Source organism: Diceros bicornis, chromosome 7 (genome assembly GCF_020826845.1).
Source record: "Diceros bicornis minor isolate mBicDic1 chromosome 7, mDicBic1.mat.cur, whole genome shotgun sequence".
Classification (NCBI taxonomy): Eukaryota; Metazoa; Chordata; class Mammalia; order Perissodactyla; family Rhinocerotidae; genus Diceros; species Diceros bicornis.
In genome coordinates, this window is record NC_080746.1 from 70,429,336 (window position 1) to 70,670,951 (window position 241,616).

General features: G+C 48.0%; 1 protein-coding gene across 6 annotated transcripts; it reads left to right on the top strand.

The window, feature by feature from the left end:
- The first annotated feature begins 12,445 nt into the window (after window positions 1–12,445).
- MICAL2 (microtubule associated monooxygenase, calponin and LIM domain containing 2) lies at window positions 12,446–233,021 on the top strand. 6 transcript variants are annotated; one of them, XM_058545997.1, is made up of 38 exons: window positions 12,446–12,519; window positions 17,983–18,090; window positions 37,048–37,118; window positions 58,958–59,297; window positions 96,610–96,817; window positions 100,188–100,304; window positions 101,680–101,781; window positions 105,292–105,447; window positions 108,320–108,420; window positions 113,111–113,368; window positions 114,524–114,639; window positions 115,468–115,594; window positions 116,243–116,333; window positions 117,506–117,653; window positions 119,060–119,259; window positions 119,643–119,749; window positions 126,335–126,403; window positions 129,497–129,643; window positions 131,125–131,247; window positions 132,468–132,686; window positions 132,910–133,011; window positions 134,259–134,384; window positions 138,982–139,044; window positions 143,984–144,091; window positions 145,176–145,362; window positions 146,714–146,802; window positions 148,217–148,319; window positions 164,566–164,746; window positions 168,722–168,903; window positions 173,670–173,744; window positions 178,360–178,517; window positions 179,786–181,133; window positions 197,716–197,831; window positions 202,177–202,269; window positions 205,074–205,167; window positions 223,677–223,776; window positions 227,851–227,924; window positions 231,125–233,021. In XM_058545997.1, the coding sequence occupies exons 4-38, from the start codon at window positions 59,034–59,036 to the stop codon at window positions 231,307–231,309; spliced, it is 5,937 nt and encodes a 1,978-aa protein (XP_058401980.1). In that variant the 5' UTR covers window positions 12,446–12,519; window positions 17,983–18,090; window positions 37,048–37,118; window positions 58,958–59,033; the 3' UTR covers window positions 231,310–233,021. The 6 variants fall into 6 exon arrangements, with proteins under 6 accessions (XP_058401980.1, XP_058401975.1, XP_058401976.1 ...); XM_058545992.1 differs by lacking the exons at window positions 131,125–131,247; window positions 132,468–132,686; window positions 132,910–133,011; window positions 134,259–134,384; window positions 138,982–139,044 and having other exon boundaries at window positions 12,447–12,519; window positions 164,563–164,746; XM_058545993.1 differs by lacking the exons at window positions 131,125–131,247; window positions 132,468–132,686; window positions 132,910–133,011; window positions 134,259–134,384; window positions 138,982–139,044 and having other exon boundaries at window positions 12,447–12,519.
- The last annotated feature ends 8,595 nt before the right edge of the window (window positions 233,022–241,616 follow it).

Sequence of the window (241,616 nt, forward strand, 5' to 3'; positions counted from 1 at the left end):
TTTCACAGATGAGGACAGGAGGCTCTGAGCAGTTGAGTATTTGCCCTGGTCACATGGAGCCAGGATTGGGGCAAAGGGACTCCGGCTCCAGAGCCTGAACATTTTTATGCTTTGTACCCAATGGAAGGTGACTTGAAGGAAAAAACACAGGAGAAGATGGTGTGGACCTGTCCCATTCATTCATTTGTTGATTATTTAGCACTTACCGAGGGCCTACCATGTGCAAAGCAGAGGGATCAAGACACAAATCTGCCATTAAGATGCTCAGAGTCCAAAGAGGGAGACAGCCAGTAACATGGCGTGAAAGAGCTCTGGTTAGCGGTGGGTGGGGAGCTAGGGAAGCAGCCTGCATTTCTCAAAACCGAGGTTCTCAGTCTTCCCTATGCGTTACAATCACCTGAGGCCTTTGAAAACTACTGATGCCTGGCTCCTACCCACAGACGTTAGGATTTAATTGGCACTGGGATTTTGCAATTCTAATGTTTGGCAAAATTTGGGAAACACCGTCTTAAAGGATAGTGGGTAGGAAGTTGGTTTGCAAGTAACATCTAACTCAAAACTATCTTAAGCAAAAAGGGGGGGGCAGGAATGTATTGGCTTACATTAAAAAAAGAGACACAGGGTATATGGCTTTCAGTGGGGGTTGATCCAGGTCTCAAAAGACGGCACCAGGGTGAGGTCTTCCTCTTTCCCCGGGATGGCTCCACTCTCAAGCTTCCCTTGGTTTCAAGGTGCAGCAGTTTCAGACTCTGCACCTTCCGTCTTCATGTCCAGTGCAAAGAAGAGGTCTGATTTCCTCGTAGCTCAAGTAAAAGCCCAAAAAACTGTGTTTCATTGGCTCTGACTTAGGCCTGAACCAATTACTGGGGCCACTGAGGTGGAGACTACTGATTGGCTCAGCCTGGGTGTTGTGTCCCACCTTGGGGGGCCAGGAATTGGAGGCAGCTTCCCCAAGAAGCCCATGGTGGAGAGTAGAGGATTTGTGACAGGTCTGGCATGTTCTGGGAGCTGAGGGTGAGGAGGTGGTCAGGGCTAGAGAGGACGAGGGTGAGGGGATAGAGATATTTAAATAGAACGAGATGCTCACGTTTGTATTTTAAGAATATAACTGACAGTTATGGAGAGGATGTACGTGCCTTAAAAGAAAGGGTTATTGTAGTTGTTGAGAGATGTTGGGGACCTAAACTAAGTGGCAGTAAGGGTAGATAGGAGGAAGGGTACTCAAGAGATGTTTCTGAAGTATATTGACAGGATTTGTTATCCAGTTGGAAAAGAAGATTTAGAAAGAGGAACCACAGATGACTCTGAAAATTCTAGTTTGGGAAATTGGGTTGTTGGTATACCATTAGTGAGATTAGGACTGTAGATCATTAAATGGGTTTTGGACAATTCAGTTTGGACATGTTGAATTGGAGATGTCTTGAGGCCATCCAGAAAGTCCAATGGGCAGAGGAACAAATGAATCTGGAGTTCAGGAGAGAACGGGAAGTTGCTGATGTCTGAGTGATAGCTGAAGCAGTGGGCAATGGATGTGATCACTCAAGAGAGATGTGGAGGGATAGGAGGAGGAGGAGCACTTACTAGCACGGGAGACTGAGGTGGAGTGGCCAGAGGGATAAGACAAGTGGTGTTTCGGAATCAAAGAGAGTTTCAAGAAGGGGGAGTGGTCCACAGCATCACGTCATGCAAAAAAGTTCAGGAGGATGAAGGCTGGAAATAGAACATAGATTTGACAACCAGGAGGCCCCTGTTACCTTCACAAGAGCCAGGTTATAGGGTCTAGTGGGAGTGAGTCTGGAGGAGGCAGAGAGAGCATGCGTGGACCATCACTATTTGACAAGTCTGAGGATGAGATTGTTAGGGCAGCGCCTCAAGGAGGTGTGCCAAATCATTTTTGTATGTTTGTTTTGTGATTTTTTTGTTTTCATTTGGTTTTGTTTGCTTCTTTTTTTTTAAGTTTGATTTGGTTTGTTTTATGAGAGAGTTTTGACTAAGCTGTCAGGAAAAAACCAAAAGAGAAAGACTGAAGAGAAAGTCATTTTCCATAGAGATTGAAAGCAGATTAGTGGTTGACAGGGGGAGGGGAGAAGGGAGAGTGCTAGCCTAATGGGCATGGGGTTTCCTTTTGGGGTGATAAAAACATTCTAGAACTAGATAGTGGTGATAGTTGCACAACATTGTGAATTTACTAAATGCCACTGAGTTTTACACTCTGAAATGGTTGAAATGGTGACCTTTTTGTGTGTTTTATAACCCCCTCAAACACACACATAAATAGTGATTTTATATACCATGCTTGGTGGGTTTTATGTGGACAATTTCATGTAATCCTCACAACAACTTTACTACCCCACTTTATACAAGAGAAAAACTGAGGTTCTGGGAGATTAATTAATTAACCCAAGGTCACACAGCTAGATTTGAGATTCCAACCCAAGCTAATTTATCTACAAAGCCAAACTCTTAACCCCTCTCTCATACTGACACTTTCATAGGTGTATATATTGACAATGTGAACAGATCCATGTCCACCAAGGTATTGATGGTCCAAATCTCTGGGTGATGAGATTATCTGTAGTTTTTATATTCTTCTTTTTGAATGGGCACAGGTTTGATTAAAAAAGGATAAAGCCTATTTTTTTAAATTTTATTTATTTATTTGTTTTCCCCCAAAGCCCCAGTAGATAGTTGTATGTCATAGCTGCACATCCTTCTAGTTGCTGTATGTGGGATGCGGCCTCAGCATGGCCGGAGAAGTGGTGCGTCGGTGCGCGCCTGGGATCCGAACCCGGACCGCCAGCAGCGGAGCACGCGCACTTAACTGCTAAGCCACGGGGCCGGCCCGGATAAAGCCTATTTTTAATACAAGGAAGAAAAATATTTTAGAGGTTCAGCACTTCTCTGAAGGAGATGTTATAGGTGTGCAAGAAACAACTGGAGAGGATATGAAACCTGACAGGGACACAGGTGAGTCTGTCTGCAGAATGTGGAGGGAGCATGAACCAGGCAATAAGGAAGACTTCTCAGGATGGTGACAGTCTGAAGGTAATGACAGTCCTCACTGGGTGGAAGAGAAGAGGGAAGGCCCTTTAGAGGGGACCAGCAGGCATGAAGCCCTGAGGCTGGGAGGGATGCTGGAGGAATGGGGAGGGCCAGGCTGGATCCAATGGGGCGATGTTTTGCCGCATCTCTTTCCTGGTCCTCCTCTGCCCCTCTCCCAGCTCTCTCTCCTATTCTGCCCTGAGTGAACCACGCAACAGGAATTTGCTTTGCTCCATGCTGTCCTCGGATCAGCCACAGCTTCATTCTCAGATGCCTCCCTCAGTCCTCGGGGAAATGGAAACCCTCGAGGGCTGGCCTCTCAGGCATTCTTAGAAGGCCGCTGCGGCCGTGCCTTCCTGCTTTGTCCTGGGATCCTGTGACTCTCGGGCACAAACCCAGAGCAGCCCTCACTCAATTGCTTCTTTCATTTTCTCCCAGTTGGACTGTCAGGGACTGTTGGCCAGTGGGAGGGTGCTGAGTGGTGAACTGTGCAGAGAAACAACTATTACATTGCTTTCTGCCAGAAGTCAAGTTTCTTTTCAGACATGTGTGTACATAGAGGATCAGACCCCTTCCGTGGAGACATGGCCTAAACCAGTTTGCCTAACACGCAACTTGCCTGATGACCAGCAGGTCTACAATTTATTCCCTCTTGACAGTGTTTTTATATCTTTTGGGATATGTCTATCTCTTTTTTGCCAGGTCTTTGGCATCTGAAACATTTTAAACTGATATGTCTGAAGAGTCTTTCCTAGTTCTAGTAAGTATATGTCACATTTACAGTACTTTTATAATTAATGAGATACGTGCTTCTGATAAGTCACAGAGTGACTCAGTGACAGGAGGCTCAGGAGCTAGATAGGGGTTTGAATCGTAGTTCTGCCAGTTACTAGGACACGGTATTTCACCTCCTTGATCTTTGGTTTCTCCAAGTGTGATGGTTAGTTTTATGTGCCAACTTGACTGGGCCACAGGGTGTCCAGACATTTGGCTAAACATTATTTCTGGGTGTGTCTGTGAGGGTGTTTCTGGATGAGGTTAGCTTTTGAATCAGTAGATGGAGTAAAGCAGATGGCCCTCCCCAGAGTGGGTGGGCATCATCCGGTCTGTTGTGGGCCTGATAGAACAAAAGGCAGAAGAATTTGATTGCCTCTCTGAATCTGAGGGCTTCAGCTGGAACATTCATTGGTCTTCCCCTGTCCTTGGACGGGGACTCACCCCATTGGCTCCCCTGGTTCTCGGGCCTTCTGACTTGGACTGGAACTACACCGCCAGCTTTCCTGGGTCTCCACCTTCCAGGTGGCAGACTGTGGGACTTCTCAGCCTCCATAATCACGTAAGTGAATTCTTCACAATAAGTCTATCTCTCTCTCTATCTCTCTCTCTCCTGTTGGTTCTGCTTCTCTGGAGGACCCTGGCTAATGTACCAAGTGTACAATGGAGTTAATAATCTCAGTCAGTAACCCTCAGAAGTAATCCCACCCGAATGTTGTGAAGATTAAGAAGATAATGTATGGGCCCACTGTAGGCCCACGAGAAGGGGCAGTTTTATTTACCTACTGTATCAGTCAGGGTTTGGTCAGGGAAGCAGGACCGTTACTGTGACATGGACTAAGTAAGGGATCATTATAGGAATTAGAGTTCACACGGTTGTGGGAGCTGGTGAAGAGGTCTGTGGAAAGCTGTGGCCTCCGTGACTACTGGTGGCCTGAAGTTGTGTCTGTCAGCAGGGTTGGCAGGTGAGAAGAAAACTTGATGTGAAGTGGAGAAATCAAGAGCACACTGGACCTCGGACAACCTGAAACCCTGGAGGAGAAGCTCGAATTGGTGTCTATTTCTCACCACCTCCAACCTTGACAACACGGTGACCCTTAGAAGCAGCTTGTACCTTTCACCAAACTGGTACACATGCACTGGCCCTGGACCCAGGGAAGCTGAAGGAGGGGGAGGTGTGTGAGCTGGAGGAAGCTATGTCCAGAAGCCTGACGACTGCCCCACACCAGCATGCATGAGCGACAGTGGCGCCAGGGGGCCCACGTGGACCTTCCAAGAGCACAGCCTGCTGTCACTTCCACCTCCCTAATCTCGTGCAAATGTCCCTTGTGGCCAGTCCTAACTTGGAACCGTCCCGGAAAGGGGGTTCTGGGAAGCCCAGTTCTAGCTTTGCAAGTTCCTATAAGTTCCTATACTATAACACCCCCATACTCAGCAATAGGGGAAAGGAACTGAGATTTAATCAGGGCCAACCATACGCCTGCATGTATGTCATCTCATTTGATCTATAATCTAAGAATAGATTATAGATCAACTCAAGTAAGAGTTGTTATCTCCGTCACCTGCTGGCCCAAAGTCACCCCATTGGGGAGAGCAGAAGTTGGAACCCGGGTTGTTGGAGCTGAGTGCTTCCCACCAGAACTTGACCTGTGAAGCTGGTCTGGGCTCTTCTATCTAGGGGCTCCAGCTTCGTCACATAAAACTCTGAGTGCCCCTGTAGACCCCACTTCTCTGATAAAGGGGAGAACGACTCCTTCTGAACCAATCAGAGGCTGGGTTGCCCTGTGTAATCTCTTGCCATCCAAGTTGTGTCTAGGAGAAAGATTTGAAGAGAAAAGCAGTTGGGTGGGAATTCAATTTTAATTAAAATGTATCTATCTGCTACAAAATGCACAAAACTTAGAGAAAAGCTTAATGGGGGGTGGTATGTGGGTGGGGTAGGAGTGGCGAGTGGACAATCGGAGAGGAGGTCAGGCTGACATAACTTTCAGAGAGGTAAAAAGCATAAATTCCTTCTGCGAGTTCATAAGGACCCAGGTCCATAGCCATGGTCCAGGCCCATTGGAGAAACAGTGGGTGGGTGGTATAAACATGTTGCTTAGTAGATTGTTTGTTTTTTTGCAGGGAAAGAGTCGCCCTGAGCTTACATCTGTTGCCGATCTTCTTCTCTTTTGTTTTTCCTCCCCAAAGCCCCAGTGCATGGTTGTATATCCTTGTTGCAAGTCCTTCTAGTTCTTCTATGTGAGCTGCCGCCACAGCGTGGCAACTGACAGGTGGGTGGTGTGGTTCTGTGCCCGGCAAAGGAACCCAGGCGGCCAAAGTGGTGAGAGCACTGAACTTTAACCACTAGGCCCTCAGGGCTGGCTCAGATTGTTTGTTTTTAAATAGTTTCCTCTTTTATTGCCCCAACAAACATTTACTGACACCTGCCATGTGCTGGGTGCTGTTAAAGCGACACACACTGAGGTTATGGCATTGAATGCCGGACTGTGCCCATCTCAAGGAGTTTAAGGTGGGGCTCAGATGAGCTGACTCTACTGTCTTAGGATGGGTTCTCCCAGAAGCAGACCTTGAGATAAGAATTTGAGTGCAAGTAGTTTATTTGGGAAGTAATCCTGGGAAGCGCTGTAAGGGACTGGGGAAGTGTGACAGGGAAGTGACGAGAGGGAAGCCAATACGGGGTGTGTTGAAGAGCAGGTCACTGCTGTGGGCACCTGGGGCTCAGTCCTGCTAGGGAGCTCTGGACAGAGGTAGAGATACAGTGCACACCTCCAAGATACCGCGCCTGAGGGGCGAGACCTGTGGGATGTGAATCCACCAACTCGCCCACCCTGAAGGGAGTCTGAAGGTTGCTCCAGCGATGGTAAATCTCCAGTCTCTGTCCTGCCCTGTGCACTGACTGAGCATGCTACTGAGGCTGGAGAAAACGCACAGTCAGAGTCTCAGGTGCTAGCAATAGAAAGCCACTGCGTACATGGAAACCAGCAGCATCTGCTACCCACCCAACACATAGCCACCTATCCTGCTTTCTCCCTTCCTAGCTGTGCTCAGCTTTCGTTCAGGTGTCCACCTCTCTCCCACACAGCCTGTGTGTCTTGGAAAGCTGAGCCCACCCCACCTCTAGGTGGGGCCCTGACTGGCATGGCCCATCAGCACGTTCCCGTCCTCTGGCTGTGGCACGGGTTCAAGTGGGCGAGCGACCTAATCCAGTCAGAGTGGGTCTCAGGATCCGGGCTTGGAATGCTGGGTCAGAAATGTTCTCTTTCAGATAAGGTAGCTTGTGGCAACAGGAGCTGTAGGCCCTGGCTACGATGGGGAAAACCAGCCTGAAGACACAGCCAACACGGAGGAGGGCAGAGCCCAGACAACTGCAAACAAAGGTAGCTGGAGTTTTTATTTCTGGACTCTGCAGTCACAGGAGTCTCTGTCTCTCCTGTTGTCGTCAGACCTCCTCCACTCCATGGGGAATGCGTTTACTGGTGGCTCTGACGCCCTTGGAGAGAGAGGGCTTCTCTCACTCTATCCATACGCTGGTGCTGAAGAAGAAACCAGCTTGGGCCACATGCAGGTCTGTTGGACTGCTCACCTCTGGACCTCTATGGTTGGGAGCTTGTAGCCAGGAGAGTGTAAAGAGCACAGGCTCGGGAGTTAGCCAGTCAGATTCACCTGCCATGTGCTGGCTCCCAGGAGACCTTGGGTAGGTGACTTCACTTCTCCAAGATTCCACTTTCTCATCTCTAAGGTGTGGATGATAACAGTCTCCACCTCAAAATGTGGCTGAAAGATACACACACAAGTTTAGAGCTGGGAGGGGCCATGTCCTGACCTGGAGTTGCTCATCACGATGCCTCCTAAAGACTCGAGTTCTCTATACGCTTATTAATATCAGCCCCCAAGTTATCTTATTCAAAACCCTTTATATATCATTTACTATGTACCAGGCACTGTTTGATGCACGTATCTCCCTATTACTATTTGCCTATTACAAGTGAGGAATCTGCTGCACAGAGAGATTAAGTCACTTGCCCAAGGTTACACAGTTAATAAGTAGCAGAGCTGGGATTCAAACTCAGGCATCGTAGCTTCAGAGTCTGTGCTACTAACTACTCGGCTACGACATTGCTTAGACTAACTGCACTGTACATATTTGTGGGGTGGATAGATGATGGATGGATAGACAGATGAACTCGAGTGAGTCCCCTCCACAGACTAGGACAGAGAAGAGTATCCTTGTCCTTGCCCCGAGCCAGCTGCTCTGTGGAGGGTTTGGGAGCTGCCTCCCTAGCTCCCTTCAATTACAGCAGGGTGTTCTAGAATGGGCTTCAGGTTTGCAAGAACAGGAGCCTGCCTGGGCTGCAGGTGTGGCGCAGCCCGCCATGAGGGTGCAATGGGTTTCATGGCATCATTTAGGCTCTTGTGTCTCTATGGACCAGAATTATGCCCTTGGATTTCACAGTTGGCTTTGAATATACATATATATATATGTATCTACATACATATATATATGTATCCCCAAGCTATTTGGGGCTAGACTACTTTCGAGAGTCTTCCTCTCCCTTCTGCACACCCACTCTCTGTCTCTCTATTTGCTCTGGTTGGTCCGTCACCTCCTGCCTGTCACCTCAGCCCCCCAGCACCGACTTTCCCATCATTGCTGACAACATGCACACATTAAGTGCTCCAGTGCTCCGAGGGCACTACTGATTTTGGCAGGTGCCGTTTCTTCCCCAAACTGTCTCTGGAGCATCCCCAGAAAGTGTGGTAGGCCTGATGAGTTTCTAGTGACCTTGAGAACTTTTGTATGTCTTATCCATGAAAAATAGTGCCTTCTGAGGCCTATCAGGATGATAATGGGCTGGAACAAGACCCCAGTGATCTTGCTTCTCACACACTCCTGAGTCTGAGGGAGGTACAAATGTTTCCGCTTCCTGGCTTAGAAAGTCCTTCTCCCAAGATAGCTGCCAAGGTGGCCTGGGGCCAATCAGCCTTTTCTCATCATTTAACAAGGTCGTTGGACTCTGTGTAGACACCAGCCTTCCTCTTCCTCCTGAAAGACCAGAGCCTTTGATAGCAGCTTGGGGAGGATGCTGGTGAGAACCACACTCACTGTTTCACCCCTTCCTAGAACATGTGCACGTGAGGCAGAGGTCTGAGGGCACAGACCCATTTTCATTTGGAGGGGGAGGCCCAGGTGGTCACTCTTCCCCTGCCATTCAAATGCTCTGGGAGGCACCCTGGCTTCTCCACAGGAAATCTCCACATCGGGAATCCACTTAGTTCAACTCTGACCTTTCTTCTAGCAAACTGCTCGGCTGGAGAAGAAAGTAAGCCAGGCCTCACACCTCCGCAGCCCTCTTGGAACACCATCAGGTGGATAACCAATGATGACGGGGATCACCAGCTGGAGCTCTTTCTGGGGGAGGCATGCACGGTGCTGTTGAGACCCATTGCTTCCAGTCCGAGATGGAGATATTTTTAGGGAGGAATCTGGGCCTTCCTTCCCTCCCTCCCTCTGATGCTAATGCAGCCATCTGCATCTCCCAGACAACCTTCACAAGCACACATTCGCCATCCTAGAAGACTGGGCCAGGAAGAGATTGTTATAAATATGGAATACTGAGCCCGCATAAGGAGGTGGAGTTTGCCTGGCATGCTACGGGTAAGGCGGGGTGTTGGAGACCTGGAACCCACCTCATGCTCTGTGACACTCACAAGTGCCTTCCCTTCTCTGGGGCTCCACTTATTGCTTTATTTCTTTAATCTGTTAAGTGAAGAGCTTAGATAATATTTCCTCTAAGATCTGCTCTAACATTGCATGATCTTTTCTTTTTTTGGATGAGGAAGATTGGCCCTGAGCTAACATCTGTTGCCAATCTTCCTCTTTTTGCTGAGGAAGATTAGCTCTGAGCTAATATCTGTGCCCATCTTCCTCTATTTCGTATGTGGGATGCCGCCACAGCATGGCTTGATGAGCAGTGCATAGGTCCACGCCCAGGATCCAAACCTGTGAACCATAGGCCACCAAAGCGGAGTGCATGAACTTAACCACTACACAACTGGGCTGGCCTGCCTGATCTTTTCTTTGAAGAGCTTAGTGGTATAAATTCCCACAGAGTCCAGTGGGATATCCCATGGTTATTGCTCTGTCCAGAGGAGGGGGAGTTATGATCTCTGTCTCCATTTCTCTCCACCCCCCAGGGAGACAGCCAGCAAGGTTGGCTTGTGTGTGGCGGTGAGGGGCTCTGACCATTGGCTCAAGAGGACCCAAGGCTTATTCTCTCCCTGCAGTTAGCCCCCACCAGCTCCCAGTTCACCATACATCCAAAAGCTTACCGCTCAGCCCTCAGACCCATCGAGCAAGGGTCTTTCTTACCTGGGTCTCCTGAGTTAAAAAGGTTGGGAGTAGGATGGGGGAGCGGAGGCAGATGTCCTAGGACATTCATAAGTTTTAGTTGGAGCTGCTAGAACTTCTATTCTGAGCAGTGCTATCTCTGTAAAACTTGGTTGGCCCACAGTGTTCCTGAAGTAGTGTTAAATTTACTTAATTTGGAGAACACTGGGCTATAGATAAGGTGATGGAAATTATAAAAAATAAAAGTAATAAAGAATAGAGCTCCCATTGCACTGTGTACTTCTGATTATTTATCAGTTTCATTATAAGTTACACAAATGCAGGAACCACATCCGATCACAGTAGCATTTGTGAAATGAATGAGTGACTGTCTCCATCTCTATCCCCAACCTGGGTGTGTCAGGCCCAGGCCAGAAGCAAGAGGCCTTGTGTCCAGTGAGGCCTTGTGCTGGAGGCAGAGGTGACACTGTTTCCTGAAGCTCCTCTCTGTCTCGGGTTTCCTATATCCCTCTGTAAATAGGTTAGGGCTGTGCTGGTCTCATCTCTGTCCCTGACAGTGCCCAGGCCTGAGCTCAACAGAATGTTTGGAAGGACTGGGGGTGGGTCAGGCCCCAGAGCAGTTCCTTCAGGGATAGACCTGACTTGTCCAGTGCTCTAGAGGTGTGGGCAGGGTTACAGAGGCCCCAGTGCACAGTGGTTAGTTATGCAGATTCTGGAATCAGATAGCTCTGGGCTCAAATCCAGACTCTGATCCTTATTAACCACGTGACCTTGACAAGTTACTTTAGTTCACTGAGTCTCAGTTTCCACATCTGTAAAAGGGAATGATAATAAAAAATGCGTACCTTACAGAGCCATTGTCAGGATTAAATGAGATACTGTGCATAGAGAACACTCCATCAACTGGTGTCACAGGCAGAGATCCATCAGAGTGCAGAGCCGCCCCTCAGAGAGTCACTGCTGACTGAGGTTTGCAGACTGAGCAGGGACAGCTTTTGCTGAAAATTCACCTGCAGGAAGTTGATTGAACTCTGAAGATGCTAAGAGAGCTGCCAGGTAGGACAATCCCTGGGAAAACCCAAAAGGCCTGGAGTAGGATCATATGGCAAGGAGTAGAGAAAAACAAAGGCGCAGGGTGATGGTGGCAATGGCTCTGTTTGTTCTTGCCTGGCAGCAAGGGAACATAGTCTCTCCAGAGGGTGGTCTGGTGCTGTGGAAATTCCAGCAGCTGGGAGCCACATTCCTGTGTTCTCACTGCCCAAGCCTGCCTGTTCTCCTCCCCCTGGGTCAGCTCAGTTCCAAGAACGTTTATTGATGCCTACATTGGGCCAAGCCCGTGATGGGCTCTGGGCCCCAGAGGCAAGTAAGACATGGCTCCTGCCCTTGGGATCCCTGTTTCATGATCACTGCCGCCAGGGCAGTCTGCACAAGGTGTCTGCAGTATCTCCAGTTACCAAGCTGCTTTCCACCCCTCACTAGACCCCACATGGTTCACACTGCATGTTCTGTGAATGGTGCTTTCTGGAGCTGTGGGGGTGTGGGCAACCCAGGAGGGTGGGCAGAGCATTTGACAGCCAAGAGAAGAGGTGCTCAGGGGATCTGACTAAGGTAACGTAGCTGGTCAGCACCACTGCCCCTCTTGCCACCAGCTTTATTCTAAGCAAGGCCAGTCCAGGCGAGGGGAAGAGCCTATCAGCTAGCAGGGCGTTTGCTGAAGCCCAGGGTGGTCAAGGAGCCAAGCAAGGAGGGAGAACCACAGCCGCTACTGGAAGCGCAATGCTGCGTCCCCATGTCCAAAGGGGGTACTGAGTTTGCTTTCCAGCTGCCTAGGCCAAGCAGTGTGAGGCCCAGCCCTTGCCCCTCCCTTGCCACCAGGACACCACCACCGGGTTTTCATCTCGCAGCACCAGCACGCCCCGCCCCCATCGGCCCTCCGCTGGTCTCACACCTGTGCGGGTCAGGGTGGGAGCGCCCAGCCGCTCCCTGTGCTCGGGGAGGGCTACAGCCCACGTGCGCCCGCGGCAGCCGCGGTGACAGCTGGCCCCGCTGGGGCGGGCCGGGCCAGGAGCGGGGGTGGGCTCCGCGCCGCGCTGCCATTGGCCACGGGCCTCGGGCAGGGGGCGGGGCCGCGCCCCCGGCTGCCCTGTTATTGGCCGCGCCGCCGATGGGGCGGCTCCCAGCCGGGTTGGCAGTGCGGCCCAGAGCTGCCGGCGCTCGCCGGGTTAAGCCTGCGCGGGGGCGCCTAGCTAGCTCCCAGCTCCGCAGCCGGCCTGCGGGTCCCGACCGCTGCGCCCGCGGCCGGAGGAGAAGGCAGGAGCCGACCCGAGGCTCGGTGGCCGGCGCGGCTCTCGGTAAGGCGAGGGCGGCACGGGGTTCCGGGGAGGGAGGGAGGGCGGGCGCCAATGGGGACCGTGCCAGCTGAGCCAGGACTCTGCGCCCTGGCCCGCGCCCGGGAGGGTCAGGTGCGGCCGCAGCATCTCCCGTCTCAAACCCACCCTGCTGGGCGCCTGGCGAGCAGGCGGCGCTGCCCAGGGAGCCGGGGCTGCCCGGATCGGTCTCTGAGCCGATTAGAACGCAATGAAAACCTCCCACCCGTACCCCGAACCACCTCTCACTCTGTCCCCCAACACCCAAGCCCTGAAATTCTAAGCCGAGAAAATCCCCAACCGTCAACACGGAGGGGGCGCGATGCGCCAGCGGTGCCGCCTGCCACTCGGGCAGAAGATCATCCCCTGACTTTGATTCCCACGATTTGGGCTCCGCGGCGTTCGCGTTCTTTCCCGGCTCTTCACTGTCCCCCCCCCGCCCCCGCCCAACACACTTGCCCCTCCCTCTGTAGCAACAGGAAGTTAAGTTGGGCCAAATGTCAGTGGCCTGGCCGCCTGCGGGTTGGGCCCGGGTCTGGGTCCGGGGCCGTAGCGGTGGCCCCAGGGGCCGCGGCGGCTCTCCTCTCCGCCACGCGCCTCCAGCAGCCCGCGCTCACCCCAGGCCCGGGAGCACCCCCGCCGGGGCGCCCGCGGCGCCACCTTGGCATTGCCCTGCTTGCCCTGGGGAGAAGTGGGGTCTTGCCGCAGCCTCTGCCGCCCCTGACTCGGCTTCCAGGCCGGAGCAGGTGGGGTTAACTTTATCCTAGGCCAGCCTCGCGGCAGAGCTGGGAACGGCCTTTGCTGGATGGGGAAGAGGCGTGTTGAAACCAGAGTAAACGTGTGTCTCCTTCCACGTTGTTTATTCTGAAGCCTGGGTTCTTCTAGCCGAAAGAGCTTTTATTCGGAGGCGCCGTCGGGCCCTGCGGGGGCCCGCGGGGCGTGCGGACCCTCTTGCTGTCAGCCTCGCCTGCTCACTACAGTCTTAAGTGGTTTCCGTGAAGGGTGAAGTCACCAACCGGCCCCCTTCTGGGCAGGTCCCGCGGGAAGAAAGCCAGCCCCGCGTTGGCCCTCCGACGTTGGCCCGTTTGCGGGCCTGGGAGCTCGGGCACCTGCGCCAGCTCTATTCCTGTCCCCTTCGGGACCCAACAAGTGGGCCTCAGGTCTCCAGGGCAGCCCCACCCGATGTTCTGGAGACTTATTGCGGTAAGAACTCACCTTCTGGCAGAGAGAAGACAGATTTATTAAGTGCCTACTGGGGGACGGGTCCTGCCCTGTTGCAGCGGATTTCATGGTTACTCTCCAAAAACTCTGCAAGTTTTGCCCTCTGCATTTCAGGGATGGGGAAACAGACTCAGGTAGAGTAAGGGCCCAAGGTCACACGGAAAGTGGCTGAGCCAGGATTTGAACCAGGCTCTGCCAGAACTAAGTCCAGTGCTCCTCCTGCTGCCCTGTGGCTATGGAAGGTGGTGTGCTGTTGCTGCACGATTATAGCCCCGCAGTGTGCTAACTGGAGGGTCCTGGCCTCTGAAAAGATGCTGTCCAAAGATTCAGGGGATGCTTCTTTGGCAAAGCACTTGAACTGACCTGGGGTTAGCAGGTTGTTCAACCTGCAGCCCCCTTGCCCACCCTGTCCTTCAGTCAGGGTAATGGCTGGTGTTGGTCATGCTGTGATGAGGAGGGACTGACTGCTGGTGTTTTGGTGCTATTTGGAGGGAAGCCTGCCTCTGCTGTTGACGTCTCATCTCTGAGTGTTGGCTTCTGGGATGGTTTAGGAGGACTGTTGGGTGAAATAACCCCTACCCTAGGACTGATTCTAGTTTTATTTTGTTTTTTGGGAGAAGGGCAGGTGTTAGGTATACTGGTTATGGTTGTAAGGTGCTTGAGATCCACAGTTAGAGCACATCTTTATAATAAGTGGCATCACTTTTATCCCTGCCTCGTTCCTGCTTTAGGCCCAGGGCTCTGGCTTTCTGCTCATCCCTCTCTTCTAAGAGAAAATCATGAGTAGCCTAATACCAACCAGTTACACTTTAGTATAAATCGGCTGAAGGCAGGTTGTCACTGTGGTCGTTGGAGGCCCATTCCCAGGAGCTGCAGGAGCAGAGGAGCGCTGAGTAATCCCTGTCTGCCTGTGATTGGGGTGTGTCTGTATTCTCTCTGCCCATGTCCACGCCCCCATCTGGGTGTGCCTCCCAGTCATGAGCCTGCCCCTTTCACTTCCCACTAGTGAAGGGTAGAGGTCCTGCCTTCTTGGTGAAGAGCCTTGACTCTGGCCAGAAGTGTAGGGTATGGGTGCAAGAAGATTTGGGCTGAGCATTGCTAATCTTCGAAGCCCTCCCAGGGCTAAGGGTCTCTGTCATTTAAAGAGCCAGGAAAGGGAATACTGTTCATCATGCTGGGACTTTTCATTCTTTTTATCATTAGATTCCCTACATTAGTGCTCAGGAGAAGCAGGTGGGGTTATTCCCATTTTACAGATGAGGAAGCTGAGACTCAGAAAGGTTAAAACGTGCCCCCATCCCACAGCTAGTGAGTGACCAAGCTTGGAGTCTGGCCCCGGTGTGCGTGAGTGAGGTCTGTGTGGTGGGCTAGATGCCAGGGGAAGCAGGAAAGCCCTGTGGCCATCCTCTGAACTCCGGAGGCTTGGTGTGTGCCGCATCTTTGCTGTGCTTCCTCTTCTCCAGCTTAAATTGTAGTTATGTGTGAACACGTCTTCCCACCCCACTATGAAATGGCTTTTAGACACTCAGAAACTTGGCAGATTTATTTTCTGGTTCTTACAAATCCTCCTTGCTCTGTATTCCCTTAGCCTTTTATACCAGTCTTCATTAGGATATCTACCATGATGTACTGCAGTCCTCTATTTAGAAATATCGTGTACATTTTCAAACACCGAAATAGAGAAAATAGTATAATGAGCCCCAAATACTCATTATCCAGCTTCGACAATCATCAAGGTTATGCCAGCCTGGCTTCAGCTCTCTCTTTTTTCTTCCCTTCTGTTCTTTCTTCCTGAAATTCTTTTTTTTTTTTTTTTTTTTTTTTTGTGGCTGAGGAAGATCAGCCCTGAGCTAACATCCATGCCAATCCTCCTCTTTTTGCTGAGGAACACCGGCCCTGAGCTCACATCTATTGCCAATCCTTCTCCTTTTTTTTTTCCCCCTTTTTCTCCCCAAAGCCCCAGTAGATAGTTATATGTCACAGTTGCACATCCTTCTAGTTGCTATATGTAGGATGCCGCCTCAGCATGGCTGGACAAGTGGTGCGTTGTTGCGCGCCCAGGATCCGAACCCCCGGCCGCCAGTAGTGGAGCGCGCGCACTTAACTGCTAAGCCACGGGGCCGGCCCCTCCTGAAGTATTTTGAAGCAAATCTCTGATATGTCATTTTGCCTCTATGTAATCCAGTATATATTTATTTTAAAAAGAATGTTCTCTTTCATAACCATATTGCCATTATTGCATGTAACAGGATTAACAGTAATTCTTTGGTCTCATCTGTCCATATTCAGATTTCCTTGATTGTCTCAGAATGACCTTCATAATTGGTTTATTCAAATCAGGATCCAAACAAAGTCTGTAGGCTGCATTTGGTTGTCTGTCCTTTTATGCCTGTTTTAATCTAGAGCAGCCCTCCCTGCTTTTAACCAGCCGTTACCCTGTTTTATGTGCCCATCTGGCCACTGGACAGCGAACGCTTGGAGCCTGGAACCCACTTCTCTGTCACGCTGGATCCCGGTGCTGTGTCTGGGACGGGGCGGAGGCTCGGCCGGCATCTGTCCGATTGTGTCATAGCCACTCAGGAAATGCGTTTTGAATGAATGAACCCTGTAGTGGGTTTGTGTGAGTGCCCGTGCCTGTGTTTAGATAAGAGGTTTAAAAAAAAAGATGACTCGCTCGCGTGTGGACGTTTCCTCGGCGAGCGTCAGTCTGTAAACATCCTGAAATAATAGGACAACTATTTGCTGCGCTCACCGCGCTGCTCCGTTTTGTGGTGGAAGCCCAGACAGCTGCCTTTGTGCCCAGATCAGCCACTGGCCTCCCCAGATCACACGTGGGGCTGACAGGGACTGAGGTCATTGCTGCCGAGCTTTGAATCCTGACTTATTCAGCCACACGGATTGCCACGTTATGACCCAGGCACTTGGCGCTGCGGCTGCTTGGAGAACACAGCCCATCTCTCTCTTGGTCCTTCTCTTTCTGGGCAGTGCGTCTTCCCTTGTGCCTTCAGGAGCCTTCTCTAACCTGCCTCATACCTGGGTGAGTTGTGGAGCCCTTCTCAGTTGTTATTCATCTGCAGCTGGTGGGTCAGGACAGAAAACGTGACCTTTCAGTGTCTTGTCTGAATTTGTGGGGAAGAGAGAGTATTACCACTGGCGCCTTTGTGGGTGTCCTAACGAAGGAGACCAGAGGCTCAGGAGGGGAGGAAAAGGTGTGCTCCTCCTCTTGGTAATGCACTTCTCACCTGGTTTCCTTGTCAAGTCTCCTCAAGGTGCTGGGCACTCTGAAGACGTCTTCTGACCCACCCAGCAAGGACCCCTCTCTGCAAACAGCCCTCACATGGAGACTTTTAAAAAAAATTCTCTTTCTCCTCCTCCTCCTCATTCTCCTTCTTAAACATAGACAGTTTTTTCCACTAGGCAGAAATATAACAAAATGTTAAGTCTTTCTGAATGCCAGGGCTAGAGTTGATTTTTTTCCTTTATCTTTTACTTCTCAGTATTTTTCCAAAATTTTTATAATAAAAATACTTTTCTAATGGAAAATCCAAATATTTGGGGTTTTTCCCTTAAAAAAAGAACTTCCATCAACTGATTTGGATGGGTAGACAAAATTATACACGCATTTGGTACAGCTATATGTGTGGATAAGGTCCCAAGGCCATTGGGATTTTTTTTGCTTATATTATTGATTTTATGACATTAGTTTACAGAACATACCTGTACTTCCTAAAAGTTAGAAAGTAAAGAAAGCTGGGCTTAGGAGATGGGAAGCTCTGAAACCCTGTAGCCTCCCCCTCTCCCATTCTACCTCCTCCCTTTCCTTCTGGAGAATTTCATTTAGGTTTCCCCAAAGTGAAATCGTTCTCATATTAGGCTCTTGATTTTGATTTCTTTATTCAGGGAGGCTGAGATATCAGAGGAAGACAGAATGACACTGTGTGTTAGGGCAGGCAGGGCAAAGCTACAGGTTCCAAAGGCCTGTCTTGTCCTCGTGGGAAAGTGCCTGATAGCCAAACACCACCCCCCTCACTTTGGGGGGCCCTGACCCCTCCCTCCACCACGTTCTGTTTTCCTCCCTGCGTCGTCCCCAGAGCCAGACAACATGGCTGGTCTGCGCTGATAAGGCTCCTCCTTTCTGAGCACTGATCATCTGGTCTCAGAAACTCAGAGCTGGCTGCGGTGATCGGAGACATGGGCCCTCTGGTCACAGACAAACCTTCATTGCAGGATTGGGTCCCCGTGGAGTCTGATGTTTGAGATGCTTCCCTTCTCTGTCAGCTGTTGAGGGATTATCCATCCCTGTGTTCGACATGAAGAGCCTTCTGTGAGTACCAGGTATGGTGTCATTTCTCAAATGGGATTGCTCTGTACCTGTCCATGCATCTAAATGTTACTACTCATCACGAGGAAACCGGTCCTGTCTCCATGGTGGCTGGCAGGGAGTTGTGTGTGTACATGGTACTGGTGTACTTAGGGCTGGGGTTTTTAGTGTGTTCTATATGTGCACTAGTGTTTCTCTCCCCTGAGGGTCAGCATAATTTCCCACCCTAATCCCCTCCTCCCAGGGGCTCTCCAGATACCTTGCAGCACCTGCATTCCTCCCAAGGCTCGGGCAGATTTCTCTCTGGGGAAAACAGAGGTAAGGGCAGGCCCAAGAACAGGGACTGCTTCCTGGCTCCTTTTCCTCCTTCCTGGGCAGTGAGGGATGTCCAGTATAGATGTCTTTTCCGCTGACAGCAACAGGAGGGCAACAAGGAGTTGGACGGTGGCCCCTGGTCCCTGAGCTGCCACAACAGCAGGTTTCTGGGACGTTTGCAGGCCCGAGCTCCTGACACATGCCGTCCAGAAGCCCAGCCGTGCCAGAGACAGGAACGGGAGTCTCGGAACATCCTGTTCTGGCCTTGCCACCGGGTATCCGTGTGTTAAGATGCGGAAACTACTTCTTTGCTTTTGTGACTCTGAATGGCTGGCCTTGGCTACTCATCTGAGTACTGACTGTGTCTGGTAAAGATTTGCAGGATCTCAGGGTTCGACTTGTGCTGGGGGCCAGGAGAATGAGGTAGGGGAGGATGAAGAAGTGCCTGGAAAAGAGTCACTTGGACCTTTTGGTCACTAAGGAGAGCTTCTCCTGGAGGAGAGTGGGCCCAGGGTCTGCTGGGGGCCTGGCAGAGCTGCTGGCCCCTCTGTTGGACAGCTGTTCGTGGCTGCTGTGTAAAGTCAGGGTGCTGACGGCTCTGCGCATCAGGACAGCTGGGCTTTTGCACAACTTGGCGCAAAGGTGATAAGAGTCAGAGCTCCTTGCTTGGAGGAGGGAGGAGTCTGATGGCCGATGAAAGGGAAAACAGAAGAGAGGACTAAGCAGGGGGATCGGGGCCTCTTTCTAGACCCTCAGGAGAAGATCAGTCAACTTTTTCCTCAGGAAATGTCCTGTGGGGCTGATGCAAGTGGTTGGGGCCTTGGGGACTATGGGACCCATCCTAGGAGAGCTTCTCGGCCGTCTGCCTGAGTTGCAGCACATTGCTGTCGTGAAGGAACAGGAGGCTCTGGATGAAGTCTCGGGCTTCTTCTGGATTCCAGGCTTGCTGCAACCAGGACTTCCTGCTTGGTCCAGGTTTCCTTCTCTAGCTCGGGTGTGTCTGTTATCCTGGACCTGACATCTTGGACTCTCTTAAAAATGACTCACCCACCCACACAGACATACATAGATGCATAATACTCACCCCCCCCACACAGATGGTGGTACTCACCTCCACACATTCATAGGTGATGGTACTCACCCCCACACACATGCATAGATGATGGTGCTCACCTCCCCACGTGCATAGATGATGGTACTCATCCCCACACACATGCATAAATGTTGGTAATCACCCACACACACATGCATAGATGATGGTACTCACCTCCGCACACACACATAGATGGTGGTACTCACCTCCCCACATGCATAGGTGATGGTGCTCCCCTCCCTACACATGCATAGATGATGGTACTCACCCACACACATGCATAGATGATGGTACTCACCCACACACACATGCATAGATGATGGTACTCACCCACACACACATACATAGATGATGGTATTCAGTTCCCCACACACATGCATAGATGATGCTACTCACCCACACACACATACGTAGATGATGGTACTCAACTCCCCACACACATGCATAGATGATGGTACTCACCCACACACACACGCATAGATGATGGTATTCACCCACACACACATACATAGATGATGGTACTCAACTCCCCACATACATAGATGATGGTCTCACCCTCCCTCCCCATGTACATGGATGATGGTACTCACTCCTCCCCCACACACACATAGATGATGGTACCCACCCCTCCACATGCATAGATGATGGTAGTCAGACACACACACACACACACACACACACACACACACGTGGATGATGGTACTCACCCACACATAGACATGGAGGCATGCTAACATCATCACTCAGTACAAAGGGAATTCGTTGCAAATTGTGTCTCTTCTTCCCATCCTCCAGCCCTCAGTTCTCTTCCTCAAGGGCATCTGCTGTCCCCAGTCTCCTGTGGATCCTTCCAGACAGAGTCTAGCCATGTATCTGTGCCTGTTTCCCTCTTTGTTCCTCTTTGGACCTGCTGGGAAGCCACCAGGATGTGAAGTGACAGGGCCCCAGGGCTACTGAGACTCAACAGTTTGTTGAACTAGCCAAAGCTTACCTACTGCCACTCCACACTGCTTTGCCACTTCTCCCCTTGAGGACTCTCCTTGTGTTAGATCTGTGGGTGTCAAGAGTCTGGGCACCGAGAATAAACCTCAAGGGCATGTTCTGGATGCAGATGATATAGGCACAAGACAGGCTTGGGCTCAAATCCTAGCCATGTGACCTCGGGCAAGTCAATGAGCCCTAGTATTTTAGTCTATAAAAAGGAGGTCATTACGCCTGTCTCAAGGGATTGATGTAGAGAAGAAATTAAAAATATTTGTGAAGTGCCTTGAGTAGGTAGGCGCTTAAAAATGTCAGTTTTTTTCCACTTTTAAGGAGTGACCCCTTTTCAGGATGAATGACACTGGCCTGGAATCCTCTGGATGGCTTTCTGGAAATCCTCTCAGTGGTTTCCTGAGCGTTTATTTCCCTGGAGAAGGCAGCCAGTTCTCCATTTTCTCCCAAGTTAACCTCCCCACCACCACCTCCTCCTGCGCCTGGGGAGCCCAGCCCCTGCCTCTCAGCACCACCTCCTCCTCTGTCCCGCCACCCCCAGCCTTCCCTCCTCCCTTGGTGAGCAGGATGCTGCCTGCGCCTGAGAGGGCTCTGGGCTGTTTATGGCTGTTCTCTGCCTGTGTTTATGTTGTAATCTCTTCAGAAGCTCCTAGCAGATGTCTGTTTATTGCTGAAACTTCGTCTTTATCTTCAGCATGAGAGAAGAGAGAGGCTATGTTTAAAGATCTTTAATTGGCATGGCTGCACAATACAGCCTAGATTGCCTCCAGGTTCATTCTTCATCGCTCCTGCTCTCTACCTATTTTGAAACTCTTTAAATCCAGGCTGAGAGACCTTATATGTCCTGATCTCAGAGCGGCACTGAAATTTGGCAGGCAGTTGTAATGGCTTAAAAAGGTAGGTCAGGGAAGCAGAGGCAACCAGGTGACTGTCTTTTTCTAGCTAGGCCAGATGGCGTGAATGAGAGTAGCATCTCTGTGTCCATAGAAATTGACACCTTTCCCCGCTTCTGCCCCTTCTGTCCACCTGCGTGCTGCCTGCTGATTGGCTGTGAGGTCTTAAGCGTTTCCTCTCCTCTGGACTCGGACTCGGACTGGGGCTCAAGGTGAGAATGGAGTGGAACTAGGGTAGTTCCAAAGGATCCTGCCCTCCCGGGAGGGGGAAGGCAGAGGGCATGGGTCACAGACCTTGGGATGTCAGATTGAAAGGGCCCTCTGGTTCTCCCTCCTGCCACCTTGCTTTTTACCTGTGGGCAAACTGAGGCTCAGAGGCTTCTTGATGCTGAGCCGAGGCCAGCGAGGTGCAGTTCCTTACTCAAGGTCACCCAGCCAGGTCGGAGTCAAGTCTGTTCTCCATGCTCCATTTCTGAGGCTATGATCCATCTCGGCAGCGTTACTTGAAGCTGGCCTTCTCTTTTGAAGGACAGAGACTCAGCCCCCCATCTCACAGCTCTCGCATTCTTTGAACTTAGGATGTCTGCTCTAGGAGCGCTGGTTTGCACAATCGCTTAGTGCAAGATCTTTCCTTATCAAAAATACCTCCCCCAGAGCCTCGGGGCCTAAAATTCCCACTGTTGTTTTCAGCCCTGTTTCCAGAGGGCCTTTGGTAAGAATACAGCATTTAATTGAGAAGGACAACACATTGACAGAGATTAGTTTATCTCTGATTAGCTTTCAGCTGAGAGCTGAACCTTGAGAGAAGTGGGGGATGAGTTAGCTGGGAGGAGGTGGAGGAGAATCAGAAGGAACTGTAAATAGGGTGCTGTCGAGGAGGGCGTGGAGCGCAGTGGCCAAGGCTCCATAGGTCACAGTATGCAGCTGCTGTGCTGGGGGTGCTGTGATGAATGACAGGAGTGGAGCCCTTGTCTAACATCTGGAGGGAGGCACATTAGACAAGCTTACTGATGCCCACCCATCAACATAGACTGTGGAATGTGCTTTGGAGAGTCACACAGTGTGAGGGAACCAGAGGAGACTTCCTGGAGGAGGTGGCGCTTGGTGGTTGAGATGGGCCTTGGGAGATAGGTAGGATTTCCATAGGCAGAGATGGGTGGAGGTATAGCACAAGGACATGTGGAAAAGGGAGGGCATGTTCAGGGTGCCACGTGGTGGAAACCTGGAGGCTGCCTAGGGAAGTGGTGGAAGCCAAGGCTGGAATCAAGCCAGCCCTGAGTGCTGGGGGTAGAGTAGGGAGTGGTAGCAGCCTTTGTTAGAATCGTTTCTGCAGGTGTCAGATGCTCGTGGAGCATTGTGGGCCATTGTCTGAAATGCTGATTCTCCCCCTTCTGTGGTCTCACAAGCGCCTGCATATCCCTTCAGGTGGGTGCTGCCTCGGGTTGCTGGCGCACACTCTGAGTTTACTTCCCCAGTAAGGAGGAAGCTATAGGCCATGCTGGCGGGCCTGGGGCTGACTTGATGCCTCCGGGCAGCTGGAGCGTGAGGGCGGGGGTGCTGACTCCCAGCCTTTCCCACAGCCCTCTGGACATCCTGGCCGTGGGGAGGGGACAGAAGCTGAGCTCAGCTTCTGCCTGCTCCAGTGTTAACCTGGCAGGTGGGAGGCAGTCAGATTTCCACATGACAGTGGAAATGAGGCCATGACAGCTACGCCACAGCTGCATCCTGGCCTAGAGAGGCTGTTAGATGTTAGAGGATTATAGGATACAGTCTGCTTTCAGACATTTTATAATTGAAAAAAATGTGCATCTTCTAATTAGTGAAATGTGATATTTAAAGACAGCCCTCTTGTTCTCTCCTGGGTCTTCTTCCAGATTAACAACCCATGACGTGGGTTCAGGTCTTTTTATCTTCCCTGTGGTTCTCCTCTGAACAAACTCCAGTTTGTCCATATTCTTCTAATACAGTGGGGGCAGTGCCCAGGCCACATATGGTATTCATGCTGTGATGTGACCACAGCAGAGGAAGGGAGCTATCACCTCCCTAATTCAGGCCATTCTACTCCTTTTAATGCAGCCCCAGATTGCTTCAGCTTTTCTGGCAGCTATATCACACCATCGTCTTACTGACATGACTGCTAGCCAGATCTTTTTAACATGTGGTGTTACTAAGCTCCATCTCCCCTGTCCTAAACGTGTGTGGCTTTAGAATTCCAATGCAGCGCTCCCTATTTTGTTCCCATCTGCTTCAGAACAGCCATTTCTGTTAAATTTCAACTTAACTTCAGTGCAACCCTGTTCCCTGGAGCCCTTTCAGGATCCTATTTAAGTATGCCCTCCATAGCATCACCCAAGCTGTGGATAAAATGCTTATCCAGAGAGAGCCCCCTGGCACGCTGCTAGAGACCTCCTCTCCAGTGACGTCAGATCTTTCATCAGCTTCCTTTGGGAATGGTGGTCCAAGCTGCCCCTTGCCTGAGTCTCTGTCCCTTTGCTTTTCTGATCTCGGACCAGACGCCTTCTTGATTCTAGATATACCAGGTCTATTGCAATTCTCCGTCTCCCATCAAGCATCCTATCACAGAGAGAAGTGAATGCTCCTTGACATCACGTGTTCTCAGTTCCCAGAGGGCTCCAGGACAGCTTTCAGGGGCCCCCGGGCTGCCCCGCAGAGACGCAATCGGCAGTTCAGTGGTCTCATCTGCAAGAGTTTCCAATGCTCTGGGCCAGGGCACTTGAAGTCATTGAAAATATCTGAATATCCTTTTTTAAAAGACCAAGCTCCTCTCCCATCTCTGCGCCCTTTCTCATCTCAGTATTGGATCTTTACTTGTCAGCCTAAAGATAGCTCTCTTTGAGTGGGAGCCGAGGTCCAATTTCTCAGGGCCCCTTTATGCCTCCGGACCTCTTGGCTCAAGACGACCCCCCACCCCCAAACCTTCCGGCCCTCTGGGACATGGTGTGCAGCCGCAGCTCCCCCGGGCTTGCCTCCGCTGGCCGACACCCTGGGATAGGCCCTGCATCGCAGTCTCAGGGTTTTCTTGGTTATGCATCCTTCTGCCAGTGATGGGACGTGGGCTTTTTAACAACGAGCTTGTCAAGGGTTCCCAAGCCGCCACATGGCTTCTGTTCTGTCGCACTTACATGGCAGTTACAGTGAGCCAAGCACTGATGTAACGTCTTTGTAAATATTAACTCCTTTAATTCTTGTGCCAACCCCATGAGTAGATATTGCTGTTATCCCCTCTTACGGATGAGGAAATTAAGGAACAAGAGGGATTAACTGACTTGCTCAAGACTTCACAGCTAGTAAGGAGGAATTAGAATCTAGTCATTATGGTGAGCTGCCCGCTTCCTAAAAGGCCACCCCCACTCCTTCTCCTTCTGCCTCTCCCTGCCTCCCCCGTCTCTCCCTGCCACCCCCTCCTCCTCCCTCCTCCCCACCTTCCCTGCTCACTGCATAGGTAGAGTTGCGTTTCAGAGTCTAAATCATTTACTTCCTCAATCTCAGGTCCCAGAGCCCTTCTGTTCTGCCACCATTTGAAGTCTGTTTTCTTCGAGTCTCAGGCACAACTTCCCCTTCTTGGTCTCTCACAAACTTCAGAGGAAATGATGGCTTTTCCTCCACAGTTCCTGTGTTCTCCTGGTAGCTAACCCGTTCCGCCACGGTTGTGGGAATTAGGTTAGTCCTGTTTCTGTGGACGCTTCCTCTCTCTCCTGGAAGATGAAACGCTCAGCGAGGCCAGTCAGATGCGGGGCTTCGGCACTTGAGGGTGGTTGGTCCACCACCTGCCGCCAACCATAGGAGCTGCCTCTGGCTGCCTGAGATCTGGATCAGCCACCAGCCCCGTGGCTTCCACAGGGACTTTACCCTTATGCCTCAGTTCTCCTCTGTCACACACATGTTCTCTAGAACACTTCCCTCCCTTCGTTTCGTGGGCATTTCACACAGATGCACATCTTTCTTCTAACATAGAGATACTCTATCTCCTTGCCTGTTCCAAGTCCACTCCTTTGCAAGACAGACCCTGGGCACTGAGACGTGTGTGTAGTCTGCTACCAGCTACGTCGAGAAAATACATATTTGTCTTTGCGTGTATGTACATAAACATCATCAGGGACGTGACACAAGCAGCTAACTGTAGTGGTTACCTGGTCAGAGTGGGGCAGCCTGGGTAGAAAGAGGAGGAGAGACACGTCTCCTGTACACTTTTGTGCTTTTTGATTTTTGAACCCAGTGACTGTATTTCCTGTTCAAAATGACAACAATCACAGATAATCTGGGGATCCTGATTGGCGAATTGTGGAGCGAGTATGACTCACCTGGATGAGTCAGCGCGCTGCCTCCTCCTACTGAAGGGGCCTCAATTCCTCGGGTCCTCAAGTGTGACCCAGCTATCCCAGCCTGCTTCCCTCACAGTGGGGACGCCGGGAGACCCTCCTTAAGAGGCTTCGCGGGCCCAGCACGTAGAGGGTGTGCAGTCAAGAGGGCCTCCTTCCTCCTCCTTGGCCCTCATCTCCCTGGTAGCTCAGAAGAAATGTGAGATTTTGCTGCCTTTTGTTGTAATCTCAGTTCACTTAGAGCTGGTGCTCGACGGTGCACCTGGGCCTCAAGTGTTGGTTTTCTGCTGTGAATCACCTAAAACTTACACCCTGGGTTTTCCTCTGACTCCACTATTTGAGGAAATTGAAGCATTCTGAAAGTCTGGGTTTGCCTGCAAGAACTCTGTACCCTCCTCTTTCAGACCTGTGGGACTTGACAGATCATTTCTTTACAGTCATACTCATCTGCCCAGCTCAAGGGAGTGCGATAGAATGCCTCTAACACCCTTCGAAAACACAGGCCCTTGGCTGGGTTTGCAGATAACCAAGGTCAGAGCAGGCCCTGGGGAAAAAATTCAGGACATTGGGAGAAGCCAGTCCAAGTACCTATAGTTGAGGAAGTGACCTGAGAGGGAAGGTGACATGTTTACCTTGGGCAGTTAATTGAGAAGCGTACATTGAGCACCTACTGTGTACCCTAGGCCCTGTGCTATGGGGGAAGACACTATGGTTAAGGCCCAGCTTCTCCTCTCAAAGGTTCACAGTGTACTTGGGAGAACAAGACATACATGTTTAAAAAATTAAGTAACAGGAGATTTTGGTAACAGTTCAGCGCAGTCACAGAAGGCCAGTCACAAGGTAGCTCATGACTAATTTCCATATGACTGATGGAGACAGCAGTGGGTGTGGGGAGTGTTTTCTAGGGGCTGGAGAGGGCCTGGAAAGCTTCCTGGAGGAGGAGGAGGAGGAGGCGGTGGCTGCATTTGGTTTGGATCTTGAAGGTAGGTGAAGTGCAGATGGGTAAGTGGGAGGAAGAAGAGAGTGTCGCTAGTGGGCGTCAAGGCCGGGAGAAATGGGAGATGGCCTGGTTTGAAGGTGGGTAGCGGGAGATGAGGCTAGGAGATGAGTTTAGGTTAGATGCAGATGCCCTTCAGTACGACAGAGAGAGGTTGTGTGTGTATGTGTCTCTGTCTGTGTGTGTGCGTGTGTGTGTGTAAGCTCAGAGTAGGGATGGGAGGATGATAGCCCAGGGTCTCATAGCGAACTCTTGTAAATCCGAGGGAGGATGGGCAGGAAAGGGTTTGGCCTCCAGACATTTTCATCTAGTCATCCCAGCCCGTCCTCCAGAAGTGTCTTCAGGAGCAGAGAGGGAGGCAGGAGGCATGCTAGCCGTTCCCCCAGCGTTGTTCTGTTTGGACTTTTTCTTCTTGGGCATTTTCAATGTCTCCTCCTCATTCATTCAGCAGGTGTTTATGAGTTCTTGCTCCGTGCCAGACACTGTTCTAGGTGCTGCTGTGATAGGAGGGGAAAAAACACAACAGGGTCAAATCCCTCGCCACATGGGACTTATATTCTAGGCGGGGACAAGGTAAATGTGTAGGAGGCCAGGTGATGGAGGTGGGTGGAGAACACACAGCAGGGAGGAAGATTGGGTGTGAGTGTGGGGATGGGGAGCAGTGGGGGGAGGGCTGTCCTTTTAAATAGGGTGATCAGGAAAGACCTCACTGACTCGCCCTGTCTGTCGTTGTGACTCGTAGGCCAGCAAGTGGGAGGTCTGGGGCCACAGGGAAGGAGGCCAGGCCAGATCCTACAGGGATCTTGAGTCCCCACTTGATCCTCTTCAACCCACTGGAATCTTTGGCTCTAGGCAGCAGGAAGCCTTTGAGTGTTCTTGAGCAGCAGAGGGCCATGTATGGAAGATATCCTTCATGGCTTTATAGAGGATGGGATTTAGGGGGCTGAGGCAGAGAGACTGGATGGGAGGCTAAGATCCCAGGAGGAGATGACCAGGACCTAGAAAGTCCACTAGTTTGACACTAGTGCCTCCATTAGCTTCCTGCCTGCGTACGGTGGGGCAGGGCTTGGGAGCAAGAGCATGGGCCAGGGCTGAGGGTGACAGCAGATACTGGCAGAAGGGGACAGATGGCAGAGCTTAGGTTGGAGGGGGGTTGGCAAGTAACACGCTGAAGTTCTTAGAATTTGGGGCTTGGGGGTCAGTAAACATTCTCGCTGTGACTTTTCTTTCATTATTTTAGTAGAGTAGAGTGCTTAATAATGTGGGCTCTGGTTTGAATCCTGGCTGAGTGACCTTGGGCAAGTTATTTAACCTCTCTGTGCATCAAGCTCCACATCTGCAAAATGGGGATCAAATAGTACTTACCTTATAGGCATGTTTTTGAGAGGATGAAATAGGTTACTGAGTGTAGAATGCTAAGAACAGTAGCTGACATACAGTAAGTGCCTAATAAGTATGAGGTCGTTTGGCTGCTGTCTGTCTCTCCACATCCATGTGTGTGTGAGTAACACTAATGTGTTGGACATGTCCCTTCTGTTATCCTACAGCTGAGTCAGATGAGGAAAATGATGCTTTTAAGGATTGGATGAGGTAGCGCACGTAACGGATTCAGCTTAGCAGCAGGTGAATATTAGATAAAAGTACGACTATTACCACCAAATATTATCGTGAAGAAAATGAGTTTCCAGGGGAAATCCTTTGCAAAGTCATTGGTTCAGCCACTACGTATGGAGGCTGTGGAGGGCCAGGTGCCACACTCGACACGTTGTCTCGTTTCCTCTTTCAACTGCCTGGGATGAGCACTGTGACCCTCATCTTAGGTGAGGAGGCTGAGGTGCAGAGAGCTCAGATTTGCCCCAGGTCACATAGCCAGTAAGTGGCAGAGCCGAGACTGAGGGTTTTATTCCCTCTGACATTGAACTACCTTTTATGATAAGAACAATTATTCTGAGTGATGTGTCATGTAAATGTCCATTGACATATGGGTTTTACATCAATCTCCCTGGGTATTAGGTGCCCGCATGGAGCTCGGAAGTGCAGAGGCGGGGCCGACTCCCAGGAGAGACTGGAGGCAGTGTTGGGGGGGCCCTGGGCCAGGAGTGGGAGCTGCCCAGGGCGGGGGAGGCTGTGGGTGAGTCAGCGCCTTCCCCAGTGACTCATCCCCGCAGGCCTTATCAGAGCCTTCCAGCCACATAGAGAGTCTGACTGAGACCTGTCTTGGTTGACTCAGCCCTGGTGTGCTGGAGGAGCAGAGCCGGATGGATTCAAATCCCAGCTCCGCCATGTACCAGGTGTGTAAGGCCAAGATAGGAGTGACTTTCTCTGCCTCAGTTTCATCATCTGTGAACCTACTCGTAGGGTTTTTAGGAGAATTAAATGAGATGGGCCATGTAAATACTTAGAACTGCTTGGCCCATTGCAGCATTCAGAAAGAGTTATTCTTATGCTAATAATTACTAAATTATAATATTATTATTATAAAAGCCTCCCCTGCCCTCTGAGGCCAGAATAACATGTCCCATCCTCTCTGCACAGTCCCCTCGTCACCCTGGCTTTGCCTTACTATGTAAATGCGGCGGCGCTCTGCCCTTCACCAGACTGTCAGTGCTGAGACCAGGGAACAGGTCTTAGTCAGTGGTTTTCTAAATCCCTGGAGACTGGTGCCTTGTACTGGAAGGTCTTGAAAGAAGTTTGCCAAATGGAATGGATTCCTAGTTCTCCTTTTCCCTTCCAGCCACTATTCTGACCTGAAGACCTCACCTCCCAGGATTGTGGACAATGTCTGATATTTCTAAGGTCACTTTACAGTTTGCTAAGCACGTTCACATTCACATTTCGCTCAGTCTTCACAACCGTCCTGTGTGGCCATTATCCCCATTTCATAGATAAGGAGACCGAGGCTCCACAGAGTTAAGTAACTTGTCCACAGACTCGCCGGTGGAAGGTGATGAAACAGGTACTCCCTGCCCATCCCAGGAAGCCTTGGTCTGGAGGCTCAGATTGACCGTCCCCCAGAGCCTCCTCATCATTACCCCTTTAGCTTTTCTGGGAGGAGACCAGGTGACCAACAGATCTTTAGACAGCTCTACTCCTATCCTCTTCCCTCCTCCAGGTCCTGTTACTTCCAAAAATGCACATGATGGTGGGCTTGAGCTGAGCCAATGATCAGAGTTGCTCAAGTCATCTGAGGCCTGGGCTGGGACTCCGCGCTCTGGGCTTGGCGGGGCGTGGAGACAGCGGGGAGGACATTGTAGCTTTAAGCATTTGGAGCAGTGCCTGGCACAGCCGCGCCCTGGGGGAACCTGCAGTTGGAGGTGGAGGAGACTGGCATCCACACTTCACCCAGGAGGAGGGACGGGCGCGAGGTGCGGGGCCCAGAACCATGTCCATGGGGCAGCGGGCTCCTGGGGGGCCATTGCAGAGACTACTGGAGTGGGGGGCACTTCCTCTCTAGGAGGCAAACAGGCCAGTGATCCTTCCAGCTACGGTGGGATAAACCACGGGCTCCAGGTCAGACTTGAATCCAGACTAATCAAACTCCAGGGGTGTTCCTTAAACAGAGGATCTTCCGTTTAGCTTAGCTCCAAGAGAGGTTATTGAGGAAGTGCCTACAGTGTCCCAGCAAGAGGAAGAACACGAAGTCCAGAGAGATAGGGACGCTGCCCTGAGGAGCTCATGTCCCACGGCCTCGGTTCTGCCTCCTCTCCCTCCTGGGAGCCTTGAATGCCAGGGTGGCGGTGGTGAGGCTGATGTGCACATGGCAGCATTCAGAGTCCTGGCGCCCAGAGCTTGGGCTGGAATCTGGGCCTGGCCGAGCAGCACCACAGCGCAGGCTGGGAGCTGGCAAAGACACCTGCTCGTCGTTTGGGTTCTAAGCCTGCTTCAAGGAGAGAGGGCTCCCTGGGCCTTAGAGTCGTGGTCCTTGATTCCCTCCATGTCTGTTGTGTGAGTGATGGACCAGAAACTGGAGCATCTCTGGGGCGTGGGTGAGAAAGATCCCAGGTAGAATGGCCCCCAAGACAATGACTCAGGCCAGTCCCCCTTTCTCTCTCCCTCCAGCCGGCCAGTCTCTGCTGTCCTTCTCTGCCTGCCTGCCTGGTCATCCCTGCCTCCAGCTCATCGCTTTGGTTTTCCCAGTCTGCACTACCTTCCATTTCCTCCTTTGCCTGTCTCCATCCTCACCCTCCAAGAGTGAGATTCTGCCTACTTCAGAAAGGCTTCCTCAACTCTCTCGGGCGAAACTCTCCCTCTTTTCTCCATATGCCTCGTGGGTGGAGAGCCAGCAGTCCCCCGTTCAGCCTTACGTGTTATGTAATGTGTTTTGAGCACCTTCCAGACAGCAGGCAGCAGAGCAGAGGCGAGGACTTGGGAGTCTGACTGGCCTGGGCGTGTGTTCTAGCTCTGATTCCTGTGAGCTATGTGACTTTGGGTAGGTGCTTTGATTTCTCTGAGTCTCAGTTTCCTCCTTTGAACTTGAGGATTTAGTGCTACCTCACAGGGAAGCTGTAAGGATCTGGTGAACTACTCCACGCACAGCACTTAGCACATGGTTCCTAGCTCATAGTAAATGCTGACATGAGGCAGCTTTTATTCTTCTTTGACATGTGTGATATTATTTAATCCATACCCTCGCTTTATAAGGTAGACATCATCCCCCAAAGGAGCAAATGAGCCTCAGGGCTGAAATGACTTGCCCAGGGTTTCAGGATGTGTAGGCGGTGAGGCTGGCAGTCAAGACCCCTGTTTCCCCTGCTCTTTGGTATTCCACACAGTCCCGGCCAGGATACTCAGCAAATGCTTACTGAGTGACCTTTCCTGGCTGCTTTAAGGGGAGCAGCGAGCGGGCCCCCTTGAGCATTCCATCCCCTTGCAGACTCTGGCCCGTCCAGCTTGCCCACGGGTCCCTGCCGGTGTCCTGCATACCACCCAGCACCAGGCAGTGATGGCACCGCGTGGTGCCCAGCCGGGAGGAGTGAAACCAAATCACGCCCCAGGGAACATCAGCCGGTTGCTTTGTATTTATTTATTTGTAAATAGCAGAGCGTAAAGCTGTGAAGAGAAAAAGAAAAGGAAGGCGAATACCTGCCCGGATAATCCCCCACGACTGGGGCAGTTGCTGCCTGAGTCCGGCTGCTGGGAAACAGAGAGAAGCAGTTAGCTGGGGGGCGGGCTCTGGGCGGGGTGTGGCTTGGTGAAGTGTGTGTCCTGGGAGGGTCAGGGGGTGAGACCCCTCTGGAATGGCTTCCTGAACTTCCCACACCCACAGGTCCAGCCCGGGCCCTCCAGGGGCCGCCCTTCTCGACACCATCGTGGTCAGGATGATTGTCTCATCATTTCAGATCATGGTTCCCAGTTTAATTCTCCAGCAGCTTTGGAAGCTACCACTTCTCCCGCTGAGTCTCCTTTTGTACCAGCTGATGTTGGTGTCTGGATAGCCCTACCCCACTGGTTATCGAGTTCATGCCTGTGTTGGGCTCCCGGGGACCTGAGGAAGAAGACTGCCGTGTGCGCTCCTTCGCGTGTTCACCCCACGGCTAATGCTGCAGGAGCGCGGGGAGGCCATCAGTGTGTTTTGGTTCTTTGTGTTTGCTACCAGTCCAAGGATTTTGTTGTTGTTGTTTCCGTTTTTCTAAAACCCTTTAAAACACATCTGAAGGAGGGGCTTTTCTTCCTTGAGGGAGTTGAGAGGGTGCTGTTAGAGGCCTGGAGGGGCAGGAATAGACAGTCTGTGGGTGCCGGCCCAGAAGGTGGCGAGAAGAGGAGATAAAGTAAAGGTGACATTGTTGAGCACAGTGCTGTGTGTCAGGCGCTGTAGTTGTACCTGTTAAGTCAGAATCTCTTGGGAAAGGTGTCCGAGAAAGAAACAAAAAACAAACAGAACAACAAAAAGGTCTCCGTGGGATTCTGACAGGCGTATCCCGGGTAAAACTCACGGAGAAATGCCACCCCGTTAACATCACACGGGAGCTCTTGCTGGTCACAAAAGCTGGTGTCTGGAGAAGGAAACGGACGCGCTGTGGGTATCCAAGATGCTGCCTGTCCGGTGGGTGCCGGGGGCTGTCTCTGGGGGGTGGTGGACAGCCGGTTGCAGGTGAGGGGCAGTGGCGCGTGGCCATCTCCCCTGGGCGGGTCTGAGGCTAGCGTGAGTGGTGGCCGACGGGTCCGTGTGGGGAGGAGGCCTCAGCTCAGGGATCAGAGTGTGCTGAGGAGGCCGTGTGACGGGCGGGCAGGCCAGGTGTTGGGCACTAGTTGTGTGACCTTGGCGATTAACGAGCTCTTTAAGCCTCAGCTTTCTCAACTGGAAAATAGGTTGATGAGCATCCAGCTCCTAAGGTTGTGCTGAAGGTTAGATGCGATTGTACCAGTGAAAGTCTGACACACATTTAAGGGCTCAGGTAACGTAATTTCTCTTCTCTTACCCACCCTCCTTCTTCTGCTAAAAAAGTTATTTCAGGTAGCTCTCTGGCTGTTTTCCTGCACCACTGTGAACTCAGTGAAAACCAGCTGCAGTCTCCTCCTTTCCCTTCTTCCCCTTCCCTAATGCTCATGGCGAGGGGGACCTGGCTCTGAGGCTGGGTTCCCGGCCAGGGACCGCAGGACTGGGCTGCTCACTTTTTGGTTCCAGCATTTTCCTCTCCCAGGAAGGGCACTGGTCCAGAGGCTTGCAGCCTCCTCTCACTGCAGTTTACAGGACGCCTTGCTGCACATGTTTGCTTTTCCCTGGCTGCCCGGGTCTCACTGAGAGTGTGCAGCTGGCTTTTCTTCCTGGGTGGGATTGAGTGATGATAAAGCAGCCAGTTGTCAGGCGCAGTTGCTAGTCAGGACTCGTGGTTTCAAGTGACAGGAACCCAGCTTAAACGAGCTCAAGCAAAAATGGGATACCTTGGACGGGTCTAGGGGAGGCTCAAAGATTCATAGGAGGTGCTCCAGAATCCAGCCCCAGGAAGAGAACAGGTGACCTCCAGCATCCCCAGACCAGCATTCTTGTTCAGTGGTCCATGCCTGCAGGCAGCTCCCAGCTGACCCCACACAGCCCTCCAGCCACCCCAAGAGGATGGCCTTCCTCAGGTTTTTCAGATTGGAACTTGGCCCAGCTTGGAGCACGTGCACACCCTTCATATCCAAGAATGTGGGCAAGGATGAATGATACTCTGATTAACCTATCTTGAGTCCCATGCCCACCTTTTTGGCTGGAGAGTGGGAGATGGGGTGGAATCTGTTATCAGAACAAAGGGAGAAGGATGCTAGTAATATTAATAATTAAGAATAATACTAACTCACTTTTATTGAGTGCTTACCTTGTGCCAGACATTATTCTAAGGTCTTCACCTCCACAACTCATTTAGTCTTCACAATCAATCCCTTTTTAGGTACTAGGAAGCTAAGGCACAGAGAGGTCAGGCAATTTGCCCAAGGTCACACAGCTAGCCAATGGGAGAGCTGCGATTGAACCCAAGCAGAGGACTCCAGATGTGCTGGAGTCTGGACCATGACCTCTGATGCAGACAACAACAGCAGATGTCATCTCAAGCACTTCCTCTGACTACACACTGGGCTGCGTCCTTTATAGCCTCATCTCATTTCATCTTCAGGCAGCCCTGCACAGTAGGCACTAACATTATTCCTGTTTTTAGATAAGAAACAGAGGCTCACAGGGATTATATGACTATCCCAGGGCCGCTTGGCTAGTTTAAAGTGACAGAGCTGGGGTAGGAATCCAGGTTTGGCTGATTCCAGAGCCTGACCTCGAGACCACTCCGCTGGGTAGCCTTCACATTTAGACACCTCTCTTGCTCTATCGGATGCCCCCCCACCATGTTTGGGATGAAGAGCAGACCTGGGTCAGCATCTAAGCCTTCATCCTCTGTCCGGGGGGCTGGAGTATGGAGACCTCTGCTGGACCACACACTGCTGAGGGACCAGCTTTGTGGTTCTGAGCTGGTCTTGGTGTGTCTTACACTAACTCACACCAAAGGGTCTTGAACAAGCCTTCAGTGCATCTGAGCTCTGGATTTCTTCATTCCCCCATCCAACAAATATTGGTGGAGTGCCTTGTGGTGCCAGGCCCTGTTCCAAGTGCTTGGGGTCTCTCAGTGAAGACCCTGACTCCATGGGGTTAGGCTTGGAGAACAGCAGAGAGGAAGGTCCCTCGAGTTCCTCTCATGTCCCTTGGGATCCATGAGGCCACTCAAGCTCACAGGAAACCTTTCCTGCGTCACCTGAGTCAGGCCCACTGGGGCCTGGAGACCTCATGCTTCCTTGCTTGGTCCTGGCGTGATGGCCAGTCCCAGAGGAGACATTGTTTCTGTTCTGATTGATTACAAAGGGAAACATTGTGTCAGGAGCGAGCATGGGCGTGGACTCAGGCCAGCTCCACCGTGAGTGCAGGCTGCTGTGGTCGGCGCTGATTGAGTCTCCGGTGAGGCGCTTGGCTGTGCCGTGCCGCAGTTTCACCCTCTGTGACTTGATTGTACTGCCTCACAGGGTTGCTGGGAAGGTCTGAGATAGCACATGCTAACCACCCATCGTGGTGCCTGCCCACAGTTAATCCCTCTCCCTCCTTTTAACAACTGACTAGCTTTGCAGGTGTCTCTAAAAGTCAGGGCCCGTGGAGATGGCAGCTAGAAGGGGTCCTTGGTGAGGAAGTCACCAATTAGGTCAAGCTCCTCATTTTACAGGGAAACTGAGGCCCCTTGAGGTGGGGGGTGCTGGGTCCTAGGACTTTCTGGCTTAGTGGAGTTATGGGGAACTCGAAGTGTGTTTGGCTGTTGGCCAGACAGAGGGTACGGATTGGTCCTTGGAGTGGCTGGATCACAATGCACCCAGGCCTGTGTGGGAATCTGATCCAAGCAGAACCTCTGAGAGCCCCCTGTTTCCCTGTTCTTGGTCTCAGCAATGTCCCGGGATGGGAAGGGGCTTCTGTTCCTGAGATCTAGGAGCCCAGGGAGGCCCCTGGTTCTCAACCTGGTTAGACCAACAGTGGAATTCTGCACCAAGATGTCCAGTTCTTCCACCTGGTATACCCAGAAGCCTCCCTTGAGAAGCAGAAGGCAGATAAGTGGAGGCCTCCAGCCTCTCTGACTTCACCTGGAGGCAGCAGCACAGAGCCCATAGCTCAGGCTGATAGAATGTGGCCGAGGCAGGCCAGCCTGTTTCTCAGCTGCCATGGGCCAGAGAGGTGTGGCTTGATAATGATGATGATGGTGGGGATGATTGCAGCTTCTGCCCAGGTGGTTGCCCTTGGAGCTTGCCACGCCACTTTCGGGGTGTGTGGGCCCATCACAGGACAGCTGTCACCTCACAGTGGTAGGAAAGACCACGAGTGCTGGGTCAGCCAGGCCTGGGCTTGAATCCAGCCCTGCCACGGGGCCTTGGCAAATGCTTTCTCCTCTCCAAACCTCTGTTCCTGTCTGTGAGAAGCCACTGAGACAAAGTGTGTCTAGTCCTTAACGTGGCTCGTTCCATGCGTGGCCCGTACTCAGGAAGTAGTAGCTTATCTCCCGTTAATAGTCTGAGAATTCTGAACAGAGTCCCAACTCCCGGGCTTTAAGCGCAGGTCTTTGTACAAGAGAGAATGTGTGTGTGTTTATGTGGGCAGGTGTGCTGAGCAAAGGTGCGTACATCCATGCCGTGTGGGTATTGCCTCTTGTAGATCTCAAATTTCACGTCTGTGTTTGTTTTGTCCTCTTGAGGCCTCCTCTTAGAAATTTGGAATTGTGAAACAAGTCCTTAGAAATGTTTTGTAACTCTGGGCTCCATTTTCCAAACAGGTGTAGAGGCACTTTCTGTAGAAGCAGTAGGATATAACCAAATCATTTGAGTGGTCACTGGAAGCCAAAATAATAATTTGTTTAGGAAATTCAGCCATGATCAGATGGTCTACTTTTGTAGCTTCCTAGTTTATTTAGCATTTGGGACCTTTCCAGCTTGGGAAGTATGACAAATTTCACATTGGTGACTTATTATCAAGTTTTACACCAGCTTGCTTTACTCAAGCTTTAGAAATTCTGGCATTTTCTATTTTTACTAAAGCAGCTAGTGAAGCGTTCTTTTCCAGATCCATCTTAACTTTCTCTGCAGGCCTTTGTGTAGAGGTGTGATAAGCTCTTAGTGTCCCAGACAGTGGCAGACAATAGGATTTGTTTCACCCTTTCACTATTCCTTTCTTCACATGCAAAACTGGCAGCATGGAGAGAAATTCTTCGTCCATTTCCTCTTGTTGGGTAAAATGTTACTATGGGGCAAAGTGCACCAGCATGTGGGTCTCTTGGGGAGAAGATAGGAGGCTGTATTGTGAGATAAGGTAACTGACATTCACTGTTGGGCTCTTGTTTTTAAAGGAACATGGCCACCTGTGCATGGCTCGTCCTGGGAGGAGATGACATTAGTCACTATGATGCCTGAGAATCAAGTGAGTAAGTCACAGCGGTGGATCTCCTTTATGGCACTGAGTCGCTCTTGGGGGGCTGGCCTCAAGCATTGGAAAGTGTAAGGGTGCATACGCTCTTTCTTCAAGCCCCAGGGAATGTGACCCCATTTGAAGAAACAATGGCTGGGGAAAGCCTTCCGTCTTTGCCTACAACTTCCAAGGTTGCACAGCCTTCCCGTGATGTCAGAGGCGCGAGGCAGGGAGGGACTGAGACTGGGATTTGCCGGGGACGTGAAAGGCCTGTGTAACTCGGTGGTCTTTGGGTGGGTGGAATCTCTGCCTGCTCTTCCCCTGAGTAAGACCAGCAGCTCAGCTGTCCTGCCTCCAGTCAGGCCGCTCCAGTCAGACCTCAGCGTCACTCTCCAGCCTCCTTTTCCGCCTCTCCCCTCTGCGCTGGCTCCAGTCCCACAGCCCCTGGAACAGATCTCCACTTCCGGGATGCGCTATGCCCTCTGAGAAGCTTCCCTCACTTCCCCAGGCAGAGGCCGTGCCTCTCCTTCTCTGCACTCCCACAGGGCCTTGTTCAGACCTCAGACACATCATCGCCTGAGTTAATGTTCGTTCACTTGTCCGTCTCACCCACCAGCTGTGGGAGCTTGAGGGCAAGGACCTGTCCTTCAACCCTTCTGTGTGGGCCATCCTGGAGGGGCGGAACCGGCGCATGGCAGGGGGTCCCCAGCTGTTGGATGACTCAAGGAATTCAAACTTCGAGGCTTCTTCAGGGCTTTGTAGCTCACGAAGCCCCCTCGCGGCGTCTCGTGGGAGCCTCGCTCCCTGGGAGGGTAGTCATAGCATCCTCACTTACTTATAGACATGGAGACCGCGGTCTGAGCCAGCAGCTAACACCCTGGGCTGTAGCTAATAGGGACCAGGATGAACGTCTCCTGTGGCCAGGCTAGTCTGGTTTCTGTAATACCAAATTTCGTAGTTAGAGAGAACCCGAGAGATTCTTTAGTGCAAACCCCTCATGACCATACAGGGAAACTGAGGCCCGGCCTGAAGATAGTTTCTCAAGGTTACATAACTAAGGGGTGCCACATGGAGAACGGGATCACAGGCCCGGGACTTCCAGTCTAGTATTCTTCCTCCTCCTCCGTCCTCCTCTGCCTCCCTTCTGTATACAGCAATCAGAGAACGTTTTGGGACCATCATTCTGCATTTACAGGAGGATGAAGAACTTACAGAATGCCTGAGTTAGAGGGAACATAGAGATTGAATAAAGCTGGCCCTGCCTCCAGGAGCTTCCCTGGAGGTGTGACATGGGGGAGGGTCTGGGAGAGGGGGAGGGGGAGGGGAGAGAGTATCAGAGTCCAACCCAAGGCTGGAGCAGAGTGGAGGCCCCAGCGGAGGGGCAGCAAGTGGGCGTGTCTGGGCATTTAGAGGCTGGCCTAGTGGGCACCGAGGATCCACGGCGGGTGAGGAGTCCATGTTGAGATCCTGAACAGCAGGAAGAGAAGCGGTTGACTGGACCACGGGGAAAGCTGCTCCAGTAGTTAAGATTCTTAGAATCTGGGCAAAGAGGTCCTGATTAGCCAGTCTGCTGTGTCCTGAGAATCCCTCCCCTTTCCTGGAGAAACGCGGAACAAAGAGTGTGTCCACAGAGGAGGGTTGGGCAATGGACAGTGAGTTTCATCATTGTCTGAAACGTTTGTGGAGAGGGAAGTGTGTGCATGTCTGGCTGGCACATTCCTATTGTGCTCAAAAGAATTTTTGTTTTGTTTCTGATAGACCACACTTCTAGTAGGTCTTTTTTCCCCCCTCAATCTTAGGGCTGTCCTGGGTCTTTCATTCAGTCCAGGCTGGATACAGGGCCAGGTAGGTGCTGGCTACTCTTGTCATTTTTACTCCGCCCCTTCTTGCAACTTCCCCTGCGTACAGAACGGGAGACTGGGACTGACCGCAGGCTCCGTCTCCACTGGCAGGTTGAAGCATACACTTTGCCCAAATTACAGAGAATGCGGTATTTGCCAAATAGGTACCTTGGATTCTTTTCCAAAATGTGACCAGGTTGTAAACTTCTCTAGGGCAGGGAAAGCATGAGTATTATATCATTATTGTTTACACCTTAGGTTGACATTGCACTTTACATTTTATGAAGATCATTTCATCTTCATAATAAGGCAGGTGGATTTACTCCCATTTTACAGATGAGAAATTTGACTTAGACAGGCTGTAACCTGCCTAGGGTAGTGTAGCTGCCTAAGGGCTGAGCTGGGACACAGCCCAGGCCTCCTGTTTATAAATTCCATGATCTTTCTAGTCTACTAAGCTCTGACCGTATGTAAATCCCTGGAGGGCTGGGACATAAGAGGAGCTCAATAAATATTTGTTGAGTGAGTGAACTTTGGCTATTTTTTTCCCTTTTTTGTGGGGTGGGGGGCATTCTTAACCATAAATAGATCCTCTTCGGCAGCAAAGGAAACACTGCGCTGTGAAGTATTTGAATTTCTTGCTACGATAAGGAACTGTGAGTTCTCTTCTCGCCCAGCCTCACCTCCAGGAACTGGGTCATGCACACTGAATAATTAATTCCTTGAATCTTTTACTCAGAGCTTCCTCCTCCTGATGCTGAGGCGATCTGTTCAACACTGATCTTTGAAAGGTCTCTGGCAGAGGCAGATCCTGTCGTTTGTTGTCATAAACCTTCAGATGACATACATAATCACCCACGATGGATACTCCTGGCCTCATCAGGTCAGACTTCCAGCAGGTTAATTCCATCTCCTTCTGCCGCTCTTCCCCTAGATCCCTCTAGACCAAGGAATAGGGATCCTTGTGGGTTATCTTAGATATTTAGGGTTCTGTAGGGAAAGGAAGGTCCACTTCTCCCTTCTCACTGACCTCTGAACTCCCCAAGATTTTGTGGCGAGGGATGCAGAGAGAACAAACAGACCATGTCACGTTGGGAAGGAGTGTATGGGGTGCTGGAGGCAGTTATCAAAATATCTGCTGGGTCTGCTCTTTCCCTAAGTGACACTTGGGTCATGTTTCTTAGAGCCTGCAGGGGATCCAGCTGGCGTCATTAGAGCAACCTCAGCAGATCATGAGGTCAACAGAGTAGAGTAGAAAAAAGAGAAGTGTGAGACCAAAAACCCACAGTTCTGGTGTTGGTTGCTCACAGCTTAGCTGCATGGCCTTGGGCCAGTCACAGAACTTCACCTGCCCTAAGATTTCTTATTAAGGAAATAAGGGAGGTATAGAGGGTTGGGTGGCACCTTAAAGGAGCCTCTGAGACTTTTGTGGTTCTCAGTGCCCACACTGTCTGTCCTCATGATTGGTACCATCTTCTCCTCCAGGTTGCCTCCTCCTCACATGGCTGGAGCTTGCTTCTGTAGGCACTTGTCTTGTGGCCTTTGTATCTTTGCCACCTCTCCCCTGCCCCACCCTGAGATATGCCAATGTGCAGATAAGAACTGCCTGTTGCTGCCCTGGTCTCCTGCCAAGCAGCACGGGGAAAAGTCTAACGTTTGAGAGTGTTGGGGACCTAGGGGGTGCAGGTTGGTATAGGAGGAGAGTGGGAGAAATCCTGGAGTGGCAAGAAGCCAACACAGATGATTAGGGGTTGTTGGGATATCCGAGCTCTTTATGCCCCAAGGTACCTGGACTCTGTTGGACTCTGTTTGACCAGAGGGTACTAGCTGTGTTCTTAAGAATATGACCCCAAGTTTGTCCTCTTCTTCCCTGGCCAGGCCCTGTGGTCAGGGATGACCAGACACTCCGGAGCAATAAAACATTGGTAGAAGTCTGCTCAGTGGGAGCTAAGAGATGCCTCAGACAGATAACTAACACAGAAAGGGGGAGGGTTGAGGAAGGTGGATCTGTCTCTAGGATTTATGGTCTTAGAGTGTGAAAGCTAGAAAGAACTTACAGATCGTCTAATCCAATCCTCCTGTTTTATGGGCAAAGAAACTGAGGCCCAGAGACATGACTTAACGAGACCCATAGAGCAAGCTAGTGGTAGGACTGAGATGGAAGCCTAGTCTCCTGATTCCAACCTTGGGAATCATACACATCAGATGAAGTGGCTGTTTCCCCAGCGCCATGTTGCATCTCACTTGGGTTCCGCCACCACCCTTTCCACTCCTCTCTGACACTGAGCTTGATTGTCGAAGGTGTTAGCAGGCCCCACTGCTCCTTCCTCATTGTTTGTGGAGGCCTAATAAAACTTGGGTGCAACATCGTGGAGAGGTTAAGCCTTCTTCTCATGTGCGGGCTGTTTGACTTGTACTTAGTGACTGACTGTTCAGTCAGCATTATTCCGTTTTATGGTATGTCTTGGGGTGAAAGATTAATTCAAGACAGGAAATGAAGGATACGATGGCCTAGCCTCAGCAGTAGTGGCCTCTTGTGGGTTTGTCATTCAGATAAAAATCACCTTTGTTGCTAAGCAGGCCTCGTTCTGAGACTCTCAAACCGAGGGCATGGATTGAGTACAGTCTGTATTGTCCCTTGCTCTGAGAGGGGCGCTTCGGGTTAGAGGCCAGCCGCTCCATCACTATGTTGATGGCACGTGAACCAGAACACAAGCCATTCACTTCTTCCTGTAGGACTTCATTTGGCTCAGCACTTCCTACTGAGCTCAAGGAAATGTGTCTTGAGCTCTGTCCGTGGGCAGGCACTGGGTTTACATATTTCACCTGTTTGTCCCTCACAGCAGCCCTTGGAGAGGTGGGCATTGCTATTTGTCATACTGAGAAGAAAACTGAGGCAGATATGGGGTAAATAACTTTCCCATGTCCCACAAGGGCCACGGCTCAGACACAGGGTGTGACCCCAAAGCCTTTATTGTTTCACATTTCACAAGGCCTCTTTTTGCACAGAGAAGGGAGGAGGGGACTAAGTGGGCCGGGCATTGATTGGGGCATCAAGCATTTATGATGGGACTTCTGAGTGCCAGGCCCTGGGCTTGGTTGTGGGGATACAAAGGTAAGACCCAGTCCCTTTATTCCCAGGAGCTCGTGGCCTGGCCTGGTGGCAGGACCGCTGTGTATGGAGTCACAGCCGCTGTTCTAAGCATTGTCATAGAGAGATACACCAAGTGCTGTGGAAGCACTGAGAAGAGAACACGGCACGGAGCAGGTGCTGTGGACTTGGGTAATGAAGGATGAGTAGGAGATTGCCAGGCAGAGAAGGAGGCAGAGAGTTTTCCAAGTAAAAGGTGTGGTGGAATGAAAGGGCTTGATCCATATTTGGAAGCAAGGAGGAGTTCCGTGCATATTTTCTTCTCAACTGAGAGTAGAAGGAGTGGAACATTCAGTTGAGAGATAAGCTGGGGGAGGAGGGGGGTTTGGAGCCTGACCGTCAAAGGCTTTGTAGAACACTTGCTAATTATGTGACAGTCATTGAACGAAACATCAGTAGGGACCAGCAAAGATTCTCCACATATGAATTCTCTGGGCATCTGAAGAAACCTTTCTCTGTAGAAATGTGATAGGGCTCAGTTTCAGACAGTTTATGTCCATTTTCTACATTTGGTGCCTCACGTGCCCGTGGAGGTGTTTACTGATGGGGCTAAGGCATCAGGCTGGGGCTGGGCCACGCTGACAGTTCATATTTAAAATGTCTCAGATTCCTCTTGCCAAATACGCTGATAGCAAATGCCCTTGTGAGTTCATGTGCAGACTGCCTCTCCAGGGACTGTTCTGCATTCCAGACAGAGCCACACAATAATTCTGTAGGAGCTGGGCTGTGGGGCGAGAAGCTACTTGAAATAAAGACCAACGGAAAGATATCGCTGTTTTTAAGGATGACATTTGCAAGACTCAGGTATCCAGGAAGTAGATTATTTGCCCTGAGGGTGAGCCAGAATCTTTAAAACATCAACTCTTTAGAGTGGGAAGAGTGATGGTGGAGAAAGCGAGCCCTCCAGGGACTCCTCTTGTCTCTCTGTCTTTAATGAACGTCTGGCTGAGGTCAGGTCAGCCCCAGGAAATCCGCTGTGGAAACTGAGCCTTGAGCCTGACTTGTCCTCCATGGAGAGGAAGCGAGCAAAACCCAGGGAGTGATTTGGAGTCGAGGGCTTCTTGGTCTCATCACACTGTCTACCTTTTGTAGCCCCTGGGTTTCGTTTCTTTATAGGGAAAGATAACATCCTTTCAGGGACAGTTGCTTATTTCAGTGAGTATGTTTTTAGAACATAAGCCCAAACACCAAGAGAGAAGTCTGGTGACTTCATTCAGCCAACCCAAATATATTACGTTGGGATGGTGGGAGACGGCCTGCCTAACCGCCACAGAAATTTCCCTGCCTTAGTCACACCTTCTCTGTCCTCCCCCCAGGGCTGCTGTCTTTTGGAGTTTGGGTCAGTGAGGGGCATTTGACCCACTGAGTGGGGGAAAGCTCAAGGCAGTCACTGGTCCTGGAGTGCTTGTCCCAGCGTCTCTGAGCTCCCAGGAACATGGCCTTTGAGTGTCACCCGGAGAGATGGGCTGCCCTCATCTCCTCAGACCTCTGCTGTCCTCCCACACAGGTCCACACCGCCCTCAGTGCCAGCCTCAGGGCCGTTCCCAATGGGCAAACGTGACAGGACTTCCAAACCCCAGTACTTGTCTGCCTAGTCCTGGAGGGGGAAGTATAAGCTGTCGTCAGGCCAGTCACCTCCACAGAAGTCGGTTCAGCAGTTGAGTATATTTCAGGGACGGTTCTCCCCTGTCTTATCAGAGAGGCCTTGCTGTATTTACTGTCTGGAACCTTAATTGGTTCTATAGAGCTTTTGGCAAAATAGTTCCCAGGAGACTTCAGTTCCTCTGCACAATAAGGAAGTGGCCCAAACTGTCCTTCTCTCTCACTTCTGCTCGGATGTCTGAACTGCCTGCTGATATGTGGATGCAGAGGTCCCCTCGGGCGGGGCCTGGTGAAGTGAAGACATACTTTCTCAGAGCCGACTCACCCTGTCAGCCTCTGGCCTGCTCACTCCCTGAGGATGTATCTGAGAACTGTTAAGCTGTGTTCATTTAGTACATTGCCTGGCACACGGTAATTGGTATCTGTGAATGAATATATGAGGAATAATCAGCAAGTAAATCTCCCGTTTTCCAGCAGAAGCAGAAAGGAAGTGAGCAGGTCTCAGGCTGAGTGGTCTGGGTGCTCACCAGGACCTATTGTGCGCTCCAGGAAAGAGCCCTTTGTCCTTGGCACGAAGGGAGTTACGGATCTCCCGTCTCCTAGGGAGAGGTGATCTTGGATCCACATCCAGAAATTCCCCTCTTCCAGACCATGAGTCTTGTTTTGAAGGCTTAAAGCACACATACGAACAAACAACAATAACAACAGCGAACCGCTGGGAATGCAGGCCCATCAAAAGCAGGGTAGAGTCCAATCTGCAGGCTACCCCTGCTTTGCCCGTCCACCCCACCTGGCTGAATGCCGTGTGCTGGCACATGTCTCCCAGGAACCTCCTGCTGGGTATCCTTGTTTTGTCACGCTGCTTCTCTGCTGCGCGGGGATTGTACATTTAAATCACAGATCCCGGCTTCCCAAGTGTGGTGCTGTGTCGGTAGGCAGGCTTTGAACAGCCCATCAGGCTTCTCTGACTCAGGCAGGGCTCACCTGCCCATGCAGGTGCACACACCTGCTCGTAAAAGCTAAATGCAGTTTACAGGCCCTTTTGCAGGGACTGGGGTGAGGGGTGTGGCCAGCTGGACTGCTGGCTGGGTGGACGGCTTCAGGGAAGGAATGGCAAGCATCTCCCCTTCCCCTGCCCCGACCACACCCACACAGAGGCCAGCTGACTGCTGAGATCCAGGGAGGGATTATTGACATTGCTAATAACATTAATGACAATATAAGCAACAAAGCCTGTATAATTGCATATCAGGAAATTAATCCTAAAATTAAAAGTCTATAATTCAAATGAAAAATTTTGGAGGTCTTTTAAATGAGCTCTCAAGGTGGTACAGTGTAAGCTGTTCTATTCCTCTCAAAACATATTTTTACTGGTGAACACTTATTCATTCAACAAACACATACTAACTACCTACTAGGAGCAGACACCACACTGGCACTGAAATGACAAAGATAATAATCAGTAGACAATTTGTTAATGGGTAAATTAGTCAAAAAGGGACATGATACAAAAAGTTGAATTATTTGAATCTTAAATATTGATAAATGTCAACTGTGTACTTAGAACCAGGCTGAGTACTCCAGGAAATAGAAAAGAAACAAAAGACACTGGGCTTTTCCTTAAGAAGTCCATGTATTAGTTGTCCTGACAAGACTGATGCATAAAAAATGTATCGGGTTCAAGGCTAAATGATGTGTCAAATAGTCTGGTCTATGCCCCATATGACCCTGTGTTATGACTGTGTCTCCCCACCAGATGGTAATTTCTCAGAAGCTGTGGAGAGAGAGCTTGCTCACCTGGTGTCCACAGTACCTCACAAGGCCCTGGTATGATGCAGGTTCTCAGAAAAAGGGAATGAATGGAATTGAATGTGGTTAGTGACTCCCAAACCTGGCTGGTCCACAGATTTCCCTGAAGAGTTAAGAACATTTTCCCTGTGGACCTCAGGCTGCAGAGATACTGTTTGGGAGTGGGCGCAGGAAACTATCATTTTGAGCGCTTCCTGGTAAATCTGCTGTAGAGACAGATTTGGTGACCTCCGGGATTAACTCCAGGAGTTAGAAAAATGCACAGGAAAGAAGGGTCAGTAAGGGATGGGGAAGCTTTGTGCCTGCAAACTCCAGTGCCTCCCTTAAGATCCAGCTGGTGCCACTCCTTCTGTGAGCTTCTCTCCAGGCTGTCACTCACTCCATCTCCCCTCTCTGCGCCTACACGTCTTGGTACCCACCTTTAACGCAGTTCTTACCAAAAGTTGTTAGTTTGAATTTGATTCCCTGAACAGACTTTGACATTCGTGTGGGAGTCAGTGCATAGTAGGTCTTTAGGTCGTACTGTGGGGCCTAACTTTGGATGGGTAAGATTTGAGCAGGAGTAGGAGGAGGAAGGCAGAGAGAGGAAGTGGAGCACTGAAGGGGCCAGCCTGTCTGAGGCAGCCCCAGGAGAGTCCTAATATCTTTGGGAATTGAGCCTAACAAGGAAATGGGGGCTGTCTGAGAGGGATCGACGAGCCCAGCAAGGGAGTTTGGACTTATATGTGGGGTGTAGGGAGCCCTGAGGGCTTTATAAACAGGGTGGTGGGGGGGGACCGACAAGATGGGAGGGGGAAGGTGGGAAATGGAGGTCAGTTCGGAGGCTCCTGCAGCAATTCTGGTGGTGGTTAAGGACAAAGGGCGGTCACAGTTCAAGCCACCACGTAGCCTGAATTCCGTGGCTGCTCTTGGTTGGATTTTACTGACAAGCATAGTTATTGAGAATCTGCCATCACCAGAGGCAAAGGTGCCAGGACCAGGGACGTGCAACCTCTGGCATCAGAGAGCTCCCAGTCTGGAGAGGTAGGAAGACCCACAAGTAGATCAATGCAAGAGACTATATGAAACCACCACTGGAACCTCCACAGATTTCGGTGTGGGAAAAGGGCGTGAGGGGATGCCACTGCAGGGCTTCAAAGAAGAAGAGTGCATCTAAGAATACTGCCCAGCCAGGCGTCATTGAGTTTCATCCTCGTGTAACCCAACAGAGTCAGGGCTATGATTATCCCCATTTGATGGATGAGGAAACTGAGGTTCAAAGAGGTTAGGTAACTCATCCAGACTCACACACCTGTAAGTGGTAGGTCAGGTTTGTAACACGTCTGCCTGACTCCAGAGTCTAAACTGGGACCCTGCCCCCCACCCCCAACACTCTGCTGCCTTTGATGTTTCAGCTCTAAAGTCAACTGGGATTTCACCAAGTGAACAGAGTCTGGATGGGCATTCTAGACGGAAGGACCAGCATAAGCAAAGGCACAGGGAGGGAGGCGTGAAGGAGTTCAGTGTATCAGGGAACAGCGGACGGCTCAGTAAGTCTAGAGTAGCGGAGGAGTCGGGGGGAACATGAGAGGGCAGGCTGGAGGGCGAGCAGCGGCGAATCAGGCAGGTGATTTTTGTTCTGCTCTCGAGATTGTCAGGGAACTGTTGAAGAATTTGAAACAGAAATGGAGGCTGACCGAGTGTGCATTTTTGACATAAATGTCTCTCTGGCAACAGTTTGAGGAATAGGCTGATGGGTTGGAGGGAGCTGATTTGGAAGCAGGAAAGGCATTTATGAGGAGATGTTGAGAGTTCCAGGTGAGACCGGGGAGGAAGGACAGGAGGCCGTGGATGGGCTGTTGAGCAGGAAGGACTTGGTGACTGGCCGGCTGTGCGAGAGAAGGGAGAGAGGGCGCAGAAGGTGACTCCAAAGGTTTGGCTGAGAGTCTGGGTGCAGATGGTGTCATTCACTGAGGTTGGTGATGCAGGGGAGGAACAAGCAAGGGTGCAAGGTGAATTGACCACGTGTGAGGTCTCTGTGAGAGAGTCAGGGGAAATATCTAATTGGCAGTTGACATAAGGACCTGGAGTGCAGCAGGGAGATCCGTGTGGGCAGGGTAGCTTGATGGGTTGTCAGGATGTAGATATTGGTTGAACTACAGGAGTGTTTAGGTCCTTGAGAGCAAGAGGAGGGTGAAGATCAGAACCTTGGGACACAGTAAAATTTCAGGGTCATTTAGAGAGAGATGAGTCTGCAATGACTGAAAATGGGGAGACTGTGAGCAAGATAAGGTCTGATAAGGAACAACTGGATTTAGCAAGAGAGAGTTGGTGGCAACTTTGGGCATGATGCCTGGGGTGGGCTACGTGTGTAAGTGGAAGCCAGATTCTGGTGGATTGAAGGGTAAATGGAGGTGAGAAAGTGGACGATGCCAGGGAGACTCCTCTGTTGGGAACCCAGGGTGTGGAGGGAAGGAGGCAGAGTGCCATTTTGTTTTCTCCAGTAAAAGCAAATATATATCTGACTGAGGTTGAATTTGTATACAGTTTTGAAACTGACTTCACATTGATAAATCCACTAATCAGAAAAAAAAAAACCTTTTGTCAGGCAATGAATTTTTGGTTTGAAAAACGTTGTTCCTTGGCACAATTCTTCAAAATGGGTGGCCTTTGGAAGACAGACCCCACGAGACACAGCTGGGCTGTGAGCCTCCGGGGCAGGAGCTGCTCTGCGGTCATCTGGGCTCCTGGGCGCGGTGCTGTGTGCAGAGAGCAGGCATTGTCGAGAAATCCTCTTCAAATTCATGCCATGACTTCTGTGCCTCCTCCTCAGCAACCCTCTCCATCCTCCAGACTAATTACTAGGATTCAAGTCCCTGAGGCCTAATTTCAGGAGATGTAACGCCATCCAGACACAAAGGTTCACCTGGGGAGTGACTCTAAGGGCGTGCTGGGCGAAGACTTGGTGGAACCTACACTTTTAGCTGTCTCATGTCAGCATAAGGTAGATTAAGGGGAGATGAGCCGCCCTTGCCGCCTATGTTAAATGCACCAATTGCTGCCTTGGTTTGGGTTGGGCTGCCTCCAGCTCGAGGTAGTGGGAGTTATCCCCATGGCAGTGTGCCGGAATGACACTTAATGAGCACAGCTGTGAACCGGCGCCGGGAGAGGCACCTTCATTTAATTCCCATGGGGACTCTCTGTTGTTTATGACTTGCTCAAGGGAGTGCGCAGTGACTCAGAAGTCCATGTTGTTTCCACCACACCACATAGGCTTCCTGGGAGTCACGAGCAGAGGGCTCAGGGGGTTATTGAAACCAAGGAAATGACCAGCCTCTCTGTCCCGTTCTCCTGTCTCATTCCATTTTCACATAGGGAAGGGATATGGATTTTCAACATAGGGTATGTATGTGTGTGTGAGGGGTGGTTAAATAGAGACGTGGGCAGGCTTATTTCAGGGGGTCAAGCAACTTTTCCAGGATGGTGAGGTCCTAATGGAAGGTAAGACATGAAATGACAGAATTGGTTGTTTTGGAAGTTGGCCTGCAATGGTGGTGGTAGTAAGAGGGATGTTAATGCCCGTGTGATCAGCCTTCTTACTGGGAGGCAATGCTTTCTGACACAGGCCAAATTTGACATACCCACCGTGCTCTGGTTTACCACTGTACTAGTTAAGGTGGTGTTTCCTCCCTAACAGATAAACCCTTGATTCTCAGTAACTTCACATTCTTCGTGTTTATATCCCACATATGTAAAGTCCACATGTTCCTGGTCTTGGAGGACTTTCTTCCAAGTGGACACCCAGGGGTCCAGCTCCTTCCTTCTCATGGCTTTGCCATCTTCCACATGTGGTTTCCAGGGCTGCTGTGCTCTGGCCAAAGTGGAGAGACCTTGGAGGATCACCGTGGGAGGTTCCTATGTGTCGGTCCTAGAAACTGTGAGCATCACTTCTGCTCCCATTCCATTACCTAGATCTGGTCACCTGGGCTCACATGGCTGTAAGGAAGGGTCCAGGAGGAAGGAGCACTGCATCTGGTGGTCAGCTAACCTGTCTCTGCCATACCCGCCAAGGCATGGACGTCACCTCTCAGCTGAGTGTTTCTTGGCATTTAGCCATTGTCCTCATCTGATGTTGCATCGAGATCTCATTACTCCGGATCCTAGCATTTTGGAGTTTGATGAAAGAAGAGGGGAGTATCATGAATTAAAGGGTCTAGACTAGAGACCATGTCCCTGATGTGGTATGCAAGGCGGCACTTGTATACCGCTGGCTCCATCCGCTGTGGGTAGGAGCAGTATGGGCATGGTGGTTAAGGATGTGGGCTCTGAACTCTGGCTATGGAGCTTCAAGTCACAGGTTCTCCACTTCTGGCCGTGTGACCTTGGACAACTTGCTAGCTTTTCTAATTCTTTGAAAAATAGGGATAATAGTAGTATCTAACAATGCATTGGTTTGTTATAATGATTAACTTCTTTAATACACATAAAGCTTTTAACACATTGCCCGAGACTTCATAGATGCTCATTAAATGTCAACAATTATTGTGTTCCCAAGGACTGAACATTCATCCATTTATTTAGCACATGCCATAAAGAGAGGGCCTTGTGCTAGGAACTGGGAGTAGGGCAGTAAAAAGTTAATTTCAACACAGAAGAACTTACTGTAATTAAGGTAAGTACAGGATGCTGTTGGAAGGATCCAACCCATTTTGGGAAGGGGTGAAGGTTAGAAAGATGGAGAGTGTCTAGAGGAGAGGAGCCTAGAAGGAAGACTAGGAGTTAGTGCGTGAGGATTTGCTCACATCACGTGCCCTACTTGAGAACAGTAAATATGGTATCTGATATGTCAGATGTATTGCTTTTTAAACGGGGAAGCTTCTTTGCCTTACAACAGGATTCTAACATCAAAAGGATTCAGGGCCAGCCCTGGTGGCCTAGTGGTTAAGTTCAGCATGCTCCGCTTTGGCAGCCCAGGTTCGATTCCCAGGCACGGACCTACACTTCTCTGTTAGTGGCCATGCTGTGCTGGTGGCCCACGTGCTGAAAAACAGAGGAAGAGTGCCACAGGTGTTAGCTCAGGGTGATCTTCCTCAGCAAAAAAAAAAAAAAAAGATTCATACCCAGTGTCCCTGAAATTGATGTTAGCCAATGAAAAATATGCCAAGCCCTGACTTTGAGGGATGGAAGTCTCATCCAGTTACACAGCCGTTGTTTCCCCTCATTCAAGCCTGCTAGCACCTCCAACAGATCTGAGCTGATCTGGACCTGTCCTCAGGGAGCTTGTAGGGAATCTGTACATGGCAGGGAAGAATGCTTCCTGCTTTCAAGGAACTGCAGTCTGCTTGCACCACTGTACAGGGTCCCTCAGAACACAGGCGTGTTCTCCCTGGGCAATGTACGGTAGGCCTTGGGAGCTAAGACCAGGGAGCTGGTACCCAACCTTCCCTGGGGTGTTGAAGAAGATTTCACAGGTGCTGAGTTGGTGGTTGCCTGGGGAAGGCAGAAAAAGAGATAAAAATTTGGAACTGGGCAGGGCTGAGCTCCCCATAGGCTTGCTGGGGTCAAATGAGATTTGGAAGGAAGACTGAGAGAAGCCTAAGATGACTTAAAAAAAAAAAAAGGTTAAAAATTATTTCATTGAGCCAAATAAAAAACAGCAAGATTCTTTCATTAGCCTAATGATTTATTTTGCTTATTACATTTTAACTCAAAAGTATTTCAGAAAATTAACTTCATTGTTAATTAGGCCACAAATTCTGTACTCTGGCCTGGGACAGCTCCCACTATTAGGTGGTGGTTTGTTTTTTGTATGCATTTTATTTTCATTTTTTGTATTGCGGGAAAAGATACAAAACATAAAATTTTCCATTTTAACCATTTTTAAACGTACACTTCAGTGGCATTAAGTACTTTCACATTGTTGTGCAACCATCACCCCCATCCATCTCCGGAACTTTTTCATCATCCCAAATTGAAAGTCTGTACTCTATAAACACTAACTCCCCATTCCTGTCTTCCTCCAGCCCCTGGGAACCACGATTCTACTTTCTGACTTGACGAATTTGCATATTCTGGGTAGCTCCCACTATTAGTTTTGAGATAGGCTGTCCCCCTGGAACATGGAATTTAGGGTTTACAGTTTTCCTGGGCACCCAGTGTGTGATCAAAATGATTTGGGGCACGTGCAGAAGAGGCTGCTAAGTTTTGTTGTTAAGATGGGCTCGGCGTGCGTGCTGCGATGTATGTTATTTTGTCACCGCCTGGCCCGTAACCAGGTCACAGGTTTCCTTCTTGTGGGGTCACTGGCAAGGGCTCTTGGGGGGATAGCTGAGATTGGCTCAAAGGCGTCATCTTTCCCCTTCCCCAGCGTGGCCCTTTGGAAAGGGGCCTGCCGCGCTTGGCTTGGGGGCCTGTGGTCTGGAGAACAGAGCTGTGGGAGGAATGCAGCCCCGGGGGCCTTGGCCCTGAGCTGCCAGAATGTAAGGTAATTCATTAAGTCAGCACAGTGTCAGGGTTTCTTGCAGGATGGCCCTTCCTTCTCTGGAGAAAACTAGCACTGCTAGGGGGGTGGAGCCCTCCTTTAGGCCTGAGGAAGAGAAGATACAGAAGCCCACTTCCTGTTGCCGAGACCGACAGTCTAGTCAGGGAGAGAAGATCCTGGATTTGGAATGTGCACAGGTGGGGGTTATAAAAGTTGAACACGCTCCTGGCAGAAAATGTGAGAAATACAGAAAAGTATAAAGCTAAAAATAAAAATCATCTGAGATGCCATCACACACACACACACACACACACACACACACACACACACAACCACTGTTCACGTTGGGCCTTTTTCCCGTCTACAGACACTACTTTACACCATTGGAATCAGAGTGAGCACCTGGACCCACATCCTGCTCTTTCACTCTGCGTTAGGGCACAGACATTTCCCCATGGAGTAAATGTCTTTACAAATATTATTGTTACGAAGGACTGCTGAATGCGCTATTGTCTGGTTTCACCATAACTGATGAAACCACGCCCTGCTGTTGACACTTGCAGACTCTCAGAGCCTGAAAGAACTTCAGAGGCTACAGAGCTGAACCCATTTAATTCACACAGCGGCTTCGGCAGAGGCAGGTGTGTTATTTCCACCTACGTGGCTCATGTCATGGGCGGCCAAGAGTGGGGATTTTGAAGAGAGACGCAACTGAGCTCATTTCACAGCATTTCCGCTCACTACCTGTGGGGTGTTGAGGAGGGTACTTCCCTCTATAACTGTGTCCTTTCTTCTGTCAAACAAAATGGTTCAATGAGATCATGGATGTAAAGGGTCTGGGACAGGGCCCTGGCACACTGAGTGGCTGGGCAGTGTGGCCGTCGGTGTCCTCTGAGGGTGGTGAGAGGGGCAGGTCCACCTCTCATGCCCAGGCCACAGTTCTGTCCACCTCAAAGGCTTTGCTTCTCCCAGAAGGTCCTTGACGAGAGGCTTACTGGTACAAGCAGAGATGTAGGGCACTGGCTAGAAACCTGTATGGAAAAATGAATGTGAGTGTATGTGTGGACACACATGCATATATACACGCATGCATAACGACACATAGATGTATATACATGCATCTGTGTACACATACACACACAATAGCAACCACGTGGCGAACTTATACTTGCATGACATAAAAGTGAAATGGAATTGCTTCTTTTTTTTAAAGGCCTTTGCTTCTCACAGAGTAGAAACAAAGAGAGGGCGAGAGAAAAATCCCCCCTCCCCACAGACCTTAGGATAAGGCAGGTGAAAGAGCCTGGCCTGTCCTGGGCCTCTGATGACACTGGCCTTCTTCCTGGCACTGTGGCTAGTCAGCAAACAGGTCTCTGACTCATGGGGAGTCGGGGGGGAGAGGGTAGTCCCAGGGTCATCCCAGGGTCTGTTACTGTGAGTGATCCCAAGGGGAAATGGATGGAGGTAAGGAAGCGGGAATGTGTGAGGTCACCTCAAGCCAGACCAAGGGAGTCAACTCACTATTGAAAGAGAGTGAGGAGAGGGCTGTGGCCGGAAGGGCAAGAGTCGAATGACCTGGGCCCTCAGTGGAGGAGCAGCATAGTTGGCCAGACCTGGACCCGGAGCCTCTTTCCTGAGCTCTCCTCCCTGTGGCAGTGTAGACAGAGGGCAGTGTAGACAGAGGGCAGTTTCTAGGCCCTGCCCAGGCTGGGAACTTGTTTGGGCTTTCACAGTGCGCCTCTTGGATGCATTTTCATTAGCCTCTCCTAGGAGGGGCTCCAGATGGCGTGTCTAGGAAGACTCTGCACGTGTGGGTTCGGCCTGCCTGGAAAGGGCTTTGACTTCCTGTGGGTCATCTCAAGGGCTAAGACCAGGAATGGAAAGAAACCGTTGGAGAGACAGGATTGGTCTCCCTGGGGAACCACTCAGAAGCGGTGATCTCACTGAGGCTCTCTTCCAGGCCGAGGGGGCGGGGTGGAGCAGGCTGCCCCAGGAGGCAGTGTGCTCTCCATTTGGGGAGGTGACCAAGGGAAGGCTGGGGACCCTTGGCCGGAAGGAGATTACAAAGGAGACAAGGGAGCCCTTTCAGTCCCTTCCCAACCCTGGGAGTCGCCCCTTTTGGTTCAAGTTGGTTGCCACGTGCCCTCGTAGATGGGAAGCAGGCCTCCCTGGGCCCGGTGAGATGATGTCCCAGGCATCACCTGGGAGCCCGGTGTTCCGCCTGTGCTGGGCTCTGCAGAGACACAGATGTGCAGGAGGCATTGCCCGCTGCTGAGGCCTGGCTGGCTCCTGCCTCATCTCAGGTGTTGGATCCAGGTAGCCGTGACTGAGGGCCTTCTGTGTTCGAGGCACACAGCTGGGCTTTTAGTCCTTCCAACCCCCTGTGAGTGCCTGGGGGTGAACACCCCCAATTCATTACTGAGGAAGCTGGCCCTGCCTGGTGGCCCCTTGATGATGTAAACCTTGGCGATAATAAGTTTGAATGGGAAGCTTGGCAGTGGAAATGGCAAGAGGGTTTGGTTTTCAGATGGCATTTGAAACACTTCTTGTCTGTGAGCCTGGAGGGTGGGGGTGAGGGTTGAGACTTTCCCCCTGGGCCAAACTGCTGCTCTGTGGGAAAGTTCTGCCCAGTGTCCCTCCAGCCCTCCTTAAGGTTTTATAGACCTCCATCCTTTATCCACCGCCTGATCACACTTTTGGATGCCATTTGGCAGGTGAGAAGGCCCAGGGAAGGCAGAAAGCGTGGGAGTCTTAAATGTGAGTGCGCTGGCGACTCTTGGGCCAAGAGTCTCCTTCTCTCGTTTTGAGAGGGACGCAGGGACTTTGTGTAAACCTTGAACTTGTCTCCCAGATGCCGTGGGTGGAGCCCATTACCAAAGCTGTCCTGGCAATCTGAGGCCCTGAGTTTTAATTTGTAGCAGCGAGAGTCAGGGAAAGGGAATTGCTTTGTGACTCATGAAGTCACAAAGACAAAACCACAAATAAGGGACTCCAGTTGGCAAAAACCAAATAGCTTCAAGGCTATTCTTGGAAACCAAAGCATCACGTCTTGTTTCTTCCCAGAAAATGCAGAAACATTTCATATTTCTGGGTAGTTGGTTTTATTTATATTTCATATCAAACTCCAAAAAGGCAACAGCTGGGTGGTGGTTGACAAGGAAGACTTTAACAAGAGCTGTTCCCCAGGATCCTCTGATTTAATTAATCCTTGACCCCTCTCGGGGCAAGAGAGGGGTACCCACCAAAAGTGTGATGCTCCAGTTTCTGGAAGAAAAGTCTTGAAGCTTACACTGAGACTCACGGAGTCCTTCTAAGTCAGCCTTTCTAGTTCATTAACAAAACCACCTTGTACCATGTATGCTTTTAGTGCATTACCCCAACTTCCTTGTATGAAGTTCCCCACTTTATATATGGGAAACTTAAAACTCAGAAATTAAGTGAGTTGTCCAAGGCTGCACAGCTAGGAAGTAGATTTGAACCCAGATCTTCTGAATTGAAAGCCCACGGCTTCTAGTTTTAAAGTATATAGAATTCCTTGACCTGGGAAGCTAGTCCCAGTGGTCATCAATTATGTTCTTTTTTCTCTTCTTTGGGTTTGATGATGTTTGGGCCATTTGAAGAATAGTCATGAGGGCTGGTTATCATGTAGCTGCCAGGTGCTAAGGACATTACTTACATGATGGTGTTTATTCCTTACAACCCTGTGAAGTGAGTAGTAGTATCCTCATTTTACAGATGAGAAAACAGGCTGAGGTGGATCAGATTGCCCGAGGTGCCCCGGGTCACTCAGCTAGCAAGTGCATGAGGTTAGATTCACACCCGGCTTTGCCAGAGTCTAATATTCTGATATTCTTCTGCGAGGAAACCGCCCCTGCATGAGTGTTAGAGTCATGTTTAAGGTCTTTGACTTAAATTGGAAAGCTGGTTCTAAGGGTTGAGAGTAGACTCTTTAGATCTAGGGAGGCAGGTCTGAGCCTGGTACCAGCCGCTGGGGTACAGTCCAAGGCAGCTTATCTCCTCCTGTCTAGCCATCTCCCTCCACCTCCCCTTATCTCGCTCCAGATAGGAGCTAGTTCCTGGAGCTCCCACGCCCACCCAGCGCCCTCAGCACCACCTTTGGCTCTTTCTACTGGAGCCCAAAGATTAAGTGGTTCATTTTTCTTTGCGGGGAGAAGGGGAGGCAGCCGGGGTTGGGAGGAGACAGCTTCTTCCAGTTTAGAAATTATTCTCTGGGAGTTAGGTCTGGCTTGATACCTCTGAACGCTTCACCATTTTGGACAAGGAAGAGTTACAACTCTCAGAATTGATTTACAAAACTATTTTTCAAACTGGTGCTTTCCCCAGATACGAGTCTGCCCCACGTGATGGATGCAGTCCTCCCAGGGCCAGGCTCGGCGATCACGCATGTATCTTGCCCTTCACAGCAACCCTGCAAGGTGCAGCTTATCATCTGTCTCTTACAAAAGAAGAAACTGAGGCTCAGAGCTTAAGTGGCGTGTGTGAGGCCGTGTGGTATAGCGAGGGGCAAGCTGAGCTCTGGACTCGGGCTCCAGTAGCCCCAAAGCCTTGTGGTTTTCTCTGCACCACCTGCCCATCTTCAGAAAGGACGGCAGGGTGCCAGTTGAGTGCAAGTAGCTTTGTACTTGTCCATCAGCTGCTGCATCCTTGTTTAACACGGGGCACAAAAGTGATTCCAAAGATAGATGAAGACTGAGGATGTTAATACACTCTGCAAAGCAAACGAGTCCTGCTCTCTGTTTATGCTCTCTGGGTGGCATGTCTTGCGCGTGGGCAAAGTCGAAACACAGTAGGAGGCGGTGTTTATGTGAGTGATGCCAAAGTGAGCGCCACGGACGTTAAAGGAGCCCAGAGAGCATCTGTGAGGGAATCCATGTCTTATCCATACCAGGCAAAGCACAGACAGCCTTCCAAGTTGCCTGAATATGTTGAGTTACAGGGGGCCAGAGCAGCCAGGTAGGTTCTAGTGGAGGATGGAGGCCTGGCTAAAGGGTGGAACTTGGCTGGGCCTGGGGCAGGGAATGTGCTTCTCTCCCTTCAGCTGAGCATGGTGCCGGGCCCATTGGAAGCTCTCAGGGAAAGAAGGAAGGGAGGGAGGGGTCCTATACTGTTGCCGGCGCCCCTGCACCCATCAATGTCTGGAGAGCTCATCTGCTCCCAGCAGGCTGCTCCTCACGGGTGGTGCCCAGCCAGGCTGCCCTACAACATTCATGTCCCCTAGCTCTCGCAGCTTCTTTGTTCATTGCTGCCCTTTCTCCAGTCCACCCTCTGCCACCTTCTCTTCCCAAAGACTTGTCTCACCCTGCTGCTCTGTCTCCTGCACCCCATGGCCCACTGGAGAAGCGAGGCCCCCTCCACGATCTGCCCTGGACGCTCCCACCACACCATGTCATGAGTCTTGAACTCCCGACACCTTGAGCTTGCTGTCATTCTGCAGCTGTCCTGGCCATTTCCAGACTCATGCCTTCGTGTGGTGTTTCCTTTGCCTGAAACGTCCATTCTTCAGTCTTCTGGTGAAATCCACCTCGTTCCTAAAATTGTAGCATTTGTCACTTCCCTCTTGTGGCTCCTCTGGGCTCTGTTGGACACCTCTGCTCTGGGTGTCCATGCACTGTGTTCGTAGTCCACAAGCACTCACCTATTGTCTTTTAATCAGCTCTTGATGGGCCCGTCTTCCTCGCTGGGCCCCATCCCTGTATCCCCAGCACCTAGGGTGATGCGTGGCTCTTACAAAGGCATCAGTAATTGTGCTGAATGAATGGGTAAAGGATTAAGGAAGAAGATAAACACCATTCTCTGCTTTTAGTATTATAAGGCTAGCCCACAATCCATATGCACCCACAATAGCGTTCCAGTCTGGAGAGTGGGAAGCCACACAGCCTGAGGGCCTTGTCTCTGTGTGTTTGCTGACCTCCTCCTGCTGGGCCTCTGTCTGGGGGAGCTCAGTATGCTGTATCCTCTCATTTACAGACCCCTCAAGCCCTCCTGACAGCTGGGCCAGCCCCAGCTCCTCCACACTTGTCTTCTTGCTCTAGCTTCAGATTCTGGTAAAATAGCTAGGGCTTTGGAAAACCAGCTCTAATTTATTTTTGTTCTTTTGAAACTTAACTGACTTTCCTAAGAAATGCCTGAGGTTAGAGTGGCACAGAGAGAAAGGGCGATGGCCAAAACCCAGGCAAGCTATTTTTGTGATGTGAATGAACACCCATCGCATTTTTCCTCCCATCAGCCTAAGCACTTGTTCTAAATAGCTCAGAGCTTGGGCTTACAAAGCACAGACCCCTCCTGCACGTTGTGAGGAGATCCATGTGTCTCTGTCTTTCTGTGTGTCTGCCGGAGGTAGATGCTGTGCCGCCAGCAGATACCAGGAATAGAAATTTGGAGAAGTGGCCGTTTGTTGTCTGCAGAGGGGAAAGACCTGCTCTCTGGTAACTAACGAAGGAAGACGTTCAAGTCTGATGTCTAAGGATAGGTGGGATGGTCCTGAAATCTAGGGAGGCATGTGCTTTGATTTTTATGGTCTGTGCACTCACGTCATGTCGCTAGGTGATGTTAATATGAGTCAACCAATTTGCAGCACCAAGAATTGTAGGTTTTCAATGGTGCTAAATCTAGAGTGCTTTTCTAGTTTTTTCCTTTTACTAGTTACTATTTCTAGAATCATCTGGCTCATAGCAAGATTGACCAGGTAATATTGACAGCAGTCAGGGTGTGGCTTTGAGCAATCTCTCGTTCTTTTTAGCCAGTGAGAGGAGTGGAGTGTTGGGGAGAAAGACGTCGCCGGCAAGACAGCATTGCCAGGTTAGAAGTTTTGATTGTATGTTTTCTATAGATTATTCATGTTTTGTATTGAGTTTTATATTTAGTATGTTTAGTATCTTAAAGGGATTTTACTTTGACTCTCAGCACCCATTCCCCACCCTACCCTCGTTGCCACGGAGCTCACCTCTGCCTCCGCCTCCCTCTGCAGGTGTGACGTTTTTCTGGTACTTCATGGTCTTCTCCTCCACCCTCTCCACTCCACTGCTCCACGCGGCTCCTGGAACATGGGGGAAAACGAGGATGAGAAGCAGACCCAGGCCGGGCAGATTTTTGAGAACTTTGTCCAGGCTTCCACGTGCAAAGGCACCCTCCAGGCCTTTAACATCCTCACCCGGCAGCTGGACCTAGACCCTCTGGACCACAGACACTTTTATTCCACGCTGAAGTCCAAGGTGAACACCTGGAAGGCTAAGGCCCTGTGGTACAAATTGGACAAGCGTGGATCCCACAAGGAATATAAGCGAGGGAAGTCGTGTATGAACACCAAGGTAGGGAGAGCCCTGGATGGACATTTCTTACTCTGTGGGGCACGTGGGTTGACTGGTTGGGAGATTAGGACCGGTTGCCATTTTCCTGTTCTGAGGTTTGTAGTAGGTGTGGGTGTGTTTTATTGTCTGGCTCAGTTGAAGGCTTCCTTTGTCTATACACGCACAGCTTATCCGTATAAGATGGGAGCTCGCATCTTATTGTGGTGGCCTCAGCTACTCTTCCTGTGCCTTCTCCATGGCAGAGAAAATGCAGGCACGCTTGACGCCGTCCTATTTCTACTGTTACTACCACCACTACTACTAGAACAGTAGCTGCTATTTATTGAGCAACTTCTACGTGCTAGGCAGTTTACGTACGTGGTCTCATTGAACCCCCCCACATAGTCCTTTGGGCCATTTTAGAGAGATGGAAACTGAGAAGTCAATTATCTTGCCCAAGGTCACACAGTTAAATGGCAGCTTCGGTCTGTCTGATTTTAGGGCTTATGTCCTAAATTCCGTGGTAAGGCATAACTAGAGAATTGTGTTCCCCTGGGAGCAAACATTCTAGGAAGATCCCCTGACTTGTAATTAATTGGCTAAGAAGTAGGTCTTTGGTCCTTACTGCCTTTCCTCCCTCTCTCTTTCTCTTCCTCCTCACATCTTCACATTCTCCCCTCCCCACCCCTTTCCCAGAATGCACTTCTCTGCTCAGGATCACACTTGCAGTTAACCCTCCACAAGCTGATTACTCCCCCACTGTTTGACCATAGGCAGCATCGGTGAACCTGGGGCTGACCTGCGCATCACCTCTCTGTTATCTCTGCCATGCCCATTGCCAAATGGGCAGCCAGAGGTCAAGACTTCCCTGTGGGCCCTTGGGGGCTGTCAGCCTGGGCGCTGGTCCAGGCTGTATGTTTAGGTTAAAAGTGAACGTGCTGTATTTAGACCTCACAGGAGGTAGCTCAGCCAGAGGCCTTGGAATTCTAGTCAGTGCCAATCCCAGACAAGAGGATTGAACTCTCCATGGCGATCGGGACTGTTGTGTTTTTGTTTTGGTGATGAGGAGCCGTTTTGTCCACCGTGGGATACGGCTGCTTTCCCTTGCCCCGGGGGAGACACCGGGGGAGACAGCTGCCAGGCTCCTCCGAGCCTGGGGCACACCGACTGACCGTCGCACAGGAGGAGCATTGCATCGGGCTAACAGACCAACTGCTTCAGCCCAGGTCATACCTGCCCATGACCTGCCAAGCTTCAGCCTTACACAGAGGAGATGGAAGTGTTACAGAAAAGAGGGGGAGAAAGGGGTGCGGCCAGTATCCTAGGCACCACCCCCACCCAGCACCTCCCTTCCTAGTTGTAACTTCATGGTTTGTACTTCATTGGGTAGCTCTTCAGACTTAGAGGAGGGGAAGCTTTTAGCTTTCAAAGCATCACATGGTGATGCATATGGTGGCTTTCTTTTAAGAAGATCTCGTAGAAGTCAGGGGGCTGGGCTGCAATATGTTTTCTCAGAGAAGGTTTTCAGAGGTCTTATTTTATGAGGAAATGCTATAGGAAACCCAACAGTTTCTAGTTGTTGAGGGACTCTTGGTGATCTGAAGACAGACCTTCAGAGGGAGTGAGCCAGCAGGAAGACGGAATGGAGAGTTGACCACCATGAAGATATCCTTCTTCAAAAATCGCTAGCCAGTTGCCTAGCCTGTCTGACCAGCCTCTATTTGATAAGCAAGCTTTGGTGGCTTGAAATAGAAGAGTCCTTACATCCTGTGGTTGGCAGGTCACCATCGGTGCCAGAAACGCTAACGTCCTTAGTGATACTGAGCAAGAGTGATTCTTGCCCAGGAATTTTTACACCTTTCTTAGGAGGAGGAACAAAGACATTTCAAATGTGTGGTAGCCTATCTGATAAAAACGACCTAGATCCCCAAGAGCAGAAGACACATTTGAAAATGCACTCTTAGTACTGTTGTGACTATGTTAGGCCACGTTAGCTGCACATTTCAGAAACCCAGCTCAAACTAACCTAAACAAACAGGGACATGATTAGCTCATCTAAACAGGAAGGTCCAGACACTCTGAGTCTTTCCCATCCTCCCTCCTTTCATCTCTCTCTTGGATGTTTTGTTCTGTGTTGGCTCCATTCTTCCCTCCTGCAAATGGATTTTCTCCATGTTGGTAGCCTCTAGTTCATATCTTTATAGCCCTGTGGCCCAAAAGGCTAGACTCTTTCTCTTCCTGCTCAATATAGGAAAAAATCTCAGGGAAGGATTCCAGTTGGCTCATCTCTGGGCCAATTATTGTGGCCCAAGCCAGGGGAGCTGGCTACTGTCTTCGGCAGCTCTTTTAAGCATCACGTGATTGACATGAGAGAGGAGCAGGTCCCCAAAAACATGGAGGTGCGAGACAGATAAACAAGAGGTGTCCTCCACAGTGGCTGTTTATTTGCATTCTGGTTATGGGGCATGCCCTCTCCGTCCTGGATCCATGGATGGTTAATGCTCTGCTCTAAGAGCCTGGCGCTTGTACTCCTTGTGAGTCAAGCAAAACACAGAACATGGTCCTCACTCTTTTCCGACATGGACAGACGCTTCTTGCTCACACACCTCGTTTAGGTATCCTTCAGTGCGGTAGTTTATGCTGAGCATTAGCTGAACAAGAAATGCTGGGCATCAGTGTGCACATGGCTGATCGTTAATACTAAGCCGTATAGCGCAGGTGTGTCAGATACCAGGCATATAGCCATGCTCCTGGTTAGCCACAGGTAGAGCGGGAATGAACAGAATTCATCACCTTTGTGCTGATGTAGACACACGTCAGCATAGTCTCGAGTGGATCTGGGCTTCCACGTGTCACAAGCGTTTATCAGCCCCTACTATATGCTACCTAAGCACTGTGCTGCTCCCTTCGTGCCAGCAGTGTGTGTGTGTGTGTGTGTGTGTGTGTGTGTGTGTGTGTGTTGGTGGTGATGGTAGGCGAGATTGGTGACCAGGATCTGTTTGCAGAAGACGGCATCTGGTTCAGGCAACAGGGAACAGGGAGAAGGACCTTCAAAGTCACTAGAGCAGTGGCTTAGGTGCCAGTTGCATAATCTAACTCGGGATCATCGTTTATTATTGACATTTATGAGGGTTTTGTCAGGCACTTGATACTTCTTTCCCTGGGTGTGATCTGTTTGGATAAGGATGGAGGGAAGCAAGGAGCAAGCCCAGTGAACTCTCTCAGGGCTGACATTGGCTCTGTATGCGGGTACTACCCAGATCAAATACCACATCCAGTTGTGTAATGTTCCCAGGGAAAACAACCTGGAAGAAAGGGCAGTACAGGGGCTGGCCCAGTGGCGAAAGCGGTTAGGTACGCGCACTCTGCTGCGGTGGCCCGGCGTTCGCCGGTTTGGATCCTGGGCGCGCACTGACACACTGCTTGGCAAGCCATGCTGTGGCGGTGTCCCATATAAAGTGGAGGAAGATGGGCACGGATGTTAGCCCAGGGCCAGTCTTCCTCAGAAAAAAAGAGGAAGATTGGCAGATGTTAGCACAGGGCTGATCTCCTCACCAAAAAAAAAAAAAAAAAAAAAAGAAAAGGCAGTACATAATTGGGTATGGGAATTGCCATCATCCCCAAATCATGGAGTCTGGGCATTTATTTTATATGTACCTTTAATGCTAGAAGGAACTTGAAAGACTGTTGTGTACAGTCTGTGCATCTGACAGGTGACAAACTGGGGGCCCGGGAAGCAGAAGCCATTGCCTGAAGCTAGTGGGTGGCGTTGCCCAGATTTGGACTCTATTTATTGTTTTGCTCATATATTCTTTTGTTCGTTCATTCATTCATTCGAAATTTCCAGTGCCCTACACCTTAGAAGGTGTTCGAAGGGGAGATGGTTTAAAAGATGAATAAGAAGTGGTTCTCACTTGAGCTTTCTATAGAGGAGACAGAAATGTTATTATTTCTGTATTTATTCACTCATTTAATCATTTATGAGGTGAATAATTATTGAGCAGCTACTGTGTGCCAGGTTCTCATCTAGGTACCTATCAGCCACTTCATAGCTCTGTGGCCTTGGGCAAGTTACTTAAATCTCTGATCTTCAGTGGCATTCTCTTAATATGAGGGTAATAACGGTACTTCCTTCATGGAGTTACAGTGAGGGTTAAATAGGGTAATCTTTGTAAAGTGTTTAGAATGCTGCCTAGCACGTAATAAGTGATCAGTAAACATTTAGCCGTTGTTATCATTAATATCCTAAGTGCTATGAGAGAGGTGTGTACACTGTTCTGCAGGAGTAGAGAAAAACTAGCATGACTGGGGTAGTCTGGGAATGCTTCCTGGAAGAGCAGGTATGATTTGGGGCTTGACGGATGAGTAGGAGTTTGCCTTGCATTGCTGAGGAAGGGCTAGAGACAACACAAGGCAGAGAGATGTAGTCTAGGAAGTGTGTTGCTCATGTCATGTGAATGAAGGTGCTTTTGGGGAAACGGGAGTGGGTGAGAACCAGAGAGAGCAGAATGGATAGATGACAAGAGGAAGCCAGAGAGAAAGGCCTCCTGGGGCCAAGCTGTGAAGAGAGGGTCCCGCAGTCAAACAGAGGACCTGGAGGACCTCTGAGGATGAGCCCCCCAATTCCCAGTCCAGGGTTCTTTCTACCACCCTCCGTGGGGTGGCTCAGCAATCACAGGTACCACTTCAGACCAGAAGGCGTTTGTACATCATTGCCATAAAAACACGCTTGCAGGAAATGAGTCATGGACTCGTTAGTCACCAGCAGAAATGGGGCCAGCCTATATAATGAAACCTCTGGGTTATCTGGTGAGAAGGAAATGTCCGTATTTTGTGAGCATCCAGCAGGGTCACCCCACACCTTTGGCTCCTGAACGTGACCCTTGCCCGTCTGTGGTGGCTCCCCAATGGCGGGTAGCCCAGGCCTGAGTAATGCTTACAACCCAACTCATGTAGTTCCTGAGCTTCATAAGCACAGCACAGCAGGGAGGGAGGGGGGACGGTAGGGGGTGGGAGGGGGGAAGCTGGGAGCGGAAGGCTGCTGTCTCCTGGCCTAGATAAGCTTATCTGACATTCCTGACCTCTGACATCACCCACCAGGGCCCTCAAAGCCAGGCTCTGCTGCACTGGCCAGGGCCTGTCAAGTACCCCTTTGCCTAATACGGAGAGTTGCAGGCATAGCCGACAGAGCAGAGGATGGTCTCTGGCGTGTGAAATTCTGTACCAGTTGAACAAAGAGCTTAGATGAACCCCGGATCCGTCCCCTTCCCTGACAGTGGACTCCTGGCCCTGCTACATGAGACAGGTTTTCAAGCCAGATTGCCAGTTGGGGTGTGGTCATTGCTATGCGTGTCACCACAACTCCACATGCGTTCTGCGGGCTTTGCACGAGTGTGTGCATTGGACATTATATGTGAGCTTGAGTAAATCCAATTCGCGACAATATTAAACCGAGATGAGGAAACTCTTTTTTGGCTGTCTTCATAGGAAGTGGTTAATCTGGGCTCACTGTGGTTCATTTTATAAACACATTTATAAATAAAGACTTTGTCTTTTTGAGAAAAAACTAATTAGTTTTCTTTAATTAAAAAAGAAATGCGTGCTCATGATAAAAAATAATTCGAGCAGGACAAGAAACTCTAGAAGTGTTTTTTCCCAGGTCCTCTCCCTAGAGACAACCATTGTGTTCTTCCTGAAAGCCTCTACATGTGTGTGCATGAGTGTGCACGTGTGTGCATGCATATGGATGTGTGTGTCCTCCCTTCATTTTTAATGGAAAAATTTTTTGCATGTTTGTTATCACCTTGCTTTTTTCACTCGAATATATCTTGGAGATTGTTTTATGTCAGTACATGGGGATCGAGCCTTTTTCTTATTTTCGTGGCTTTTTATGGCTTCCCATTTTATGGCTCTATCACACTCCACTTAACTGCCTAGATTGTTTCCAGTTTATGGCCGTGGTAAACACGGCTGCAGCACTTCCTGCTACGTACTCTGTACGCACATGAAAGCTCTCTATGGGATGGCTTGTGAGAACTTGTGAGTCAAAGGGCATGTGCATTGCACTGAAATATTATAGGCTTTGTCAGGTTCTCCTCCCTGGAGATTCTTCCAGAGGACACGCCCTCCCATAGTGCAGGAGGAGGCTCTTTTGAAGAGGGAGCTACCACAGCGGGATGTTGCTGACTTGGATTTCCTGGGCCTGGCTGAGTGGACATTGAGATGGACACCCTCTGAGTCTTGGAGTCTGGGCTCGGTGTCCTTGAACTGGGCCACTGAGTGAGGAGCAGTCCGATGGCAATAGGGTTGGGATCGCTGCCACCCCATAACAATCACTGCAGTTTAATTACTGTTCCACCCAACGTTTGCACAGTGCTTTCTGGTTTCATATACCTGATTTCAGCAAGAAGTTGGCTTTATCAGTAAAAGGTGAATGCCCTTTAAAAGAAGAACAAATACAAGTGGTATACTTCCCTCTTCAAGATTTCATCAAATAATGGGAGCTTTGAGAGCCCTGGCCATGGAGGATCTATACTTTTTGTGCTGAACAGGGCCCCTTCCTGGCCTAGCTGACTTGTTCTCTTTATGATTCAGTGTAAGCAAACATCACCTCCTCCAGGGAGTCCCCCCTGATCTTCTCCACTTCCCCCTTCTCTTATTCCATCCCCAGTTGGGTTTGGTGCCCCCTGTGGGCTCCCAGACTCTAGTCCTACCTCTGTCTTGCTGGTGGGTGTCCGTTATTGATGGCTTTTTTTGTCCCTTTCCCACTCACTGTGAGCGCCCTGAGGACAGGGAACATGACTGGCTCATCCCTGGGCCTCAAGCACCCAGCATGGGGCTTGGCACAGGGAGAGTACTCAGGGACTAAATGAATGAACCCTGTAGCTCAAGAGGCTTCTTTCTGGAGCTGTACAAACAGTGTACTCAATGACATACACAGTTCTTTCTGGAGCTGCACGGGGTGAGTCCTGGTGTATACGAGCCTCCAGAGTGGGCTTGCAGAAGACAGGAGCAGCCAGTGCCTTTATTTCCTTACTCAGGTGTCTGTCCAAATGTGCATCTGAGCACTGATCCCCGAGCAGCCTTTCCCTGTGGTGCCGGGATGATGACACACTCTGTCTGCGCCCTGATGAGCATCTGGCTGCTCGTGGAGCTTTCAAGGGGGTAAGGAAATTGGCCAACAGGCCTGTGAGGCTGAAGGGCTGGGCCTCCTTTTTCTTGGAGAAAAAAGAAAAACCTCTTGCAGTCGCTGGCCCACCGAGGTTGCACAAGGCTTTAGGGAATCTCCGGCCAGGATTATCCAAATTAATGTGTGCGCTGGGCAGGGCACAAGGCTTCCCAGACTGGAAGGTGTCCCCTGGCTTTCTTCTTTCCTGCTCGTCAGAGACTATTGCTCTGCTTTGCTTGTTTTCATAATAAAAAAATATTGTGGAGATCAGTATATTCTATGGCAGGGGATTTTTCCACTTAGCATGAATATATCTGTCTACCTCCTACTCAGCTGGGTGGGGTACCGGGCTGAGTTCAGCCTCCCACTGCAGGACGTGTCCTGGTGGTTCCCTGGGCCCAGCCCTCAGGTTGTTCTCTGCTCCGAATCACAGAGGATTGCACTCAGCTGCAAGTAACTAAAAACCCAGCTGCAGAGACTCAAACAAATAGGGGCTTATTTTTTAACCAGGTGTCAGGAGAGAGATGGTGACTGGAAATTCAGTGGCTATATTCTTTGCAATTCTCTAGGCCAGTGCTGTCCAATAGAAATGTAATGTGAGCCACATATGTAATTTAAAATTTTCTAGTAGCCACATTTAAAAAGGCACAAAATGGTGAAATTGATTTTAATAATATATTTTATTTAACGTGATATATCCACAATGTTATCATTTCAACGTGTAGTCGATATAAAAAATTATTACCAAAATATTTTACATTCCTTTTTTGTATTAAGTCTCTAAAATCCTGCATGTGTTTTACACCTCATCTCAACTCAGACTAGTCACATTTCAAATGCTCAACAGCCACATGTGACTAATGGATATTGAATTGAATAGTGCAGCTCTAGACTTTTCCTCATACTTGTCACCTTGTAGTCACAAGATGGCTGCTGCACTGCCAGCCATCACGTCTGCTTTTCAAGGCAGGATAAAGGTATAAGGGGCCGCTCTAGCTATATACATTGCCTTATCACATAGACAGAAGTGTTCCCAGAAACCTATTAAAATATAAGCTCCACGGGGGCAGGAGTTTCTGTCTATATATTCTTTGCTGATTTTCCAGCACCTAGAATAATACCTGATGAACAGTAGGTATTTGTCGCAGTTTGAGTTCTTCCAAAGCAAATGCTTAGAAGGTGTTTGGAGTGCAAGATATTCGTTAGCAATCAACACCTGTGAAAGGAAGGGGGAAAGAAGCAGGATTGGGCAGAAGTCAAACGGCACAAGAGAACCAAGTGTCTGCAGGTTCAAGCAATTGAGTCTTTTCCTTCGTGGCCTTTCAGCAAATGAATTTTGGGAGAGTCAAGGACGAGAGGCCACACAGATCTCAACTGACACAGGATGGACAGCTATGAGCTACCAGCTCTCCACATACCACGTTTAACCTATACATCAATACCAATAGTGTACTGTAGAACGCATGTGGTTGCAGAAGTGTGTGCTTACAGGGAGTAAGTTGTAAACATAATAGTATATGCATATATTCTTTTATGTGCTGTGTATTCAATTATATTATGTAAAAAAACTATTTACCCTAAACTGCTGTGCAGGTTTTTGGGAAGAAAACCCAAATATGTTCTAACTTCAGAGCCTGCAGCTATATATAACATATTTTGCTGCCACCCGGCATGCCCTATACCTCCTTTTATGCATCCTAGTCTTAAGAGATATAAATACAGGGTAGCATGCTATCACCCAGGGTTTGTCCACGAGAATTCAGCAGTGGAAAGATTTTTTTTTTTTAATTTTATTGAGGTCATAATGGTTTATAACATTGTGTAATTTCAGGTGTACATTGTTATATATCAGTTTCTACATAGACTGTGTGTTCACCACCAATAGGCTAGTTTTTTTTTTTTTGTCACCATACATATGTAGCCCTTTACCCCTTTCACCCACCCCTTTCCCCTCTGGTAACCACTAATCTGTTCTCCTTATCGATGTGTTTGTCTTCCACACATGAGTAAAATCATGCAGTGTCTGTCTTTGTCTGGCTTATTTTGCTTAACGTTATACCCTCAAGTTCCATCCATGTTGTTGTGACTGGGATGATTTTGTCTTTTTTTTATGGCTGAGTAGTATTCCATTGTATATATATATACCACATCTTCTTGATCCATTCATCCATTGATGGGCACTTGGGTTGCTTCCACGTCTTGGCTATTGTGAATAATCCAGCAATGAACATAGGGGTGCATAGGTCTCTTTGTATTGTTGATTTCATATTCTTTGGATAAATACCCAGTAGTGGAATAGCTGGGATCCTATGGTATTTCTATGTTTAATTTTTTGAGAAATCTCCATAGTGTTTTCCATAGTGGCTGCACCAGTTTGCATTCAGCAGTGGGAAGATTTTTATTTTCACATCTTTCCTCCGGGGAGAGCTGTCTAAATCTGAGGAACATACCTGGGAGAATTCCTTCATGTCCACATCTACAGAACAAGTCCAAGGAGGTGTCCCTCACCCCTTCTAGCTAGCATGCCTGTGTTTACTGTGCAGGGTTTATTGCTCTCTCTTGCTTAAAGTGATCTCTTCCATTTACTGTTTTTTTTTTTTTTTTTTTGCATTTCTGATGTTTTCTTTTTTTTACTGTGGTAAAATATATATATACAACATCAAATTTGCTATTTTAACCATTTTTAAGTGTATAATTCAGTGGCATCAAGTACGTTTGCAGTGTCCTACAACCATCACTAGTTTTCATTTCCAAAATTTTTCAACTCCGCAAACAGAATCTCTTGTATTCTTAAGCAATAACTCTCCGTTCCCCCGCCCCCCAAGCCCCTGGTAACCAACATTCTGCTTTCTATCTCTATGAATTTCCCTATTCTCGATATTTCATATAAGTGGAATCATACGGTATTTGTCTTTTTATGAGTGGCTTATTTCACTCAGCGTAATGTCCTCAAGGTTCATCCATGTTGTAGGTTCATCCATGTTGAATTTCCTTTCTTTTTAAGGCTGAATAGTATTCCGTTGTATGCATATAGCACATTTCGTTTATCCATTCATTCATTCAGCGATGGACACTAGGGTTGTTTCCCCCTGTTGACTGTCGTGAATGTGCTGCAGTGCACCTTGGCCTGCCAGAATCAGTTCGAGTTCCTGTTTCGGTTCTGTGGGGCACGTACCTCGGAGCAGAGGTGCTGAGTCATATGGTAATTCTGTGTTTAACTTCTAGAGGAACCGCCAAACTGTTTCCACTTGCTCTTATTTTTTAAATTACCATCCCTGAGTTAAATTTTTCACCATTACTAATTCATTCAAAAAATCATGTTGAATGTCGACTCCCTGCCGGGCACCGGGGATACAGCAGTAAGGAGAACGAAGTCCCTGCCTTCTTGGGGTTTGTGTTCTTTTCAGTGAGAGACAGACAGTAAATACATGTGTGTGGGCTGTGTGTGCATACGTGTGTGTGGTGGCAAATGCTAGGGAGAAGATAAGACCAGCTGAGGGAGATGTGGGCGCCGCGAGTAGAAGTGAGTTGCTGTTGTATATCGATGTGCTGAGAAGGCTTCTACGAGATGATGGCGTTTGAGCAGAGACCTGAAGGAAGTGAGGACATGAGCATGTGGCTCTTAGGGGGAAGAGAATTGCAGACAAAGGGAACAACAGCAGGTGTAGAGATGCTGACAAGCGAGTGTGCGCAGCATGTTCTTGAAACAGCAAGGAGACAGATGTGGCCAGAAGGAGCCAGGCTGGGGTGGGAAGAGATGCGTCCAGAAAGGGAGTGGGGGCCCAGATCTGTGGGCCTTGAAACTGTCGGAAGGACTTTGCCTTTTACTCTGAATGAGATGTAAAGCCCCACGTGGCTTTTGAGCAGAGAGTCACATGGCCTGACTTCCTCATGGAGGGATTGCGAAACCTTGGAGATGAAGAAGTGAAGGTAAACTAGAGTCTGTCCCATCAGTGAGTAACACTGTCTCAGGCCTGAGGAATTTACCGCATCCTGTGCTCGTCCTGCCTTAGAGGAGCTGCTCACTCTTTGCCCAGAGACCAGCAGATTAGCAACAGGACGAAACCAGCCTTGCTGCCACGCTTGGGGCACACCTGGGCATTCTGATTTAAAGTCTTCCTGGAAGGAAAAAGTCCCCCTAAATGTCCACAGCACTTAACACCACCCAAGAAGGAGTCTATTCATTAATTTACTCATTCACTCACCCACTCAGTGACAGCTCTCTAAGTGCCAATTTTCTATGCTGGGCACCGGAGAGGAGAAAGATCACAGAGAAGGCCCAAAACTTGGGGAGCTTTCCAACTAGTCAGGAGAGAACAGAAAGACACAAAGATAATTGTATCATGTCACCCCAAGAAGGACATAAATAGGATGTTGTGTAAGAAAGAACTGGGGGAAGGGAGGTGACATTAAGCTGAGATCTCCGGATGAGAAGCAGCCAGCCAGACAAAGAGCTGGTTGTTCAGAGGATAGCAGGTGCAAAGGCCCTGAGGTGAGAAAGCTCTCGGCCAGTGGAAGAAGCAGCAAGACAGCCAAGAGGGGGCTGGAGTGAAGTGGGCAAAGGGGAGAGTGACGCTAGATGAGGTAGGGGCTGGTCAGACAGGAGGCCGATGGCTGAAGGGCCTTTCATCTAGTTCATTGTAACAAGTTCAGGTTTTGTTTTAAGAAGTCTTTGAATGCCAGCTCCACTGCTTGCTAAGTAGTGTGACCTTGCCTCTTGGAGCCTCTGTTTCTTCATGTATGAAATGGGAATAATAATAATAGTTTTGAACTCATGGGGCTAGGGTGAAGGTTATATGCAGAATGCACATAAAGCATTTCAAGTGCCTGGTAGCTGTTAATTACCTCCTCCTTGAAACTGTCTCTTGGATTTGTGACACAACTTTTTGGACCCATTTTGTAACGTCGTTGTGGTCAGGCTCTCTCCTTTTCTGCAGTACACACGTGGTGCCTCCACGGGCTTGTCTCTGACTCCTGCTTCTCCTGGTTGCTTTCTCAGGGAAATCTCGGCTGCACTCAGCTGTCTCCCCAGGAAGATGGCTCTGCACATTCGTGCCTCCGGCCCTTATCCCTCTCGGGCCCCACGACCCCGTTTAGGTACCTGTGGACATCTTCAGGGTGCCGCTCGGCACCTTTAAGCCACATTCACCATCTTCTTTCTGAAACCGGCTTCTCTTCCTCTGTTTCTTCGCCCTGAGGGCTCAAAACCCCGCAGTCCTCTTGGACTCCCATCTCCTTTCTGCCCCCCACCTAGTCAGTTTTGGTCCTGCAGCCCCTTCCTTTGCAGTTTTGTTCATATCCATCCCCTTCTTCCCGTTCCCCCCGCCCCTGCTGTTGTGGAGGCAGTGATCTCCGGCCCCGGCGAGGCAGTCGCCACCTCTGAACTCGCTCTGTCTTTCCTGCCCTCCAGCCTGGCTCCCGACCCCTGCAGCGTCACCCTCCGAAGCACAGAGCACGGATCTGATTGTGGCTCTTTGCTCAAATTCATGGCTCCCCAGTGCCTGTGGACCACAGTTCCACCTCCAGGCTGGCCCGGTGCCCGTCTCCTGCCTCAGCAACCTCGTGGTCCACAACCGCCTTCTCACGTGCCCCACGTTAGCCGCACTCCCTGCTCTCGGCCTCTTCTCCACTCTGCCCCTGGCCAGCGTTCCAGCGCTTCCAATGTCCGTCCTGCTGGACAGCCTCTCCTCTGGGCCCCCGGCCTTTGCGGCTCCCGCGGCTTTCACCTCCCACTTTCCCTTCGGCAGCCCCGTCCCGGGGCCAGTCCTAGGAGTTTGTCACCACCCGGAACTCTCCTTTGAAATGCTCCTCTCTAACCGCAACTCAAAGCTGCAGCTTCTCTCCCTGTGTCACTCACACAACACCTGCTGCCAACCCAGGTTTCACCCTCGGCCGGCTCCTCCGTGTCCTACCCGTCTGTCAGCCTGCCTCCCCGTGGCTTCATTTTCTTGCCCCTCCTGGCGCCCGTGTTCTGTCTTTGCAGGCGTGTTCAGCAGCTTCTCACTGCCCTGACTTCAGGCTCACCCCACCTTCGGAGATCCGACTCTGTAACCCTGTTCTGTCCTTGAGGGCTGCCTGGCGCTGTTGGAGAAGGTAGCAGAGCCTGACGAGATGGTCTCGGTACCAAGTTACAAAAACTCAATGCTGAGCATCTTAGTGCTGCCGGAACTGCCTTTTAAGAAGGTCTAGCTGGTTTTCTGTCTAAGTTGTCCCCATCCTTTATCTTCCTCTCTACCCTTCAGCCCCTTCCCTTTAAGCAGCCATCCTACTTCTCATGGAAACGGATTATCATCAGCCGTTTCGTCTTCCCTTCTCCACCAAATTCCTGGGGAAGACCATCTCTCGACTTCTTGCTCCCATGGCTTCACCTCTGTGCCCAACCCCCTGTAACCTGGCTTCATTCCCAGTATGCCAATAGAAATGCTTTCTTCAGGGTCCCTGGGGGCCTCAGAGTTAGCCAAGACCATGACTACCTTTGCATGCTTATCTCCTTGGCCTCTTTCAGACATGGGACATGGTGGGTCACCATCTCCTTGAAACCTTTCTCCTTAGAGAGGCGCCAAGGTATAGCCCATGAACCGTGGTCCTGAGGGAGAGGAGAATGTATGTTATGCTCTTTTGCAAGGAATTGTAAAGCCGAATATTAGCAGGTCCAATCTCTTCCAGTGTTTTCATATTTTCTTGGCAGGAAGATTTTCCACAAAGAGCACGTCATTGGCCTTTCTTCTGCTACTGCTGGATCAGCGACAGGTGCGGGTGACACTGATTTGTGATCCCTTCTCGTGCTGGAGGAACATCTTGTATTTTTGCCCTCTCTCATTTACCGTGGGGCTCTAGATCATATTGAATGACATCATTGTTAGAATTTAGTGATGCCTCATAATGGTATAAGGCTTCTCTGCTGGTAAAGCAAGTTTGCATCCAGTATCTCATTTGAGTCCCGCAATGACTCTGTAAAGTAATAAGGGCTGGCATTATCTTCTCTTACTTTATAGATGAAGAAACTGAGCCTTCATCGGGATAAAGGACGTGCCTGGAATTTCACGGGGATAAATGGGAGAATGCAAGAATCTTCAAAATCAGGGGCCCCAGACTTTAGTGTCCAGTTGATCAACCTTTGTTTGAGGACTTCAGTGTACACAGTGCCTCTCAGAAAAATATGAAATCCATCGTCCCTCCAACCACACCGTTAAAGAGACAGGGAGCTCAAACATTACTCTTACCTTTCAAAAGAAACCCTGCCTGAAATATTTAAAGTAGAAAACAGCATTACTTTGTAGTTATAAATTTATGATTTTAGACCTTCAATTTGAGTGTTCGCTTATTAGAGGTTTTCAGTTAATGTCCGGTACCGTGAGGCTCTTTTGATGGATGTAGTAGTTTGAAATTTGGGGCTAAGGATGGCGTTTGCAGACTTATATCAGCGTCAGCATCTAATTTATTTTGTTTTGTTTACGCGGATTTAAAATAGGGAATTTCAAGTAAAATAGTTTTTAACAGCTTTCTTTGCAATCTCTCCAATTACAATAATGCAGAACCTCAAACACGCAATAGGTAGACGTGTCTAACTATTTCAACTTTGAAACCAAAATTTTCTCACCTGTAAAATGAAGGTAATATTAGCCACTTAAGAGAGTTGTTTTAAGTAGGAAATGACTTAGTTTAGTAAGGAGGCTGCACCATTGCAAGCATTCAGTTAATGAACTGTATTGTTTCACCCTGCAGGTTTAAGGAAAGTGTTAATACTGTCCCCCATGCTAAGGATTTGTGGCAGTGCTAGTCTGGTTTTTGTTTTTGTTTTTGTTTTTTCTGGTGGTTGCATCATCTTTATTTTTTTAGAGCAGTTTTAGGTTCCCAGCAAAACTAGGGGGAATGTATAGAGATTTCCCATATTCTCCCCACCCCCACACATGCACAACCTCCCCCATTATCAACATCCTGCACCAGAGGAGTATATTTATTACAACTGATGAAGGTACATTGACACATCATAATCAGCGAAAGTCATAGTTTACTTTAGGGTTCACTCATGTGGTTATACATTCTATGGGTTTGGACAAATGTATAATGTCATGTATCTGTCATTATGGCCTCATACAGAGCATTTTCACTGCCCTAAAAATCCTCGGCACTCTGCCTATTCATTCCTTCCTCCAACCCCAACCCCTGGCAACCACTGATCTTTTTACTGTCTCCATGGTTTTTTGACATATAGTTGGAATGTCATATAGTTGGAATCATACAGTATGTAACCTTTTCAGACTGGCTTCTTTCACTTAGTAGTATGCCTTTAAGGTTCCTCCCCGTTTTGTCATGGCTTGCTAGCTCATTTCTTTTTAGTGCCGAATAATATTCCACTGTCTTGGGGGCCAGCCCTGTGGCGTAGTGGTTAAGTGCGCATGCTCTGCTACTGGCAGCCCGGGTTCGGATCCTGGGCATGCACCGACGCACCGCTTCTCAGGCCATGCTGAGGTGGCGTCCCACATACAGCAACTAGAAGGATGTGCAACTATGACATACAACTATCTACTGGGGCTTAGGGGGAAAAAAAAAAGGAGGAGGATTGGCAATAGATGTTAGCTCAGGGCCGGTCTTCCCCAGCAAAAAAAAAAAAAAATATTCCACTGTCTGGATGGACCACAGTTTATTTACCCATTCACCTACGGAAGGACAATTTGGTTGCTTCCAAGTTTTAGGAATTATGAGTAAAGCTGCTATAAACATCCCTGTGCAGGTTTTTGTGTGGGCGTAAGTTTTCAACTTCTTTAGGCAAATACCAAGGAGCCCAATTGCTGGATGGTATGGTCAGAGTATGTTTAGTTTTGTAAGCAGCTGCCACACTGTCTTCCAAAGTGGCTGCACCATTTTGCATTCCCACCAGCAGTGAATGAGAGCTCCTGTTGCTCCGTATCCTTGTCAGCATTTGGTGTTGTCAGGGTTCTGGATTATGGCCATTCTAATAGGCATGTAGTGGTATCCCATTGTTGTTTTAATTTGCATTTCCTGGATGACATACGATGGGGAGCGTCTTTTCGTATGCTTATTGGCAAGGTTGTTGAATCTTCAGGAGTCTGTGAACTTGGATGGGAGAAAAAGTCTTTATTTTCACTAACTTCTAATTGAAATATGGCATTTTCCCCAATCGTGACTGTAGGCAACAAACCTACATTAGGAATGCCTGTGACTTTGTTACCACTAGAAATCACAAATATTTTCATTTATCCTAGCAGTTGCTGCAAATATCTCAATCTCTGGCGTATAGTTATTACTATTTGGAAATTATGTAAGGTATTAGATCTGCAGCTGGACCTTATTATTTACTATATTGTTAGATATGTTAAATGTGTTAACGTTTGTTTTATGCATTTAAAGATATTATTCTGTGAAGGTGTCCATAGGCTTCATTGGGTTGCCAAAGTGTGACCCGTGGCATAAAAATGGTCAAGGGCCCCTGGTCTGAGGAAACAGAGCGGCGTGGGGCCTGCCTGTGTGCGGCAGTGGGGCTGCTGGGAAGAGCCTGGGAGGATCTGGGTCAAGCCTCCACTTGACTACTCCTCCATTTACTAGTCTGTGACCCTGGGCCAATCACTTCAGTGGCTTGAGCCCAGATTTCCTCATCTGCAAAGCAGCAATGTTGAAACATCCCTTACTGGTTTTAACATACATGTGAAGAATCATTCCTAGCACACAGGAAGTCTTTAAAAACCTAAACTTCTCTCTGCCTTCCTCCCTCCATGTGTGATATGACAGGTTTTAGTAGATGGCCTCTCTAAGGTCTCTCTTAAGTGAGTTGTGATCCTGGATCTTTCTTTTAATTAAGACCAAACCAGGCAGTCTCTTGTTCGAGTGAGTTAGTGTCTTAAAGCCCTGTGGGACTGCCAGCCTCCTTTCCTGGAACAGCAGTGAGAACCAGAGGCTCGCAGACCTTTCCTGGCCCTTCCGCTGTCCACCTTGGCTTGCCCTGGCTCACCTCCAGGCTGAGCTCATGGATTGGGAATGCGTAGGCTGACCTCCTGCTCCCAGGAGTGCCTGGGAGAGGGCCTTTAGAGTAACATGTTCTAAGAGCAATCCCTACACTCGGTGTCTGGAACAGCTGATAGCAGACCTGGGAAACCCATTAATCATTAGCCTCGGTGGCTCTGCAGACCCACGTCCACTCTCGCTGCTTCCCCATCTGTTGTTTCAAGCGGACTGTTCTTAGATGGAAAAAATGTAGCCTATTGTTGTCTTGGTGAGAAGGTGCTAAAATGACAAAATGCCTCTTTGTACAGGAAGTCAGGAGTGTGGGGGGAAAGTGGCTCGATGCCATCATGAAACCATATCCTGCTTCTTTTTTGTTTTTCTTAATTAAGCTCTGAATCAAAAAAGGCTTTGTGGTTACTGGGTTCAGATGACGTGTATTGTGATTTTGTTTTTCTGTTGTTTAACTGTCCTGGGCCATGGAACCCGTGTTCTATTCCAACTCAATTTGAAAATATATGATGTGCCCGGCTGATCACTGCCCGATTCATGAAAATGATTGCTAGAGTCTCAGCCTGACGGGCATCCATCTGGAATACAGCAGGGGAGGGCCACCGCCCATTCTCTGCTTGTCCTCCTCCCTGTCCCAGCCCAGACGTAGAGCCTCCGCTCCAGCTCAGAGCCCAGAATCTAACCATCTCTGCTCTGCATAGGCCTGCGAGAGAATTGAGTGTGAGGGAGCAAGTGTTTCTGAGATTGAGCTGAGCTAAGAGGGGTTGATGGTGTGTCTTCAGTATCACAGATAGGGTGCTGGTTGGAGACTGTTGTGAGAGGGTGAGATTGTTCTTGCCCCAGGACACAGGAGAGTTAGGTGTGCCAAGGGCTCCACTGAGATAGACTGCCCTTGAGGCTCTAACTTCTTCACACCAAGAAGTGACATGGTGGTGTGGGTGTGAGACTGTGCCTGAGAGTATGGTCTCTGGGGTCAGACCAACCTGGGTTTGCATCTCACTTATAGCTATGTGACCTTCAGCGTGTTACTTAACCTCTCTGTGCTTCAGTTTCCTCAATTGTAAAATGAGGAAGATAATGGTATCCAACTAATTGAGTGATTGTGAGACCTGACTAAATTAATATATGGAAAGCACTTAGAACAGTGCCTGAGACAGAGTAAGGTGGTGATTAATACCCTTTGTCAGGGTAAAAGGAATCTGAACCGTGGGGCTCCTTATCCCTTGCCTGCCTCCCTGCCCTGTGAGCTGCTCTTTGATCGCCTTCCCCCTGGTGGTGTCTGTGTCCCAGGGGAGGGCTCCCCTGCAGGCCTTAACCACTGGGCATACCTGCCCACGGAGGCTGCAGAGTTGGTGCTGGGCCGCTTCTCTGAAATTCCAGCCCAGGAGAGGTAAAGGGGGGAGCCGGGCCAGTCTCCAGTCTCTCCGAGGGGTGCATAGCTCCTGAGCATCCTGCCCTGTGGTCTGTCTCAGGGTGTGACATTCGGGCTTGTGATGAAACGGTCTAGGATCTCTGAGAGGTTTCACAGATAGATTCCAAGCATTGCATTAAACCAAGACTTGCTGTGTTTTTGCGGACACAAGAATGAGCTTGGGGGGTGACTTTAGGGATCCCTCACTTCGGTCTGCTGGGGGAGGGGGATGGGTGGACTTTAATCTGGGAGTTAATAGCAGCAGTGGTAACTAACTCTTACTGGGCCCTGTAGTCAAGCCTCAGGGGTTGGTGAGGTCACCCCCACCGCTCAGCCTCTGGGTGCTCAGAACCTCTCCAGTTATCTGGGACTTCTGAATCTCTCCGCCTTGGAGTTTACGTAGCAGGAGGGAAAGACGCAAGGCTTCCTGTGGCCCCGAGAGTTATGAAGAGGCTGATGGCCAAGGAAGGGCTCCTCGCCTGCCTCCCCAAGATTCTTCCGGTTTACATGAGGTGTTTGTAAAGGGCTTAGAGCAATGAGTAGCTTTCATTCAACACACATATGGATTTCAGGCCATGATGGCAGCATTCTAGATGCTGGAGATGAAGCAGTGAGCCCTCAATAAATGGTCGCTGCTAGAATAAAAACCATGACTATTATTTAGTGCAGGAGGGAAGAGTGAAGAAATATTCCACACTTGACCAGTTCTAGACACCTTCCCAGGCAGAAGACCTTCCATAGGTGAGCAGGCTGAGGCTGGAGGAGACCAGGGGCCTGGAGGGCAGGAGCACGTCCGTTCTTCGTTCTCAGTGTTCTCTGAGCGTGTGCCGCTGCGCAGCTCCCCCAGGGAGGCAGCGAGGATGTCCAAGCCATATACAGTGTGGGAAAAAGGAGAGGCTCTAGGACCTCAGGAGGCCTGGAGGGAACCTGGGTGACACCCCGCTACCGGGCGTGCTTCCCCTAAACTGCCTCAAATCCCAACCACTGCCTGTAGTCCTGTTGTCGAAATACCACCAAAGACTCTGAAATTCCACCTCTTCTTCCCCATACGCAGTAGCCTCCCAGGCACGTAGTAGGTGATTAGCAAAGAAGTTCTTGAACCAGAAGGTGGTCCAGTTGCTCTGACTGGGCTTGGCTCCTCGTGCCTGTGGGGGTTTCCTATCCTCCTCGCTTAGGGGGAGATGGAAGCTCTCGCCGCAGGGGGAGGCTCTCCTTGGGATTCACTGGGGCCTGCACTTTTGCTGGGAACTGTGGGGAGCGGCCGAGAGCTCTCCAGTGCTTAAAAGTGGGTTTTGAAAAACAAACAAGGCTTTGCCCACGCAGGGATGAAGCAGAGGTTAAACATGTTTTTTCTTTTTTTTTTTTTTTTTTATGGCTTAGTTGAATATCACACTAGAAAGAACTCTGTAAGTGGGCCTTAGTCCCTTTGAAAGAGGTCCATGAGCTTGTCTAGAGGACAGTGTGCTCTTTGTATTAAGAGTAAAGTTAGTAATAACAACTATTATTTGTAAAAAAGCTTTATAATTGATAAAGCCCTTTTCATATGCACTGTGGGTGTGAATACTGTATGTAACCTTCCACTTTAAGCTTATCGTATTACACACTCTCTCTTCATTCTGCCTGTTATATAGTGGAAAGAACACAGGTTGGCTTTCGGTCTCTGGGCCTCAGTTTACCCATCTGCAAAATGAGGATGACAGCTCCTGGTCGAGGAGATGGTACAAAGGAATGTGCCTGTCACCAGCTCAGGTGCCTGGTGGGAGTGGAAAGAGCTGAAAGTGAGTTGACTCTGAGAGTGATGGGCAGTTCAGGGGTACCCAGCACAGGTGATGGGAACCCTGGACATCAGCTAAGGGGAGGATCCCTTCTGGAGCCTCCAGCTCAGAGGGTGGGATCTCCTCTTCCTGGAGCCAAGCAGGAGAGGCTCAGGCCTCAAGGACCCGTGGGCAGCTGGGCTGTGTACCCAGGCTGCCCTCTCACCCTGGTTCTCAAGGAGGTCTAACAGGGTCCCTGGTCCACCACTGTGCTGATTCTCATCAAGTGGAGCCTCTGAGGGGCAAGTAGTGTTTCTCCTGAGAGAATCTGAGAGAGCGATGATGACTTACGGAGAACCCGCACTCGGGAGACAGGTGGATAGCACTTTCCTGCTTTCCACCCGAGGCCCAAGGCCTGCTCCTCCTGCCTCCCTCAGCTCCTCCTGGCTCCCTCAGCTCCTCCTGGCTCCATCAGCTCCAGCTGTACCATCTGCTCTCTTCCCCTGTGGGGACCTTCCTCTCCTCTTTCCCTTTCTGTTTGTCTTCCTCTGTCCTCTTCCTGCCTCATTTGCCTTTCCTGTATCCTCTTCCTCTCTTCAATCCCATGGAGCTGTTTGTTTTTTCATTATAAAGGATTTTCTATTTCTTGTTCCTTATATAAGACACTGATTAGTTAACTGATTTCATATTCAAGGGAAGGACCATCTCTAAGTTTTATTTTTGAATTATGTGCTTTGGTTAAGTTTTTAAAAATAATCGGTGAAGCAGCCTGGCCCTGGCCCTTTCCAGCGGTGTGGTCCTGTGTCTCCATCTGTGCAATGGGGAGAGTAATGCTCCTCTCAGGGTAGCCGTGGCCAAATCTGTGAAGAAATGATGTCCAGACAGCGGCAAGCCCCAGCCCTTTGGTTTGAATTACCCCGAAGATGTGCTGGTTGTTGCTGAGTGGTCCCAGGCAAGGGCCTTGATCTTTCTGGATCTGCCTCGAGATTGACTCAGACGCTGTGGTTTTGAGAGTTATGTTCCAGTGGTTACTTGGGCTGGAATCAGCCCTGCGTCAGCAGCTGCCGGTGGAGGTGACTCTGGGCATTTCCCGACTGTGCATGAGTTGTCTGTGTCTGTCTTACTCCTCGCCTCTCTGCACCGCTCGCTGGAGCCTGCTGGCTGCCTCCCTGAACGCCTCAGTGACTCCCCATCGTCTGCGTGGGTGGGCTTCCCAGGGCCTCCTCCCCTGGGCTCTCTCTGGTTTCCCCACCTCTCCTTACCAGCTACCTTTCTTCACTCCCCACTTGTCCCGCCCCAGCCCATGGGGTATGTGGGTTGTAGCTCTCAGAGGGGAAGGAAAAGCTTGAATGGCCAGCATCCCCAGAAGTTGACTGTTACACCCTCTGACCATCATTGTGTTGACTCTTGCTCCTGTGTCTCCACCCATCCATGAATGTGGGTGAGCCCCTTCTTTTCTCCTCTGGATCTCTGCTGTCCGAAGTGGAAGCCACTAGCCACAGGGCTGGGGCACTTGAAATGTGGCAAGTCTAAATTGAGATGTGCTGTAAATGTAAAATACACACCTGATTTCAAAGACTTAGTGTGAAAAAAAGATTGTACAATATCTCATTAGTACTTTTTATATTGATTACATCTTGAAGTGATAATATTGTGGATATATTGAATTAAATAAAATATACTATTAAAATTCATTTTACCTGGTTTTAGTTGTTGGTTTATTTTACTTTTTCAAAAGAAATGTGGCTACCAGAAAGTTTAAAATTACATGTGTGGCTCACATTATATTTCTGTTGCAGTGGTTCTTAGCTGGTGGCGATTTTGCCCCTAGGGACATTTGGCAGCAGAGGCATTTTTGATTTTCATGGTGACGGAGAGGCAGGTGCTACTGGCATTTGGTTGGTAGAGGCCTGGGATGCTGTTGAACATCCTGCAATTCACAGGACAGCCCCCTCAACAAAAATGATCCGGCCCACAATGTCCATAGTGCCAAAGTCGAGAAACCTGGTTCTACTGGACACTCTCACTTTGGATGATGTAGTCTTTTCTTATGGGCAGTGACTCCAAAACCAGAGGTCCTAGGGCATAGTAGAAAGAGCATAATGGCCAGAGTCAGGTACCTGCGACCATGGGCAGGTTACTTAACAATTCAGAGCCTCCATTTCCTCATCTGTTAAATGGGCACAATAATACCTACCTTGTAGGTTTCTAGTTAGGATTAAAGGAGATTGACGTGTACCATACTTGATACACAGTAGACCTCCACTAAATAGAAGTTAGTATTGTTGTTAAAAATCTGTATCTCTTACTCTGTGGGCTCTCTAGACCAACCATTGAGATTTCTATATGCCTTCTGGATTTTCTATGAGTACCTGACACAAACTCAAGAAATTGGAAACCAAATTCATAATCTCACTCTTCTCTCCCCTCATCCCCAAATTTGTTCTTCTTCCTGATTTTCAATCTTAGTTGACAGTGGCACTGCCCTCCCTCTCTGAGAATCAGAGTCAGTTTCACTTCCTCCTTCTACCTCTTCACCCAAATTTGTAATCTCTTAACCCTTATGGGGTAAGGGTCTCGTCCAACCCTCCTTTCCATTCCATCCATTAGTGGGACCTCTTCACCAGCCTGAGGATGGCTTCCTTCCAGGTCTCTGCCTCTGCTCTCTCCTGATCTCTCTATGTGTATGGTTGGTGAATTCCATCTTTCTCAGGAACCCTCAGTGTCTTGTTTTTGCTAAAGTGGGAATACCCATCGGCAGGAAATGTGACATGTCCATCTCTATTTCCCTAGCACCCAACATGATGCCTAGGAAAAAGGTGTTCATTGAGTGTTTTTTGAATGAATGAATGATAGGTATCTTTTTCTCCTTGGCTCATGGGTAGGATCAGGTACTGTAGGGAACTAGGATAGGGGTTTCCAAATGCCTTATTTTCCTTTTAATAGTTCAGCGGAGCTTAAACTGTGGCCTCACCTACCTCGTCACTCCCCTACCCCCACTCCATGTTTGAGCTGGGGAAGTTGTTTGTTCTCCCTGGAGGAGAAGAATCACTGTAACCCTCCAGAGTTACAGCCATAATGCAATACACCTGGATCTGGGAAGTCGTCCCTTCCATATGTGGACTTCCTCAGCCAGCCTGAGGGGTGATGCCACAGCCATTCCGCTGGCCCAGGCTCTCTCACCTCCGGAGAGCAGGTGCCCTAGATGCCCAGACTTGCCTTTGTTTTGGTGGCAGGGATTCCCAAGCAGCTCCCAGCAGGCTGTGAGGAGAGGATTTCCAGAAGCATGCCCTTAAATATGCTCTGATAAAGAAAACATCACGTGTTCTTTGGCAGGTTGTAATCATGGGTGGGCAGGATGGTGTAGGCTTGAAGTCTCCTGGTGTCTAGACACTGTGATCTATTCACAGTTGTGAAAACATTTTAATTACAAGCCACTTTATAGTTTAAGGTGACCCACTTAGAAATTATCAAGAGCTTCTGAGCAAGTTTGCTCGCTTCCTTTGTGGCAGCTGCAAGTTGTGCTGGTGAGAATGGGTTCTGTGGCCTGGAAGGCATGTGTGGCATGCTAGAAGGGACTCACCTTTCTCCTGTTATCTGTGAGGACTTAAAGCTCTTTTGCTGGGGCAGATGTCTATATGTACCTACCCCGGGGTTTGTCTTATGGAGCTGGTAATTTACATCCAGATTCAGGAATTTCCTATACAGCCATCTTCTATGGTTTGGGTACCAGATGTGTAGCACAGCCCCAGGAGATGGATCAAGGTGCAATTGACCAAATGGATTTTCCCTTGGGAAACGTCAGGATTTGCTATTACCTCTAACTGACTTTGTGACATCTGAAGTTGTTTCCCCTATCTGAACCTAGCTATTTCATTGGTAAAAAATCCCCACTTTCATGCAACTTTATTATTTTCCTTCTCCCCAAAACCTATGCTTTGAAACAAATTGTTGAACAAACAAGCTTGCATATATTAGATAATAATATCTTCCCTTGGTTTTTGAAAAGTCCAAAGGCACATCACTTCGTTTGGCTTTTCTAATCTGCCACTGATAACCTGTGTTTACACTGAATTGATGTAACCTCAGGTAAAAGTAAGCAAGTATGGTGGTTAATAGCCTGGGGCCCAGGGTTGGACAGATCTGGGTTTGAAACTTATCTCTGCCTCTTAGCAGGTAAGTGTGGGACCTTAACTTCAGTATCCTCATCAGAAACAGGCAGATAAAATAATTCCTGTCTCCTAAGTTAGTTTCTGCCTCATTTAGTAAGATCATATGTGTAAGCCCCAAGACAGGGTTTCAGTAAATGTTGGCTGTGCTATTTCACTTAACTCTGCGTGCATCCTGAGTTGGGTGAAGGTATGATTTGATTTCATTGATTTATTCACTTGGCAATGCACCTCCTATGGGTCAGCTACCATTGTGGCCCTGGGGGATACAGCATGAAGAAGGGAGGCCTGGGTGGAGCTCACATTCTAGAGGGAGAGGCACACAGTGAACTAGTTAATAAAAAAGAGATTTAGGGTTGTGATAAACACTGTGCAGAAAATAAACAGGGGAATGTGATAGAGTGGATGGGGTGGAACTGGGAAGATATCTCCGAGGAATGTGAAGTTTGAGCTGAGACTTGAATGGGGAAAAGGAGCTGTCACGAAGAGATCTGGGGGAGGCATCTCAGGCAGCAGGAGGAAATCCATCAGACTTCAGGAGATGCCACAGAAAACGGCCTCTGGGCTCCGATGCATACCTTCTTGGACTCCTTACGATAAAGGGGTCATGGGGAAGGAAACCTCAGACAGGATGAGCTAAGCCAGCATTTGGCAAAAAGTTTAAAATGTTTACTATCTGGCCCTTTACAGAAAAAGTGTACCTACTCCTGATCTAAAGTCCCTTCCAGGTGGGACAGTGCCTGCACCTGTGAGCCAGGGGACACAGGGCAACTCGCTGGTGCAGGGGACAGTGCTCAGCAGCCTCTTGGGTGCCCAGGCTCCAGCTGGGGCTCATCCACCATGCTGAAGATGCCCTGATAAAGGCAGTACATCTGCCCCAAGGGGTGCACACCACTCCCAGCCTTTGAACTGGTGGGGTCACAGTGCCCATGTCCCCAGATGGCCTGGACCATGAGTTCTTCGAGTTCAAAATGCTGATTTCACTTAGAGGACTCCTGCTCAGGAGGAAAGGAGGGAGGAGAGGAGTGTCGATCATTGCTACCATTTATTGAATGCACACCACGTGCTGTGCTGGGCTCATTTATGCACCATTCTGCAGTTTATTGACTGCATCCCATAACAACCCTAGTTGGTAGGAACTACCCTTATTCCTCTTTTATGGTTCAGGAAACTGAGGTCAAGTAACTTGAATGTAGTAAGCCGCTGTGCTCAGTCACACAGCTGGTCAGTGGCCTGTCTGCTTCAGGACCAGGCCCGCTCTTCACTGCTGTGTGTACTGCTGCTCGGTGGGGTTCCTTCCGGGGCTGGTGAGTCTACCTGTTTGCGTGCCTGAATGAGGTCATGCTTAGACCCCTCAACCGTGTGCATTCAGCACCTGCCTACGGGGCTAGAGCCCCTATAAAAGGAGAAGAGCACAGCATTTCTTAGTGTATTCTTACCTGCTGCCTCCTTGGGGAGTACTCCAGGGCTCTTGGCGGGGTGGTTAGCTGATCCAGATATGGCTCTGGAGTGGCAGGGGTGGCCTTGTGCTCCTTGGGCCCTCAGCCCAGCTCCGGGCTGGCTGCAGAAACAGCTGCTGGGCTCAGGTAAATAGTCTCTCCTTTGCTGACTTCAGAGCAATTGGGGTCGGAGACCGTGGAAGGAACACCTGGCCTTTTCTCATGCAGATCCATTGCCAGGCCCATGGTAGCCTTTCTGTAGAGGGCAGCCCGGGACAAGGCTGCTGTCCACTGATAGGGTCGACCTTGCCTGTGGCCATGAGTGGACATGGGATGAGGTGGCGCCAGTGAAGGAGTCAGAGTATCCACAAAGGAGAGAAAAGGGACAGAAAGAGATCATGGGCCCCAGCACTTGGGAGAAGGCGGCAGGGGGTGCGCTATAAAGTCACGAGAGCTGGTGGTGACCCCTAACCCCACCCCTTATTAGCTGTGTGATCTTAGGCAAGTGTAACAAGGCGAATATGAGTGTGTCCAAATGCCAGCTGCCTATTCCTACTGTGATGTGACCTTGGGCACGCTACTTGCCCCTTCTGTTCCTTGGTTTCCTTCTCTTGGGTTATGAGGTTTGAGTGAGTGAATGCATGTGAAGCACTTAGATCAGAGCTTGACAGAGTTAAGGTTCAACACAGGCCAGCTCTAAAGTCATGTCACCTGTGAGTCTCAGTTTCTCAACCGTAACCTGGGGAAAGCCATACCGCTTTCCCAATGGGAATGAGTCAGTGTGCAGAAAGCATCGGCTGCAGGTCTGGTGTACGCAAGAGATGCAGGACAGGCATCTCCTGACCTCAGGTGGCCCCCAGTCATGGCACCTGTCGAGTGGAAATGTTTGTCATCGGGCGAGTGGATGGCTGCTGGTCGCAGCCCTGGCTGGTTCTCTGGGCTGAGAAGGGGCAGGTCAGTGGATGCTTAGGCTGTATTCTGCCTTTCTCATTGGATTAAGTAACCCAGGATGTTGTCCCCTTCCAGAAGTCTCTAAGTCCCTTCCAGGAAGGGATGTCTTGCCATTGATGTAGTTTTCCTACTGGATCCTGCCAGTGCCTGCTGCTCTCACAGCCTCCACACAGATGGGGCCCCAAGGGGGCTGGGCACCCAGGGCCTGCTGAGTACTCTCACCTCTCTTTTTTCTTTTTTTTTTGCTGAGGAGGATTCAGCCTGAGCTAACATCTGTTGCCAATCTTCCTCTTTTTTTTTTTTTTTTTGCTTGAGGAAGAATAGCCCTGAGCTAACATCTGTGCCAATCTTCCTCTATTTTGTATGTGGGACGCCGCCACAGCATGGCTGATGAGTGGTGTAGGTCCATGCTGGGATCCGAACTTACGAACCTGGGCCACTGAAGCGGAGTATGCCGAACTTATCTACTATGCCATAGTGGATAAGGCTGGCCCTTGCCTCTCTTTTTTCTAATCGTCCCTGAGCACTTACCTGTGCCAGGCCAGTTACTTGGGATGCAAGAGCAAGGCAGATGTGCCTCTACTTTTGAGGAGGTCACAGGAGGTCAGATAGACAGACTTGAAAAATAATTAAAATCCACCGAGGGCTGCATGGATTCCCAGTCTGCCGCCTCCCTCTCCCTGACTACCTGTAGTGGTCTCTGTGGCACTGTGGTTAAGGCGTGCTCTCTGGACCCATGTGCCTGGATTTGAATCCTGGCTCCACCTTGATAGCTACAGCTGTGAAATTGGCAGGATGGGTGTGCGTTGTGAATGAAGGACTATGAGTGCTGGCTATTGTCATTGTACTGTGGGGACCCCTACATGACTGAATTTACAGCTTATAAAAGTGAAAGCTTACTAAGCAACTTGGTGCCGGCCTGTGGCGCAGCAGTTAAGTTCGTGCGCTCTGCTTTGGCGGCCCGGGGTTTGCAGGTTCGGATCCCGGGAGCGGACTGACGCACCACTTGTCAAGCCATGCTGTGGTGGCATTCCATATAAAGTAGAGGAAGATGGGCACGGATATTAGCCCAAGGCCAATCTTCCTCAGCAAAAAGAGGAGGATTAGCAATGGATGTTAGCTCAGGGCTAATCTTCCTCATAAAAAATGAAAGCTTATTAAGCGACTAAAGAAAAAAAGAGAAAGTGATAAACATGAACTAGTATATCTATTTCTGGATGCTGGATTGTGTATCTTAGCCCTGCTTTTTTTCCCACATATGGACTATAACTGGCCCTAGAGTTTTTAGCGTTGAATATATCTGGCCTCAGCCCATCTCAGAAGGCTCCTTCCCTTATTCCTCCTAAAGGAATGTGAGATTCGTCCACACCCTTTTTTTTGGGTCTTGGAAGGGCCTGTGACTTTTGCTCTCCCAAAGGGAGGAAAGGGAGCCAAGGCAGCTGGCTGGTCGGCCCCAGGCCCCCCCCACTGGAAGCTCCTGATAACAGTGCACACAAGACGCCAGAGCCCAGTGACAAGCACTCACATGGTCCACTAGAAGAAAAATCATTGATGGGGGGAAAACCGATGCTGTAAGAAGCAAAATATATTGTAATTTGTCACATCAGATGATGTGTTTAAGATATGTACATTTCGTTGAATGTAAATTTTACCTTAAACAAAAGAACTTGAACAAATATTGAACTCTACTTAATGATATTCATGAAGTATTTTGGAGGAACTGTACTGATTCTGCAATTTAGTTGAAATGCACCAAAAAATAAGATAAGCTGACAAATCGGTAGAGGGATGAATGGATGCATGGATATGTGATAAAGCAAGAAGAGTAAAATCTAATTGTGGAATCTAGGTGGTGGGTTTTTGGGTGTTCACTAAAATTCTTTCCACATTTTTGTATACTTGAAAAATTTTATAATAAAATGTTGGAAAAAAATATTGTAAAGCTACTAGATTGAAAACAAAACAAAAAAACCCACAATGGAAAAATTTACAAGTAGATGCTGGAAATATTTACATTTATAGTGGTGTTGGGAAAGCTGAATGTTAATATTAAGAAAAATAAAACTAAGCCTGTATATTTTCTGCAATAGATTCCTTTTTTTTCATATTAGAAAATAGAAATACATATATATATATATATTATTTTCTTTTTAGGAAAAGAATGTTCCAGACAGAGGGCAAAGCAGGTGAAAAGGCCCTGTGTGTGCTTAGTGAGGCCACTGTGGTTGGAGCGCAGAGAGGGAGGGGCGAGTGGGAGGAGCTGAAGACAGAAGGGAAATTGAGGACAAGGTTGTGTCGGGTCTTAAGGCCGGCTGTGATGTGATCTGCTTTTGAATTCTGTGTGCCAGGGGAAAACATAAGAGGTTGTGGGCTGGGAGTGGCATGACCTGACTTTGGAAGGACCACTCTGGTTGCTCTGGGGGGGTTGGGTGGACTGTAAGGGGCCAAGGGTGGAAGCAGGAGACCAGGTAGGAGCCCTAAAATCAGAGCACAGGAGGGATGACGGTGTCTTGGATCAGGGTGGCAACATGGAGGAGGTGAATGCTGGTCAGATCTGGATGTAGTCTGAAGGTAGAGTCAACAGGATTTGGTGGTGGATTGGTGGCGAGGTGGGAGGAAAGGAATCAACGACGATTTCAGATTTTTAGTCCAAGGAGCTGGAAAAGTGGAAAGTGGACGTGCGTTTACTAAGATGGTAATGACTGGGAGAGGAACAGGTTCGGAGGAGGTGATCAAAAGTTCGGTTGTAGATCTGGTACCACTTGTGAGATGCTTATTAGAGCATCTGGGGGATGTCAGTAGGCAAATGGTTATAAGAGTCCGGGAGTTTTGGGGTTGGGGATGATTTTGAGCATCACCAGCATGTAGATGGTATTTAAAGCCATAGAAGGAGAGGATGTCAAGTAAAGGTGAAGAAGGGCAGAGGACCGAGTCCGAGCCCTGGGCGCTCCCAAGAGTAGAGGTCAGGAAGACCAGGGGAACCAGAAAAGGCGCCTGAGCATCTGTGGTCAACACAGAGGGAGGAGATTCAAGAGAGTGGATCGACTGTTTCAAATGCCAACGCCACTGGTTTCTTCGCCTCTAGTTTTTCTCTCTTCTTACCATCTTTGTTATTGCTCTGGAACCAATTGTCCTAAACTAACACTTTCATTCTACTCCAAACCCATAATAGCCACAGGGGGGAAAGCGTCCAAACCCTTTGGCCTGACATCCCAGACCCTCCAGGAGCTGGCTCCCTCTCCCTCTCCTGCCTGGTTTCGCCTTCCCCGCCATTCCTCAGCACCAGGCTCACTTCAGCTCAGCCCGGGCACCCCACTCCCTCCAAACCACCTCTCTCTTTCTCAGCCTGGACCTCTGCGTGCCATTTCTTCTGTATCTCCAAATCCTCAGCCTCAGTTCCCCACTCAGGGGCCGTCTCCTGGAGCGACCCTTTCTTGACCCAAATCACCAATATCCCTTCAACAAATTTCTATAGTAGTTGCAGGTAGTCCCAAACAATCTAGCATTTGTGGTCTCGGTGTTGTTGTTGTTGTTTTTTCTCTAGTCCCCAACCAGACAGCCTCCTGATGTTTGGGAACATGAGCCTTCTCTTGCATCCTCTGCAATCCCACAAAGTGATCTCAATGGTCCTTACATGTCTTAGCTGAGGGAATATATTAATACTCTAACGCATGATGCCCCAGGGAAACCTGGATCAGTTAATACAGGATCGTAACTTCAAGCATGGACTCTGGGATCAGAGGTTAGTTCTCACTCTGGTTCTATGACCACAGTGAAGTCATTTAACTTTCCCAAACTCCAGTTTTCTCATCTGCCGAATGGCGATGAATATGCCTAATTCAGGATGATTGTAGGAATGAAGTGAGAAGCATTTCTTACAAAGTACTTAGCACAGTTCTTGCACATTATAAGCAGGCAGTAAGTGGGAGCTCTGATTTTTATTATTGCTATTATGAATACTATTATTACTATTGCTCTTCTCAGTATGCGATGTGCGGGCACTACCAAAGACGAGACAGAGTTGGCACTCTTGATTATGCACTTTGACATCTGAAGTGAGAAGAGTCGTGGGCTCACTAGCTGCTGGTCTCTCCCACTGGTGGGGGGTTGGGCTGGGGGTGACACACACCCCCTGACTTCAGGGAACTCATGCCTTAGGTGGGGCGATGCCGTGAGTTACGAACAGCACTCGGAGGCAGGAAGCACAACCTTGAGGACTGTACTTATAACTTCTAAACCAGGGGTCAAATATGAGCATACGTACAAGGCCAAGGGGAAGAATGTTTGCAAATGAAACCGTCCCTGAAATTGGGGTTACAGCTCACAGTTGCTCATAAGAAGAGAGCACCAGCTCGGGCTGGAAGGGAAGGACAGAGAAGAATGGAATGTTTCTCAGAGGAATTCGTATTATTTTTTGAGAGCAGGCATGGAGAACAGGATATCTTTTTCCATTTCCTTTCTGTAAACTTCTGAGGTTAGTAAATGGTGTTAATTGTGACTCAGGAATAACTGGGTGTGACTGAGATTCAGGAGAGTCCGCCCAGGGCAGGGTCGTGTCAGGTCAGATGAGATTATGCTCCTCACCCAGCGTGGCCCTTGAAGTCCTTGTGAAGAGCCCCTGTCTGGCCACCCCCCATCACAAAGACTTCTAGAACTTTAGGTGGCTGCATCTCTTGTGAGCCCGCCTGAGCGCTGCCCTGCAGGATGGGGCTGTGAGGCCAGGCCCCCCGTCCTAGCCCCCCCCCCGTACTAGCATGTGGGTGGCACCTTGGATTTTTAAGCTCTCCGTCCTGCGATTCTGAAGCGAGCTGTTTTCACTTGTGGTAGCCCAGTAACAGTCAGGGCCTTCCTGCCTGGGTTTAGGTAAGGGGCTTGTCCTCAGAGCCAGTGAGGCTGGGGACCACACCAGGAAGTGCGGTGGCACGTCCCCGGAACCCGAGCGCTGCCGTGGGGAGCTGGCCTGCAAGTCAGCCTGCCGGAAGGGCGGCTGCTACCAGGGAGACAGCACCATGCGTGACCTCGCATTGCATGGCTCGCCACCAGGGCCACCGGCTCTCCAGAGGCAGGTGTGCACCGTCCATGCCCAAAACCCCCTTGCTGTGGCATCTGCCAGAGTGGCTTCCTGAGACTTGCACGGGCTCTAGCTCCATCCTGCCTGTAAATTTCCACCCCAGGGAGGCACTCAAAGCTCAGCCTAGACCAGGCTTAGCTCTCCGTGCGGAGGCCCTGTGCACTCAGCTGAAACCCAGCTCCATTCAGGAGGCGGAGGTGTGCTAGGTGCAGGGAAGGAGCGAAAAATCGCTGCGTTTCATCCTGACCACGCCCTTGGGCTCAGGCTTTGCTGTCAAACAAGCCACTCAGAGCACAGGCCTTGGACCCACACTGCCTCGGTTCGTATCCAAGCCTGACCACTCACTCATTATGTGACCAACCTTGGAGAAATTTCTTACTCTCTTTTGCCTCCATTTCTTAGCTCAAAAATGGATAATAGGGGTACCTGGAGCAAGTTGCTTAACTTTTCTATGAGTCAGTTTCTCATTTATATAAAGCGGAGATGATGAAGACATTACCTCATAGGGCAGTCGGAAGGATGAAATACATACAGTGATTAGGACAGTGCCTGGCAAGTAGAAAGTGCTGGGCACCGTACAGCTTAGATACTATAATCCTCCTTTCACTGAGGTGCAGAGCCGAGGTCAGCAAGCTGCTGCCTCCAGGGCTGGCTTTCTGCTCCCCTCCTCACTGGAATGTCCACACACACAGCTCCCAAGGAAACTGGAGGCAGAACTCAGAAGCGGAAATCAAGTCTTCAGACTGCTAACCCCTAGCTTAGCCCCTGGTCCCCTCAGCAGCTCCCTCTGGGGGCTGAATCCCTTAGCATTCTTGGCACAGTCCCAGCACACCCACCGCTTGTGGGTTGGAAGATGCACTGTGTCATCAAGAAGTGGGTAGTGCTCGTGGGACTCCCCTGGGATGGCACAGGGGTCCCGTGTGGCCTGGGGCTGCCCCAGCCCTGAGCCGTGACTGTGGGCGAGTCCCCTCCTCCCCTCTCCCCACCCCTCGATAAATAGAGAGCTGATTTTTCCATGTGGTGTTTGTCTCGCTCCCCGAATGTGGAGGCCTGAGCGTTGCCAAGCTTATCTATATCATGGGCTTCCTGCTGGTGTTGGATCTGCTTTGCTTCCCACTGCGTAATAAATTTATGTCGCCTGAGCACACAGATCTGCTGACGTCCGTGATGCTGGTGGCCTTGGCAGACCCCAGCTCCCCCAGCCTGGGTGGGAAATACAGACATAAACCCCGGCTGGCGTGAACTGAACATCCCGGTTATCGATGGAGAGCCAGAACTGGGTGGGCGGTGAGGGTGTGGGAAGTTCATTCATCCATCAACTGTTTATTGAGGCCTCCTGTGTGCCAGGCCTTGTCCTGGGCTCTGAGCGTACAGACATGCAGAGGACACGGGGACAGTTTCTGAGGAGCAGTCATGCTGGCCTGGGAATTGGATGCAGATAATTATAAGATGCGGAACCTAGTTCCGGGGTAGCACTGAGAACAGAGCCTGTGGGAGGAATGTCCAGTCTAATTTGGGGCTTGAGGAAGGCGTTGTGGCTGAGTGTTAATGAAAAGTTCTCTTTCCTTGACAATAAGTCCCCAGCGGTGATAGCCCAGATGGGTCTGGGAAATGTGGAGAGTTCCTTTGTGCTGAGTTGTCACAACCCTTGGCATCCATGGTCTGTTTGCAGCACGCCCGACATCCAGAGCGTCAACTGTGGGCATGCTGGGGAAGCCCTCTTGTCTCCTGTTCCTCTGCCCAGGCGCGCAGCAGCCGTGGTTTTCTCTCTCTTGTCAGAACTCTGAGTTCCCATGTTAATCATAACAAGCGTGTTCCGAGAGGAACCAGCCTGGCCCCTGCCAACAGCCTTCTCTCCTGTCTTGATAACATCTGCACCAAATTTTCTCCCTTTATATAATTAGGCCCGTTGGTATTTACTTTGACTTTAGATTATGGTATGACTGGCGTCTCTGAAATTTCAGACCCAAAGTATGTGCTGGGGCCCAGGGTAGTGGGAAAGCTTTCACGGATGGGATTGCAGGTTTAGCTGGGAGGGTCAGAAACAGTACCTGGACTACTGTTTGCCTGAAAATGCACAGCAGCCCCACCATGGGTGGGAAAGGGATCTCCCGCCTTGCCTGGGAGCAGTGCTGGGTCAGGCCCTGAGGATGGAAGGATGCAGGAGGGCTCCCTCCTTCCCTTCCTGCCCTTCTTCACCCCACATCCTCCCACCCCCGCTCCATCCCTGGCCCTGGAGTGACAGAGCTCGGCAAACAGGAAAAGATGCACTAACTGCAAAGAAATGCAATGAATCCAGACTTAACCCCAAAGCCAACCTCAGAGTGTCGGTTGGGAGTCTTGCTTTGAAATGCCCGTCATGGTCTGGCTATGTCCGAGCTGGAGGAGCTGTTTGGGGTGTGAGATAAGAAGTGGAGCTGGGCTTGAGGGAGTTGGTTCTCTTCTCAGTCAGCTCCATCCAGAAAGCAAGAGAAAGGATTTGCCCACCCGCTCCCCGCATCTCTGGAGTGAGTTGTATCTCAGCAGTGACTTCACTTCCCCTTCTGGGGTTTCCACTAACTCTCTGGAAGGCTCCAGCCAGTAAGCCATGCTGATTGCGATGTGGGAGCTTCTGATATGCTTGTTTGCACTTTCCCTTTGGGATCCTGGAGGCCCCAGAAGAGTGATAACTGGATGATAGACTATTTGCGAGGGAAAGGAGAATGCATTTTTTTAAGATAAGGTTTGATCCCGAGCAGGAGGGAAGTTTCCAGACACCTCTGCAATGTCAGCAGTGAGGTATGGGCGCAGATTGCCTTCCCTACTGCCTTGTTGGGGTATCCTCGGTTATGTAGACCCCCCAGGTGAACTCTTGCCTCCTAGGAGGTGCCTAGGAGTCGGGCAGGGTGCTGCGCTGGGGTGTCTGTGACTCTCAGCCAGAATCCTGCCCTTTTCCTCTGTCCTTAAACAGTATTGGCGCTCCTCAGACGACTTTATTTGAATAAAGGGCTTTTGCCCAGTATAACTAGCTGGGTCATTATGTGTCTTCCCTTCTCTCCTGAACAGCTGTAGCTTCCTTGGTGAAGGGCCCTGGTCTTCTTCAACACTGCAGTATCCATTAAGACCTAGTGTGGGGCTTGTACAGAATCCTGTTTTGTCACCTCTGTCCACCACAGCCCCAGGGCCTACGAGACCAAGACCATATTCCTTTGCCTGTCACTTAAGACGGCATCAGGCTCTAGACTAACTCGCATCTCTTTTCTCTTCCCTTCCGCTCAAGAATCCTTCTCTCCATCCACCTTGAACTTCTTTCCCTTTCTCTTTGAATGGGCCATCCCCTCTACCGAAATGTTCTTTCTTCTTATTATTCCTGGCAAACCGGAAGCAGTACAGCATGGTAGGCTCTGGAGCGAGACCACCCAGGTTTGAATCCTGGCTCTGCCCCTGTCAATCTGTAAAACCATGGGCCAAATACTTAGCTGCTTTGTGCCTTAGTTTTCCCATCTGTGAAATGGAGACAATAATAGTTCCTTCCTTTGTTGTGAGGATTAAGAGCTAAAACACATAAAGCACTTAGATCAGTATCTGGCACATAGTAAGTGCTCAACAAATGTGGGCTGTGATGATGGTGGTGATGATCGTGGTGGTGGTGATGATGATGGTGATGATGATGATAAAGATGGTGGTGGTGGTGTTGGTGATGACGATAATTTTTAAAATCTTTCTCTGTGAAGTCTTTTCCAGTTTACCAGGCAGGATTAGCTTTTCCCTTTCTGGGCTCTATATAGAACTAACCACATGAGGTTCTAGTTATTTATTTCACAAGTCTGAATTTACCACTAGACTGAGAGTTCCTAGGACTGGGTCTTGGCAATAAGAATAACAATGTCTAGGCTAGCTTGTGCCAAACTTGGTACCATATGTTTTTTTTTCCCCTCATACAATTATTTTATTAAGATATAATTCACATACTGTAACATTCACTTTTGTAAAGTATAAATATCAGTAGTTTTAGAATATTCTCAAAGTTGTACAACCACCACCACTACCTAATTCTAGAACATTTTATCCCCATAAAAAGAAACCCTGTACCCCGCAGCTGTCACTTCCCAATCTCCCCTCCCCCATTCCCTTGCAACAACTAATCTACTTTCTGTCTCTATGGATTTGCCTATTCTGGACATTTCATGTAAATGAAATCATACACTATGTGTCTTTTTGTGTCTGGTTTCTTTTGTTTAGCATAATGTTTTCAAGCTTCATCCATTTATCAGCAATTCATTTCTTTTTATAGCTGAATAACATTCCATTGCATGGATATGCCACATTTTGTTTATTCATCCATTAATGGACATTTGGGTTGTTTCTATTTTTTGGTTATTATGAATAAGCCTGTTATGAACATTTGTGTACAAATTTTTGTGTAGACATATGTTTTCATTTCTCTTAGGTATATACCTAGGAGTAGAAAAGCTGGGTCACATGGTAACTCTATGTTTAACTTTTTAAGGAAAGGCCAAACTGTTCCAAAGCATCTGAGTCATTTTATTCCCACCAACAAGGTATAAGCTTCCAATATCTCCACATCCTCGCCAACACTTGTTTTTGTATGCATTTTTGGTTATAGTCATCCTAGTGGGTATGAGGTGGTGTCTTATTGTGGCTTTGATTTGCATTTCCTTGATGGCTAATGATGTTGAGCATCTTTTCACGTACTTATTGGCCATTTGTATATCTTCTTTGAAGAAATGTCTGTTCAGCTCATCTGCCCATTCTTGGGTAATTTGTCTTTTTATTGTTGAGTCATAAAATTCTTTATCTATTTTGGATGCTAGTCTCTTATTAGAAATATGATTTGCAGATATTTTCTCCCATCTGTGGATTATGTTTTCACTTTCTTGATAGTGGCCTTTAAAGCACAAAAGTTTTTAATTTTGATAAAGTCCAATTTATCTCTCTCTTCTTTTGTTGCCTATGCTTTTGATATCGTATCTAAGAAACCATTGCCTAATCCAAGGTCACGAAGATGTACCATAAGATTTTTCAAAGCAATCTTATTTTCAATAACCCTATGAGGAAAGAGTAATAGACCCATTTCACAGATGAGGAAGCTAAGAGGTCAAATGCTGAGATTTAAGCCTAGTTGAGTCGGACTCTGAACCTCACGTGTGTCTCACTGTGCCTCCCCCCAAGTCTCTTAACCTCTGGTCCCTTTTAGGGCTTGGCACAGTGCCTGGTAGACCCACAGGTAATGCACATTGGATGGGTGAATGGAAGGTCCTAATGGGTGCTCGGTTTGCACTTGCTGGTTGATTTGGGTGAACTGGAGTTTGCTCCTCAGTTACGCTGCTGACTTGGGGTTTGTGTCTACAATGCCAGAGGTCACTGAGTGTCTCTCTCTCCTCTCTCGCCTCCATAGTGTCTCATCATTGGGGGAGGACCATGTGGTTTGCGCACTGCCATTGAACTTGCCTACCTGGGGGCCAAAGTGGTCGTGGTGGAGAAGAGGGACACCTTTTCCCGGAACAATGTGCTGCACCTCTGGCCTTTCACCATCCATGACCTGCGGGGCCTGGGAGCCAAGAAGTTCTACGGGAAGTTCTGTGCCGGCTCCATCGACCACATCAGTGAGTGGAGACAGTGGTGGCACCCCGTGTGAGGAGGGGGCTGACCCTGGGCGGGGCACATCCCTCCACGTCGAGGAGCCCCCAGGATGTTCCATCTTGCAAGTCCCTGGGGGCTTCACTCATCCAATGGGCAGACATTCAGTGAAGGGCCTGCCTGGTGCCTGGTGCCTGGTGCCTGGTGCCAGGCCTGTGCTCTGCCCCGCTAGGCTATAAGCACCATGAGGTCGGGGACTGTGGCATGTCCTGTTCACCAGAGTCTCTCCAGGGTGTAAAAGAGTGGTTGACACATAGTGGATGCTCAATAAACTTCTGTTGAATGAACGAATGAATGAAATATAGAAAATAGAGTCAGAAGTCACCTAGTCTGCACTCTCAGAGAACTCACCGAGATATGGTCAAGAATAAAGTGTGCTTTAATATAGTAGTCAGACTTGCTAGACGAGTGCAGAAGAGGGAGCCACACAAAACCATTGAATGGGCCAGGTTGTCTAGGGCCTCTGGGGCAAAGGAGTTGGATGTTACATTGCCGGTTCTGGGGAGCCACAGCAGGCTTCAGAACAGAGGAATGACACAATTGACAGATCCTGTACCAAGTTTCCTTGAACTTTAAAAAGAGAGAAGGCATCATGACGGGGGTTCATCTGGATGGAGAAGGAGAGGCAATAGAGAACGTGGATTTCAGGTCCTGGCTATCCCTGAATGCTGAGGTAGGGCCAGGTGAGCACCGAGGCCCTCCTGCTCTGACGTTATTCACGCCTGGGTCTCTGAGGCAAGATCTGTGCAGACAGGCTGTGGGAGAGCAGCCTCCCTCCTCAGGCTTTGCAGGGACGAGGTCATTAGCCGATTTATATTTAGCAACCGTGACCCATAAAAGCCGGGGAGGTTAATACTGTGGGGAGACTTCAAGGGTTTGAACAGATTTGGGTCAAAATCTGTCTTGTCTATTTTCTGTGTGACTTGGGTCAAATTCCTTACCTTCTTCAAGCCCCAGTTTTGTTTCCCATAAACATGATTAATGCCCGCCACCCCGGCCTGCTGAGAGGATTAAATGAGGTCAAGCTTGTAATGTGCTTATCTGTGTCTGGCGCGTAGTGGATCCTCAGGACACACTGTGCATCCAGTGGTGTACAGTGAGCGAGAAGCAGCCAGGGTCCCCAAACCTCAGAATTCAGAGCTGCAGTCTCCCAACCAGGGGGTGGGAGGGGCACCCTGAGAGCCAATGCTCCTATGAGGACAAGAGCTGATGGGAAAAGGGTGTGGGGTTTGGGTGGGAATGACTGGAGAGGATTAATAACCACATAGGGCGTAATTTAGTCAGAACAGGAGAACTTACCAGCAGTGGCCCCAGAGTTTATTCCCACCCAGGGGTGAGAAAATTCCAGGAGAGAAATCTGGATTTGCCCAGAAAGCTGCAGTGTCAGCTTTCAGGATATTCCCTACCACCCACAGAAGGATGTATGTTCATTACCGATTTAGAACGACACCTTGAGCACCACTTCCTCACCAAGACCTCCTGAGAGGCAGGGCTGGGCATCAGGAGGCCTTATGAGGGCCCCAGGGCTGTTGGGCTGCCTTCCTGGCCAGGAGCCCCTCTCTGCCCCATTCACAGGGTCCCCCTGTAACCCCTAGTCCTTGGCAATATCCCAGTGTGCAAAAACACTGGCGGGACTCTGGAACTGAGATTCAAACCTTCACAGTGATCATTGTCAAGGGCAGCTCCAACACCTGTGAGAAGGGAGCAGGGAGAATTTATCAAGCACCTACTGTGTGCTGGAACCAGATAGACTAGGAACCTTGAAACTATGAGGAGAGGCCAGGCCCCACCAAGGCCTGCTTCCAGGCAGGAGGTGGATTGGATTCTTTAAGCCCAGCTGATTGGCTTCCTTTCAGAGTGCCCATGGTCTTCTCCAGCCTGGCCCAGCTTTGTCCTGGTCCTCAGCATTGCTCAACAGTTCTCAACTTGTCCCGTGTCAGCATCGTCCTCCAGTTCCTGCCATGCTGTTCCAAACCTCCACCACAACCTCCTCGTTCTTAGCAGATGGCCTCCCTCCTATGCTCTGGGGACGAGAAGCTCTGGCAGGCACTCCCCACCAGCCCCCTCGCCTTCGTCCTGCTCCGCCCCACCCACATACCCTTTCCTTCCTCTCACCCCCAAGTCAGAGGCAGAGCTGGCACCTCCTCTGCAACTCTAGGTTCTCTTGGTGTCCTTCCCTCCTTTTCACCTGCCCCTTACCTCACGCTGCCCCTCCTGTCTCTTGGCATTATGTTTCTTTACTTCAAAGTATTTGTTCCAGAAAGAGGAGATGTAGACTTTGTCTGTACTTTCCATTCATGCTTCCTTCTATTGTGGTCTGATTTCTGCCCCACCACTGTGCTAAAGAGATTTTCACCAGGGTCTCCAGAAGCTTCCTAACTCCCAGGTGCACTGGCCTCCTGGAGTCTTCATCTTTCTTCATCTCTCCGTGGGATTTGGTGTTCTTGGTCCCTCCTCTCTTGGCTTCCAGGACTGCGACTCAGGCTCTGTTCTGTCACTCTCCTGCCCTCCAACCCCCATGCCCTGCTTTATTCTGTTCACCTGTGTTTCCTCCATTAGAGGGTGTGTTCCACATCTCCCAGGCCTAGCGTGGCACCTGGCACATTGTAGGTGTTCGATAAGTGTTAAATGAACAAAGCCCGCGAAATACAGAGGGACCCACAGAAAGTTGCACACTTCACGCTCTGCAGAAAAGTATTTGGAGGCATACCCATTTGTGCTGAATGGTAGGGGACAATATAGAGAAACAAGGTGACACTCATTGGGAGAATTCGAGAGAGTGGGTAGGAGGTGGAAAACCACGAGCCCAGCTTTGTGGGGAGATTCCCCACCCCACCCCTTCCCCTGGATGAGAGTGTGGGCACAGTCTCCCCGAGAATGGGTCATTTGATCCCTGACTTTACTTATGGCTCTTTACTCTCTCTTTGCTTACTCCTCTTTCCATCTTTATTTTATCAAACCCACAGCCCAGCTCAGGAAGGAGGCAGGAAAGAAAGAGCCTCCATCATTATAGCATTCTCTAACAGCTGGAGCACAGTCTTGGAATCAGACAGGTCTGGGTCCACATTCTAGTTTTGCCGCTATGTGACCTTGAGCAAGTCACTTAGCCTCATTGAGCCTCAATCTCTCATCTATAAAATGAGAATAAGTATCCCAAAGGGCCACTGTAAGCATTAAATGAGAAAACGCCAAGAGTGCTTGGCACATGATTAGCGCTCAGTAATGATCATTATTGTATTTTGCTTGCTCAGAGATCACTGAATGGTGATCATATGGTATTCTGTATAGAGGAGACACTCAGACATTGCTACTGACAGTTCGCTTCCTTTCTAACAGGTATTCGTCAGTTGCAGCTCATCCTATTCAAGGTAGCCCTGATATTGGGAGTTGAAATCCATGTGAATGTGGAGTTCGTGAAGGTTCTTGAGCCTCCTGAAGATCAAGAAAATCAAAGTACAGTATAATTTTGCTTTTCTGTCTAGAAATCAGATATTGCAAAATGGAAATCACATTTGCAGCTCTCAGAGGGTGTTTCTGTAAGAGTTATTCTTATTGGGAGCTGTTTGGCATAATTCCATCAAAGGATATTTTACCTTTTTTGACACTTGCTGTCACTTCAGATTTGCTCTTCAGCTCCCAGGGGATTTATTATTAAGCCAATAAACCTGTAATTTGGTTACTCTGTCACTAGGAGGCGGTACTTTGACAAATGAAGTGTAATCAGTAAGTAGGATGAAAGACATAGATTTGGTTATCTGATAGAGTTCATTCACATGCTGTTCCAGCTGTGTGTGTACCCACGTAGACATGTGGATCCACTTGTTGTACCTGTACGATATTTTAAAATCCAATAAAGTTGCTAGAGCATATATGAAATAAATGCTCAAAATATTATTTAGTATATAATATTTTTAGGCTTTATCAAAGTATAATTTACAAACCATAAAATTCACCCATTGTGGGTATGTCCTACTTAGTAATTTTTCTCTTTTTCCTTTCAGTATGTTTACGTAAATTCTGCTCTTTTATACACACCGTGGTCAGAGAGTTTGTTCATGATGCTTCTGCATCTTATTATCCAAATCTTCTGCTCCTTGGGCATGGCTTTTACTTTTGGTCTAGCTTAGTGTCAAAGACCTTATAGCTTCACACGCAAGTTATACCTCTGATTTTTCCTATCCTCTGCCCACAATATTGAGAATTTAGGGAAATCGTTAGTTGGCTTTTGAGCAGGACAGCATCCGTTATTTAACTTTCAGAGACTTGTGTGTGCTTAACCTGTCCCAGACCTCTAGTGGACATTAAATCCTAATTATGGGTAACCAGCAAGGTTTCACCTGAAAATGGTTTCATAAAAGACCGTATACTGCACAACAGAACATTTTGAACAGAATGAAGTAGGAATTCAAACTGGTTTCATTACACCCTGAACATCCTTTTGGGTCTGTTTAGCAATGGGAGGACAGTGAGGAATGTGGAGGAATGTGAAGAGAGCATGGTGGAATCTGTTGAGAAAAATAAGATGCAAGAGAGACTGGTTTGAGAATCACTGAGGATAGACTCTCAGCCTTTGTAGAAACCTGTAAAGTGAGGCATGGAGTTGGCGCTGCTGGTTTACCTGGTCCTGGATTGAACTGAAACTAAAGCCAGAAGGACTGCAGATTCCAGTGTGAATCTGGACAGCTCCGGGTCTTTCCTCTGGAGTCTCTGTCTGGGGTGCCTATACCTGGTGGCATTGCCTATTTCTCACGGCCAGCACAGAGGGGGTATATTCCCTCCCTCCTCCTGCTTCTCTCTGCCAACTCATGTCATTTTTCTGTCCTGATAGAAATTGGCTGGCGGGCAGAATTTCTTCCTGCGGACCACTCTCTGTCGGAGTTTGAGTTTGACGTCATCATTGGCGCTGATGGCCGCAGGAACACCCTGGAAGGTGAAGACTCTTCTTGGGGCTGAGGATGGGGGGATGGGAGAGGGAGGGGGTGTATCAGAAAGGGGATGAAGAAGGGAGGGCAAGACGGCAGGTGCCATAGCTGGGTGGGGGTCTTGATATAAGAGCAGACCACCTCTCGTGCCTGAAGCTGAGTGTTTAGAACAGCCATTTAATTCCCTCTGAATCTCTGTTTTCCCAACTGTAAATGTAGATAATAGAACTCTCTCAGAGCATTATTACAAGGGCTGGGAAAGCACTCATATGTAAAAATGCTTTAGAAATGTCAAGTGCCTGAAAATTAAAAGAAAAAATGAACCTATATTTATCGAGCAGCTGCCAATGTGCAAGCCATGGTGCTGAGCACTTTCATACTTACTTCATCTAGCTGAGATAACCATTTTTTATACTATTAGTGGTATTAGTTTACTGTCAAGTATAATACTATAGAAGGAGGAGAGCATCTGTTTTCAGAGATTTCAAGCACACTCACTGCTGGGCAGTACGATAAGTTTTGCCCAAACTGTCAAGGTGCAAAACCATGCTTCTCCGAGTTCTATGTTTGGAAGCACATGTTGTCTTGGGGTAGCATCTAGTCAGGTTGAGAGAGGAAACCCATTGCCAGGAAATGCCTTCAGTCACCTCCACCCCAGCCCCAAGATTAATTGGTGCACAGGTTGTAGTAATTTGCACTAACTGTACTAATTTGAGACCAGGGGTTGTGGACAGAGTGGTCCCACGTGGCATCTCATAGACTGGGGACAAGTCTGCTTTCCGAGCTTGCCCTGCTGCAAGGCTGTAGGCTGTGGGTGTCTGACTGGCAGGACACCTTCTCTGAGGAGAGAACACACTCCCTGAAATAGGGCAGATCTTAGAGAATTCAGGATGTGTGGTCCGCCCAGCCAAGCCCCTTCCCACCTGCTCTGCAACCAGCGCTCCTTTCCTCTTTCCTCCCTTCCATACCTACTCCACCCCCCCTGCAATCAATAACCAATGTCTGACAAAGAAGGTTTAAGCTGCCAACCAGCAGGTTTTGCTGTTAGAGTTTATGGGGCCATTTTGATGGTTTGGGAAAACTGTAAATCTGAATATTTGAAAATCCAGGATCCATGCTCGGCTTGAGTATAGTTTGGCATTTTGTGAACATGAAAAGAAGGGTGGGGAAGAGGAGCAGCTTAGGACCAAGTAAGTAGACTAGAGCAAGGTTTCTCAATGGGCACTACTGACATTTGGGGCCATTCTTTATCCTGAGAGTTGTCCTGTGCCTTGTAGGATGCTTTTCAGCATCTCTGGCCTCCTCCCACTAGACACCAGTAGCACCCCCAGTTGTGGCAACCAGAAATGTCTCCACGCTTTGCCAGATGCCCCTTGGGGGGCTAAATCACCCTGGTTAAGAAATACTAGAGATTAATAACCATTTCTGACCATTTAGACAAAGGTCTAATGAAGAACAACTTAAAGGAGAGGGTATTAAATAGAAACCCAGGATTTTTAGTTAAAGGGATTTTTTTTTTTTTGTGAGGAGATCAGCCCTGAGCTAACATCCGCCAATCCTCCTCTTTTTTTGCTGAGGAAGACGGCCCTGGGCTAACATCGCTGCCCATCTTCCTCCACTTTATATGGGACGCCGCCACAGCATGGCTTACCAAGCAGTACTTCGGTGCGCGCCCGGGATCCGAACCAGCGAACCCGGGGCCGCCGCAGCAGAGCGCGCGCACTTAACCGCTTGCGCCACCGGGCCGGCCCCTAGTTAAAGGGATTTTTGATGAAGAAGTTTGAGAATCAGCATGAGGCTTGAGTGTACGATGGGCGAATGGGAGGGGAATTCCCAAAGGTGGCTGCAGACAGAGGTTCTGTCCAGTGACTCGGCCAGTGTGATGAGTGCCTTGAGTTAAGCTGAGTCAACAGCAGTGTCTGGGGCAGAAGGAAACTTCAGGACTACAGGACTAGTCAGATGCTATAAAGAAAGGGGACTAGGAAGATGGTCCATTGGAATGTGACCACCTACTTGTGATCCTTTCTGTACCTGCCTGTCATATTGTGATTTATAAGACATGTATATTTAGTCTTTGTCCCCTTTCTGGCACAGAGCTCCCCAAAACCCTTGGAATTTCCTGAGTAATAAGAGCAATGGGAGCATCTTTTGTTTCACTATTTAGTCTCTTGTCCTCTGTTCCTGAAATTGTTTCAGAGCCATAAAGGTGAAATGGGTGCCTTGTTATTCATAACAAGTCCCTTCGCATCACAACTGAGTTTATGTTAATGAGGTGTATTTTAGAAATCTCTTCAAGATGGGGGAGACTGGTTGTCAGGAGAGCCAATCATGCGACTAGAGGGTTGGAACTTGCAGCCCCACCCCCTGACCTCCTGGGAGGGGACAGGGGCTAAAGATTGAGTTCAATCATCAATGGCCAGTGATTCAGTCAATCTTGCCTAAGAAATGAAGCCTCTATGAAAACTGGAAAAGAGAGGGGTCGGTGAGCTTCCAGGTTGGTGAACACGTGGAGATTTGGGGAGAGTGGCATGATTGGAGAGGGCATGGAAGCTCGGTGCCCCTTCCCCATGCCTTGCCCTATGCATCTCTCCATCTGGCTGTTCCTGAGTTATCTAGTAAGTAAAATGTTTCTCTGAGTTCTCTGAGCTGCTCTAGCAAATTAATTGAACCCGCGAAGGGGGTCCTTAGAACCTCTAATTTATAGGTGGTCGGTCAGAAGCACAGGTGACAACATGGTCATGGAAGTAGGGCCAGTCTTGTGGGACTGTGGGATCTGATGCTATCTCCAGGTAGATAGCATCAGAATTGAGTCGAGTTGTAGGACACCCAGCCGGTGTCCTAGAATTGCTTATTGCTGCGGAGAGGAAAATCCCACATTGTAATTGCATGCAGAATTCTTACCACCATTAAAAAACAATTTCAATGTAAACCACTGAAAAGTGTAAGAACTCTGAGGAATCATTGTACCAAATTAATTGCAAGTTAGAGTTCCGTCTAGTCGTTAGACATTTATTGAGTGTGTACGAAGTGCCAGTCACTGTGGACTGGAGATAGAAAGAAAATTTGTTTCAATTCTTGTTCTGCGGGAATTCAATCTCATAATCCTACTTTACAAAGGGAAAAAAAAAATCATGAAAAATGCTATCAAGTAGTTTTTATTGTATAAAGTCAAGGTGTATGTGGGTCTTTCATGAGTTCCTAGTAATGCATCTTTAAAAGCATGAGCCCTGTGACTACCTGTTGGCGAAGATGGCTTTAGCCTCGTTTGTCGAAGCCTAACCAGGGTAACTGGTCCTGTGGATTGTGGGAAAGGAAAGAGTCCCACTGACTTAGGCTGCTGACATGTTTCTTCCTCGGGTACAGACTTTGGCCTCTCTGCCTCCCCGTGTTCTCTAGAGATCTAGAATTCTGGTTTCACTGGCCTGTGGGGCATCTGAGAATAGCTTTCTCAGTAATTTTTTTCACTTTTCACACCAAATCCAGATGAAAGACCTGCTTTTCCCCTTTTCCTCACGCAGGGTTCAGAAGAAAAGAATTCCGTGGGAAGTTGGCTATTGCAATCACCGCCAACTTCATAAACAGAAACAGCACAGCTGAGGCCAAGGTGGAAGAGATTAGTGGCGTGGCTTTCATCTTCAATCAGAAATTCTTTCAGGACCTTAAAGAAGAAACAGGTGGGAGCTTCATCTTTCTCCAAACCAGGCCATTGTCCCTGCTTCCTGATGTGCGCGGAGGAGCAGCTGGCTGTCCCGGCTCTAGGGACTGGGAGACTCAGTCTGATCAAGTGGAAACAGGGATTTCTCCTTAGGATAATAATGGGCAGGATTCCTTCAAGGACAAGAGGGAGTCTTGAGGGAAAGTTCTAGATGTGGTACATGAAAACATATGAACATTTCTTTACTCGGGAGACATTTACTGAGTGCCCATAGAGCTAGCACTCAATATCGTGGGATATGGAGTCGAGGTTGACACGCTCCCCTCCCAAAGTGGCTTCCTGTCCAGGGACACCCACATAAACCATCCTAATGCAAGCTGGTCAGTCTATGCCCAGGGTTAGTGTGAGATTAAGGGAGCGCTCTGAGGGGGGAGCCGGTAATCTGTGGGTGGTCCCTGAAGAAGCGTGGGTGCTTTTGTGCAGTGTGCCAGTGGCCCTCCCTCCTGGGGGACATCCAGGGATGCCCGAGAGCGTGCCACTCACCCAGGGGCATCGCTGTCCCCCAGCTGTGGGCCTGGAGGAAAGAAGATATGCATTCATTTACTCAGCAAATGTTTATGGAATGCCTGCTCTGTACCAGATGCTGCTCAGGGACGTGAGGTAGAGCCGTGGGCAAAACAAACAAAACCGGCTCAGGGGGAGACCATCCATAAACAAATAACTAACTAACACATCAGGGGTCTATAAGGCTGGTGGGGAAAAATAAAGCAGAGTGAGGGGAAGAGGGATGAAATGCCGGCTCCCAATTAAGTATATTCCAGATTTTTTCCCTTTCTTTTTAACATGATTTAAAAAATATATATTTCTCCTTGAAAAGGCAGTGTAACAACAATGTTAAATAAAATATGTATGCTAAAAATAAATCATCCACACCTAGCACCAGCTAGCCCAGGCATAGTCCTCATTTTCCTATACCCCTTTGAGGTAATTTTCCACCTGCACCCTTCCTGTTTACATGGCTCTGGCTGTCATCGTAGTGGTGATGCTCTTCATTATTCTGCTTTTCTCATTCAGCATCACATTGAAAATAACTGTCTGCATTGCAACCTAGACCTCTGGATGGTCAGTTGGGGCAGAATAGCTCATTAAGTGGATGTACTGTCACTGCTGAAGCATTTAAACCGTGGGTTGGCAAACCGTGGCTGGCCACATGTTTTTGTATTGCCTTCCAGCTCAGAATGGTTTTAATATTTTGAATGGCTGAAGAAAAATCAAAAGAAGGAGATTTTGTGACAAACTGAAAACTATATGAAATTCAAGTTTCAGTGTCCATAAGTGAGGGTTAATTAGAACACAGCCACCCTCATTTGTTGACGTGGTTGCCAATGGCTGCTCCACCATGAGCGGTCGTGACACAGACCGGATGGCCCATAAAGCCCCAAATGTTGACTATCTGACCCTTTCCAGAATCAGTTTGCTGACCTCTGATTTATATCTCTCAGTTATTTACTGTTACAGATAAAACTGCTTCTGTTGGATTATTTCTTTAAGATAGTTTTCTAAGAATGGGATTTCTTATGGAGCCAGACTCTGCCTCTCGCTAGCCACAGTGATGTGTGCCCATCGCATGACCCTCTGAGTTCTACCACAGTTGCATTATTTTATTAAAAAAGTATTTCCTTCCAGCATATTATGTCCTTTTGAATGATTTAAGAATTCTCTAACTCTCCCTTCCCCTCAAAAACCAAGAAAATACTTAAACCACCAAATATAAATTATGACAGGACATTGAGTGTGTTTTTCCAAATATCTTAATGGGCTTCCTTTATACTTTGCTGTGGTCGTCACCTTTGGCCATTGTTTCACAACAGTGCCCCTCACACAGTGACAGCAATGAATTTCCTCTGATTCTCTGGGGGGCCCTCTGCATTGATGGTTGGTTCCTATTTAACGGGTTAATAAAGGGGTTCCTATGGTTACCCGGCACGCCTCTGTGCTAAGTTGCCATGCATCTCTCTCTCTCCCTTCAAAGAAGCTAAGCCAGTGGTTCTCAAACTTGAGCATGTATCAGAATCACCCATAGGGCTTGTTAAAGCACAGACTGCCAGCCCCACCCCAGAGTTTCCGATTCAATAGGTCTGGGCTGGGACCCTGATCATTTGCATTTCGAATAAGTTCTCAGGTGATGCTGTTGCTGCTGGCTGGGGTCCCCGCTTTGAGAACCACTGAGCTAAGCTATCATCTCACAGCATTGTTTTAAATGTGGAAACCTAGTCTATAAAGTGTTTTGCAATTGGTGGAAAGTGCAAAAAGATACAACCCAGCCCTTTAACATGAGTTGTTCCTTACCAGGGTTTTCACACACGGCAGGGGAGTGGTAGAAACATCCCTTAGCATAGTCTTTGGAGAATTGACACAGCTCTTTGCGTGGGACTTGGAATCAGACAGGCTGGGGTTCCAATCCTGGCTGTGTCCCTGCTTAGCTGCCATGCCACGGGCAGCGCCTACTCAGCTCTAACTTGGAAATACTGGTCCACAGCCCCTAAGGACTTTATGAGTTTTCAAAGAAATAGTACCTTAATCATATTGCAATATATAAAATTGCATCAGATTGCATCAAATCAACATGTTGTGCACCTTAAACTTACACATTGTTATATGTCAATTATATCTCAATTGAAAAAAAAGAAATAGTGTCTTTGTGGGACTATAAAAGCTAGCTGTGTGGCCTGGGTAAATTCTGGCGCTCGGTTTTATCTTTTCCGGCCGTGTATGCCTTAAAACTTGTCTAACATGAAAATAATGAGACCTGTAACGAGACAGAGTGGAGCTCCTGCACACAGCAGGTGCCAAGGAAGTGATGCTGAGTCCGTGACCGCTTCTCTTTTCAGGGATTGATCTGGAGAACATTGTTTACTACAAGGACAGCACGCACTATTTCGTCATGACTGCCAAGAAGCAGAGCCTGCTCGACAAAGGTGTCATCCTTAATGTACGTATCTCTTGGCTGTCATGTCCTGACTGTCTTTCCCTCTGTGACCTGGGCTAGCAACATCAGCAAGTGTGCAAGCAGACGTCATCCTGCCAGACACTGAGCAAGTGGGGGAAGAGGGAAGGGACAGCTGCCCACTACCTTCTCCTTGGTGTTGCATGAGTGTTGGATGAAGGAGCCCACACCAATTATGCAGAGGTGTTTCTGCAGAGAGCTGGGGGTTGGGGGCTGAGACCCTTACCCAGGTGTCAGGGGGGATCTTTACCACTGAGAGATCAGCCAAGTCTTTTCCTTCCCCATGTCTCATTCAGCCCTGCCTCCTTTTCTGGGAGGTCACCCATCATTTGGAGGCAGATGGCAGCTCCTTGTCCTAGTGGGACACAGAGACACTCTCACTTGTGAATTTCATGCTGTGGCCTCCTTGTCATGGTACGGGGCAAAGCTCTCTATTTTTGCAGTCCAAAAGATGAGTTGAATCTTGGCTCTGTCACGTATGAACTCAGGACTGTGACTAAGCTTCTTAACCTTTCTGAACCTCAGTTTTCTTATCTACAGAATAGGAATAATAGTTTCTGTCTGAACGGGTTGTTCGGAGGAGTAAATTAAAAAACATATATGGGGTGCCTGGCACCATGCCTGGCATGTAGTGGGTTTGTAGATTCCACCATAACTTCTCTGCCTGGTTTGGACACCTGGTTTGTCCTGCTGGCCTCATGGCCTCTGCTTCCTGCCTTTGCATCTTCATGGCTAAACAGGGAACAGGATTCGGAGGAAGGAGCACATGGAGAGGCAGTCCCTGGGCTAGAAGCTTCTTGTTGGGTTTTCAACCCTTCCAGAGTCCCTGTTCCTGCCACTGCTGCTGCTGTAGCCTCAAGATAAGGATCACGCAGTCTGAGGTCAGCCTGCTGTCTGGTGTCGGCCTACAGCCCAGGCAGCACGGTGACCATTCATTGCTGCTTGTCAGAGAAGAATGTGCCTGTCCTCTCGCCAGCTTGTGCTGGCAGCCAGCCGGGCAGCATTAGTAACCCAGCCTTCCCCTGGACCTCCTCCACATCGGCTCAGGTCTTTGCTGAGAGCCTGAGTTGCTGGACAGGAGGCTGTGAATGAGGACGTGGGGGTTGGATGAAGCTGACTGAGCACAGCCAGCAGCTGTGTGAGTGATGGGTTTCAACATCTGGCGCCCCACTGCTGACCCGGGCTGGGGGAGGCGAGGCGGTGTCCGCTTCTTCCCTCTGCTCCACAGGCGTCCCTCCGGAAGTTGACTCCTCTGTTGGGATGCCTGTGTTAGTAGTGAAGGACCCCTCAGCATCCAGGGGTGGGCACCTTTGCAGAGGAGGGGCTGGGGAGGCCTTTGCCAGCATCCCCCCCTCCCCATCCCCCCCACCCCTGCCACGAGGTGTCAAGCAAAGTTTGACTTGAGTTTCCTATTTCACTAGCTGAGTGCTCCAGCCTTATGGAATGCTGACGTTCCCTCCGTTATCCCAGGGCATTTGTCCAGGCCATGACATGTTGCTCATGGTCACTCAATTCCTTCGCAGTTGTCAGAGCCCCTCCATACTCTGTCTCAGGTTCTGTCATGGCACAGCTGGGCAAGAGTGACTCGCCTTGGTCCCATCATTACTGTGAAGGAGCTGGGAGCAGATCCCGGGCTGGTTGTGGACCTCACCAAGGCCTTCCTTCTCCCTCAGAGACTCCAGGAGCATCTTCTGAGCTGGTGCTGAGGGGCCTCTAGGTGTAAGACGCAAACTTTCATCTAGAAATTGGAGGCCTTAGGCTGGACGTGGGAGAACTGGATACTCATTTGGTTCAGGAGCTCTGGCCTGAGTCTCCAGGTATCCAGCTAAGCTCTACAGCATTTGCATAAGCTGCAAGCTGACCCATCTACCCGAGCCTTTTAAATTAACATTCTTTTCTTGCTCTTGGAGAAATGACGAGTCGTCTCTGTTTTCCTCTTCCTGTGTTGGTCAGCATCTTCCTAAAGGCACACAGAAGGTGCTGGGTGAGTGTTCACTGAATGACTCACAGATCTGCTTCTCTTTCTCTTCCTCCTGATCTCTAGGCTTCTTTCTAGGCTATTGAAGGGGGAGTAAAGTTTCTCCTCCAGAAACCATGCCTCTGGGCTCCCAGCTGTGTCCATCGTGCTCTCGCCGACAAGGAGGATAGCCTTTCCCCCTTGGACCCTGCCTCTGCTGGCCCACACACAAGCAGGCTAGGATTCCTGGATGCGGTAGGCTTGGTGTCGCCACAGTGGGACGGAGCAAGCTTGGTTGCCAGGTGTATGAGGTGGGCGCACATCACAGCTAGTCTCCGGATGCTGAGTCCGCACTCACTGGAAGCATTAGACGGGCCTTGCCTGACTTTCTCTTCTGATCTACAGCCTCTTTCCAGCTCACCACTCGGGTGACTATCTTCCTTTTGGATTCCCCACCCCTTGCTCATTTTTGCTGCTTCCCTCCCACCGCCCCACCTCTCTGTCTAGGATCCAGCCTCTCTCCAGGACCCGAGGCCTGTGGAAGATGAGGCCCACACCATCCCCCTGCCTTGATCTTCCTTTAGAACTGCTTCCCTGGGCCTGCCCACTTTACTTACAGCCTCATTCGCACTTTTTTCTCTCTTGGTCTTGTTCTCACCCCTTCCCTACATTCTGCTTCTGCTGTCCACAGGAGGGCAGGGACCTCCTGCCCTGCAGGGCCCTACCGCTCCTCCCAGCAGCCCTGGGCCAGGTGGGCTGTCACCCCAGTGCAGCCTGGGGGTCTGCTCCCTTTGCCAGGCCCCCACACTCCTGCTTGGGCATCAGGACCAGGCTCTGCCTTCATTGCACAATGTCCCCGTTCACCCCTCACTTGTCCACCTCGGGAGTGCTGGGGCATGTTTTTAAGAGGGGGGTATTTTTGAGAGCTCTCCGTTTCACTCTTCCCCATCTCCTCTCCACACCTTCAAGGAAGAGAAGTGATCATGTGACTGTAGGGACAAGTATGAGAAAGGAAAGTAAAGAGCAGGAGCTCCAGCCTGGACCCTGTGACCCGATAAAGGGCTCTGGGGCCAGCATGGGTACATTTGGGTGATGTGGTTTGGATGTGGAAATGTTAGAATTTCCAGAACAGGGTATTTGAAATCATGGCTCTTGGTAATATTGACACAGTCAGTCACTCTGTTTACAGAAAATTGACACAGTTTGGTCACTCTGTAGAAAATTGACACAGTTGGTCACTCTGTTTGTAGATGAGGCCGTGCCTTCTAAGACCTTTGTAAATGCCCTTGCTGGCGCCTTAGGTGGGTCCAGAATGCACTTCACCATATGCTGTGTCTTATGCCATCGTGAATTACTGGGCACAGGAATTCATTCATTGAGCACTTCCCGTGTGCCAGGCACAAGGCTGGGATTTCATGTCTCGTTCTGACATGAGGACGGTCTCCTTTGGTCCTCGCACGGCTCTGTGGAGTAGATTTTGTTATTCCCATTTTACAAACAAGAAAGCGGAAATACAGAAGCGTTCAATATCTTGTCCCAATTTACGCAGTCAGTAAACAGCAGAGGTGGAATTTGACCTGTTGCTCTTGGTGACCTTAAGGCCTGTGTTGGTCTTAAACACCAGTCCCTGTCGCCTCCCACCGCCATCCTGGCCTATGCACTTTCTGTGTCACCTTTTGGGAAAGATAGTCTTTCAGTTCCTTTAGCCGCACGATGAGCAGATTTGACTCTGGGAGATGTCCTACAGTTCCTTGCCGGTATCCCTCCAGGATGAATATCCTAGTCCTCTAAGCTCGGGGTTCTCCCCTCCAAGCAGGGAAGTATAACAATGAACACTGTAAGAGCAAAGCAGGGCCCTGAGTCACCCTCAGCCTGTCGAGAAAAGGGGTAACTGATTGTGGAGAGAAGGTCTGTGAGTTCCGTCAAGCACCCATTTCTTTTCTGGTCTTGTTTGACCGTGGAACGCAGCATAACAGGACCACGGCTTAGGTCAGTCCATTATAAAATCACTCTTTCTCACTTATTCCTTAAATTAAAAGGCAAAGGGCCGGCCCCGTGGCTTAGCGGTTAAGTGCGTGCGCTCTGATGCAGGCGGCCAGGGTTCGGATCCCAGGCGCGCACAGACGCACTGCTTCTCCGGCCATGCTGAGGCCGCGTCCCACATACAGCAACTAGAAGAAAGTGCAACTATGACATACAACTATCGCCTGGGGCTTTAGGGGGGAAAAAAAAAAATTAAAAGGCAAAGCCTTTTAATTTTTTTGAAAGTTATCACAAGAACCAGCCATATGAAATACACTTCTCCATTTGCTGCAAGACCGTTACTGAGTACACTGTTCATTACAACACAACATTCTCTGTCGAAATTCCTACGTGAGACAGTGCTTTTAAAATTGAGTGCCAGGAAAATAATCCTCCCCTAAGGAATTTCTATGCTTCCTTCTTTCTGATAAGAAAAGCTCTGTAATATGTCACATTTCTCTTTTGTCTTGGATGCCAGGAAGCTCGAAGCCAAATTTGATGCTTAATCACAACTCTGTTAACCCTCGCAGATGGCTGACGTGGTTCCTCTTTATTCCCTTGGCCCGGATTTTCTATGTCTGTTCTGATTAGCCTTACTGTACAAACCCACTCCAAGTCCTTTTACAAAGAAGAGGGTGTGAATCCTTGCTCTTTAGAGGGGCGGTTGCTGCACTGTGCTCTTGTTCTTCCCCCCAGGACTACATCGACACAGAGATGCTGCTGTGTGCAGAGAACGTAAACCAGGACAGCCTGCTTTCCTATGCTCGTGAAGCTGCAGACTTCGCCACCAATTACCAGCTGCCATCTTTAGACTTCGCCATGAACCATTATGGGCAGCCCGACGTGGCCATGTTCGATTTCACCTCCATGTACGCCTCAGAGAACGCGGCCCTGGTGCGCGAGCGTCAGTCACACCAGCTGCTCGTGGCCCTGGTGGGCGACAGCTTGCTTGAGGTACTGTCTACGTTTGGCGCCCCCTCGTTCCTGCTAGAAGACAGATGCCTGCATTTGTGTTCTGGCTTGCAGCATCTGCTGTCATGCAGCCGGAGGAAGGACGGGCTCTCAGCCAGTTGGCAAGACTCTGCGGAGCCCCACCTGGCCTCGGAGGCGGCCCTTGCACTAATTCAGAAGAGCCAGTTCTGCCTGTGTATAGGCAGGAGAGCTTTCTCTCCCAGCTCTGGGTTTTTCTGGGCTAAACTCTGTTGAAGTACGCAATAGGCGGCCCTGGTCTGGACTACACAGGCCATCCTTCTCAGAGCGTGCAGACCCTCAGCTGGGCCGAGACTTCTTCCTCACGTGGGTGGCTCTCTGTAGCCTTTCAATATGGAGAGTGTGTAGGATGCGAGAAAAGTGTGTGAGCCACAAAGTCCAGTTTCCGCTCACGGCCTCCCTGCTCAAAATTCTTCCCAGAAAAATCTACAGGTACAAGGATCCTTAGATTAAGTGACTGCTTTCAGAAGGGATAAATTTTTATCTTTAATGTAAGCACTAACTAAAAAATGTTTGTGTATTTGTCACAAGTAAGAGTCAAATTCCAAACGACGCTGTGGGTGCACATGGGACAGTTTAGTTAGAACTTAGCTCGGTGAGTCACTCCTTGCTCGCCGTGGCGTGTGGACTCTAACCTAAGCTCCTTGGTTAAGCACTTCTGTCACAGTCCCCCTTCTCAGCTGTCTCTCTCCTCCCATGCTCTCTGTTCTAGCCCAGCCAGACGGGCTGTTCTTCCATCAGGCTCAGCCACTAAGCCTTTGCCCACGCTATTCCTGAATGGATCAAGATCACAATCCTATCCATTCTTTAAAATCAGCATAAGTGCCACTCTTGTATGAAGCATGCCCCGTTTTCCATCCCCCTCCCCCAGGGTGGGAATTTGCCTCTGACTTTTTTGAGCCCCAGAGCATTTTGCTGTCCCTGTGTCATAGCACCCTTTACGTATGACTTTATGCTACAGGTCTCTGTGTTTGTGGTGAATCCTAGTGGGCTGCCATGTTGCCTCTCTGTCCTGCCAGTGCCTTGCATGGGCCTGGTGATCAGCAGTGCTGGACAGAGTGGGAGAGCAGCCTGGGACTGGTTAGAATCAGCTGGGGTTTTGCATGTTTTCTTTTGCAGCCGTTTTGGCCCATGGGCACAGGCTGTGCCCGCGGCTTCCTGGCAGCCTTTGACACGGCGTGGATGGTGAAGGGCTGGGACCAGGGCACTCCTCCCCTGGAGCTGCTGGCTGAAAGGTGAGGGTCGACATCTGGGCTCCCAGCTGGGGGCAGGGCCGGGTGAAAGGCTCAGGCGGGAGAGGGAGCGAGGCTGGCCCTCAGGCGGCTCCTGGGTGAACCTGGAGCCTCTGTCCCCTCTCATCTGCCTTCTCACATGTGGCCTGATTTGATCATCCGGGTCCCCGAGGAAACTTTCTCCACCATGATCTACCTCCTTCAGTGACTTTCTCTGGGGGCTAGGACCTTAGGCCCTGGATGCCAAAGAGAAATCTTCATCTTGGGGGGCCCTGAAGTTGGGGTTCCTGGCACTGCTCAGGGGCCAGAAGAGATTTATTTAGAGGGGCCTTCATTGCAGCGCTGAGTCCACCCTGCTGGAGGCTGGTTCTCTGACCAACCAGGCTTCTTCCACTGCGGAGATCCTGGGCTTCCTCCCAGACCCCTGCTGCCGGCCATGTGGCTGTGACAGCTGGTGGACTGGGAGAAGTCAGGGCTTGTGGGTGGGGACAGGCCTCTGCTGATCTTGGGTGTGGAAGCCTGTGGTCATGGAGGACAGGCCACAGGAGGCTGCGTGGCTGAGTGGTGGTTATAGCAAAACCTCAGGTTGCCGTGCTGCCAGCTCTGCGTCCCCGCCCTCTGCCCGGGGAGGGGGCGAGTGTCCTCTGCGTCCCTGCCTCCTCTCGGCCCCTTTGACCCTCCCCCGCTTTGCAGATCTCAAGAACTACAAGGGCCAGGCGTTGCAGGGAGGGGTTATACAAACGTGTCTGAGAAGCCCTGAAAGCAGGGGGCAGACGGGGGGCCTGAGGCCGCAAGAGCAATCCCTGACCCCAGGGCTCTGCCTCCCTCCAGAGAAGGTCTTTACCGGCTGTTACCTCAAACGACCCCAGAGAACATCAACAAGAACTTTGAGCAGTACACGCTGGACCCGGGGACGCGGTACCCAAACCTCAACTCGAACTGTGTCAGGCCCCATCAGGTAGGTCCTTCCTGAGGCCCCATCTGGGTCACCCTGTACTGAGCCCTGGGAAGGGGGTCACCTAAAATCCTGGCACATCCCTGGAACTGAGGCCACCAATGCCTCTTGGCCCAAAGGTAGGACCAATTCCTCTCTCTAGGAGAAGCATAGGAGTAAATAGAGTCAGCATCTCTCTGGCCCACAGGAGAGAAATGGAACACATATAAGTATGTGTCCACATATGTACGTATGTTTACATATGTTTCTTTGTCGTCACACGTTTGTGTTGCTAAGCGTACCTCTCTCAAAGAATCTTCTTGGCCAAATATTGAGTCCTTTCCATCCACAGTCCTAGAGTCTATTTTTTCTCCCATTGAGTCAGAGCCATGTAACCCCCAACCTCTTCAGTCAATAGCGCAAAGAAAGGTGTGAATTTTTAAAATAATCAATTACATATATTCTCACTTGCGTTCTCCCACATCTGGGTGGATAATTGGGATCTGTTGCTCCATGTGCTGAGTTGCCTGGGTTCCCTTGCTGAAGGTCATGCCCTCCTGTGTTGGAGGAAAAGGGTGGCCGACATTGAGTAGCGGGGGCTGAGTTCAGAGACCCTGAGCCTGGGCTTTGGAAGCAACCTGGTGGGCAGCCGTGTGGTCTCTCTGCTCGTAGGTGAAGCATTTGTACATCACTAAGGAGCTGCACCAATTCCCTCTCGAGAGGATGGGCTCACTAAGGAGATCTGTCAACCTCTCCAGGCGGGGTAAGTGGCTCTCATGGACCCTGGCCAGGCCACTGGAGGGTCTTTGTGGGGAGGGTCCTGCCTGGTGGCCGTGGGGGCACAGGCCCTGTAGCCAGCCTGGCTCTGGTCTGAACTGTGAGACCCTGGCCAGCGCCTCTCCTCTGTACTTCAGTTTCCTCCCCTGTGACAGCAGGACAAGGATAGCACCTACCGTAGAATTGTAGAATCATTGAGAAGGAGTTAATATGCATTGAGCACTCAGCACGTTAAAGTGGGATTCGACGTGGGATTACTTCACCGGTCTTGCCTTTCTTTTCCTGTTGTTTCCAGTGTGGAGGTCTTGTCTCCCCAGCTGGATAACAAGCTCCGTGTGCTTGACTCTTCCTGGTCTTTCAGGGCCTGGCACAGCACTGGGCACAAGTGGCAAAGGGAAGGGGTGATTAAATGAATGACAGCCCAAGCATCCATCTGGCTGTGCTTGGATCACTGGCCCACTTAGAGACCTCTCTGGCTACCGTTGGCTGTCCAGACCTTGTGTCCTCCCCACCACTGGGCAAACTCAGCCCTCCCAGCCCCTCCTCCCTTCCCTCCGCACGCCACACGTCCCAGCGCTGCCACCCCTGTAACAGACCATCTCACACAAACATGGCAGGTTTTTCTAGATTCTCTGCCACGGCACAGTCCTTTCTGTTTTCCTGGGATGCCTTCTTCTATCTGATGAATTCCTAGATGCTCATCAAGAACCAGCTCAAATGCACCTCCTTTACAACTCTTTCTTTGGCGAATTCCCCTGCCCTGGCAGACTCGGCAAACCTGCTCACATGCGTCCGCAGCACCTTGCTTCTCCACCATGGCAGCACTGTGTCATCAGTACCTGCTTCCATGTCTGTCTTCCCCACAGATGAGATGTTGGCAGAGTCCACATCGTCCTCGCCTCTGTGTACCTAGCCTCTAACTGAGGCCTGGCAGAGGGGGTCTTAGGGACTCTTTGCTGCAGGAGAACATGCTTCCTATCCCAGCATCCTGCCCTCCCGCCATGCTTTTGATGGGGCCTGCTCAGTGGGCAGCACCTGTGCCCGTGGCCCCTTGCCTTGGTGCCATTCCTCCTGGTCCCCAGCCATGGTGGCAGTCAGAGGGGAGCTACTGAGATTTTCCCAGAGTACTTCACTATGGTCTTTCTCCCTTTACTGCAGAGTCAGACATCCGACCCAGCAAGCTCTTAACCTGGTGCCAGCAGCAGACCGAGGGCTACCAGCATGTCAACGTCACCGACCTGACCACGTCCTGGAGGAGTGGCCTGGCCCTGTGTGCCATCATCCACCGCTTCCGGCCTGAGCTGATGTGAGTCTGGGGACCAGGATGGACCTGCCAAGCCCCTCTCGGCCCAAGGGGACCCTGGAGATGGGAAACCAGGGCTGTTCTGTAGATGCAGAATCTTCAGAACTTGGGTCAATATTTCTCTTTGCGTATTTTCGATTTGAGTTTTTTTTACCTTTGGTCTTTTCCCATTACACTAATTGCTCTGGCAACAACATGTTTGATCGGTGTTCCTGATATGTGAGGAGCAAGAGTGCCCCCGGCTCCATGATTGTGCTCACCCCCATGCCCCCACCATCACCACACCTGGGAAATTTGAGCATTTGCACTTTGGAGCTCTGCCCTCAGGAGAATCATGGGCAGGACTTAACTCTGGGGACTAGTGTGAGGGTTTTACAGTGAAGAGAATTAGATTTGTGACCCAGATCCGTTAGCTGTGTACCAGTGGGCAAGCCACTTATCTTCTCTGAGTTTATTTCTACATCTATAAATTGGTAATAATGGCAGGATCATTAGAAAGATCGGATTATGTTTGTGGAAACACTTTGTGATGTTGAAAGCATGATACATCTGTTGATGTTATATTTAAATCATTGCAGTGTGACCTCACACCCATAAGCAAATTCATCCAGAATGCCAAAAGAAACCTACCAAAGGCTTGTCGAGTGGTTCCTTTAGGAAGTGAGATTGCCTTGAGAAGGAGATGGGGCTCTCACTTGTTGCTTTATATGTTATACAGAACTTGATTCTTTTTTTTTACAAGAAGCCCATATTAGTTTTGTAATTAAAAGGAAAAAAACGTAAAGGAAATACTTTTCTTTTTTTTTTTTTTTGTGAGGAGGACCAGCCCTGAGCTAACATCCAATGCCAATCCTCCTCTCTTTTTTGCTGAGGAAGACTGGTCCTGGGCTAACATCCGTGCCCATCTTCCTCCACTTTATATGGGACACTGCCACAGCATGGCTTAACCAGCGGTACGTCGGTGCGCGCCTGGGATCCGGACCAGCGAACCCCGGGCCGCCGCAGCGGGAGCGTGCGCACTTAACTGCTTGCGCCACTGGGCCGGCCCCACGTAAAGGAAATACTTTAAAGTAGCTTATAAATTTTCCAAAGAGACTTAAATCATTTTCTGATGTTTTGGCCCAGGCAGCAATGATGTTATCATGGCCCAAATCTGATTTGGTCCCTCCCTGACTGAGAAGGACGAGGTTGGTGCCTCTCCTGGCTGAGCCTCCCTGAGGAGCTGAGGCGATGGCGGGAAGGGGGTGCTTTGGGGGCAGGGGCTGAGGTCACTGCTCCTTTGCTCCTCATCCCCCAACCCCTGCAGACACCTGGCAGGTGTCACCCACAGTGATCCTCATGGCCTGAGTTTGCTCAGCTCTTCACACCTATCTCCTCTCCCTGAACTTCCCCTTGTTTCTATTCTCCAGCAACTTTGACTCTTTGAACGAAGATGACGCCGTGGAGAACAACCAGCTGGCATTTGACGTGGCCGAGCGTGAGTTTGGCATCCCCCCGGTGACCACAGGCAAGGAGATGGCGTCAGCTCAGGAGCCCGACAAGCTCAGCATGGTCATGTATCTCTCCAAGTTCTACGAGCTCTTCCGGGGCACCCCGCTGAGGCCTGTGGGTAAGGACCTGCTTTTGGACCAGATTTTGCTCATCCCTTGAGCTATCTCAGCCCTGTGCCCACGTCTGGCTGCTCCTCACACTAGTGTCATCTGTTCTGGGGCTGAAAGGCCTTCCCTTTGACTCTAAGCCAGATGGGTGGACCCCACATCCAGACTCATGTGTGTAAGGGGGTCTGTGTGGCAAGGGCCACGTGGGGCTGAGGATCTGCCCCGGTCATTGGGAGGTCACTGACAGAGCTGCCTCTACCCCCTACCCAGGCCATTTACGTCTTCAGTTGGGGGTGAGGGAATTATTTTGGAGGGACCTGTAGCAATGACACCCCTGAGCCCCGGGGCAGCAGTGCAGGATCCAAATCTTAGTCAGACTTTTCTTTCCCAACAGATTCTTGGGGCAAAAACTATGGAGAAAATGCTGACCTCAGCTTGGCCAAATCCTCCATTTCTCACAACTATCTCAACCTCACGTTTCCAAGGAAGAGGACTCCACGAGTAAGTTTCGGCCTGGTTTTTGTTTTATTTCTCTTTGCGTGTGGATGGGGTGAGGGAAAGGGAGAATGTCATGCTCTCCGAGGGTTTATGCTGATAAATTGCACAGATCGAGCGCTCGCAGAAGACAAAAGTAAATCTCACTTTGGTGATCGAGAGTTTGTGGCAGCCCCCCCCCCGGCTCTGTGTAGCTAGCTTTAATGACAGAAGTAGTTCTAGGAAGGGCGTGGTAGAGAACTGAGCGGACACGCTGGTGAGGATTTTTAAAAGTAAACCAGATTAGCTCTGCCTCCTAAGTGGGGAGGAGGAGATGATTTCTTACTTTGTTAAACAGTTTAGATCAGGAACGCAATGGCCATTTAGTGGAGGTGTATGGTGATGCTACATTTACACGCTCTGTTCCATTAATTATTTTTATTCATTCACTCAACAATTGTTTATTGGGACCACTGTATGCCAAATTTAGGCCTGAATTATTTTATTGTTTTTGAGGAGGAGAGCAGATATACAGAGATGAATAATATATGGTCTTTGTCTTTGAGGAGCTCAGAGCCAAATAAAGAGGTTCCCAAACTTTCCCAACTTATGGCATCCTTAGTGTCAGTAATTTTTTTCACAGTGCCCCTAGGTCAAAAGAAATACCTAAAAGTTCTGTTTATCAATTAAGTCCAAATAACTTGGTAGGGGTATTTTGCAAGATGTATGACAGATGTCATTGTGTTTCCCTAGAAAATTTAAAATATCCTGTGGCTCCTCTGTGAGTTCACTAGGGTGCCATGGGGTGCCTTGGTACATAGTTTGGGAACCAGGGGCCTAATGAGAAATGATATTATTTGAATAATGACATCTCCAGTGAAGGTATAATACAAGTTATCTTGCTTAATGTGCTCATTTTACAAATAAAAAATGAAGGCCTAGAGATGTTAGATTGCAAGGACTCTCCTGGAGCTTGCCTTCTCTCCCCAGGGGCAGGGAGCCCTCCCCATACTCCCCTCACTTGGCAGAGGGCTGCAGGCCTCTGCATGTGTCTCAGTCTCTCTAAGTTGCCAATATACTTTAACCCTGGTCCAGCCATGCCTCGTCCTGCCAGCCCCTCCGCCGAGGGTAGGGCTGGGGCCACGTGGCCTCCTTTCTTTCCCTCGGCTGTGGGAAAAACCGTCACTTTTTCCACTGAGGTCTGCGTTCCCTGGAATGTCGTGGCAGTTGCTCTAACTCCAGGACCGGGGTACTTACTGCTCTGTCTCTCCCGTTCTAGGGGAAGGAGTGGGCTAGCAGGGCTGGGGCTGAGGAAGGAAGGTGTGCAGATCGGCCAGGGGTTTCAGCAGAGCGGCCAAAGCCTGAGCTGCACCCAGCAGCTCTGTTCCCGTCTGCTCCCCGAGCTGCCCCATTCAGAGGCTCTGCATGAGGGCTGCATTGCCCATCGTATGTCCCACTGAGAGATAGCTTCTGGAGACCCGTCATCAGCTTGTTCTGTGCCAGCCCAGCCATTTTTCCTCAGAAGCCCAAGTACCCCTGCCTTGGGCTGCCCCCTTCCCCCACCCCCTGCCCCGCCCCAGCAAACCAGTGCAGCCTTTCTGGAAGCTCTCTGAGCCAGGCACCTTTCCCCACTCACCCAGTTTCTGCCACCACTTAGCCCGCAGCTGGGGCTGAGAGGAATGTTGAAACCTTTCACTTACCATATCTCTGTCTGCAGAGTGACTGACTTGAAACAGCCTGGCCAGCTCTGGCTCAGGAGGTAGGGATGGTCAAAAGTCAACTGTGAGCAAGCCGGTGAGGCCCTCTGAGAGCCGCTGGGTCCTCGCTCCACTTCCTGCTGGCTCTGGTAGGAAAGGCAGTGGGAGCGGGGGGCAGCCCTGCCCTGGATGACTGTGACTCATGCCCAGTTGCCTCTAGCGTGTGCCCCTTGGCTGCCCGTCTTGAGAGGGGTGAAGACCCACAGATCTGATCCCTCACACGGCCCCATTTAATGTCTAAAATCTGCCCTGCTCTTTGGATAGGTAGAGAGATTTCGTCATTGGAGTAAGTGCCTGGCGTGGTCATCAGTTGTCCTTCTCTTTCTCCTCAAACCCATCGAATGCTTCCTCTGGGTAGGTTGGCAGATTACTAAGGCCACTGGGTCACATTCTGCCTTGACATCACTGAAATACCCCAGCATATTATCCACCACTCAATGCCAGTGCAGTGATCGAGACCACACACAAAGTACTTTCTCCCCATCGACCGTGTGTCTTCTTATATCTGGATACTTTTTTGGACAGATAACACAGAAGTTGTCACTTGTCGATGAAAAGCCCATCCCAGAAGCCAGGTCGGTGGCCCTGGGATATTTACCCAGGTCCTCCTCCAGCACTGGTCCCCGGTAGAGGAGAGTTCACCTAACATGACTCGTGTCCGTGTCTGGTCTGAGTAGTCCAGGACCCCCTTCCCAGCTCTCCTCTGCTTGACCCTCCTGCACAACACTTTCCAGAGAGCTGGGAGTGTTATGTAAGAAAGTGCTTCCTTCATTCGTGGGTTCATTCAACATGTGTTTACTGAGCGCCTGTTTCACGCTGAGTTCTCTCCTCGGTGCTGGGGGTAGAGCAGTAAACCAGACAAGCAAGGACCCTGCCCAAGGAGCTGAACTTTAGTGGAACTCCCAAGTTCCTCTCACTCCCCTTCCTCAACTGCTCTCACAGAACCACCCACCCAGCAGCCCAAGCTCCCTGCTAGGTTTCCAGGACCTCTCAGCTCAGAGATTTGAAGGTGGTTTGGGAGAGTCCAGAACACTGGGTCCTGATGCTGCCCAGCTCAGCAAGTGCAGGGCCCTACGCAGCCCCTCCTGCACCTGTGGTTTGTCAGCTGCTGTCTCTCCTGTGCTCTGTACAACCGCAGCCTGGGATTCTGAGCTGGTTTATAGTATGAGAATGCACCTTGAAGCCAGGCAGACAAATACGTATTTACGTCTGCTGGGGATTTGGCACATGTTCGAACCTCTCAGAAAGGTCCTTTGCTTGTCTGCAAAATGATGGTAATGACAGGAACATTGCATTGAATGCATTGCTGTGAAGATAACATGAACAGATTCGTGCTGTAGTTCTGAGCACCTTCTCTGGCACGTAGAAGGGGCTCCACAAATGAGTCTCTGTCCTGTGGGAATATGGATTAAATGAAGATGCTCGTTTTTGGAAAAGATGAGTGAAACTAGTTGGATTGAACACTTGGTTCTGTCTTGCACCGTGTTCGAGGCAGCACATCACAGCACACAGAGCAGTTTTGTATATGTCTCATTTGCCCCTCCTGTTACCTTCTGAGGAAGGCAAGGGATGTATTCTTGTCCTAGTTTTAGAGATGGGGAACCTTGGATGTAGGGAGATTAAATTGTGATGTCATATAGGTGGTAAATGTCAAAGTCAGAACTAGAATTCAGATTTTCTAATTATACTAACTAGCATTAACCTAAGTAACAGTGTCTAACACTTCTATAACACTTTCTATTATAAGAAGTGTTTTACATACATCATTTCATTAATCCTTACAACAACTTAGGAGCTAAATATATAATACCTTACAGGAGAGAAGGTCAGAGAAGTTAGGTGATTTTCTTAAGGTTATACAGCCGGGAAGTAATTAGTGCCAGAACTCAAACCCATGACTCATTGCTCTGCCATTGAAGAAGAGATCTCTCTTGCTAGAGTCACTGGCCATCTTTCTAAATGTCATGGCTGCCTCCCTACTCAACCAGGCCATTGCCTGCAATGGCCAATCTCTCTTCCTATGACCCAGATCTAAATTTCTCCAGGGTTTGGCTACACTAGGCTAACAATCTAAAGTTTGTTTGCTTTCGGCTAAAATCACATTACGTCAGGCAGTATGGGAACATGGTTATCTTGTGCTGATCAAATAAATGATCAGATTGGCAGATCTATGTCGTTGATTTTTTTTAAATGGAAACTCCAATTAGTTTAATAAATGACTTTTGGTATGTAGAATCTTTCACATCATTGGGAAATCATGATAAGGAAGTGTTCTTAGGGTGAAAGGCCAGGAAAAAATTAATAGGAAGAGAAAGTGAGTTGTTTAATCTCATGCTCTCTCTGACTGGGCACAGTAAGTATTTTCTCCCTTCTTGTATTCAATTCTTTTTTTTTTTTTTTTTTTGCTGAGGAAGATTCTCCCTGTGCTCACATCTGTTGCCAATCTTCCTTTTTTTTTTGCTTGAGTAAGATCAGCCCTGAGCTAACATCTGTGCCAATCTTCCTCTATTTTTTGTGTGTGGGACACGGCCACAGCATGGCTGGTGAGTGATGTAGGTCTGCACCCAGGATCCAAACCAGCAAACCCGGGCCATCAAAGTGGAGCACGTGGAACTTTAACCACTCAGCCATGGGGCTGGCCCCTTGTACCCAATTCTTTATAGAGCAAATAGAGTCCAAGGAGATGGGGCTCCTGAGGCTCCCAAATAGAGATATGCAGATGTGAAAACATTAGGTAAACCCCTAGATTTGCGTTTTCTCCACCTTTTTGTTTTAGCCGAGCTCTTGGTTGAGGGTCAATAATTCCTTGGTAAATCCAGAAGGAAGAGTAGAGGCCATTTGGGTACGTAAGTTGCTAACCTTTCCATGTAGACTGGATGTTATTGTCCCAAGGTCAGGCTGAATTGGAGGAGCTGGGGTGGCCCCACCCACTTCCTTTATTCCCCCTGAAGGCTTTGGGGTCTTCTTAGCCGCTGCTTCTGGGCACACCCCTGCCAGGAGTGCTTTCTCTGCGCCTGTAGCTGACGTACTGGGTTTGGATCCATACAGGCTCTGTTGGAACAGTCGCTCCCCGGCTGCTGAATGCAAGAGAGCAACATGTGTTGCTCTTTGAGGGAAAAGCCAAGTCCCCATTTAAGGTGGAAACAAAAAAACAACAGAAACCCTAAGAGTCTGCATGAAGTGTTCCCGGTGGGGAGGACATCCTGTACTTTCACAGGCTCCAGTCTCCGGGCCAGCATGGCATTCAGACAGCCTAGGCCTCTAAGACCCAACGTTGTTGAAAATAAGGTCATCTGTTTCTCTTGGTGTTTGCCCAAGCATTTGGGTTGAAATCATTTCCATTCACAGAATAATGATTTATTAGAAGCTGAGGGAAATGTTGAAGGGGAGGCGGGGCCCTTTGATCTGTTGTTCTGTGCTGCCTGGGCAAGGGAAGGGTTGAACAAATATGAATGATTAAACCAGTTGATCTTGTCTTAAAAAGCAAAAAAAAAGGCGCTAATACATATGGGGCGGGGCGGGGGCAGGGTGATGGGGAGTGGAAGAGCTCAGAAGCAGGTGCTTGCCCCTGGAAGCAGCGGGGTACGTAGTGACTGTGTGCGGGATGTTTCAGAACAACCAGGAGCTGAAAGAATCCTCCTGCCACTGGGCAAGGGGAGGAGGGATGTGTGGGGCTGGCCGGACTGTATGCCTGGGTCCGAGGGGAGAGTGTGGACAGCAGCCTTTCCTACTGCAGCCCAAGTGGCACAAGGGCTGGGATTTAATCTGGGCCCACTGCGGAGGGAAGGCCTCTCTGAGGGACCATGTAGCCATCCCCCACATGCTTGGTGGGGATGGCTCCATGGTCCTCAGGGCGCTGGCCGTTTGGAGAAGCCCCAGTTGGAGACTGGTGGTAGAGAGGTCTAACCTAGTGTCAAGGATCCTCTTACTGGGCATGGTGCAGAGGAGGCACTAAATCCAGCCCCGCATCCCAGCCCAAAGCATCAGCTGCCTGTGCAGCCCCTCTCATTCCCTTGAGGAGACAAGCCTGACAGTGGGTGTGGCCGTTGCAGGGTTGACACAATGAGCTTGAGTAGAGCGGGGTTCCCGGCACTTAAATGTTCAGATTCGGGCAGCAGAGAGGAGAATATAAGGGCCTCTCAGTGGGACAACCATGTGATTTATGGTCTAAACCAGGATACGTTTTGAGAGTGAAAGGGAGCACTATAAATAATTACGCTGGGGAAAAAAGCAGTAAATCAAAACTGTCCTGGGCAAACTGGGCTGTATGGTCACTGCAGTTGACAGACCATATCTGATGCTGCTTTGGAGTTAATAAAATATCATTTACTGGTAGCTATGAATGGCAGGCATAATTTGCCATCAAATTCCTAGACAAATCCTGATCTGAGTCCAGAGAATCCCTGCCTGTAAGATGAGCAGTGCCACCTCCTTGTAGGAGATGGTCTCCACGTGGCAGCACATGGGGGGACATCAGCAAGTCTGGCTGTAACTGCTCTGAGCCAAGGTCACGCTGACAATGGGGACAATCCCTGCCCTGCCCATGTCCCAGGGATTCTTTGTGCTTTGGGATGCTTCAGCCTGATCTTTTGGGACGTGATTCCCGCCCCTCTGATAGCAGCCCTGGCTCCCTAGGTGGAGGAATCTCCCTTCACTGTGCCTGGACATACAGAATGTGATGGCATTTGTCATGGTGCAGGGTAAGTTACGTCCGTCTGTCTCCTGGGCTGGCAGCTGTCTGCAGGCAGGGATGCATCCCCAGTGCTGGCTCAGGGCCAGCCCTATGGCCTCAGGGCTGTAGTGGAACCGCAGCCTTGATGCCCCTGAGCTCACCAGGCTTTCTTGGCCATTGCAGGTGGACCACCAACCCGAAGAGAACGACATGAACAAACGGAGGCGGAAAGGCTTCAACAACCTGGACGAGGTTTGTGTGCACAGCATCAGTTTAAACAAAGGCCCGTTTCCTGAAAGCCAGTGGCCCCAGGCCCGCCGGACCGCGGTGGCAGCTCTGGCCGTTCTTCCTTTCCTCTCATGAACCACTGGGTTCCAAGCTTGGCTTGATAGAAAAACAGTCAGGTTCTGGTCCTCCCTCCACTTACTAGTTATGTAACCTTGAGAAACGTAACCTCCCGGGGTGTGGCTCACGTCTGTAAAATACAGATGATGCGTTTCAAATGTATGAAACTTTGCAGGATTCTTAAAGATTAAATAAGAGGATGTATATAACATGCTGAGCATGATAGCCGGCACCTGAGCTGATCAATATATAATCACTATTAATAGTCAGTAGTAAAGAGGCACCAGCAGTCCCACTTTTCTCCCAGTTTACCTTTTGTGTTTTCGACACTTTTAGTCTTTAAGGCAAATGTCCCAGTGCCCACAAGTGCCACCTTCTGGTGAAAGAATAAAATTACAAGCTACTTTGTCGAAACCAAGCACAAATCTCTTTCCTGCTGCTGAAAAATTGATCAGCAGGAAAAGAAAGTATCAGTTCCTGCTTCCCCAGGCAGCTCTTTAAAGAGACCCGAGATATACGCTTCATTTGAAAAAGCCATTCTAATCCCACAAAAGCAAGCATAGAGATTGTCCGTGAACTGTAGGGTGCCAGCTTTAGCTAGCCTCCCGACTAATGTCAAAATGATGACACAGAGGCACGTGGGATAAATTGTATGATACCTTCATACTTGATTTATAGGACTCAGAAAAGACTTCTTTTGTCTTATATGGTTGAAGAGCTGTTATTCTCGGCTCTGGTACGAGCAAGAAGCCCACGAATAGGGAGAGAATTGCGAGGAGGCAGCTGAGGCTGGTTAACTGGGCTGGAGAGACATCCCGTTCCCCAGTTTCGGGGTGTGGATCTCCACTTAAGTGCCCATGGTTTGCTCCTGCCTCCTCCCAAGAAGCTGCCCTTGGATACATTTTGTCTCAGTGGAAGCCTTTCATCTGTGGTTTATTTGAGGGGGTGTTGGTGCTGTTTCTGTTGATGGCAGCACAGAAGTTAAGAGTGTGGGAAGAAATCTGGTTGCACCTGCCCTTTCTGAGATGGCTCTGGACTGTTCTCTGGGCCAGCTGTCTTGCTGGCAGACAAGTCAGATTTAACCAAGCAATAATTCTTTCTAAATTCTTGCTGCTCAAAGAACCAGCAGCATCGGCATCAGCTGGCAGCTGGTTATAAATGCAGAGTCTCAGGGCCCACCCAGACCTGCTGAATCTGAATCTGCTTTTGCAGGGAGGAGATCCTGGTGATTCGTGTGCACATTGATGTCTGAGAAGCACTCAAGCCCGTATTGATGTGCAGAGTCACATTCCCACTTTGAAGTGGGGAGCAACTCTGGTTTGCGTTTTTCCAATACATCGGAGTGGCTCTGCATGCAGGGTTTCCCATGGGCTGCTACTCTTAGGGGATCTTAAAAAACAGCATTTGGCTATATAGCATGCCTCTTCCCGTGAATTCTTTCTAAGTGAACACATCTTTGTTGTCTTGAGAATGTCTGCTCCGTGAGGGAGATTCATTGTCTGCTGGGAAGGCAGACTGCCCACTTGACATGGCAGTGCCTATGGGAGCAGATCCTATGGTAAGAGGGAACAGGCATTCAATGAACACTGGTAACTTTCCAAGTTTTATTTTTAGCGGATGAGCTAAAGAAATCTTACATGGAACTCCATTTTATAAAACAGCATAACCAAGTCACCACAGCCAGCATCTCAGCAGTCATAGGTCATGTCGATATCATGTCCCCTGAAATAAAGCAACGAGAAGGGCCCTTCACCTCTGTAGATCCTTCTCCAAAGTCCATAACCCCAGTCTAGTCATGAGAACACATCAGACCAACCAAGATGAAGGGACTTTGTACAAAATAGCTGACCAGTCCCCTTCAAAATTGTCATGGTCATGAACGACAAAGAAATATGGAGAAACAGTTACAGATGGGAGGGGACTGAGGACTTGATGGCTGAATGCAATGTGGGATCCTGGATTGTGTCCTGGGGCTGAAAAAGGACGTTAGTGGAGAAACCACTATAATCCGAATCAAATCTATAGTTTAATATCATGCCAGTGTTCATTTCTTAGTTTTGATAACAGTACCATGATTGTTCCAGATGTTAACATTAGGTGCAACTGGGTGAAGGGTATGCAGGAACTCGCTGTGCTATCTTTGTAACTTTTCTGTAAATCTAAAATTATTTCAAAATTAAATTTTTTTAAAAGATAGCAGCCACAGCAGGACTGGTTGAAGTTGGGAGTGGGGTGCAGAGCAGAGGGGAGAAAGAAGCTCAGAGCCTGTGCACTGCCTGACTGACACCCCCTTCATCCTCCCTACTCTTCACCTCTTGGCAGGCACGTGATGTATTTTGATAGTTCTTTTTTTTTTTTTTTGAGAAAGATCAGCCCTGAGCTAACATCCATGCCAATCCTCCTCTTTTTTTTTTTCCCCCTTTTTCTCCCCAAAGCCCCAGTAGATAGTTGTATGTCATAGTTGCACATCCTTCTAGTTGCTGTATGTGGGACTCCGCCTCAGCATGGCCGGAGAAGCGGTGTGTCAGTGTGCGCCCGGGATCTGAACCCAGGCCGCCAGCTGCTGAGCGCACACACTTAACCACTAAGCCAGGGGACCGGCCCCATGTGATGTATTTTGAAAACTATTTTGCTCATCACTTCATTATTATATTTGATTTTTGCAACCACCATGTGAAGTAGGTTATGCTCCCATTTTACAGATGAGGAAACTTCAGAGAAGTTAGGTATATTGCCAAGGTCATTGGGCTGGGAGGTGAAAGAGTTAGGATTCAAACTCTGTCTGGCTCCCAAGCCTGGGTGTGCCTGCCTTTGGGAAGACATGTCCCTCCTGTGAGCATTATCTCCATTGGTATCACCTGCTGCCTCCGCCTCACTTCCTCAGACCTCAGAGGGCGTCCTTATTCAGGAAACTTGTCCCATGTCCTGAGCCCCCAGGCCACCTCCCTGCTGTCTGGGTTCTGGGATCCGACAACCAATGCACTGCCTTGGCCTTCGCAGCCTTCCGCCTTTTCCAGCCGGACCCTGGGCTCCAGTCAAGAGGGCAGCAGCAAAGAAGGTGGGAATCAGAACAAGGTGAAGTCCATGGCGAGCCAGCTGCTGGCCAAGTTTGAGGAGAACTCTCGGAATCCCTCCCTCCTGAAGCCGGTGAGTCCCGTCAGATCCTCGCTGGACCTGCCTTTCTGTGATTAGAACTGAGAAGCCCGCAGAAATGTTCTGGCTAGTGATGGATTTCAGGTATGCCAGCCAGGCCCGGCTCAAGTGAGGCTCGAGCTTCTTCTAGATCAGGAGTCAGCAGACTTTTCCAAAAGAGGCCAGATGGCAAATATTTTAGGCTTTGGGGGCCATACACTCTCTCTTGCAGCTACTCAACTCTGCCGAGGTAGCATAAAAGCAGTCATAGACGTTACCTAAACAAATGCACGGGGCTGTGTTCCAATAAAACTTTATTTACAAAACAGGCAGCAGGCCAGATCTGGCCCGAGCACTGTAGTTCGTCCATGCCTGTTCTGTGTCGGAGAAGAAATCCTTTCCCTAATTTGGTTTTGTTTTGCAACTATGACTTGGTTTGCAGCCATCTATGAGATGGTACAGCTTGAGGGAGCTTTAGAGATGCTGGCTGCCTGGGAGAGTGCTAAGTCTATAGTGAGACGACCTGTCTAAACTAGGGGAAACTGAGTCATAGGTCATAGCTCCATGTGGGCCTACAGGAACGGTGACCACCTCCTCAGTGTTCTCATGGTGCCCCCCTCTCCCAGTTCCCTTGAGTCAGGCTGGCAGGGCTCTCGTGTCTGACCGGGGTCAGCGTGAGGCTGAAGGAGATAGAATGTTGCGGGTCAGGCTGCAGACCAAACTGACTTCTCTCGGTTCTGGCTCTGGGTCTGTGCTGCATGGTTCTGTTTGCTCCCCTAAATTCCTTTGGTATGCTGCTGTCACATTACAAAAGTTTGAGACAAGGGGTTTGTTTTTCTTTGGAGAACACCTGTCATGTGACACCTCCTCCTCTCAGGAGGACAGGCTCCTGGTTAGTTGGGTTTAGAGGCCTCCATAGACGTCTTCCTGGTCTTGATGTGGACCATGCCCCTCCTGGACAAACTGGCCTTCCCCAGGAAGCCAGGTGATTTTATTACAAAGGGGCCATTTTCCTGAGATCTGTAATTCTCTGAATTTTTTTCTCAATTGCCCCTTCTGGAGGCTTGGTCCCTTGCAGTCCCCAGGTGTCTAGGAGGGGACTCCCTTCAGAAGGACTGTAGCATCCTCATCATTCTAGGGGGCAGGAAGCTTTTCCATTTCCAGGAGGCTTTTGGGGCTGGCCACCCTGGCCTGGCATGGGCTCTGGCAGTGGCCACCCAGTGCCCCAGGTCTGAGCCAAAAGCAAGGCCTCCCTGGGATTCACACGTTGTCCCAGAGTAGGGGACTCCAGGACTTGCTGTTCACATGGACAGAGAGCCAGGGTTCAAGTTTCCCAGCTGGGCTGGGCTGGCAGGAGTTCAGCCCGGTGCTCTCTCTGCGCTTGCACGCTCTCTCCCTGCCTCTCTCCCTCTCTTCCCTCCGCTGTCTCAGTCTAACTCACCTTTTCCTTCACGTTTCCTGCGGCTGCTCTCTCGGATCTGCCTTCCTCCTCCCAGGAACGCCATGTCTCAGGGATAGGTAAGCCCGTCCTGCGCTCTTCCTCTGACTCTCCTGTTCACTCTCGCCGCCCCACGCCGGAGGAGCCCACACCCAGCCCGTCACCTCCTCTGAAAAGGCAGGTAGGGCTCCTTCCAGTGGACGCTGTCCTGGTGAAGCCAGAGGGGTGGGGTCAGTGGCTCTCTCCGCACCCCAAGTAGGGCTGATTGTAGATTCTCTGGGGAGGCAGACACAACTTGAGGTCACCACCCTGATAGGTAAGAATAACGAAGTATTCAGCATCTTGAAATACATGCCGGTCAGGGGTATTGACCCACCAACTAACATGCTCTTGGTAAAAACAGATCACACTACATGGGGAGTTCTGTGTGATGCCCCTGGGACACTTAGCTTTGTTCACAGACCACTTCGATAGGCTGATTATTAAATCTATGAAAACATGGCTGTGATGGTAGAATGGGCTCAGGTGGCCGATTGGCTGCACGCCACTGAAGGGGGAAGGCTGGAATGTGGTGAAGGCCTCCCCTGGTGCCTGAGTAGATGAGGACCTGCCCAGTGGACAGGAAGGCAGATGGCAGCCATGGACTGTGGCTTTTTCCAGCTGGCATCTCTGGGTTTGGAATTTGAACAGAATCACTGTTATTGACCACAGCACAGCATTAGGAATTCTGTGTTGCTTCTGGTGGTGCAGGTGGAACGAGGTCAGTGTGGATGTAATGCAGGGATTTTATGTCTATGTGTGTAAGAATTACCTAGGGGAGCAATTTTTTTTTTCAGTAAAAAATACCAATACAGTCACGTGTCACTTAATGACGAGGATAGTTCTAAGAAATGCGTCATTAGGCGATTTCGTCATTGTGCAAACATCATAGAGTGTACTTACACAAACCTAGATGTATAGTCTACTACACACCCGGGCTATGTGGTGCTAATCTTATGGGACCACCATCATGTATGCAGTCCGTCGTTGACCAAAACATCGTTATACAGCGCGTGACTGTATCTGGTGCCCAGATAGAATCTCTGGGGGTTGGGCCCAGTCTTGGGTTGTTTTTTCAAAGGTGCCCTAGGTGATTTCAGTGTGCAGCTAGGACTGAGAACGAGGGTGGTACAGGTTTTGATTCACTGGGTCTGGGGTGAGGCCGAAGACTGTATAGTTAAGGAGGCTGTCGGGTGATTCTGAGGCAGGTGCTGGAAAGGCAACACCTGAGGTTAGTTTGGAATCTGACTCGAGGTGGCACCTGGGGTGCCCTTTATGCTGGTCCTCGTGGGGATCCCTCACGTTGGGGGTCTGTGAAAGAGCCACAGTTGGGAAGGAAGCTTGATTTTTCCTCTCCCCCAGTTCCCCCCAGTGGTTGTGACGGGGCATGTGCTCCGGGAGCTAAAGCAAGTGTCCGCTGGCAGCGAGGGCCCGAGCAGGCCCTGGAGAGCCAGAGCCAAGTCTGACCTGCAGCTAGGGGGGCCAGAACCATCTGCCGCCCTGCCTCCCACCTGCCAGGGAGGGCTGGCCCCATCTGGGGTGCTGCGGCGGCTGCAGCAAGTGGAGGACAAGATTGTCCAGGTGACAGCCTCACCCCTGCCTGTCTCTGCCTGTGTCTGGGTGCCCTCTCTCCTCCTCCCCTTCCTGCCTGGGGGGGGGTTCCTTCTGTATCTGTTCACCCCTGTCTCCGTCCTGCCACGTGTGGTAGCTGAGACCAGCCCGCCTCTCTCTCTCTCTCGGAGGTAACCATCGCAGTCTCTGTCACTATCTTGCTTTTCTTTCTCCTTCCTCACCTTGACTGCAGAAGAGGGCTCAGAACTTGGCCAACAGGGAATTTCACACAAAGAACATTAAGGAGAAGGCGGCTCACCTCGCCTCCATGTTTGGACACGAGGATTTCCCACAGGTAATCACGGGGCTCTCGGAGCCCCCAGGACAAGGTGTCGGACCTCCAGCGACATGACCGGGAGTCAGTCTCTGGAGCTTCATTTCCTCCTTCCTCCTCCTTTTATAAAATGAGGCGCTATTCACTTTTCAAGCCTCTAGAGAATTCGAACTGGTTTCTAAAAAAGACCAAAATGAGATGATTCAAAATAAGTAGATAATTCATAACAAAGGGAAAAACAAGGCAGAAAAGTAGCCTCAGATCAAAGGAAAATGTTACTGAACAGAAACGCGTGCTGTTAGATCCTAGATAGCTTCTGAGTAGGCTCTGAGCTTCCTGATGGTCAACACAAAGAGGGAAAGCTGGTTGGTTGCAAGAATCATATCACAGGTGCCTTGAAGGTGAGAGCAAACCAGTTGCTCATGATATTCTGGGGCACGAAGGAGCAATCTCCTGGTGGCCCTGATCAGGGAGACACTAAGTCAGAAGATCAACCACGTTGTAACCTGCACTCTGCTTTCCTGAAGGCAGCATCGAGCCAAGAATGGCTTTGCCTTAGCATGGGAAGCACAGCCCCCTCCAGGCCAGGTACTTATTTAGAAACTTGCTGACAAGAAGAGAATGTGCTCGCAAGGAGATGTAAGAGTTGATGGTGTGGTCCCGCGGTGCGCTGCCTGGATGTGTAAGGTGCTCCCTTGCTTGCAGCAGCCTGGGCTCCAGAACGTACCTCCCCTGCTGCTTTCACTCTATCTCCTCCAGACCTGTGTCCTCTCCTACTTGGCAGGGTCATTGACATGGGAAAGTTGCTGTGCATTTAGATCGTTTTTAGGGCTCCACACAGCTGCTGGGAGGCTGGCACGGTTGTCTGCAGCTGCAGAGGCCCTGCTGGGGCCGTCTGCCCAAAGTAGCCCAGAATTCTCCTTTCCTAAGCTTGCAGCCGCTCCTTCATACCAAGCTCCACAGCGAGGGCTTCAGGAGGAGTTAGCACGAGTGTCTGCAGGAGAGGCAGGCAAGAACAGGTTGGAGCTGCTCCAGCTGTTTTGCTGTGAGAAGGGAGACGGGGTAGTTGTAGCAAGTGCAGTGTAGTCAGGAGCCAGACAGTCCTGCTGGGCTCCAAAGACAGGGGCTCCTGTTTTGTCCTGAGACTCGGGTCTGGATGTCTTCTCTCCTCCTTAAATGCATAGGCAAGGGGCTGCATCATCGAGGCAAGCATCGCTGTGCATTTCCCGGGGGATAATCACAGTCTCCTCTGTTTCTGTTCTGCGCAGAATAAACTACTCTCTAAAGGCCTGTCTCATACTCCTCCTCCGTCTTCTCCCTCCTGCCTTCCACCTCCTGATCCAGCTGCTACTTCCTCTCCGTCGACTGTTGACTCTGTGTCTCCTGCCAGAAAGGTAGTTGTCCTGCACAATTAGCTTCCCCCACTCCCTGCATGTTCTGAGATGTTCTCCTGCTCTGCTCAACCTGCACAGACGAACATCTGGAGTTTGGCTTGGCTGGGATGAAAATTTGTAAGGAGCTTTACAACAGTCCTGGATTCTTTTTTGTTTCTGTGTTGGAGCAAGCAACACAGCGGAACAGGCAGCACACAAAAACTTGTGTAACAGAGCTCATTTATCCAGCAAGTGTTAATTGGGCACCCACCATATGCCAACTTCTGTGCCAGATGCCGAGAAAACAAAGAGGAGGGAGGTACAGTTCCCTTACAACGGTTTAGATGGAAACAGCACAGTCACGTAGAAATAAGTAACATTTTTCCCATATGAAATTGCCAGTATTTGGCTGTTTTTAACCTAACAAAATGGCAGTTTCACATGTGACCCTAATGCAATACGATCCATTGGTTCTAGGTGAGGTATACAGGGCAAGCCAGAGGGGGGAAGCCTGGGAAGGATTCACAGAGGAGGTAATATGGGAGCTGTGTTGAAGGTTACATGGGAGGATTTGCTGGAGAGAAGTCAGGGGTAGGGGCTGGCATGTGCAAAGGCAGGAGATGGGACTTGCATGAATGGAAAGACAGGATTCTGGTGCAACTTTATTTGGGGATAAAAATGTTTATGGGAGGGTGGAGAAGGAGGATGAATGGCAGCCCGCTCTTTTCATATTAAGGAATTTCTTTCTCTCCTCTTATAAAGAGCCACCGAAGGATGTGCTCTGTGTTCTAGAAGGATGATTCATGTAGTAGTGCAGAGGTTGGCTCAGAGGGGAAGAGGGAGTGGGGAGCCAACTTTGGTTAAGTAGATAATGCAATGCACCATGAGCAATTATTAAAAGTTGCGTTCTGGAGCACTTTTCATATATTCCACTTATCTTCCTATTACTTAATATGCTGAGATAATGCCAGGCTGGAGTGAGAGGGGACAGTCTCCTGGGAATCTTGGCCTCTGGAATGGATGAACCTAAAAACGGATGTGAAGCCCACTTCTTTAGCCAATGCTCACAGGAGCAGATTTGGAGTCTCTTCTCCGCAGACTGTGCTCCTCTGAACACATCCAGCCTGTCTACCTCCCACCTGGGCTCGGCTCGGCGTGCAATGCTGAATGTCCCCTGTCAGGGTTACTGCTCATTTGCTTCCATGCTGTCAGGCTGATGCACAACCAGCAATCTGCTGTTGCGTTAATGGAAGACTAGGAGCTGCCTCTTGGTGTGTAGCTGGGAGTCCCATCCCCGATGACCTGCATCACTGTGGAGAGAAGAGTGCAGGTAGGGTCTCCAAGAAAGGAGCAAGGAATCGTATCAGCTCCACCCCCTCCGAGGTCCTTAACATGGGTATGAAGCATCCCTGGAAGGGGCAGCAGGAAGTGACATGGAGAAACAAACACTTCGATCTTCAGCTCCACTCAAGATAGCCATGGCTGAGCTAGATGGCCAGCATCTTGTTCCAGGTCAGCCATTGGTCAGCTGTTTGACCTTAAGTTTCCTGACCTGTCTGGGCCTCCCTTTTCTCATCAACAAGGGAGTGTTCCTGGCTCATGTCATAGTGAGTCATATGCATGGAGATTGGCATTTTTGTCACCACCATCACCAAAGGTTCAGCTTGGTAGAGAAGCCTTCCCTGGGGGGTATTTCCTGCTATGGAAGAAGGTCCTTGGCACCTTGCCAGCACGATGAGAGGATAACGGCGCCTGGGCACAGGCAGGCAGTGACTGGTGCTCCTGGCTGGGCCACCAAGCCCACACTTGCTTCTCTCCGGTCCAGCCTCTCTGGCTAGCCCTGGTCGAGGCTCTCCTTTGCTTGTGCTTCTCTTTCATCCTCAGAGAGTCCTGGCTTGGTCACTGCCCTCTCAGAGTTGAGGGCAGAGCTGGGGCAAGAAAAGCCACCCTCTGACATGGTTTCCACTGGGTATTAGTTCTCTGGGTAATGGCAAGGAACAGCCTGCCTGAGTCCATGTGGGGCCGCTGGGGTCTGGCAGGACACTTCTTGTCAGAGAGCATATCCTCCATCACATCATCATCACACTCACTCCACTGAGGCCCTTGGCTGCTTCTCCACTGGGGTCTTTAAACCAACGTCACTCGGTAGGCCAATGAGTGAACCTTCATTCATTCTACAAATGTTTATTGAATGACAGCTTAGTGTCAGGCCCGTCAGGCTCTTGGGGTAGGCATCAATGACCAGGGTTATGTTCCTGCCCTGATGAGGCTTGTGTCCTGGTAGGGGGAAGTAAACAATCAACAATAATATGATATATAAGTAAATTATATATCAGAAGACAAGACGATGCTTCCTATGGAAAAATTAGAACAAGTAGCAGGGACCTGGCATGCTGGGGAAGGGTAGCAATTTTCAATGAAGTGGCAGGGGGATTCTTCCTCGGAAAGAGAATTGAGTAGGAGCAGAGCCACAGATGGGAAAACAAAGGTACATAGAGGAGACTAGTGCCCAGGGCTCCTGACTGCGGCCCAGTGTTCTCTCCTCTGGACCACGGGGGCCAAGTGTGAATGGAGGCCTTGTCAGAGGGACCAGCCCAGAGGCTGTGTCCATGGAGAGCCCCCCACTGGAGTGCAAGGAGGGCTGCAAATGGGGCGGGCTTTGGGACGGCCAGTTCCAGCTCCTCCGGCCCCCACCTCTACAGCTTAGTTCCTTATTTCTCCCGGCTTGCGGCAGAACAGTCGCCCCTTGTTTTTCTTATCTCATCTTCTGAGCCAGCCTTGGTCGTCAGATGATGGTGTAATTGGGCTATGTTAAAAGCCCCTGACTTATTAATTACAGGCTGATGTGCCTTTCACAGTGTGGCTGGGAACAATTGGGGAGCTCTTAGAAAGGGCCACCCTGGGCAAGTCACTTACCCTCTCTGTGCTTTAGTTTCTCCATTTGTGAAAAGGATCCAGGTTGGACTTGACACCCACAGAGCCCTCCAGATCTCAGTCTGAAGCCATGGTAGGCAGTTTGGGTTGGAGTGAGTGGTGAATTTCCAGTTTCAGTTTCAAACAGTTTTGGAAAGGGTATGCCAGTTGCCCCCATTCCCAACTTCTCTCCCTCTCCCAGGCCCCACCCCACCATCTATTCAGCACTGGGCTTTGCACTTGCAAAATCTGGCAGAGTGACAGCCTCCTCTGAGGAGAGAATTGGCTGCCCCTTAAAGTAGGTGACAGCCTGGTGACAAACAGCTTCATTCAGTCCTGTTGGAGCTCAGGGAGCCTCTCCCCTGAAGAGAGCCTGGGGCCTTAATGCTTCTTCCCAGCAGGTTATGGGCTGCTCTGATTGCCCAGTGACCCAAGATGGCCTCCATTCAGGGGACCCCGAGGAAGAAAAATGCACTTGGAGACTGACGCTTAGTCCTTGGCAACCTCCTGGCAGGCAGCGTGTCTCTGTTCTTGTCCTAGATCCCTACACCCTAATTCTGAGGATCCAGGGATAATCACCTCCTCATGGGAATAGACTTAGACAAACTTGTCACAAGGAGCATGTGTTACTCCCAGGGATGCAAACTCAGGTTATCGACTCAGAGACGTGGCCAGAGCTCTGCCTTCAGACTATACTTACCAGCCCCTCAGATTGACGTTCTGCCTTAGGATTAAGAGTGACGCTGCAGGATTTTGGGCCAGAACGGTCATGGGGAGTGTTGAGGCCTTCTCATTTAGGGCCCAGATCCTTACCCTGGAGTTTTGTCTTTCAAGGCCTTAAACTATGTGATCATGTCCAGTCATGTGTCCCCAGCACCATTTGGCTCATCCATTCCATCAAACCAGCCCTCCTGTAGTGGTATCAGCCCCCTATCAGCCATTAGTTAACTTCTTTCTTAAAGAAGAGAAACCACTGCTGATTTGGCCTCTGGCGTGGCTGCCAGACATTTGTCAAGGTGGTGAGTTCTTGCAAGAACCAGATGGCGGCTGAGTGTTTGCACAGCTGAGCAAGAGGGACAGCCTCACTGGGCTGGGGGCTGTGGTTTCGTCCTCCTGGGTCAGAAGAACAATGTGCATTGCAAAAGGAGCTTTCTCTGCCCTTGAGGGTGTTTGTTTTAAAACTGGATTTGCAGGGTTGACTCTAAAGATTTGCATATTAGAGAGAAGCTGGGCCTTCTTAGTTGAGCAATATGCCTCTGTTTCATCTGATACAAGGATAGCTCTCAAGGCCACCTCCGACTTCATTGTCCTTCTCTCTGTCCCATGGATAGAGCTAGGCAGCCCTTTGGAGGTCTCCTGTGTGCATCCTAGCCTGGGGGATTCTAATCTGCAGAACGCTGGTGTGTCTCAGGGAGATGGGGGGCTACAGGGGGAAGGCTATGGGCTCGGAGTCACACTTGGGCCCAGAGCACCAATTACACACTGTGTGAACTTGGACAAGTTAGGGGACCTCGCAGCACCTTAGTTTCCTACCTAGAGAATGGAGATAACAGCGTCTGCTCCTGAGGGTGATTGGAATAATGCAGTGACCTAGCAATGTAAAATGCCTGAAGCATCCAGTAAATGGGCTCTTTCCTGAGTGGAGGAGAATTCTAGAAGAAAGCTCATTTACCTAAAATGCATGTTGATTCCTCTCTTTCTAAAGACAAAGAAGTCACCTTCCGATTTCCATTTCTATCCCAGCCACTTAGGAACAGTGCGGCCTCAGGTGAGTTAGAGCCTCCCTGAACCTCAGCTGGCCCATCTGCTAAGGGCGATTACAAGACCCGCCTCACAGGGCCATGAGGGTTAAACGCATATGACCAGCAGCACAGTGTCTAGCAACAGGGGATGAAAGTGCAGACATGGGTGACCACTGGGAGGTCACAGCCCCAGAGGCACTGAGTGTATAATTTCTGGACCCCCTCGAACAGGGGGTGGCAATTGTTGCCTTCCCTTTTCCTTGCCCTGGGCATATAGCTGAGGACTCTGGTCCACTAGCCTGTCCTCTGATGTCGCTCACCCAGGGTCTCCTCAGTGAGGAACGTCCTTTCCCACGTGGGCCCAGGAGACCTCCTCTGGCCCTACTTGTCAAAACCTCCCCATCTCATGAACCCGCAGCTCCAAGGCCCTGGAAGCTCTCCTCTCACCCCTGCCTGACCCGTGTGGGCTTCATGATGCTCACAGCAGGCCAGGTGGCCACAAGTGGCCCAGCTGTGGAGATGTGCAGCCTGGACACCTGGTATTCTTGGCTGAGTTCCAGGCCTCAGGAGAGGAGTTACCATTGTTTGGACACTAATGGGCCCAGAAGCCTGCTTCCTCCCTCGTTCGGAGCATCACCCCTGTGCCAGGATTGTAGAGATGAATAAGATGGGGTCATGACATCAGGGGATGCAAACCCGAGAAGAGACGGGCCAGTTTGGAGCAGGGTGAGAAAGACTCCAGCATCCAGGCAGGGGCTGTCATATTCTGAGTCGGGAGTGACAGGGTTGCCTCAGGAATGCCATCTTCTGCAGCCTCTGGTGATGGTGCTTGTGACAACAGTGAAGGCACCATGTTTGAATCTGGGTTGGCTCAGGGGAGAGAAGCAAGCGCACTCAGCCTGGGTGGGCACATTGTTCTTACCTGTGCAGAGGAGGGAACCCAAGCACCCAAGAGTCTCAAGTGAAGACATCTAAGAGAGGAGAAAAGTCTCAGAATATGGAAGTACGAAGCTGTACCAGTGGTGGTGCTGAGGATGTGTTAACTCTCTGCCAAGTGCTTCTTGGGGGCCCAGCACTGTGGGAAGCACGGCCCACATCCTTGATGATTCTCTTTTGCAGCACTGGGAAAATGGTGGTGCTCTACCCATTTTACAGACGAGGAAGCTGAGGCTCAAAGAAGGGAAATGGAGTAGGTGAGCTTAGTCTAATGTAATGTGAGGTGATGGCCCAACTGAAGTATCCAACCATTTTGGCTTATTCTAATTAATTAGCTGAAAAATAATTAAAATTCACAAAGGAGGAAAAGTAGTGAGAAATACCCCAATTCTTCAAAATTACGAGAATACTGAAAGACACATAAAGAGTTGCAAAAGCAGACCCCTGGTCCTCCAAAATTACCAATTTTTACAAAACTAGTGACTGGGATGGGATTGTTTTTGGTCAGATCATCAGATTGCCTGACTTTGCGTTTAGACAAACTGTTCCCAGGTGAACGGTAAGCTCTCCTCTGGACCAGCCCTCCCCAGGAGCATAGGCGCTTGCCTTTCAGTGCAGGAATCTCCTTGTTGACCTGTGAATCTTACTCGAGGTCAATACCAGGATGAATTTTCTGGAGGTTTCTCCACAATTTGAGCATCTCTTGCTTTCTCAGGATTCCGCAAGCCTGGTAATTTCCCTGTCGGCTAGAGCAGTGCTACTCATGGGCAGGTACTGGTCTGTGACCCAAGGAGCACAGCGAGCGAGAGTGAGCCTTTGACACTTGCGGAGCAATTTGACATTGCCACACATCCAAGTGTGCGATCATATTTCTAGTACTTCATTTTTATTGTATCTGGAAGTATTGGGCCTCAAGAGATTTAAAAAGAAAAAGCAAAATCTGATCATTCACCACTGAAAGTTTGAGGAGCATTGAGCTAGCACAAGTCCAACTGGTCATGTGCTCACTCTTGTGGAGCCAATAAGGCATCAAGCTGTCAGGAAACACAGTGAAAATAACCTGTGATCCCAGGGCAATGTTCACCTTCACACTGGTCTTTGGGGTGGGCTCCAAGGAACCCCTCTAACCCCTTGAGACAAGTTCTCCATCACCTGGTCCCCTGTGACCTCTCCAGGGAGTCCTGGTTCACCTCTGGGTATAGGTGATTCTGGAATGGTTTCCATCGGGTTAGGAAGGGCATGTGGGAGAGCCAATGCTGCTTTCCTTCAGGGAGCTTTCATTTCATTATTCTTAAGAAAGCCACCGTCACAGCATGGGAATGTGGATGCAGCTGGGAGAAAGAAGACTTTTTGGCCCATAGTGAAAGACCAGGTGTGGTCTTCTTCCTGGATCCCCTGGCCAGGTGACCTGGGCAGTGCCCTGTTCTGGTAGAACAACTGAGCAGGTCTGCAGCTGCACAGACGTGTTTTAGCAACACCCCCCGGCAACCTCGCAGCCCTCTGCATGCTTCTGTAATTGCTCCCTAAGTCAGGATTGCACGGAAGCTCAGCGGCACAAAGTGCTTATTAGCTAAGTGGTTAATAAGGTCTCGTTAGCGACTTGTACTGAAAGCCCCAGAAAGTACAGTCTCCGTCTCTGTTAACTCGGGGGAGGCAATAATTGCACGTGGGTATCATGGCATCACCCTGGTGTCTTTCTGGGAGAGCACCAGGAAACCAGTTCACACACTGGGCCAGTGGAGACAGCCACACTAGGGCGGTGTGGGCAGGGAGGTAATTCTGACCTCCCCTGCCTTCCCGCCCTTTATTTCAATATAAACCCAGGAAGTACTTGGTATTCTACAGCCCCTGTCTGAGGGCCTGTGTCGGGGGCCCCAGCAGGGAATGGAACATCAGGCAAACAATGGGTTATTGTCCTGAGCCAGTGCACCCGAATCTGTCTTGGAAGCAGGAGCTAAGTTTCTTGGCATTTGTGAAATCCTGAAAATGGCAGGAAGTGTGTTTGGAAGCAGGATCCTAATCTCGCCCAGGCTGGGCCAGCTTGAGAGGTGAGGGAGGTGGGAACTGCCCTGGCAGATGCTGCTCCTGGGGAGAGACAGGCTTTGTAAAGTCTGAAGAGGTCCCATCTGTCTGAATCATGGGACGAGACTGCCCCAGCAGGCCTGCAGCCACGTTCTCTGCAATCCCCAAGAGCCCCACCTGTGGTTGGAGTGACTGTTCCCAAGTCGCTGTGAGTGTTGGGTTTCCTTCATGAGAAAGAGCGAGAGTCTCCCGGGTCTGGTCATTCTCCCCAGCCTGCTTGCCATCCCTTTCCCTCTTCATCCCCTTGTGGTTCCTGTCTTTTGCTGGCATCCGGTGAGTTGGCCTCAGGTTCTGAGGGTGGGCACAGCTGCCAGGGGTGGGAAGCCGTGGGAGCCTGCTGCCATTTGCTTTCTGTTCCCCGAACCTCCTGCTGTGTCTTTGAGGCTTTCACGTCGGATCACACGTGGCCTGTCAAGAGCAGTCTTGGGTTTAGATTGAGGGTGTTCCTCTGCCCTCACACAAGTGACTGCTATTTGTCGTCTGGATGGCTATCAACCTGTGCCCAAGGGCCTTCAGCCCAAATCGCTGCCCTCTCTGGCCACATCTCCCAGGAGCTGGATTCAGAGACTGGGGAGGGCCTGGAGCCTCCTCCCTCCAGGGTCTTGGGATCAGGAAGAGTGTTTAGAGAATCTCACACTGTGCATGTTTGCCTCCCTGAAGGAGAGGCTACAGGCACGGGGGTGGCCTTTCAGAGCTGGTGGGGAAAGGGGGAGCAAGTTGGGGTTTGCTGCGAGGTGTGTGATGGTGCCATGTCTGGGCTGTTGGCTCCCACCCCTTCCCCGGCTCCATGACATGTTGGTGGGGCTCCAGGCACCCGTAGGTAGGCGTGGGCCATCCTGCCCTCAGGGGCACGGGCACCTGCAGCCCGTCAGGAGGTGATCCTGGTGCCACGTGGAGCTGACTTGCCTAGCACCAGCTCTGGGACCTTCGGGGCACTGCCGCCTAGAGCCTGTAGTGCAGCCCTCCGTCCTGCTCCCTCTTCCTGCCTCCCAGTCCAGTCACTGCCTCTGCTGGCAAGGTGGTCTGTGGTCCTGGCCTTGAGGGACTCAGCTCAGACACAGCCATCGCCCCCTAGGGACCCGGGAGCTGCAGGGCAGGCTGCGGCCTGCTGAATTCAGAGGAGGAAGGGAGGGAGGAGTCAAGTTCATCTTGGCCTAGCTCTGCTAAGTGCCAGGCGCTTTGGCACATGTTCTCTCACTCAGTTCTTCCCACAAATCCATGAGGCCGGCACAATTAGCGCATTTTACTTGACAAGGAAACTGAGCTCAGAAGCTGAGAGCTTGGGCCCCAGTCTCAGGTCTGGTTTCTTGGTGGAGCGGGGTCTCAACCCTTCCTGCAGGTCTGTGAGACCCCATGCTCACCAAGCAGCAGCTCATAGCCCTCCCCTCTGCAGGGGGAGGGGCCTCTGGAGGAGGGCGGTGGCAGTCAGCTGTCTGTGAGATCTTGATTGTTATTTCCTTGTCTCCTTTGCTCGGCTTTTCTCCCTCATAGCCTTTTGGAGGCTACAGTCACAGAGGTGCCATACAGGCCCTTTTGGTGGTTATGGGGCCTGAGCAGCCCGAGTCACCCTAGCCCCTGATGTGAGAGGCCCTGTGGGGCACCCGGGCTGGGGTCAGGAGACCTGAGTAAGAGTCTTGAATCCAGCATTTATTTGCTAAGTTGCCTTGGCTACATCCCTTCTTCTCTCTGGGATTCATTCACCCCACCTGTGAAAAGAGAAACTCGGTGAACTCCTGAAGGGCCTGTGCCCCCAACGGATGTAGTTCTCTGAGTCACCTGGCTCGCCCAGGGCACAGGGTTCCATTTCTTTGCTTTTCTTAGGCCGTTGGGTGCTGTCTGCCTGTGGGTGTGGAGCCCTGTCCCACATCTGCCTGCTTGTCTCTTCTTTCTGGGTGCTAACTGGCCTCTCCCTTTGTCTCTGTCTCCTCCGCCTCTGCTCTGGGGTAGCTGACGGTAGGGAGAGTGTCCAGCGGAATAGGGGCTGCAGCCGAAGTCCTGGTCAATCTGTACATGAATGATCACAGACCTAAGACCCAGGCCACCTCTCCAGACCTGGTAAGGATGCACACCCCTCAGCCTTCTCCCGCAGACACCAGCTCTGACCTCCCAGGGAGGGTGCACGGGATGAGAGAGGATGGCCTGGCCCTCCCAAGGTCCCCTTCTCATGGGCCAAAGGGGACTACGAGTGGGCTGGTCAGAGCAGAGGATAGCGGAGGCTGCATTTCCTTACAGACAGTCCCCACTTGGCTCCCTTCTGGGTCATTTCACAAGACAGAGCAACTTCCCTGCCGTCTAGGGCTATGGAGAACTCGGAAAAAGGCCAGGCGAGGCCGTCCACACAGTTGGACATCCCTACCATCAGTTTAGTGTCCAACCTGAGTGGCCCTTCTGCACTGGATTGAGAATTCAGTAATAGGGAAAACATCCCTTTCCTTTGAATTCTTCCCTTCTCCAAATGAGGCCACTCGCTGCTGCCACCAATGATTTAAGCTGACAATTTTTTTGGTTTCCTTATGACACATTCACCTGGAATCACCCAGGTGCACCCCTGCCCTGGCCCTCACCCTCCTACCTTGCATTTAGGAATTTGACTGGCAGCCTATGGGCTGTAGGACACAGCCTCTCCCTTTTCTGCGTTCTCTGAGCAGTTTCAAAGCCGCAAGATTTCCTTGCCTGACGTAAGTCCCTGCAGGGGGACTAGGATGTGTAGAACACTCTTTCAGCGACCTCGCTGTAGACCCAGGCAACATGTAACCCCTGGGACAGATTCCTGGCGACAGCGTCCCTGGGCAGGCATGTTTGAGGGATGCCCACTCCATCAGACCAGGTGACATCACTCCCACCGGAAACCAGAGCAACCAGCCTGTGGGAGGCCCCTTCCGGCCAGCCTTGTTGCTGGCCGGCCTGCCTGCCTGGGAGGACCATTTCAGTAGCCCCTACAGGATTGAGTTCTGGTGGGGGTGCATCTTCCCACCCTCACTCTTTGCTGTGGTGCCTGCGGTGACAAAAGCAACAAATAAGTGCCTACGAGGTCCCCATGATTCAGGTCAGAATTGCTACAAGCCTAGGCCTCGCATTTGGGGATGCAGTAGAAGCCCTAACATGCTGCTCTTCTCTCCCTGTGCCCCGTGCCCCCCAGGAGTCTATGCGAAAGGTGTTTCCCGGGAACCTGGGCGGCAGCAACACCTGTTACTTCTGTAAGAAGCGTGTGTACGTGATGGAGCGGCTGAGTGCAGAGGGCCACTTCTTCCACCGGGAGTGTTTCCGCTGCAGTGTCTGCGCCACCACCTTGCGCCTGGCCGCCTACGCCTTCGACGGTGACGAAGGTAACGCCCAAGGGCCAAGGAGGGCAGTGGTCTCTGGCCTGGGCTCCTGCCCCTCTGGAGGATCTGGGATGCCCACGCTCCCGGGGAGTACAGTGTCATCAGGAAAGCCGCTCAGGGAGCCGGGAGCTCCTGCTAGACAGAGAGGCCACCTGTGCTGGGCAGGGGCTCCTGAGGGAAGGGGAAGCCGTCAGCACCTGGATGTGCCAGCACTGGCGGGCCCTACTGTGTGCCGAGTGCTTTATGGACATCTTCCCATTTAGTCTCACCACCTTCTGTCGCCCCTGTGTGGTCGAAAGTCAAACCTGACACCCTATGTAGCATGCTCGCCACCAGACCTGGCATATAATAAGGGTTCGATAAATGATGGCATCTTAACGTTACTGTATATAAAGTGTGTATTATAAAATAACCATAATAATAACATCCCGTCTGGTAAATGGGCTACCAGAGATAGGGATGAAGGAATTGTGCCTGTTGGAATGAGTGGTTATTTTCCAAATTTCAGCACTAGCTATTCGCACCATCATATATAATGAGAGGCAGTACAGCACAGTGCTTGTGATTCCGTCCCCTCACACCGGACTGCCTGGCTTCGCATCCAGACCGTACCGCTTACCGGCATACAGCCATGAACCTGCTACCCAACCTCTTGCTCCCTCAGTTTCCTCATCTGTGAAATGAGGATAATAATAGTGCTGAGTTTAAAAGGATGTTGTGAGGATGGATGAGTTAAATCATGGGAAGCATTTAGAATCGTGCCTGATATAGTGCGGGCCCTACATAAGATTTTCCTATTGTTATCATTCTTCCCGTCACTGTTGTTACTGTTGTAACAAAGAGCAAAGAAGGCTTTTCTGGAAGGCGCCCAATGGTCCTGGGCAGTGGCCAGTGGCCCAGTGTGTACCTTGCCTGGGTCTTTTCCTCCGGATCACTGCTGCCATCTGTTCTGAGCCTTTCCCACCCCCAGGGGTCCCAGAAAGGACGAGGAACCAGAAATAGTGTTGCTATTCAGAGCTGGTCATTTCACTGCCTGGCAACAGGCATTGGGGAGAGACTTGGCCTCAGTTTGGTTTGGGGATTATCTGGGGGTTTCAGTCCACCCCAGGAGCGCCCCATTGCTGCAGCCTGCCTCTGAAGCTGCAGAGGGTCCTACTGCCTCATCTCCGTGTCACTTCTTTAAGGCAGGTGAGAGGAACCATTTCCCAAGTTTCAGCTGTCCTAAGCTTGTTTCCCTTATTCACATTCTCTGACTTAGACAGTGGTGAGCACTTGGCTTATGTCTGCTGTGGCTCCAGCTTACAAGAGAAAAACCTGTGTGCGGGTGTGTATGTGTGTGTATTTATTTTTACAGGCAAGTTTTTCTGCAAGCCTCATTTCATTCACTGTAAAACCAATAATCAGCAACGGAAGAGACGGGCGGAGTTGAAGCAGCAAAGAGAGGTAGGTTTTGTCTCGAAAGTGCTAGTGACACAGGGTAGACCTCTAGAGAGGAGACGGTTTTCAGGGGTTCCTCCAAGTTAGGCCAACATTTCTGGCCCTGGAGGGATTGAGACCCACACGTGAAGAAGATAGTCTCTACTTCCTTATGTGGAGGATCCCTTTGCCTCAATCTGTTGAGCCAGCCTCTGGATTTGTCCCATTCTAGATGCCAGAAGCCCAGAGATCTTTCCCTGTCCCATGCCACGTGGCTCCCCTGTGCTTGGGGCCCACGAGACCATAGGGCTCTATTTGCAAGGATGTCACAGGTAGGGCCAACCCTCTGCGGGTTCCAAGTCCTTTCCCCAGGCTCTTTGATGTCAGCAAAGTGTCTGGCTTGCTGAGTTTATGGATGGCCTGTGATAGCGCCCCCCTCTGGCAGCTCTTAGCAAATACCTCTCTTCGCCTTGATCAATGACCCACCACCAGCACAGACCTGCAACGTAATGGCTTTTTTCTGATTATGTAACTAATATAGGCTCGACATAGAAAAATGGGTAAATAGATGAAAATATATAAAGAAGGAGAGTTAAATTACCCATCATCGCTCTATCCTGAGAAAACCATAATTAAAATTTTGTAGCATTTCCTTCCAGACATTTTCCTCTGAATATATTTTAACCTAGTTGGAATCCTATCACTACAGTTTTATATCCTTCTTTTTTCACTAACAGTGTATCAAGAACAATTTCCCATGACATAAAATTCTTTTGGAGCATAATTTTTGATGCCTGTAAAAGATGGTCGATAATTGATTTGAGTCGCATATTATTGGACGTTCATATTGTTTAATACTTTTACAGTGAACGTCTTTGTATGCTTCTTTATCCATATTTCAAATTATTAGGATATATTATTAGAAATCGGATTGCTGAGTCAAAGGACACGTGTGTTTTTTTATGTTTTTTGTGAGGAAGATTAGCCTTAGCTAACATCTGTTGCCAATCCTCCTCTTTTTGCTGAGGAAGATGGGCCCTGGGCTAACATCCAGTGCCCATCTTCCTCTATTTTATGTGGGGCACCTGCCACAGCATGGCTTGATAAGCAGTGCGTAGGTCCATGCCCTGGATCTGGGCCGTGACCCCCAGGGCTGCCAAAGCAGAGAGCGCGCACTTAACCGCTAGGCCACCGGCGGGCCCCGGACCTGTGTGTTTTGAGGGCTCCTGAACCCTATGGTCAATTTGCCCCCCAAGAAAAGGCGTGCCCATATCCGGGTCCCTTCAGCAGTGCCTGGGGCTGAATTGCTGCTAGTTGGAGGCTAGTTGCAAAACGCAGGGTCTGCCAAGTTCAATTTTTATTGGCCTCTCCGTCTGCTTTGTTGGCGGAGTCCTCTGTGAGCGTCGTGGACTAAATGCGCTCGCTTTCATCTCTTTCTCAGGAGGAGGGGACGTGGAAAGAGCAAGAAGCCCCTCGGCGAGACACTCCCATGGAAAGCTCTTGCGCAGCCGCAGCCATCGGCACGCCCGCAGGCAGCCCCCCAGGTATCCCCAATTCCTTCTTTAGGAAGGCGCTAAGCTGGCCTCTCAGGCTGTCGTGGGGCCTGCTTCGCCTTCCCCGGAGCCTGCTTAACTGGATTCAGGGACTCCTGCGCGCCGTCGGCCTGCATATCAGGGACAATGCTTACAACTACTGCTACACCTACGAGCTCCTGAGCCTCGGGCTGCCCCTCCTCTGGGTGTTCTCCGAGGTCCTGGCTTCCATGTTCCGGGAGTCCGAGGAGACCCTCGAGAGCATCCGCAACTCGGTGCTCAGATGCCTCCCGGTCAAGCTCCACTGACGCGCCGGCCCCCCAGAGTGCCTTAACATTTCCAGGGTAGATGGCGGGGTGTTCCCAGGTAGCTGAGGCGCTGGCCGGGAAGCCTAGCGGTCTTGAACCGATTAGCTCAAAGCCAAAGAGTTCCACGGTGGCCTCCTGCGCCTGGCCTGTCAGGGTGAACCTTTGCTCCCAGTGCTGGGGCCGGCACCACATGAAGGATTTTTTTTATAGCTTTGTACTTTTATACCAAAGCGAGCCATATTTCTGGGTTTACATTTCAATTTTTAACTTTTAATAAGCCAAAAGAAAACATTTTTTTCTATAAGCGTCAATTTTTCTAAACGGGTTTGAGGTTTATAACTGGTATTACAGACCCCTTCCACGTGGCAGTCGGTTGCAAGAGTCACTACCTGCAACGGTAGTGATTTGGGCTTTTATATAAACCAAAGTGAGTGTGCCATCTCCTGACCAGTGCCTTTCAATTTATGTCCCTGGATGCCACTTGTCAACAGGAGGCAATTTTTTGCAAGGTGAAAGCATAGTCATTTTAGAAGGACAAAATAGAATTAAACCTACAAAAGCATATGGCAGTGTGTAGTTGGCTGTTCTCTTTCCTCCTAGACAGAAGAGACCATTTTGCTCTCTTGTTTTGATGTAAAATAGTAGCTTAAAGGTTTTTTCCCCTATACCAAATCACAGTTAAATGACACAGATCCACAAGGTTTCAAGCAGATTGCTACAAAAGTGCATTTTCCCTTTCACTGATGAGTACTGCAGCGAGAGCCCGTTGGCCCCTGACTGTGCAGAGCTCTGTCAAGCTGATGCAATGCTGAAGAGGAGCTATGTCAGCTGGTGGCATGGACTGGGAGCTATGACCCCTGGGGCTCCCTATCAGGTCCCCGGCCCAGATGCAGTCTGAGCCAAGGCCACTCGAGTCCGTAATGATCAGACTGAGGGAGGACTCTGCCCTCTCACATCACGTCCTTTGGGACGGAGAGCGTTTGTTAGGGTGTTGTTTCTGGGAAGCACAGCCTGCCCAGTGAGCACTGCTTGCAGACCTCACTGGGTCTGCTGCTTAGCCACTCGGCTGCCATGCATATTTGGTCAAAACAGTCAGAAACCATTTATTTTCACACTGTCCTAGCAAAGGAATGTGTCTGACCTCCAGGGGGAAGCTCCCCTGTGTCTTGATTGTCAGGGGAGGCTGGGAGTGGAAGCTGTTTATTGACTGATGCAAAAGAAAAATGCCCTATTAAGGGCAAAAAGAGGCATTGGCAAAAACTTGACTTCTTCACTCTGGGCATCTGGAGGAGGCCTCAGCTCTCCCCACTGCACTCTGCCGCCTGGATGTGCACAGCTGCTGGGTCTGGTTGAACAGCAGAGAGGCTGCCAGAGATACCGTGCTCAGTGTATCTAGAATTCCCGGGCTGGAAACAGCTCCACGCACTTGTTACACTAGAGATCTCCTCCGGAGTAAGGAAGGAGGGAGCCTGGTGTGGGTTAGGAGCCAGAACTCTTGAGGGCTTTGAGATGACAAGTTTTTATAGGGTGGACATTTCTACAAATGCTTCCCTGAAGTCCTTGGGTCAAACAGGGGCATGGCTGTGGCCAGGTCCATGGGAATGAGTGCCTCTGTCCTTGTTGGAACTGCTGTCAGTCTGATGACTTGCATTGTGTTTTTCCAAATTTTTGCTGGGATTTTAATGTTCAGCGTGGTGGGAGGAGCCCTTGATTCATTTTATGTTTGGTTCCGAAAGTAAATTCTTGAGGTCATGCTGTGAACACACGCACAGCCGTGTCATTGTTATTGTCATCAGCTGAGGGTGGACTGAGACGCTTTGTGGAATGCTCTGCAAAGCCAGAGTTAGGCTCTGAGAATGTCACTTATGGCTATGAGGAGACTAGTTTGAATTACTCTGAGGAGACAGGGTGTGCCTGTCAGAAGTCTGAGATGTTTGTATGTTCTGAGACTTTGAACCTTTCTGGTGGGCAGCTCCAAGGGTCCGGGAGCGGACGCCTCTCAGCCTCCACAGCAGATTCAAGAGTGAATATGAGACACTAGAGCAAATTGGGGCAGAGGGTATTGAGGGGGGGGGTCCTGAGGGCACGTACACTCGGAGTGGAGAACAGGGGAGCATTGGGGTATGCAAACCACATGTGTCCCCTCTCGTGGATGAGTAGCTGGTCACTACCAGAAAGGTTCATCTGTCCTACACGTCAGTGACTTGTTCAGGGGGAGTTTCTCTTGTTTTTTAATGGTTGCCTTATTTTCAACTCCCGTGCCTTCTCGTGTTGTCAGTTTCCTTTTTTCCCCAAACTAAATTCTCTTTTCTGTCTCTCTCTTTCCAACCTTACACTGTGGCCGTCAGTTCATTTCAGCCTTCCAGTGCTACACCCACTTCTTGGCTGACACACTTCTGCTCTGAGGTGACTGGTTTTCTTGCCAATTTTCAGAGAGTGGTACTAAGCCCTAACCCGCTTTCCGTCCGCGTCCTCCCCGCCGCGGTACTGGTATGCTAACTGCGAGTGTCTTGCATACTAATAGACTCATTTGGTAGCATGGTCGGTTAACAACGTGGGGTGGTGTCCGGCTTGAAAGCCGTTCCTGATTCCATTGACCTCTGAGCCGGCAGCCCAGTCCACACAGGTGCATGCCCCGCCTCCCCTCTGTTCCCTGTGCGGCCTGCGCGCATGCTTTTCCGGTTGCACTTACGAAGCCACTTACCTTCCTGGGAGGGTTAACCCTGACTGTGAGATAGTACCATAGAGAGGGCTCTGTCACCTTTGAAAAGAACTCCTTTGTCTAGCAACCTCTGAAAAAGCACATGCATAGAAGCATCTTCTTAAATTGGTTCCAACATAAAGGTTATTGATGTTATTGATCAAAACCATAGGTGACTCTTTTTGGAGGGATTTTAAAAAAGTACTGCCTGGCTTCATCACAAGCTTGATCCATCCTCTGTATTTTGAACACATAATCACAATTTTCCTAGCAAATCCTTTCTCTACTGCAACCTGTACTTTAGATCCAAGGATTTTGCTGTGGCTCTTCTTATCTCTCTCGCTCGTAAAGCCCCAGATGATGCAGAAGCTTCAACTAGAGCAATCGTCATTACAGGCCAGGGATGGCTTTGGGAAATGACTCACTTCAGCCCCAGGCCCGGAGCAGCCAGTTTCAGTGCCCCCACGGCTCTGCTCAAAGCACATTTTCTCACTGACTCCTTACATGGAGCGGTAGGACATTCGGAGTCCCATTCGTTTTAAAGAGAAACAGCACACCAAGTATGGTGGAGCCGTTGTGGGCCAGGCCTCACGGTTTCAGGCTGCAGGGGGTGTCCGTCCTGCATGAGGCCCAGAGCCATGCTGACCTCTCAGCCTGTCTGCACAGTCCTGCATGCTGCATTGCTCGCCGCATTGGTGCAGAGCCTAGCCAGTATGAAGTCATTGCTTTTGTCTTATCTTCTCTTGCAGAGTCTCCCTCCCTTTATAGAATGTCAACCAAAGAATGCCCTTCTCCCCTCCCAGCCTCCTCCTTAGCTAGCCCCCCCCATCTCATCATTGTAATGCATGTTTGTGACCTTTGATAGTCATTTACAGTGCCACACGGAACCCTGTATTTTGCACACAGCAGACAATGTTTAGCTTTATTTATGGTATTTGATGCTGTAAATGAAAATAAATATGGTTCTTTATAAAGCTTGTTGTTTCCTCTCTTCTTTGCCGTGGGAGCTGCTCAATCCTCAAACACAGGGGTTGGTTTAGGGGGTCAGTCTTCCCTAAACTGCTAGCGGGACTTGCACTTGTGGTGACGTGGGACTCTGGGGCTGCGCTGGGCACTCTGAAAGGAAATATTACCCAGAGGTAATATTTGGAAATGTCACCAATGCACCTGGGCCAGGCTTTGGGGTCTCTTTCTTGAAAACTCATGGTACTTTTCTGCTCTAGGTGCTGGGCATAGCTGGATGAGGGCCAGTGTCACCTCAGCTGTTAAGACAGTCTGTTCCTAACAGCTAACCGTTTCCCCCATACATCCAAGCTACGGACCTGTAGGAGATCTTGACTTAAGGACCTTACACTAATTTAGGTTCCTATATAGCAAAGGTTGCTCTTGCAAGTTTTATGCTAGTCCTGCTGAGTGATGGGTGGAAGGTAAGGAGGAAGGACCAGGACATGGGTTTCAGGATGGCATGAACATGGCAGGTGTGCTCATCCAGATGGAGAGCCATTTATGATCCTAAGAGACCTCTCCTGCCCCCAAAGGCTCAGGTCACTCAGTGTCTTAGGCTGCAAGTCTCTGCCCACAGGGCCACTCAGAGGACAGCACCCCTGGCAGGCTCTGGCCCAACTCCAGGCTGTCCTTAAGGGAGAGATTTGGAGTCTCACTCGGCTAGTCTGGACAGTGACAAAGAAGTCTGGTCCTCAACCTGCCTACGGTGGGATGCCTGCCACTGCCAGGATGGATGTAGCTGGGTTTCCAGTGCTGGCATGAAAACCCTTCTGTGAACTTCACGAGGGCCCTCACACCTCCAAAGAGGCATTTCTGGGGCTCTGGGGCTCTGAGCCCAGCTGCTGGCACCTGCATCTGCCTTCTGAACTGCCTGAGGTCGTGACCAAGGGTCTGTACTCTTACTCAGTTGAGATACTCTTTCCCTTCCATGAAAGAAAGGGTATTAGGGACTAAAGTCAGGAACTGGGTTGTGCAAGTGACTCATTCCTTGATTCATTGATCTGTTCCAGTATTTGTTGAATGCCTACCATGCCCAGGCATGTTCTAGGTCCTAGAGATGCAGCAGTGAACCACACAGAGTCCCTGCCCCTCCCTGTATCTTGGAATGCATGTATCTCAGTGGTGTACACTAGACATGGTTTGTTTTATTTATTTGTGCATGCATTTGTACATGCATGCATTTGTTTACTCAACTAATATTTACTGAGCATCCACGGGAATAGAGCAGGGAATGAAACAGACAAAAGTCCTCATTCTCATGGAGCTTATAGTTTGGTTTTGATTTTTTGATTTGAAGTTGGGTTAAAGCAACATTTTCCAAAGTATGGCAATGGAACACTGGCTTCAAGAAGTGCTTTGTGAATAAAGGGTTCCATCGTCACAAAGTTTGAGAAATGTTTTATACTAATCATGCCAGTCCTCCCAAACCTTGAGATCCACAAGATTTATGAGCATGTTAAAGTCTCTGAGGACTCCTCCAGTAAAGCTTAATTTGTTCAAGTGGCCGTTTCCATATCTATTTGAAGTGGGGTTTTTGTTTGTTTGGGGTGAGTTTTTGGTTTGCATATTACATTCTACATAAGCGTTTGGTAGAATATTCTTTTTTTTTTTTTTCCTAAACACATGCTTTCCAAGTACTTCCTTCTTTTTTTGTTTTTATAATTTTATTTATTTATTTATTTATTCCCCCAAAGCCCCAGTAGATAGTTGTATGTCAGAGCTGCACATCCTTCTAGTTGCTGTATGTGGGACGCGGCCTAAGCATGGCCGGAGAAGCGGTGCGTCAGCGCGTGCCTGGGATCCGAACCCGGGCCACCAGCAGCGGAGCGCGCGCACTTTACCGCTAAGCCACAGGGCTGGCCCTAGAATATTCTTTAATCTAGTGTTTCTGGATTAAAGACTTAAAATGAAAAAAGTGAAATAATAGAATTAAATAGAATTAAGTATTGATTAGATCATGGGGTGGTAACTTTCTAAGCTTAAAAACCTCTGATGCAAAAGGTTACATGGGAAAACCTGATAAAAATCTGACTGTATTCGCTTTTAAAACTTAACATATTATAACAATAAAAATGAAAATATTGAGTAGGCAGTCAGACTGGGGAAAAATTTGAATTCAATGTGATAACAAAGATGTTCATTGCCGTGGCATTTCAAAAGTTTGTGCAATCAGGTGTTCCCATGCACCTTGCACAGTGTAGGTGATAGTTAAAATTTGCCAATTAAAGACCCAATGATAAATGGGCAAAGACTATGCATAGACAGTTCAAACTCAAGCAAATTTTTAAAAGAAAACACTAAAAAGAAAAGGCAAGCATTTAGAAAAATATTCTAACTTGGCTTTCAAAGGAATGTAAATTAATTATGCTGTTCCCACTAAATTAGTAAAGAAAAAAGGGAAGTTGATGGTAAGAAAAAATATGAACTTAATCACTAGCATTGAGTAGAAAGTAAATGGGGACAGTCTTTTCTGGGAGGCAATATGGCAACGATTATTAAGCTCTGCAAAAGGGCGCCGACCTCCTGGCCCAGTAATCCTACCGCAGGGAACTGATCCTAAAGAAATAATCCAGCGAAGAAACAAATCTGCCTACAGCCTGAATGTTAAGTGGAATAAGTGGGACAAGCACGGTGGGTGGGCTGTTCCCCCCTATTCCTATGAACTCGTTTCTTTTTACAGCTTTTTCTTTAATCTCTTAAAGAAGTGACTGCTTCTACTGCCCCAGGGCCAGCTGTTACTGACTGAGCATTTCCTCTGTGCCAGGCACGGAGCCAATACTTTCTGTGTGGAACCTCGTTAGCTCTTCACCTCCTTGTGGCAACCTTGAGGATGGTACTGATATTGAAGGAGCTCACTGACACTAGAGAGGTGATCTGGAGCGGCATCTTCAACGGTCAAGGAGCAGAGAGTCCCCCGGGCCCACGCCAGGGTCAGGTGCTGCTCTCAGGGGAGCCTTGGCACGTGGGAAGAGCCCTGGACTTGGCCAGAGACCCGGCATTGACTCCAGCACTTTGTACCGACTCCGTGGCATCGGGCAAGTCCCTCTGTGAACCAGGGCTAAGGACACCCCTGGCGTAGGGTTTTGTGAGGGTAGAATGGCTGTGTGTGCCTGGTACAGCACTGAGGGCAGCAAGAACTCTCTTGCTGAGTTCTAGATAGTACTTTCCTAGTTTTGTGCAGCAGGGAACACCCTGAGGGAGACTTTCTTTGGCCATTCTAGATCAGCTGGGGCTCAGAGTACCTGATGGGACATCTTCAGGTTGGGGACTAAACAGGTCTCCGTTCACACTGGCTGGTAACATCTGTATGTCTCTAGTTTTCTGATCCCCAGCTCTCTTGAAGCTCCCTCCAGCCATCCCTGCCTCAGCTCTGGAGTCCCCCTTTTCTCCCGCCGGCTGCCAGCGGGACTTTCCTCTTGTTTTAGTGGTTGCTTGAGTCTCCACAAAGAGAGAGTGTGGAGTCGAGCTCCGTCTCCAGCGGCCTACTCAACATCTCCACTTAGATGCCCACTGAGCGACTCTAACTCCTGACCTTCTCCTGAAACAGACTCCACCCTGGGCCTGAGCCATGGCTGGAAACAGAAGTTCCATTCTTCTTGTTGCTCAGCCCAAAGCTTTGAAGTCATTCTTGACTCCTCCTTCTCTTGGCACCTCCTCCAATCCATCCGTGAATTCCAAGAACAGTCAGAGTCTGTCCACTTCTCCCGACCTCCATGCTGCCACCCAGCCACTGTCGTCTCTCCCTGGGTTAACGCGGTGGCCTCCTGTGAGGTCTACCTGCTTCTGCCCTGCTCCACTCACCTGTTTTCAACAGGACAGCTGGAATAATCCTTTTGGAACTTAAGTCTGATCTCTCCTCTGCTCAAAACTCTCCAGAGTGTCCTCAGTTTACTCAGAGGAAAAGCCAAAGGCATCCAGTGGATTCAGATGGCTCTGCGTGGTCTGGACCCTGTTGCTCTGACCTGCTCCGTCTCACACGCTGTTCCCAGCCACACTGGGCTCCTAGAATATCAGGCAGGCTCGGCTTTGGAGCCTTTGCACTGCCTGTTCCCTCTGCCAGGAATGCCCTTCCCCAGTATCCGTATGGCTGATCCTGCCCTTTATTCCAGTCTTTGTTCCCATGTCTCCCTCCCATGAGGTCTACCTTTAATCCTGCACCCTGCACCCTTGGCTCTCCTGATCCCCTTTATCCTACTAGATGGTTTTTCCATAGCATTTATCACTTCCAATCATATTATGTGATTCACTGATTGATTATGTGTATGGTTTGTTTGTTTATCCTCTTACTAGAACATAAGCACCTTGAGGGCAGGGATCTCTGTTTCTTTTGAACACTCAATAAATACGTGCTTAGCACATGGTAGGCCCTCGGTCAATAGTTGAAGGATAAATAAAGGAATGAGGGGCCCTGCCTTCTGGCCTGGGCCACAGACTGGAGAGCCCGAAGCCGTCTTGGGCTGGGGACAGTCTTGCTGGCGTCATTCACGGTTCAGAAGGGAGAACCTGGAAGAGAAGTGTGACACTGTGTTCAGTTACCTCTGTAGAGCCCTGTGATGGATTGCAGAAGGGAGTTGTGATTTTGCTTCCATTTTGCCTTCCGAGGGGTATGATCTTCACACAGCCTCTCAGCAGAGCTGCGTGGCCAATAGGGCTTGGAGGGACCCTCTCAGAGCAGGCCCAAGGGTGGCAGCAGAGAGTAGTTCCAATGGGATGCCTTTGGGCATCAAGGCCCAGGCCACTGGGTCACACACATCTTCTCCCACCCCTGGGGTCTGACACAGGAGTCCAGGTGGCAGGTTTGAGACAAGAGGTGGGGTAGGGAATGCTCCCTCCACCACAGCCTGGGCTGGAGTGGGGCTGAGGCCCCCACGCCATGGCAAATGGTTGACTCAACTTGCCTTTGACCTTGTGAGTCTAGTCACCCTGCAAGTGCCTGTAATTGAGACCAAAAAGGGGCAGGCAGCAGGGGGACCAGGGGTGACCCCTCCCTCCCAAAGAAGCTGACTCCTTACCCTATGTGGGCCTAGAAGTGCCTGGAAGATCAAATCTCTTCCCATCCCCAACCCACACCAGGCCCAGCCAGGCCAGAGCCATCCCCTGGCTGTGGGGACTCCATCCGGACTTGTAGCAGTGCCTACACTCCCATCTGCCTGAGGCAAGCTGTGCGCAGAGGTCTGCCCAGCACTGGCATGCCTGCAGCCCCGGCCATGGGGCATGCGCAGGAGGGAAGGACCATGGACCCTGAGGCTACTTCCCTTCTCGCTTCACTGGTTGCTGTAGGGCCTCCTTACCAGAAACTTAAAATTCTCCCCACCACCTCATTCAGAGAAACTTGGGTGTAGGTCCTGGCCATGTCCAAAGCTGGAGGCTCAGAGCTGACCCCACACAGGACCTGTTTGTGGCAGGAGAAGGAGGAAGAAAAGAGGGTCCAAGGACTAAGGCCCCAAACCTGCTGCTGTTAGCAAAAGGAAAGGGAAGAGGCCAGCTTCCTTGCTTTGGGGCCCGCCAAGCTGTGGGAAGATACCGCCTGCCGCCCTCCCCTGCCGGCCCTGATGGAGGCGGCCCTGCTGCTCTGAGGGCTCACGAGCACTTGTGGACTGTCTGAGGCTGGCGTTTCCCTGGTGTCTGGCCTGTGTCCGGCAGAGGGCTCTGCAGGAGGGTCAGCTCTGCTGAGGGCCGTGGGGAAGGGGCCTGTACCTGGGGAAACTGAGTCTTCCCTCTGGTTGGCTTTAAGTTGACTTGCATTGGTCTCTGCACCTGGCTGCTGCTGGGGCCAGGCAGGGCCCTCATGTAATGCCGCCCACCCTGGTTCAGGGCAGCGGAGCTGGGCCTGTGAGCACACACATCTACACACAGACAGGCCCATGCACTGGGCCAGGGTCCAGGGGACGCCTAGCAAGGGTGTGGCAGGGCAGGACAGCCACGCCCCAGGGTAGAGGGTGGCCCGGAGGCCCAGGGCTACCCATCAATTTATTCATCCCTGAAGACCCCTGGAAACCGGCATTCCCAGTCCACCCTGAGGTGTCACTCTCAGAAGCCCCAGAATGCAGCGGCTCTGTCTTCAGGCATCTTTTAAAGGGACATGCACTACAAAGGACCTTGGTACTGGCAAAGACAAAAGTCCCTCCTAGAGCAATTGTGCCATCCCCTGACAGTGGGTGGAGGCCTGACACAGGCCCCTTCCCAGGCCCCTCCCCCATCTGGCTGGCAGCTTGTCAGTGTCCCCTCACTCATTACAGTTCACCTTGCAAGAGGATGAGATCAGTCTGTGCTTAGCATCCTGGACATTTGCCTATTTGAACTTGGATACACTCCCTGCCCTTCCCCTGCTCTGCTCTGTATTCGAGAGGTGTAACCCCTGCAAACTACATTTCCCAGGCTCCCTTGAAACTGGCTCCCTGTTAGGTCTGACCATTGGGATGCACCAGTGGGAGAGGGGAGGGCGGGATCAAGGGAGAAGCCAGGGTATTCCTCCCATCTCTCTGCATCTCCGCAGTGGCTGTGTCTCCTCCATGGTACCCACTCCTCCCAATGGCTCTGGCCTCTGGACTCGGAACACCAGCTCTTCCCTTTGTCCCTCTAGCCAGCGGCTTCTTACTATTGCCCATCTCTGTGTTGCTTCACAGTCCCCATGTGGCTTTTCAGCTCATCCAACACCATTGTTATTAGTTTCCCGTATTAATTTTCCTCTGTTGAACTCCCTGGCTTGGGCTCCATTTTCTGGGCTGGATCCTGATAAACTTACCTTCATTGCTTTCTTTTTAAACTTTTTCCTTCATAGAGAACAGAGTGCAAGATAGCAGAGGGAGTTTTTCCAAGCCCAGAGTCACAAGTGGCTCTGGCAGTTAGGAGCCGTGTAACATTGGGCAAATGTGATAACGTCTCTGAGCCTCAGTTTCCCATTCTGTAAAATGGGGTTAATAACAATGCACAGGAGAACATGTTGCTTTGTTGTTTCCCTGGGTTGTCTCCCTGGGTTCTAGCGGGGAGTGCCAGGGTCTCCAGACTTGGGTAGAAGATAGGAACAATTTCACCAGCAGAACCTGGCAAGGGCCTCCCCCTTCCACTGCAGCAGGGTCCTGGCCAGGAAAGGACCTCAGGACTGGGCTGCTAGGGGTGGTGTGTAAGGACAGACGTTTCCTTGGACACTGCCTGGCTCTGCATCTGGAGCCTTGTCTTTCACCAGGGAGCACGCATCCGGCCAGAACGCGAGAGGAGACTGAGATGCTCGGCTCAGCAGAACTGCTTCCCTCCAGGAGGCTAGTGGCAGGTGCCCGGGGAGGTGCTGGATCTTTCTCCTCACCCCCCACTCCCATGCCCCTCCTCCCCTGGCAGCCCCAGCCCCACTGTGGTCCTCGATTCTCCCTCTGAGCATAGAGGACTTCAGACAGGGAGCAGTCAGGCCTGGGGAGGCAGTGAGGGGGTGGCGGCTGGCATGCTGCACAAGGGAGCACCCCGGTCCTTCCCCTGGGGCTGGTCACAGACACCGCTGCTCTGTGTCCAGTGCAGCTGGTCCAGCCGACTCACTGGGTGGCCCTGGCTGAGTTACTCTCTGGCCTCTACGTTATTCCACTTGTGTGATGAAGATGGTGATTCTGTCCTTTCAGGTTGTCAGGCTGTTAGGGTTGATGAACATAAAGTGTTCACAGGCACAGGGCACGGGATAATGAGTTGGTATTCGTAGCTCCTGCTTTTACTTCCGTCCCTTGCACATGTACCACCGGCACCACCACTGCTGGTGTGTGATGTGGACAGGAGCCCTCGGGGGATGAAGGACGTCTGGAAGTATAAGCTTGAGCAGCAGCCCTGAATCTCAGAGCTCAGTGTAGCCTGTGGCCCGGGCCTTGGTGGGTAGAAGGAGGGGAGTAGCGTATCTGGCGAGGTGGTGACCAGAGGAAGCACCAGCCTCTTTTCCAGAAAGTCTCTGCCTCCCTGCGCCCCTCAGCCCCTCCACTGCTGTCCAGGCTCTGCCGTGGGACATGCTGGCCCTGACCATGTTGTACTGAGGGCTCATCAGTCAGCCATGTCCCCAGGAGGCCAGCCTGAGTCCTTACCCTGTTCCATCCCTCAGCCAGCAGGCAAAGTCACAACCCTCTGGGAGGAGGAAGGAGAAAAGCAGACCCCTGGGTGTTCCCTGCAGGTTTGGGCTGGTCCCTGAGATGTGGGGGCCATGGGTCTGGTGCCACCGCAGCCTGGCATGGCTCGCCTCTACTGCCTGAGGGAGTCGAGAGCAGCCCCATCCAGCCAGGCTGCTCTCGACTCCCTCACTCTCTTCTCCTCTCCTTGGATCTTCATAGCCTCCTTCTTGCTGATCTTTTCTGCTTCTTGCGGGTCCTCCAGTCCACCTTCCACTCTGCAGCCACAGCCATCTGTCTGTGCGCAGATGTGACGATGCCAGTCCCCACTTCCAGCCCTTCAACAGTCACTCGTGGAGGGAGGTCCACTCTTCCCTTTGCCATCCAAGGCCCTTCTGGTTTGATGTCAATTTGATCATTCCCAGTGATTTTCTTTATGTCCCCTCCTGCCCTCCGGCCACATGGACTTGTTTTCTGTCCCATGCAGATGGCAGGGCTTTCCCACCTTGCTTTTGCTCACAGAGGTCCACTCCCTGGAGCACCCCCCTCCCTTCTCCGTTTGTTCAAATCCTGCTCATCCTCAAACCCCATTTAAATGTGCCTTCTACCTCAAATGTTCACCGCCTGGAGGTCAGCTCTCCCTCCCCTTCCACCTCGCCTCTGCCTCACTCTTAGATGGCCTACCTTATGATGCAGACATTTGTGAACATGGCGTATCTCCCCTGTGGGACAGAAAGAGATTCTTGAAGGAAGGCAGAGACCATGCTGATTCATCTCCAAATCCCAGCCTGGACCTGGATCAGAGGAGGGCACAGTGGCATCTTTGACTGTACAAGCATCTGTGCACACAGCTCCCAGGCACACACACCCATACTCAGATACGAGCCATGTGTAGAGTCAAGTCTCTGCAACAGGAATTCTGTGTAACAAGCCTCCCAAATCTCAGGAGCTCGTAGCATCTTTTTCTTGCTCGTGGGGCTGTGGGTCGGCTGTGGGTTGCCTCAGGTGCAGGTCTGAGGGTGGCCTGGGCCAGGGGATTGGGTGGCTCCAGATCTGTTTCATGTGCCAGCAAGCAGAGACCTAGGCTGAAGGGGCAGAGGTCATCTGGGACAAGCTCTTCTCATGGCAAACTAGCAGGAGTGTGAGTGGACAAGCCAAACAGCAAGGCCATTTAAAGCCACTGCTCACGCCACATCCACTAATTTCCACTGGTTGAAGCAAGTCTCAGGGCCAGGCCTCACAGAAGTCGGGCAGCAGGGAAGCATACCCTGCCTGCTCTAGTGGGAGGGACTATAAGGTCACAGGACGAAGCTCAGCTCTGTTATTGGAGGGAGTGAAGAACTGGGAGTCGTCCAGCCCAGACTCCCAGAATAAAGGCCACACGGGTTGGCGTCCATTCATGCTTCTGTTCTGCTCAGACACATAGATTGTTCCCCATCTTCTGATGAAATATATGACTGAGTGCTGGTGTCCTCATCTCTCTGTACATCTGTTTTCTCAGCAGCAAAATGGGGATTATAATACTTCTCTTAGAAGGTTGTATGAGGTTTAATAGACGCACAAGTTAAACACTTAATTCTCGATAAAAGTGCTCAAAAAAAGCGAGCTGCTGCTATCATTACTACTACTACATAGCCCGGCACCCACTTACAACACCTGCTCCCCAAATGCCTTCCATCCGCAGCCACACCACTACGGAGCGTGCATGTATGTATGCACAGCAAGCGTGCACAGACACCAGGGGTTGCAAACTGGCAGCCCGCTGGCTGCATCTGCCTGCAGATGTGTTTTGTTTGATCTCTGTACAATATTTTAAAACGTGAGACATTTCACATAAAAATAACAAATTTCTTGAGGTATCTTCACAGGCGGTGAATATAGTTGGGGAGTGGATAACATCTCCCAGAAAGAATGGGTGGGGCGAAAAGATGAGTGGGCCCAGGTGGAAGCATGAATAACTCAGCATTTAAGGGTTGGCTGGAAGACTAGATGGCCGAGATGGAACAGCCAGGGAGGCAGGGAGAGAATGTGTCCGCAGGAGCAGGGAGGGTGAGGGGCGCAAGGGCTGCAGGCGCCCGCCAAAGCCTTGTGAATTGGATTAGCAGCAAGGAGGCCGCTGGGACTTTGTTGGGGGCAGTTTGGGGGTAGCAGAGGCATAGGCAGGATTATAGGGGATTGAGGAGGGAGTGATGGGAGGTGAAGAAGTGGAGAAAGTGAGTGTAGCAAACTCTTCCAAGAAGATTGGCGGGGAAAGAGGAAGAAGAGTTGGCTGGGGGCCAGGGATGGGACTGGGATTAAAAACGGTTTTCTTAAAACAGGAGAGGCTTCAGCATATGTAAATACTGATGGAAGAGATCCAGTAGACCAAGAAGTTAACGACACAGGGAAGAGGAGATAATGACCCTTGGGGGACTGAGGTGGGTCAGGGAGCCAGGTTCAAGTGAGGTGTCAGCCTTAGAAGGGAGAAAGGACACCTGCCCCACTGTGACCAGAGAAGAGGTCGCCCAGCTAGTTAGTGCCAAGATGGCGCTGGGGCTCAGGCTGCCTGTTTTGCACATTCATTCAACAGGTATCTATCAAGCATCTGCTCTTTACCAGGCACCATTCTAGCAACAAGTGAAGCAGACAAAAATCACTGTTTACATTCTAGTCATAAAAGAGAGAATAAACACATTTTATAAGAAAATTGTACAGTTTATTAGAAGATGAGATGTGCTACGAATGAAAATAAAGGGGAATGGAGAGCGCCGAGGGTCGGGTTGCAGTTTACATAAGATGATCGGGGTAGGCCTCACTGGGAAGGCACCATTTGACCAAAGACTTGAAAGTGGTGTGTGAGCAAGCCCCGCATGAAGCTCTCTGGGGAAAGCGTCTCCTAGGAAGAGGCAAGAGTGTGCAAGAGGCTGAGACAGTGGCACGCCGAGTGCTGGAGGGACAGCAAGGAGGTCACGTGCTCACTGCAGAGATAGCTGGGACAGCAGTAGGAGCTAAGGTCACAGGGGCCACTGGGGGATTTTGAGCAGAGGGTGGCATGATCTGACTTACATTTTAACACAGTCACTCAGGCGGCTGTGTTGAGAATAGACTAAAGGATGGGGCATGGCAAGAGGGAAAGCAGGGAGCCCGGCAGAGGCTGCTTCTATAATCCAGACAAGAGAGGATGGTGGCTGGGGCTGGGGTGTTGGCAGAGGAGGTGGCGAGAGGCGACTGGATTCCTGACGTGTTTTGAAGGTAGAGCCAACAGGGTTTGCTGATGGCACGAGTGAAGAGTGAAAGAAAGAGGGAAGTCAAGGATGCCACTAAAGTGTTTGACTTGAGCAACTGGAAGACTGAAGGTGGCAGTTCTTGAGGTGGGGAAGGCTGTGGGGGAAGCATGTGTGGGGAGAGGCAGAGAGGAAGAGTTCCATTTGGGCATGAGTTTGATGTGTCTATTAGATGTCCACGTGGAGATGCCAAGTCAGCAGTGGTATGGATACCTCTAGATTCAGGGGAAATGTCCAGGCTGGAGATATAAATGTGGGAGTCATCACTGTCTAGGGTTGTTTAAAGCCATGAGACCGGATGAGATCATCAAGGACATGAGTGTAGTGAGAAGAGAAGAGGTTGCAAGACTGAGCCCTGGGCCTTCCGGTGTTAGAGGTCAGGGGGAAGAGGTGGAACCAGAGGAAACAACAAAGAGAGAAGGAGACAGCCAGTGAGGAGGAGGAAGCCGGGCTGGGCTGTCCTGGAAGCTGAGAGGAGAGCTGTTTCTGGAAGGAGGGAGTGATCAGCTGGGTCAAGTGCTGTGGTGTGTCAAGTAAGATGAGGACTGAGAAGTGACCACTGGGTTTAGCAACATGTTGGACACTGTGATTTGACAACAGCAGTTCAGGGGCTGGTGGGCCTGGAGTGGGCACTCGGAACGTCTCAGGATCCTCCTTTGGGATTAAATGGGATGGTGTATGCATTCATGCCCTACACACAAGAGATGGCCTCTAAATGCTGGGACATCTGGTGGCTGAGTGGTGGGAATCCTGCAATGGCACAGAGGATGAGAAGGTCGGTTTTGGAGTGTTCCAGTAGACCCCAGGGTTGCTGCCCTGCCCACCCCCCTCCTCTGGAGGGGAGAAGGTACCCTGCAGGGCCCTTCATTTCCACCATCTCTCCAGACCCTCTTCTCCTCCCAGCAGATGAGCCGACCTCGCCCAAGAAGCCCAAGAGTGTCCCAGAGCCAGAGCCCGGCGATGTGGAAGGTGGACCCACCTCTCCCCTGCCCTCCGAGTGGACCTCAGTGAGGATCAGCCCCGGGGAGAACGTGGTTGGGCAGGACATGATGGCTGTGTGTGTCCTGGTCACCAGTGACGAGAGCAGGTATGCTCAGGCTGCTGCAGGAAGGGGCAGAACAGGGGTTGGATGAGGGGGACAACATTCAGAAGCTGGTCTTCTCTCCACTCACTTGTAGTGTGACCTCTCTGTGCCTCTGTTTCCTCATCGGTAAAATGGGGACAATCATAACACCTGTCTCATAGGGAGTTGCAAGGATCACTTAATCTATGTACAGTGTGTAGAACAATTCCCAGCATATAATAAGCACTATTAAGTGTCAGCATTTGCTCCTTTCTCAGAGAGGGGAAAGGCTGTGGCCCCACTGTCTTCTCCCCAGGAGGCAATTGTCATGTAGGCTGTGGTGAGCGGTGCCAAATGGGTGTCACCTGTCACAGTAAGATGTAAGATGGTGATGCCTGGTGATGGGGAGGCTCAGCTGGGGGTAGGAGTGGGATGGAGAAGGGACACAAAAAATGAAGCCCTGGTTCCTTAGATGAGTATTTCTCAGGATGCTGTCTTTACCACCACATCAGAACCACCAAGAGTGGTCATTGGGAGGGCAGACTCCAGGCCTCCCCGAATACTGAATCCATTCAGGAGGTCAGCCAACCTCCTGATTCCCAGTCAGTGGGTACTGATTGCTCATTATGTACTAGATACAGCAGTGACCAACACAAGACAAAGGCCCGGCTCTCACAGGGCTTTCATTCAAATTGGGTAGACAGCCAGCAAACAAGTAGTTAAGAGGGAAAATATCACATAGGTGCCAGTAGAGGAATAAATAGGGGTATATGATAGTGAGTGACTGGTCAGCTACCTTAGCTTGGGTGGCCAGGAAAGGCCTCTGTATCAGTTATCTATTCCCACAATCAAGCTGAGTGACAAACCGCCCCAAAGGTTAGTGACTTGTAACAAACACCACTTATGACACTCACGATCCTGTGGGCCAGCAGTTTAAGCCAACTCACCCGGGCAGTTCTTCTGGTCTCAGCGGGCTCCCTTGTGTATTTGGGCCAACAGGGCCCTGCTTCTAGAGCATGGCTAGCTGTCGGCTGGGGTGCCAGGGCGCTGTGGGGCCGTGGGTCTTTCATCCTCCAGCAGGCAGCCCATGCTTGTTCCCGTGGTCCTGAGAGACAGCGTCGGGTAGTGCAGGGTCTCCTGAGGTCTGGGCTTGGGCTGCGCAGTGCTCTTCCTGTCATGTCTGATTGGCCATGGCAAGGCCGGCCCAGATCCAAGGAGTGGAGAAATAGCTCCACCTTTATGGGAGGAGCTGCAAAGGCCCGTTGCAAAGGGGTGTGGACCCAGGAGGGGAATGATTGCAACCATTTTTACAAACAATCAGCCACAGCCTCCCTGAGGAGGTGACATTGAAGCTGAGAATTGGTTGCCAAGATAGGACAGTCGTGTGAAGATTGGCAGGAGGGGAATGCAAGCAAGGGGCAGCTAGCACACAGGCCCCTGGGTGGGGGTGCGCCTCATGTCTCTGAAGTGACAGAAGGTCCGAGTGGCTGGCACAGAATGAGGGGAAGAAGAATGAGATATTATGCCAGAAAGCAAGGCTTAGTGAGGCAGGGCAAGGAGTTTAAACTTTATTCCAGGTATAACTGAAAGCCGTTAGAGACTTCTTAAGTCAGAGAGTGACATCTCCCTTACAATTTCCAAAGATCAGCAAGACTTGGTGTGGAGAATGGATGGGGCGGGGGTGGGTGGGAGTGGAGGCAGGGAGGCCAGGTGGGAGTCTGTGGCTCACGTAAGAGACCAGGGGCGTGGACTAGGGCTGGAGCAGTGGAGATGGATCTGCTGATGGACTGAATGTGAGGGAAAGAGAGAATTCAAGGGCCACTCCCAGATTTTGACCTGAGTGACTGGATGAAAGGTGCAGTCATTTCTAGAACAGTCTTGAGGTGGAGAAGATTTTAGGGAAGATGCAAGTTTGTGGAGAAAATGAAGAGTCCTGTTTGGACCCGTAGGGTTTGAGCAGTCTTTGTGCAGATACCCAGCAAGCAGTAGAACAGGTGAGTCTGAAGTTTCTGGGAGGCAGGGCTGGTGATGGCAGTCTGGAGGCCAGTGACCTACAGAGGCTGTTAAAGCCAAGGGAGCTGCTAAGTCCCTTCTGGAGTGAGAATATCTTCTTAGAGAGAAAGAAGAGCTGGGCAGGAGTCCCAGGGCATTTGAACAGTCAGTGGGCAAGCAGAGAAGGAGCTAGCAAAACCCACCGGAAGGAGAGAATCCAGGAGAGGGTGGGCTGTGGAAGCTGAGAGAAGAAAGTGTTTCAAGGAAGAAGGTGTGGGTCACTGTGTCAGGTAAGAATGGAGATGTGACCTCTGGGTTTTCCAACAGCAGGATCATTGTTAACTTTGACAAATGTGGTCTCAGTGGAGTGACAGGGCAGAAACCTGATTGGAGTAGAGGTGGGGAGAATGTGAGGGGAGAAAATGGAGACTGTGGTATAGACAACCAGTTCATCAGGTCTGGAGCATGCGGACTCTGGAAATGGGGCCTGGGAACACACATTTTAGCAAGTCCCATGGGTGATTCCGATGCCCATGAGCTACTGCCTCGGAGTGCCCTTGGCAGTTACCGAGACAGAAGCCAGGGCCCAGAGAAGGCAAGGCCCCTGCCTTAGGTCACACAGCGTTCTGGGCCCCAATTAAGCAGGACTGAGTCCGTTGTGAGAGGCAGAAACCCAACTTAAACTAGCTTAAGTAACAAAGGCAAATACATTGGTTCATCTGGCTGGGAAGTTGGAGCTGGTCCTCTCTCCAGGCAAAGTTGGAGCCAGAGCCTCCAACAGCTGCTCTCCGTGGCTGCCCCTCCGCATGTCGGATTTACAGCCATCACAGAGAGGCTGTCTCCACGTGTGCGACTCTTGGCTCCCGAGGGCCTCAGCCCAGATCCACAGATTCATGGCCATATATCAAGATCTCAAGGTAGACCTCCAGTTGGTACTCCTCATGATGCACGCCCACCTCTGGGACTCATCAGTGACCAGGACTGGGATGCTGTGACCGGCAGGCTTGGGTGCTGTGAAGGATGAGGGGCAGCAACCTAGTAGAAAGATGCCATTGGACTTATATAGAGAGACGGTAAATATATATAGTCACCAAAATGTCACTGCCCCACAGGTTTTGTGCTTTCCCACCCCGGGACTGTGCTTGTGCTGTCTCTGCTGCCTAGGACAGCCTGCTGCCCCTGCTCTGCCACTGGATTTCTGCCAGTCATTTAAGGCCCAGGTTGAATACCCACCTCAGTAGTCTTTTCTTTTCCCCCATCCATTCCCAGGGGAGGAAAGCAGTATGTAGATGCCTGAAGCTTTAGGACCAGGTCCCTAGTGATGAGCTCCTTCTACCCCGAGAGCTTAGGAGTCAGGCTCTGACGTGGGTGAAGGTGAGAACCAGCCTTCGCACAAATACTTCATCATACGTCTGCTGGATTCTTTCCCCTGCTCTGATCCACCCCCGTATTCATGTGTGAGGGCTGCCATCAGGTACCACAGACTGGGTGGCTTAAACAACAGAGATTTATTTCTCACAGTTCTGGAGGCTGGAAGTCCTAGATCAAGGTGTCAGCAGAGTTGATTCCTTCTCAGGGCCATAAGGAAGAGTCTGTTCCGGGCCCCTCTCCTAGGCTTGTAGATGGATGTCTTCATGCTCACATGGCATTTTTCTTCTATGTGTGTCTGTGTCCAAATTTCCTCTTCTTGCAAGGACACCAGTCCTGTTGGATTAGGGCCCACCCTAATCACCTCATTTTAACTTCATTACCTCTTTAAAGACCCTGTCTCTAAATGCAGTCACATTCTGAGGTACTAGAGGTTAGGATTCCATATGAATTTGGGGGCACGCAGTTCAGCCCATAACCAAGCCCGAGGTTGGGCACTGGGCACAGAAGTAACTAAACCACTGCCCTTGCCCCAGAACCCCATGTCTGCTGGAGGCAGTGACAGGCAGGGCACAGTGTGGATGTGGGGGGTGAATTGCAGGGTCCCTCACTCACTCACTCTCTCCTTCCTTCTTCCAGCTCTGATGCGGAGTCAGACTACGGTGGCAGTGAGGCCTCCAGTGTAGAGCCCTGTGGAGAGAGACCCTGGTGGCTGGAACCCCCACCCCTACCGAAGCCCCTCACCCGGCACAGCTCCCTGAAGGAGGCCCTTACTGGGGCATTCTCTCCACAGGGCCCTGAGGAGCACAGAGCCGTGCACGGTGAGCAGAGAGCCTGCCTGGGCTGGAGATGGGCTTGCTTAATCCTGGGACATGGGGAGGGAGCAGAGACGCCCCAGCCAGCTTTTCCTCATGGAGGGTCAGGTGACAGTAGGTCTAGCCCTCAGACTCAGAGGCAGTGGGGCTAGGACCTTTGGGGACTGGGGTACAAGTTGGGGTGAGGGGACTGGACCCGGGCCTGGCCTTCTCTGTGAGAAGCTTTGGAATCTCAAGTGGGAAGGTAGCAGAGTGGCCTGGCTGCCTGTTTTGTGTCACAGGCAGGCAGAGATAAGGGAGACCCAGGACTATCTTGCCTGGAGCAGTCTCCTCTGTGAGTATCTCCTCAGGGTATCAGCCCCGGAGGGATGGGAGGGGGCTCAGCTGCTGTTGGACTCCATGCAGACAGGAGCAGCACAGGTTCCCTGAGGCCACCTGGGGGCAGCACAGGGCTGTTACGAGTGCTCGGGGCTTGTGGGATGCACTACCCACCCAATAATAAATGCGCTTTGACTGAGTGCCTGTAATGGCCAGGACTTTTCCCCTACACGGCCCCATTTCATCCTCAGGACGACCCTGAAAGGTAAGTAGCATTAAGCCCATTTTACAGCTGAGCAAACGAACTGAGTGCTTTCCCGAGCTCTCCCAGCTGGTAAGCAGCGTGGCCCAGTCTGGCTGCCTCCACACCCTCAGTAGTAATTGTCTTTAGCAGCCCAGCAAAGGTGGAGTTGAATTGAGTGTTTGGATTCAGGCAACAGCCACAGTGACCTCTGGGTGGGAAGAAACAGGCTAACAGAAGGCTGCCACCATCAGGACCCATGGCCTTTGCTGCCCCGTGAGAGCGGAGCTCGCCTTGTCCTGCACCTCCCTCTAGTGGCCGGGAGCAGAATTTCCACCCGAACCTAGAAATGTTCTCACGAGTGATGGTTTCACACAGGGCTGGGGCCAGAATCCTGGAAACTCTGGATTTGTCCTCCCATGTGACCCTTTTTTAAAAAGGACAAATTGTCCTCAAAACACATTTGCTAAGTACCATTTGTGGTGCCTTCCAGAAAGTCTGAGCACACGCAGTGAACAGAGTGCTGTGCTGTGCCCGGCTGGGTCCACCTGCTGCTATCTGGATACTGCTTGGCCTGGGTACGCCCCTCGTCTCCCTGGGCTCCAGCATCCTCATTTATAAATACGAGGCCTGCCTGCCTTTCATCCTTTTCCTCTATTTCTCCTCTCTCCTCAATTGCCAGGGGAGTTTAGGTAACTTACAAGAAAGACAAAACAAAATTGTATGTCTCTCTATATATGAAAAATAAAGCCTCAAGATCAGGGTTAACCAAACCAGTTTAGGAGGTATAGCCTCCAGAAAGGAGGACCGTGGTCCTAAATAGTTGCTCTAGTGCAATCATAAATTTGATTCTGATTTTCTGGCAGTCAGAGTTTAAAATGAAACAGATAATTATTATTCTCACTGTTCACGAGGGAAAGTATGTTGGTTTGCAAGAAGCCTCAGAGCAGGTCCCACTTTTCTTAATGCTTCACTCTATAGAGATTTTCCAGCTCGTGTCAAATAGATGACATTGAGAGATGGGTTAGATCATGTCTTGAACAACCGCTCTGCGGAAAATGCAGCCACAGTTCTCTTGAGGATGTTTCATGCAACACCTCCTGCTGGCAAGTGAGGGCATGACAGCAAAACGAGACTCAAGAGCAGTCCCCCGGGTGTTGGAGTTGGGTTGAAAGAACAAGGCAGTGTGGACAAAGCATTCTGTTTCTGACAGTCGGTTAATCCCAGGATGAAATATAGGGTAGACAGAGAAGTAGATAGACTGCACGACTTTCAAGCAATCTTCTGTCTGTTTTGTCTTCATCCATCATGGTTTTCATCATCAGGTGGACCACGCTGTAGGGTTAAAATCTCTGACATAGTCTAAGTGCTGTGTTTTCTGTTGCTGGTTATGGTGAGTCCATCACTTTCCCAGATAATGTAGGGTTGATGTCATGTCATGAGCTTCAATAATCACAATTTTCATCTGGATAAATGGCTCAGGGTTGAGCTGAGGGAATGCCAGACAAGACCAGGATATTGCTTTAGAAAGACTCCTGGTTTGTACACCCGTGCTCACAGCTGCATTATTCATAATCACCAATGGGAAAACGACCCAGATGTCCGTCAACAAATGAATGGATAAAAATTGTGTTATATCCACACTGGAATGTTATTCAGCCTTAAAAAGGAAATTCTGACACATGCTACAACATGGGTGAACCTCAAAGTCGTTATGCTAAGTGAAATAAGCTAGACACGAAAGGACAAGTAATGTATGATTCCACTTCTGTGAGGTACCTCGAGTAGTCAAAGTCATAGAGACAGAAAGTAGAATGGTGGTTCCCAGGGACTGGGGGAAGAAGGTGGGTGGGGAATTATTGTTTAATGGGTACAGAGTGTCAGTTTGGGATGAGGAGAAAGTTCTGGAGATGGATGGTGTGATAGTTGCACAACAATATGAATGTACTTAATGCCACTGAACTCTATACTTAAAAATGATTGAAGTGGTAATTTTTATGTTATATACATTTTATCACAATTTGAAAAAAGGCTCTGCGACTACCTCAGGTCATCAAGGAAACTATCACCTCCTCAAAGTTCTTTAGCATAGAGCATGCCCCAGATGATGGTCTGAAATAGAACTGAAGCCCTGTGTTACCGAGGCCACAGAAAACCTCAGTAACACTTCCTTAAAACACCTAGTTCAGTGGTTCTTAAAAATCTGGCTTAAAAGGCAGATTCCTGGCTTCCCACCCTGAGAGATTCAGATTGAGTGGGTCTAGAGTGGGGCCAAGTACCTCCATTTTATGTGAGTGCCCCGGGGCTTCCATACAGGAGGGCCCTGTCCACACTCTAGGAATCACAGAAGAGCAGCTTCCTAGAGGCCTGCCCGGGTGAGTTAGTTGTCAAATGCACTAACTAAACAACTAAATGAATCGGTCTAGTGCATTGGCTTCTTGGACACAAACCAATTAGAGTTAGGAGGGCAATCTGCCCCCAAATTATTCGTTTAGAAAAATTGGTATTTATCCATTCTTTTTCCTGGCAATAATTTGATAACAGGATGGTCCAATGGCCTATGGAGGACACTACTAGTTTTACCGATAAATGATATCATTAGCACCAAATGGCACAATGCTCACCCTCTTGCTCCTGCTCCCTTAAAATAAATATAAATCAATAAAATAGATATAAATAAAATATAAGCTAAAAAGAAGGGAACCAGCCCTGCTTTATGCTGCTTGAAATTGCTGGGTCAAATCATTACTCCCCGCCCTATTTTTGCTATTGTAGAAACATAGGCATGTGTGCCCCCTAAACACCAGGGATGGAAAATTCTCATGAATTGTAGCCATTTCTAATAAGTTCCATCCCACAAAGTTAAAAGCTGGGGAGAAGCAATAAGGGCTTTAAGCATTCTTCTATGTTTCTTGAGAAATTTCTCCAGTAGGTGACAAAGAGGGCAGCTGAGGTCAGCAGGATGTGGCTGTGCTGGAGGCCTGCTTGCTCCTTACGCAAACCATCCAGCCTGGAAAGTCCCCACCTGCATGTGGCGGGAGGAGGTGGGCCTAAACTGTAGCTAGATGGTTAGTCCTGTGATGGGGAGATGGGGAGCCTACACCCGCGCCCATCCAAACCCGTGGGCTTGATTATGACAGCAGGCCTGTGGGACTGGGAAGCCACCAGATGGAGCAGGCTCAGGGTGTCTATACATGAGGTAAGGGAGGGAGGGGAGCCAAGGAGTTGAGGAGCTGAAGATCTTGTCCTGACGAAAGGAAGCCCCCAGCTAGTGGTCGACACCTGTGCACCCCGAACCCTGGCTGGTAAGAGCTGATGCCCAGCCCTGAGCACTGTCAGGGGGTAGAATCCAGGACTATCTGCAGAGAGAGAGAGGGCTGGGCCAGGCTGAGCCTTGAATTCAGAGAGGTCTGCATTCAAACCTCCCTACGCCCATTCTCCCTCACCCACATCATGGGGTACATTTGCATCCCACTGCACACTCTCACGCCCCAAATGGCCAAGACCCGTTTTCTTCTGCGTGCGAAGTTCATTTTACTCAGTTAATTCTCAAGGCCCACCTGGGCGCAGGGTCTTCAGTACATAGTCCACACCATCCTGCAAATGTGTTTCCATTAGAACCAGGCTAAGAGGAGGGGTCGTGGCAATGGATTGTCCAGAGGTTCAGTTAAAACTGGTTCTCAAAGTGTTTGGGGGGCTCCGAGGGGAAAGGGAGAGAGGGTGGAGCTGTCTGCAGCTTCCAGGCTTCCATGAGAGCAGCTGGGTTTATCTGTTACATATACGGGACACTGACATGAGACTTAAGCTTTGAAGAACTGCTCTGCTAAAAACAAACAAATAAATGTGTGTTTGTATATATGCATGTATGTATATGGGCATGTAGGAATACATGTATGCATATATATGTTTATTAATGATGGGTGAGTTAGAATGACGGCTCATAATTTGAGGCATTTTCGGAAAGAGGGCAGTACCTGTCCCACAGCAAGGTCTACAGTAATTATTTGATGAATAAATGAATGAAAAGTTGGAGGTATGTGTTGTAGGGATAGGGAGGTGTGGTCTGAGGAAGGAAGGGGCTCAGGCAATTATGATCATTAGTCGATTAACTTTTGGTAAACGGGCCATGGGAGAAAACTCCCTATTTATTCTACACGTTTAACAGACTCTTCCTCCCTCCCCCTCCCCTGCCCCTTTCTTTTTTCCACCACAGCTCTGCAAAGGGCCCACAGCTTCCAGTCTCCAACTCCCAGCAAATACCAGAGCTGGAGAAGAAAATTCCAGTCGAGTGAGTCATGAGCTCTCTGGGGTGGGGATGGGGGTGGGCAGTATCCTCTGGTTAATTCTCAGGGGCAGCTGTTCTCAGTCCTTACATCTCCTCTCTGACCTGGCCTCCTGGGTGTGAGGAGCAAGGAAAGAAATACCTGTTCTTGACTCTGTTGCTGCTGCTGACTAGAGGAGGCATTTTCCAAAGGATTTGGGACCTTCCCTTCCCCCTCAGCTCCCCACTCCGGAATCATGGAGCCTTAGAACTCTACAACTGCACCTGGAAGGCGCCTTAGCAATCATTGGCTCCAAGCTTTTTGAAACACAGATGAGGAAACTGAGGCCCAGGGGCTCTGTATGTTTTGATTCAATGCACTGGAGTTGGGCTGAGAGCATCAGCTTAATGACATCATGTGATCATGGGCAAAGCAATGAAGGAAGCTAAACGCATGTGCCCGTACACACACACAGCCCTTCCTCCTTTTTGACAGTAGGCCTTGGTCCCAGCATCCCGAAGAAGAGCAGGGATCTGTGAGGCCCAGGGCCTACCTCGGATGCCAAGGCAGCAGGCTCCCACTGGGGGAGGAAGTGAGCACGCGCACAGTTGCGTAGCCTCCTAGGGCTGGCCACATTCCCGGCAGGGCAACAGTTACAGAGCAGGGATTCCCTCCGTGATCCTGAGAGAGGGGCAGGGACTCTTCATGGGATTCCAAGTCCTTTGCTGCCTTCCACCTCCCCTCTGCCCCCATGCTCCCTCTCTGGGCCTTGCTCTAGGAGAGATGGACCCAGGAAAGCCTTGGGTTAGACAAGCATTTCTAAAAAGAAACATTGTTGCAGTTGGAACAGAGCGCTCCTTTAATTGACTCCTTCCTTCTGAGTCAATGCTGACTCCTGGCAGGTGTGAGTCATTCTCCTAGCAGCCCCCAGACTGGAGGCCCCCCTCACTCAGGTCAGGCTGGGACAATGGGCACCTCTGAGCTGGACTAGGGCTGCGCACCTGGGCAGGCCACTTCACCTGGGGGCAGCCTGAAATGACTCTTGAATCATCTTACAGCCCCAGGCAGTGAGAGCCAGGGGAAGGAGGGAATCAACATTCAGGGAAGGTCTGGGCCAGGCCTTTTCCACACCTCATCTCCTCATCTCATTTACTCCCCTGCCACAACCCCTCCCCAAGTCACGGGAATTCTGCTTCTGTGGGTGGGTCCAGCGGGTGCAGATTCTGTCCAGTGCTTCCAGCCAACCTTACCAAGTGCCGCCAGTGGGAGGGGCTCAGTCCTGCCCTCATGAAGTTCCCAGCCTGGGGTGAGAGCAGGAAGTCTGGTGAGGGACCCTCACAGCAGGGTCAGGGATGCTGGAGGAGGCTCAGGAGAGGAGACTGCTAACCGGCAGCATGGTTCCCGGGGTGGGCCCGGTGACCCCCAACTGTGTCTTTAGTTATCTCAGGAGTATCAGGTGTGGGTTATCGAGCATATATAAAAGCTGGTTTGGGGGCAGGCCATGAGTTCGAATCATTGCTCTGGGCCTAGTGCCTATCATGGGCCTGGCCCAGAGGAGGTACCCAGTCCTTGCTTGCCGAATGAATGAATGAATAAATGAACCAACCAACCAAGGAACAAGCTGACTGGACAGAGTGCAAGAACAAATGGAGGCGATGGGTTCAGGCCTGCCCCTAGAGGGCGCTCCAAGACCTTGGGAGGATTTGAGTATTGCCTAAGCTCCAAATTCTGGGAAGCGGTACCCTGGAATCCGTCTTCGTGAAATTCCCCAGAGCTGAAAGCCACCAGAGCCATCTTTTTGGTCATCTTCATTTTGCCCAAAATGAAAGCCCCACGGGCAAGGCTGGTCCTGCAGTAGGGAACAGAACGTGGGGCACCATCTCCTCTGTCCATCCACAGCCCAGCAAGGCTGGTTCTGGCCCCAGCACCAGGCAGCAGGGCAGAGGGGGCTGTGTGACTGCCCTCAGCACCCTCCCCCAGCTGACTGTGCTCACCAGAATCACTTGTAGGATCCCAGTGAAAGGTCACCATTGCCGGAGGGCCCAGGGAAGAGGCACCTGATCCGGACAGGACATGCGGCTGTAATCCAGGCCCTGGTCTGCTCATCAACCCTCTTTGCACAAAGGGGCCTGAAGGGCCAGCAGCACCCAGAACCAAGGCCCCAGCAGAGGGCAGAGCAGCTCTGGCTGGGCCATGCCAAGGTTGTAAGGAAAACAAGAAAGGGCCAGCAGAGAAGAATCTGAGTTGGTGAATGAGGAGTCCCTGGGCCCACAAGTTGGAGAAATCCTGGCCAGGGTGGGTGTGCAGCCCCCTCTGGAGCGGGTCAGCAGTGTCTTTATTGGACACCATTTGTGTGCACGGGAGGAAGGGAAGGGGATGGAATTGATATTTTGCTAGCACATAGCGTTTACACTGCGTCCTGCCCTGGGCACCTCTTTTTATCCCATTTTATTCCTTCGGCCTCCCCTGAAGCAGCACTAGGCTTCCCGTTTTCTGGATGAGGAACCTGAGGGGTTAGGTAACTTGCTCAGTGTCAGGCAGCTGGCGTGGATATGAAAAGGTGGGGTTCCAGGCTCCCCTTTACCATCTTCTGAGGGAACCCAGAGACATCAGCGCCTCGGGCAGATGAGCTTTCCCGTGACCTCAGCTTGCCTCTGGCCTCACCTTCGCCTTCCAGGCAGCGCCCATCTCCTGGGCAGTGGCTCGAATGGCAGGTGTTTTGTTTCCCCTGTCTCCTCACGCCCTCCCCAGTTGTCCTGAAGACAGAGCGTGAGGAACGTGTGTGGAGAGAGACCCCACTAGCTGGGGTGGGGATTAGAGAAAGGAAAAGAGAGGGGGCAGCCCCCAGGTCGTGACCTCGTGAACCCCAAGGCTTTCCTGTCAGGCTTGTCCCTGGCTCTGTGCCAGAAAGTTTCCACAGAGCTCCTTGGGGGAACAAAAAGGCAGTGTGTGGGGCTGAGGGGCCTTTGAGACAAGTTCAGGAGTTTGATTCAGGAGGTGGCAGAGAGAGGAGCATGAGGGGGCGAGGAAGAGGAGGAGAAGGAATTTGGCAGGAATTTGGCAAGCCCAGGACAGGAAGCAAGGCAACAACTGACTCACAACTTTTGCCTTTTTAGGCTCCAACCATCTAATTGTGGGCTGAGACGGGGGTTTGGGTGACAGGCGGGCCGGCCAGCCGCCTCCCCCGCGTCAGCTCCTGGCGGCCAGCGGCCTTCTCCTCAGCAGCTCCTTCCTGCCACCCTCAGATCTGTTCCTCTGAGTTACCTTTTCCCTCTGAAGCATTCTGAGGGCTTCCTTTGGGGAGCTCACTGGCCACGTGTGCGTGGTGGCCGTCTCTTCAGAGCCCGGGCCTGGGATACATGGTCTGACATGCTTGTGCTTGTGTAGGAGGAAAGCAGGACAGAATACTGAAAATCCGCTTGTGGTCCCCCTCCGTAAATGGGTCTCGAAGGAACTCTTCTTGGGATGGGGCATGGGTGGGTCCCTGAGGAGGAGCCTGTCACCCAAAGCTTTGGGGAAACTGAGACCAGGGGACTGTGTTAAGAAGTGAGCTAAAATCTGAAGGCTGGACACCTTGGAGGGAAATCGGAATAGGTCAGCTGAGCGGCTGGAAGCAAGAGTCAGGGAGTCAGCCAGGAGCAGGTCCTGGACAGCCGGTGGGGAACAGCCTTTATGTGCGGGGAGGGTCCCAGAGAGCCAGCTGGGCTGAAGTTCAGACACTGGGCGGGCAAATCTGAAAGGGAGCGCGGCGTTTTCTGAGTCCCGTTGATAGATTGCCTGAAAGGGTCCAATGTGGAAACAAAATGCTTGAGATTTTAGATTCAAGGTTCCTGGGGGGGGGGGGGGGGGTGCACACGTGCACTCATGAGAGAGATAGAATGAGATTGATCTTACAGGCTACAACCATCAGAATTCCGCTGTAACTAGACTAACTGATTTCAGCTCCCACAGCTCAGAAGCAGGCTCGTCCTCTGAGCCCCGGCCACACTCCTTTCCCGTGTCGCTCTGAGCACATACACTGCGTGTCGTTTGTTCCCTGACCAGCAAGAGCTTGGCACAGACCCCACTCCATATGCTTCAAATGATTTGATGCTCAGTGTAACCTCCCTCCCTTGTAAAATCTCAAACGAACCATCTTGTCTGAGATCCCCTTGGCGCACATGTGACAAGGAAGAGCGCATTTCACTAGCAATGACTGCTTATCCTGTCCATGCCCACGGCTAAGAGTCTGGCATCTTGTGGGAAGAGGCTTCAGATGGTTTATTAACTAAATGATTTAATGTAGCCCCAGCCCCCAACCATGATGGCTTTAGGGGACACTTTAGAGGGAGATGTCCATTTCTAATAAACACCCTAGAGACTCCCTGTTCCATCACTCAGGAATGTTCTCACATGAGTGTGACACGCAAGAGTTCTTAGACATCGTTCTAGGACCTCTTTTCCCCCACAGGAGCCTGCCACTCCCAACACCCGTTCCTCCAAGTGCCAAGCTGTGGGCACTGGGGTCTCTGAATCAGTCTCCGACACCTCCCTCCCCCGACTCTATTTATAGAGTTGGAGCTTCTCTTAAAACCTCCTCTTTTCATGATGAAATAAGGTAGGAATAGGTTTGTAATGGAGAGCATGTTCTTTCCATGGTAGATTTGACGCCAGTGAACAACAGAAGAACTATGTCACCTCCCAAGGAACCTTCTCCTTCTCTTTCTTCTTCCTCGTTGTCTTCTCCTTTGTCTTCCCTGCCATCGTCTTCTTCAGCCATCGTCCCAGGGAATGCTCCAGGTGGTGCCGCCCCACCTCAGGTAAGTGCCCCTCAGGGCCCTGTGCAGGTGTTAGGAAGGTGGGCTCCCTGTACTCCTCCCACTTCCACACCCGACTCTGGATTCTTAGCACTCCAGGGTCACCCGAAGTGCAAAGCCAGGGCCAGAGAGATGCTCTGTCAAGAGTCCACCCCAGACCTTCCTTGTGTGTCCCTTTCGGGAAAGCTCATCCTGCTCCTTCTCAGCCACCCCTGAGGGCACGGCTACTCGCTCACTCCCTCCCTCAGCAGACTTTACAGGGTGTGGACTCTGGGCTGGACTGTGAGATGCAGAGGAGCTAGGGTGTATGCTCTGCCGTTGAGGACCTCACAGAGTGTGTTGAGGAGCTGGCAGCTGGAGGATGGCAGGCCCAGAATTCAGAGTGCCTTTGGTGGCAGCTGAGAGCCTTGGAAGCAACATCCCCCTCGAATAGAAAATGGCGTCACTGAGACACGCAGGGTTGGACTCTTTCCTTCAGAATGAGTTGATCAAACCTCTGTTACCTGCCAGACCCTGTTCTAGGCTCTGGGAAGTAGAGTGCACAAGACAGAAAAGTACTTGCTCCTGTGATGCTCCTGCCCCATGACCTGCCCCTCAGTCACCAGAGCCCTCAGCAGGGCACAGCCACTCCTAGAGTCCACTTACGTTCTTCCTTTGCCAAGGGCCAACTTCCTGCATGCTAAAAATGGCTGCTTTCTCAATGGAGTGAGGCATGAGTTAGGTTTAGAAGGGTCATTGGAATGTTCTAAAAGCCATCCTTCTGCCACCACAGCTCCAGCCCAGAAAGGTAACTGTCTCTCCTTACCTTAACAGTCTCCAAGGAAGAAGCCTTAGTTTCTTAGTTGTTGGAGAAACATACCTGTGGGTGGAATGTGCTGTTAGTAGGGACCATGGCTGAGCCAGCCACAGGGGATCTGTCTTCCCCACGTTCCTGGCCACTCACAGGGGCCAGGACAGCCATACCTCACTGGCTCTGGGGCTTGTCAATTCTTTTGCCTTCTCTTCTGGCTTCCTACCACCTAATCCAGGACCCAGAAAAGCCTATGATCCATGCTGACCTGGGGGCTCCAGGTAGATCCCAGCAGGTCCCCAGGCTGCCACTTAGAATGGAGAGCAACCCTCTACAATCATCCAAGGCAGAATTCTCTTGACTTTAAGTATCTAGATCTGGAGAGAGGAAGGGAGGGAGATGTGGGCTCAGATTTTCCCTCCCCATGTAAATAAATGCTGGGAATTTCTAAATCACTGCTATTTTTGCCCATCCCTTTCAGGTGACAGCTCACAACCGGCTCTCACAGGTCTCGAGAGATCATTTCAATCCTTCCACCCCGATCTTTCTGAGGCGAGCCAGAGCCCCAGGAGCACTCAAGGAAATCCCCCTGTATCTGCCTCGTGGCCAAGTGCTGGAGCGGGCAGAGTACTGCCTGGTGAGCCCTAGTGGAGATGGGCTCCCGAGCACCCCGCCACCCAGCCCTGCAGAGAGGGCTTCTGATGGGTGTCAGGAAGCAGAGGCCCCTCTTGGGGACACCAGAAGCATCCACAGAGGCCCACACCCCATTAGAGGGAAGGACAGGTGCTTGCCAGACCAAGAGCTGCCTCCCAGGGCTGGAGAGGACCCAGGAGAAGGGAGTGCCAGACCCAGGAAGGGGGAGGAGCATGGGTCAGAGACTGCGGAGGGGAAGAAGTTGGGCTTAAAGAAGTTGGTCCTCAGTCAGGAGCAGAAGACCAGGTTGCTGGACTGGAATGACTCCATCCCTGAGGGCTTGCGCCTGGAAGTGGGGGCACGACTTTCCCAGAAAACTGCTGAAAATGGTAGAGGAAGCCATGTGCTGAAACCAGTCCACCCCTTGCTGCCCCCTCGGGCAGTGAGAGAGACCCTGCCAGCCCACAGAGAACCTCAGGAGAAGATGGGAACGCCAGCTGAATGGACTCCAAGGGAGCGAAGTGTGTCCCCACCCAAGTCCCCTCTGCGGCTCATAGCAAATGCCATCCGAAGGTCCCTGGGGCCCCTCCTTCCCAACTCTGAAGGTGGGAAGAAGGCCTGGGCCAAGCCAGAATCAAAGACTTTGCCCACTAGCCAGCCACACGCTAGCGCCCGTTCGTTCAGCCTTCAGAAAACTAGCTCCAGTAAAGACTGGGACCAGCAGTCCCCCAAGAGAGACATGGTGAGCAGGGCCTCAGCCTTCTTCTCCCTGGGCACCTCGACTGCCAGGGCTGCCCAGTCCTCGGACCCTAGCCCCCCTGACCCTGCCCTCCGCACCTGCAGTTTGCCCAACCGGCCATCCAAGATGTTTCCTGAACTCGCATCCCCACCCTGCAGCAAAATGGAAGATGTCCCTACACTGCTTGAGAAAGTGAGTTTGGAAGAGACCTTCCCAGATTCTTCTAGGGTTCCAAAGAGAAAAACCTCACTCTTTTCCTCCTTCAGACTTAAAGACAAATCTTTTGAGAGTTTCCTCCAAGAATCCAGACAAAGGAAGGACCTCCGGAATGTCTTTAGCAGCCCCCAGGGCAGGGTGCTGCCCGTGGACAATGCCCAGCCGCTGGAGAAGCTAGTGCAGCCCTTCAGTAGCACCGGGCTGGGGCAGAGGGTCCATCCTCCTCCAGAGGGAGATGCAAGTAAGTGGCTCTTTCCTAACAGAAGTCCACAGTTTGTGCTGGCCAGTTATCCTTCCTGGATTAACAAGCAGACATCTTTCACTCCATTCCTCTTCTCAAATTAAATTCTGGCAAAAGTAGGAAAATTCAAATTTGAAAAATTTGAAAAACTTAGATTTGAAATTATAGAAAGTTTTGAAAGAGACAAAGAATCAACCATAATTCCACCACTTTTCCACTCATTGTCCATATGAATATTTTTTACTAAGTTGTACATAAAATTTGGTATTTTTTTAATCAACATTGTATCATAAGCATTCAGCCAATTACCTCATAGTCTACAGAAATGTGATTTAATGGCTGTGGAATATTCTATCTAGTGGATATGTTATCATTTAATGAACTGTTTTCTTACAGATATATGTGTATATATAAATTAAATATATAAATATACTTATATTTTATATAGAGTATTGAATGAACATTTTTACGCATATAGCTTTTTCTTTCCTTTGAATTATCTTTTTTAGGCTAAGTTCCAAGACATTGGATTACTGGATGCAAAATGTGAATATTTTTAAGATTCTTACACTGACAAATTGTTTTTTAAAAGAGAACAGTATGGGTAAAGTAAAAAAAAAAATACATAGGCACTGTTATTTCTTACAACTGCATGTTGTAAATTCCAATCAAAGCAAGGGAAAGGTGCCCATTTATACTCCACCACTAAAGTACGAGAGGACCTTTTTCACCACATTGTCACCTGCATTGAGTATCATATTTGTTAAATGTTGCTATTTTTCTAGTCAAAAAATGGTAGCTTGTATTTTTTATTACTAGCTTAAATACATTTATGTATATTTGGTTACCAATGGAACCTTAGATTTTTTTTATATTTAAATCTGATTATAATTTTTTAAATTATAAAATTAATTAACACATCAAAGAATCAGAATCATTCAACAATTTGGAAATATCTAAGAAAAGTAACATGTACAGATTCTCCTACCCCCTCCTCCACACCAAAATTTTGGTACATGTCCTTAGGGACAGCTTAGTTAAACACTCATGTGATTTCTTTTTTGTTGTTGACATTTGTTTGATTGCGTTAAACAAACTGTGATTCTGCTATCCCCATTGTGCAACTTTGTTTTTGTTAATTTTTTTAACTTTTTATTTCCTTCCGTATTTAACTTTTATTGTGGAACTTTAGTTTTCCAGTAAAAAATTATTTCTCTCCTTTGGTGCCTTAATCGAGAAACTATGTAGATTAGCAGGAGACTTTGTTTTCAGCCAAGTTCAGGATAAGTATGGATAGGCTGGAGCATAACTATACTCTTTATACCACATTGTAACCTTTAATGTGTTGTGCATTTTTTGATAGATACTACATTCACGTGGTTCAAACTCAAAGGGTGCAAAAGGCACAAAATGAGTAGTCCTGTCTTCCTTCCCTGTCACTGAGCCATCAGGTCCTATCCTTGATGACAGATGTTATTATCAGCTTCTTAGGCATTCTTCCAGACCGCATTTACATATATAAGAGCAAATTTACATATTATATTCTTCTTTACACAAAAGTAGCCTGCTAGCAGATTGTATGCACTTTTTATTGTACTTTTAATTTTATTTTGGAGATCATTCCGTATTAGTACATAAAGAGCTTTCTTTTTTGTTTTATAGCTGCCCGGTATTCCATTGTGTAGATGTGCCATAATTTACGTAGCCAGTCCCCTGTGATGAAAAGTTTATTTCAAATCTGTTGCTATTGCGAACAGTGCTACAATAATTAACTGAGAATGTAGGCCATTTGGTTTACGTGTGAATTTATCTGTAGGATAAATTCCTAGAAGGGAAATGCTGGAACGAAGGACATGGGAATTGAGAATTTTGAAAGATATTGCCAAACTGTCCTCCATCGAAGTGGTGGCGGCTCATACTCCCAGGAGCAAAGTGTGAGTGCAATTTCTACACGTGCACTAACCAGTGTGTTACCCGACTTTTTAAAAAATCTTTACCAATCTGATAGGTGATTGGCATCCTTTCGTGTATTAAAGAGTCATTTGTATTTCCTTTTCTGTGAACTATGGTTTCTGTCCTTTATCTAGTTTTCTATTGGGTTGTCGGTATTTTTCTTAATGATAAGTAGGGACTCGATGAAAAAGGAAATGTAGCCTTTTTTTGTGATATGAATTACAAATACTTTTCCCAGTTTCTTGTTTGTGTTTAACGTTGTTACTCTTTGTTTATGGTGATTTTTGTCATATAAAATTTTTGTTTTTGTATAGTAGTTGTAAGCAATTTTTTATTTTTGGGTTCTGGGCTTTTTATAATATATATGAGTTCAGAAAGAGTTTCTTCCAAGTTTATAGAAGACTTTTCCTAGTTTTTTTTAGTCTTTTGTTTTTGATTTTTTTACTTTTCAGTATTTACATCAAGAAATTACCCTCATATGAAATGTGAGATGTGGATCCAACCTTTTGTTTTAGATGTCTCCCTGGTTATCCTAAAATAATTTAGTGAATAATCCATCTTTTTCCTCTCTTACTTGAAGTGACATCTTTATCATGTATCAAATTCCTGTACTTGGACTGATTTCCATACCATCTATTATATTCTATTGAGTTATCTGTTATTTATCAATATCACACTGTTTTAATTATATATTTATGTCTTTTTAAATTTCTATATTTATTTATATATTTATGTCTTTTTAAATTTATATATTTTTACTATCTGGTAGGATGATTATTCCATTTTTGATCTTCTCTTTCAAAATTTTCTGGCTCTTCTTGCTTGTTTAATATTCTCCATGAACTTGGCATCAGCTTGTCTAATACAAAAAAAATCCTGTGAGTACTTTTATGAGATTAAGTTAAGTTTACAAACTAACTTGGCAAGAATTTACAACCTTATGATATGAATTGCCTTTCCATTCGCTTATATATATTTTTTGTGACTCTCTGGAATATTCTAAACTTTACATCATATAAGGCTTGCATATTTAAGTTTACTACTAGATATGTTAGTTTTTGTTGCTATTGAAATAAGATGTTTTTCATTTTATCTTCCTACTGTTGTTTGTGTATATGAAATTTATTGATTTCTATAGTAGTTTTGCACCCATCCATTTTACTGGATTCTCTTTGCTTGTAAAAGCTTTTCAATGGCTTCTCCCGGGTCCTCTCTAAATATACAATCATAACACCTACAAATAATGATAATTTTGTCTCTTGTTTTTAAGTTGTGTACCTCTAATTTATTTGTTTCCTTGCTTTCTTTGTATTCCAGAATCTCAGAACATTATTAACTGAAAGTAGTGATAATGATTTCCTTATTATATTCCCAACCTTAATGAGAATGCTCATTAATGAGAATAATGTTTTCCCATTTAAGCATGATGCTGGCTTCTGGGTTGACCCAGATATATTTAATCATTTTAAGGAGATAGCCATCTAGTCCTATTTTATTAAAAGTATTTTTAATCATGAATGGATATTGAGTTTTATCAAATGCCATTTCATCATCTTTGAGATGATTGTATGATTTTTTTCCTCCTTAGTTTGATTAGTGTTATGAATTATGTAATTGGTTTACTGATATTGAACCATCCTTGTATTGCTGAAATAAATACCAGTTGGTCATAATGTCTTATTATTTTAATATACTTTTATGTTTTGTTTGCTAATATTTAAGATTTTTCACCAAATTCATAGGTAAGATTGGCCTTTAGTTCATTTATATCACATTTATTTAACTTCTGTATGTGCTGATTACAGTAAGTGAGGGTAAATGTGTTTTCCTGATTTACTTATCATGGACAGCGGCATTTATTTATATTCATTAGGAAATGGTGTGACTTCTTTGGCTTGGAATAGAATGGGAGTGTAGAGAATGGAATTAGGTGAAGGCTGACCAGCCCTGGAAATACAGTAGTACCCCCTTATCTGCGGGGGATACGTTCTGAGACCCCCAGTGGATGCCTGAAACTGTGGGTATTACCAAACCCTATAATACCATTTTTTTCCTACATACATACCTATGATCAAGTTTAATTTATAAATTAGGCACAGTAGGAGATTAACAATAATAACTAATAATAAAATAGAGCAATTATAACAATATACTGTAATAAAAGTTGTGTGAATGTGGCCTCTCTTTCTCTCTCAAAATGTCTTACTGTGCTGTCCTCACCCTTCTTGTGATCCAACGCCTACGTGATGAGATGAAGTAAAGAGAATGATGTAGGCTTTGTGACATAGCGTTAGGCTACTGTTGACCTTCTGATGATACATCAGAAGGAGGATCATCGAGCCATGACAATGTCAATGGTTGGATGTCAGGAGCAGACAATGTCGATGGTTAGGGATACAACAAAGGGATGATTCGTGTCCCAGGCGGGGTGGAGTATGACAGCATGAGATTTCATTACACTACTCAGAATGCGGTGCAATTTAAAACAATAAATAAATTGTTTATTTCTGGAATTTTCCACTTAGTGTTTTTGGACTTCAGTTGGCCACGGGTAACTGAAACCATGGAAAGCAAAACTACGGATAAGGGGGCACTACTGTAGTGCCTGGACCATCTCACAGGATAGCACTGTGTTTCTCTCAGGTGTTGTTAGGTCAGTTTCCTAAAAATGTAAAGGTTTTACCTATGCTATCAGATTAGGCCCATTGGTTTCCTTTTATTTCCCTGCCTCTGTGCAGCCCACCAAACACACACACACACACACACGCCCGCGCACACTGACACTGCTCTCTCCACATTTAACTTGTGGGTGCACACTTCCATGCAATGGAGAGAGGAAACAGTATTCAAATTGGAAGTGAGAAACTTTCAAAACTTATTCAAATGGAAATACCTCAAACTTATGATCACTTGAATAAGAGCTGGCTGAAATTTAATTTTTCTTATTTTTACAACACAACTTTCCAGGTAAATTAATAGTATATATAAACTTCTCAGAGTCTTTAAGTTACTTAGGGGCATAAACTGATTTCAGCACTTACCAGTGCCCATTTTATACAGATAATTTTAATGCAAATTATTATTCTTGTACATAATTAAACAAGGTGCCTTGAGAACCTCTCTTTTTTATTTTTGTGTAAACTTTTTTATTGCACCATAAAATACATAAAGTACACAAATATTAAGTACACAGCTGATGAATTTTTGCAAAGTGCACATTTGCGGATCAAGATTTAGAACATTACCAGCACTCAGAAGCTCCCCTGGTGCTTCGTCCCGAATATGCATGCCACCCAACAAAAGTGCTCACCATCTGCCTTCTATCTTCTTAGATTACTTTTGCAGTTTTTCGACTTTATAAAAACCGAATCATTCAGTATTGTGGTAACAGGATTCTAAGAGCACCCCATGCTTCCTGCCCCCAGTGTACTTGCCTTGTATAATCTCGTCCTCTTGAGTGTGGTGGGAATGTGAGTATGATGGCTTTCATTCCCGTGATTAGGTTACGGGATTTTGCAAATACAATTAAGTTCCAAACCAATTTACGTCGAGTTAATCAAAAGGGAGATTATCCTGGGTAGGCATAACCTAATTGGGTGAGCCCTTAGCAAGGACTGGGCCCTTCCTGAAGTCAGAAATTGGAAGCATAAGAAAGACATGATCCTGCTGGCCTGGAAGAAGTAAACTGTCATATTGTGAGCGGGTCTGTGAACAGGAGGCCTCTAGGAGCTAAGATTGACCTCCAGCTGACAGCAGCAAGAAAACAGACTCCATGTCCTGCAACCACCAGGAACCAAATTCTGCCAACAACCTAAATGAGCTGGAAGAGAGCCCTGAGCTGTAGATGAGTCCCGAGCCTGGAGGACACCTTGGATGCAGCCTCGCGAGACGCTGAGCAGAGGCCCCGGTCGAGCCATGTCTGCTCTTCTGACCTATGCAACTGTGAAATAATAACTGGGTGCTATTGTGAGCTGCTAAATTTGTGTTCATTGCTTCCACAACGATAGAAAACGAATACAAGTATGTACCTTTTGTGCCTGGCTACTTTCACTAAACGTTGTGGGTGGAGGTATCCATGTTGTGATGTGCAGCAGTGGTTCATTGTTTTCCATTGCCACAGTTTAGTCCATTGTCTGAAAACGCCACAATTGACTCATACATTCTGTTGCTGGGCACTTAGGTTGTTTTCAGTTATTTTTATTGTGAATAATGCTGCTTTGAGCACTCTTATACATACCATTTCTGTTGGGTATTGTCAAAGATAAACAAAGCTGGATGCTAGTTAAAGTGGTAAGGACAGATTTCAATTGGTAATGTACTGTTGCAATAGGGGAGAGAGCCCAGCATGAACTGAGCTCGGCTTTGGTTTTTACAGAGGTGACTGAGTGTTTTACATGGAGAATGAGGGAGCAGGGAAGGGGTGAGCAGAGGCTCAGTAGATCAGGGAAGTGAAAACTTACACAGGAGTGGTCAATGTAAACGCTGTGTCTGCTAGCTGGCAATTATTGGAGTTAGGATTCCATCCGCCCACAGAGACTGGGAGACAGAAGCTCTATGCTTCCTGATGATTGCATTTTAGAGGACTGGCCTTCAGGTTCTTGAGAAAGACGCTCCTGAGTGGTAGGAGATACATACACATCTCAAAGGCACAGAGGAAGGATTCACATTGTAAGCCCTTTTTAGTAAATGCCCTAAGAAAGGGTGGTCAGGGGCCTGTGTCAGGTATTGGCCAGAACAAAGAGTAAATTCTTTCTTCAGCCTTGAGTTGTCTCAGGCAGGTACTTTAAGGAGGGCGAGGGTCATCCTAGGTATGTGGCCTTGAGCTGTTAGAAACTATGTTAGTGGTTAAGTCTTTTAATGTAGGAAGAAGTGGGTGTGCTAAATAGTTTATGTTGAGAGTCTGTAGTTTTTATAGGCCAAGGTTGAGGCCTTGTCAAGAAGAGGGTTCAGAGGAGTTTGGCTAGAGTTTGTTCAAACAGAGGGTCTTTGTCAGTGTACACCTGGGACTGGAATCAGTGGGTCGTGGGGTAGGCATGAATGGTTTGCTCTAGTAGATACTGTCAAATGGTTTTCCAAAGCGGTTGTACCAATGTATATACACTCCAGCAGGAAATCAGAGCTCCCCTGACCCACATCCTTGCCAACACTTGACAGTCTCGGTTTTGTTTTGTTTTTTCAATGTCTCCATTTTCATGGAGGTACAATGGTATCTCATTATGGTTTTAATTTGCATTTATCTGATAATGATGTTACACTACTTTTCACATGCTTATTTAGATATTCTCTTGTAAGTGGTCTCTATTCAAGTCTTCTGCCCATACTTTTACTGTGTAGTCAGCCCTTATTGACTTGTAATCTGTGTAGATTCTGGAGATAAGTCCTCTGTCAAATATATGTATTGTAAATATCCTCTCCCACTCTTTGGCTCACTTTTTCACTCTCTAAAGGAGTCTTTTGATAAACAGAAGTACTTATTTTAATGAAGCCAAATTTATCACTATTTTTCTTTACTGTTGTTGATTTTTGCATCCTGTTTATGAAATCTTTCCCTAAGCTGAGGTCACAAAGATGTTGTTCTGTGTTCCTTCTAGAACTGTGCTGTCCAATGTGGTAGCCACTGTTTCACTCTTGAAATATGGCTAGCGTGAGTAAGGAACTGAATTTTTAATTTTATTTAATGTTAATGAATTTAAATTTAAAAACTGAAGCAGTATAAAATATTTTTCTATTAAACACAACTTTTTGCTTTTGATAGAATTACATTTCACTTTAACCATTAAAAATTTATCATCTAAACAGGGATGTTCTATAAGTATGAAATATGTACCAGGTTCTGAAGACATAGTATGAATGAAATAATGTAAACCATCTCAGTAATTTTTATATTGATTTCATGTTGAAATGATCATATTTTTGAAATTTAGGGCTAAAGAAAAAATGTGATTAAGGCTAATTTCATCTGTTACTTTTTGCATTTTTTGATGTGGCTACTAGAAAATTTTAAATTACATATATGGCTCATATTATTTTGCTATTGGACAGCATTGTTGTAGAAGTTTTATTATTTTACCTTTCACAATTAAGTCCATGAGCAAACTAGGATAGATTTTTGTGTATTCTGTGAGGTTTATTTTTTTTCCCATGTTGTTATCCAGTCAATTTAGCAACATTTATTTAATAGGCCATCTTCTCCACCCACTTCATTGTAGTGATACTTTTGTTGTAAATCAAGTAGGTCTGTTTTTGGACCTTCTGTTCTGTTCCACTGGTTGGTTTGTCTGTCCTTGCACCTGAGTCACACTGTTTTCATTATGTGGTCTTGTAATAAATCTTCATGGTCTGGAGTAAATCCTCCACTTTGTTCCTCTTCAAGATCGTCTTGGCTATTCATGGCTGTTTGTATTTCCGTATGACTTACAGAATCAGTTCATCGATTTCCACAAAATTATTTTCAGGACGTTTGATTGGGGTTATATTGAATCTATAGATAAATTTGGAAAGAATTAACATCTTTGCAATACTGAGTCTTCAAATCCGTAGACATGATACATCGCTGAGGTCGTCTTCAATTTCTGTCAATGTTTTTTAGTTGTAGAGGTCTTGCACGATTTTCATTAGATGTATTTCCAGATATTCGATATTTTTGATGCAGTTATAAATGATACAGTTTTTAAGTGATTAATTTAGAGACATTTGATAGCTTTAGAATATTGAGTCTTCTGGTCTAAGAACACATAATAATCCTCTAGTTAATCAGAGTTCTTAAAAATTCTGGATATAAATCCTTTATCAGATAAGTGTTTTCAAATATTTTCTCCCAGTTAGTGGATTGTCTTTTCGTTTTCATCACAGCATCTTCTAAAAAACAGAAGTTTTTAATGTGATGAAGTCAAATTTATTAATTTTTTTCTCTTATAATTTGAGTTATAGCTAAGAAATCTTTGCTAAGCCCAAAGTCACTAAGAATTTCTCCTATGTTTTCTCCCAGAAGTTTTGCAGTTTTTAGTTTTCAGGCTTAAATCTATAATCCAATTCTAATTAATTTTTCATAGGGAATAAAAGTCAACTTTTTTTGCCTATAGATATCCAGTTGTCAGCACCACTTGTTAAAAAGACTCTTCTTCCTCCATTGAGTTATTTTGACACCTTTATAAATAATCAATTGACTATATATGTGTGGGTTTATCTCTGTACTCTCTAATCTATCCTCTTGACCTATAGGTTTATCCTTACACCAATAGCATACCGTCTTGATTACTGTAGCTTTAGAGTAAGTCTTGAATATAGGTAGTAGGAGTCCTCCAATTTTGTTCTTAAAAATTGTTTAGGGATCTGGCCCTGTGCCCTAGTGGTTAAGTTCTGCATGCTCTGCTTTGACGGCTGGGTTTGGTTCCCAGGCGTGGACCTGCACCACTTGTCAGTGCTCATGCTATGGCGGCGACCCACATACACAAAATAGAGGAAGACTGGCACAGATGTTAGCTCAGGATGAATCTTCCTCAAGCAAAAAGAGGAAGATTGGCAACAGATGTTAGCTCAGGGTGACTATTCCTCAGAAAAAAAAAAAAATTATTTTGGCCATCCTAGGTCTTGTGTTTCCATATAAATTTTAGAATTACCTTGTCAGTTTCTACCAAATAAGCCTGCTAGAATTTTGTTGGGATTGTTTTTAATCGGTAAATCAATTTGGAAAGAATTGACACCTACTGAGTGTTTTGATCCATAAAGATGGATATCTCTCAATTTATTTAGGTTTTCTTTAATTTCTCTTAGGTTTTTTAGTTTTCGGTGTGTAGGTCCTGTGTATATTTTATTAAATGTATCCCTTAAGTATTTCATTTTTTTGTTTTGTTACTATTGTAAATGGAATGGCATTCTTAATTTTGATTTTCAGTTGCTCATTGTTAATATATAGAAACACAATTGACTTTTTGTATAGTGCTTGCTAAACTTATTATTCTACTAGTTTTTTGAGGGATATTCTATATAGATTATCATGTTGTCTGCAAATAAAGACAGTTTGATGTCTTCCTTTCCAGTTTGTATACCTTTTATTTAATTTTCTTGCCTTTTTATACTGCCCACCACCTCCTATACCAATACTAAATAGAAGTGGTAAGAGTGTACATCATTGTCTTTTTCCCCAATTTCAGAGGGATTATATTTCACCGTTGAATGTACTATTCGCTGTAGATTATTCTTTGTAGCACTCTTTAATAGATTAAAGATCCCTTCTATTCCCTGCTGACTATGAGTTTTTATCATGAATAATGATAAATTTAGTCATATGCTTTTTCTACATGTATTGAGATATAGAAAATCATAATTTTTATGTAGTAATAATATTTTTTTACTTTAATCAATAATGTGCTAAATTACATTGATTGAATTTTATATAGATTTGAAAATATTAACCCATTATTGTGTTCCTGGAGTAAATCTAACTTGGTCATAGTGTATTACCTTTTTATGTATCACTGTATTGGATTTGCTAATTGTTCTTAGTAGTTTTGCACCTATGTTTATGAGAGATATTGGTCTGAAATTTTCCTTTCTTGTAATATCCTTGTCAGGTTTTGGTATCAAATTTATGCTAACCTTGTACTAGAAGTTGGGAAGTGTTCCATCTTTTTCTATTTTCTGAAAGAGGTTTTTTTGTTTTTTTAACATTGGTGTTATTTCTTTTTTAAACAGTTGGACACAAATGAAGTAATCTAGCCTAGAATTTTCTTTGTAGGGTGATTTTAATTATGGATTCAGTTTCTTTAATAGATATATAACTGTTCAGATTTTCTCTTTTTTCTTATGTCAGTTTTGGTAATTTGTGTTTTTTAAAGAATTTGTCTATTTTGTCTAAATTTTCAAATTTATTGTCATAAAATAGTTTATATAATAGCTCCCTTTAATACTCTATAGGACTTTTTATCCCCAATATTGGTAATTTGTGTTTTCTGTCTCTTTTTTCTTAGTAATTGTTCTTAGGGGGTTATCAAATTTATTTGTCTTTTTACAGAACCAAATTTTTGCCTTGTTAATTTTCTATTTTATTTCTGCTTTGTCTTTATTGTTTTTCATAATCTGTTCTTGTCTTGATTATTTTCTTCCTTTTAGTTTCTTTAGGTTCAATTGGTGGTTCTTTTTCTAGCTTCTTGAAATAGATCTTAGTGCATTAATTCCCAAATTTTCTTTGGCATAATGTGTACATTTAAAGCTCTCAATTCCCTCTAATCACTGCTTTAGCTGCATCTTAGTCATTTTGTTATGCCATATTTTTATCATCAGTCAGTTTAAATTGATTTTTATTTCTTCTTTGATCCATAGGTTTTTAGAAAAATATTGCCTAATCTCTAACATTTTGAGATTTTCTAGTTATATTTTTTATTATTGATTTCTACTTTCATCTCACTGTTGTCAGAAGACATACTATGTATATGAATTCAGTCCTTTGAAATTTGTTTATATTTGCTTTATGGCTTGGCATAGCACCAATTTAGTAAATGTTCCATATGCTCTAGAAAAGAATGTATATTCTCTAGTTATTAGGAACGTTACTCTATATATATTTATCAATCAGATCAAATATGTTAGTGGTGTTTGCTCAAGTATTCTATGTGGTTACAGGTTATCAGTTGTACTTATGACCAACCAGCTATAAATCGGGGTTCCCATGACCACTCCTCAGGTTCAATAATTTTCTAGAATGGCACAGAACTCAGGGAAACACTTACACTTACCAGTTTATCATAAAGGATATAATAAAGGATAGAGATGAATGGCCATTTGAAGAGATACATAGGGCAAGGTCTGGGAGGGTCCCAAGCACAGGAGCTTCTGTCCCCATGGAGTTGGGGTACACCATCCTCCCAGCACATAGATGTGTTCACCAACCCAGAAGTTCTCTGAACCCTGTACTTTAGGGATTTTTATGGAGGCTTTATCACGTGGGCATGATAGATCATTAACTCATTTTCTAGCCCCTCTCCAGAGAATGGGGGGTAGGACTGAAAGTTCCAAGCTTCTAATCATGGCTTGGTCTTTCTGGTGACCAGCCCCCATCTAGGAGCCCACCAGGAGTCACCTCATCAGAACAAAAGGTGTTCCCATCACCCAGGAAATTCCAAGGGATTTAGGAACTCTGTGTCAGACACTCCTTTCACTCAGGAAGTGACAAGGGTTTTAGGATCTCCATGTCAGGAACCGGGATCAAAGACCAAATATTAGCTGGAACTGGGGGCAGAGACCAATATATATATTTCTTATTATTTCACAGTATCTTACTTTAAATAGTCAGTTATCTTTTTTTTTTTTTGTCAGTGATCTTTTAAAGAAGTTAAAAACCATGAAGAAAAATTATCTTATATTTACCATTTCTGGAGCTCTTCATTCCATCTAGTATATTCCTTCTGCTACAGAACTTCTAACATTTTTTCTGTATATGTCTGCTAACAGTCAATTATCCTAGCTTCTTTTTTTCCTGAAAAAATTCTTTATTTTTGCTTCATGTTGAATGAATCATTTCACTGGATATAGAATTATGAATTGACAGACTTTTTTTTCAGCACTAATGATGTACCATTGTCTCTTGGCTTATTTAGGTTCTAATGAGATGTCCATGGTCATTCTTATCTTTGTTTCTCCATATGTAATGTATCATTTTTCTCTGTCTGCTTTTAAGATTTTATCTATATCTCTGGTTTTCAGCAATTTTATTGTCATGAACCTTTTTACGATTTTCTTTGTGTTTACCCTGCTTGTGGTTTGTTGAGCTCCTTGGAACTGTGGATTTATGTTGTTGTTAGTGCCTTCAAGCCGATTCCAACTCCTAGCGACCCTGTGTACAGTAAAATGGAACCCTGTTCAGTCTTTTTGCACCATCCTCTCACTTTCCAGCACTATATCAGAAAATGCTCTGCTGCTATTCAGAGGGTTTTCATGGCCAATTTTTTCTGAAGTGGGCGGCCAGGTCCTTTTTCCTAGTCTGTCTAGTCTGGAAGCTCCGCTGAAACCTGTCCACCATGCATGACCTTGCTGGTATTTGAAATACCAGTGGCATAGCTTTCAGCATCACAGCAACACACAGCTGCCACATGTGACAACCAACAGACTGGCGGTGTTCCCTGACAAGGAAACCAACCTAGGCCATAGTGGTGAGAATGACAAATCTTAACCACTAGACTGCCAGGGCTTTTATAATTTTATATGGGTCTATAACTTTCATTAAATTTGCATGAATTTCAGTAATATTACGTCAACCACTTTTTCTGTCTCCCCCATCTCCTTCTGGCATTCCAATCACATGTATTTTAGACCCCTTGATGTTGTCCCACAGGTTCACCGAGTTTCTGTTCGTTTTTTCAGTCTTTTTTCTCTTGCTTCATTTTGGATGGTTTCTGTTGCTATTATTTAATTTCACTGAATATTTTCCTCTGCAGTATTTAATCTGATCGAGTGAAATTTTCATTTCAAGTTTTGTATTTTTTATCCATATAGATTGCATTCGGTTCTTTTTATGTTTTTTTTATGTCTGTCCTCATTCTGCTCATGTTTTCTTTTTAAATTCTTGAGCACATTTATAATAGCTGTTTTTATTTTTTTTATTATATTTTTTTTTGTGAGGAGGACTAGCCCTGAGCTAACATCCGATGCCAATCCTCCCCTTTTTTCCTTGAGGAAGAGTGGCCCTGGGCTAACATCCATGCCCATCTTCCTCCACTTCATATGAGATGCCGCCACAGCATGGCTTACCAAGCGGTGCATCAGTGCGCACTCGGGATCCGAACCTGCGAACCCCGGGCTGCCGAAGCAGAGCGCGTGCACTTACCCGCTTGCGCCACCGGTCTGGCCCCTATAATAGCTGTTTTTAAATCCTTGTCTGCTAATTCCATCATTTATGAGTCTGCTTTTATTGATCAATTTTTCTCTTGATTATCAAACTCATTATCCTGCTTTCTTGCATATCTAGTAATGGCTTACTGACTGCTGGATTTTGTGACTATTACATCATAGAGTGTCTAGATTTTGGTTCTTCATTTGAAGAATGTTAAAGTCACGGTAAAGTCACTCGCAGATCAATTTTTTTCTTTCAAGCCTTGTTTTTAAGATTATTCAGGTGAGTCTGCAATAACCTTTTCTCTAGGGCTAATTTATCCCTATTACCAAAGTGTGCCTCTTCTGTGGTCTCTACTTGAAAGACTCCAGTGTTTGTTCTACTGTCGCGGGGGGAACTTGACCATTCTCAGTCCTGTAAAAGCTTTAGAGATTATTTAGCCTATAACCCCAGGCAATTATTTGCCCAACCTCATGCAGTATCTCTCTATGCATCTATAGCTCATTATTAAGCAATAGACTCAAGGGGACTTCTTTGCTTATTTCTCAAATTCTTTTTTTGCGTAGTTCCCTCCTCTCCAGTCCTTTCACCCCGCATGTTCCAGCTGCCTCAGCTCTATAGAACTCTGACCTCTGTCTTTTCAACTCAATGAATCTGCTATGCTCTGTTTAGCTTCTTCCTACCTGCACTGTGCCTGGAAAGTGGCTCCAGGCAGAAAGCTACTGTGATCGTAGGGGCTTACCTCATTTGCTTCTGTTCTCGACTTTATCACAGTTCTGCCCTGCCTGTTGTCCAGTATCTGGAAATAGCTGCTTCGTACATTTTGTCCTTACTTCTAGTGCTTTATGGTGTGAAATCAATCCCAGGATCAGTCACTCTGTTATAGCCAGAGTGGAACAATGCTGCCAAGTTTTTTAAACTTTGCAAATGAAGAGTAAACTCTTAGAATGGATGGTTCTATGGTGGAAGAGGGTAAAGGGGAAGAGATTCAGAGGCAACTCTATAACTTCGTATAACTGTACCAGAAGTTTAAGAAATGCATTATATTTGGAAACATTTTCTCCTCAGTTTCAAAATGAGATTCGATGGAAATATTAAATTTATTTTTGAGAGTTAGGAAAAGTTTCAACCTTAGGTTGTTATATTTGTTCCATAAAATGAAGGTTACGTAGGCAGTTTCACTACTATTGCAGTGTTGTTCATTTGGATCACTGATAATGATGAGGCAGTGGCTGCTGCTGCTGGGGACAGCATTTATTTAAGCACCTGCAGTGAACCAGGCCCTGTATTGATTACTCTTGCACCACAGATCTGCCAGTTAGAAATCAGGAGCCGCAGAAACTCATGGAGGTCAAGTTAGTTCCTGAGGGTCACAGAGTGAGAAGTGCTTATAGGTAATTTAGGGGCTGGACTGGGAAACAGTCTCAGCTCACCACTAACCGCACCTCCTTCCATAATTGTGCTGCTCCCTGATCTGTCTTCACCTGACCTTTCCCAGCTGGCAAATTAAAGTGGAAAACAGTCAACTCCCTCCCCAGAGAGCCTGTGTTATTACACAGATGTTTTGCATTGTTTTGCTTTGAGTAACAGCATATGTAAATGTGCTCCTGGAGGTTAAAATTACACTTATTTTTGAAAACTTGGCCTCTCCCGCTGGGGTGAATGGTGGAAAATGATGGGTAGGAAAGGCAGGCTGGAGGAAAAGTTAGTCAGCTTGGGATTGCTTCTCCCGCTTCCTCCCTAGCCACCACTATTTCTATGCAAGCCACGCTGCCAAGGCAGAGTAGAGATAGTAGATTTCCTACCATGGAGTCCTAGCTGGTTCTGACAGGCAGTGTCCAGAGTGGGTGAATCCAGACAGCGATCATTAACTCTGCATCAGGTTGGTGTGTAGGGGCAGATGTTCTTGCTGAGAAGAATAAAAGCTTCCTGCGGCACCTGGAAGACTTTATCACACATGGTCCACAACCGGATCACAAAGAGATTCTAGTTAACATGGGCACTTCGCTGCCTCTAACCATCCACCTCTTGTTCAGAGGTTGGCATAACCCCTCGACTTCAGCTCTCCCGCGGGCCCTGCCTTGTTGAACCCTCCCTATCTTAAACCGCCTTTCCTGGCATTTGAATCATCACTTCGATGATGTGATAATATCTGCAAGTTGAGAAAATAAAAGTGGCATTTGTTTAGCCATAATTAATGAAATATTTATGTTGCATGAGACTATGTGATAAAACCTTCGGCTTAGAGCCTTTTGCTTCTGATTACATTTGGGATTTTTTTTTTTCTATGACCAGACATTCTGACGCCAGCTCTTTTACACTGAGCAGATGTCATGTAGTAAAAATGGGTGCCAGATGCTGTGAGCCGCAGAAGGGCGATTTGTTTAAGAGCTGGCTCTGACTTTTTTGCATTCAATTACTCTGCAGAACGAACCTTACACAATCATCTAGGTAACTCAGCTAACTTCAGACACGCATTTTAATAACAGATTTCATCTCTGAATGCATTCTAAGCAACACACATATAAATGGTGTTTAAGGAATTAATTGATTTCTGCATAATACCTTTTTTTAATATATGAAAAGAGAACTGCACAGCTCTTGGCGGGGACCCAGAAATGTAATTAACGTGGAGGGCCAAATTTTCAGTTGCCCTTAGGTACTGCCTCCTCACACCCACGGCAGGTGCAGTGAAGGGTGGGCAGGGAGGGAGGGTGAGAGGGGAGGAGGGAGAGACAGCTTTGGGTTATGAAGCAGGAAAGGAAACTAGGAATTCAGTGATGTCTTCTGTTTCCATTTCAGGTCCCAAGCACGGCCCCATGAGAAGGCAGGTGACAGGGGCTGCCTCTTCCCCCTCTTCCACCACCTCCTCCTCTACAGATGAAGAATTTGATCCCCAGTCTTCCTTGTGGTCAAAGGTAAGAACATTTGGCAAACCAAAGTGGGCCTTGGCTCTCAGGGACTGTTTCCTCTCAGAGCCAAGGTGGGCTCCTGCTGTAGTGGTTTCATTAGGAGGATCACGATTTATTGCATCTGACAGCAACCACTCTTTTTACCTGGAACACCCCAAGAATTATCTTTTTGTTCTTAACTTTTAGAAGCTTGCCTTTCTCAGAAACTCAAATTGGAGAGGAAAAAAAAAAAAAAACCAGACGTATTTACTTGAAACCATTTGGTGACTAAAGCTCTTAAAGTGGGTTTGATATGTGGTCCAACAAGCAAACCATCGAAAAAATTACAACAAGCAGATGCATATTTCCCTGGGGGAAGCACAGCTTCATTTAAGAAGTGCTAGAGACAGATTGCATGGAAAATGTTATGTTTATTCTAATCAGAAATAGGAAATGAACCATGCAGTTGCATCTAGACATGGATACTCCAAGGATCCCTACTGTGGAAGGGACTAGCCGTGTGCCAGCTAGGGAGATGGCAGTCCTCTTTGCTTAATGAACATTAATATTTCTGGGGAACACTTTAAACAACTCCCATACCCATAGATTAAAAAACACAAACGTTGTTATATGTCTTTAAATGAGTCTGTCACATACACAGAGACCCCTCCCATGAGCAAATCTCACCATTGTTTTCTTTACCCACTGGAGCTGGAGCATTTTCACTGGCACTTGGGGCTGAACGGCTAGACCTAAAATGCTTCCCGGGTGGACAGAGAAGCAGTTCACTGCTCTGGCAGTGTTTACTTTTTGGAGCAGTAAGGATCTAAAGGAAAAGGGAGAAAACCAAATTTATTTACTTAGACTCAACTTTTCCATATCTGGCATTAGGAGCTTTGGCATCATCTCAAGTCACTCAGGGGTTCCAGCTCCCCATGGCCCAGCTTGGAGCAAGCCAGGAGGGGGCTGGGACATGGCACAAGTGTGTGTGTGTGTGTGTGTGTGTGTGTGTGTGTGTGTGTGTGTGTGTGTGTGAGAGAGAAGAGAGAGAGAGAGAGAATGATAATGAGAAAGAATGTGTATAGATTTCTAATTTCTAACTGTGGGCATCTCTGATTAGTTTGGTACTCAACACAAATGAATTCTGTGTGTTACGTTGATTTCAGGGGTTTCCTTACTGCCCTTCTCATCCCTTTAAATGACCCGGAATTAATTCTGTATTCAAATGAATACAGACATTCATCAGCCATTCCAAGGTGCATGGAGAAAAAAAGAATGGAGTGGCCCAAACACATCAAAATAGCAAGACCATGATATCTAGGGCAAGCCTTGCAAGTAGCTCCTTGTCCTCCTGCTGGGCCAGAGCAGGGCCAGTCATCACTTAAGCTCGCAGCATGGTAAAGCTTGCCTGCTTCACCTGGCTTCTGACGTGGCCACTCTTACAGGCAGGGAAGCTGGCAAAAGGGTTACTTGTTTACAGCTTCCCAAAGGCTCACCCTGAAGGAACAAAGGGAGTTTTTCCCCCTCTGGTTTCTTTATCTCTTCTGTCCCATACAGGTGTGTCCCCAGCCACGTGGCATAGAGCCATGTCAGCTCAAGTGAACTTTTGCGCAGGAAGCTGCAGAAAGGAAGTGCACGCCCCGCCTCTTCCCTCTGCTCCGCCCCTCCTACCGCATGCCTTCCCAAACAATGCCTGGATCTGAGACTGGACAGCAGCTTGTCCTCGGTCCTGCCAGATTTCTCCCTTTCTTGGTTCTTTATCTTTTTGTTCCTTAGCCCTTAGCCTCTTTCCTTTCTTCTCTGTGTCCTCTTTACCATCCCTGAGGATGTGAGAACTGTGCCTGGCACATCATAAGGCTATATGAACGTTTGTTAATCAATCATCCTTTTCTGTGTCAACATCTTTTAATAAAAGGCACTGAAGGACTTTCTTTCCTCCTCTAGGTTCTCTCTGGCTGACTCTTGATAAAGGATTCGGGGTTTGGCAGCTTTACTACTAAGACGGCATGATGCTGTCAAGGCATCCCCCCTTGAAATTGTATTAAATGGTCTTAATTTAGGGAGAAGCTTTGATGTTTCTGTAAGCAGAGGTCCTTGATGTGCCTGCACAGTAGCTGGCACAGCAAAGGTGAAATCAACTAGATGCACTGTGGACGCTGAATTCAGGTTACTTGGGCTTACCTCCTGGCTCTGCCAGTTACTAACTGTGTCATCTCGGGCAAGTTATTTAACTTCTTTGAGTTTTAATTTCCTTATCTGTAAAATAAGAGTAATTGGAGGACTAAATAAGATGATACATGTGAGGTAATCAGTACAGCGTCTGGCACATAGCACTCAAGCAATGCTGGGATTAATGATGTAGTTAGTGCAATGGAAGCTCAAGAGATACTTGTTAAACAAATGAACTGGCTCTCCATCTAGATTGAGTTAGACACTCTCTGGATAACTACTACCAGTGATCTCCACCATGCCCCTCCCCCGCAGTCTTTCCAGAAAGATCCTGGCTGCCTAACGGAGGGGTTCCCCCGCCCGAAGCAGCTGGGAGCCTCTGTTCAGAGTCATCAACTAGATGTCAACATCTGTTCTGGAAGTCATCCCCTAGAAATAGAGATGATACGATATGGAATAAGTTTGAGTTCTGAGAGCCAAAATTTCCTTCCAAGGATGAAGATCTTTAGGATTCTAGATCCTAAGGAGAATTCTAGAAAAACAAAGTTTCATCACTGAGATAAATGTTTCACCAATGATTTGTAGACAGTTGAACCCTGAATGCTGGATGCTTCCCTAAGGAGAGTGATGGTCTCTCCATTGAATGGATGACAGAATGACAAGGATCCATGAAGACCTGGAAAGACACATCTTTTAAGGCACAATCTCTGACCTCTGTTATGGCCCTGGATTCTTCTGGCAGCATCTGGGATCAGTCCTGTTAGGGCTATTCCCCACTTGTGGATTTATGGTCCTTTTAATGAGCAAACATTCAGTTCAACCACAGTTATTGAAAGCCCAGAGACCGGGCTAGCTGTAACAATTTTTTAATTCCGTATTTGTTTCTGCCAGCATTAAAAAGAAATCTCTAGCATGCTCTAATCCTCATCCTAATACAGAAAATTGATGTGTATGCTCAGAGAAGGCAAACTCATAATAAAACTAGCCCAATTTGAACATTTATTTTATATCTATAGGATGTGTATGTATATTACATGTACTCCTAGACACATATATATAAAAAATAATAGATTTTAGTAAAAAATTATAATCATGTTAATAATATTAAAAATCATGGTATTTACTGAATGTCTATCCCATATCTTTTTAAAGTATTCTGCAAAGGGCTTGACCCACCTTATCTCATTTAATCGTTATTACGTCCCTACAGGGTAGGCATTAGATCATTCTCATCACTCTGAAGACAACCCTGAAGTTCAGAAAGTTGCGTGACATGCTGAAGCTCACATTAGCTCAGCTGGGGATGCCAGCTTTGCATGGCTCCTGGGCCTCAACCATTATTCTCTGCTATTTCTCCAATCATAAGTGTCTCCTGCACTTTCCAATATGTGGAGCTGGCCATATCGCTGCTTCTCCTGGTGTCTAAAACCTGGAAGTGACACCATCAAGATCCAGACAGCTATTTTAAATGCACCAATTTTGAATGCTGTATATTTCATAAGCCCAGGCACACAGAGAACCCAGTGACGTTACTGATGTATCTGTACTAGCAAAGTGAAGGAGGGAAGGGAAGCAATCTCATGTCTCTCTCAAGCCAAGAAAGCCTTTGATTTGAATTGTTTAGATATGTTCCTCTATTCCCGGGTTTAGTCAGGCAATGTAGACCCAACCTGACTATTTAAAGTTGTTAACTGGTTTTTGGTAGCATACTTTGTGTGTGCATGTGTGTGTGTCCCAGGCTCATTATCCCTGGGCCTTATCGAAGCACTTGTATAGAGTATAATGCTTGTGTGATTCCTTCCTTCAACTGAACCAAGTCAATACTATATAAAGCCAATCCCATCTACATACCTACATATATACCCACACACACATCTGGCACCAACCTGGCACCTACTAGCCACATGTGGCTATTTAAATTTACATTTAAATTCATTAAAATGAAATAAAATTTAAAATTCAATTTCTTATATACACTAGCCTCATTTCAAGTGTCCAATAGCCACGTGTGGCTGGTGGCTTCCATATTTTAGATGGCACAGAATAGAACATTTCCATCATTGCAGAAAGTTCCATTGGACATCATTGTTCTAGAAGCTAAGCAGTGGTTTGGTTGAGAAGGCAGAATCCTATGACAGTATTTTGTGAGTTTCAACCCCCATTTTTCTCAGACGTATTTTTTCTTCTCTGTTGGTTCTTGTAGGAGAAGAAGACACTTAGAAGAAGAAGTAAGCTGGAAAAAGCAACAAAACAATTGGTTAAGCAAGAAGAATTGAAAAGACTTCATAAAGCTCAGGTCAGAAAACACGCTTGAGATGAGGGAGCCGGTTTGGGATCCTAGGAATGTGGATCCAAGAGCCCTTTGGAAATCTGCATTACACTGGGGGAGGCGGGCTAGGAAAAAGTCAGCCTCTCCTCTCTGAGCAACCAGGTCTGTGGCCATCCTACAGGCCCTGACTCCATTCCTGCTGGGACTGTGGGGCCTGGAGGGCCCAGGTGTTGAGCTGACCCATTCCCAGCTGCCTTTCCATTTGCAAACATGTGTCCTGCAAAATGAGTCTAGAATGACAGCCAACGCATGGCCTTGGGCATCATCCCCAGCCCTGACTGCTACATAGCAGTGGCCTTAGTTTTGTCCTCTGTGAGGACACAACCTCCCCCCAACTCCCTGACAGTGTCTTTGCTGAACTGACAACCATTAGGGGCTGTCTCTATTCCAAGGTTAGTTGAAACACAAGCATCCAGCGTTCTGATATAGATTTCCTAGCTTGATTGTTAACTACACACATTTCTGCCCAAGTTGATCTGCCCACCTCTGTCACAGATGGGCAGAAAGAAGCAGAAAGTCAAGGCATTCTCCTGCTCCTTGAGGACTCCAAACCTAACCGTGAAGAACAGTGGGGTTGTAGGACACGAGGACTTAGGATGACCATTCGTATTCATCTAGTATATCTTTACATCCCTTTCTGCAGTTGTTCTTTTTATCTAGCTGTGTAGTCCTGTAAGTTGTTTCTGACAGGAAGGAAGTCATTTAATCCAAACTCCTTACCCTTCCCAGTGACTGACACCAGAGCCACCCTTTCACCTGGTGGACAGGGAAAGTTCCCACAAAGTCACCCTCTCCACTCTCAACTTCTGAACAGGTTTCCTTAAAACATTTCAACGTTTCCTTCTGAGAACAAGATAAGTCTTTCTGATATGGATTGGCAAACTCAGCCATTTCCCCTCCTTATGTTTGCAATCTAGACAGTAGGTGGTGATAAGAGAAGAGTTATGATGGCCTTTTGAGTCCTAATCTGCTAGCACCCGCAGCAGCCTTCCTTAATCTTTAAGATTTTCGTCCTTAGTTTGTAACGAATGACCACTGTATTAGTCTGCTTAGGCTGCCATAACAATATTCCACAGAATATGTGGCTTAAACAACAGGAATTTATTTTCTCACAGTTCTAGAGGCTGGAAGTCTCTGGAAAGATGAAGGTGCCAGGGTTGGTCTCTGGTGAGAGCTCTCTTCTTGGCTTGTGGACAGCTGCCCTCTTGCTGCGTCCTCACACGGCCTTTTCTCTCTGTGCAGGCAGAGAGAGAGAGATCTGTGGTGTCTCTTCCTCTTCTAATAAGGACACCAGTCCTATGGGATTAGGGCCCCACCCTTATGACCTTATTTAACCTTAATTACCTCCTTAAAGGCCCCATCTCTAATTACAGTCACATTGAGGGTTAGGGCTTCAACATATGAATTGGGGGGGGGGGGGGACACAAATTCAGTCCATAACAACCACACAGCCGTAACTGCACAACAGTCAGTAATAAAGTCGTCATTTAAATGTTTCCCTTCCATTAGCAGTTCCACACTGTGCCATCAAGACATGGATTTATAAAGATATAATGGTCTTTAAAAGAGACAGAGAGGAAGAGGGCAGGAAATTATAGTAGTTTTCTGTAGAATTCCCATCTATTTCAGAGTTTATGTTAAACACTGGGGCTGAAACAGCTGGGATGAGAAGAGCCAGGCGGCTGCTCAGGCCCCACCCCTGCTCAGCTCTCTCCCCAGGGTTGGCGGTACCTCAGCAATTGCACTCTGCATCCAGGGAGACTTAGAAAGATGTGGAGGTCAGGAGAAGGGGAGTGAGCCGGAGCTGGAGGAAGGTGGAAGAGAAGACACACACGCTCCACCTGCCCAGACAGCCAGAGGCAGAATCAGTTCTGTCAAGAGATATGCCTTGTGGCAGTAGAGAAAATTGACAGGGATGCACAAAATGTATATAGGAAAGGCCTTCCCCTACTTTTCCTTCCTAATATACATAAGAAAAAAATAGCTAGTAGGGAAAATAAACGTGTAGATGCAAACCCAGTCATGACTCCAAACCTCAATAGGTGCCTTAATAGATGGTGAGTCTGAGGAGGGTGTGAGGTTGTCCCTACATGGGTTAAACATCTTGAGTCTTTTCTTAATAACCTGCTGGTAATAAAGCCACCATACATGGCCACAGTAAAAGGCCCCTGGGCATTAGCCCCGTGGTGCAGTGAATGAGTAGGCACGATTTGTAGCTGAGGACAGGAGCAGGACAAACTGAGAGGGGGACACCCAGCCCCAGGAGCTGGCCCAGGTCTCCTGCTCCAGAGCAGTTTCTTGGGAGGCCTCTGCTGGTTCTTCCTGGGAAAATGGAATATGAGCGTGCTCCGTGTTTGTCCCGGAGCTCATGTCCTACCCTGAGTCACGGCTGCAGCGCGGGTGGTTATGCCATGACTGTAGTCAGAGGCTGGGGCTCCGAGGAGTCCAGGAGCCGTGCGGACCGCCCGCCTAGCCCACAGCCTCTGCCTGAGAGCCCCTGTGTGACTGGCCTGGTCTAAGGGGACTGTTTTAACGACTGCTTGGGGGAGGCTGAGCTTCCACACAGACCCCTTGCTGTATGTTTTCCTACTAAAGAAGGGAAACACCAGGAACTAGTTGTCTGGGAATTCCGACGTCCTTCTCCTGTTACTCAGGGAGGGACACCATGAGGGACAGGGCCTCTTCCTCTTGGAAAGTAAGTGGCAGAAGTGGCCCCCTCATGTGAGTGCACATCAGGAGTCCCTGTGTGACATACGATCCCGGCGTTGCAGGCCATCCAGAGGCAGCTGGAGGAGGTGGAGGAGCGGCAGAGGGCTTCCGAGATCCAGGGTGTGAGGCTGGAGAAGGCACTCAGAGGAGAAGCAGGTAGGCATCCCAGCGCGTCCGCAGCAGCGGGCTGGGGCGGTGTCTGTGGTCTGAAGACAGTGCTGCTCTAATCATCTGGGCAAAACAGTGAGACTTTGTCACCCTCTGTGGATCTGTCAACATCGACAGAGTGTGCTAAATCCACGGCTGCTTCTCACTTTCACACTCAAACTGGCGGTCCCATTCGAAATTCCTGGGGCATTGGTCAGCCGGTGGGCCTTGTAACTGGGTTTCTGCTCTGCTCAGTTCTCCTCAGCTAGTCTGAATGTTCTTTGCAATTCAGGAGTTAAGATAAATTCAGGAGGAATAATTGGGCATTCAAGTAATGTTGGTAGTGAGTCGAAGTCCTGGTTTCTCTGTTTGCTCGCTGTATGACCTTGGGCCAGTCACGTTCTAAACGTTTGCCAACTTGGGTTTTCTCCTCTAAAATGGGGATAATAGTGGTTTCCTACCTACAGAGTTCATGTAAGGATTAAAGAAGAAATTATATATGATTCATAAATTAGCACATTGCCTGGCACAAGGTAGAACGGTAAACGATAGCTATTCCATGGATAGCTTCAGATTCTTAGATCCCAGTCATCTGGTGAAGACCTACCATGAGTTTGACATGTAGACAGTGAGTCTATAACGATGAGCATGACACAGTTTCTGCCTTTGAGAAGTTTATAGTCCATTGAGGGGCACAGACCTGTAAAGAAATAAAGTACAATACAGGGGGACAAGTGCTGTGACAGGAACCAGTGTGAGGGGGGAATGGGAACAGAATCACGAGGTTCCTAACTGATTTGGGAATGTGGTCAGGCTAATCACCTGGAAGGGGTGATCTATTAAGACGAGAACCAGAGGAGGAACAGGCGTTGACCAGTGAGGCGAGGAGATTGTTCTGGCGGAGAAAGCAGCACATGCAAAGGCCCAGTGTGAAAAGATGGGAAGTGCCTGAACAGGTGAGGAGCCCATGAAGGGTTTTGAGGTGAGGGAGACCTAAAGAATCTAGATTTCTTGGAAACCATCCATCAGCAGTCTGGCTAGTGAACTGAGGGGCCTTTAGAGTTTGTGGGAAGTATTGTCTCTTTAGTTTCGTGATGTGACGTCTTTGGCCTTCTGGATTTTGGATATAAAGTGTGAAAAAACAAACACTGCAAACACATCTCTCTATGTGCAGTCTTGTGAACAGCATGACACTTGTTAAACAACATAATGAAGGGTTAGGATTTCAATTCTCTAAAAAGTTCAGTTATTCAAGAGTGATGGTGCTCAGAGGGGCAGACCCCAGATATTGCAAGGCCTGAAGCTCATGCAAAGTCATGCACGCAAAATTGTGAGGGCTGCTCCCAGAGCCTTGCAAGGCCCATCCTTAATTAGCTGTATGGTTAATTTGTCTCTGGATATCAGGGAAACGTTGGGGTCTGACTTTACCCCCTGTGTCTCAGTTTCCTTGTTTGTAAGTAGGAGGGATAATCACACCTGTCTCTTGGATTCGTGGTGAGGACTGGCTAAAACAATTTATGTGGAAGCCCTAGCACGGTGCCTGACATGGGATAGCAGATTGATAAATGTTTGTTGCTTGTCTTACTAAAATACAGTATGCATTTCCTTGCGAAGATAATCCAAATCCACTCATCAGAAGTAGGCTTCTTTACAAAACTCATAACTGTTTCTTGCTGATTGGAGTGAAGTCACTGCCTGTCTTTACAGTTGCTGTTGTGACTTTTGATTACAATCAACCGTCCTTGTTTGATGTTTGGTCATACTCCCAATCCAGAAAGTGCTGGCACTTGTCTTTAGGAATCTGCTGATTTCAGTGAGAGCCTTAGAAATGGAAAGGATAAACCAGCAGTTTGCTAGGGAGGCAGTGTGGCTTGGTGGGGCAAGTAGAATTGTAGGCATCAAAGATCATGTGTTCAAAGTCTGTTCCATTGCGTTTAGGCTGTGTGGTCCTGGGAAAATCACTTAACCTCTCTGGCCCCAGATTCCTTATCTGAAAAATGGAGCTAATAATTTCCACATTACCAGGTCATTTTGAGAGTTAAAGGTAGTGATGGGCAAGGTATCTCCCAGAGTCTACCACACTGTAGGCATTTGACAAATGCTACCTGATATTATTTTATAAAATATTATTAAATATCCACATACATACACTTGTAAAGAATCGACTCTCTAGTCTTTACTGCTTGAAATTTAAATTCTAGAAACCAAATTTTTAAAGCTTCTGAAACTCTCCCTCACCTCAAATGTAAAGAAAGGCTATTTGAGTTATAAGCTAAAGAAACTCAGCCAGCTTATGGTGCCTTCAGATGTGTGTTAACCCGGCCAGAAGATAGATTCCATTCATTCCCTTTATATCCTTGCTAATTTAATTCTCCTGTTAAGTTTATGGGCCTTTTTCTCCTTGATTGTCCTTGTGTGGGTGACAGACGCAGATCAACAGGGGACTGGAGCCTATAAGAGTTAAGTCATTGAGAGTGGCCCCAAAGGAAACCAAACGGAAGATTTGCAAACCAGGCATCAAAATTAATACACTCTAACTTGTAATAACATTGTGCAATAATAATATTCCTTTGCGGTTTAATATTCTGTTCAGCCCCTTTAAGAGATTGCCCTGGTGCATAATGAATGACCGATGCTTATTAGGTTAAGTTGTATTTGAACTGGCCTGTGCTGCTCTGGTTCAAGTGATTTAATGGGAATTATTTAATAGGTATTATTAGGATAATTAGAAAATGATCACAGTTAGGCAATAATATTGAGCTATAAAGGTTGTGAATAACCAAATTTAGAGACAGGCCTGAAAACATGAGTAGTCTGCGACAGTTATGTAAGTCTCCTCTAATAATTATGTGCGCCAGCCTGAAAGGGTCTTTTGTTCCTAGGAGTTATTCATTAGGCGGGCATTGAATTAGAGGAACATGCGGGGGTGCAGGACGGAGGGCAATGATGGCTGATGAGCAAAATGAGGCTTTGATGAGCTCCTAATTGTCGTGACAACAATTCCTGCTTTCTTTTTTTCCAACAGTCAGAACTAAGCTCCTCCACCCCCGGGGAAGGGTTCTTCCCTATTTTGTCAAGGAAACAAAGAAAAACCAAAATCCAACAATCCACCCCAGATGACAAGTTATGTCATTATGTTCTGTAGTGTGTTCGTGTGTGTGTGTGCACATGTGTGTGTGCATGTGTGTGTGTGTGTGGTATCGATGGATGTCCTTGACAAAGGGAATGGACTCTCCCGGTGGTCCTGGCTGTCCAGAGTAAAGGACCAGAATATGCAGCAGCCTGATTGCCCCAGACCCCACCCTCTGTGAGGCGGCCGAGCCGAGCTTTGCCAGCCACTTAGACTCTTCTTGATCAAGACACTGTTACCTACTGGTTTGTTGGTTGTCAACGTGGTGGCCAGTGTTATATGCCAGGGCCGTGGAATACCCCGATTTAGCAAGAGACCACCATTCAAATTTAGATGGTGTGGATAATAGATTCTGTGCTTTCTTTCAATACCTGGAGATAGGTGAAATCTGACGAAAACTGAGAACAGCTTTGAGGAGAAAGGATTTGTCCGCAGGGAAGGTGTATGGGAATTATTCCTGCCTTATAGCTTCACCAACTTTGGGGAAGTTTTATCAGCTGGTTGCCTGCATTGAGCTTCTTGCTTTCTTTTTTAGAGCCAGATGGCTTCTCCTTCACACAGACGGAGGGTTTACAAAGAAATAGCAGGATGTGCAAGGCTGCCAGCAGGTGGCAGCAGGAGCACACATTATGAGGAGACATTGCACTGAAACCCAGCCAGGAAGAGGGAAGTAGTTCGGCTTCTACTCTGTGGTTTTCATCTTGACTGCCGCTGAGAAACAGAAGGAATAATAATTTCCTGGATAACGTAACAGTGAGGTGTTCTGAAAAGAACACAGATATTAGAGTCAGATGCTCCTGAGTTTGAATCTGGGTGCCGTCCTTACACAATTACTTACCTCTCTGCCAAATTTGCTCGTCCGTAAAATAGGAGTAATAATACCAACCTGATGCAGATGGTATGAAGAAAAGACTAAATGAAATAATGTTAGTAAAGCACCTAAAAAGAGTGCCTGGCATATAACAGGTGTTCAAAACGATTAATTCCTTCTCTTTTCTTTTATATCCCTATCATAAAACACAGCTGCATGGTCAATGATTTCTCAAATTGCACCTACTTATTTGTTCATTTATTCACATTCATTTATTTTTTTTATTTATTTATTTTTTTATAATTTTATTTATTTATTTTCCCCCCAAAGCCCCAGTAGATAGTTGTATGTCATAGTTGCACATCCTTCTAGTTGCTGTATGTGGGACGCGGCCTCAGCATGGCCAGACAAGCGGTGCGTCGGCGCGCACCCGGGATCCGAACCCGGGCCGCCAGCAGTGGAGCACGCGCACTTAACCGCTAAGCCATGGGGCCGGCCCCACATTCATTTATAACTACACTCCCTAGAAGAGATTTCAGTTGGTTTCTATAAATATGTATAATACATGAATTTCGCATATCTGGTCCATATAAGGATCTCAATGTAGACTCATACTGTTACCCCCCCACTCCCCAAAAAACCACAATTCAGTGAAAGCAGTTCCAGAATGAGAACAAAACACTGTAGTTCTGAGGCATGCCTCTCTGATGGTCTGCCATAATTTGGGGCTAGATTTCAGGGAATGGATATGCTTTAGGTAACCTTCCATAATTATTTGTTCCTTACATGTACTACTGAAAGGCAGTGAGTCTAAGGCTGTACCCTCTGGTCAGCCATTAGGAGTGGCTGATTGCTGTCCTCTCAAGGGTCAGCAGAGCAGGCAAGGGTTGACATCCTTCTGTGATCCTGGAGGAGTCTGACTCTCTGAATACAGGGTGACCATAAAATTGGAAGCACAGATCATATTATTTCATCACATGATATAATGGAATATTGTCAGGAAAGAGCTCCAGTCTCATAGAGAATGGCCCAGAGTAACAAGACTCCAAAGTTGATGACTAAGTAGAGTTTGGATGGGTTTGCCACAATTCTATGTGCTGAAAGTAGACAGTGAAATTCAGTGCATCAGAGCAAGGAGTTTATTACTCACAGCACAGCAAACAGCATTAGCTGCAGCATGGTACAAGTTGCCCTGTACCCAAGTCCCGTCGTGTGACCTATAGGCCCAGACGGCAGCTGTGCACACAGGGGATTGTGCCACAGCTGAGGAACTCAGCAGCTTTTATAGCAAGCAGTAAACAAGCCAGTCCCCCTTCCCAGGAAGCAAGTAGTTGCACAGTAGCCATGCTGTGGGATCCTGACCCACTCCTCAGAATTGTCTACCTGGCTGGTTCCAGGAAGGGCTCAGGGTCAGAGGATGGTCAGGCTTTGCAGTTTGGCACACTCAGCAAAGACATGCAGGGATGCTTGAGGTCTATGGCAGACTGTCTCACTCAACAAATATCAATAATCCATCCTTCTTATGCACTCACCTCTTTTTCCAGCCTCAGCGGCCGCCTGGTAGAAAATCAGTGGCCTTATAACAGAGATAGGCTCAGTGCAGGGGAGACTAAGGTTCTCTTCCTGAGGAAGACTTCAGTCTTCTCCATTGCATAGATTCCAGGGTCATTGATGCCTCCAGGTTATGTGCCCTAAAGCATTGCTTTATACAAAAATATTACCATGGTAGCAGCAAGAAATACATTTTATATCACAAGTTAAAATGGATAAATGTATAACAATAAAATGTTTCAAGAAATAATATTGAACTTTGCTACATATAAAAGACTGGTACTTTCTATTCTGTCTATTTTTAGTGCTTGTTATGACCCATAAAATTAATTTTGCAACTCTCAAGTTTGAAAAACACTGTCATGACTTTACCTGGAAAAATACTTAAAACTAAATAACCAAATGGCCACCTCAGCCAAGGATACAGAATGAGGTTCCTAAGAAGTACAGAGCAGCAGGACAGTGGACTAAATACTATAAAAGCTCATTTACTACAGCAAGTATATTTTTAAGAACATTTCTGGGTCCTCAGAAGTGACATACATCTCTCAGGGCCAAGAAAGAGGAGGAAGAGAGGAAGGAGAAGAAAGCTATGCTGAAACTCACATGTGCCAAGAAGGAAGCAAACACAAAACCAGAAATCCAGGGGATGAATATCAGTGATTTTAGAGTCTAAGCCTTGGCACCAACAAAAAGTAAGAGAGCTAACCTTGAGATTCCCACATCAAGCCAGGTCTCTAGCTCCCCAAGAAACAAGTATAGATCCTCTATGAAAGAAACTGTGCCTTAGTTTAGACTCTCAGGATTCAGACAGATTTTGTTCAATAAACTATGAGCTTTTAATAGAAATTTTAAAAGTCACCTGAAACACAAGGAAGCAAGCCACTAAGACTGAGAGTCAGCAAAAAACAAATTTAAATGGCCAAGAACTTCAACTCTATTAATTATTAGATACAGAATATCCTATGTGTATGTGTGAAATATTTGAAGAAATACAAGATTACCTACAAAATGAGCAAGCAGAAAAACACTACAAAAGTGAACAGGCAGCACCACCTTAAACTCAACCAACTGTAACCATAATCAAACTTAACATCATGAGCTTCCTGCTGTGATTTGCTAAGAAAGATACATCTTCATTTATGCAGCACCTCAGCCAGAAATGCTTAACTTGTGTTTAACTAGAAGGATACAATCAGACAAATCCAAATTGAGAGATAGTCTACAAAATAACTAACAGATGTCAATGTCATACAAAAAAATGGGGGGAGAGAAATCTAGGAAACTGTTCTAGGTGAAAGGAATAGAAAGAAATATAACAAGCATAACGTTTAATCCTTTAAGTTTAAATTTTTTCAAATAAAAAATTGAAGGGAAAATGACCAGGGATGTATTTTTAAAAAATAAAGTAAACAGAGAGTTTAGAAATGAAAAATAAATTCGTTGAAACTAAAAACTCAGCAAATGCACTAAACAGTAGCTTAGACATAGCAGAAGAGAGAATTAGTGAATTGGACAATTATTTGAAGAACGCACCACAGAGATAGAAGGAGATGGAAAATGTGAAAGAGTAGTTCATAGACATAGAATGAGAAGGTCTGGTATATGTTCAATTGGAGTACCAGAAGGAGAGAATAGAGAAAATTAATGTTGGGTATTATTTGAAGAAATAATGGCTGAGATACTGCAGCAAAGTATTTAGAACAGGGCCTGGAACCAAATACATGCTATATAAATGTTAGCTTTATTTTTTCCAAAATGGATGAAATACATGAATCTACAGATGCAGAGAGCCCAAGATACAGAAATCAGGATAAATTTAAACTAAATATGCACTTACCTAGGCACAATGAGGTGAAAATGTAGGACACCAAAGGCAGAAAGATGATCTTAAAGTGGATAAAAAGAAAAGATAATTTATCTTAAAAAGGAACAAAATTTGTGGTAATAGTCCTCTTCTCAACAGCAATAATGGATGTTAGAAGACAGTGGAATAATAGTGTCAATCAACTGAAAGAAAATAATTCTCAAGCTAGAAAAGTACACCCAGAAAAACTATATTTCAAGAACAAATGCACAATAAATATTCACTTAAAAACAAAGTGAACTATCTACAAACACAATTCTGGGAAATAAGGAAAAAAATAAATAAACCCAAAAAGAGATGATCTGAAATATGCAAGAAGAAATGGTAAATGAAAAAAATAATAAGCACAGAAGTAAATCAAATAAACATTGTCAGTATAAAATATTGTAGTTTTTTTTTTTAAAGATACAACTAAAATACTGGACTAAAAAAGATGTAAGTCAGGAATTGAAAAATCAGAAGAAAAGTGTTTCAGAGTCATTATATTGTTTAACAGGGGGCTAAGATGTTGATTAAGTTTAGACTTTGTTAGGGTATTAAAAATACCTATTTAAATTTTCAGTGTAATCGCTAAAAGAATAGAAAAAAATGCATAACTTCCAAATCAGTTGGGGGAAACAATAAGAAAAAATAATCAACCAAACCAAAATCCTGACTCAATTCTAAATAGAAATTTAGAAGCATAGAAAAAGATAAAAAAGATACAAGGAAAGACAGTAGAAACAAGTCCAAATATCTCAGTAATAGTAATGGTAGTTAAACAAAACAACACCCAACTATATACCGTTTAGCAGACACAAACAAAACATAAATAAATAGAAAGGTTTAAAGTAAAAGGATGACAAAATATACACTAACTCAACAAAGCTGGGGTAATTATATTAAAAGCAGATAAAATATGCTTTAATGCCAAAACTGTGATTAGGAATAAACAGGGCACTACATAATTTTAAAATGATCAAACTCACCAAGAAGATATGACAGTTTTAAATGTGTACATATTGACTATAATATGCTCAAAAATATATAAAACAAAGAAGGTAAAACTCCAGGGAGAAATTTCTACTATATCATGGCAGATTTTAGTACATCTCTCAATTAAAGATAGGCAGACAAAACATTAGTATAAATTTGAACAATGCAAGTAATAACTTTAACGGACATGTATAAAACCCTGTACCCTCAAATTAGGGAATGTATATTCTTCTCAAGTTCTCATGGTGACTTACAAAAATTGACCATATTACTTCGTAAAGTAAATCTCAGAGAATCTATGTTATACAGACCACATTCTATACTATAATGTAATTAACGTAGAAATCAATAACCAAAAGATATTTTTTAAAACTGTGCATTTGGAAAGTAAAAATATACATTTCACATGGATCAAGGAGAAAGTCAAATGGATATTTAAAAAAATACATGAAAATTTAAAATGTACTAAACATGAAAAGGAAAACAGTGGATCAGATCTCTTGGGATGCAGTGAGAGTGGTGCTTAGAGGTGTTGCCTTAAATACTTTTATTAGAAAAGAAGAAAGGCTGAAAATTAATGAGCTAAGTGTCCAACTTAATTTAGAAAAAGAAAAACAAAATAAACCTAAAGAAAGAAGATAATAAATATATGAGCAGAAGTAGAGAATAAAGATAAAATAGAAAGGGTCAGGCAAGTCAAATGTTGGTTCTTTGGAAAGACTCATAAAAGACGAAAGGCAATCCTCTTAAACTAATTTTAAAAAATAAGATAGAAGAAATAAATAAATTAGGAATGAAAAGGCCAGACATAACCACTGATATAGCAAAGATTCAAAAAGATAAAGAATATAATGAACATTTAATCCAACTAATTTTAAAATTTGGCAATCTAAGGGTGACTTAACAATCACCATGTTACCAAATTAAAGAGGAAAACCATACGGTCTTTTAAATAGAAGAAAATATCATTTGACAAAATTCAACACTTATTTGGGATAAAAACTTTTAGCAAAAAAATAATAGAAAAGGATAGAATTTTCTTAATTTAAAAGATATCTTCCAACAGGAAACATCATTGTTGAATGGTAAAATATTAGAAGCATTTCTTCTAAAATCAGTAATAAAGGAAGGATGCCTACCATTACCTATTCTGTTCTACATTGTACAGGAGACCTCAGCCAGTACAGCAAGACAAGGGAAAAATAGCATAAGGTTTGAAAAGGAAGAAACAAATTTTTGCTGTTTCCAGATGATAGAATTATCCTCATGGAAAACCCAAAAGAATGTACAGATAGGGGCCGGCCCCGTGGCTTAGCGGTTAAGTGCACAGGCTCCGCTGCTGGCGGCCCAGGTTCGGATCCCGGGCGTGCACGGACGCACCGCTTCTCCAGCCATGCTGAGGCTGCGTCCCACATACAGCAACTAGAAGGATGTGCAGCTATGACATACAACAATCTACTGGGGCTTTGGAGGGAAAAAATAAATAAACAAAATCTTTAAAAAAAAAAAAGAATGTACAGATAAATGTTTTTTGATGAATAAGAGCCTGTGATTGGATATAAGATCAAAATAGAAAAATCAATTTCATTTTTGTATCTCAGCATCAGTTTCTAGAAAATGAAATAACAAAGAAGTTATTACTTACATTAGCATAAAAACATAAGGTACCTAGGAGTAAATCTAACAAAAATGTGCACAACCTTTATGAAGCCAATTTTAAATGTTTACTGAAAGCCACCAAAAGATCCAAACATAATCTCACATGTGAAAACCTGACATAAGCCTGCAGTAGCATTGCAGATCACAAGAAATCAGTGGCTCTGGGAAATTGGTTTGGAAAAAATACAGGAAAAAATGAAATGGAGGCTTACCTTACACCATACAAACAAATCAATTTCATAAAGATTAAAGACTTTAATATGAAAAATGAAACTTAAAAAGTTAAGAAGAATCTTTTTGGGGGCCGACTCTGTGGCCTAGTGGTTAAGTTTGGTGCACTTCACTTCAGCGGCCCAGGTTCGGTTCCCGGGTGCAGACCTACACCACTCGTCGGTGGCCATGCTGTGGCAGCGACCCACATACAAAACAGAGGAAGATTGGCAACAGATGTTAGATCAGGGTGAATCTTCTTCAACAAAAAAAAAAAAAGGAGAATCCTTTGACCTCAAGTCAGAAGTGTATAGACACTATAAAGGAAAAAAAAGCCACTAATGTAGAAAATATATTTGCAATGTGTAAATGCACATATATATATATATATATTTTTTCACATATAACCAAAAGAGAATCAGTATTACAGAACATGTAAAGAACTCTTACAAATCAATAAGAAATAGGCAAACAACTCAATATAAAAATGGGCAAATGATATAAATACACATTTCAGAGAAGAATACTCATTGGTAATTAGGAAAATTTGAAGTAAGACTACAATAAGAAACTATTTTAAACCATTAAATTATCAAAAAGTATTAAACATGATAAGACTAAGTATTTGGCAAGGTGAGGAAGAAGGGGAGCTCTTATTCAGTGTTAGTGGGAGTGGAAGCAGTCACAACTCTTTGGAAAACAGTTAGCCTTTATGCAGTAAAACTGAACATTTGCATGCCCTACTACTCAAGAATTTCATTCCTAAGAGCATATTCCAGAGAAACTCTTCTCCACATGGACCAGAAGACACACAAAAGAATGTTCATAGCAGGATCATAGATAATAGCAAAACACTAAGAACGACCCCAATATCCATTAACAGGAAAATGGACAAATTGTGGGATAGTTAACTGTGGCATATACAACTGAATGTTATATATACAGCAGTGAAAATGAATGAGCAACATGATGCATTTTAGAAACATAATGTGGAATTTAAGACAAGCGTGTTGCAGATGACTACATACAGTATGATATTATTTCAATAAAATTCAAAAGCAAGAAAAACTTTATGATGAATAGATATGTAGCTAAAAGCAAAGCAGAACTCAAAGGTGTTTTAGAAAGGAAGGACCAGAATTTTTGTTTTTTAGCTGCAGCCTCTGGCTCCCAGAAAGGAACTGCGAGTTACCTTCCACCATCCTGGCTTTGTCAAGACTGAATCAGGCCAGAGCCACAGAGCAGCTTTCTGGATAATCACCATCATATGTAAAGAGCCTGTGGGAGGTCAATATACCCAGAGCACTGGAGAAGGCCTGGCTAGAGATTTAAATGAAACAGGCCTGTGGATGAGCACAAGAGCTAAGAGCTGACCAGAGATGAGAAAACTAGAAGCAGGGGCTGAAACCCAGCCAGTCTGGGGGGGAGATGCCCGGCACAGTGCTTCTGAGAGGTCTGGTTGCAATTTCTCTAATGCCCTTTCATGCCGCAGATCATCAGTGAGGATGTTGAGGGCAATGACAAAATTGGAGCAAACACCAAATTAGGCCATCTCACAGATTCTAAGAAGGTGGAAATCACATCTGAAGAATTAGATCCTTGTGAACCAAACAAGACTTAACTTGGAAAAGCACACACTAATACACAGAGAAGTATTCAGCATTACCGAGGAAAGAAAATGGTTAAAAAGCCATGACTTTAAAGAATATATTGTTCATTTATTGTCTGTTATTATTCACTGAGAAAAATCATATGACCATTAAATGCCAGTCACTCTAATATAAGCAGGGACCAAGTGTTGCCAGGCTAGGTGGTTTGAACTTGATTGTGGGAAGTTATTGAAGAATTTCAGTATGGAGTGACAAAATTTGCTTTGCATTTGAGAGCTCACTTAAGGAAAAGTGAGTCAATTAATATGACTCCATTAATATAAAGTTGTTTTGTGTTGAGTTTTATTTATTTCACTTGAGCAAGTGGAATCCTTGCATTTTGTCTAGGAAAAAGCATGATATGAGGGCACAGGAACAAATGAAGAACCAGTTGATGGTGGACACAAGCAGAGGTGGCAGTATGGGTTAGGTAACTGGACTATTCTAGTCACAGCTGGAGGCTGCTCGCCTTCTGGCTGCACCATTTTAGCTGCATCCTGGTTCCTGGATGTAAAAGTCACATCCCTGCCCTGGAAGGGCTTTCAGTTCAATAGCAGCCATGGGACCAGAAGAGATGTGGTTGAGCAAACCATCTGTGTAGGCACAGAGTACTGTCAAATCTTCCCAAGCAAGTGCTGATGATCCAGCCAGCCATATGACCTTTTCGTTTACATGAGGCCAATAAAAGAATAAGTATTTAAGAGTTTTTATTAACCTCAAATGAAGTTACAAGATAAAGTTTAGCCATGTATAATCAAGTCAGGGATTACACTCTAGCTGAGTTTTAAAGACGAACAGAAAATAATCCATATGGAAGTATGGCACTAGACACTGGAAGAAAGGACAACGTATTAATAACAATGGTACAGTTTATGGAATGCTTACTATGTGCCAAGCACTATGCTGAGCATTTTACACACATCATCTCATTTAATCCCCATAACCAATTTATGAGGCAGACTATCAGCATCCTCATTTTTCAGAGGAGGGGACCAAGGCAAAGAGATGCAAGGTTAGTTGCCCAAGGTCACACATTTGTAAGTGGCAGAGCCAGGTCTGATTGATCTCAGAGCCCCTGCCCTCTGCCCTGCCCTACTGCATCTACACGGAGAGGCGATGCTGGTTTAGACTTCATCAGGACCTACAAGGACGCTATCTGATGGGAGGCAGTGAGTTGATGGAAATCATGAAGCAAAGTCTCAGTGCATTGTTGAGGTTGAGAGCAAGGCAAGTCTGGGCTGGCCACAGTCCACCAGTACCCAATGCTTTAAGAAGGCAGATTCCCTAAAATCTGATTCCATGTTCGAAGATCCCCAAGAGGGATTTTGACTATCGAGGAAAAGAAGATAAAAAAATGAACTGTAAGCTATAAAATTGCAAATTATTCCATTGAAAACAGAAAATTTGATTGATTGATTCAGTTCAAACTGTGTTTGTTGAGTAAAGCATCAGTAGAAATCAGTGTGGCTGCACAGGGAACTGTCTAATGGACCAGATTTTAGAAGGACACGTAAGATTGAAAAAGCGATATGTAAGGCAGGATAAAAGTCTGGCTAGAACTTGTGGATATAATGCAGCAAAGAGGCTGAATATGAAAAACAACAATAAAAAATATTCTAAAGACAGCAAAATAGTGCCTTTAAAGCTGTTTCTTTTGGATTGGGAACAAGGAAAGGATGGGCCCAGTGCTGAGGCAGATGGTATAATGTTACATGATGGGAAAAGGCAGGATTTTCAACTCTCAGCTTTTCTGTTTTCTTTTTCAAGGAAAATGACCCTCAATCTAGAAGTGTTAAACAAATATCTAGCAGAGGAAATGGAATCTAGATAGGTGAGAAAAATGGGAGAGCAATAAATGCAGGTTTCTAAGCCCAGGTGAAAGATGATACATACATAGAATAGTGTCTTGGATGTGGCATTACTCAGTCAGAATTTGTTGAATGAACTGAATTAACTCCCTGGTGTTGAAATAACTTGCAGATATAACCTCAGTCTTTGAAAACTCATGAAGAATTCCAGAACCAAAAGACTAGAGATGAGTACATTTTCGACTTTTCACATGAGAAAGAAACATGGATTGTGATCCTTGTCAAAATTCTGGAAGGGATTATTAAAAAAATTGTGAATAATTAGAAAGAAATTTAAGGATTACTAAGGAACCGCTGGTGTTTACTGAGAAGGTGTGAAAAACAAATGTCATTCCCTTTTCTTGGTGGAGTTGCAGAGTTGGTAGTGCCAATGGACATGGCAGACATTGTGAAGCTTGATTTCAGGAAATTATTTTGTTATCAAAGTTTCCTGTGACAGCCAAATAGACAAAGTAGGCTGGATGATACCAGTTAGGTGCATGCGCTGAGTCTATAGAACAGTCTCACCCAAAGGCTGAGAAAGGTCCCTAATGGGCCAGATGGCTCTGTTCTTGGTTCAGTCCCATCTGACACTTTGTTTTTCAATATCACTTAAAGATATAGGATGCCCATTTATCAATTCCTCAGAAATCTCAAATCTAGGAGAAATGTGTCCAGATGGATGAGATATTCAAAAGATTTTCCTATGATGGAACAAAATAAACAAGATGATATTTAACAAGATTCATATAAAGTCTTGAATTAGGTTAAGAAAAAGATCAGTTGCACAAATAGAACACGAAGGCATCAGACTTCACCACCACTGTGTGGAAAGACCAGATTTGCAAAATTGTAAGAGCCAGGTGAAGACACAGCTGCTGAAAAGACTTCTGCAGTCCCAGGGCACAGGCTGAAGGTGCCAGAGAGTCTCTCCACTCTGGCCTGTTGATACTCTGTTTAATTCGGGACTGTCCTTCAGCTTCATCCTGGAAAGTTAGAGGGCCAGCAGAGGTGGGCAGCCCTTTTATGACAAAATGATAAATGACCTGGAGGTGCTGACTCCGAAAAAAGAACACTTCAGTGGATCATGAGACCTGTATTCAAATATCTGAATGTCTTTCACGTAAAATATATAGTTATGTGTTCTCTGTTTTCCTCCAGAGGGCAAAACTGGACTCAGTGGCTAGCAGCCAACCCATCGAAGACAATAGAAAGAAGTTTTTCAATACTTAGAGTACACACCCTACAGAGGGCTTCTTGGAGAGCAGGGAATTCCACCATCACATGGAGAGTTATAGTAGAGGCTGGAGTGGTGGGGAGGTAGAGGAAATTCCTGCATGCCTCCATGACGGGAACAGATGACCCCTAAGGGCTCTTCCTTCACATCACGTATGCTGTATGACTTGAACAATGACTATCACTATTTACTGAGCTTACACTATATGCCAGGGCTGGGTTAAGGTCTTTGTGTGCACAATCCCACTGCATCTTCATAACAGATGCGGCTCAGGGAGGCTATCTTAAGTGTTCAAGCCCACACAGTGGTATGTAGAAGAGTGAAAGTTGGCTCCCAAGTCTGAGTTTAAAATATATGCTCTTAACTTCTATGTTATATGTGATCTCTGGTCTATATACTTCATTCTTTCATTCAACATCCAATGCCTGGTTTTTCACTTCCTTCTCTCCCTGGAAAACTCATACTCATCCATTTAGACTGAGTTCACCTGCTCTCTCCTCTCTGTGGCCTCCCCCACTTCCTCTACACAAGATTAGTTGCTTCCCTCCTGTGTTGAACAGCAAGGGGGCACTGTATGCTATTTGGCTATACAGAGTTTGTCTCCCCCACTGGAACACAAGCTCCCAGTTTCCTGAAGAGCTGGAACCAATGTTTATTCATCCCCGTCCCTCAGCACCACAAACATTGCTTAGAAGATGTTGGTATTCAATGGGTTTATAAGTTTATTCGTTCATTCATTCATTCATTCAAGAAACCTAAGAAGGATAACATCTTACTTACTTCCCTCCCTCCTCCCTCTCCCAGCTTTAATCCTTCCTGTATGACACTCCACATATCATTGTCTTACTCAACCACCTGTAGTGTCCCTTTGTGTTCTACAGCATAAAGCACAAGTTCCTTAGCATGACATCCAGGGGCCTCTATGATAGATCCTCATACACTCCCAGGCCTCATCATCACCCCTCTCTGCATCCTTAGCCCTTCCCGATCTCTGTCCCCATCACCGTCTAGTCCATCCCCTCATCTTTGCTCATATTGTTCCCTCTTCTTGGAAATCTCCTCTCCCATCTTCATTATTTCCTGTCAAAGTGTTGTCCATTCTTCAATGTCCCAGTTCAAACCCACCTCCCTCAGGAAGCTCAGCCTCACACCCTGACCAGGAAAACCCTTCCTCCAACCTCACACCCTGACTGGGAAACCCCGTCTCCAACCTCACACCCTGACCAGGAGAACCCCCTCCAACCTCACATCCTGACGGGGAGAACCCTCCCTCCAACCTCACACCCTGACCAGGAGAACCCCCTCCAACTCACACCCTGCCCAGGAGAACCCCCTCCAACCTCACACCCTGACCAGGAAACCCTCTCTCCAACCTCACACCCTAACCAGGAAACCCTGCCTCCAACCTTACATCCTGACGGGGAGAACCCTCTCTCCAACCTCACACCCTGACCAGAAGAACCCCCTCCAACCTCACACCCTGACCAGGAGAACCCCCTCCAACCTCACACCCTGACCAGGAGAACCCTGCCTCCAACCTTACATCCTGACAGGGAGAACCCTCCATCCAACCTCACATCCTGACCGGGAGAACCCTCCCTCCAACCTTACATCCTGATGGGGAGAACCCTCCCTCCAACCTCACACGCTGACCAGGAAACCCTCCCTCCAGCCTCACACCCTGACTGGGAAAACCCCCCTCCAACCTCACACTCTGACCAGGAGACTACCCTCTCCAACTCACACCCTGCCCAGGAGAACCCCCTCCAACCTCACACCCTGCCCAGGAGAACCCCCTCCAACCTCACACCCTGCCCAGGAGAACCCCCTCCAACCTCACACCCTGCCCAGGAAACCCTCCCTCCAACCTTACATCCTGACGGAGAGAACCCTCTCTCCAACCTCACAGCCTGACCAGAACTCTCCCTTCTCTGTATTCCCAGAGACCTTTTGTACTGCTTTGTTGTGGTAACAGTTTTCTAATGTTCTATTTTATTCTAGCTTTTTGGGTCCATCTGATCCAAAAGATTATCTAGCAATACCCTTTTCCACAGGCATGGTGCCTTACTATCTCCAAATTTCTTGTGATATGTAGCATTATCTATCACTGTATCCCCAGAACCTAAGGCAGTACCCGACACCTATTGGATAAAGAGGTGTGAATGGATGCATGAATGAGTGAATTCACCAGAAGTCGAGATCTACATTGTGGCACTCTTCTGCCCATTAACTAACTGTAATTTGGAGTGTTGTGTATAAATCTCTCTGGGCCCTTGTTTCCTTATCAATAAAAAGATGGCCAAAGAGACAGGGAGAAAAGGGAACTGTTTTTATGGATGGCTTGCTCTGTGCAAGGTGATGTGCTAGGGGCATTATTTACCTGACATGCCCACGAGAGGGAGGGAGGGGAGAGGAGGAGGGGGGAGTGGTACACATCAGTGAAGACAGGGGCTTCGGATAAGGCTCCCTTGACTTCAAGCCCTGGCTCTGCTGCCTGCTGACTGTGAGCTTGGGCAGTTACTTTCATCTTTTAACCTCTGTTTCTTCAGCTGTCAGGTGGTGATAGTGAGGGAACCTGCTGGTGAGTTTGTTGTGAGGATGAATGAGATGCTGCATAATAAACAGTAGCTCATTATTATTATTACATTGCCTGTGTGCCTTACTGTTCAGTTTAACCAATGAAGAAGCAGAGGCTCCAAGAGGTTAAGCAACTTGCCCAAGGTCACACATGTCTTCTGTCTGCACTGTTTTCCCCTCTGCCTAGGGGACCCTCCAGTATAAATCCTTCTAGAATGGCCATGAGCTTTGCAATACAGCCTGTGTTCTCACTTCAGGGTGAAATACTAGAAAGCTACCTCCGCGTTGCTGTTTCTCAAAGATGCCCAGATTTTAACATTTTAGTATCTAAACATTTAGCATCTGACATTGAGTATCTAAAAGCAGTGTCAATTTTCTCATGGTTGTTCTTCTGTTTCATAAAGGTCATCATCTAAATTATAAGAATATATGGATATAACTTTCTCCCTATGAGATTCAAAGCTAATAACATTTGTTTTCATCATTTGGCTTTTCTTTGTGGAAAAAATAAAAATGCCAATCCCCACTCCTCTATGACCAAATGTGGTGTGAGCTTCCCTGCCCCATGAAGGGAGCCGCACTCCACCTGGGCACTCAGTAGGCATTTGATTTGGGGGAGAGAAAGAAGGAGGGGAGATAGTAACCAGCAGACTTACTAGGGTTTTCTTTGGTGGAGGATATGAGGCACAAACATACAGAAGCTTTGTGGAGGACATGCAAGTAGGCAGGAAAAGTTTCATTTAAGGCAGGACAGGATCAAGAGTGTATGACCGTTGGACATGAAGCATTCATGCCCTCAATATCCAGGAGGACTGCCCCCAGAGCATGCACAGGTGGGTTTTATTTGTCATGCTCATGACCTTGAGGCATCAACAGGCTGTCAGGGGGCTGCCGCCTGCCGAGCCCTTTTCACTACAAATATGGCCCGCGAAAGTAGTTCCAAAGCAGTTTGATCATAGAGAGAGAAATACCAATCTCAGCCATTTGTGTTGATTTCTTAAACAGATTCAGACACACAGGATGAAGCGCAGCTTTTGCAGGAATGGTTTAAGCTGGTTCTGGAGAAGAATAAATTAATGCGATACGAGTCGGAGCTACTGATCATGTAAGTAAGGCAACACAGATGACTGAGTCCTAAAAGGTGGGAGGGGGGTGGCTCTCCCTCTTCAGTTGAAGCCCCAGGATTTTCTCTCCTTGTGCATACAGAATTGTGATTGAGGCAAATTGGTGTTTGATGTCTTGCATATCATGCCGGCATTAGTGCGAGGAATCTTCAGTGGTCTGTTCTCTCTGTGGAGTCCTATGGCTAAAATAGATTTCAGGTAATAGGTCTGGAGCTAGAGGGCATTTGGATAAGGTATTTTCAATCCATCCCTGTCCCCCAGACCAGGGGGGACCCACCTACCATCACACACCTGTAACAGGAGCACGTGTGGCTTCTGAGTACGGATCGCGGGAAGGGCCTGGTGAGACCTGCCTGGCCACCTCTTTGTGGCTTTAAGGGATTGAAGAACTGAGATCTGTCTGGCCGTCCTCTCTGAATGACGGGTGACAACCTGGCTGTGATATCAGAAAGTAGAGATGGATCTCATCACACTCTGAAAAAGTTGAAGGTCACTAACCTGTCACCATTCTGGAGGGAAAGAAAGTAACAATTAATATAAACCAACTAAACTCCACAAGTTGTACTGGGTCCTTTCACTCATACTGGCTCACCTCATTTTCACCCCAAACCTGCGAGGTAATTTTGGGGGCCTTTGAAGGGGTCTAACAAATTCTATTCCTCTTCTCTGCCTGGGTTCTGAACTAGATGAGAAATAAGACAACCGAGTTAATAGATGGAACATCAAAATACTGCCTTTATTACCAGTAAGGGCTAGCTGGGCTAACTATGAGAGCCAAGGGGGGCTTGCTACCTGTGTTAATTTCCTAAGGCTGGAGTAACACATTTCCACAAACTGGGTGGCTCATAACAGCAGAAACTCATCCTCACACAGTTCTGGAAGACAGAAGTCTGAAATCAAGGTGTTAGGAGGGCCTTGCTCCCTCTGGAGGCTCTGGGGGAGGATCCTTCCTCGCCTCTTCCAGCTTCTGGTGGCTCCAGGCCTCCTTTGGCTTGTGGCGGCATCACTCCAATCTCTGCCTCTGTCTTCTCTATGTGTCTGTGTCTTCTCCTCTTCTGACTCACATAAGGACACTTGTCAATGGGTTTAGGGCCCACTGGGATAACCCAGAATGTTCTCATCTCAAGGTCCTTAACTTAATTGCATCTGCAAAGACCTTTTGTCAAATAAGGTCACATTCACAGGTTCCAGGGGTTAGGATGTGGACCTATCTTTTGGGGGTCACTATTCAACCCACTACACTAACCAAACCCCAGAATTAGACATACTTACCTATGTAATCACAAAAGGTCATCCACCTGCTTGCTTCTTAGGGGCAAGGCTTTTACCCTAGACCAGTGGGTCTCAATTATAGGCGACGTTGCCCCCCAGGTGATATTCAGCAATGTCTGGAGACCTTTTTGGTTGTCACAACTAGGAGGTGCTGCTGGTATCTAGTGAGTAGAGGCCAAGGATGCTACTAAATATTCTATAATGCACAGGACACTCCCTCTCCCTCTAGCAACAAAGAATTATCCAGCCTAAAATGTCAATAGTGTCAAGATTGAGAAATCTTGCCCTAGACCTACGGCAAGGCTCGGAGTAATCGAGAACACACATCTGCTACAGGCAGGCTGATCCCAGGAGAGAAAGGGTGTGAGCTGAGTTCACCCAGTCTAGTCTCCCCTGGGGTGAGAGTGAGTAAGAGCGGACATGGGGGAGGAGGCCAGCAGCTATACTCATTGAGCTCCATTGACATGGAAGGAAATGCCATGAATGGGGAAGAAGGGGTCATCCGTAGTAATTATTTTTTTATCACTATTTTTCACATTATTGCACGTACTGAGACTAAGAGCAACTAAGTAATCTGTCTATGTCCACCTATAAAACCCTTTTTACACAATCATCCCATCTGCCTTTGGGCCAGGTCTGAATTATAAAATTCATTCAACAAAAATGTATCAAGCACATTCTATGTGCCAGGAACTGTGCTGGGCACCGTGGAAAGAAAGATGAATAAGGCCACCGTCCCCATCTTCTAGGATCTCATGGTTTCAGGGGAGACAGGCATGCAAACACAGACCATGATAATAATAAGAAAACAAGGCAAGAGCTCATGGAGGTTTGTAGAAGGAGCAGTCAGTGCACAGGGTCTGCCTGTGAGAGCTAGGGAGGCTGGCTGCTGCCGCTGCTCCTCAGTGACTGTGGCTTCCCCAGTTTGTCCACTGCAGAGGGACCTTTCTCCTCCAAAGAGGAGAACTCGGGCATGTGAGCTAGACAAAGGCGGATGGGAGCTCTGTTAAAGGACAGGTTTTAGTTTGGAGAAACGCCTAGATGAACAAGGATAAATGTCTTAGATTGGTGTGTCCATCCAGGTCCCTTGGGAAGTGGATGCCAAGACGGAATTAGAAGTACAAGAGATTTATTGGGGAAAATGCCTGTGAAGGATAAAGGGGAAAGGGAGCAGGAGGAAGAGGGAAATCTTCAGACCCCACTGCCGTCCTGATTCCTGGGAAAGGAGAAGGGAAGGGAGGAGAATTGGGCAGGAGGAGCCTCATACTGCAGTGCAGCCCCAAGGAAGTCTCAGCCAGGCCAATGGGAGTGCCAGAGCCAAGACTGCCCATCAGAGGAGTCCAGAGTGGGGCAGCAATGGCCTAGCTCTAGCCCCGCTGCTGTGCTTGGTCACTGGCTTGGACCTGCCCAGGGACATTGTGGCCTCAGCATGACAGTGAATGGATTCTGCAGGAGCACCAGCTCACTACTCTCCTCCTGGAAAGTTCTCTCTTGAAGGAAGTCTGAGTGGTGCACCCCCACTGGCTACCACAGTGGGCCAAGAGAAGTTCAGTGTCAATAGCAAAAGGCAGACTATTGAACAAGGCAGGGACCTTGGCCCAAGTGGTAGCAGCAGTAGTGATGACAGCAACAGCAGGGTAAAGCAAAGTGACCCCAACACTGTAGCAGATGCACATGCAGACCGCAGGTGGGGGCTGGAAGGAAGGCCCCATCGTGTGAAATCCAGGGACCTCTTCTCAGCCCTCACCCTCTTCAGTGATTCTGCAGCAACAAACGCCCTTGACCTCTCTCTTTTCTCAAAGCTTCCCTCTCTTCGTTTCTGTGATGCTGCATTTCTTGTTTTATCCTTCCAACACTTTGCTTGCCTCTTCCCTGGCTCCACTTCTTTTGTTTGGCTTCTAGATGTATGCATTCCCAAGCTTCTGTCTCCAAACCTTTCTTTCTCTAGAGTCTCCCTTTTAGGGATCACATGACTTCGACTATCGCCTCTGACCCCTGCCGCATCTGTGTGTGGTCCTCCTGTCTCCTGAGAACTCCAGGGCTGCATTCACAAAGGTTTGGGGGACCTCCACATCACCACATGGCATAGCGCATGGGCAGCTTACACACACTCACTCTGTGACATCCATGGGCTATCCCTGAACATTGAAAGGTCGAGAAGTTCCAATCTGACCTTCACTAAGGACCAACTTCGCTTCTTGACTTTGCTGTTCCTATTGTGGAAACACTGAGTCCCCAGCACCCCAGCTTGACTACTCCAAAACATCACCAACTCTTCTTTCCACACTCCTAGAACCAGATACCGTAGCTGCCTGAGTTTCATTGCCTCCACCTAGACAAAGTGTCTCACTTCTGTTTTCTCCTCCTTATTTTCTTGTTTTCCACAATCAGAGATTTGGAGTCTTTAGAGGTGATAGGTGAAATCATGTTGCCCCTAGAAGAGAAGAGTTTCAGATTGTCATTGTTTCTCCCTGGACTATTCTAGTCCTCTCCTCACTCTCCATCCCTGATGGGTGGCCTGAGTGGCCTTCCCAAAGCCTACTGAGATCCCATCACAGCCTTCAGTTGCTCCCCATCGTCTCCTGAGTCCAGCATATCTCAGCAATCCTTCTCAGCACCTCAGGGACCCCGGCAGCAGCAAAACCTTCAGTTTAGAGATGTTCTAAGACGCCGGTTTTCATAAGGAAAGACGAATGCCATGGCTACTGTCCATGGGCTTATTAGTCAACGTGACTACTCAACCCCCTAGTATTTACAAAGTTTGAACACTTTCTCGTCCCCAGGGCCCAAGAACTGGAATTAGAAGATCATCAAAGCAGACTGGAGCAGAAATTAAGAGAGAAAATGCTCAAGGAGGGTGAGTATGGTAACATGTTTGGGGCTCTTGGTGAAGACGTTTTTCCCCAGAAAGACACTTGAGCAGAGCATGCTGCAAATCGCAGAGTGGAGCATTGTCCTTGCCTCGCACGACCAGCCTGGGAGTCAGAGGAGAGCACCACGCCAGCCTTCCTTCTGCCGCCACCACCAGCACAGCCAGTCCCCACTTAGCTTCGTTCACTCAGGCTGTGGGAGCAGCATTTTGCTCCATCCCATGTGCAAAAAGGAACAAAGTCATTTATTCATGCATTCATTCACTTATCCATCCATTCATTTAACAAATACTCATTGAGAATCTAGTGTGGGCCTGGCATATGAAGAAGAGCAGCCCTGCCCTTGGTCTCACTGCGGAGACCAACACCCAGCCCAGTCCTCATAGCACAGCAAGATGAGGGCCATGACACAGGTGCTTTGGAGCACAGAGGAAGGCAGGCCTAGCTCTGCCAGGCGCTAGATGGTGAAGGAAACATCCCTCCCAGCCTGGGCCTGGCTAGGGCATCACACGTGAGAAAATTATTTCCACCATGTAGGCGGGAGTTGAAATGAACTCAATCGACATGATATACTGATTTATGCATTCATTGGCTCCAGCCAGCCAGGCATATTCATTCTATTTTGTGCCCATGTGTTTGTGGGGCCAGATCCATGCATGGCTTTCCCACATTTAGACCTAGGTCTAAAAGAACAAGGTAAATAATTTCTTTATACTTCATGGACCAAACATTGCACCCACCTATGGGTTGTCTGGTACAAGGGCAAGCACTTAGTAAATATTAGACACCATCATGATGATTATTTTTATTTAGGTATTTTATCCCCGTTTTACAGATTAGAAAACTGAGTCTCTGAGAACTTAAAAAGCATGCTCAAGGTAAATGATAGGGCCAAAATTTGGGAACAGATTACAACAGACTCAGGCGATCCTGTTCTTTCCCATATAGTAATGGTTCGTAGATTCTTTCTTTATAGCAACAGAATTCTATTTCTAACAAAATCCTTATAGGATTTTGCACTATATAGGACAGATAAAAGTCTTTTTTGTTGTGGGAAGGGGCTGAGATGGGTCCATTTACGACAAGCTGAAAGTGAAAAAGGAATTTTTTATTTTTCTGTGTTGATTATCAAATAAGGGGCACCAATACTGGAGTATGCCTAAATTAACAAACCATAGTGTATAATTAATATCTGATTTACACATCTGATAAAAATTTTAATTTGCACTGTTTCAGAATGGTAAAACAAATACCACCAAAGACTCCACTAGCCACCTTTGATTCTTTTTAAGAAAATTCTTACTAAGAAGTGATGGTCATACATTTTCTCACTTCTCTTAGGTGTACCAAAAAAAACAAAAACAAACATAGCTTCTTTATTTTGTCTGTACCTGAGCTCATCTTCCACAAAAGCTTCATCCTATTACTTAGCAAGGAAAAAAAAAAAAAAAAGAAAAGGAACTTGATTTATCCCTCTCTGGTAAACTTAGTCTGATGTAATCATTTAAACAGTCCCTGTAGGAAATGCTCAGTCTCTCTGGGATGAAAATATTCAGTCTCACAGATGGCCGCCCCTTCCTTCTGCTTTTCTCCCTAAGATGACTGCCAGGTAACGGGGAGAGGCAGGTCTGTGTGACCTTGCAGCATTAGGAATCTGTGTGGGTTGCTCTGACTCGTTGAGACCCCACATAGCTGTCTCCCATTGTTGGGCTGCTGCTCTCTCTGCTGGCACTTGCAGCTAAGGTGTGTGGCTGGTGTGATCCATAGCCTGGCCATTCTCTCGGCGTGCTTGGAGCCTGGTGGCCTTCCCTGGCTCACTCAGCCTTTCCTCAACACGTTCTCCACTTGCTTGGCCATACAGTGTACCAGACAGTCTCCACTGTGTGGCCACTTCACTCCTCATCATGGGGGATCCCCAAGGCAGGCCCACTGGCCAGCTACCTTTGGCAGCTCTGGGGCAAGTGGGTACTTCTAGGCTCCACATATGTGTGCCACACAAAGCAGATGGAGATCTGGGGACCCACACTCAGACCCTTCTTCTCTGCCCAACCACGAAGTACTGCCTCGTGTTTGTACACAGGGCACCCTTCCAGCTGGCTTCTTCCCAGAGTTCCCAACAAGGGGCAGGACAGGAGTCCTTGGGCTCCCACTGTTCCTGTCAAATGATATGACACTTCCTTCCCCCTTGGGGGCTTCCAAGGCCCAGAATGGAGAGCCTGGAGCACAGGGCTTCACCTTCTGCTTCTCCTTCCTCTCTCTTCTCCCGCCCATACAACATGAGGTGCAAAGGGAATGGTGCTTCTTTATCTTTCGTCACATGTACCTTCTTCCTGACCCGACCTCAAAACGAAGCCTGATGTGAGAGACAGTGGCACCGTCTCTGCTCCGGGATGGGCTCACCACCTAGTCCCTGGTGTGTTAAACGGAAGGGGCTAAAGGAATTTAGAGAAGACCCTCCCAAGGCAATAATCTGGTTGACGAGAGTTAACTCTGGATTTAAAATCCTATTTTGAGTGTCAGAAAGTCATTATTATCTGTTTCTTACTCTTTCCCTTTCCTTCATAACAATCTTGTTTCTTCCAGGCAATCTGATGCCTCAGGCCAATGAGGAAGAAGCTTCTATACTCAGAAGGGCAAAAGGGAAAAGTGTAGTCTCATCTGGAAACGTCCTCCCACTGGCCAGCCATAGCCTCACTTTGCTTCTGCCCGGTCTCTACCCAAAGGGCTGCAATTTGTCATTAACCGCAAATGAGAAAAGGATTCTCCTCATTGAAATAGTAGCCACTGAGGCAGATGGTTTACTTAGAAACTTTTCTCACAGGTTTCCTTGCTGTAGCTCAGACAAGTTTATGGAAAACAGGGGTTTTGTTGTTTTGTTGGTTTCTTTTTGTGGGGGAGGGGTAGTTGGGGGCGTTTGTGGGGCTTGGCTAGTATTCACTTCTTTTCTCACAAAGGGGTTTTCCCTGTTGCTTTATAAATACTCTCGAGATGGAAACTGAGCTGACTGCCGCACAAAGCACCACCTTTCCAATCTGAGGGCAGTTCCCTGGTGTTAAATTCACTTCCTTGTTTTCTCCATGGAAACGAAAGGGCAGAACAAGTCCAGAACAATCATGAATGCCCATGCCAAGAGCTCTCCTGGGGCCAAATCTTACCTGAGGCACAATGTTTTTCTTTTTCTCTTTAGAGAGCCAGAAAAACGAGAATGATCTCAATGAGGAGCAAAAAATATTCACCGAGATGATGCAAGTGATTGAGCGAAGGGACAAACTGGTAGATTCCTTAGAGGAACAACGCATCAAAGAGAAGGCTGAAGACCAGCACTTTGAAAGCTTCATATTCTCCCGGGGCTGTCAGCTGAGTAGGACATGAGCAGGCCTGGGGGCCTCTCCCTGGAAGCAAGCCGAGGACCAATCAGACCAGTACACCTCACACATGCCTGGTTCCTTTTGCAGAATTTGTCATACCTGGAACTTAAGTTATATCATACTGCAATATTTTTTTTAATTACAATTCTCTCATGTACTACAGCTGCCGAAGATCCTTCCAGAGATTATAACGAAGAAAATACAAAGACTCTTGAAATTGGCAGTCAACTTCAGCAGGTCTCTCTGCCTGGAGGTGACCTTGGCAGGCGACCAGCATTGTTTTCCCTAAAAAGTGACACAGAGGTAGACTTTCCTGCTGCTTTTATCATTTATCCTCCCAATTCATTAAGTTACACATCTTAAGATTTTTAAGAAGCTGCCTTTTCATTAACTATATCCCTATTTGCCTTTTTTGCATGGATGATCGGTGTCCAAATGTCAGGAAGCAGCACCAGCGGTTTAAAGATCAGGTTAATATTTAAATTGTGTTTCCAGAGAAAGAGGAGAAACCTTGAGATTACTGATTACATAAAACAAATAACTCATATAGCAGGTGTTAATTCAATCCAGGGTGAATTTAATTTACCAGGTGTATTTATAAGCCTTAATATAACATACATAAGCAATGAGAGTTGAATAGAACATTTGAGCCTTAATTTTACTTAAAAAAAGAAGAAAGAAAAAGGGAAATAAAACTTGAACTTCATACCGGCAGGATTGTTCATTTTCACCAAATACTGTTGGCTTAGAAATGCTTTTTGTTCTCAGAACACTATCCTTATGGCCCCTGGAACATACTGAAAAGCATTTTTAGAAAATGAATGATTTTGAAGTGCTTTGTTATAACTGTTGGTAATGGCAAAAAGGGAAACTCTTGCATTTGTTGATAAAATATTGGTGAGATTGGTGCTGTTGCTAAAATTAAACACACTGGTGACCCAAGACCAGGGATGCTTCCGTGGTGGTCTCCTCAGGTCCAGACAAAGACGTGTCTCTGAGACTCTCTCCAGGCATTGCTCAGGGACTCCACGGGACAAGGACAAACCACTTCTGACTCCAAAGCGGTGCTAAGTGCAGTGACCCCATTTACCAAATCCCAAATTGGGTCATGGAATTTTTATGACATTTTCAGTGTGAAAGGAAAGCTGGGAGCCAGAGTTGGTGCACTGACATGGGATTCCTGGGATGTTTCGATGGTTCATATGGGAACCAAGGAAAAGATTTTCAATGGTGATCGGTCGTCGTAAAGTATTTGACTGTTTTCCCTCAGTGGGATTCTTTGGAGATTCTGTCTGTCATTGATGAGAGCAGACTGTAGACCTCTTTGTTGGGTGTTTGGCCTCTCTCGTTTCTGCAAGTGTTTAATTAAATATGTCGTTGGACAGAAGGTGCTTTGCCACAGTTGGCTTTGGGGGGAGACCTCACTTTCCTCAGAAGAAGTTGACCCATGAACCACTTCTGTCTGAGATGCTGTCTGTGGGCACCAATCGGGCCAGCTGACAAGCCAGAAATTAGAAGTGTGACTGGATTTCCCGAGTCAGCCAACGTTTTGGGTGGTATTAAAATGCAGCCTTTCCATGGGATACCAAGTTCTGAAGGTTGGAGGTCTTTTTTCTTTTCTTTCTTTTTTTCTTTTCTTTCTTTTTTTTTTTTATTAAGAATCAGGTGTTGTAGTGCCTGAATTCTCTTATTAGGAAACATGTACAGGCATCTTTCTATCTATCTATCTTTCTATCTATGAAAACTGTGCCACTTATGGCTATTTATCTATTTTTATTTATTTGTATATTTGGTGGAAATTGCTAATATGGTTTTCCTCAGAATTCTGGTTTTCCTGTGTTATAATTTGGAGAAGACCTATTAGCACTAAGATATTGGTATATAAGCTATTTATCCTACAAATAACCCAGATGTTTGGGACAGTGAGTTGTATAGTATTAAAGATTTATGGAGATTGTCAAAATAATATTTTCAGCAGTCAGGCATTTTGAGATAAGACTACAGATTTCAAGAATGTTAACTCATTTTAAGGAAGAGATATATAACCTCAGTTTTCAGTCTAGAATCTGTAGAAATATTTAAGCCCAGTCTTTTCGGTCAGTTATATACAGGTGCATTATTTGGGGCTTGCATACATTTGACAGATGATGCTCAAATGTGTAGTGTCTGGGTTGCTATTATGCAAAAGAATTAATTGCCACTTATTTTAATTTGTTCCATTTCCATCTAAAAGAAAGATTCTCCCAAGAGGGCCAACAAAGAAGGTAGTTCTTGGCCCTAGTAGTCTGTTAATAGATGAGAGAAGACCTTGCTCACTGTCTTTTCCAAAGACTACGTTCTCTGGTTCCAGGCTGAGTCTTATCTGGCCAAGTTAAAACATACACCTCATACTTAGCAGCCTTCTGCTTACAGCAGCTTTCAGCTTTATTAGTACATAAAAATCGTTTCAATGATCCTTTCCAAAAGGACACAAATATTACGGCCGTTGAACTATTTTAAATGATTTCATTCCTTATTCACAACAGAGAATGTTCCACGACCCTCAAAATGTACAATACTGTACATTTTAAAGACAGTTTCTTTGTATCCAATGTGAGTAGGATGATGATGAAAACAGAGCCTTCGCTGTCCCATAAAAGAACACTTGTGATCAAGGCTGAACAATTTAGACCCCTGAAGGAGACATGAAGCCCCAGCCTCAGGTCATGTTTCATAGTCAGTTTCACACACCTTCTAAGTTAAACCGAAGGGCTCGTGATAGTTATAAGTTCAGAATTTTACATAAGTTGGACAAGAGGACAGTTCTTAAGCTTGCTGTCCCAAACCATTCATTTATCTGTTTAATAAACAGTCTCCGAATACCCATGGGGTTCTGCAACCCTGTGCTAGGTGCTGGGGTACAGAAAGAATATTATTCCTCCACTCCACCCCGAAATAAGTACAAAGATAAACAAGTATCCCTCCCAAATAGATACAAAGAACTATTTTTATTATAAGCATCACCCTATTCTACTCACGTTTATTTCATGCATAAAGACTTACTTCCCCAACTATTGTAGTGCTTCTTTGGCAATAAAACATAAATAAGTTCATGTTTATAAAACTGTGAAAAATAATATGAGGTTGTACTGTTTCATTTAAACCTTGACTTGGGCAGCGTCAGGCTGCTTGGACTCAATCAATGCTGAGATGCAGCATGTTAATTGCAACCGAGAAAGGAAGTGGCAGGTGTTTCCAGCTCTGATGAGCTGCAATGAAATTGATGTTTTCTGCATTCTAGAGGCAAATGACAATTCAGCAATGCCTGTCTTCCCAGGAAGCAGATTTACAGGTTTTTCCTTCCAAACTGAAAATGGCAGCATGTCCCACCCAGGTGGCTGATCAGAGAACTACCTCAGCAGGGCCGAGGTGGCAGGGGGCAGCTGGGGCTGCCACATGAACGGAGAGTGGCAGTCATTGGATGCGGTGAGCTCAGATGTGGGAGTTTATTGTAATGAGAAGGTTCACGTACAGGGGAGCGTGTACTATTTCACGACTGTTTATCTTCTAACCTCACTGCTGAGTAGCTTGTAAAAGATTAATTTGCTCCAACAATTGGGAACTATTCATGTGGATTGAAATGTGTTACATGTGCACCGCTATAAATACTGAAATGAACCAAAAATAAATGGTTTTGTGTCTAAAGCTTCAAAACATTTTCAGGTGGGCTTGGTCTGGCACCTCTGAGGGCAGTGTCCGTTTCATTTCTTTCTTTTCAGTGAAAGAACCTGGGCAAAGCTTTAATTTCGTGTGGGCGTCTGTGAATTAACGTCGGATGCTTTATTCCCACTGGGGCACCTGGAGGGACTTACCTGACCAGCAGATTGGATTCGAATGGGAGGAGGAGTGAAGAAGGCTCACCTCGGGTGTATTCTTGCAACAAAGGAAGCTATTCTCAGAGCTGGGGAGGGGGAGAGATAGGGCCTATTCTAGTTCCTCCTCCCTGTTTCTCTTACCTTCTTACCTGGTGCAGCCTGGTCTCGTATTTCATTCACTCACCAGGAATGCTCCCTTCTGCACAGAAATGGCCTCTTTCTTCAATTTATACTCTTACAGGACCAAGGGGATTTTTTGTCTATTTTTCCTCTATTCTTAATCCCAGCACAGGCAAATTTATGAAATGTGAGCACATAATACACCAGAAATGCCACATCTGGTTAATCAAGTGTTCGGTCCCCATCATTTCACACTAAGTTCCCCCATTGTTTGCAAGATTTTGTCTGCTGATGGAATGTTTGAAATGATTCATTTTTTTCCACTGAATATCAACAAAAAGTAGACATAACTGCAGATGAGATCTCCTGTTTTGCAAGCACTGACACGCCGAGGGAAAAGCCCCAAGGAAGGCCAGCCACCCTTGATGGCACTTTGCAGGTTTCTTTGCGCCCATGCTGGGGCTCCTCTGCCCTCCCACTCAGAGAGCCACAGATGCTGAGCCTTCAGCAGATCTGTTAGCTGCACCTCACCATCCCTTCAGGGCTTGGTAATTTCATGCTCACCCTCTCTCCCAGCTCATGTCTAGAAATAAAAAAAGCAAAACCAATGCTGTCACGGCTCCCCTGAGGAGCCCTCTAACCCTGATAATGGTAATGGATACTGTGAATTCAGTTTGCCTCACCTGCCAGGTGCTGTCATAAGCCCTGTAAGTGCGTTATTCCATTTAATCCTGAAAGCAAAATCCTTAAGGTCAACCTTACCCATTTTGAGATGATGAGACTGGGACACAGAGGCTCAAGAGCTTACCTGGTACTCCAAGGATGCAGTAGTGGACCAGGCTGGACCCAGATGCGGTCTCTAGAGCCCAGCCTTCAGCCACCAGGCGCTCTAGCCTCACCCTGTGTCCCCACCCAGACTTGCACCGTGCTGGTCTGTTCCTTCCCTTCCTCTCCTAGATCAGCTCCCACTGCCACCCTCCCCACACACCAGTGCCCAGCCCTGCTCAGGGGGCATCTGGGAATAGAACCAAAGCTGCCACTTGGTGGTGTTTGTGTCTCCTTCTATACGGCATCTATATATACTCTAACATGAAAACAATCGTTTAGAACAGCTAAGTTACCTAACCTCCACCGCCGCTCACAAAAATTGTTCAATAAACATGATACTCTAGGAAGATGCCTCGTGTTTATCATGGGTGATCAAGTACCCCTGACACACTGCCATAGACCCCCAGGGGACATTTTCGCCCCAAATTGAGAAGCATATCTGACATAATCAATGCCCAGTCCCAAGGGTAGGGAACCAGGAGCACAGGGCCGAGGGGGTGGAAGAAGAAGGGACGGAGGGAGTGATTTGGGGACCAACTGAGAGTGAGGTGGCTTTTGCAGGCCCTTAGGGAGACTGTGCAGAGGTGGGGGAAGAGGAGCAGGGAGGGTGGGGGCAGGACAGTGATCACTGAAAACAGCACTTGTGGTCTCGTGTGAAACTAAACTGGACACTGGGGCACTGGGTCCAATACAGCTGTGGCTCATGAATTCTGTTCCCTTCCTGTCCCCAGAATAACAGAAAATGTTTCCATAAGAATTTGGGGGAAGTGTGTGTGTATAGTAGTCCCAAAACCATAAGTGTGTGATTTGAGAACAAATCAATAGCTCAAGAAAAAAACAAAAAATATAATCATTCTAAACACAGTACGGTAACCAGAGCTAAGAGTTACTAATTCAGGGCTCTAATTTCAGCTCTGCCGTTGCTCACTGCATGACCTTGAACTACTCAATTGTGCCTCAGTGTCTTCATCTGTGAAATGGGACTGGTCCTCCCTTTCTCCCCCTCTCCCACCATCCATCATAGGTTCCTTGCCAGAGTCAGTCTGCTGTACCTAGGCTCCAATTTTAAAATGAGAGTGGTTAGACTATAACTTTGTAATTGGAATGTCCACGGTGAATCTCGAACTGGTCAAGTCCCAATAGAAACAGAAAACAACACGTCAGCTCTCAGCAGAACAGGTGAGAAGAGGCAGTTTCCACGAGAGGAGACGTAAGCAGAAACCGAGGCCAGGAAACGCCCTTCTCAGAAAACCGCGTCCTCCCTTTTGGGGACGCTCTTTCTGAACGGGCCTCTGCTGACCAGACGTCCAGCCTCTTGCAGACCACTTTGGCCAATGGTTCTTCAAGTTGACCCTGAAGACACCATTTGGCCCTGGTGATTTGGTTCCATCTCATTGTTAGATATAATATTTCTAACCTCCCTTCCTAAAAGGAAACATCTAAAGGATAAATAGCCTTACTATCTTCCCCCGCAAAGACGGAAGTGGAGACTCTTGCTCCCCCAGGCCACACAAGTCTGGAGGTGGGTGTGGGAGAAGGGTGGATGACAAGTGTGACAAAGAAGACCCTACTCCTCCAAGCACACTGGCCTGGGAAGGGGTAGGGGAAGCTTGGGAGTAAATCAGTGCCTGTGACATGGATGCACACAAATAGAGGCACTGGGACCCCAGGTATCCTTGCCTGGCCGGGTCTGAAGTGGCTCCTTTCTGTCCTTAGAAGCTTTATTCCTGCTGTGGTTCCTCTGGAGTGTTCTCCATCCCTTTGCTAGACCACGCAGGTAGGAGCCCCTGATCTTACAGCTTCCCCTCTAAATGCTCAGGTGAGGAAATCCCCCTACTAATGTCCACAGCTCATTACTAGACTCCTAAAGGAGAGGTAAGCAGGTCATGCGTCTCTAAGAACTTGGGACACATTCGCCCATGGCTGGACCAGAGGCCATTTGAGTGGCGTCATCCTGTGTGAGCCTCAAAAACGTCCCCACCCTCAGTCTACCATGTCACAAACCAACTTCCTCTGCCCCCATGTCTTCCCTGTCCACCAAGAGAAGCCCTCGCTCCCCAACCCGACCCCTGCCGTCTGGGCTGCCTTAGTCCAGGCGAGTAGGACTCCGAAAGGACACGCTCACTGGCAGCCTGGCCTTCCAAGGCCGCTGCTCATACCCCAGAGTTCCCAAGGGGGACGTGCAAGGAGAATTCTCACTTAAGACTCTCCCTCCAGAGCCATTTCATCTTTCACACATTCTTTTCATCCCAAGAGAACATTTTGCTTTTAGTGATCAAAGAGGTCCCCAAGAGGCTCTAGCTGGCTTCTCTCCATCACCCACCCCACCCCACCCCTGCTTTGATGTGGTCAAATAACCTCTGACTATTGACTGGGATCCAGACTCTTTGTAAAACCCTCTTCATGATCTGTAGGGGCCTCCCATTTTGTCCATTAGACGGTATATTAGTTTTGCAGGGCTGCCCTAACAGAGTACCACAAACTGGGTGACTTAAAACAACAGAGTTTATTCGCTCAAAATTCTGGAGGCTAGAAATCCAAAATGAAGGTGTCTGTCGGGCAATGCTTCCTCTCAAGCCTCTAGAGGAGGATGCTTGCTTGCCTCTGCCAGCTTCTGGTAGCTCCAGGCACTCCTTGGCTTGTGGTAGCATCACCCCAGTGGCCGTCTTCTTTCTGTGTGTCTTCACATCATCTTTCCTCTGTGCGTGTCTGTGTTCAAATGTTCCTCTTCTCCTAAGGACACCAGTCTTACTGTATTAGGTGCCTACCCCACTCCAGTATGACCTAACGTGCTTTTAACATAACTAATTACATCTGCAATGATCCTATTTCCAAACAAGGTCACATTCTGAGGTCCTCGGGGTTAGGACTTCAACATATCTTTTTTAGGGAACACAATTCAACCCCAAACTGATGGTATTCACATTTGAGAAATGTGAAACTTTCCCTCGTGAAAGTCTCTTTCAGTTTGAGTTTTACCTTCATTTGATTTGAGATGTGTGATTTACCTCTATCCTGGGTTTTTAACCTATACAACAAAAAAAGTCACACAGCAAAATAAAAAGAAAACAGAATACATAAGAAAAGTTGCCTTAAATGTGACAGATATAGATTACAAGTATAGTTTATGAAATCTGTCTGAATGGAGCACATAGACTCCAGTTTTGTCTCTTATCCTAGTAATTGTAGTGACTCTTTTACTATTCTTTTAATGGTTACCCTAGAGGTTGCAACACGAGTCTTTGATTTATCAAAGTCCAGTATAAACTGTTACTTTTACTTCTCCCCAGTCAATGCCTGGACCTTGGAACACAACTCCATTTACTTCCCTTCCCAATTTAAAAGCTTTGCTTTTGTGTATTTTGATTTGACTTACATCTTTTTAAACTCCATAAGACATTATTGCTATTATGTAGTTAATATTCTTTTAGATGCACCCATATGTTTACTGTTTTATTTGTTCTTGATTCTTCCCTCTGGCACCAAGCTTTCACCTGGAACAATTTTCCTTCTGCCGTACACTTTAGCATTTCCTTTTGTTTGGATCTGCTATTAACAATTTTTCTCAGTTGTGTGTTTTGTTTTTGTTTTTTTACTGAAAATGCCTTTATTATCTCTTTGTGTACTAAAGTAGAGTCTTTTGGAGTCCCAAACCAAAGCTAGAGGGGCCCTGAACCAAACGGGGGGCCCCCCAGTTGGGTGGCGCCTAAACTTTTGTCTACTTATCTTTGTGAGGTTGGCAACTGTCTTGCTCAACCTCTCAGCTTCTCTGCCGCCTCTTCTGAAATTGGCAGATGCCCCTGCAGAGAAAGTGGTCTCATGTGACGGGCTCACCTCTCTGGGTTCTGTTCCTAGGTCTCGGCCCTATAAGTGTTGTTAGCGTTCCAGTGCCCTCAAGCAGATTATTTTACATTCTGTTCAGCTTTTCCAGTTTTTCTCAGCAGTAGGCTTGGCCTGTCTTACACAGTCTGATGGTACGAGAAGTACAAATATCCTTTACCCATCTATTTGTCAGGAAGATTCCTGGAAGCTACCATACGACACTTTTGCTTACATCCCACTGGTCAAAGTTTAGTCATGTGACTGCAACTAGCTGGAAAATATAGTCTTTCTTCTGAAGGACCATAATCTTAGCTGAAAATTATGGGTTCTATGGATCCTTAGGAGAACAGGATCCTTAGGTCTACAGTATTGGTCTTTCAGTTATTGGCTATGTGATCTGAAGCAAGTTATTTAAACTCTCTGAGTTTCAAGTTACTCCCCTGTAAAATGAAGGTCATGATATCATGTATGGGTCTCAAATGAGATCCTCATAATCAACACTTGTTGAGCTAAGACTTGTTATCTGCTGGGCACCGAGCTGAGTAGTTTATTTATACTAACCTCTTGGTCCTCCCAACAATCTTATGAGGCAAGTACTCATTTGTTCTCACTATGATGAGAAAATTGAGAGGTTATATAACTTGTACAAGATTACACAGATATTTAGCTGCAGAATGGCCATTTGAACCCATACCCTTCACCACTACATTGATCCTGCCTTGTAAATCGCAAAGTCATGACTGTTGGAATTGCTGAGGGAAGGTGACAAGACCAGGGTAGGAACAATGCTGGGTGGCACGTGTTTAGCGAGAAAAATGGTCACCTAAGGGAAGGTCTGGGCACAGAATTGGCCTGGCTTGGGACCTACGGATTTTTTCGTGTGTGTGTAAGGAAGATCCGCCCTGAGCTAACATCCGATGCCAATCCTCCTCTTTTTTTTTACTGAGGAAGATTGGCCCTTGGCTAACATCTGTCCCCATCTTCCTCTACTTTATATGGAATGCTGCCACAGCATGGCTTGACAAGCGGTGCGTCAGTGCGTGCCCGGGATCCGAACCTGCAAACCCCAGGCTGCCAACGTGGAGCACATGCACTTAACCACTGTGTCACCGGACCGGCCCCGGGACCTATGGATTTTTGAGTGATGTGGGCTACTGAGGGAGTTGGAGAAGGAGACCACAGAGATAGAAGCGACCCTACAGAGCATGTAGTCCCATGGCTTCAATTTAAAAATTTAATCTTTTTTGTGATAAATCTATAAATTTTGTTGGAAGTACATTATACATACAGAAAATTGCTCGAATTATTAAGTTCATTCTCCATGAATTTTCAAAGTGAATACACCCATGTAACTAGTCACGCAGGTCAAGAAACAGAACATTACTAGCTCCTGTAGCCTCCCTCTTGCCTCCCGCCACTGCCCCTGCCCCCTTCTAGTCACTATCTCTCCCATGGCTAATCATTATCCTGACTTCTAATATCACAGATTAGTTTTGCCTGTTTTTGTACTTTATATGATTAGAATGATAGAGTATATCCTCTTTTGTCTGATTTTTTTCACTTAACATTATATTGAGATACATTCCTATTGCTGCTTGTAGTTGCAAATTGTTCATTCTCATTGCTGTATAATATTCCATTGTGTAATTATCAAAATTTATTTACTGATTCAACTGTTAATAGGCAT

Bases quoted from the DNA above. Each gene is read 5' to 3' on its own strand.
- MICAL2 (XM_058545997.1), top strand. From the start codon at position 59,034: ATGGGGGAAAACGAGGATGAGAAGCAGACCCAGGCCGGGCAGATTTTT. The intron at 144,092-145,175 runs GTAAGGATGCAC...CGTGCCCCCCAG, and splicing joins AGGCCACCTCTCCAGACCTG to GAGTCTATGCGAAAGGTGTT. The intron at 227,925-231,124 runs GTGAGTATGGTA...TTTTCTCTTTAG, and splicing joins AGAGAAAATGCTCAAGGAGG to AGAGCCAGAAAAACGAGAAT.